The sequence below is a fragment of the Orcinus orca genome, chromosome 6 (genome assembly GCF_937001465.1).
Source record: "Orcinus orca chromosome 6, mOrcOrc1.1, whole genome shotgun sequence".
Classification (NCBI taxonomy): domain Eukaryota; kingdom Metazoa; phylum Chordata; class Mammalia; order Artiodactyla; family Delphinidae; genus Orcinus; species Orcinus orca.
Window position 1 is genome coordinate 114363818 of NC_064564.1, and position 240582 is coordinate 114604399.

At 45.0% G+C, this 240582-nt stretch overlaps 5 protein-coding genes, 1 long non-coding RNA gene and 1 pseudogene across 34 annotated transcripts; 3 read left to right on the forward strand and 4 right to left on the reverse strand.

The window, feature by feature from the left end:
* The first annotated feature begins 12288 nt into the window (after positions 1-12288).
* On the forward strand, positions 12289-18929 carry TOR1B (torsin family 1 member B). Of its 2 annotated transcripts, XM_004269371.4 has the most exons (5): positions 12292-12547; positions 13179-13444; positions 14621-14796; positions 16377-16504; positions 16812-18929. In XM_004269371.4, exons 1-5 carry the CDS (start codon positions 12352-12354, stop codon positions 17051-17053), a joined length of 1008 nt encoding a protein of 335 aa, XP_004269419.1. In that variant the 5' UTR covers positions 12292-12351; the 3' UTR covers positions 17054-18929. The 2 variants fall into 2 exon arrangements, with proteins under 2 accessions (XP_049567583.1, XP_004269419.1); XM_049711626.1 differs by lacking the exons at positions 16377-16504; positions 16812-18929 and adding an exon at positions 15103-15517 and having other exon boundaries at positions 12289-12547.
* A 1735-nt stretch (positions 18930-20664) lies between these two features.
* Positions 20665-31821, reverse strand: TOR1A (torsin family 1 member A). The gene is made up of 6 exons (XM_004269105.4): positions 31397-31821; positions 30503-30865; positions 29595-29860; positions 27203-27378; positions 26975-27102; positions 20665-22276 (listed from the first exon to the last, which is right to left on the reverse strand). Exons 1-6 carry the CDS (start codon positions 31461-31463, stop codon positions 22026-22028), a joined length of 1251 nt encoding a protein of 416 aa, XP_004269153.2. The 5' UTR covers positions 31464-31821; the 3' UTR covers positions 20665-22025.
* Positions 31822-32274: 453 nt separating this feature from the next.
* On the reverse strand, positions 32275-39040 carry C6H9orf78 (chromosome 6 C9orf78 homolog). Of its 2 annotated transcripts, none has more exons than XM_004269103.4 (9): positions 38882-39040; positions 38460-38519; positions 37121-37172; positions 36908-36978; positions 35931-36008; positions 35154-35351; positions 34283-34419; positions 34080-34178; positions 32275-32624 (listed from the first exon to the last, which is right to left on the reverse strand). In XM_004269103.4, the coding sequence occupies exons 1-9, from the start codon at positions 38962-38964 to the stop codon at positions 32533-32535; spliced, it is 870 nt and encodes a 289-aa protein (XP_004269151.1). In that variant the 5' UTR covers positions 38965-39040; the 3' UTR covers positions 32275-32532. The 2 variants fall into 2 exon arrangements, with proteins under 2 accessions (XP_004269151.1, XP_033282880.1); XM_033426989.2 differs by having other exon boundaries at positions 38887-39032.
* On the forward strand, positions 38963-51869 carry LOC101282070 (septin-7-like; annotated as a pseudogene).
* USP20 (ubiquitin specific peptidase 20) lies at positions 39164-88103 on the forward strand. 12 transcript variants are annotated; one of them, XM_049711617.1, is made up of 27 exons: positions 39166-39283; positions 53829-53940; positions 54070-54158; positions 56320-56416; positions 61725-61778; positions 63453-63515; positions 63821-63952; positions 65343-65439; positions 65803-65872; positions 67294-67407; positions 68773-68851; positions 71322-71769; positions 72146-72286; positions 72621-72736; positions 72997-73169; positions 73829-73923; positions 80173-80206; positions 80386-80431; positions 81477-81657; positions 81736-81862; positions 82197-82366; positions 82461-82542; positions 83571-83679; positions 84582-84684; positions 85912-85983; positions 86460-86636; positions 86762-88103. In XM_049711617.1, exons 4-26 carry the CDS (start codon positions 56336-56338, stop codon positions 86618-86620), a joined length of 2748 nt encoding a protein of 915 aa, XP_049567574.1. In that variant the 5' UTR covers positions 39166-39283; positions 53829-53940; positions 54070-54158; positions 56320-56335; the 3' UTR covers positions 86621-86636; positions 86762-88103. The 12 variants fall into 12 exon arrangements, 11 of the variants coding, with proteins under 11 accessions (XP_033282876.1, XP_049567574.1, XP_004269150.1 ...); XM_033426981.2 differs by lacking the exon at positions 39166-39283 and adding an exon at positions 49734-49872 and having other exon boundaries at positions 54070-54186; XM_033426980.2 differs by lacking the exon at positions 39166-39283 and adding an exon at positions 49734-49872.
* Positions 88104-90092: 1989 nt separating this feature from the next.
* On the reverse strand, positions 90093-93478 carry LOC125964879 (uncharacterized). The gene is made up of 2 exons (XR_007478199.1): positions 93128-93478; positions 90093-92043 (listed from the first exon to the last, which is right to left on the reverse strand). It is a non-coding gene; the product is annotated as an uncharacterized LOC125964879 (long non-coding RNA).
* Positions 93479-94858: 1380 nt separating this feature from the next.
* Positions 94859-235451, reverse strand: FNBP1 (formin binding protein 1). 16 transcript variants are annotated; one of them, XM_033426965.2, is made up of 18 exons: positions 235172-235451; positions 192360-192475; positions 172186-172242; positions 171333-171480; positions 156315-156377; positions 155781-155885; positions 128829-128957; positions 127392-127538; positions 125274-125471; positions 124142-124237; positions 121126-121209; positions 118565-118579; positions 114589-114698; positions 106472-106604; positions 104227-104348; positions 103773-103912; positions 101836-101994; positions 94859-97874 (listed from the first exon to the last, which is right to left on the reverse strand). In XM_033426965.2, the coding sequence occupies exons 1-18, from the start codon at positions 235193-235195 to the stop codon at positions 97867-97869; spliced, it is 1854 nt and encodes a 617-aa protein (XP_033282856.2). In that variant the 5' UTR covers positions 235196-235451; the 3' UTR covers positions 94859-97866. The 16 variants fall into 16 exon arrangements, with proteins under 16 accessions (XP_033282856.2, XP_033282853.2, XP_033282851.2 ...); XM_033426962.2 differs by having other exon boundaries at positions 124142-124294; XM_033426960.2 differs by having other exon boundaries at positions 103773-103909; positions 124142-124324.
* Positions 235452-240582: the final 5131 nt, after the last annotated feature.

The following is a 240582-nucleotide window of genomic DNA, read 5'->3' on the forward strand; positions in this document are numbered from 1 at the left end:
GAAAGTGCTGAGTCCTAACCACTGGACCGCCAGGGAATTCCCAAGGTCAACATTTAAATTGGTAAACTGAGTAAAGCAGATTGCCCTTCCCAATATGAGTGGGTCTCATGCAATCCATTGAAGGTCTGAATAGAATAAAAGGCTGAGTAGGAAAGAAATCTCTCTGCCTCACTGATTTCAAGGTGTGACATTGGACTTCTCCTGTCCTAGAACTCAGACTCAGACTGGAGCTATACCTTTAGTTCTTCTGACTTTAGATGTCTCAGCCTCCATAATCATGGGAGCCAATTCCTTATAATAAATCTCTCTCTCTCTCTCTCTCTCTCTCTCTCTATATATATATATATATATATCCATACATATATTATACATCCTATTGGTCCATTTCTCCGGAGGACCCTGACTACTACAAGGGGCTCACAGTTAAGAAAGGAACTTTGCAACACACCCTGTTTTTTTTTCTTAATAGCATTTATTACCATCTGGTGATCACAGCAGTGTTTTTTGTTTTTTGTGGTTTTTTTGGCTGCGTTGGGTCTTCCTTGTTGCGTGCGGGCTTTCTCTAGTTGCAATGAGCGGGGCTACTCTTTGTTGTGGCATGTGGGTTTCTCATTGTGGTGGCTTTTCTTGTTGCAGAGCACAGGTTCTAGGCTCGCGGGCTTCAGTAGTTGTGGCATGCGGGCTCAGTAGTTGTGGCATGTGGACTCAGTAGTTGTGGCGCATGGGCTTAGTTGCTCCGCGGCATGTGGGATCTTCCCAGACCAGGGATCGAACCTGTGTCCCCTGCATTGGCAGACGGATTCTTAACCACTGCGCCACCGGGGAAGTCCCCACAGCAGAGCAGTGGTTTTGTTTCTTTGCTTATTATCCATCCACCACAGCCCCATGAGAGGAGGTCCCTGGTCTGTCTTGTTCATCCTTACACAGAGCCTGGCATATGGGTGATGCTCAAAGAATCCTGGTTGAGTGAATGAACAAATTTAGTTATTGGAACCAGGGCTGAACAGGGTTGTTGGGCAGTGAGAATGGCGTAGCAGGCATGGAGACTTTGTGCTTTTTTGTTTGTTTCTGTTATTTTTGTTGTTTTTTGTTTGTTTTGTTTTGGCTGCACCGCGTGGCATGTGGGGTCTTAGTTCCCCGACCAGGGATCGAACTCGTGCCCCTGCATTGGAAGCATGGAGTCTTAGCCACTGGACCACCAGGGAAGTTCCTGGTGTTTTCTTTAGCTTGAAACCCACAGTCTCTATGGATGCAATGCGTTAACTGCCTTCTCCAAACTTGGGTGTATGATCCATCTGGGAGGCAGATTTCTTTCCCCTTTGTGTTTTGCCTATGAAGTGGGTTGGCAGCCCTGAGCCCACGCCCATTGGGAGGTCAAAGAGGGTGGCTAGGTCCCAGGGGGAAAAGAAGCCAGCTTTGGGTTAAACACGTTCCTCAGAGAAGCCAGTTCAGTCATTCCTGAGCCCAGCTCCTGGCCATCCATTTGTGATTGACGTGGGGGCTGGAGGTGACATTTGTTTAAGGAACAACAGTGAGAGACCTGAGTGGCGTGTGAAAGCGCATAGAACAGGAGACCTTTTCAGGAGGTTTTTCAACAGCAACAGTAACAACACCTTGGGGTGTTTTCCAACAATAATGCATTTACAAAGAATTCTCCATGGGGCAGCTGGTCAGTCTCAGGTGATGTTGGTAGAACTTGGAGGGATTGTAAAAGTGAAATGGAAGAATATTAACCCCCCCCCACACAGCTCTGATGACATTGGATGGTAATTGCTGAGACCCCTCCCCAGGCGCCACTCCCGGCCAGATGGGCGCCCTGTTGGGCGGCACCAGGTCTCTCTTACTCACTGTAAATCCCCAGGTGGACAGATACAGTGCCTGACACAGAGGAAGCCTTGGACTGCTAGAAGATGGATGAGTGCATTTCCAACACAAATAGAACAGACAAAGGTCATCCAGGAGTTCAACGAGAGAACTTTCCAGAAGTCTTGATTCCCATACCAACTGCCCCCCTCCTACCTCCTAGGTTCCCAACGTGTCCTGAATGTCCGTCTCAGTGCACTCACCTCCCACACCGTGACCGCATGTCTACTCATCCGTCTTCCCTGAGCCCTCCGCTAAGGTGCCCCTGCACTCATCTCGTCAAGTGACCCCCAGGGCAACCTTATAAGGCAGGGACTATCGTTAGGGCCAGTCTACAAATGAGGAACCAGGGCCTAGAGAGCGTGAGTAACCTGCCCAGGGTCATATGCATGGTCACAGCAGAGGCAGAATTGGAACCCACGCAGTTTGTTTCCTGCCTGTTGGAGGAGAGAGGCAGGTCAGTGGGGGAAGAGCTCAGGTGGGGCCTCCGAAGGGCCCGAGTGCCCATCCTGACTCCACCGCTTTCTACTCGTGTGACAATTTCCTTGGGCACATTATTTAACCTCTCTGGGTATTAACCTGTAAAATAAAGATTGGCCACTTCACAGGGTTGCCTTAGAATTAAATGAGATAATGACGCTAGTGCACCCAGAACCTGACCCTTAGCAAGCACTTAATAAATAAAACAATAGGGCTTCCCTGGTGGCGCCGTGGTTGAGAGTCCGCCTGCCGATGCAGGGGACGCGGGTTCGTGCCCCGGTCGGGGAAGATCCCACATGCCGCGGAGAAGCTAGGCCTGTGAGCCATGGCCGCTGAGCCTGCACGTCCAGAGCCTGTGCTCCGCAGCGGGAGAGGCCACAACAGTGAGAGGCCCGCGTACCGCAAAAAATAAATAAATAAATAAAACAATACATAATAATGTGATTTTAAAAACATATGATAGTCTATAAAAAGTGTCCGAATCTGCAGTGATAGAAAGCAAATCTGTGGTCGATGGACAGGGGAGGGGGCGTCAGGGGAGAGGTGAGGATTACAAGATGGCAAGAGGAATCTTCTGGGGGTGATGGCTATGTTCACTACCCTGATTGTGAGGATACTTTCGTGAGTGCATAAATATGTCAAAGTTTAACAAATTGTACACTTTTTTTATCAATTAATTAATTAATTAATTGATGGCTGGGTTGGGTCTTTGTTGCTGCACGCGGGCTTTCTCTAGTTGCGGTGAGCAGAGGCTACTCTTTGTTGCAGTGCGCGGGCTTCTCATTGTAGTGGCTTCTCTTTTTGCGGAGCACGGGCTCTAGGTGCACGGGCTTCAGTAGTTGTGGCACGTGGGCTCAGTAATTGTGGCTCATGGGCTCAGTAGTTGTGGTACACGGGCTTAGTTGCTCCACGGTATGTGGGATCTTCCCAGACCAGGACTCGAACCCGTGTGCCCTGCATTGGCAGGCAGATTCTTAACCACTGTGACACCAGGGAAGCCCTGTACACTTTAAATGTGTGCATTTTGTTGTATGTCAAACTTACCTCAATAAAGCTGTTTGAAGGCATATGTAATATTCTATAGCCATGAGGATTTCATAGAAATAAAGTGTGTATCCCTGTATAAACGATAACAAGAAGAACACCAAATACCATGTGCCCCAGCAGAGCCCCTCTGTATAAAATAGACACTGATAAGACTTCGATGAGAACAGGTCTTCGGGCTGACAGTTGGCTTTTTATTTTTATTTATTTATTTTTGACTGTGTTGGGTCTTCATTGCTGTGCACAGGCTTTCTCTAGTTGCAGCGAGCAGGGGCTACTCTTCGCTGCGGTGTGCGGGCTTCTCAGTGCAGTGGCTTCTCTTGTTGCGGAGCACAGGCTCTAGGCGCACGGGCTTCAGTAGTTGCAGCACGTGGGCTCAGTAGTTGTGGTGCATGGGCTTAGTTGCTTCACGGCATGTGGGATCTTCCCAGACCAGGGACTAAACCCCTGTCCCCTGCATTGGCAGGCGGATTCTTAACCGCTGTGCCACCAGGGAAGTCCGACAGTTGGTTTTTTATATAATCTAGGGGTTTGAACGTCTGTTGTCATTTTTTTCTGGAGGTCACAGAGGTAGTGAGAGCAGGATATGAACCCATGTCTCTGAGTCCTCAGACCAGCAGCTCACCAGTACCCTCTAGTGCTTCGCTCGGTGCGAGTAGGTCTCTCCAGCCTTGAGCAGTTTCCCATTCTATCAGCGTGGTCACACCTCTAGTTCCAGTCAACTCCGAAACTTCCCTGGAAACAGGTGTGGACCAGGGGGCGCTGTCTCTGGTCCTGAAAATCTCTGCCCACCTCGAACCAAAGGGCAGAGCCCCATCTGCAGCTCCCTTCCAAGACCTTCCTGGTTGGTCTTTCAAGTTATGACGGCCTTAAGGAGTCAAGTTGGTGGTTTTGAATGTTTTTTATTAACAATTTAAACACTGTAGGTGATGTTCCAAGAGAGAAATGATAGAAAGAGTAAAGGGGAAGGGGATAATGTAGGGACAAGAGGATGGGTGGGAGGTGAGGTGACCAGCCTCCCAGAGACTGTTGCAAGACGGCAGCTACCATGGGCTTTGGACAGTTTTTTTTTTTTTTTTTTTTTGCGGTACGCGGGCCTCTCACTGTTGTGGCCTCTCCCGTTGCGGAGCACAGGCTCCGGACGCGCAGGCTCAGCGGCCATGGCTCACGGGCCCAGCCGCTCCGCGGCATGTGGGATCTTCCCAGACCGGGGCACGAACCCGTGTCCCCTGCATCGGCAGGCGGACTCTCAACCACTGCGCCACCAGGGAAGCCCGGGCTTTGGACAATTTTTGAAAACAAAATGTGGATATAAATACCCAGAAGCACTCCCTTTTGTAAGATTTATAACAAAAATTAATATGAATGGAGTTAATAGTACTAATGGAGTGGTCACCCAGTAGCCAAATCAGCAGAATTCACGTAGCGTCAAACTTGTCCAAAGACAGCTTCAGCTCCTAACGTTGCCTAAAGAAAATATGAAACTCCCTCAGCTGCCGCAAGGACAGTATTACAGCAATTAATAAACAAGATAAAACACAGGCTCTCCACCACCCGCCTCCCAATCCGATTTCTTCATTTTCCACAGCAGCAAATTTTCTAGGTACATCTTGCAGGTCTCGGAGTACTGGAAGTTCCCATTCAAAGGCAATTTCTCTTAAGATATGCTAAATGAACTAGTTTTTATCTTAAGATACTCACTGATACTGGAAATAGATAAGTTGTTTTACACTCTTTAAAACTTTCTTAAAAGAGGGGAGGGCTTCCCTGGTGGCGCAGTGGTTGAGAGTCTGCCTGCCGATGCGGGGGACATGGGGGTTCGTGCCCTGGTCCGGGAGGATCCCACATGCTGCGGAGCGGTTGGGCCCGTGAGCCATGGCCGCTGAGCCTGCGCGTCTGGAGCCTGTGCTCCGCAGCGGGAGAGGCCACAACAGTGAGAGGCCCGCATACCGCAAAAAAAAAAAAAAAAAAAAAAGAGGGGAAATGGGGCACAATGCAGTGTCAGGATCATTATGTAGTTGGGGGGCACTTGCGGGGGCCCATTTATATCCATTCCTGGGGCTCAGATATGTTTGGGTTGTCCAGAGAGCTCTTTGTGAGGGGTTTTGAGGCCCTCTACTCTTGTGGTCATCTTCCCACCCTCCATAAATTCCAGTGGCCAACTTCAAGATAAGTGACCAAATGACAAATCAGGAAATAGTCACATTTTCAAGGAAATAAAATGTCATTTGAGTATGTACAACAGCGCAAACTGGGGGGGTTACCCAGGCACAACACCCTTGCCCATGGCTGGTTGATACAAGGTCAAGATACCAGACCCAGGTTGGGCCCATCAGCTTCTCTCTCCGAGGGCAGTGCCGGAGCAACAGGGCCCCAGAGCTCCTGCCACCGAGGCCTGCACACCCCACCTCTGGGATCATCTCTCCCAAGTCGGGGTCGCTCAACGTTTTTTACATTTCCACGGGCCACCCTGGGTTCTTCTAAGAAGTCCAAGCCAGTCAGTGTCAGTCTATTGCTTGGAAGCAAAGAACCTCATCTGATAAAACAGTTGGTAACAGAGAGGGGGAGACAGGCTGCAGAAGCTCAGGACTTGATTACTGAACCCACACGGAGGATGCTGCAGGAGGAACCTCCTTCCCCGATCTCCATCTTCCAGGAGAGGGGAGCCCCAGAGCCCGCAGTGACAAAACAGAGGAGCAAGTGTCACCCAGACTCCCCTCGGGACCACATGCCCACCGAGGGGAAGAGCTCCAGGACCCTGAGAAGCTGAGGCCAAGACCCCTTCCACCACCAGCACCAGGATAGGGCTGAGTCCTGACAAGACTGGCAAGTCGAAAGCAGTTGCAAACGTCAACATCTTGCCTCAGAGACTCCCAGGCCTTTCTGTGAGAACATACAGTCCATAGCAGCATCGCTGGCCCCCAGATCAAAGCCCACCCTCCTGGAGAATGTTCTAGACTTGAACATTAAATGCATATTTATGGAGTGCCTGCGGTGCATGTGGCACAGTTCTAGGAATTAGAGATACTGAACACAGTAGACAAGGCCCCAGTCCTCCTGAAGCTCTCAGGCCGGCAGAAGAGATGGACAATAGACAGGGAAACAAACAGGGTGACAACAGAGTAGGTGACCGGGTGGGAGGAAGAAGGGCTACTTTAGATAGGTTGGGTGGGCTACAAGCTGAGGTCTGAACATTCTTAGCAAGAGTTCAGGCAGAGATGGAAGCGACCTAAATGTTCATTGACAGATGAATGGATAAAGATGTGGTATACACACACACACACACACACACACACACACACACACACACACAATGGAATACTACTCAGCCATAAAAAAGAATGGAATAATGCCATTTGCAGCAACGTGGTTGGACCTAGAGATGATCATACTAACTGAAGTAAGTCAAACAGAGAAAGACAAATTCCATATGATATCACATATGTGTGGAACCTAAAAAAAAGGTTACAAAATGAACTTATTTACAAAACAGAAATAGATTCACAGACATAGAAAACAAACTTATGGTTACCAAAGGGGAAAGAAGGGGGAGGGAGGGGAACATTAGGAGTTTGGGATTAACATATACACACTACTATATATAAAATAAACAACGAGGACCTACTGTATAGCACAGGGAACTGTATTCAGTATCTTGTAATAACCTATAATGGAAAAGAATATGAAAAATTATATGTGTATCTGAATCACTTTGCTGTACACCTAAAAACTAATGCAACATTGTAAATCAACTATACTTCAATTAAAAAAAAAAAGGAGTCGAGGCAGGAGAATAGGATGGGAAAAGGTCCAAGAGGAAGGTAGGAGCACAGCACATAGGGCTTTGAGGTCAGAGTGAAAAGGGTAGATTTTTTCCTAAGGGCTTTAGAAGCCATTGACAGGTTCAAAGCAAGACCAACACGATCCAGTCTGCTGTGAAAAGGCCACCTGTCTCTGTTGTGGGGAGAACGGATCAGGGAGGACCAGGGTGGATGCAGAGGACTCCCTGGGGGCTGCTGTGGTCACCCATGTGATAGGTGATGGTGGCTTGGATGAGGGCGTGGCCAAGGAGAGGAAGACAGCTGAAGAGTTCTTGAGTGTGTTTTGGAGATGGGGCCGGCAGCCTGTTGATGGGTCAGACGTGGAGGCTGAGGGAAAAAGGAATACAGGACAAGCAGCTGGTGGAGGATGGTTCCACCTCCTGAGATAGGGACCTTGGGGGAGGAACACATTTGGAGAAAAGAGTCCAGACTTCGGCTTTGACCGTGTAGGTGCTGAGACGTCTGGTCAACAGCCAAGTGGAGATGTCCAGTGTGGAGCCAGATGCAGGGGCTGGAGAGAGAAAGTCATCCGGGGCCAGAGAAAGTCATCCAGGGCCCTCCCACTCAGGGAGAGAGGACAGAGAGCGAGGGGGTCTAGAACGGAGACTCGGGGTCGATCAGGATTGCGGAGGGCGTGACAGGGAAGACGTGGCAACCAAAGAGGCTAACACTGGAGAGGTAGGAGGCCATCTAGCCAGGGGACTGAGCTCCAGGTCAATACACGAGGCCTTCCCCAGCAGCTGAGAATCCAGAAGGGAGGCGTCAACTCCTTACAGTAAATTCAGAGTGTGGACACGAAGGCTGAAGAATAAATGCTTACTAGGCAGGCTCTGCTTTGGGGTAAGGGGGCTCACACTTTTTTTTTAAATTTTTGCTCACACATCCCTTTGCACGTTTTTAGATTAACATATATTAACATAGAAACTTCTCATTATAAGTTTAAGTGGTTGCAAAAGACGCAATTTCCTGTCTATTGTAAGCATGGACATTTTAGGGTAACATTGTTACTCTGTTCTTCTAGGTCTGCTCAATGGAATCTGAACGCCATAGCAGGCTTACCTGCCATCACCCATTTATAAAATGCATGAACAAGTCAGATGTTTACAATCAGTTTTCGGTACTTCAACTCACGCTTCCCCCATCAGAGGTCATCCTAATGAAGTGTACTTTCTGCCTAAAAGTCGTTTATCAATCATTCTACCTTATTTCTCTGCAACAAAGGTATGTATATACTACAAATTAAAACTTCATATAAAAGTTTTTTCCGGTGACCACAAAGTTCTAAGTGTTAAAATATTTCTTTTGGATTGCTGTGTATTAGTACATGGTCAATCAAACCAATATAAGTGGGTTACAATTTTTTTCATAAATAATTATTAAACCAAGAATTAAGATTTTATGGAAAATCTATCTATTAATGAGATGGATGGGGTTCTCTCTCTTTTCTTTTTCCATTTACTTTGTGTATCCACTGGGGAAAATTACTGAGTGATTTTTCTTCTTTCCAGGGGGCCAGAGGTAAGACAGGGGAGGTGAGAAAGGAACCTGCAGGAAGCTGGGCCACTGGGGTCTTGCTCAGGGAGGAAAGAGGAAAGAGGCTACGTTTCCACTGTACAGCACAGGGAACCATATTCAACATCTGGTGATAACCTATAATGAAAAAAATCTGAAAAACGGAATCACTTTGCTGTACACCTGAAACTAACAAAAACTTGTAAGTCAACAATACTTTAATTAAAAAAAATACCTGAAACTAACAAAAGCTTGTAAGTCAACAATACTTCAATTAAAAAAAAAAAAGAAAGAAAGAAAGGAAGAAAGAAAGAAAGGAAGGAAGGAAGAAAGAAAGAAGAAGAAAGGAAAGAAAGAAAGAAAGAAAGAAAGAAAGGAAGGAAGAAAGAAAGAAAGGAAGGAAGGAAGAAAGAAAGAAGAAGAAAGGAAAGAAAGAAAGAAAGAAAGAAAGAAAGAAAAGAAAGAAAAGAAAGAAAGAAAGAAAGAAAGGAAGAAAGAAAAAAGAAAGAGGCTGAGTTTCTGGGATTGGCACCCTTACAGCGATCTATCCCACGTGTCCTTGGGAGGTCTTCATCTACCTCCAGGTGTTCACATGCCCCAGGGTGAAGGTGGCCGGCTTAAGACAGGGTAAGGCCCACCACAAGGGCTGCCACCCTACCTCCAGAAAGTTGGGGCTCAAAGCACCTCTCCAGGGACGCCTGACAAGCTTTCTCCACCAGGGCTGGTGTGAGCAGGTGGCCTGGCTGCCAGGCCCTCGTTATCTGTTGAACCTAATCGGGTTTCCTGCTGGCTCTGGGACAGAGGCCGCCTTGGGCATGCAGTTGGTCAAGTCCAGCGCGTCCCCTGGGGAGCAGCTGTGAGGGATGGAGGAGCACCTCTGTGGCCTCCAGGGGATTTGCAACACGGGCTGGGGCGGGTGTGCGGAGAGCAGGAGGTTGAGACCATCAAAGTTACAGAAACTGGTTCATTCCTTCTGTTCCTAGTGGAGTGGTTCTGGACATGTGACCTCACTTCTCTGGGTCTCAGTTTCCCTATCTGTAAAGTGGGGATCACAACAGTCTCTTCCTCTTGAAGTTGGGCGTACCAATGGGCTGACGCATATAGAGCCCTTACCGCTGCAGACAATAAGAGGTCAGGAAGATCTCTTACTGTGACTGTCACCGCTTTTGATTCTCTCAGCAAATTGTGTGAGGCTCACAAGTCAGGAGAGACTGTTTATTTTTTTAAAGATTTTGTTGATGTGGACCATTTTTAAAGTCTTTAATGAATTTGTTACGATATTGCTTCTGTTTTGTGTTTCGGTGTTTTGGCCGCGAGGCATGTGGGATCTTAGCTCCCCGACCAGGGATCGAACCCGCACTCCCTGCATTGGAAGGCAAAGTCTTTAACCACTGGACCGCCAGGGAAGTACCAGGAGAGACTGTTTAGACCACTAGTGTTTGAAAGGAAACGTCTGTGTCTTTAAGGATTGTACATGGTGCTGGAAGGAATCGATGGCATTGGATCTGGAATTACAAAAGCTCAGTAGCTGGTATTTATGACTCTAAAGATAACACAGGGCTTCCCTGGTGGCGCAGTGGTTGAGAGTCCGCCTGCCGATGCAGGGGACGCGGGTTCGTGCCCCGGTCCGGGAAGATCCCACACGCCGCCGAGCGGCTGGGCCCGTGAGCCATGGTTGCTGAGCCTGCGCGTCCGGAGCCTGTTCTCCACAACGGGAGAGGCCACAACAGTGAGAGGCCCGCGTACCGCAAAAAAAAAAAAAAAAAAAAAGGTAACACAAAATACAATGTCCCGCAAGAAATGAGAAGGTTGGCACTGAACAATGGAAGCTCATCAGAGTCCTCACCACCCCCCACGCCCGCCCTCCTGTTCCTTCCCCGTCGGGCCCCTCGCCTCCCCAGCCACAGTGGCACATCCACCCCCCCACCCCATTCTCAGATTCCTTTTCCTCCCTCCTGTTGCCCCTGCTCCAGTTCAGGCCACTGTCTTCTCTCCTGGAATACTGCCAAGCCTTGGACCCAGTCTCCCTGCCACAGTGCTGGCCTCTCCAGCCCCAATACAGGGCCAGAGTGGTCTGAACAATCACTGCCCAAAGCCCCCCTGGGGCCTTGTGGCCCCAGGGTAAAGCATGGCGCAAAAGGCCTTGATGATTCAGCCCCTGGCTGACATTCCAGTCTCTCCTGTCTTCACAATCCAGCTGCCGGAGCACCTGGGGCTCCCAGGTGCGTACTACCCCCTGCCTGGAGCGTTCATGCAGACCGCCTTCACCTCTCCCCTCCTCACTTGCCCCAATCCCCTTGGGTAATTTTTACCCATGCTTCAGGTCAAAACTGAGACATGGAGGAGGAGAGCCTTCCCCGAGCCGCCCATTGGGTGAGGTGCCTCCTCTGTTCATCCCACATCACAGCACTGACCGTGCTGGTCATAAACTGTCCGTTTGCCCATTTGCCTCCCTCACTAGACGGACAGCTCTGTGAGGGCAGAGACTGTGCCTGTCCTATGCCCTGCTTTATTTATTTATTTATTTAAAAAAATGTTTTTGGCTGTGCTGTGGCATGCCGGATCTTAGTTCCCTGACCAGGGACAGAACCCATGCTCCTTTAGTGCAAGCGAGGAGCCCTCACCCTGGACCGCCAGGGAATTCCCCTGTGCCCTGCTTTATCCCCAGCACGCGGCACTGGATCTGACACAGCCAGTGTTTGTTAAATATTTGTGGATACACGGGCTGATGAGTAAACTCAACCAACTTTGGCAAAGCCTGGGCCAGCGTTACCTGGACAAACCCAGCAGCCATCGTGATCTTTGATCTGACCCTGTCATTCCCTGTGTGAAACCTTCTGTGGCTCCCTATTGCCCCCCAGACAGAGGCCTTCCCCTTCCAGTCTCTGCCTAGCTCTCCATCCTCATTCTCACCAGCCTCCACCATGTGAAATACTTTCAGTTCGCCAAACTGCACATCCTGCATATTCTGTTCTCTGCATAGAACATCCTACTAATCAATTTTTGCTTGTCTAACTCCTTTAATTCTCAGTTCAGACTGAGAGCGTTCCCTGCTCCATGGCCTCGGTGCTTGTCTGACCGCTCACTATTGGCCCTTGCCCACTGACTGCCTCCCCCAGAGCCTAGAAGCTCGAGGCGGGGGCGGGGAACCCCGTCTCCTTCCCTGCTGTCTCCCAGCATCCAGCAAGGGGCCTGCCTTGCAGCATGCTCAGTGAAAGAATGCGCTTCTGGGTTTGTGCGCACCAGGGCACGTCTGCCTTGGTGTAGCTCCAGGGTTCAGCCTGGGGCCAGGCGCCCAGGGCACCCTGCAACTGTTTCAGGAAGGCAGGCAGGGTGGGGAGACTTGAGAAACGCTCCCGATAGCTCCAGGGGAAGTGAAGGGAGGGATGACAAAGCAAAGTGTGAAGGATCTGAGAAGCTCTTAAGAAAAAGAAACCGTAAAAGGTAGCCGCCCCTTTCCGTGGCTCTCACAAAGATGGTGGCGCAGAGCCACGCCCCTCGCCAACAAGGCCTTCCCACGGTGGGGGGTGGGGGGCTGCGGGCGGAGGTGACGCACGGATCGGAAGTCCGTCCCCAAGCTCGGCCGCCCGGGCGGCCCTAGCAGCGTCCGTGGCTGGCCGCGAGCTGGGCGATGCATCCGGCTGGGCTGTTCTGGGTCGCCGCGGCGCTGCGGCTGCTGCTGGCGGCCCACGTGGCGGCGGCGTTCGAGCCTATCAGCTTGGGCATCGCCGTCGGGGCCGCGTCGGCCCTCACCGGCTACCTGTCGTACAGGGACCTGTACTGCCGCTTCGCCGAGTGCTGCCGAGAGCAGCCGCTCAACGCGTCGGGTATGGCGGGTCTGCCCCGGAGGGGCTCGAGGGGCGCGGGGTCAGCCCCGCGCGGGCGTCAGCGCCCGGCACCCCGCGCTTACCCTGAGGTGGGGTGGGAAGGAGGAGGGGTGGGGTCTCGGCCCGGACTGCAGCCTCGGAAGCCGTGTCTTCGGAGCCAGATTCTCCGGATCGTGGGGCTCTGCCCAAGTTCCTTTCTAAAAGCTTGGATTCCTTGGGATGACAGTAAGAAGAAACTGAAAGCAGCAGCCCTTCGGCGCCATGTCACCCCTGTTAAGTAGTTTTCAGATGTGCAGCGTCTGCCCAGAAAGCCCACATTTGGCCCTCGGTTTTCTTACAAGCCGGAAGGGGTGGCTGGGGAAATAGCAAGCAGCTGAGTGAAGAGAGGGCCAAATCCTTGGATGAACGAACACATTTAGTTTCCTTTTCTAGTCCATTTCCTTGGAAGTGGCGTCGTGTGACTGCAGCCCGTGTGGTTCTGCCTCAGCGCTAACCCTGGGGTTTGGCAGAGACCCTGCTGGACCGCTTGCTAACCTGTGCCTCTCACTTTGGCCAGCTGGGGAGAGCGCTGCTTTTCTGGTGCACGTTTAATGTGTATTTTTCTCTCTTGTTCCCGGGCTGGCTCCTGCAGCCCTCAAGCTGAATTTGGAGGAGAAGCTCTTTGGGCAGCATCTGGCCACAGAGGTGATTCTCAAGGCGCTGACTGGCTTCAAGAACAACAAAAATCCCAAGAAACCACTGACTCTTTCCTTACACGGCTGGGCCGGCACAGGCAAGAATTTTGTCAGCCAAATTGTGGCTGAAAATCTTCACCCAAAAGGTCTCAAGAGTAACTTTGTCCACCTGTTTGTGTCGACCCTGCACTTCCCTCACGAGCAGCACATAAAACTGTACCAGGCAAGGAATTCTGTTATCCCATCCCCTGGCCTCTCGGACCCGTCCGGGCGACCTGCTCCCTGACTCCGGCCTCTGCTTCTTTCCTTTGCACTCCGGTAGCCCCAGGCCCCTGCACACTTCCCCCACCCTGGCAACCCTTTGCCATTTGCAGAACTCTCCTGCAACTTTTTTTTCTCGCTGATTCCAAAATAATACAGCTGGGTAGGTGATGTTATTTCCATTAAAAGATGGAGGCAAGAGCGGCAAGGCGACTCGCTCCTTAGAATTTTCGTGCAAATCAGAAACTGGGACCCAAATCTCCTGACTCCCAGTCCGCAGGGTAGCTGTGTTGCGCAGTGAGTATGTTCAGTATCCCCATCACAGCCCTTGGTTAAGTGGAGCAGGTCACACGATTCGCTTGGAGACGACTTCATTTAAGGCTGCTTCTGTGATGCAGCGTCAGCTTGGCCCACATTCTTGGCGTTGCTATGTTAAGTCGTCCAGTAGGGCTCTCATCTAAATGGACGTCCTTGTGAAAGTTCGCGTTCCTACTGTTAGGTGAGGACTGAAATAAGGAATAGAAACTGAAAGAGGAAGTGAAAGTGGATATTTGCCCCATAAACTGTAAGACAGGGAAGACTACCAAAAAGAGAATGATTTTCTTATTTACCAAATTCTGTCATAAATCCCTAGAAATACAGGAACAAACGCTTTTCGTGAAATGTCATCTAGGTCAGCACCTTTGTTCACTGCACCAGTAAAAGGCACTGGTCTCGGGATGCTGTGCCGGTCTTAGCCTAGTTTCTTATGCCTCAGTATGTCTGGTAAAATTAACGTGAGATTCCCAGTCACAGGGAGATGAAAATTACGGGTTGCTTAACAGTGAAATGGTCAATATTCATGTATCTTAGACCCCGATACCTTTAAAAAGTCACATTTGGCACATCATTTGAGTTAGGAAAACACTTATTTGCATTTTAGCACCTATCTCTCTGCCAGTTTCCACTTCTTATAGATGAAGTTTTGGAAAAGCTCTCAGACAGTGAGTGGAGGTTAGGGTGCGATTTTTCTTTGTTAAACCCCAGAGAGCTCTGATTTTTCACCTTCCTGAGTATGAGGCACAGTGGAGCGCCTCTGCTCCCCTGGACATATCTTTTGAGTCCCTGCATCCTATTTCTTCTCTTATGGTTGGTCTAGGACCAGTTACAGAGGTGGATTCGGGGTAACGTGAGTGCATGTGCGAGCTCCGTGTTCATATTTGACGAGATGGATAAATTGCACCCGGGGGTCATTGACGCAATCAAGCCATTCCTAGATTACTACGAGCAGATTGACGGTGTGTCTTACCGGAAGGCCATCTTCATCTTCCTCAGGTCAGTGGGAGGTGTTTCTCCGAGGGCACACAGCCCTTCATTCTGCCAGGGCTAGAAGGAGGTCCCGGCAACCTCAGCAGGTCCCAGGGACAAAAGTGCCAGCCTGGCAAAAGTGACTTACGGACTTCTTTTACTTTGGGGTTGCTAGTGTCAGCACGGCACAGGGCAGGGGAAGGGGGAAACGAATGAAGGAAATAGTAGAAACAGGTAATTTCATTACTTGCACATGTTGCCTCTGAGGGTTATAAAAAGTGGTAGTGGGCTTCCCTGGTGGCGCAGTGGTTAAGAATCCGCCTGCCAATGCAGGAGACACGGGTTCGAGCCCTGGTCCGGGAAGATCCCACATGCCACGGAGCAACTAAGCCCGTGCGCCACAACTACTGAGCCTGTGCCCTAGAGCCTTCGAACCACAGCTACTGAAGCCACAACTACTGAGCCTGTGCTCTAGAGCCTTTGAACCACAGCTGCTGAAGCCCGCACGCCTAGAGCCCATGCTCCGCAACAAGAGAAGCCACCGCAATGAGAAGCCCACGCACAGCAACGAAGACCCAACGCAACCAAAAATAAATATATATTAAAAAAAAAAAGAAAAGTTGTAGCATGACACACCGAGTTCTGAAAAAGATTTTCAGTTCCTGAGGGCAGGTGCTGTTTTTTTTTGTCTAGTAGCACTTAGTAAATATTCCTTGGTTGAGAATAAACCTTAGAGAAATATCACAATCTGATTCCATATTAGAAAACTCATAGTGTTTCCTGATATGTGACATTTGTAAGAAGTCATTACAACCCTTTAATACATACAGACTGGCTTATATAGTTGACTTTTTTTTTTTTTTTTGCGGTACGCAGGACTTTCACTGCTGTGGCCTCTCCCGTTGCGGAGCACAGGCTCCGGACGCGCAGGCTCCGCGGCCGCGGCTCACGGGCCCAGCCGCTCCGCGGCATGTGGGATCTTCCCAGACCGGGGCACGAACCCGCGTCCCCTGCATTGGCAGGCGGACTCTCAACCACTGCGCCACCAGGGAAGCCCTATATTTGACTTTGAAACAAGCTGTATAGGGACCTCCCTGGCGGTCCAGTGGTTAAGACTTCGCCTTCCAGTGCACAGGGTGCGGGTTCGATCCCTGATCGGAGAGCTAAGATCCCACATGCCTCGTGGCCAAAAAACCAAAACATAAGACAACAGAAGCAGTATTGTAACAAATTCAATAAAGACTTTAAAAATGGTCCACATTAAAAAAAAAAGCTGCATAGAAACTGAAAAAAAAAAGAATAAACTTAGAGCAGGTACGTTTCCTGATTAGAGAGAGAAGTCTTTTTTTTAGCTAATTTTCATTGGAGTATAGTTGATTTACAATGTTGTGTTAGTTTCTGCTGTACAGCAAAGTGAACCAGTTTTACGTATACATATATCCCCTCTTTTTTACATTCTTTTCCCATATAGGTCATTACAGAGTATTGAGTAGAGCTCCTGTGCTATACAGTAGGTTCTTATTATCTATTTTATGTATAGTCGTGTCTATATGTCATAGAGAAGTCTTAACCTGTGATTTTAATCTTTGTTTCTTTGGCAAACTCAGCAATGCAGGCGGAGACCTCATAACTAAGACGGCCCTTGACTTTTGGCGGGCAGGGAGAAGGAGGGAAGGCATCCAGCTGAAGGACCTGGAGCCCGCGCTGTCTGTCGGAGTCTTCAATAACAAACACAGTGAGTGCCCCTGGCGAGGAGCCCTCACCCTGCCCGCAGTCACCGTGTGTCTCTTTAAGCCTTTCGCGAAACCACAGCATCCGCTCTCCTCCGTGCCTTGGTTGAAGTAGGGACTTTTTCGGAGGGCATTCTATTCTACAAGCTAGTTAGCAGGGGTAGCCAACCGATCCTTACATGAGGCTTGACCAAAAGAGAATCTTGGGGGCTACAGACGTGAAGAATGTGCTGGGCCCTGTTAGAGCAGCGAGCTTGGCCGGGTGACAGGGACAGTAACAGGCGAGAGACCCAGCTGTGCCTTGTTTCCCAGGTGGCCTGTGGCACAGCGGACTGATAGACAGAAACCTCATCGACTACTTCATCCCCTTCCTGCCCCTGGAGTATAGCCACGTGAAGATGTGCGTGCGGGCAGAAATGAAGGCCCGCGGCTCTGCCATCGACGAAGATGTCGTCACCAGAGTGGCAGAGGAAATGACGTTTTTCCCTAAAGACGAGAAAATCTACTCAGACAAGGGCTGCAAAACTGTGCAGTCACGGCTGGATTTTCACTGAACACTTATCCAGTTGGGGTGAGACGCGGCTGGGAACCCAGGGAACTCGGGGCCTGGCCTTTCCAAGCACTTTGAAGACCTCTTCAGGGTTTGCACATTTGCACCTGTGGACTTGGGGGATCTGGAAGGTTCTAAGGGCTGATTTTTGAAATGCTCATCTGTTAAGGGTACTTGTCATTTTGCAACAGCACAGCAACCCAGCTGTTCATTGTGGTTGAAGATGAACTTTTGAAGTCCCTCCCCTCCCCTGCCACTACCACTTAACTGACCTTGACAGAATGACAGAAGTGCCTTGAAAACAGCTGTGTGAGTGAGACCAAGGACTCTTTCTGACCCAACGGTACCCACACCTCAGAAGCTGAACTGAAGGAGTTCGAGGGCCCTGCTGCAGTCCGGGGAGCACTGGGTTTTCACCTGCCAGAAACATTCTTCTCCTCTAGTTCTTTTTCTTCACAGAGCGCGTTCACCGACTTGAAGTATTTTCAGGTAAAAATCGGTGGCACCTTCAGGCACAGTGTCGTGTGGGAGGACCTGGGCCCACAGGCCGAGCACGCAGCTGGGGGAACCGCCTGTGTGTGGCATGGGGGCTCCACGCCAGGGCCCTGCAGCCAGGCGGGACGGGCAGGACCTCTCCGTCTGTCCGTGGCTTTGCTGCTGACAGCCCTGGTCATGGAATTCCTTCTCCCAACTCTCACTTGGTACTTATCGCAGCCTTCCTTGTATCACCTCTACTCCTTAACTTCAGCCCCGGCTAGATGTACCCCCAGCCATAACATCCCTAGAGTCGGATCAGAACGCGACTGTTGGCTTTGAGTCCTTGGTTCCCACGGTGAGATGTTTGTCTGTTACAGTTTACACGTGGGTCAGTCTCTCACTTGACTGCACAGAACCATTTGAAATCCGTAGGACAGAGTCATTCTCCACGGATGACACGTGCCGACTGAACGGTCAGCTTGCAGGTTCTCGTTGCCAAAGTGGAAGTATTGGACACTAGAAGTGCTCGAGTTTTCAAGGATATGTATATTTTTTATAATGTTCTTACTTCTGAATCTTAGATAATAGAAATATGGGACATTGCTCATTTTAGAACATGGGAAGGAATAATTGCCTATTCCTTTATCAGATACTCGTAAGGTTGCTCCTGATCCTGGTGTCATCTGAGAAGGATACCCTGTATGGCAGCGTCAGGCTGGGCTGCCCTGGCCACTGGGAAATGACTTCCACTCCAGCCAGTGTGAATCGTTTTATCTTGTAGTTGCAATGCAACTGCAGACATGTAATGAGAACATGCAGCTTTTTTCTATATAAGACGTGGCAGAATGAATGTTCCTCCCATATGGCAATGCCTTATAGAGGATCACACTTAGTCTTTAAAAAATGCCAAGGTGCGGCTTCCCTGGTGGCACAGTGGTTGACAGTCCGCCTGCCAATGCAGGGGACACGGGTTCGTGCCCTGGTCCGGGAGGATCCCACATGCCGCGGAGCGGCTGGGCCCGTGAGCCATGGCCGCTGAGACTGCGCGTCCGGAGCCTGTGCTCCGCAGCGGGAGAGGCCACAACGGTGAGAGGCCCACGTACCGCAAAAAAAAAAAAAAAGCCAAGGTGCGGCTTAAAATTTTTAGTACGTGTTCTCAAGTTGGAGCTAAGTTATGTTTCTTTTGTCACCTTTTGGGTGTCTGGTCAGGAGGAGATAAGATTTTTTGTTATGATGCAATAAACTCAACACATGTTGGTTACCTTTAGACTGCTGTTACTGATTTGTAACTTGAAAAGGCCACAGTTGCTCATGGCCCAGTCTCCCCACCCCACGTAAGATGTAGACGAACTTAAATTGACCTACTGAATGTCAAATAATAAAGCCTAAATTTTATCACGTGAGATGCCACTTGCAGATTTTTTTCTGGTTTATTTGGTAGCTCTGAAAAGTTTGAGCTTAGAATAAAGGCTCTTCGATAACTCAGGTGTCTTTAGGTTCACCGTACCCTGGACACGCTGGTTGGCATTCTTTACCTCATAAAGAATCAGTATTTACCTTAGGGACTTCCCTGATGGTCCAGTGGTGGAGAATCTGCCTTCTAGTGCAGGGGACGTGGGTTTGATCCTTAGCTGGGGAACTAAGATCCCACATGCCGCAGGACAACTAAGCCCACGTGCCACAATCAGAGAGAAGCCCGCACGCTGGAACTAAAGACCCGACGCAGCCAAAAATAAATAAAATAAAATAAAATAAAAAGTATTAGACCTTAAAAAAAAATTTACCTTAAAGGCTGTTATCCCCAAACAAATACAAAGTTAAATTGGATTAGATGATGGGTTCTACTCCATCGAATTTTCATGGATGAAAATATCATCAGAAAGAGCTGGTTGTCTTCCTAACAAATATATTCTCCTAAAATTAACATAGGAAGGAAGCTGAGGCACTCAAACGTGACCCACGGCTGCCATTCTGAACCTGAGCAAGGATGAGCTCAGACCAGGAAACCTACTTGCCTGGTCTTGCCTGCCCTGAAGCGGTAAATAATGAAATCCTTGTTATGTTAACCAGATTTCAGCTTAATCCCTTAACCTGGGCTCTTAGTTTTGACAGTGATTTGTTAACACCAACTCTTCCCAGGACTGAGGATGGAGCCCTTTCTAGAAAGCTGAGACCCTCTTCTCCATCACGTCACCCACTCCTATAATTTCCCAGTTGGAGGTGTTCATCCCGTGAGGCTGCCCTTCTCCGTCTGGGTCTCAGGCTAATGTCTCTTCTGCTTCACCCCATGCTGCCTCATCTCAAAGACTGAACTTTCCAAGGGGCGTCAGGGGACCCCTGTGTTCCCTACTTAGGGACTCCCAGGTGCTGGGGCTGCCATTTTCAGATGAATGGTTAGCCCTAATCCCGGGCCGTGACAACAGGCCAGCTTCAGGTCAACATCAAGCACCTTCCTACGTTCAGTGCTGCCTTAGGGGGCCTGGGCGGGTGGGTAGCCATGAGGCAGAGGGGTCCAACCCGTCTTCTGTGCCTGCTAATAACTGCCCCTGCAAGCACTGTGCAGACGCTCATATCCCACAGCAGCCCTCGTAGGCACATAGGTGTGTTGCACAAAACAAGGCGTGTTTACGTTCCAACACTGCTCAGTACTCCTGCCCGGCTTCTCAGCGGGAGGTATGTCTGTAGACTTGAATGAACTCCACAGCTGAGTGTCGGGAGCTCCAGGGCCCCCCTTGACGGAGTGTGACCCCATGGGCAGCTGAGCAAGGAGCCGGAGCTGCCAAGGTCCTCGGAGTCCGTGTCACACTCCCCTCCATTCCAGCCTGGGTTGCACAGTTAGGTCTAAATTCACAGCTTAGGGACTTCCGTGGTGGTGCAGTGGTTAAGACTCCACCTGCCAACGCAGGGGACACGGGTTTGAGCCCTGGTCCGGGAAGATCCCACATGCTGCGGAGCAACTAAGCCCATGCGCCACAGCTACTAAGCCTGTGCTCTAGAGCCTGCGAGCCACAACTACTGAGCCTGCGTGCCACAACTACTGAAGCCCACACGCCTAGAGTCTGTGTTCCACAACAAGAAAAGCCACCGCAATGAGAAGCCCATGCACTGCAATGAAGACCCAATGCAGCCAAAAGTATAAAATAAAAAAAAAATTTTAATTAAAAACAAAAGCAAGTCACATGAATGTTTAAAAATAAATAAATGAATAAATAAATAAATTTTATTTAAAAAGAATCTGCCTACCAACGCAGGGGACGCAGGCTCGAGCCCTGGTCCGGGAAGATCCCACATGTTGCAAAGCAACTAAGCCCGTGTGCCACAACTACTGAGCCTGCGAGCCACAACTTCTGAGCCCGAGTGCCACAACTACTGAAGCCCACATACCTAGAGCCCGTGCTTCACAACAAAGAGAACCCACAATGAGAAGCCTGCACACCGCAACGACGAGTAGCCCCCGCTCGCTGCAACTAGAGAAAGCCTGCACACAGCAACGAAGACCCAATGTGGCCAAAAAAAAAATTTTAAAAATTAAAAAAAAATGTATTCACAAATCATACACAATTTTATTGTAAAATGGTAGCTGTTTGTATTAATAAATAAAAACACTGTTCTCAGCATCCTGGGGGGCAGCTGAGCTTTCCTAGAGGTTTGGGGAGTTCTGATAAAACAATGAAAATTAGTAATCAGTGAGGAAGGTTTTAAGAAAATATGGCAAAACCTGGTACAGAGCGTGTGGCTCATTTAGGAATGGAAAGCAGAGAAGGGCCTTTGCAAAGCTGACTGACCGGCCAGTGACAAGCTGCAGATGCTTCTCTTTCGAGGAAATTCTGTTTCTAACAAATTGTTCATGACGTTACTAAGATCATTCCCACAGTTCACAATGCTACTGTGATGAAAATTCTTGGGGAGGACATTTAGGTCTTGTCTGTGATGGGCCTGAGTGTGTCCCCTTACACACTTGTCCTTCTATAAACACTTACTGCCCTTGCGATGGTCATCCTGGGACAGATCGGCTCGCTGCTAGAGCCTCCGTCCCCGGTACAGTGACACCATCCTACAGAAGACAGGCTGAGGACTCAGGCTTTTTAGAAGTAAAGACATCACAGTGTATGTTGTAATGACAGGAACTTAAAAACACACACAAAGCCAACAACTTAAGAGTCTGAAAAGTTTCTTCATAATGTTAAAAACCATTTTAAATAAAATTATCACATTTTCAGTAAAACTGATTCATCCTTCCTTGAAACAGAAACACCTGAAATTAAAACATGATTTTTACAAAACCATGAGGCCTGGCACAGGTGGGCTGGGGGCTGGCTGCTCCCGCTTCTGCAGGCTCTGGGGCTGTTTCCACCTGTCATGCGTCACCGACGGCCCGCAGGCCCTGCCCGATGAAAATAACGCCCAGGAAAACGCCTGTCCTGTCACACCGGAATAATTCATTTTACTCCTCTTCCGGGACCAGAGCGGGGATGCGGGAAGCGACATCTCTGGTGCCGTCAGTCATCGTAGTAATAATCTAACTTGGTGAACACAGTTTTGCAGCCTTTGTCAGAGAAAACTCTCTCCTCTTTGGGGAAAAATGTCATCTCCTCGGCCACTCTGCTTACAATGTCCTCGTCAACTTCGTAGCCTCGGGTCTGCATTTCGACCCGGATGCACATTTTTAGGTGTTTATATTCCAGGGGGAGGAAGGGAACAAAATAATCAATGAGATTTCGGTCAATTAAGCTGCTGTGCCAGAAGCCACCTGGGGAAAAGAAAAAGGTGCTGTTCATCCATTGTCCACCCACCCGTCCACCTGTCCACACACATCTGCTGGGTGTCAGCCATGAGGTGGAGCCCCGCACCTGCTCTCATGGGGCTCACGGCCTAACGAGCAGACTAGCCAGTGAGCTCACCCAGGGCAACCACGAGGGGTGATGCTCCTGTGAGAGCCAAGGGCAGGGTGATGCTGCAGTGGGCAGCCTCTGCCCACTGAGGCAGAGGGAGGAAGTGGGAGGCCTCTCGAGGTGTCACCGCTAAGATCTCAGGCGGGTACCCTTCCTATGCATTTATTAAAATTTTTAGATACGAAAAAAAAAAAAGGATCTGAAGTGGGAAAGGGGCTCACCACCCACCCTGGAACAAGCAAGCAGGCAGGCTGAGTAGGAAAGGGAGCAGGTTCACAGAAAGTGAAAGGTGAGAAGAGTCCCCAGGGAAGGACCAGCACTCTGGAATCTTGGAAATTTGCGACTGGCTGGGGTGCCGGCAGCTGGGATTAGCAACAGGGTAGAGACCCACTGCGGCTGCTGGCATGTCCCAACCCTCCAGAGTGTTTGCGGGACCAAAAGCTAGAATCCTCAGTAATGTGTGAAGACAGCGCTCTGTTATGGCCACAGGGCTCGCACTTTCTCTGGATGAGGCCTGCCTCTGCCCAGTCTCAGGTCCTCTGAGATTCCCGGCCTCTTGACCCTCCCACTTCCCCTTCGGAGACGACGCAGCACCCATTGGACCACACTCAGCGTTTCTTCATGAGGACGGTTTCCCTTCTGCCTTGCCGCTTCACCTCTGCGCCTTAACCCTGGTCTGCCTCTGACATCAAGTCCATCCTGTATTTTTCCCCCACACCACCAAGCGGTTCTCTGAGCCCACCTGCTTTCAGCTCAATTCTGACACTCTCTACCTGGAGACTCCGTCAGATCCCACAGGTTAAGGACGCAGCCCCACAAGACCGTCCCCTCCTTCAGCCACCAACCAAAAGTTCGGGTTGTCACCTGTGCTTCTGAGGTTCCAATGACCCCCTCCTTGGGTTCAATTAATTTGCTAGAGCAGCTCACAGAAACTCAGAGAAACATTTTCTTACTAGATTACCGGTTGATTATAAAAGGATATAACTCAGAAACAGCCAGCTGGATGAGATGCACAGGGCAAAGTATGTGGGAAGGGGCGTGACCCGTCCATGACCTCTGAGCGCATCACTCGCCCCAGCTCTCCACGTGCTCACCAACCTGGAAGCTCTCCAAACCCTGTCCTTTAGGGGTTTTATGGAAAATTCTTTACATAGGCACGGTTGATTAAATCACTGGCCATTGGCAACTGATTCAACCTTCAGCCCCTCTTCCCTCCTGGGAGGGCTACAAGGGCTGGAGACTGCAAGTTCCAACCCTCCAATCAAGGGCTGGTTCCCCTGGAAGCCACCCCCCACCCTGGTATTTTCCAAAAGTCACCTCATTAACACAAACTCTGATGTGGTTGAAAGGGGTTTGTTAGGAATAGCAAAGACACCATTATGGCTCTCATCACTTTGAAACTCCAAGGGTGTTAGGAGCTCTGTGCCAGAAAACGCGGATGAAGACCAAATATACTTTTCTTACCATCAATCACATCTGGCGTTTATTCTTTTCTTGCCCAACGGTGCTTTGCACACAACTGGTGCTCAATAAACATCTGACTGCCTGGAGGCGGTGGGGTCTGCGGCCGTGGGAAAGCCGCACACGGAGCGCCAAGCAGCAGCGGAGCAGCAGCGAGCCGGGCAGCCCTGGCCAGCTCGTTGCCGGCAGGCCTGCCCTGTGCCGGGTGCGCCGGAGGCCCGAGGCAGGAGGGAGCAGAGCCAGGCAGACGTGGACTGGCCACCCAGTAAACAGACGATCCCGGGTAGTGCCGGGGCCTGTGAGCACTGAGCTGGGGCCATCAGGCAAGGAGAGCAGAAAGCTAATCGGCCAGGGAGTCAGGACGACAAGGACCCGCCACACAGAGGCCCTGAAGGGTGCTCAGGTGGACCGAGTGACTTTACAAACCACCAACAGGCCAGCGACCGACCACTCCGCAGTCTGCACCCTCAGCCTGACCCCCCGCCCCGGAACTGCACTGGAACGTCAGCCGCCTGCTCTGCATCTCTGCCTTCAGACGAGTCATCCCTCGCCGGACGCGCCCCTCTTCATCTCCCACGCTCTCTGCAAACCTCCTCCTCCTGCAGGTCGTCCCCTAAACGGCAGTGCCACCCTGCCAAGTGCTCAGGCCAGATTCTCGATTCGTCTCTCTCATTCCCACACACAGTCCCTTAGGAAATCTTATTGTTTCCACCTTCAAAATACATCCCAGTCAGACCCTGTCCCGCCTCCCCCACAGCTGCCACGCTGGGCTGAGCCGCCAGCATCTCCCCCCAGGTTGTTGCAGCCACTCCTCGCTGGCCTCCCCGTCCCTGCTGCCTTCAGTCTGTTCTCCACCCGGCAGCCAGGTGGTCCTGTTAAAACTAGGTCCAATCAGGGAACTGTCTGCTCAAAACCCTCCAGGGGCTCTGTCTTCCAGTTGGAGCCAAGCCCAAGGCCCTCCTGTGGTTCCCCAGGCCTTCCACAATCTGCACCCCACCCCAAGCTCCACCTCTCATCTGACCTCCTGTCCCCTGCATTCATCCTGGCCCAGGCACACTCCTGCCTCAGGGCTCTCGCGTGTGCTGTTCCCTCCCATGGAATGCTTTTCCCTCCCGTGTCCACATGGCTCCCTCACTCCTCAGGTCAGCCCAGATGTCACCCTCACAGTAAGCCTTCCCTGACCACTGTATTTAAAACTGCAGGGACTTCCGTGGTGGCGCAGTGGTTAAGAATCTGCCTGTCAGTGCAGGGGACACAGGTTCGACCCCTGGTCTGGGAAGATCCCACATGCCATGGAGCCACTAAGCCCATGCGCTACAACTACTGAGCCTGCGCTCTAGAGCCCGCGAGCCACAACTACTGAAGCCCACGCACCACAACTTACTGAAGCCCACGTGCCTAGAGCCCATGCTCTGCAACAAGAGAAGTCACCGCAGTGAGAAGCCTGTGCACCACAACGAAGAGTAGCCCCCGCTCACCGCAACTAGAGAAAGCCTGTGCATAGCAACGAAGACCCAACACAGCCAAAGATTAATTAATTAATTAATTTAAAAAATTTTAAAAATAAATAAAACTGCAGCTCACCCCCGTCCCACACCCCCCAACCCCTATTTATTGGTTTACTTTTTCCCTATTGTGGGAAAAGGAGAAGATAAATCTCTACCTCTACGTAGACGTGGGTCCCAGCATCTGACACGCTTCCTTACTTGTTATCATTAGGATAGAGAGTAAGGATTTCTGTTTTGGCTCACTGCTGTGTCCCCAGTTCTTGGACCAGTGCCTGACACCTAGTAGGTGCTCAACAAATACGTTGAGTGAACGAATGAAAGAGTTCAGCCATCTGCCTAAGGCCGGAGTCAGGACGTGGCTGAGCCAGGCCTGCCCAGATCCGAAGCTCATCCTCTGGAACCCTCTGGAACCTGCAGCGTGGGTTCTAGGCCAGAACCACTTGCTGTGGTATCCCGGGGCTGGGACTTCTACTGCATGTGTTCATACTTCTGGCATGCCAAGAATCTACTCAACATACTACAAAATATTTTGTCTTTCACCGTTAACATTCCACTTGCATGAATTGACATAAAATACCCCATTACTGTTCACGTAACTCGGAAGTGCTATGAATTTCTCGGCATGTCTGTTTCAGAGGAGACCTTCTGATTTACAGTTTCAGGAACGAACCTGAGCAAATGGTAGCAATCAACCCACAGGGCTCACGGATCTGACCCAGTGAGTGAGTCTCCAACATGCTGTCTTTCCACATCCAAGGGTTCAAGGCCAAAAGTGAGTGTGTCAGGTCACTGGCAAAGCAATGAGCTTGGTAGTGAAAGCTCACGCTCTGGAATAGAGACACCTAGTAGGCTGTGTGTCCTTGGGCAAGGGGCTCTCTCTCTCTGAGCCTCAGTTTCCTCATCTGTAAAATGAGGACAGTAATAGTTTCTACCCCAGGAGGGTGTTATGGAGATTAAAGGAAACATGCAGGTTCAGAGTTTCACACAGTGCCCAGTACAGAACAGAGGCCCAACCACCGCTTGGCTGTCACTCTCGGGCACAGACCCTCAGGGTTCTAGGTTAGTGTGCAGAAAAAAAGGGACCCAACGGGCCCATCTCCTCCATCAGAGGCTCCCCAGCAGCCTTCCTTGTTCCACCACCCGCTTTTACAAGGGAAAATGATTTGGCTGAAAAAACCAGGAAACGAATTTTCAAGATCTTGATGATCAACAATGTCCCTATTCCCTTAAAACAGCATCTCCCAAACTTGTGTATGTGTAGAAGTCACCTGGAGTTTGTTAACACAGATTCCCTCAGGAATTTGGACTCAGTAGGCCTGGGGAAGGGACGGAGAATTGGTATTTCTAACCAGCCCCCAGGTGATGGTGAGGTCGTCAATTTAAAACTTAGGGGCGTGGGATCATGAAGCAGGGGGATGTTGTGCTGGGAATGGATGGCCTCGCTTACTGTTGTTTTTTTTTTTTTTTTTGGCCGCACTGCACTGCGTGTGGGGTCTTGGTTCCCCAACCAGGGATCGAACCCACGGCCTCTGCATTGGAAGTACGGAGTCTTAACCACTGGACCCCCAGGGAAGTCCCCCCACTTACTGTTCTTGTTATTGAAGGCCGACACAGACAAGGCATGCTCCATATCTCTGAGCTTGATTTCTTCCCTCTGCTTTCCACTTCTCCAGAAATCTAAAGCCACGTCTGTGATCCTTTCTGCTCCAGCATTGCTGCAAAAGAATTCTAGTGAATAAGGACTGGTGTTTTTCCCCCCAAGCCCCCAGGCTGGGGCTCAGAGCTCTTCAAACCATGTCCCAGCCCCGACTTTACCTGAGAAATATGAAGATGGCTTTCTGATAGGAGACCCCATCCAAGTTGTCATAATAGTCTAGGTAAGGCTTGATGGCATCTATGAGGCCAGCATGCATCTTGTCCATCTCATCAAATATGAAGACGGACCTCGCACAGGCACTCACGTTGCCGCGAATCCACGACTGTAACTGATCCTGAGTGACAAGGGGGAAGAGCCAATACAGATGCTCAGAAGTGCGAGTGACACCACCAAAGTGAGCATTATTAACGCTACAAATGCCTCTACGAAGGCTGCATTTACGGACTGCTTCCTGGTGCTCCCCACTGTGCTAAGAACTTTATATAAGCTCTTTTGTTTCTCACCACAATGCCACATAGGGGGCATTATCATACCCATTGTACAGATGAGGAAACTGAAGCACAGAGAGCATAGTCAACTGAGACTACAAAATTTGCCCAAGATTACAAAATTAGTATGAGACAGAGCTAAGATCTGAATCCCACCCTGCCTGATTCCAAGGCCCCACACTCTGATGTAATTCTTGTCCTGCAACGTGTCACGTCGATGCTGTGTCACTGAGTTGCTGGGCCTTTGTCATCAAAATGGCAATGTTAATACGTATCCTGTGTACACCAGCCTTCTTGGAAGAAGGCAGAGACCAAGTAACCTCTTTTCTCATTCAGTCCTTAGATCAGCCTGGAGAAGGGGCTCTAACTTTCCAATGGGGGAAGTGAGGAGAACTCCAGAGCACACACACTTGGGGATGACTGTGGTGAGGCAACACTCTTGAGTTTCTGGAACAATGCCTGGAGGTTGCTGAAATAAATTTGCTTAAGTGGAACACTCCCTAAGAACATATTTAGGTACTTCTTATATTAAACAATCAAGATAAGAAGGAGAAAGGACTCTTTACATCAGAAATTTGAACTATGGTTCTATACAGTTCTTTCCCAGATGTAAGGAGAAAGAATTAGCTATCTGTTTCTGAGGAAAAATCTGTAAGTTACAATGACTTGACTTCTTATGATTTGGCGTTTTGCTTGGCTACTCGGACCATGGTTACAATGTTCCATGGGTACATATTTAACTTAAGCAGTAACTCTGCTCTGTAGGTATGGACTAACCTCTATTTACAGAACGAGAAACTTAGGGGAGCTGAAGTGACTTGCCCGAGTCCACAAAGCGAACCACCTTTTTTTTTTTTTCTTGCGGTACGCGGGCCTCTCACTGTTGTGGCCTCTCCCGTTGCGGAGCACAGGCTCTGGACGCGCAGGCTCAGCGGCCATGGCTCACGGGCCCAGCTGCTCCGCGGCATGTGGGATCCTCCCGGACCGGGGCACGAACCCACGTCCTCCGCATCAGCAGGCGGACTCCCAACCACTGCGCCACCAGGGAAGCCCCGCGAACCATCTTTTAAACAAGGATTCCTTCATGTCTGGCAGGCTCCAGCAACCAAGGTCTTCCCATTCTGCTTCTCCCACTTACAGACAACAACAGAGAACATGTATCGAGCACTCACTACAGGTAAGATGCTTTTCTAGGCACTGTTCATACAGTGTTTTATTGTGACCTTCCAAAACCCATCAAAGTGGTTGCTACTGTGTTCCCTATTTCACAGATGAGGAAACTGAGGTGTAGAGAGATTAAGTAACTTGCTCAAAGTCACACAGCTATTAAACAGTGAAGACAGAATGCTAACTAGGATGACTAACTCATCTCTATTTGCCTGGAACTTTCTCAGTTGTAGCACTGAAAGTCCCACATCCCAGAAACTCCTGGACAGTCGGTGACCCTGATGCTCTCCCAAGCCAAAGGGAAAAATGTGTTCGCACAAGTGAGGATTAAAAAAGGCAACAGTTAACATTGATTTGAACGCTTATGTGCCAGGCATCACGTTACATACTTGACACACAGAGCTCAAGAAATCCTCACAACTGCCATTTGACAGATGAAGAACCTGAGTCTCAGGGAGGTCTTGTGACCTTCCCACAATTACACAGCTGTAAGGAGCCTTAGGGCTCAAATCCAGGTGTGCCTGCCAACAAAGCCAGACTGTTAAATAGGGAGTTAAACCGTAAAAGCAAGCTTAGGCCTCCCTAGAAACATTTCCTCTTTTATAAAACATGTCAGATTTGACAATCTTTAAACTGGATTTGATTATGTCCATCTCTCAAATCCTATGACCCCACTTACTATCACACTGAGCCTGTTTTCAGAAACCACCATGAGCTTTGATGGTATAATTGCTTCCTGCATCTCCAACCCTCTGTAAGTGCCACACTTTTCAAAGGGAACTGATGCATTTTCCGGGCTCACTCATTTCAACACGGAATTTCCAAATCCCGTTCCCCAGCAAAGAAACCCCAAACCCAGCATCACCCAGGTAGGATCCCGAAATCTGGCCCTTGCCTTATACAGGGTGATGTCGGAGATGTGAGGGAAGTGCAGTGTGGCCACAAACAGGTGGACGTAGTCACTGTTCAGACCACCCTCGTAAATATTCTCTGCGATGATCTTGCTGACAAAATTTTTGCCGGTGCCCGTCCACCCGTGTAGGGAGAGGGTTAGAGGTTTCTTGGGCTTCGGGTTGCTTATGAAGCCAGACACAGCATTTAAGATGACTTTCTTTGCAAGATGCTGTCCAAAGAGCTTGCTGTCCAGATCCTTCTGCAGCGCTGGGAAAAACAAAGCCAGTCAGGCGGGGAGGAGGGGGACACACGTGGCAAAATGCAGCCCAGTTTACAGGCTCATGTGAAAGCCAGCAAAGCCCGCTAAGCTCTTCAAGCGTCTAGTGAGACGCGGATGTACGTAAGCACTTGGCCCAGGTGACCGGCGGGTCCAGCAGGCCCTCTGTCTGCTAGTCCTGCCCGTTCCCGAGCCCTCCTTCCTGAAGAGACCCTTGGCTCCAGTGCCTCCGCCACCAGCGTGAGCCCCTCATCCCCGCTCGGTCCCTCCCACCCCACGCCCGGCAGGAAAAGGGCGGCGGTTCGGCCCCCACTGCTCCGCGCCGGAAGAGTCCCCACCAGCCTTCCCGTCTCCGGCGAGGAAGGAGAAAAAACTCTCTGGAGTTAGTTTCCAATCGTCCACACTACCAGTTTCTGAGCGAAGGTGCCCAAACAGCAGCTGGCCTCCGCAGCTCTCCGACCAAAGTCCGGTCTGCCTGTGGCCGTGGCCCAGGAGCCAGGCCCCATCCCGCACTCCGGGCCCCCCGCCGGCCTCAGCGCTGCCCGGGCTTCCGGGCCTCCTGGACCCCAGCCTCTGACCCCCGCCCCAGCCCTAGCACCAGCCCCCAGCCCCCAGCCCCTTCCCCATCCTACCGTCCCGGCTGAGGCTCTGCTTCTGGCTGCAGCACTCGGCGAACAGGCAGTAGAGGCGCGGGTAGGAGATGTAGCCGGTGAGGACGCCGGCCAGGGCCAGTGTCAGGCTGATGGGCTCCACCGCCCGCACCGCCAACGGCGCCAGCAGCACCAGGCCCAGTGCGGCCCGGCCCAGCTTCATGCCCGGACCCGCGCCGTCCCGCGCGTTCTCACGCCTACCGCAGACCGGCGCTACCGCCAGACTGCACTTCCGGTCCCTCCCGCCGGGGTCGCTATCTTTGTAGCGGGCGGACCTCCTCCGACGCCGGCGGCCGCCATCTTTGTGAGGGGCACGGCCCTTGCCTGCTTTGGGCGCTGGGGCCGCTGGAGGGGCCCAATTTTGTTTTTAATAAAACATTTTTGGGAACAGTTTTACATTTATAGAAAAGTTGACAGGACAGTACAGAGAGGTTCCTTATTACCACACCTCCGCCCGCACAGTTTCCCCTATTATTAACATCTTACATTAGTATGTTACATTTGTTAAAATTAATGAACTTATATTGCTAGATTGTAACTAACTAAAGTTTCTTCATATTTCCTTAGGTTTTACCTAACGTCCTATTTGTGATCCGGGATCCCATCCAAGATGCCACATTATATTTAGTTGTCATGTCTCCTTAGCTCCCCTGGGCTGTGGCTGTTTCTCAAACTTTCCTTGGCTTTGATGACCTTGAGAGTTTGGGGGGAGTACTGGTCAAATCTTCTGTAGGATCCCCAACTACTGGAATTTGTCTGATGCTTTCCTTATGATTAGACTGGAGTTACGGGTTTTGGGGAGGAATATACTTTACAGAGATAAAGTGCTATCAAAGGAACATACAGTCAACATGATTTATGACTGTTGATGCTGACCTTCATCACCTGGATAAGGTAGTGCTGGTCGGGTCTCTCCCAGGTAACGATACTTCCACTCATTCATTCATAATTTTGAGGATCGCCTATGGACTCGATCCTGGGGATTCAAGAAGAAAACGAGGCACACGTGATTCCTGCCTTCAGTGACCTTGCAATTCATTCGAGTGAAGGGGAAAAAAAGCGAGAAGAAAATCTAGTTTACAGATGAGAAAACAGGCTCCGAGGCAAACGGATTTGTCCAACGATTTAAGGAAGCTGTGAGCAGGGCTCAGATCTGACTCCAAAGCCACACTTCTCTAATCACACAATACCTGCTTTAAATCAGCCCAGGAGTCAACCGACCTGTTCTTTCCTCGTCACAACCTGTGTAACTACCTCAGGGAAAATGTCACAGGTGGGCCATACCTGACAGCTCAGCGACTGGAGCCTGCCCACCTCTCTTAAACTAAATGAGAAAACCCCTCTCAGTGATTGAATTTTGCTTTTGAGCTGCCCAACCCCAGACTCTGAACACATTACCTAGCGTTGGTATAAGAAGACGCAATACAAACAATAAGGCTGGGTCCATTTCATATTTAATACTTAAGTGATAGAAATTGTTTTTTCTTTCATAATGAAAAGAAACAGATAACTTTGTAAAAGTCAGAAAATACCAGTGTTCCTTTGATCTCAAGCTAGATTTTTCTGCTGTCAGCTGGATCCACTGTAAACAGTGACGGATGCATTTCTGAACCCCACTCCAGATACTTGAAAACAGGAGACATGATTGCATATATAATAATAATAAAACCACAATCGAAAGGGTATTCTCTCACCCTGAAACACACAACTGTTTCCTCCTGACCCAGGGCAAATATTAGGAGAAAGTCAACATATTTACAAACGAGATTTAATAATGCTCTCAAGAATAGAGTTTGTCCCCAAAGAGGAAAACTACACATTGTTTCAAAAGGTTACAAATTCAGTGCCTGAAAAATCCAGCAGGTAAGCAGCAGGACGGATAGAGTCTGTTTTGGGAACTGTCTGCTAGCCAATGAGCAGGCTTCTGTCCAGGAAGCCTTTTATCAGGGGGAATAAAGGGAGTGAATGACACTGTTTATACCCCACTTTGCACCTCTCCCCTTTAGCCTCCCTCAGTACCGCCTGTTCATCTTCTTGAACTTCTCGTAGTGATAGTCATCTGTGGCCTTCTCGTTGGCAGGACGCTTGCGGTTGGGAGGGGACCCTGAGAAGGAAAAGAGGAAAAGCTGTTTGCCATGCTGGAAGCCAACAACAGGCGTAGCTCCACGTAGGCAAGGACGACCATGCCTGTCTCACTCCCTACAGGAGCCCCAGTGCCTACTCTAGTGAACAGGAACATAGTAGGGCCTCAGTAAGTATCTGTTTTTGGGTGAATAGCAATAAACATGGTGGAGTCAGGTGCCAACCAAAATATGCTGACTTCAGTGTCAGACCAGGTGAGCAGCAGTAGCTACGCTTCATTGAGAGCTTGACAATGTACCAGGCATGGCACTATATCTGTTTAGACAAGACTTCCTTTCACCCACCCAGCAATCCTAGCAGGGGCATGTTACCATCTCTGCTCAGAGAGGTTAGCTGATTTGCTCAAGGTCACTCAGGAAGTGAAGGTAGGCTGAGGTGAACCCTTTGGTGCCTCCAAAGTCCCTGCTTCCTAGGTATTAATAATAGGAAGCTCTTTGGGAATCAAAGACTACACAGCTAAGGTGTTACAGAAAATAATTTCTCAAGTAGGAAGGAAGAAACAGAGCAACAGGCTGGATTTTCAGAAGCCTCAGCAAATTTAGCATTTCCTTAGAATCATCCCATTGCTGATGAGAAAGATGACACCGCCTGGTGCTGGTGAGCACGTGGGAAAGGGGCACTGCTGGATGTTGCTGGCGGGAGAACAAATTAGGATCATTTGGTGAGTTCTCACAAGGCAGCTTAAGGACATGACATAGGCAAGAATGATCATCATTAAATAGGGAAAACTGGGAAACAACCTAAGTGTCCCGCCAGAGGGAAATGGTTAGACTATAGGACATCTATCTATACAGCAGAACGTGATACGGCCATTGAAGGGGAAAATGTATTTACTGTCATGGAGAGACAGGCAGAGCACACTAAAAAGCTGTGAGATCCTATTAAGTGTGTATACAGAGTATGTATATTTTTTAACAGTGGGCAAGGTTATACACAGTCAGCCCTTGGTATCCCTGGGTCCCGCATCCATGGATACGGAAGGCTGACGGTGGGACTTGAGCATCCACAGATTTTGGTGTCTGCAGCGGGTCCGGGAACCAGTCCCCCACGGATACCCAGGGATAACAATATACAAAAATGTTAACAGGGGCTGTCTTGGGTGGTGAAATTATGATTAACTTTTAATTTACTTTTGCTTGTTGCAATTTTCTAATTTTTTGAGTCTCTATTATGTTTGACAGCCCGGTGAATCCTTAGAGCAACCCCAAGTGGTAAGTTTCATTACTATCCCCATCTTAGAGGTAAAGAAACTGAGGCTTGGAAAGGGGAAGGCACATGACCATGGTACAGAAAATGGACTAGAACCCAGATGCCCTGACCCCAAAGCCCAAGCGCCGCCCCTGCCGAGTCCCTCCCCACCTCCACGGGCCCCGGGCAATGGTCACGCCAGGCAGCCCGCGGCCTCTGCTGTACTCACGCTCAGGCTCCGGCTTCTCTGTGTCGCCCACTCTCAACGGTCGGGCTTTGGGCTCTTCTTTGTTTCTCCGTATGGGAGCATTGAGCTCCTCGTGATAAACTGGACCAAAAGAGACCAGGGGACGGGTCAGACAGACTTTGGGAACCCAGGGACCTCAACCCAATGGCGTGGGCCGCAGCTGCTTCCCCAGACGCGACACTTACATCGGTTGTGCTGCACGTAATTCACAGCCATGTTGGTGGGCACAAAGGATGTCTCACTGTCTTTCTTCTTGTTCTGCTGCTCTGCCAGCAGGCGGGCCTTGGCATCCTCCGTGGAAATGATATTTTTTATTTTAGCACTATGGGGAGAAAGGAGCCACACCACAGTGAGATCATCACACCTCTGGCCTCAGGTGGAACTGACTAAAGGGGCTGGCAGCCCCCCCACTGCATAAGGACGTCATCTTTCTTGGGGCACAGCTCCCTACAATTTACCAACTCCCCTATGGCCAGACTGTCACGGAGCTCTCCCAGCATCAGAGATGCAGGAGTTACTCTCTTCTGATCAAGAGGAAACTGAGCTGGAGGTCAGGTGAACTGACTAAGGCTCAAAGCTAGTAAGGCCAAAAAGGAAGCGAGAACCCAGAAGTCTCCCAACTTTCTACCACACCCGAAGATGATTATGACCACTGTATTTCCTCCATAAAAATCCCCTTTTGGAGCAGATGCTTTGTAGTAAAAATGAAAGAAGGATCACGGGGTGGGTGAGCCTTTATCATTGCTCCTGCTAGAATAAAGCAGCAGAATACACGGACCTGAAGAGAAGAGCTGAAGAGCTGTGAACTAAGGCTAAATAAAAACATTCTTGTTTTCGGCAGTCAGAGTCCCTTGTCTCTTTAACTACTTCTGACCAACCCTTCAGAGAAACTCCTGGCAACAACCATGTCAGCCTGCCACAGAAGATAGTTTGTATCTGTGGGTTTCCAAGGAGACAGGTTAAGAAACAGTCCCTTAACTTTTAACTGGAAAGCAGAGAGCTCGTCTTTTCTGCCTAGGGGCGGGAGAGAGGCACGACCGTGGGTCTGAAACGCACTCGATGCCGAGGTCCACCTCCGGGATGCCGCTCAGCATCTGGTTGGACAGCATCTCCTCAGTCTTCTTTGCTGAGGAAACCCGGATGTTTTCCGGCAGTTCGTAAAGGCAGTCCTCTGCATTCTTTGGCTTAACTTTCTGTTCCTCGTGTTCCACGATCCCTTTCCGCTTCTTCAGCTCCGTCTCAATGTACTTCATCCTGAAATGAGATACCCAAAGGCCTCAAAAAGGGGCAGGAAAGCTCACAACTGGTGTCTTTTAAGTGAGTGGGGTCCCCAACTCTGGCTCACGGAGCTGTGACAGTTGATGATGAAGTTGCCATCGTTCCATGGAGAAGGAGAAAAATAACTTGAGTTTTTAAATCAAGCTAAAATTTTTCAACTTAAAGCACCAACATATATTATGAGATTCTGTCCTACCACACCATGTGTAAGGTTCTTTGAAGACAAAAAGATAATGGGAGATGGTAGTTTGTTTAACAGCCTTGTTGGCAAAATGAAAAATAAGCAAGTCCATTGTTTATCCCTGCAATTTTGGGGGGATGGAACATTACTAGTCAAGGAATCTAAAATTCCAAGAACCACACTTTTAAAGAATTTTTGAGTTTTTCAAAGTTCTCAAGCCTCAGGCGGTGGGGAAAGGGGAGGCAGGGGCACGAGAGGGGCCAATTTGCTGTCTTTGGATAAGTCTAGAAATGTCATCTGTGACAAAATATCTTGGACTCTGTCTGGCTGGAGCCCTCCCCCAATCTCTTACTGATGAACAGACTGACACCTACATGTCAGCGTCCTCGTCCCTTCGGTTGGTTTCTGCAGAAAATGACGTCCCCAGATGGAGGTCTTCCTCTTCACTGATCCTAAAAAAAGAGAACAGTGAAGCAGAGCCTTAGAGTCACAGCTAAATGAGGCTGAGTGTGATGTTACATGAATAAAACATGTATGCAACGAAATGTACAACATCCTGTTTATGGTCAAGAAATATATACATATATATGATATGTAAATAGAAGGAACTCTAGGAATATATGCAAGCACCCTGACGGCCTCTGTAGATATCTCGGGGGAATGAGTAGATTCGTTTATATTTCACTTTTGTATTGTTTGCATTATTTTTGTAATTGTTTCTATGTTTTCCTCAAAAAAGAAAAACAACCTCCACATGGGTTTGAAAGACAATATATAGCGGCTTCCGAGGTGGCGCAGTGGTTGGGAGTCCGCCTGCCAGTGCAGGGGACATGGGTTCGAGGCCTGGTCCAGGAGGGTCCCACGTACCGCAGAGCAACTAAGCCCGTGTGCCACAGCTCCTGAGCCTGTGCTCTAGAGCCCGTGAGCCACAACTACTGAGCCCGTGTGCCACAACTACTGAAGCCCACGCGCCTGGAGCCTGTGCTCCGCAACGGGAGAGGCCACTGCAATGAGAAGCTTGCGCACCGCAACGAGGAGTGGCCCCCGCTCGCCGCAACTACAGAAAGCCCACGCGCAGCAGCGAAGACCCAACGCAACCAAGGATTAAAAAAAAAAAAAAAAAAAGTTAATATACAATGCACCTTTACAAGAGGTGCCTGCCTGCATCACTCTAAGTTAACTTTTGAAGAGTTTTTGTTTTCTTTGTTTTTAAACAACATACCGTTTACAAAGCACAAAGGGTACTCCAAGATGTCTCATTAAAGCTGCCGCAGGACCCAGCTCCCTGGGGGAACACAGACCCAGGCAGGGGCTGCAGGTGAATTTGCCTCTCAGCCAGTTTTGCACTTACTTATCTTTGCCCCTTTCCTTTAGTTTCTTCATGTCTACCATCCCACCTGTCTTCATCTGAAAGGGATCATCCTGCAGAGAGCAAACACAGCCGAGAAGAAGCATTTATATAACTTGCAGTGGAATTTTTTCTTGTTTTCTTTTAAGAAAACACAATCATCCACTGCAGAGCAGCCACATCTTCCCACTGCCCAGGGAGGACCCCGCAACTCACCACTAGAGTGGTCTCTTCTTGTACCTTCTCTCCCACCAGCAGGGCTACAGCACTGAGAAAAGCCAAAAAGTGGGGGAGAGAGAGAAAGGGCACAATTCAGAGATAAGGAGAAACATTTAGGAAGTCTTTAGGTTGCAACATTAGGGCAAGGGTGAGATTTGCGGGGTGAACACTGAAGCTGGCTGGAAAAGCCTACAAGAATAACAGGGTCCAAGAAACACTCTAGATGCTGGAGGTGGGGGTAGTGGTGACGTCAGTGGTACATTTTCCTGCAAAGTCATTTAGCATTATCTTGGCTTAGAAATCTCATTTCTAAGATTATGCCTTTAGGGAAAATGAAGCTAAAGACAAATGCAGGAAAATACTATTGCAGCCTTATTTGATGGTAAAATTTTAAAAAATGATCTACAGGTCCCAAAATAAGGGGTAAGTTAAATTATGATATGTACATCTGATAGAATGTTATGCAGATATTAAAAAGGTTTTTGGAAAAATTACCCACAATGTGGTTGAATGCCCACAATATCGTAAGTTGAAAGTACAGTAGTCCCCCTTTATCTGTGGTTTCACTTTCCACAGTGTCAGTTATCTGCGGTCCAAAAATATTAAATGGAAAATTCCAGAAATAAAAAATTCCTAAGTTTTAAATTACCAGCTGTTCTGAATGGTGTGATGAATCTCTGCCATCCTGCCCCGTCCCACAGAGGAGGTGAATCATCCTTTTGCCCTGAGTGTCCACACTGTATACACTACCCACCCATCAGTATAGGAAAAAATAATCTACATAAGGTTCAGTACTACCCAGTCTTCAGGTATCCACTGGGGGTCTCAGAACATAGCCCCCGTGGATAAGAGGGGACTACCGAAGAACAACAGAATAAAAGTAAAGCTGCTCATCGTCTTTACAAAAAAGAGAGAAAACAGACAGGAAAAGAACATTAAATGTTAACACTGATCACCTCTGTATGGGAGAATTATGGGTACTGTTTATTTCCATGATTATACTTTTCTAAATTTTCCCAAACTCTTAACAATCAGTGTGCATTTCACAGTTAATCACAGTGTGCATTTGACAATAAAAACACTGATCAATGACCTGTTTCTGTACCTCTGGAGTAAACTTCAAGATCACAAGGCTCGGGGCATGTCCTGATTAAACATCTGCAAAAAACGCTTGGACCCCACCCCAGACAGTACAAGGTGTAAAGTGTGTCAAGAGAAGGGGCTATGCCTGAGGAGATATTTGTGACAGCGACCGGGTGGGGATGCGGGAGTCGGGGTAGGTGGTGTCTCGGTCATGCCCTCCTCCTCCGGGTCCTCTCCCCCACGCAGTACCCACCTCACCCCGTTGGGCCTCTTCCTCAAGTTCTGCACCTCTCGGGTCTCTTCCAGTTTTAATCTAAAAAAAAAAAAAAAAAAAAAAGGCAATGCACAGGCTGAGAGACCCTCCACGGAACTCAGAGTCAAAAGGCAGCTTCGAGAGACATCCCTGCCTCGCTGCCTGCCCGCAGTGGTCCAGAGAGTGACTCTGCGTCTGGACCCACCAACGGGAGTCAGAACCGCTGCGCATGCCAGGGGCACCTCTCCCAACCATGAGACCTTGGGGCGGCGGTCTCATCCCTAGGGGCCTCAATTTCTTCACAGAAGGGGATAACAACCGGCTCATAATTAGCAATGTTGTCAACAAGGTACCTGGCCGGTGGTGAGTCCCCCTAGGCTGCCTCTCTCTTCCTGCCCCGTGGAAGCCCGCCCCAAACACACCGAACTTCCTCTGAGTCCTGCTCATCTTCCTCCGACTCCGAGTCGGCCCGGCGCCGGCGGAAAGTCTTCCCGGTGACCGGCATGGTCGCGCCAGCCCCGCGGTCTAGCCGCCGAGCCCCTGCGCTGAGATCTAGGATACTTCCGGCGCTCAGCAGTGAGATCAGAGCGCCGGCCCCTACCCGGCCCGGCCCGGCTCGGTCCGGCCCCAAGCCCTCAGGCCCCCCCCTCGGCCCACACCGTACATCTGACCACGCCCCTACCCCTGGCGTCGGCCTCTCCCGATTGGGCAGCCGAGGGGGAGGAGGCGGGGCGCGGCCGGCCGGGCCTCATGACCCTGCGCTGCGCGGAGCCGCGGAAGGCGCGCTTGACTGACAGGCGGAGGTGGCGAGGTTGCTACGGCAGGTGAGTTCCGGGCGGCAGCCAGCTGCTTCAGGGGGCCGGGTCTCTCCGAGAAGGGGCGAGCCCAGTCCAGCTACGGGCCGGCGGGGCCTGGCCCTGCCTGGTACGCAGAACGCCGCGGCCAGGTGAGCTGAGCCGGGGACCCCCTCCCCCGGCCGCCACCGCCCTGTCCCCTCCTCCAGCCGGCGCCCAGGGGATCCTCTCGGGCCCCAGCAGCCCACTTCGAGCCCCCAGGGGCTCGTTGCTTCTCCGGAACAGGGGCTGCTATCTCTTTTATTTCTGCCTGGGCCTGACCCAGCGTTTAAAGCACGTGTGTGGCGTCTCGGAGCGCTGACTTGTATTTCCCCGGGGTCTGGGCCCTGACGGGCACTTTTTTCTTTAGGGACAAAAGATGACCACTTCTTAGCGATGATGAATTAAAGCCCCAACCCCGACCGCCCCGCTAATGATCACTTCCAGCCACTTCTCCCCGAGGAGAGTCGCGTCTGGTGTTTTGAACCCACCCGGGAGGGTTTGAGGGTTGAGGGTGCTTGCTGGCCGCTTCCCGGGACCTTCGGGGGCCTTGTTTTCGTCCTTTGTCACGAGGACTGTCTCTCCGGCCTCCGCCCCTTCTACCCGAGGATGCTGTGAGGATTAAGTTTGTTTGAAAAAACAGGCATCAACAAACGCTTAGGATATACCTAAACGCATAAATAATGGCTTACGGGACGTCTAGAAAGCCCTTATTAGTTTTTCTTTTCTCAATATACTGTCTGTCCTTTCCTTTACAAGAACTACCTCTTATTAAGCACTTCTTATGTGGCAGGCACTGGACTCAGCATTATTTCATTGAACTCATCCAACAATCCTAGGAAGTAGATTCAGTTACTGTTTTTCATTTTGCAAACGAAGACACCAAGGCTCAGAGAGGCAGTATGTGCCTCAGGTAGCACAGCTGGAAGGTGGAGCAGGAATCAGTCACAGGCCTACCTCTGCTGCACCTTGCGCACATGAGAGTTCAGTAAATGTTTACTGCAGGTTCCCTGTTCCGGAAGACCGTTCTGAAGCAGGGCAGCATTTCTGGAATGCCTTACTTTTCTCTGGAACAGTCTCCTTGGAGGTTGTTGTTCTCTTCCTTGGACTGAGACGAATAGTAGACTCAGGACTTGTTGGAACGGCCTTTTGGCTTTGATGAAAAGCCATAGTTTAAAAGCCTCCAAGTCTTGCCCTCTGCAGCCTGGTTCAGCCAAACCCAGATGCACATGGAATCACTGGGCACCTTGTCCGTGGTGGCTGAGGGAGAGGCTCCTTGGGAATTGCTGCAGGAACCCAGGGAGTCGACGTCTGCAGCTCTCACGCTCTCAGAGTTGGCTCCAATTTTGCCCTCGCAGCAGCGCTCCCACCGGGGGTACTGGACAGCACTAAGGAGAGGGCCACAAGGCCAAGGACATTTCTGGATCCCCCTCATCTGACATCCCAGGGAGGACCATCGGGTACAGATGCGCTGTCCCCACTGGCCAAGACCAGAGTGCCCACCGATAACCTCCTGGGCTGTGGCAGATCTAATTGAGACTTGTTTAGCAGAAGCAATGCTGAAAAGTGGCAGCTGTGAATCTGGCAGCGTGTGGCTGGGCTGAGGGGCTGCAGATCCTCTGAGTTTTGCTGGGCCTTTTTGGGGATGGGATGAAACTGGTTCTCAGAGGGAGCCTGTGGGAAATCTGGGTTCTCTTCAGTTCAGAGATAGACCATGTCTTCGTTTGGTTTGAGAGCTTGGTTCCTGAGGAAATGTCCAGGTTTGGCTTGAGTTTGGGTTAGTGTGCCGGCTCCTTTGTGGAGCCAGGTGAAACGTGGGCTTGAGTCAGTGAGCATTCATGTCTTTGGGATCCAGCAAAATGATTGCAGTTCACAGCCTGGCCATAGCACGTATTCAGGGAATGTTTGTTAGACGGGTTTACTTATTCAGCATCTATTTACTGAGCTTTCAGTATGTGGAGCAGGCACTGTTTTAGGTGCTTGAAGAATATTAGGGAGCAAAAGAGACTAAAGACCCCTGAACTAGTGGGCTTTATCTTCTGATAACATAAGTATGTAAGTATGTTAGAAGGTGATGCCATGGAAATAGAAAAAAATAGAGCAAGACAAGGGAATCAGGGGTGGGAAGGAGGGTTGACTTGCTAATTTCAGTTGGTGTTCTGGTTTGCGGTTTGGTGGGTAACATGACAAAGCAGCGGACTGAATTCTAGGCCCTGGGTTCAAGTCCCAGTTCTGCCAGCTTGCTGTGTGAGTCTGGCCAGGAAACTTCCCTTCTCTGAGCCGGTTTCCCCACCAGAGCCCCTGCTGTGCCGTTTACTGGCTGTGTGACCTTGGCATGAACCTCTCTGATCCTTTCCTGCTTGGTGGTTTTAGGGGTCCTAGTCTGAGTTTCTGCTTAGACCTACTCCAGGGTTTGCAGCTTCCCAGTGACCGTGGCCAGTCACTGCCTCCCGCCTGTTAAGCCCCAGGGACTGCCAGCGTGGGGCAGCCACAAACCCCATTAACAGACTCTTTTGGACCCCGGAACAAAGTGCAGTACCAGGTTTCGGGCCATGAAGAGATGTTATCCTAAACTTAAGGAATTTAAGTTGAGCAGAAAAATGCTGTGTGAAGAATGACTCAGAAGAGGTACTCGTGAGGGAGGCCAGGGGAAGCTACTCTGGGGGTGTGGGGGTGTGGGTTCAAGGATGTAAAGGTCATCTCCACTCCAGTCTGGCCAGGGCTATTTGGGAGCTGGTAGAGCCGACAGTTCAGAGCACTGACTTTGGGGCAGGCCGTCCTGGGTTTGAATCCTGGCTCAGCTGCTCAGTAGCTGTGTGGCCCCCTGCCAGTCACTTCGCCTCTCTGAGCCTCCGTCTTTCCTCCTTTAGTGATGGAGGTGGAGATGGATTTAGTTCTCAATGTTGCCCGACCTCCAGAGTGGTTGTGAGGATTTAGTGAGGTGTAGTAGTACCCGTTCCAGTACACCGGGCCACTCTGGGCGGCGGCAGGCAGGGCTTGGCAGGGAAGGAGGTTTGAGGGTCCTGCTTTGAGAGTCGGAAAGATGGTTGACTCAGTGAATTAAGACTGGTTAAAGGAAGGGATGTATCTGGAATTTGGGGAAAATGGGGTTGCTTGGAAGTAGAATGGAGAGAAGGCATGAGGGAAGAGACACGTGTTCTGTGGGGCAGAGGGCAGCATGGAGGGGTGTGGGCACAGGTGTGTGGGGTGTGGGGTGGCCAGTGTGGTGGGGATCAGGGCAGGTGGGGTCCTTGTGTTGGGGGCGGGCTTGGTAGCATCACCTTCCCATCCTGAGGAACTGGGCTCTTAGGTGGCAGGAGGATGTAGCCAGAACCCCTAGGAAAGTGATGAGTAATGGGCACCTGAGGCCTGGTCGCAGCAGCTCTGCCAGGCCCAGGTGTGCTGCCTCACTGCCTGCGCTCCTGCGCGGCGTTGAGGTGGGTCACTTTCCCCATCACTCCGTGCAGGCCCCGGGGAGGGGGAACGTGCCTGCCCTTATTCAGGATGAAGCATCTTGGAAGTCTCATCCGGGGCCTGCAACGGGTGGGCTCAGTGCCAGACCTACCGGCCTGCCTCCTTTCTTCCTGCTTTCTTGTCCCCGAGAGAGGAGGTGGGTCTGGTGGGTCAGGAGGGACAGGTGCCCCGGCATCGCTGTAGTGGAGGCGCAACCCCTCTGGCTGGCATCTCGGGCGCTGGCTGTGAGGCGGTGATTTCCAGCAGCACAGCGGAGCTGCGGCTCTCAAGAGGGCCCATTCCCGCATCCAGGCCTCTCAGCAGCACAGGTATCGTTCCCTTTCAGTCTTTATTAAACGCCTGCCGTGTGCACTCCGTTTATTTGCACAGAGGGAAGGGTGGGAAGGGCTGTGAAGGCGGACCCCACCTGGCTCACTTCCCACTGCACCGCTTCCTTGCTCTCTGGTCTCAGGCAAGTGGCTTCCCATCTCGGAGCCTCCGTTCTTCCTCCGTAAGATGAGAAACAGCGGTCCTTACCCAAGAGTGTGTAGTGAAGTGCCGGGCATCGTGCCTAGCGCAGAGTAGGCACTCGAGCTTCTGCTGTTGAGTTAGGGTTACCTTTTCCGAAAGACCCCTCCCTGCTCCCACCTTAAGTGAATTAAAGGGACTCTTTCAAAAGTGTCTATTTTGAAAAACATCAAACTTATAGAAAAGCGAAAAGAATAATAAAATGAAATCCCATTTGTACCCTTCACCTGTATTCACCGATTATTAATATGTTTGCCCTGTTTACTGTCTGTATATTTATACACTCATTATCACCAGAATCATTATTGCCGATCTATTTAAGAGTAAGTTGCAGATATCATGACCCTTTGCCCCTAACTATTTCAGGAGGAATTATCTAAGAACAAGGACACTGTAATACATAACCTGAAAATGGTTTTCATCTTCAGAAACTTTAACATTGATATAATACTATATCAGTTTCCCAGGGCTGCCATAAAGTCCACAGACTGGGTGGCTTAAACAACAGAAATTTATTTTCTCACAGTTCTGGAGGCTGGAGGTCCAAGATAAAGATGTCAGCAGATTTGGTTTCTTCTGAGGCCTCTCCTTGACTTGTAGACAGTGACCTCCTTGCTGTGTCCTCACATGGTCTTTTCTCTGGGTGCATCCCTGGTGCCTCCTTGTGTATCCAAATTTCCTCCTCTTATAAGGACACCAGTCAGGTTGGATTAAGGCCCACCCTAAAGACCTCATTGAACTTAATTACCTCTTTAAAGACCTTATCTCCCAATAAGATTATATTCTAAGGTACTGGAGGTTAGGACTTCAACATATGAATTGGTGGGGGGACACAACTGGGTCCATAACAAATACTGTTATCTAATATGTAGTCCATATTCAAATGTGTCAGTTGTTCCACTAATGTCCTTTTCCCCGTTGATCCAGGATCCAATTTTGTCAAGTCTTTTTAGTGCCTTTTCTCTGGAACAGTTTCTCAGCCTGTGTTGAGAAAGGGAATTGATTTGCCTAGAAGCAGAGGTGCCGACTGCCTTGGGACAGGAGCCCTATTTAAGGATTTGCACCATTCCCTTGGGTCTCTTTTCAGGGCTTTACTTTGATGTCAGAAGCACTAGGAGGTGAGCTTGGATCTTTAAAAGTGTCACCGAGAGCCAGAACTGCGTTAGTCACCTGCTGTGTGTCATACTTGGTGGACATTATACATTTCTCGACTGGGCTGCTTGGCCTGCACTGTCCTGGGCAATGGAGCCCTGAGTGAAAAGCTGATGCAGGACATGCGACTTATGTTCCTACCAATCTCAGTTTCCAGATCTATAAAACGTGGCCAGTAACACAATTTATAGTACTAAGCATTTTTTGAACTTTGTTGCTGTGCAGATAAATACAAACTCTGAGCCGCCCTGCAAGTCCAAGTGATCAGAAGTCATTAAATCCTTCCCATGGGGCTTCCCTGGTGGTGCAGTGGTTGAGAGTCCGCCTGCCGATGCAGGGGACACGGGTTCTTGTCCTGGTCTGGGAGGATCCCACATGCCGCGGGGCGGCTGGGCCCGCGAGCCATGGCCGCTGAGCCTGCGTGTCCGGAGCCTGTGCTCCGCAACGGGAGAGGCCACAACAGTGAGAGGCCCGCGTACCGCCAAAAAAAAAAAAAAAAAAATCCTTCCCATGCATTGCCCCACTTCATCCTCTCAGTTACCCTAGTTGCTGTCTTTGTCCCCATTTTCCTGGATGAGGAAACTGAGGGTTGGGTGATTTAGCTAAAGATACACAGCTTGCAAGTGACAAGAGCAAGGAGCCGAACTCAGGGCTAGCTGTCTCCATAATTGCCTTGTGTGATTACAGACCACTCCGGGGGACGATGGGTGTGGAGCAACTGACAGGTAGTAAGAGCGCAGTGGAAGGTGACTCCCGTTAGCAATTATAGCATCCTTTGTGGCTGCACACAGGTGCCCTGGTGTTGAAACAGGGAACTCTGTGCCCCATGAGGGCAGGGCCCGGGCCTGGCTTCTTTTGCATCACCCCAAGGAGGTCAGCGGTGGTTGGGGACCAAGATAAAACAAAATGAAAAATTTTAGACGGCTAGGGTCAGTAAAGTATGATCCTGGCAGACTCATGCACTTCAGATGTTTCGTGTCCTGCGTGGACTATTAAGCACCCAAAGTTTTCGGTACTACCACTTGACGTTTCCCTGTATGGAAACTGATTTTTTTAAAACTTGAAGTATAGTTGATTTACAATGTCGTGTTAGTTTCAGGTGTATAGCACAGTGATTCAGTTATACATACATACATATATAGGTGTGCATGGGTATATATATGTGTGTATGTAGGTATATATAGGTGTATATATATATATATATAGGTGTGTTTATATATATATATATATGTATTTTTTCAGATTCTTTTCCTTTATAGGTTACTACAAAATATTGAGTATAGTTCCCTGTGCTATACAGTAGGTCCTTGTTGGTTATCTATTTTATATAGTAGGGTGTGTATGTTAATCCTAGCCTCCTAATTTCCCCTTGGGTAACCACAAGTTTGTTTGCTATGTTTGTGGGTCTATTTGTATAAAATGATGTTTAACCATTAACTTTTTAACTAATGTTAGTAAACCTTAAACTTTCTATGTTGCTCATACACTGTTGGGAGGCAGATAAATTTATATAATCTTTCTGGAGGAAAATTTGTCAATAAACAAACATTTTGACCCAGTAATTTTTCCTGTGGTCAAAGATGTAGTCAAAGATTTATATTCTAAAATATTCCTCACTGCCATATATCTAATAACAAAACATACACACACACACACAAATATCCTAAGTGTCCAACAGTAGGAGAATGGTTAAGTAAGGTATTGTAGAGCTTAAATTGTATGTGGTGTAATGTTATTCAGCCATTAGAAATGAAGTTGTTAAAAAGAAGTCTAGTGATGTGGGAAACGTATATAATATAAACCAAAAAAATCTGTATGCAAACTATATCTGTCATAGTCTGGTTTAGTTTTAAAATTTATATATTCATACATATGAATAAGACTTACCAAAGCAGTAACCAAATTTTTTTCTGTATAGAAGGATTACAGGTGATTTTTATTTCATTTTGTTTGCCTGTGTTTTCCAGCTTCTATGGAGGTGAATATTAATTTCATTAAAACCAAAGACGCCATTTTCTCTTTGCAGGGTAGGTAGGAGAAGATGAAAATTTTTAATCCAGCGAAGAAGTTAATGAGGCAAAAACAAAGGTGTTAAGAGCAAATCTTCTTCCGAACGAGTCACAAGGTGAAGGGTTGTACTTTTCAAGCCATCCAGGTAGCGGCCGAGGCAGTTCCTCTGTTGGGACTTCCGGGACCACTCAGGTGCTGCTGCCCCTCTCTGAAATGGCCCTCAAGTGTCCTGTTCACACTCTGTGGGCCTGGAGAGCTCCAAGGGATGAGGTTCTCCTCCCCAGGGTGCTCTCAGGAGTCTGCAGAGAAGCACGGACAGACGGAAGAGGGGCAACCCCACATACCGAAGAGGCCGGACACGTGCTCCTCTTATTTTCGAAACTTTTTTTTTTTTGCAGTATGCGGGCCTCTCACTGTTGTGGCCTCTCCTGTTGCGGAGCACAGGCTCCGGACGCGCAGGCTCAGCAGCCATGGCTCACGGGCCCAGCCGCTCCGCGGCATGTGGGATCTTCCCGGACCAGGGCACGAACCCGTGTCCCCTGCATCAGCAGGCGGACTCTCAACCACTGCGCCACCAGGGAAGCCCTTATTTTCGAAACTTTAAAAATTATACTTAAAAGTAACCAATTAGGGTCTGTGTTACAAAAGCAACACAAATTTGTTGCAGAAAATGCAGACAAGCAAAAAAGGAGGAAAAGAAATCACTTGACTCCATCCTCCCAGAGATGAGGAGGGCACCCTTTCTGTAGCTGCAAAAACAAAACCATTTTACCAAAATGGAATTTTACTATAGCAGCGTTTTATAACTTTCTGACTTTTTTTCCTTTTCCATTATGGTTTATTACAGGATATTGAATATCGTTTCTGTGCTATACAGTAGGACCTTATTTATCCATTCTATGTATAATAGTTTGCATCTGTATAGCTTTTTGACTTCCGATTCATTCAGCAAATATTTACTGAGAAGTTACTGTGTTCCAGGTGCTGTTTTAGGTATTTGGGATACAACAGTGCATAAAACAGATCCCTGCCCTTAGGGGACTCACATTCTTGAGGAAAGATAGGAATTAGACAAACAAACAAACAAAAAATCCCGGCAGTCTAGTGGTTGGGACTCTGCGCTTCCACTGCAGGGGACCTGGGTTCGATCCCTGGTTGGGAACTAAGATCCTGCCTGCTGTACAGCGTGGCCAAAAAAAAAAAAAAAAAAGGATAAATGACCAAAATGATTATAGAGCATGCCAAGTATGGGCCAGGATGGACAGAGGGCCTTTCTCGAAAGAGAGTAGTGGGGTAGGGTGGGACTGCCTTCAGCAGGGTGGCCAGGGGACCTGGTCAGGGGACAGTGAAGCTGAGAACTGAGGGATGAGAGAGGGAGAGCTACATTGAGCAGCACGGCAGGGCACCAGTGGGGACCAGTGTCTTTCCTGGTCATTGAGTAGTTTACTTCATTATACCCCATCCCAGCCTTTTCAGATTTGTTTTAATGGTGTCATATTATAAGTATTCTTATGCAACTTATTTAAAAGTTATTGTATTTTATTGTAGTTTTAAAACGTCAGTAGAATACATATAACATAAAATGTACCATCTTAATCATCTTTAAGTGTACAGCTCGCTAGCGTTAAGTATATTCACAATGTTAGGCAACCATCACCACCGTCCATCTCCAGAGCTTTTCCATCTCCCCAAGCGGAAACTCTGCACCCACAAATCAACTCCCCATTCCCCCTACCCCTGACAGCCATCATGCTACTGTCTGTCTCTATGGATCTGACTCCTCTAGGGACCTCGTATAGGTAGAGTCGTACAGTATTTGTCCTTTAGTGTCCGGCTTATCTCATTTCGCATAATGTCATCTAAAACATTCCAAGACCATAGAAAGTTCTCTCTTGCCTCTTTGCAGTGTAGCCTTACCTTCTGCCCCAGGCAACTACTGATCCAGTTTCTATGCTGCAGATTAGTTTCGTCTGTTTCGAAATTTCATAAAAGTGGAATCATATAATGTGTACTTTTCTGTTTCTCTGACTTCTTTTCCTCAGCTTAATGTTTCTGGAATTAATTCATGTTGCTGTGGGTATCAGTAGGTCTTTCTAATGCCATGTATTATTCTATGATATGAAAATACCAAGAGTTTGCTTCAGTCCCCTGTTTGTTGGACATTTAGGGTCTTTCCAATTTCTGGCTATGATGTATAAAGCTATTATGAGTGTCTGTGTACAAGTCTTTGTGTAGATGCATGTTTTCATTTCTCCTGGGACGATATCTAAGAGAGGAACTGCAGGATCCTATGATAAGTATAAGCTTAACTTTGTAGGAAACTGCTAAACTATTTTCCAAAGGTTTTTATACCACTTAACACTCCTATCAGAATCTATGAGAATTCCTTTACAAATTCAGCAACAGCTGGTAACGTATGTTACTAGTTTTAGATATTCTTGGGTGTGTGAGATGTTATCTCATGGTTTTAACTTGCATGTCTCTGATGGCAGGTGATGTTGAGCGTGTTTTCATGGGCTCATTGGCCGTTCTTACTTGGTGAAGTATCTGTTCAATCATTTGTCCATTTAACAAAATTAGACCATTTACCCTTTTGGGAGTTGTAAGAGTTCTTTATATATTTTGGGTATTTGTCAGATACAGGTTTCGTGAACATTTTCTCCCAGCCTGTAGCTTGTCTTTTCATTTTCTTAACAGCATCTTTTGAAAAGAAAAAGTTTTAATTTTGAAAAAGTCCGGTTCATCAATGTTTCCTTTTATGATTAATGCCTTTTGTGCCCTGAGACCTTCGCCAGCTTCAAAGTCACCAAGATTTTCTCTGTTTTTTCCTCTAGAAGTTTCAAAGCTGTAATTTGTTTGTTTAAAGTCTGTGATCCGGAGGACTGGTGGGCTGTTCCGTGCCCAGGCTGGTCCTGGAGGGGCTGTTGGTCAACGGGAGGGTCAGGGTGAAGTCCGGGGCTGCGGTGGTGGCTCAGCAGACGGACCCTGAGGGCTCCGTGGGGTTTGCAGATCTCCCACATCAAGTATACAGCAATCAGTGAAGAGAGCGGTTGAATTCACACTTAGGGTTCCACATTAACCAACTCGTTATTCCTCACAGATTTGTATTCTGCAGAGCATCCAGGTCCTTCCATAGAATAAAAAAGACCGTATAGGTGGAACAACCCAAAGTTTTCTTCAAAGAAGGTGGTGCTCAGTTGCTGCTCACGATAGTTGATGCCCTGGGGTTTGGAGATGCAGTTGGGCATAGAAACTGCTGACAGCCTGTTACTGACTGCATTGATAGCACATGCGAGGACCACCTAAGTGCAGAATCTCGAGTGAACAGACGTTAGACGCTGGACAACAAGATGCGGTGTTGTTTACACTTCATTGCTTCTTCAAGACATGGACTTCAACCGTTGGATATCGAGTTTATGAAGTGTTTGCATGAAAAAGTGAGTATTATCCCACTTATTGCCAAAGCTCACACCAGAGAAGTGTCAACAGTTTAGAAAACAGATGATGAAAGAAACCCAAAACTATAAAATTAAAATACTTGAATTTCCAGAAACAGATGATGATGAAAAATAAAAACTTGTTAAAAACATGGAGGACCGTTTCCCTCTTGCTGTGGAAGGTAGCAGTACTGTCATCAAGGTTAATGGCAAAAGGGTCAGAGGAAGGCGGTATCCTTGGGGTATTGCTGAAGTTAAAAGTCGTGAACGTTGGGATTTGACAATTCTAAGAAATATGTTGCTAAGAACACACATGCAGGACTTGAAAGGTGTCATTGGTAACGTGCGCCATGAGAACTACAGAAGCAGGAAACCTGCAGCTGTGACTTACGCTGGAGTTGATAACAACAAGAACAAAAGGCAGCTTCCTAAGAGCCCCCAGCACAAATGGAAGAAGAAAGAAGGGAGCGTGTAGCTAAGATGACGTTGGAGATGGAGCAGGTGTTGGAGATGAAGGCCAAAGAAAAAGTTCAAAAGCTGAAGGACTCTGAAGCTGAGATCCAGCGGCGCCATGAGCAAATGAAAAAGAATTTGGAAGCACTGCACAAAGAATTGGAGGAAAAATGTCATCAATTTGAAGATGAGAAATCAAACTGGAAAAGCTCAACAGTGTACTTTCGAACAACCAAACTCTGAGAACCATGGAAAAAAATGAGAAGAAAGGGAAGGTCTTTTAAACCCTCTACTGACCACCAATTACATAAAGTCTGTGATTCATTTCTAAATAATTTTTGTATATGATATGTAGGGTAGGGGTTAAAGTTCATTTTTTTTACCATATGGATATCATTGTTCCAGTACCATTTGTTGAAAAGACCATCTTTTGCCCATTGAATTATATCAGTACCTTGGGATTTCCCTGGTGGTCCAGTGGGAGCTCCCAATGCAGGGGGAGCAGGTTCTATCCCTGGTCAGGGAACTACATCCCTCATGCCACAACTAAGAGTCTGCATGCCGCAGCTAAGAAGTCCGCACACCACAACTAAGAGTCTGCATGCCGCGGCTAGGAAGTCTGCACACCACAATTAAGACTTGGCACGGCCAAAATTAAAAAAAAAAATAATAATGAATTATATCAGTACCTTTGTTGGAAATCAGTTGACAACAAATGTGTGGGTCTAGACTCTCTACTCTGTTCCCTTGAGCTGTATGTCTGTGTTTGAGCCCATGCCACACTGACTTGATTACTGTAGCTTTATAGAAAGTCTTAAGTCAAGTGGTATAAGTCTTCCAACTTTGTTTTTTTCAAAAATTGTTTTGGCTATTCTAGGTCTTTTGCTTTTCCCTATAAATTTTATTTTATTTTTTTTAATGAAAAAAATTATTTATTTATTTAGACTGTGTTGGGTCTTCATTGCTGTGCACGGGCTTTCTCTTGTTGCGGCGAGCAGGGGCTACTCTTCATTGCAACGTGTGGGCTTCTCTTTGCGGTGGCTTCTCCTGTGGAGCACAGGCTCTAGGCGTATGGGCTTCAGTAGTTGCGTCACGCAGACCCTAGGGTGCGGGGGCTTCAGTAGTGGTGGCACACGGGCTCTAGGGCACACGGGCTTCAGTAGTTGTGGCACACGGGCTCAGTAGCTGTGGCTTGCGGGCTCTAGAGCGCAGGCTCAGTAGTTGTGGCGCACAGGCTTAGTTGCTTTGTGGCATGTGGGATCTTCCTGGACCAGGGATTGAACCTGTGTCCCCCGCATTGGCAGGAGGATTCTTAACCACTGCACCACCAGGGAAGTCCCCTTATAAATTTTAGAATCAGCTTGGCAATTTCTACACACAAGGCTGCTGGGATTTTGATTGAGATTACATTGAATCTGTAGATCAATTTGGGGAGAACAGACATCTTAACAATATTAAGTGTGCTAGTCCGTGAACATGGTATATCTCTCCACTTATTTAGATCTAATTTAATTCCATGGATAGGAGGATTCAACATTCATCATCATTTTCAATGGCAACGTAGTACAACAGTGTACGGTTGTGTTACTATTTAACCAATCGCCTGTTGTTGTTCACTTAGATTATGTCCAGTTTCCCCCCATTATAAACAGCGCTACAGTGGATGTCTTTGTCATTCTGTCTTTGCACACACCCTTGACGACTTACTTAGAGAAAATCTGGAGCCAGGTCAACCCTCTTGACTGTTCTTTGCTCTCTGCCTTACTTAAACTGGTGGGCATTTGTGTGCGGTGGAATGTGGAATGCCAGTGATCGGGCTTGCTTTTGGTGAGGCCCAGTGCACAGTGACTTAGAACAGGGTTGGCTAACTGTGACAGCAGGCTGGGATTGTTTTGTCAGGCCCTCGAGCTAAGAATTTTTTTTAAAAATTAATTTATTTTTGGCTGCATTGGGTCTTAGTTGCTGCAAGCAGGCTTTCTCCAGTTGCGGTGAGCGGGGTCCACTCTTTGTTGTTATGTGCGGGCTTCTCAATGCGGTGGCTTCTGTTGTTGCAGAGCACAGGCTCCAGGCGTGTGGGCTTAAGTAGTTGTGGCACGTGGGCTCAGTAGTTGTGGCTTGCGGGCTCTAGAGTGCAGTCTCAGTAGTTGTGGCGCACGGGCTTCGTTGCTCCGTGGCATGTGGGATCTTCCCGGACCAGGGCTCGAACCCGTGCCCCCTGCATCGGCAGGTGGACTCTCAACCACTGCGCCACCAGGGAAGCCCCTGGCAGGAGGATTCTTAACCACTGCGCCACCAGGGAAGTCCCGAGCTAAGAAGTTTTTTAAAATATATTTTTAATGGATTATAAAACAAAACAGAAACAAAGAAGAATATGTGATGAAGATCACTGTGGGCAGCAAAGCCTAAATACTTACTACCTGGGCCCTTATAGAAAAATTTTGCTGACCCCTGACTTAGAGCAAGGCTCTGCACTGGACAGATCTGATCAGGTCCCCGCCCACCACGTACCAGCCCAGGATCCACCGTGGCCAGGTTCCTAGCTCATTAGCTCCAGTTCTGTTTCTTCATCTGTGAAATGGGCAGTGAGAGTACACAGAGGGTTGTCAGCCGCAGGGCTTTTTTTCTATCTGAAGTTGCAGGAACGTAAGTGGTCTGATTGCACGTGTGAGTCAAGGGGGGCCTGTCGCTGTCATCCTTGTCTGGGGCAGTGTTCACGGCGCTGGGCGTCAAGCTCATAACCTGGCTCAGCCATCTGGCTGGAGAGATGGGGCACATACCAAAGATACTCAAAAAACCCACGTACTGCAGCTTAAAATAGTGCGGAGCTGCCACTAACCCAGCGCCCTTGGCCTCAGTGGAAACGAAAAACTAAAAATCTGGGTTCAAAGGAGGAGGACTGGAATTTGGAACCCTGAACCCCGCCATTGGCATGTGACCGTTTTAAATGATAGCTTCTAACTGCCTCTCCCTCTATGAACTGCCCACACCTGGGAAACTGTGGCCCACCAAGGAAGGGGGAGCATTGGTGACATGCAGACGAACCCGATTGTGTCTGTCGCCTAGGGTCGGGGGTTCTGAGCAGTACAAAGTTCTTGGGAGGCTCAAAGGATGATCTGAGGGTCTCAGTGGCACTCCTGGAAGGGGCGGATCCTTCTGTCCATGGGGAGCAATAGTTGGAGAGGCCCCGTGGCCCTCTCCTGCAGATCCCTCTCTCGGGGATCACGAAGGTAACGCCCAGCAGTGACTAGTGAAGGGTCCAGCACCCCCCAGGAGGCCCTGTTTGCCAGCTCCACCCAAGCCTTCTTCACTGTCCCTTCAGTGGTGCGTTTTTATTGTCCCTGTGGATGGACTGGGGAGTGTGTCTAGCCTGTGGATACCCCAAATGTCCAGAAATTCACTTTCCTCTCCCAGGAGGAATTCTGGGCTGTTTTTAGCCCCTGATTGGTGCTAAGAGTGATTTTAAGGTAACAGAGCTACATGAGGTGTGCTGGTTTGTCCTCTAGGTTCCCTGCCAGAGGCCTGCACTCACCCCGGCCCACTGCAGCCCAGCAGAGTCGGCCGTCACCGGAGAATGCGGACGCTGGCAGCTTCCTGGGGCTGTCGCTTTGCACAAAGGTAGGCCCACAGCCTGCTCCACTCAGGTGTAGCCCTTATGCATGGATCAAGGAGGAAGTTTGGAGTTTTCTTTTTAGGTGAAATAATGGAATTGTGGTTATGTTTGTTTTTACTTTTTCTTTTTTCAAGTCTTGTAGAAAAACATACACGGATGAAATGACGTGATATCTGGGATTTGGTGCAAAACAAGAGGAAGTGGGAGGTTGAGATGAAGCAAGGTTGGCCATGGATTAATTGTGAAGCCAGGTGATGGGTACATGGGGGTGTGTTACACACTTCCGTCTGCATCTGCATATGTTTACATTTTCCGTAAGTTCCAAAGAGAGAGCCTTAGGAGTCTGACCAGCTTGGGTTTCGGCCTTAGCCCTGGTGCTCCTGTTTGCAAGACCTGAGACCAGAAGTGTCCCGTTTCCTCATCTACAAAATGGGGCAAAACACAGCTGCCTCAAAGATTGCCGGGGGAAGTTTTCAATGAAAGAATACACAGAAAGCACTTAGTCTGGGTCCTGGCCCCTAATCAGTCCCAGTCACTCCTGTTCTGGCTGGGAGTCTGGGCCAGTTCACCCCGGCTGACCATTTGGAGTGAGGAGGGGGCTTACAGGAGAGTGCCTGGGGGTGTCCACCTCCCTCTGGTGGATGCACAGCCTCTGCCTCTGATTAAAGCACTTTTGGCTCCACCTACATCTTTGATTGGTTGGACCTTTCTTGGTAATAGTTTGGAGCTAGAATCAAAAGCCAGGTTCCTGGGTACAATTTCTGCTAAAATATTGGGTTGTGGAAGCACTTACTTAGTTATTTCCTTTTAAACATTTTCTTTTGAAATAACTATAGATTCACAGTAAGTTGCCAGAAATGCGCTGGGAGGTCCCATGTACCTTTCACCCAGTGTCCCCCAGTGGTCACACATCTCTGGTGTATCTGTAACACAGTGTCATGACCAGCAAAGTGACTGGTACAACCCAGGGAGCTTACTCAGATTTCACCAGTTTTACCTGCACCCATTTGTGTGTATGAGGGGTGTGTGTGTGTGTGTGTGTGTGTGTGTGTGTGTGTGTTCAGTTCTGAGCAGTTTTACACACATGTAGAGCCATGTAACTACCACCACAGTCAAAATACAGAACTACCTATCACCACCAAGGAGTTCCCTCAAAGGAAGCATTTGTTTTTCAAAACAGAAATAGCTTTTTTCCTTCTGATTTAAAAAAAAGAGAGAAATTATACACAGAAGAGTGTCAGGAAGGAAGTTTGCCACAGTATCATCAGCAACTTTACTTTATACTTTGTACTTTTTTTTTTAACATCATCTGAGTTTTGTTTTTATAATAAGCATGTATCATTGTAAAAAACCAACAAAGCTATTGTGAAATCTGTCACCCAGATACCCCACCACGTGGTTCTTTAGTGAACATCTCTCAGGCCTCTTCCTGGGTTGGTTTGCCCGCCCTTCTCTCTGATTTGCTCCTTCTCAGGAAACATTTTCTGGAGGAGCTGCTGCTCTGATGGCCTCCTCTAGTATTGTGGTGTTGAAGGATTCTTCTCTAAGTGGGGTTTCTCATAGGAAGTGAGATAAGTGGCCTGTGGGGCACCTGGCTTCTCAGAAGCTCTTGAGAAGAGTGGTCTTGCTTGCTTAGAGAAGACTGAGGTCAACATCTGCTTCTTGCCTTTCTACTTGGTTTTGAGATCCAGCCTCTCCACCCAGTCCTCTGCTGCCACCTTGGGTAGAGTAGTCTCCCAGTCATGGGTCTGGTCTCTTTTAATAAAAGTACCACGGTTTTAGATTCCTTGACATGCAGCTTCCCCAGTGTAGGCAGGACCCTTGCATCTTCCCTGTCGACACTTTTTTTTTTTTTTTTTTGGTGGTACGCGGGCCTGTCACCGTTGTGGCCTCTCCCGCTGCGGAGCACAGGCTCCAGACGCGCAGGCTCGGCGGCCATGGCTCACGGGCCCAGCCGCTCCGCGGCATGTGGGATCTTCCCGGACCGGGGCACGAACCCGCGTCCCCTGCATCGGCAGCCGGACTCTCAACCACTGCGCCACCAGGGAAGCCCCGGAAGACACTTTTAATCATCACACCCAGCACTTGAATCCTAATCATCATCCCAGCACCTGCTTTCCCTGTGCCAGCCCTGTGCCAGGCGTTTGACGTGTATTATCTTCATGAGTCCTCTGAGCAACCCATCAGGGTGGGTGTTATCTCCCTCCCCAGTTCTCAGGCAAGGAGGGTGAGGCTCAGAGAAGTTAAGTAGCTTCCCTGCGTCGCCAGCTGGTATGTGGCAGAGCTGGGACTACAGACCAAAGTGTGCACTTCACCACGAGCCTCCCCTGCCTCTGGCCAGTGGCGGCTGCCGTTAACCCAGGATTCCTTGTGTTTTCTTGTAGGTAAGCCCAGGCCAGCATGGGGGACTCCAGGGACCTTTGCCCTCATCTTGACTCTATAGGGGAGGTGACCAAAGAGGACTTGCTGCTCAAATCCAAGGTAAAGGGTCAGATCTTACGGGACTGAGGCCCACAGCCAGGGCCACCACATTCCTGGGGTACAGACATTTCTGAAGCAGTGGAAGAACTGGCCCCTGACAGTCTCTGTCTGGCCTTTTCTGTAAATGGAAAAGCTGGCGACTGTTTCGGAGGCCTTCTGGGATCTGTGTCCTAACAGCCATTAGTTACCATGTAGACCAGTCCATGTGGGAACACTGATGCTCTGTCCATTAGTGGTTGGAGCAGGTGCAAGGCAGGGAATGAGTCAGACTCTGAGAGTCCACGGGCATTTTTGCGCACGTGACCTGTGAAGGGCCCAGGGAGCCTCAAAGAGAGAAGGTGGGCCTCTTTGAATAGGGAAGATGTGTTGTCTGTTTGTTAAGTTAAAATTTTTAAATAGGTAACATGTGGTTCAAAAATGAAACAATGTAAGAAGAAAAGTGTCAAGAAGTACCCCCACCACCACCTGCCCTGTGCCCATCTTCTCCATTCCACCCTCATGTAACCAGGGACATTAGTTGCTTTTGTATCTTTTCAGAGTTTCTTTATGGGAATACTTCTTTTTCATTTTCCCCTTTATTACATAAAAGGTAGTGTACCGTAGCTATTTTTGTAACGTACCTTATTCACAGGGCAGTATATCTTGGAGCTCTTTGGCCTCGGCACATAGATCTCATGGTTTATCTTGAAGTTGCATCATATTCGTTGTGTGGACTCCATAGCTGATCCTCTGTGGGTGGACATCTGGGCCCTTTGCAGCCTTCTGCCAATACAGTGTCGTTGTGTTCAGGGGAAGAGCCATGTGTAGGGGTCATTCCCAGAAGTGGGGGTGGGTCAGATTCCTAGACATATTTCCTTGTCTTCTTTCCAGACACCTAATGCTGGTCGTTCAGCCTCCCTGCACCAGCAGGTTCTGGGTGGCTTTTGGCCTGAGCTGGTTTAGTCTGGGCCCGCATGAGGGCGCGATTCTTCAAAGTACCCATGGCTTCTTTCGAAGTAGTTTCACTGGCTGTTACTGAACCAAGTTTGTTTGCCCAGCATGCATCAAGCCAAACACTGAGACACCGAGGTTTGCAGCAGAGAAAGGATTTTTTCACAAGGCAGCCAAGCGAGGAGACGAGAGAACAAGTCTCAGGTCCACCTCCCCAAAGGCCGGGGGCTTGGGGTATTTATGGGTTAAAGAAGCAGGGTGGTCTTAGGCGTGGGGAAAGGTGAGGTAATCGGTGTTCTGCGCAGGTGTATCTGAGTTACATCCTTCTCCCTGGGATGTGTGTTCAAAAATGGAGGCGCCTAGCATGATCTGAGGGTGGAGTTTTTGGCCCTCTGATGACAAAAGGTCATTCATCGGACACCTCTGTAGGCCCAGTTTTAGGTCAGTGGTCCCAACCAGTCTAAGCCAGCTCAAACTGGACAAGAGCTGACACCAAGTTTCTGAAAAACAGCTTAAGCCCCTATTCCTATAGTGGCCCATACATCAGAGCTGTTAGAGCTGTTACCTATAGGGGTTGTTAAGGAGTCTTGTGATAGATAGGCTACACGAAGCTTGGAGGGTATGCAATTTGAGAAAAATAATTAAGACAAGCTTGCTCAGTGAAGGCAGGCTCAAAGCAGAGGGGCTTTTTAAGGAGCTGTTTCCTTAGCTGCTATTCCTGTAAGACAAGTTCAATTTCTGTTAATCACCAATTTCTGTTAACCCTAAGGGGCACGGTTTCAGTGTGGTCAGGAGGAGGGGCAGAGCAAGGCTCTGGTGCATTTGCACGGTCTAATGCTGGGTCTCTTCCTGAGTCTGCACAAAGGAATAAGTGAGACAAACTGAGAGGATTTCTCAGGGAATCTGAGAGCAGGGAGGAGATAAACGAGGTGGGAAGAAGGAGGCAGAACGTGGAAAGACTGGGCTGGGACGTGGCAGCCTTTTGGAAATCTACAAAATGAAACCAATATTGTTTTAAAATACGCAGAAGGGGCTTCCCTGGTGGCGCAGTGGTTAAGAATCCGCCTGCCAATGCAGGGAACACGGGTTCGAGCCCTGATCCGGGAAGATCCCACGTGCCGCGGAGCAACTAAGCCCATGTGCCACAACTACTGACCCTGTGCTCTAGAGCCCGCAAGCCACAACTGCTGAGCCCACGTGCCACAACTACTGAAGCCTGCATGCCCAACGCAGCCATAAATAAATAAATAATAAACAAACAAATAAATAAAATTTATAAAACAAAATAAAATACCCAGGAGGGGCAAGGATTGAACAGGTAGCTCAAAATGGAGGAAATGCAAATGGCTGAGAGACTCTTGAAAAAACATGCCTGACTTCCCTGATGGTTAAGGATTTTGCCAGAGAAAGCAACACGACACCATTTTCAGATGGGCAAAGCAGAAGCTGCTCTCACTCAGAGCTGACAAAGGGAGGGAAGTAGACCAGGCGTGGTAGTGGGGTTAGGCATTACTGTGACTTTAGGGGTGCAATGCCACCTCTGGGAGTTTATCTAGTAGAAGTGTAGTAACAGTTACAAATACAGCAGTATTTATTGAGCATTATTTGTAAAAGGAAAATACTGGTGGCAGTCTGCATATTCATCAAGAAGGGAATGGGGCTTCCCTGGTGGCGCAGTGGTTGGGAGTCTGCCTGCCGATGCAGGGGACACGGGTTCGTGCCCCGGTCCGGGAAGATCCCACATGCCACAGAGCGGCAGTGCCCGTGAGCCATGGCCGCTGAGCCTGCGCGTCCGGAGCCTGTTGCTCCGCAACGGGAGAGGCCACGACAGTGAGAGGCCCGCGTACCGCCAAAAAAAAAAAAAAAAAAAAAAGAAGGGAATGAGTGAACAGATTATGGTGTCTGTGCCCACAGTGTGTGCCACCATGCACTTACTGCAAAGAATGAGACGTGGTCTCTGTGTACAGACTAGAAGGATGACCACAAATAGGTGACAAAAGCCTGTTACCGAAAAATTTGTATAGAGTATGATCTTATTTTTACTAGAAATCACCCCCCCATCTATGCATATATGTTTATATAAGAAGAAGATATGGAGGGATATACTTCAAATTATTACAGCATATATGTATTACATATAATATACTACACATTATATACAGAATATATGTATTGCATATAATATACTACACATTATATACAGCATATGTGTATTGCATATAATATACTACACGTTATATACAGAATATATGTATTGCATATAATATACTACACGTTATATACAGAATATATGTATTGTATATAATATACTACACATTATATACAGAATATATGTGTTGCATATAATATACTACACAGTATATACAGAATATATATATTGCATATAATATACTACACATTATATACAGAATATATGTATTGTATATAATATACTACATATTATATACAGAATATATGTACTGCATATAATATACTACACGTTATATACAGAATATATGTATTGCATATAATCTACTACACATTATATACAGAATATATGTATTGGATATAATATTACTACCCATTATATACAGAATATATGTATTGTATATCATATACTACACATTATATACAGAATATATGTATTGCATATAATCTACTACACATTATATACAGAATATATGTATTGGATATAATATACTACCCATTATATACAGAATATATGTATTGTATATCATATACTACACATTATATACAGAATATATGTATTGCATATAATATACTACACATTATATACAGAATATATGTATTGTATATCATATACTACACATTATATACAGTGTATGTGTATCATTTAAATTGTTAAACATACAATACTTTTATCATTCAAATGACTGAAATGAGAAAAAAAAAAACTTGGGAAGATGGGAGTGAACTGTGAAATCAGAAAATCACAAAAGAGATGACAGATTTGGAAAGGTCAAGAGCTGTGACTTTGAGTCCACTAAGCAGACTGATCTCTAGCCAGCCGTAGCATCCTTAGCAAGAGATCCTAAATCACAGATTGCAAACCTCTGCCCTGTTGTATGGGATGAGCTGTGTCACCTCCACCCTAGTGAGAGTCCCACATTCAGGCTCTTTACAAACAGCCAAAATCTGGGCTGAGTGAGACGAAGAAGTTCCCATGGAGGCCTGGGGGTCGACGTGGTCACCCTCGGGAGGAAACTGGGAAGTTTGATGACCGTGGCTCCTCAGCTTCCGCTTCTGACTCTGCTCTGTAGGGTCATGACCTCTCTGAGCCTCAGTTTCTCATCTTATGAAGGGGATCTTGATGGGACCTGCTGCACAGACTGTGGTGGGGATTACATGAGCAAGGTGTAAAAAACTTAGCTGGTTGCTTGGACTGTTGTGATCCGTCACCAGAGGTCAGCTCTCACTCTGATTAAGTGCTCTGTAACTGCTACCAGCGCTTAGAGTTCATCTCACAGCTGGCAGAGACACGCTGAGTATTGTGGAGGCTCAGTTGGGAATTGCTGTTCTAGACAGGCACAGACAAAATTACTTAGGACAGTTTAAATTATAACAGAGACCCTGAGATACGGTGGCTTAAATGAGATAGAAGTTTACTTCTCTCTCACTGAACAGTCCAGACGTAGGTAGCACTGATAGAGTGGCTCTGCCATTCTCAACACATGGCTTTCATCTCCAGGTCCAAAGTGGTTGCTTCACTTCCTGCCATCACATCTGCATTCCAGCCAATGGAAAAAGGAGAAAGAGCAAGGGTTATGCAAAACTCAGAAGTGGCACATGTCGCTTTTTGCTGTCATACTGTTGACTAGAACAGAGCCCCATGATCACGGCGGGGGCTGGGACACATAGTTGCAGCTGGCTGGCCATGTGCTCAGCCTAAATTCATGGATTCTTTCATTAAAGCAGGGAGGAGAGAGATTGGTAGACAAGAAGCAGGCTTTGTCATCCAGACCACCAGAAACCTAGGTGTTTTCTGTGGTCAACAAATATATTATCTCCTGATTTGTACCAGGCTGTCTGTGAAGTCGCAGGGGTAGGTAAAACAGACCATCCTTCTTCCGTGGAGCCCATAGCCGAGGTGGGGGGAAAGGCTTAAATAAATAAATGCAACGCAGGAAGAGTAGAAGGTGTGTTGAGGGAGCATATTATGGCGTCAGTTTATTTAGGCTTTAAATGATTGTATTGAAAATGTTTTTACAGGCACATGATAAAACAAAATTCAAACATTAAAATTTAAAGGGCCCCTGTGGGCCAGCGAGGGCCTTTCTGAGGCAAAGCCTCTAAGCTGAGACCTTCAGGTGCGTCCGTCAGTGCACATCCAACAGGCCGCTCACACCCTTCTCTTCCTCTCTCTCCTCACCTCACACAGGGCACCTGTCAGTCATGCGGTGTTTCCGGACCCAACCTGTGGGCCTGTCTCCAGGTAAAGTATCCTTGCAGATGTCTGGGGTGGGGAACTGGGTCCAGACTCTGGGGTGGGAACATCCGTCCCCCATGGGCACGGCTGGGAACCTTGGGCAGGGACACAGGGCATGGATGTCTCGGGTGTGGTGCCCAAGCCCAAGCCAAGAGGGCCCCAGAGTCTGCGAGCCCCCGGCCTGGCTGCGCTGGCAGCCATTAAAGATGCCAAGAGGAGAAAGCAAGTTGGAGAAGACTCTGGACTGAATGATCCCATCAGCATTAAAGGCAAAGTTCTGTCCTTGTGCGCGCACGTGTGTGTGTGTGTGTGTGTGAGAGAGACAGAGAGAGAGAGAGAGAGAGAGAGAGAGAGATGCTGTAGCATCTTGGCTCTGAGCCCTGGCCCAGGCCTTTGTTTCCCCGTCTGTAAAGTAGAGGCCACAACACTGATAACTGCCCCTCCTTGCAGACCCACCTTACGGTAGAATTTGAAGAGATGATGCCTGTGATGGTCTTAACAGGGTGTGTGGCCGGTAGGCAGTGTCCAGGAAAATCTGGTCATGGTTATTACTGCTTACCAAAAAGAGTAACAGTAGATGTATCAACACCTGACAGTTTTCTCTGGGGGGTAGAATTATGGGTAATTCATTTTTCTTTGTAACTTTGTAGTGTTTTCCAAGTTTTCTACAAGTATGTATTGCATTTTATAGTCATACTGAAAATGGCTGTTACTTAAAATTTCTTTGAAAACAAATACAAGGAGAAACAAAAAAACCCACAGGGGTGAAAATACCATAGCTCAGGTCTGTCTTTTCAGAAGACTTAGGACCCCCCACGGGGCTTTGGTCTCCTCCTTTGGGGCCTGTTGCTCAGTGTAAAATACACTGCAAGACACCGTCTGGGCCCCCAGGGGACAGCAAGAAGTGCGAGGTGTGGTCTTACCTCCTGGGAGCTCACAGGCCCCCCAGAGAGATAGAGACGGACCTGATGCAGAAATTGGCACATCCTTTATGACGCAGCCCAAAGTTCGTTTCCTTGAAAGGTCCTCACCAGCCTGTGCAGTGTTGACCACAGCTGGAAATGACACCAAAGCACTCCTACGGAGAAGCAGGCTGATCGCTGGGGCGGAGGCCCGCAGAGGAGAGACACTTGAGCTGGGCCTTGGGTGCTGGGTGGATTTGGGAGAGGAGAGCGCAAGGCCAGAGGCAGGTCACCGGGGACACTGAGGGGCATGGGGTCCGCACCGGGCCCCATCCGCCTCTGCCCCATTCAGTGTTCCCCGTTAGAAAGTGGCCATGAGGCCCAGTCTCCCCACCCAAAGTGTGAGTCCCGATAACTGGCCCCTCAGGAGGTGGGGTTTCGGTGAAAAAGGGACAAGTGGAGGGGGAGAGGGTCTGGGCGCCAAGCAGCCGGGCCTCAGCTTTGCCCAGATCTGGCTGCGACCCTGCCTGCCTGCTTGCAGGAGAGCAGCAGCTCGGGGCACACTGCCCGTCTCGCTCAGAGGCGGGGGCGGCTGTGTGGTGGCCATCGCTGCCCGGCGCGGACCCTGGCTGTGCAAACCTGTGTTGCTGCAGGGCGGCAGGGCCTCGGCGCCTGCGGATTCTGCTGGGTGGAGACGGGCACTGGCTCGCTGTGCTGGCAGCACCCTCTTAGCCACCCCATCCTTCCGCGCTCCTTTCCTCTCCACCCCCCTCCCCAGGTCGCCTGCTCCTACGTCGGCTGCGGAGAATCCTTTGCTGACCACAGCACCATCCATGCGCAGGTGAGCGTGGTGGCCGGGAGCATGCGCGCTGCGGTCCGACAGCCCAGAGTTCAAAGCCCAGCTTCGGCCGCCCCCAGCGCCATCTACCGCTCTGGGCTTCAGTGGTGATATGTGTAAAATGGGAAGAATCACGGCGAAGAAGCCAGAGAGAATGCTGCTGCAGCCCCTGGCACTCCTGGCCTGTGGGGGGAGCGGATCCTGAGCTTCTAGGCCTCTGACCCGATGGGGCTTTTTGCAGCCCTGACGCAGGCCTGGGGCACCCATTAGGCCACTGTATCCTTCTGATTTTGCATCTTGCCCTCTAGGCCAAAAAGCACAACCTGACAGTGAACCTGACCACGTTCCGGGTGTGGTGCTACGCCTGTGAGAAGGAGGTGTTCCTGGAGCCTCGGCTGGCGGCCCAGCCGCCAGGCCCCTCACCCAAGTTCTCAGAGCAGGTGAGCGGGTGCGGGCGCCAGCCGAGGAGACGCCCAGGAGGGCAGGGCGGTGGGTCCCTGACGGCGTCCGTTCCTGCTCAGCGTTGCCAGCTGGCTTTGAGTAGCTCATGTCAGCGAACGCCCGCTGAGCCCCAGCCCTGTGTCAGGGCCCGGCAACACGGAGGTGCCTGGAACAAGGGCGGCCCTCCCGCAGGGAGTTTGTAGACCTCGGGTGAGTCCAGGGCCGTGGGGCGGGGCACACCCTCCCTGGCCTGTGGAGAGCCCCTGGTGATGGTCCTGCAGCCACCTCTCTGGGGGAAACGCCCGGAAACCTCCCGCCCCCCAACCAGGCAAGGCACACGCAGGGCGCCGAGCAGCCCTTAAAGGAGGCAGGCAGGTGAGCCCAGCCCGGAGCTGGCCTCAGGGAGCAGTCAGAGAGCCGGCCCTGGAGCCCCAGGAGGCCAGGCGCGTGTGCGTGTGTGCATGCGTGTGTGTGTGTGTGCGTACGTGTGTAGGCCAGGCGTGTGTGTGTGTGTGTGTGTAGGCCAGGCATGTCTGCATGCATGTGTGTGTGTGTGTGTGTGTGTAGGCCAGGCGTGTCTCTGTGTGTGCATGCATGTGTGTGTGTGTATGTAGGCCAGGCGTGTTTGTGTGTGTGTGTGTAGGCCAGGCATGTCTCTGTGTGTGCATGCATGTGTGTGTATGTGTGTGTGTAGGCTAGGCGTGTCTGCGTGCGTGTGTGTATAGGCCAGGCGTGTCTCTGTGTGTGCATGCATGTGTGTGTGTTTGTGTGGAGGCCAGGCGTGTCTGCGTGCGTGTGTGTGTGTGTGTGTGTGTGTGGAGGCCAGGCGTGCGTGTGTGTGTGTGTGTGTGTGTGTGTGTGTGTGTGTGTGTGCAGTGCTGTCTTCTCCACGTTGGACAGCGACCATCACATAATGGGTGCTTGATAAGTGTATATAGAATACGTTTGTGGACATGGTAGATATTTATGATTTTTTACAAAAAAGGCTCTGAAGAAGTATATACAAATCCTGTTTTGAGGGTGTATGTGTATTAACAGTTAAAACGCTACATAAATAAAATAGACTATCAACAGTGGTTGTCTCAGGAAAATTGGATTGCCTGTTGTTTTTTCTGTGTTTCTGTTTTTTCCCAAATTTATATAAATAAATTAAACTATTACTACTCATTATTGTAAGTAAAACACAAGTCACGGGGTTCCCAGGGCAAGGCCACCAATGCCTCTCTCTCCACGGCGTCCTCTGCTCAGATGGGCTGGCTCAGTGCAGGCTGGGGGCCTGGGCTTCTCCCCCTACCCTGAACCCCAGCGGGGGAGGCACACGGGCCCCTGACCCCAACCCCTCTCCCTCCTCACCCCCCTAGTTTTCCTCACTCTGGTTCTCGAACACAGGACTCTGCGCCGCCCTCCCACCCTCTGAAAGCTGTCCCCATTGCTGTGGCTGACGAAGGAGAGTCCGAGTCGGAGGACGATGACCTCAAACCGCGAGGTAACGGCCCCACGCGCTGCGCTGCCTGGGCAGGGCGGGGTGGCCTGTGGGGCACGAGGGCTTCCCTGGGGCGCCAGCCGCCGCCCTCAGCCCTGTACAGCCATGTACTCCTGGGCGGGCCGGCCCCTCTGCACCCAGGCCACTGCCCTTGCTCGGTGCTGACGGTGGGCTGGGCTGGGTGGACGGCGGAGGGGTCCGTAGGTTCTGTACACTGCGGTAACCAGAGCTGCTGGGAGTGGGACCACGTCAGCGGACTCAGCAGGTTTCCGGGGTGGGTCCTGGGGACTCAGAACCATCCTCTATGGGTTCTTGCCGTGTCGAGATGCTCACCTTCCCCTTCCTCTGTGTGCGCTGGTCTCCCAGGCCTCACGGGCATGAAGAACCTTGGCAACTCCTGCTACATGAACGCAGCCCTGCAGGCCCTGTCCAATTGGTAGGTTGCGCCTCATCTGGGAGTTGGGGCCCCCAAGCCGGGTTCTGTGTTGCCCACAGAAGCCTGTGTGTGGATACACATCAAAATGCCCCAAACCACACACGCCCTCTGACCCAGCAATCCCTCCTGTTGGAATTGATCCTAAGGAGGTACCCTGAGATGTTGAGAAAGCTGTGTGTGCAGTGAGGTTCAGCATTCTGCCGTTTACTGGAAACAACTTCAAGGTCGATAAAATCATAACTTTATTGTAGGGCAGCCTTACAGTGAGTTCAGGAAAAAATGGTGCAGGACAATATTTATTAAAAAGAGGAGGAGTTCAGAATATGATAAGTAGGAAAAAGGAGGTTATAAACCTTTGTTTGGTGCAATCCCATTTTGGAGAGAAAATATTATTTTCCATCTAGGATAGGGTGTCCACTCCCTGAGGCTGGAACATCTCCTATTCCTGGCACTCAGGGTCTCCCACCTAGCAGGGGTTCAATATGTGTGTGTGTGTGTGTGTGTGTGTGTGTGTGTGTGTGTGTGTGTGTGTGTATACGTGTGAGAGAGAAGGAGGGAGGGATGGGGGATACGCATACATAGAAAAGTCTAGAAGGACATGCCCCCAGATCTACAGAGTAGCTATCCTCACGTAGTAGGATTAAGGTCAGTTATTATTGTTTGCTTAGTATTTTTAAGTTTTTCTACAGTAAATGAGTATTTCTTATGTAATAAGATAACAAAAACAAAGAAAAGGGGAGTGGGGGAGATGCTTTTGGGCTCAGGAAGGTTTCCAAGAAGGGGCTCACGGGAGGACAGGCAGTGGTTCCTCTCGTTCACACAACAGTCTTTAAAGAAAGACCCTATTTCCAAACACAATCACATTCTAAGGTACGGGGGTTAGGACTTCAGTGTATGAATTTTTTTTTGTTTTTAAATTTATTTTTGGCTGCTTTGGGGTCTTCATGGCTGCATGCGGGCTTTCTCTAGTTGCGGCGAGCGGGGGCCGCTCTTGGTTGTGGTGCGCGGGCTCCTCATTGCGGTGGCCTCTCATTATGGAGCATGGGCTCTAGGCGCGTGGGCTTCAGGAGTTGTGGCACGTGGGCTCTAGAGCGCAGGCTCGGTAGTTGTGGTGCACGGGCTTAGTTGCTCCACGGCATGTGGGATCTTCCCTCACCAGGGCTCGAACCCATCTCCCCTGCATTGGCAGGCGGATTCTCAACCACTGCGCCATCAGGAAGCCCTCAGTGTATGAATTTGGGGGGATACAATTCAGCCCACAATAGGTGGTGTCCTTCAATGCCTTCTGCAGGCATTTCTGCCTCCAGGGGCCACAGTGCATCCCACATAAGATGCTTTTGCTTCTCCACCCGGCTCTTTGTAAACAATGCCACGCTCCCCTTCTTTTCTCTTCTGACCTGGCTCCCTGCCCCGTCCCCCAGCCCCCCACTGACGCAGTTCTTCTTGGAGTGTGGAGGCCTGGTGCGCACAGACAAGAAGCCAGCCCTGTGCAAAAGTTACCAGAAGCTGGTCTCTGAGATCTGGCACCGGAAACGGTGAGTTGACCAAGTCCCTAACCTGGGGCAGGGGTGTGGGGATGGGTTTTCTGTCGGCCCCTTGAGAGAGCACTTCCTGTGCCTTCAGCCTCTCACCATCACTTGCTGTGTTTTACCCTGTGCAATGCTTACATCAGCCCTTCGAGCTGTAGGTCATAGCCAACTCTGTTTCACGAATTGGGGAACTGAGGTTCAGAAGATTTAAGGATCTCGCTCAAGATAGCACGTCTTGTGAAAGGTGGAGCTAGAATTTGAGCCTGGTGCGGATTGAAGATGGCAGCATTTTGCAGCGTGTGTGCTGAGGTCCAGAGTTGTGTGGTGACCACTCCTAGGTCTCAGCCACATCTGTACATGTAGGAAAGGATTTCAGAAGTGGCTGGCACTGACGTTCAGGGGCTTTAGCTCAGTGAAAAAGGACTTTAAAGACCAGAAGCCTGGGTTAGATCTGTTTCTCCAGGAAAAGTTAAAATTGGGACTAATTTAAAGTGAGTGCTGGGAATTCCCTGGCAGTCCAGTGGTTAGGACTTTCACTGCTGTGATCCGGGTTCAATCCCTGGTCGGGGAACTAAGATCCTGCAAGCTGCGTGGTGCGGCCAAAAAAACCCAAAACAAAACAAAACAACAACAACAACAAAAAAAACTGTGAGTGCATAGAAACGTATTAAGTGTAAAAGCAGATTATTAAACAGTGTGATGCAATGTAATTCCAATTTTAAGAAGCCACATTTAAGTGTTTACCTGCATGTAATTTTGTATATGCATCTGTATTTTCATGGAAAAATCTGGAAATCTTAATGGTAGTTATCTCTGGGTGGGGCTGTTAGTGTTGATGATTCTTTGTTGTACTTTTCTGAGATTTTCTGTTTTTCAATCATGCACATGTATTTTTTTTTTAAAGCAGCTGTCATTTTTATTTATTTTTATTTATTTATTTAGCCACGCCACGCCGCGTGCGGGATCTTAGTTCCCCGACCAGGGTTTAGACCCACGCGCCCTGCAGTGGAAGCGCACAGTCTTAACCACTGGACCACCAGGGAAGTCCCCATGTATTACTTTTGAAATTAGAAAACCACGATAAATATTTTATAATGAGAACAGTTTTAGGGTAGCTTGTCGTGGGCTGGTGGGACACGATGCCCTCCCAGTCAGGAGCCTTTTGCCTCACTGAACCATGACTTGACGTTTTCCTTCTTGACCTTAGAGATGTGCAAACCTGCTGGGGCTGCCGGCCGGGTTAGCACCTCCCAAAGTTGTAGTAAACGCATCCCTGAGTCTGATCTGGCTGTACTGGCTGCCTGGCTGCCCTCATGGGCTTGAGCAGCTCAGAGCAGGCCACCTGTACTAACGGGTCTGGTCTTCCTACAGCCCCAGCTACGTGGTTCCCACCAGCCTGTCCCATGGGATCAAGTTGGTCAACCCGATGTTCCGAGGCTATGCCCAGCAGGTAGGCCGTCCGGCCCCCCGGGGGACACACCCAGGGCTGTAACTTACCAGACCTGGCTTTGAAGCCAAGACCAGTGTGGAAATCGGCAGCAGCAGCTCTGCTTTGCCAGGCAGGGCTCCTGGATCAGACCTGCTGCCTGAGCCCTTCACCTGTGTGGGGACGTGGGGGCCTCCCGGCAACCTGGTGTTCTCCCCACTCAACAGACGGGGAGACTGAGGCTCAGCGGCCAAGTCCTCACCCACTTACCACGTACCAGTTACACAGCTGGTACGTGGCAGAGGGGAAAGTTGACCTCGGGCAGCCTCATCTCCAGGCGTGTGGCACCTCAGCACTCACCCAAATCGGCACGTGGCCTCCTGTTCCCCAAGTCGCAGGCAGAATTTCACTTTTATTAAAGTAAACATTTTGATGACAAGTTTTTGTAAATCTAGAGAACCCCTCTGAACCCAGTGATATCTTTCTATGGCGTAAAATCATGGGCCCAAGATGAAGCAGAATGCAGCCACACACCGCCCCCTGCCCCAGGCTGACGGTCAAGTGGTCCAAGTCCTGCCCCAGAGTGGGGTTTCGCTGCTGGCCTGAACCTGTTTGCACTGCCGATGCTGCTGCCTGCGTGGGGGGCCCAGGAACAGAGCAGCGGTCACCGAGGGATGCCCTTGGCCCCCCTCCTTCGGCCCCCACTCTCCCCAGGGTGAGGGCTGCTGGGCCTTTCTCTGCTCACACCCTCAGTTGGTTGAACACTTGGCCTCTGCCTGAGAAGCCCAGCGTTGCCTCCACACCGCCCTTTCTGGGGGGTGATAATACCCACGGTGATCAGAATCCACCATGCACCATTTATTAAGTGGTCAGTACCTGCCACATAAGGTCAGCCCTGTTTCTACTCACAGAACTCTCATGAAGTGGGCCCCGTCATCACCTTCACGTTATAGGTAAGGAGCTGAGGCTCAGAGAGGTTCTACAAGTGGCTCAGGTCACACAGTGCACAGCAGCAGGGACGGGATTTAGGCTTACCTGAACCATCCCTCACCGCAGCGCTGCCCTCCCTGTACAAGGACCCCTGCTGGCCCTCAGGCTCTCGGTGAGGACACCGGGGAGGAGGGCTGCTTGGCTGCCCTCCCTGTACAAGGACCCCTGCTGGCCCTCAGGCTCTCGGTGAGGACACCGGGGAGCAGGGCTGCTCGGCTGCTGCCAAACATCCACTTGACTCCAAAGCATCCCTTTCTGTGGATCTTGGACGTAGCACAGGGGACGTGTCTGAGTCTGAAACATACAGGTAGCTGTAGGCCTCTCTTAATGGCCAGAGGATGCTGTCATGCTTCCACATGGCTTGAGATTTTAGCAATGAACACAGGGTACTTTTGTTAAAAGGAAGAAGCAGAAAGAAAAGTAGATGACGTATTGAGGGCCTGTTTCTTAAAAGGACCTTTCAGTGTCCCTGACACACAGGACGCACGTCTCCTACCCCCTCCCTGATGCTCGATGGAATCCAACCAGAGCCCTCTCCTCCCTCTGCTAGAACTGAGAAAACGAGGCCCTTCTCTCCATATCGGTGACCTGAGGCTTTGGGTGCTTGGCTGGGTCTGGCCACTGTGTGGTCCCCGCCTCGTTGGGCAGGAGTTGGGCTCGGGAGCTGCTTCTGACATCCAGGGCAGGCACTGTGAGGGACAGGACTGGACTTTGAACCCAGTGGCCCCACACAGCACCAAGTGTCCCCAGCTGTCAGAGGCCGGCCACCGACATCTTCTGACCTTTTAAAGCGCCTCCTGTGTGCACTGCTCATGGCTGGGCCGGTGGGCAGGCTGTGCCAGAGGCCTCGCTGCCCTGGCTTCCTCCGGGTTATGATGTAGTCACAGTGTAGTCAGAATAACAACGTCACTGCTGGGATTTGAGACCCGGCCAACCCGAAGAGGCACCTTAGTCCGAGTCGTGCCCAGGCCTGCAGGAAGCCTGTTCTCCTGCACCAGTCACAATGGCAGGGGAAGGCGTGGTCACGGGGGCTGGTGAAGGACTGGAAGGGCAGAGAGAACCAGAGGCAGGTCAAGGGTGCAGGCAGCCTGGCCTGCTGGGAGGCATTGCTCCCTCCCTGTGGAACTCAGCTGAGCGCTCACCTGCAGACGCACTCACAGTGTCACCTTTGTCCTACTCGGGCTCCCTGCCCACCATCACTGTCCCCTCCTTTAGGGAGCAAGGCGACTTTAATGGCTGAACGCGATATGTCCACTCTCTCCCATGCTGAGTTGGGAGCAGGGCTGCAGGTGACGGAGAGCAGGAGCTGGGTCAGGTGGACCTGGCTCACCACCTCTGCTCTGCCGCTTCACAGCGTGAGACCTGGGAGGGGTCGGCCAGCCTCTCGAGGCTCAACGTCCTCCTCCTCAGTAGGGGGCTTAGGACAGCCGTGTTGAGGAGGCCACTGTGAAGGGTGCCCGTATGGGCCCCCCAGCATCCGTGTCGACGCCGCCCCTGGTTCCAGGACACCCAAGAGTTCCTGCGCTGCCTGATGGACCAGCTGCACGAGGAGCTCAAGGAGCCCGTGGTGGCCGCGGCGGCAGCGCTGACCGAGGCTCGGGACTCAGACTCGAGCGACACGGATGAGAAGCGGGAGGGCGACCGGAGCCCATCAGAGGACGAGTTCCTGTCCTGCGACTCCAGCAGCGACCGCGGTGAGGGCGACGGGCAGGGGCGCGGCGGGGGCGGCCCCCAGGCTGAGACGGAGCTGCTGGTCGCGGACGAGGCGGGCCGCGCCATCTCCGAGAAGGAGCGCATGAAGGACCGCAAGTTCTCGTGGGGCCAGCAGCGCACCAACTCGGAGCAGGTGGACGAGGACGCCGACGTGGACACTGCCATGGCCACCCTGAACCAGCAGCCCACGGACACGCAGCCGCCGTCACCGCGGTCCACCAGCCCCTGCCGGACACCAGGTACCAGCCAAGCCCCTCGGGGCATCGCGGCCCCGTTTGTCCAGCTCCTGCTGGGGGGCAGAGCACCCACAGCCTGCTCAGCTCCGCCCCACCCTGGGGGGCTCTCCCATGAGACCCGACTTACCGGTGAGAAATCGGGTAAATGATGTGTCCAGACTCACTTGGACTCAGAGCCCGCCTGAGCCCTCCGCTGGGAACGGGAAGGGTGTGGACAGCACGTTCTGCGTGGGGCTGGGGGGCTGGGGTGGGCCCAGGACAGAGGAGGTGTGGTGGGTTCAGGCCTCAGTCCCCTTAGGAGGCGCTGGCAGGTCTTCCTGACCAGGCCCGGGGCTGGCTCGGCTGCCCTGCCCCAGCACGGTCCCCCCTTTGCCCCCAGAGCCGGACAACGAGGCCCACATGCGCAGCGCCTCTCGCCCCTGCAGCCCTGTCCACCTCCACGAGGGCCACGCCAAGCTGGCCAGCAGCCCTCCTCGTGCGAGCCCCGTGAGGATGGGGCCGTCCTACGTGCTTAAGAAAGGTTCGGGGGAGCGGGCGGGCAGGGAAGGTGGGCCGGGCATCCCCGCGTGGAGTCGGGGCTGGGGTGGAAGCCGCACCCCTGGCTGCCGGTTTTGGGTTTGGAGCGCTCTTTACCAGGGGCTGGGCTGCCGAACTCCTCACGCAGTGTCTCTGAACCCTCTAACACGGCTGGGACACGAGTGGGGCCCCATCCCACAGACGATGAGTGAGGCACCGGGAGGTGAAGAGACAGCCAGTCACATGACTCATACAGATTTGACTCCAAGTCCTAGCACCCACCCCTTGCCCCAGACAGGCCAGTGGGGGCTGGGCCTAGCCCTGTGCTGTGCCCCCAGCCCAGGTACCGAGCTCCGGCAGCCGGCGGCGGAAGGAGCAGCGCTACCGCAGTGTCATCTCAGACATCTTCGACGGCTCCATCCTCAGCCTCGTGCAGTGTCTCACCTGTGACCGGGTGGGCGCCCTGGGGGAGGGGAGGGACGCACCGGGGTCCTCACGCAGCTTGGGGGTTGGGCGCTGGTTCTGTGCCTGCTGCCCCCTGCCTTTCTCTGGGGGTGGGCCCCAGTTGTGGGCCTCCCGTGTCCCGGGCTCGGGAGCAGGCTCTCTGCCCCACACCTGCCCTCTGGTGGCTGGGGTTTGGGTGCAAACTCTGGTTGGTCTGGGCAAGGCGGAACCCTGGGAAGTGGAGACCCAGGCTGACCTTCGACCCCACAGGTGTCCACCACGGTGGAGACATTCCAGGACCTGTCGCTGCCCATTCCTGGCAAGGAAGACCTGGCCAAGCTCCACTCGGCCATCTACCAGAATGTGCCACCCAAGCCGGGTTCCTGTGGGGACAGCTCCACCGCCCAGGGCTGGCTGGCCTTTATCGTGGAGTATATCCGACGGTACGCCACCTTCCCGCCCACTGGAGACACAAGACCACCCAGGCCTGGCCTTTCTGGAACTCGCAGGCTGACAGGCGACAGACCTTTAACAGCACAGTACAAGCTTTTGCAGGGCTGAGGGTGGAGTTCGGAAGGGAGCTTGAGGCTGAAGGGGGCTCGGGGGTTTGCCAAGTGGGGTGGGAGTGCTCCTCAGCCGTCCTGGGGTGGCCTGGTTCGGGTGGGCCTCTGGATCGGAAGGCAGGTGACGATGGAGAGTGTGACGAAGTGGCAGCCGGAAAGGGGGGCGGCGGCTGGAGTGCAGGCCTGGCCCTGTGGGGAGCGCCGTGGTGGCCTTCTGGAGTCCCCACTGTGTGCCCCAAGGCTGGCTTCACCTGCCTGATGTCAGGAACCTGTACTCTGCCCAGAAGACAGGCCAGCGTGATTGGGGCCCCTTCACAGATAAGGAAGGCGAGACTCGGGGGGAAGTGATGTCGCCCTCCCAAGGACACGGAGCTGCTGGCTGGCGGTCCCAGGCTTCCGGCTCCAGACTTCCGCCCATTCCACCCACTGGGGCCAAGCTGCCCGTCTGGGCCCAAACGGACCCCAGCCCAAAGGCCCCCACGTCTTACTCTCACCGAGGCCCCGGCAGCACCCCCGCCAACCCCTTTCTGTCTCTGTAGGTTCGTGGTATCCTGTACCCCCAGCTGGTTTTGGGGTCCGGTGGTCACCCTGGAAGACTGCCTCGCCGCCTTCTTTGCCGCTGATGAGCTGAAGGGTGAGTGGACCCGACTGGCTGGGTCAGCACACAGTGCAGGGTTTCTGGGACTCACTGTCAGAGTCCCACCCCTGCCTGCCAGGCTGGGCCTGGGACTGCACACTGTCGCAGCCCCGCCGCCTGTAGCTCTTAGGGGTTCACCTGTTTTCCTTCCTTTACCTGCTCGGTGGACGAAAAGGAGAAGAGTCTTTAATTTTGCGTTTCCTTGATTATCGATGAGCTTGAACTTTTTTTTTTTAAGTGTATTGGCTGTACTTCTTATTTTAAAATTTCCCATTCCTGTCCTTTTCCTGTTTTTCTGTTCAGTGATTGGCATCGCACTAACCTTTGGGAAAACTCTTTTTGTTTAATTTTTAATTGTGGTAAGATATACATAACATAAAATGAACCATCGTAACCATTTTTAAGTGTTCATTTCAGTAGTATTAACTATATTCATATTGTTGTGCAACCAATCTCCAGAACGTTCTCATCTTGCAGAACTGAAACTATCCTTTAAATAGCAACTCCCTATTCCCCCTTCCACCCACCCCCGGGCACCCACCATCCTACTTTCTGTCTCTATGAACTTGACTATTCTAGGTTCCTCATCTAAGTCAAATCATACGGTGATTGTCCTTTTGTGACTAGTCTACGTCTATTAGCGTAATGTCCTCAAGGCTCATCCATGTTGTAGCAAGTGTAGGATTTCCTTACTTTTTTTTTTTTTAATAAATTTATTTATTTATTTTTGGCAGCGTTGGGGCTTGGTTGCTACGCACAACCTTTCTCTAGTTGTGGCGAGCGGGGGCTAGTCTTCGTTGCGGTGCGCGGGCTTCTCATTGCGGTGGCTTCTCTTGTGGCGGAGCACGGGCTTTAGGCACGTGGGCTTCAGTAGTTGTGGCGTGCGGGCTCAGTAGTTGTGGCACACAGGCTTAGTTGCTCCACGGCATGTGGGATCTTTCCGGACCAGTGATCGAACCCGTGTGCCCTGTGTTGGCAGGTGGATTCCCAACCACTGCACCACCAGGGGAAGTCCCTCCTTCCTTTTTTAAGGCTGAATAATATTCCATTGTGTAAATGGGCCACATTTTGTTTATTCATCATCTGTCAATGGACACTTGGGTTGCTCCCACCTTTTGGCTCTTGTGAATGATGCTGTGATGAACCATGGATGCACAGATATCTTCAAGATAGTGATTTCATTTCCTTTGGTTATATACCCAGAAGTGGCATTGCTGGATTATATGATTGATCTATTTTTAATTTTTTGAGGAACCGCCATACTGTTTTCCTTGATAGCTGTACCAATGTACATTCCCACTAATAGTGCACAAGGGTTCCCTTTTCTCTACATCCTTACCAACACTTGTACTCTCTTGTCTTTTAAAAAAATCTCTTTCTGGGAATTCCCTGGCGGTCCAGTGTTAGGACTCCGCGCTTTCACTGCCAAGGGCCCGGGTTCAGTGCCTGGTAGGGGAACTAAGATCCCACAAGCCACGTGGCACAGCCAAAAATAAATAAACAAACAAATAATTTTTTAAAAATCTCTTTCTTTTTGACAATAGCTATTCTGACAGGTGTGAGGTGGTGTCTCACTCTGGTTTTGATTTGCATTTCCCTGATGATTAGCGATGTTGAGCATCTTTTCATGTACCTGTTGGCCATCTGTACATCATCTTTGGAGAAATACCTATTTAGATTCTTGGCCCATTTTTAAATTGTACTATTTGTGTTTTGCTATTGGCTTGTATGAATTCTTTATATATTTTGGATGTTAACCCCTAATCTGATATATGGTTTCTACACTATTTCCTACCATGCTGTAGGTTGCCTCCTCATTTTGTTGATTGTTTCTTTTGCTGTGCAGAAGCTTTTTAGTTTGATGTAGTCCCACTTGTGTAATTTTGCTTTTGTTGCTTGTGCTTTTGGTGTCATATCCAAAGAATCATTGCCAAGACCAATGTCAAGGAGTTTTTCCCTATGTTTTCTTCTAAGTGTTATGGTGTCAGGTCTTACATTTAAGTCTTTAACTGATTTCAAGTCGATATTTGTGAGTGATGTGAGATAGGGGTAAAATTTCATTCTTTTGCATGTGAACATCCAGTTTTCCCAACACTGTTTATTGAAAAGATTATCTTTTCCCTATTGAGGATTCTTGGCTCCCTTGCCAAATATTAGTGGACCATATTGCATGGGTTTATCTCTGGTCTCTCAATTCTGTTCATTGTTCTATGTGTCTGTTTTTATGCCAGTACCATTCTGTTTTGTTTTGTTTTTAATTTGGTCACACCACATGCAGGATCTTATTTCCCCGACCAGGAATCAAACCTGTGTCCCCTGCAGTGGGAGGGCAGAGTCTTAACCACTGGACCGCCAGGGAAGTCCCAGTACCATACTCTTCTGATAACTGTAGTTTTGTAGGAGAGTTTGAAATCAGGAAATGTGATGCCTCCAGCTTTGTTCTTCCTTCTCAAGATTGTTTTGGTTATTTGGGATCTTCTGTAGTTACATGTGAATTTCAGGCTTTTTTTTTTCTATATCTATGAAAACATCATTGGATTGCTTTGAATCTATAGATGACTTTGGGTAAGATGGACATTTTAACAATATTTCTTCTGCTCCATGACCACAGGCTATCTCTTTATTTGTGTCATTGTGTGGGAACAACTCAGTCTTCCTCCTGTGTGTCTCTCCTCTACTCTCACACTACTACCACACAGCACTTTGGACACCAGGTGTCTGGTGGTTTTCCCACGCCAAGCAATTATGCAACACCAGCCAGGGATCCTACAGTTTCACTTGATTCCGACACTATCTACCTGGAGATAGCATCAGATCCCACAGGTTAAGGACTCAGTCCTACAAGACCTCCCCCTCCCCAACTTCAGACGCCAGTGCAGGTTGTCACCTGGGCTTCTTTTTTTTTTTTTTTTTTTTTAACATCTTTATTGGGGTATAATTGCTTTACAATGGTGTGTTAGTTTCTGCTTTATAACAAAGTGAATCAGTCATACATAAACATATGTTCCCATATGTCTTCCCTCTTGCGTCTCCCTCCCTCCCACCCTCCCTATCCCACCCCTCCATCACCTGGGCTTCTGACTGGCTGGCTATAGGTGGGAGGTTCCAGCGGCCCCCTCCTTGGCTTCAATTAGAGCAGCTAGAGCGGCTCGGCTCGCAGAACTCAGAGAAACATTTTGTTACCAGGTGACTGGTTTACGATAAAAGGATATAACTCAGGAAGAGCCAGATGGAAGGGGCGCATCGGGCAAGGCATGTGGAAAGGGGCCTGGAGCTTTCATTTGCTCTGGGCATGACCCTCTGCCCAAACTTCCCCATGTTCACCAGCCCAGAAGCTTTCCAAAGCCCATACTGTTGGTATTTAATGGAGGCTTCTTCATGTAGGTATGATCAATTATTAGCTCCATCTCTAGCCCCTCTCCCCTCTCTGAAGAATTCCAGGTGGTGCTGAAAATTCCAAACTTCCAGTTATGGCTTGGTCTTCCGGGTGGCCAGCCCCAATCCAGAAGCCCACCCAGAGTCACCTCGTCAGAACAAAAGACCCTGCCATCACTCAGGAAATTGTAAGGGATTTAGGAGCTCTGTATTAGAAACCCTGGTCAAAGACCAAATATTAGAACAAAAGATGCTCCCAGTGCTCTTATCACTTGGGAAATTGCAAGGACTTTAAGAGCTCTGTGCCAGGAACCTCGGGGAGAGCCCACTATGTATATTTTCTACTATCTCACATCCACCTTCAATTTCTTTCATCAACGTCTCGTAGTTTTCAGTGTACAAATCTTTCACTTCCTTGGTTAAGTTTACTCCTATATGTTTTATTGTTTCTGATGCTTTTGTAAATGGGATTGTTTATTTCTCATTCAGACATTTTATCATTAGTGTATAGAAACGCAGCTGATTTTCGTATGTTGATTTTGTGTCTTGCAACTTTACCAAATTAGTTTGTCAGTTCTAACAGTTTTTGTGGCGTCTTAAGGTTTTCTATGTAAAAGATCGTGTCATCTACAAACAGAGACAGTTTTACTTCCTCTTTTCCTATTTGGATGCCTTTTACTTCTTTTTCTTGCCTTTCTCTGACTTCCAGTACTGTGTTCAGTAGAAGTGGTGAGATTGGGCATCTTTGCCTCGTTCCTGATTTTAGAGGAAAAGCTTTTATCTTTTCACTGTTGAGTATGATATTAGCTATGGGTTTATCATATATGGCCTTGATGATGTTGAGTGCATTCCTTCTGCACCCAATTTGTTGAGACCTTTTATCATGAAAGGGTAATTGAAATTTGTCAGATGCTTTTTCTGTATCTATTGAGAGGATCATATGATTTTTATCCTTCATTCTATTAATGTAGTGTATCTTGTTCATTGATTTGCGTATGATAAACCATCCTTACAACCCAGAGATAAATTCCACTTGATCATGGTGTATGATTCTTTTAATATGCTGTTGAAGTCAGTTTGCTAGTATTTTTTTTTTTTTTTTGCGGTACGCGGGCCTCTCACTGCTGTGGCCTCTCCCGCTGCGGAGCACAGGCTCCGGACGCACAGGCTCAGCGGCCATGGCTCACGGGCCCAGCCGCTCCACGGCATGTGGGATCTTCCCGGACCGGGGCACGAACCCGGGTCCACTGCATCGGCAGGCGGACTCTCAACCACTGCGCCACCAGGGAAGCCCAGTTTGCTAGTATTTGTTGAGAATTTTCCCGTCTATATTCATCAGGGATATTGGCCTGTAGTTTCCTTTTCTTGTAGTGTCCTTATCTGGCTTTGCCATCAGTATAAAATGAGTTTGGGAGTCCTCCTTCCTCTTCAATTTTTTGGAAGAGTTTGAGAAGGATTGTTAATTCTTCTTTAAATGTTTGGGAGAATTCACTGGTGAAACCATCTGGTCCTGGGCTTCTCTTTGTTAGGAGGTTTTTTTATTACTGCGTCAATCTCCTTAGTCATTGGTGTTTTCAGTTTTTCCATTTCTTCATAATTCAGTCTGGGTAGGTTGTATGTTTCTAAGTACTCATCCGTTTCTTCTAGGTTATCCAATTTGTTGTGTTGGTGTATATCGGTCATGGGAGTGTCCTTTGAGCCTCTGTACTTCGGTAGTGCCTGTTGTATGTCTCTTCTTTCACTTATAATTTTGTTTGAGTCCTCTTTTTTTCTTGGTTAATCTAGCTAAAGATTTGTTAATTTTTTTTCTCTTTCCAAAAAAACAACTCTTAGTTTCATTGATTTTTTTTCCCTGTGGTCTTTCTAGTCTCTGTTTTATTTCTGCTCTAATCTTTATTATCTCCTTCCTTCTGTTAACTTTGGATTTAGTTTGTTCTTCTTCTGATTCCTTGAGGTGTAAAATCAGATTGTTTGAGAGCTTTCTTTTTTCTAGATGTAGGCATTTATTGCTATAAAATTCCCTCTTAGAACTGCTTTTGCTGTATCCCATAGGTGCTAGTGTGTTGTATTTTCAGTTTTGTCTCAGGATACTTTCTGATTTCCTTTTGATTCCTTCTTTGACCCATCAGTTGTTCAGGAATGTGTTGTTTAATTTCCACATATTTGTGAATTTTTTAGGTTTCCTCGTGTTATTGGTTTCTAGTTTCATACCACTGTGTTTGGAAAAGATATGAGATATGATTTCAGTCTTCTTAAATTTGTTAAGGCTTGCTTGGTGGGCCAACATACCATCCGTTCTGGAGAACGTGTGTGTGCACTTCTGAAGAACGTGTATTTTGGTGCTGTTGGATGGAATGTTCTGTTCATGTCTGTTAGGTTCATTGGGGCCACGGTGTTATTCAGGTCTGCTGTTCCCTTGTTAATTTTCTGTCTGGATGATCTATCCAGTATTGAGGGTGGACTATTGAAGTTTCCCACTATTACTGTATTGCTGTTCATTTCTCCCTTCAGTTGCGCTGTAATTATTCAGGTGCTCCAATGTCGGCTGCCTGTATATTCACAATGGTTACATCCTCTTGATGAATTGATCCCTTTATCACTGTAGGGGACCCTCTTTGTCTCTTGTAACTGATCGTGGCTGACAGTGTACTTTATCTGATGTAACAGCCACTCCTGCTCTCTTTTGGTCACCACTGCATGGAATATATTTTTCCATCCCTTCACTTTCAGCCTCCGTGTGTCCTTGAAGCTGAAGTGAGTCTCTTGTAGTCCGCATGTTGTGGTTTTACTTCTAAAGCATAAGTCACTATGTGCCGTCCTCCCCCATTTTCCATCCCTGCTAACCTTCGTCTCTGTATTTTACTGCCCTAGGTGACAACATGTATAGCTGTGAACGGTGTAAAAAGTAAGTGTGTGCGTTCTAGAGGCTTCTCCCCGACTTCCTGTTTCCATCTGTGTTCCACGTCCTTCCCCCGGGCTCCCCCAGATAGCTTGACCTCACAGAGTGAGCTGGGTGGGAGGGGTGCTCCCCAGCCTGCCGGCCCCCTCCCTGGGACGCTCACGTCCCCCACTCTCTGCTCCCAGGCTGCGCAACGGCGTGAAGTACTGTAAGGTCCTGCGGTTGCCAGAGGTGAGTGGGCAGCCTCCCGCCACCTCTGCCTGCTGGGCCTTCTCCACCCCGAGCGGTGCCGTGCGGGGCAGAGGCCGACCCCCTCCCGGACTCAGGAGGCCCGTGGAGACTGCTGCTCTGGCTGGGCGACCCCCCGGGAGGGTGTGGCCGCTGGGGAGGCTCGTTGCTCGGTGTGTAGCTTGGAGCCCGGCTCCTTCATCCCTCAGCACGTCTCGTGCGGGCGGGAGGCAGGTGTGGGGCGCCGAGGGCACCGTCTGGAGTAAGGCATAGGCGGGGCTGTTGGGAAGGCCTTTCCGAGGAAGTGGCATCTGAGTGGGGCCTGAGGACATAGGCGGGGGTCGGCCTGGAGGAAGGAGAGTGGGGAAAGGACAGGTGGGCAAAACCCCAAAGCAGAAGCGGGCTTGGCCGAGGCTCGTGGCTGCAGCGAGAGGAGCGTGGCCCGACGCGGGTGCCAGGCCGGGCTGAGCAGGTCTGGGGAGCCAACGAGAGGAGCGTGGGCCGATGCGGGCGCCAGGCCGGGCTGAGCAGGTCTGGGGAGCCAACGAGAGGAGCGTGGGCCGACGCGGGCGCCAGGCCGGGCTGAGCAGGTCTGGGGAGCCTTGGTGAAGAAGCCTCCTACAAGTCGGCGCCCACAGAACTGGTGGCCAGAGTTCTTCGGGTGGTCAACTCGACGGGCCAGTGACAGCTTCCTGTGCAGACCAGCCCAGTGCTCGGGGACAGCCCATCCTGACCACCAGTGCTGTTAGTGCAGCTCAGCTCTGCTGTCACATCTGCCTTTATCCCTGAAAGCTGGCCTGGCCCGGCTCCCACGCATGGTTCTTAAGTGTATTCGGAGCCAAGGGCGGGGCCATCAGTTCGCCTGGGTCTCTGGAAGGCTCTAGCCACTACGTTTCTTGTTTTCCTCTGGGTGACGGGGCCTGAGTGGGTCAAACAGCGGACTAGTGGGTGCGCCAGAGCCCTGCTCCGAGGCCCCCGTCGGGTTGCCAGTGGTCCCGGGGCCCTGGCCAGCCCCGGGGTGACTGGCGCCTCCCCTCCTTCCCCCCAGATCCTGTGCATTCACCTGAAGCGCTTTCGACACGAGGTGATGTACTCGTTCAAAATCAGCAGCCACGTCTCCTTCCCCCTGGAGGGACTTGACCTGCGCCCCTTCCTCGCCAAGGAGTGCACGTCCCAGATCACCACCTATGACCTCCTCTCGGTCATCTGCCACCACGGCACGGCAGGCAGTGAGTCCAGCCACCTGGCCCCACCCCGGCCCCACCGCGGCCCTAGGGCGTTTGTCACCCCTGCCTCTCCCGCCGCAGGTGGCCACTACATCGCCTACTGCCAGAACGTGATCAACGGGCAGTGGTATGAGTTCGACGACCAGTACGTCACCGAGGCTCACGAGACAGTGGTGCAGAACGCCGAGGCCTACGTGCTCTTCTACAGGTGGGGCCCGGGCAGCGCGTGGGGGGCTGAGGGACCGCGCCTGCGCCCCAGGACTTCAGCCGGTGCATGTCGGGGTGGTGGCGCCTGCGAGGGCTTTAGGCCAGGGAGGAGTGAGGATTTGGGTTTTTAAGAAAGAGCCCGCTGGCTGCTGGTGGGAAAGCTGGAAACCCAAGTAGTCGAGTTGGGTTTTCTCCGGTGGTCCCGGTGGGAGGTGATGGCGGCCGCAACTCCGGCAGGGGCAGTGGAGAGATGCTGCGGGGTCCGGGAGGCGGGGCTTTCCTGCATGGGGCGTGGCTGCGGCTCCTGATCTGCCCCCACCCCGCCGCCACCCCAGGAAGAGCAGCGAGGAGGCCGTGCGGGAGCGGCAGCAGGTGGTGTCCCTGGCCGCCATGCGGGAGCCCAGCCTATTGCGGTTCTACGTGTCCCGGGAATGGCTCAACAAGTTCAACACCTTCGCCGAGCCGGGGCCCATCACCAACCATACCTTCCTCTGCTCCCACGGAGGTGAGGTCGCCTTCTCCGCGATGGGCCGCGGGGCGGGTGGGCCTCGGGGCGGGTGGGCCGAGCCCCGCTCTCCATCCTGTGCCTTCCTCCGCAGGCATCCCGCCCAACAAATACCACTACATCGACGACCTGGTGGTGATCCTGCCCCAGAACGTCTGGGAGCACCTCTACAACAGGTACCGGTGGCCGCGACCGGCCTCTGCCGTGCAGGCTGGGCACTCAGCTGGGCGGGAGTGGGGGCAGGCGCGGGCATGCCTCCATGACCCCACGCCGCGCTCACTCAGGCAGCAGGACAGCACGCAAGCAGTTGTGGGGCGCCCCTGGCAGCCTTGTCTGCATCGAAAAAGATGCCCGCCTTTGGGGGCATCCAGCCGGACCCTCCCAGTCACAGGGCACGGAAAACTGGTCAAGCCAAAGCGTGGTATTGGCCCCTCTCGCAGACAGTCGTGGGGCTGCTGGCCGCCAGGCAGCCGGGCCAGTGTCTCCCCAGCCCCGTGCCTGGCTCAGGGGGCCGGGGGCGTGTGCTGCCTGGGGCCTTCCAGGTTCAAGTCCGTCAAGACCCCGAGTGTGTGACTCTGTCGTTGAGGGGAGAGCCCCTGGCCGGGCTCGGGTCACTCTGGATCCGGGAGGCCGGCTGTGCCACGGCCGAGGGGGTGGTCAGACGGGCGGGGAAGGAGAGGCCGGGGAGACGCGCTGGACTGGCTTTGCTTCACCCACTCACAGCTCAGGCACGGCCCGTGCCCTGCGGTTGGTGGGTGGGTCAGAACCCCACAGGGAGCGGCATCCCCAGGTCCTGTGGGGGGATCCCCCCCGCAGAAGGATGTGCAGCCACCCTTTGATGTCGTCCTTAGAGTCAGGCCAGGCGGGCTTTGGCCGCCATGGCTCCTGCCCAGTGGCCAGGAGAGGAAGCGAAAGCATTCAGCTGTCCTTCGGCCATTAGGCACGTATTTGTGAGGCGCCTGCCCCGCGGCGGGCGCTCTCCTGGGTGCTGTGGGCTCTCGGGTGCGCAGGTAGCCGTGCCAGTCGAGTGGGGAAGATGAGACAAGTAAACAGGCCGCGCAAAAGTTGCCCAGGGGCCCAGTGGCTGGGCCAGGGCGGCATCAGGAAGCCTCGCTCTCCAGCAGGTTCTCTGCTGCCTTCCCCATGGGGCCTCCCCTCAGGGTTCATGACTCCCTCTCTCTCTGCACCTCCCGCCCTGGTGCAGGTTTGGGGGCGGCCCTGCCGTGAACCATCTGTACGTGTGCTCCATCTGCCAGGTGGAGATCGAGGCGCTGGCCAAGCGCAGGCGGATTGAGATCGACACCTTCATCAAGGTGCCTGGGGACGGGGGTGGGGCGCGGGAGAGCCGGGCCCCTGAGCCGGGGGAGCTGAGTGCAGCAGGCTCTGTTTGGAAGACCTGTTCTGTGGGAGACCAGGGTGGCCAGAGACCTGGCCTGACATTGAAGATTTTCACCGGCGGAAGGGGGGTGGGTTTAGCGAGTTCAGGTCCCTCTGCCGGGAGGCTGCCAAGCAGCTGGTAAAGGAACAAGTGCTGCCGTTAGGGGCCGGACGGTTCCTTATTGTGCGGGTTGTAGGTGTTTAGCAGCATCCCTGACCTCTACCCACTCGATGCCCGTGACAACAAAAAGTACCTCCAGACACGGGCGGGTGCCCCCTGGGGGCAGAGTCCCCCCGCCCCCCTTTGGGAACCACTGGGCTCTACAAACTGACACGGAAAGGTGCATTAAGTGAAAAAAGCACGTCGCAAGGTGGGGCGCAGCATGATCCCACTTTAAGGAGGGGACTTCTGCAGGGGACACGGGGGGGTGAGGACTGAGCCGCTCGTGCTGCTCAAAGCAGGGCGACCCGGGGGCCCTCCATCGTTCAACAGTCCAGGGTTGGGCTGTTAGATACCCTGCTTTGCGGTCATTATATGTGAGACATCAGGCCGGTGAGGAGCGCGCAGGGGACACGTTCTATTAAGTGGTGGGGGAACAGCATCCACCGTCTGATGTCAAGCGGCTTTTTGAAAAGTTATTAACAAGAGATTCACCCAAATGCTAGCAGCAGTCATCTGAGTGGTGGGATCGTGGGAGATGTTTCTTTTCTTTGAACTTGTCTGGGCGTTCGAAACTTTCTCTGAATATCTAGTGTTTGGTAAGAGTCCGGGGTGGGGACTGACCAGTGGGGTGTTGGATATTCACGCCGACCTTCCCCTCGGCCCCGCCCCACCCAGCTGAACAAGGCGTTCCAGGCCGAGGAGTCACCCAGTGTCATCTACTGCATCAGCATGCAGTGGTTCCGGGAGTGGGAGGCCTTCGTCAAGGGCAAGGACAACGGTGAGTGAGTCAGATGGCACGTGCCCGCCACTCCCCACACCCGGAGGGGCCTGGGGCTGCTGACCTGCTGGGAGCGTCCCAGGAGGCGGAGGGCGCCTGCCCAGAGGGCACGTGCCTGAAGGGGTAACACCAAAAACCTGCCGGGCAGGCACGGATCCTGGGCGCCCCCCTGCCCCGCCCCTCCCCACCGAGTGCCGGGATCGCCGTCCTCACCCTGGCCAGGCCTTCTCACTGCAGCAGGACAGAAGCCATCTGGCTCTGCCCCTTCCCTCCCTTACCCTCTGTCTGCAGGTGCCCGGGGGTGGCTGCTCTTCCCTCCTGCCAGGCCCTTTCCCTTGGGGACTCTGTTGGCCTAAATAATAGATTTTAGTTGACAGATGGCTTCAGACTCTTAGGAAAGGACTTGGACGCCATGTCCTCTGATAGCTCGATTTACAGAGGTGGAAACAGGCCCCAGCAGAGGGCCGCTCCCACAGTCCCTCACAGTCCCCCACAGTCCCCGGCAGGGAACAGCTGAGCCCGAGCCGCGGCCTGCACGCGGCCACCCTCACGGCCCCCGAGTCCCACACTCGGCTCCCAGGCCAGGCTTCGGAGCTTGGCGGGGTCAGCAGAGCCAGGAGCTTCCGCGCCCTGGACATCTGCCCTTTGCAGCATAAGCACCAGGACGCGGGAAGGGGGAGGGGCATCCCTAGTGGCTGCGCTCGGTCCAGAACCCGGCTCCAGAGTCGCAGCCCCACCTCGGGCCCTGGCTCTGCCTGCTGCCAGCGCTGAGCTGGGCGGTCACGTCGCTGCTCACCTCACCCAGCTGTTGAGGGCTGAGCTGGTGGGGTGCATGGGAAGGGTGCTCAGCAAACACAGCCGCCATCAGATTAGGACAATGTCCACCCGGCACTGGACGTCTACCCTCCCCCCCGCCCCCCACTCCATGCTAAGGGCTGAAACTCCCTCTGCTGGGTCCAGGGATGCCACAGTCCCTTCTGGCTCTCAGACTCGTGGAGATGAGCATTTGGTGCCCTAAGCACCTCGGCCCGTAAGAGCTTCACGCTCTTGGGGCGTGACCCCTTGGGCCCGGGACAGCCTCTCCGGGATCGCAGGTGTCGGTGGCGCACTCTGAGGACGGCTCGTATCTGCTGAGGGGTGGAAGGCTGTGGTGGAGGAGGGGTCCGGGCTTTCTTCCCGTTGCTGCGGAGGACCAGAGGCACTGAGCCTGAGCCCTGTCTGTTCCAGAGCCCCCCGGGCCCATTGACAACAGCAGGATCGCACAGGTCAAAGGAAGCGGCCACATCCAGCTGAAGCAGGGTGAGAGTCTCACCAGCCCCAGCCCGGCTCCCCTCTGCCCCTCCTGGCTTGCGATACTCACCAGGCGCCCCCTTGCCACCTGTCTGAGTCGGGCTGTGACATCTGTCCGTGTCCAGGTCCAAGACTCGAGCGGATGGGCCAAGGTGCCTGGCCTCTGTGTGGTTCCCACGGCCCCTCTGCCCCTACCCACGCCCTCTCGCCACTCCGCCACCTCACCTGCCTGCCCTTTTGCGTGAACCCCACGCCCTGGGAAATGAGGGGCTGCAGCCATCGTAGTGCCCTCTCGGGTCCTCAGAGAATGGACATTCCCCTGGAAAATCCCAAGATTCCCATTTACAGCTGTGCACGGAAGCCCATGGTTGCCTTCCGTCCCCATTGGGGCCTGGCCCTCCCAGACCCCCCACTGCCAAGACGGTGGCTTCAGCGAGGGGGCGAGGGCGAGCCCAGCCTGACCGGTAGCCTCTCGGGCCCTGCAGGAGCTGACTACGGGCAGATCTCAGAGGAGACCTGGGTGTACCTGAATAACCTGTATGGCGGCGGCCCCGAGATCGCCCTCCGCCAGAGTGTGGCCCAGCTCCAGGACCCGGACAGCTTGCACGGGGAGCAGAAAATCGAAGCCGAGACCCGGGCCGTGTGACTCAGTGGGCCAGTCTGTAAGTCCTCTCCTCCCTCCGCGGAGACCCTCTCGTGTCCCTCACGTGTTGGAAGAGCGCCCTGAGGCTGCTTGGAAGGACCTTCTCGAGGCCCCCGCCGGCTGATGACCCGGGTGTCCCCACAGGCCCCGCCTTTGCCCTCCTCCCTGCGGAGGGGGCGTCTGTACCCGGAAGAGAGGCCGGCTGCTCTGGAAACCCAGATGTGTTCAGAGGCAGAAAAGTTGTTTTGGTTCACAGTGAGTAATGCTGCGACTAGGAAATATATCCACTTCAGGCTTGTTAAACGACCAAGGCTCTGCGACGTTAACTCGGGTCTTTGTCTCGGCAGTGCCCTCGTGCCACTGCTGTCGTTGTGTCCCCAAACCTGCCCTCTCGCTAGCTCGGGCCCAGCTTTTGTCCCTGGACCCTCAGTCAGGGGCCATGGCCTTGGCACAGAGGGTCGGGGAGCGGCTGCCGCTCCGCAGGCGTTTCCCACTGGCTGCTGGTCCAGCGCCTGAGTCATGGGTCGACGGTCAGAGCCGCGAGCAGGTGCCGAACCCTCGGCAGTGAGGGCGCTGCTGCTGGTCCCTGGGCCAGGTCCTCCCGAGGCCCTGCTCCGCCCCCGCACCTCCCAGTCGTCACGGAAGCCTCCTGAATGCTGGGCGGCTCTCGATGTTTTTCATGCAGACTGATGACGCCCGACACGTTTGCGATTGGGACCCGAGGGCGGGGTTGGCTCTCTGTCAGTGGGGCTCATTTCTGAAGGCAGCTGTGCTGCTGCGCTGGCCCTGTGGATTGGCTGTCATTTGCCCCTGCCGGGGACCCAGGTGATGAAACAGAAATACCTCGCGTTGCTATGTTCGCTGCTGCTGCAGCTTCCCCGGGGGCTGACATCTCTCCCCTACACCGAGCTGCACGGGGCCCCTGGGCCGGCTCGTACGCGCGGGTCCCGGAAGTGCGCCTTCTGGGTGCTGAGCGAGGCCACTGCTGGGGGGCTGGGACCGCCGAGCACAGCGAGGTGGCGCTGAAGCCCCTGGACGAAACGGCCGTGGCCAGTGCTCAGCCCGTCAGGGTCAAAGCGCATGGAGGGTGGGAAAGGGGTCCCGGGACCAAACCCCCCAGATTCCGTGGCCCTCAGCCTCCATAGAAGCAGATGTCAGTGGAACTTGCAGCAGGCGGTTCTGGCGGAGCCCCTGAAGCTCTCACGTGTCACTCACTTCTGTGATCTCGTTTCACCCGGATCTGTTTCCTTCTCCACCGAGGCAGCATAAGATCAAAGAACAAGCCACTGTTGGAATTTCTGGACATTTGCCACAGTCCTTTGGAAGTTGCTGCTGCCGCCAGCGGCGACCCCCCTGCAGAGCCCGGCGGTTGCACGTTGCACTGTTCGTGACGCAGACTCCGCTGTGCAGGTTGTAATCTCGCCCCACGTCTGCGCCGTCTAGTTTGTGCTCAGAATGTCATAATAAATATGTAACGTTCCCCACAGCCCGTGCTCTCGTCTCTGCACCCGCCGCAGTTAATTCTGTTACTGGAGGGAGAGGGAAGCTGGCTGCCGTGGGGGAGGGTCGTGGGGGAGGGCAGTGGAGCCACGGTGATGAATGTTTGACCTTTCGAAGAAAAAAGGATTCTTATTCTAAGCTTTTGCTTTTTCGTTTTGTAACATACAAAAAGAATCTGCCAGAAAAACTTAACATGCATTAGATTTTTAAAAATGCAGATAGAAACCATATTGCTAACGCTCAAATGAGCATGCTCCCTTTTGGCTTTCAGAGTGATAGAGATCCTTGCAAGTGTGCAGGCCCTGGAGTTGAAGGTGATTGGCTTCCTTTACAGACCCCTTATTCTAGAAGGGCTTTTTACTTGAATAAAACAATGCAACTTAGCAAACCAGTTCATGGACTTAGAGAAACATGTTTGCATGCATTCTTACAAACTGCTTCTTACATTTTCTGGAATGAAAAGTGAGAATTTATTTTTAAAAGATGTGCTTTTTTTATATATATAAATTTATTTATTTATTTATCTTTGGCTGCATTGTGTCTTCGTTGCTGCACACAGACTTTCTCTAGTTGGGGCGAGTGGGGGCTACTCTTCGTTGCAGTGCACAGGCTTCTCATTGCAGTGGCTTCTCTTGTTGCGGAGCACGGGCTCTAGGAGCGAGGGCTCAGTAGTTGTGGCTTGCTGGCTCTAGAGCGCAGGCTCAGTAGTTGTGGCACACAGGCTTGGTTGTTCCGCGGCATGTGGGATCTTCCCGGACCAGGGCTTGAACCTGTGTCCCCTGCACTGGCAGGCAGATTCTTTTTTTTTTGTTTTTTTAATAAATTTATTTATGTATTTTTGGCTGTGTTGGGTCTTCGTTTCTGTGCGAGGGCTTTCTCCACTTGCGGCGAGCGGGGGCCACTCTTCATCGCGGTGCGCGGGCCTTTCACTGTTGTGGCCTCTCTTGCTGCGGAGCACAGGCTCCAGATGCGCAGGCTCAGTAGTTGTGGCTCACGGGCTTAGTTGCTCCGCGGCATGTGGGATCTTCCCAGACCAGGGCTCGAACCCGTGTCCCCTGCGTTGGCAGGCAGATTCCCAACCACTGCGCCACCAGGGAAGCCCCAAAAGATGTGCTATTAAAAAAACCTGATAAAACAGCTTTTTGAGCCTATGTATTTAAAAAACAAAACAGGAGTGTGTTGTGTGCTGTAACTCCTTTGAATTCCTGTGTGCAGCTCTCTCCACATGGAGCTTATCTACTCCGTGCCTGCGTTTCCCAGTGATTCACTCTACTGTGAGATGGTTCACGTTTGGTTCAGAAACCAGTTTTTATTTCTCCCATTTCCTGTTTTATCAAGATTTTGTTGTTGTCGTTCAGCTTGAATTATAACGCCATCATTTGAATATACGTAATTCAGAAAAACTCCTTGACGTGTTCTAGCCTTAAAGGTCCTGCATACATTTTAAACACATCTTAACTATTAGCTAGGTTGCTGTACTGGAGACTGTTTAGTGCTTTGCTTTTAGGGAAACAGATGTTGAACCTCACATTTTTATAAGGTAACAGTATAATTAGAAGGTGTAAATGTCTTCATCTCTTAGGCTTGCTTTCTCCTAAGGTTGCCCAAGCAGTGGTTGGATTTTATTCACATGACTACAGAAATAATGCTGAAGTTGGATAGGACCTCTCTATGTTCGTGTCTTTCTTGGGGCTAGCAGCCCTGATACGGTATAAACCACTTGTGTTTAAGAGTAAAAACAGTATATGCAGTTTTCACTGAACTTAAAAATGAAAATCATGTCACCCTATTGTAATCTGTTGGTACCTTTTTAGACTGTAGCTTAATCATGACAGACCTTGATGTTTATTTCTTATTTAAACCCTTCTCTTTACACGTAAGCATTTTTAGAAGGGTCAGCTTTCTTGTTTAACTTACATGGAACTATGTAGAGTACAACCCAGTGATATCAGGCAAGAATTAATATTTCACTCTATTTCAAATGCTTATAAAGCTTTTATTGAGTTAGATTTTGCTGATGCAAAGTTTACAGCCTTCTGGTACTGAAAACTAGATACACAAAACAGTGTTACAGACGATGAAGATAAAGAGTATGTTTTCTTTTCAGGGCTTTGAAAAAAAATCACTTAAACTCTTACTACTGAATAGAGTAAGCCTAGAATCCTGTTTATATTCCAGGGAAAAGAAAGTCTGCATTTGTTCCATGGCTTAAAGCATCTGGTTTATACATATTACATTGCAGTAGTGATATTGAAAAATTGTCTCTTGCCTAACGTTTTTACTGTCCTATGAACAGGAATTAAGTTTTAAAATACTGCTTGAAGATGGCTGTGCTAACTAATGTCAATGCAGGAGCCATATTTTTACCTGTTTTTAGATGACAGTGTTACTAAAATTTCTAAAATGAAGGCATTTGTTTAGTCTCAGTTACTTAAGAAAAATATAAATTGTAAAAAGGACTCAGATAAATCATGAACTCAGAGGAACTTTCAGATCGTCATTGTTCAGAAGCCAAATAAATAAAATGGACCAAAAAAAAAAAAATTAACGTGACAAATGACCAGACACCCCGGGGGCTTTGCATGGCTCCCCGAGAGCCAGCGCATCCAGAGGCTTCAGGCGGAAGTGGAGGCCGAGCTGCTTCAAACACCCATCGGCCTGTGTCTTTCCTTTCCTGGAACCAGCCCCGGCCCCAGAGAAGGGGGGCCAGATGTGCTCGGGGGATGAGGCCAGCACAGCCCACAGGCCGCTCCCCTCCTGGCATCACACCACGGACCTGGTGCCTCCCGGCTGCTCAGAGCAGCCTCAGGGCAGGGGTTCCCCTCCCTGGACCCTACGAGGGCTGCACTGGGGGCACCCTTTCCCTTTCCTCCCCTGACGGCTGGTGTTGGCACCTCCGCCACAGCATCGTGGTTGCTGGTGGCTGGCATCGGGAGCTCCCTCACATTTAGCGATGCTATAGTGGTTTATAGTCTCTCTGGTTTTGGTTGGTTCTGTTTATGCTTTGGGGGTTTGGAGGGGAGAGGAGAACTTGAGATTTTACGTATGACTTTAAACATTCGCTTGTGAAATCCCATCAGACATGCATGTGCAGAAACAGGTTCAACACAGAGTGATAAAACAGGTGACAGATACCCGCCCCCAGGTAGGACTGCTACCAGTTCCACTGAAGCCCCTTCGGGGCCTCCTGATCACTGACCCCCCGCCCACCCCAGAGGAAGCTCCTTCCCTGCGTTTCTTTCAGCCCTCACTTTTCTTTATAGTTTCACCACATACATGTGTGTCTGAGCATCATTTTAGCTTTGCTCACATTCGAATGTTGGATTCCATGGTACACATTTTGTGATTGGCTTTTCCTGTTAAACATGGAAGATGGGATTGGGAAAGTTTTGTCTGGAGGGTTGCTTGATCCGGAGGTTTGGAGACATTCATTTGTTGTATGTACTGCAGGAAGGTGAGAGAGAGAGGTAGGCACCAGTTGGCCTTAAGATGTTTCCTCTATACTTTCCCTTGAAATACCAGGCTTTTCAGTGGCTCGGCCGAGATGCTGGCACGTGAAGACAGGACAGGAGCGTGTGGTTGTTCACCTCCATTCACAGACGAGCGGAGACAGGCAGTGCTGGGCGGCAGGGGAGGCTGTCTCTGTGTCCTCTCTCCCACGTGCCATCCCGTGGTCGGGCTTCTCCTCCAGGCTGGCCCGGGCCTCGCTCCAGCGACACCTTTTAGAGTCACAAGCCAGCCGGCAGACTGGGGAGTTTGTAGGCCAACTGCCACCTGTGTCTGCAGGCCTTTCCACCTGTCTGTGCTTCTGCTGACAAAGCTGCATCAGAAAGTACATTCCCTGGTGGTCCAGTGGATAAGACTCCACGCTTCCAAGGCAGGGGGCACGGGTTCAATCCCTGGTGGGGGAACTAGGATCCCCCATGCTGCGTGGTGCGGCGGGGAGAAAACAAAACAAAAAACATTTGCAAGGTGCAGCCACCCCAGAAGTATAGCTTCCTACCTTTGTTCTAGTTGGAATTATGTGCAAACGTAAATTATCCTGCGAGTCCTTCACGACCTGAGTTTGAGCCCCAGAGAGCCTCTGGGGAAGCAAATGGTGTTTTGGAATCATACCTCCCTCTGGCTCTCTTCCCTACGACACCTTTACCTACAGCAGAGAGAGGCCCCGTTGGTCGTAGCAAAGGCACAGGGTGCAGAAGAAATTGATGCCCTTGGGAAGAGCTGTGAAAAAGAGCTGTCCTCATTTTGGACAAAGTGTGTCCTGGAAGGCTGCCCTAGGGACGTGCTGGGATGCCGCCTCCAGGCGTTGCTTGGACCTGACACCAGCGAGCAGCCCAGCTGAGGGCTGTTTGGAGAGCCCGAACTGCGGGCAGGGCTCTTGGCCTGGCGTGTGGGAGGATGTGCACCCCGTGAGGGGCACGAGGCCCCCGGGGCAGAACGCCGCAGCACCCAGGGGAATCCTCCCCGCCCCTGCTGCTTCCGGGGACCAACAGAGGAAAATGAGGAAATCCCTGTTTCCTCCTGCGGCTTTTGGTCCCTTAGCTCTGAGGACAGAGCCACGTTGGGGGCCGTTCTCAGTTTATGCTGTACCTTCTGTGGCCCAGCGACGTCTCCAGCTAATGGGAGGTCATTTAAGTAAATGGCACTCACTGTACCGTCTGGACAGTGACAGCGTTTAAGTCAGGGCCTAATGCACGCAGCTCCGGAGAAACGGCCCCTGGCACTCAAAGAGGCTGCGAGGTGCCATTTGCAGCGTTTGCGCGTTAATCTCCGGTCTCAGAGGGCGCTGGCAACAAGGCTTATGCCTCCCCTTCTCAGAAAAGGCCGGCAGAGGCCAGGGAAGAGGAAGAGAGGCGCCCTCCAGGCCAGGTGGGCCCTCACTCAGCCCCGCACCATCCATCTCTTGCTGTCCCGTGGGTCGCACAATTCCAGAGATCTCTTTTGCTTTAGTTAAAAAAGTGACGGCATACTCGAATCCCCCCGCCTCTGCCCACTTCCATTTCCTACCTGGTCACCCTGCTGGGGACCCTCGTCCTTCCTTCCTCGCCCGCCGGCTTCTCTCCCACTAGGGGTCGCCAGCGCCTGTGCGCGGCGGCGGCGGCGGGCCGGGGGGGGGGGGGGGGGGGGCGTGGCCTGGGCGTGGCCGGCAGGTGGGGAGCGGGGAGAGGCGGGGAGAGGCGGGGCCGAGCAGGGCGGATGCTGAGATTCCCAGACCCACCGGAGGAGCCTGACCGACGGGTCTGAGTCAGGGGTTTCTGCACTTGCAGAGCTACCTTCGGGAGCACACCGGGAAACCAACTAACTGCCCGCAGCACATACTGCGCTGCCGCCGCTGGTTTCCGTGTGCGATGGGGTGAGGCGTCACCTCCCCAAACGCTTGAACCAAGTAGGTGCGTAAAGACGGCCCAAGCTGGGAGGCGGTTCAGTGTTTCAGACCCGCGAGCGCAGTGTAAGGTCACAGAGCTGCCAGCCGTGAACTCTGTCGCCGAATCAGAATAACACAGGCTCCATCACGGAGCCGGGAGGGAGCTCGGAATCAGAGCTGACAGCTAAGAACGGCTGTGGAGGTGGCGTCCACCAAGTGTTTTCCCCACTACCGGGGAAACTGAGGCCCAGGGAGGTGGGGACACGCGCCCCATTCAGACCCGGCTCCCAGCCCCTCACGATGGTGGGGTCCTGCAGGGGAGAAGGTTCTACGTGAGACAGAGGGAGACATTCTGTCTCTTACCGACCGTTAGAGACTAGTCCCCAAATATGATAAAAGCCCAGAAAGAACATGCTGGAGACATTCTTCCCAGATTGACCTTTTGCTGACCTGGACAAGGGGGCCTCAGTAGGACAGTCGTGGAGCCACCCAGTTCCCTTGACCATCCCGTCTCTTGCTGAGAACCCCGACTTGATGGTTTGGAGGCCTTGGCTCCGGACACCATCCTCCCCAGGACCGACGGCAGCAGACTTGGCTGAGAACTTGGCGAAGCTCTTGCTTGAAAGGCCAGTCACACGCGTCTGTGGGAGGAGGCCGCGGCCGCAGCGAGGCCTGGCCTCGTACGGGTGGCCTCGCCTCCCACCCCTCGGCAAGCGAGTGGCACTTGGCATTAGGCCGCCCTGCTCACTTAGTATTTCACTCCCTCAACAACTGTCTTCCTAAATCGGCTCTGAAGAGCCTTAGGAAACAGAGGTGTGGGCACGAGCCAGTCTTCCCCCCAAAGCCCGGGGTGAGATTTTCAACGCAGGGTATGGAAAGGGCCTCCCTCCGGCGGCACATGCAGCCGCTTGGCGCAGGCACGAGGCCCTCACCCTTAAACGCTGCACACTGTCCGCGGCGTCCCAGAAACCAGTGAGTATTCCAGCCAAGCTCCCAAGGAGAGGGTCGGCTTGAGCACTCGTGACGCCAGACCGCCAATGATACGCAAACCCGCTGCGACTTCCCGGCCCCTCGGTCCCCACAGTAGGGTCCCCGAAACCCCAGAGTAGCTGCCAGCTGAATTTGCATAAAATGGCCTGGACCTAAGGAGCCTCCCCAAATCCCTGCACTGACGGCTTCCCCCAGTGGGCGGGGCTGGAATTTGGAGCTCCCTGGGTCTCAGGCCCCTCCCCAAGCAGATGGCACCTCGACTGGTGTTGGGTTGACACCAGTAAATCAGTGACATGCAGATCGGAGCCCAGCCTCCAGCCCAGGGGACTCTTGACTGCTTCTGTGACCAGGGTCTCCTCTTTGCGCAACAAACAGCCCCGCGATACCGTGCCAGAAGTTACACTTTTATTTAACATTTAGAGGATTAACATATAGTTACAAGGTCAATATAAGCCTTCCAGTGGAAGCACTTTATTTGGTTTAATTCCATCTCCAGAGACAAATGGGCAATTCCATAACCTTTACAATGGCAACGGGCCATTTACAACACTGAAATGCCTCCAAAGTTTAGAATTAGTGCAACACACAGATAAACCAAGAAGTTTAAAGGTGCTCGACACCAGGTTAAAATAAAATTTTGTATCACTTTTTAAAGTTTTTTTGATATAAGCACAGGAGGCAGAGCCATTAGGAAGTATGAAATCGACATTTCTGCAAAAATACTTAGCATCAACATAACTTTTTCATGTTCAGTAAACTTTTCCCCAGTAATTACAGATGTTACCAAAAGGCATAAGAGGCCTCTGCGCTACTGCTGGAGAGACAGGCTGCTGGCGCCCAAAAGCTTCAGGAAGATCGTGATATAAACCCAAAGGGCAATCCCCTTACAGCTTTCCATGCCTTTTTATTCTTTCCTATCCTGCAAAGGAAAAATTGGGTAAACGACAGGTTCCTCTCTTCCATTTTAAGTTATTTTCAGGGTAGCTTCTTTAAAAATGAGTTATTCTTACGGCACAGCAATATCCTAGCATTGGTGGAGAAGTGACGGGCAGTGGATACGAGGGAAGGCTGAGAAAAGCACATGGGAAATTCCACGTTTCTACTCTATGTGAACTGCTCTATAGTAATATATAGACGATTTCACAGTAGGATTCCCAGAGTAAGTGATATATCTCAACTATCCTATAATAACTTACTTCCTTTACTAAGCCCAGCTGGTACAGCTCTGCCCTTTCCCCATAGCCACACAGACTGTCAGAGAAGCAAACACCAAGGTTAACATTGAAAAGCACTCATTTATCCATTCTTTTTTGGACACAGGTGGTACAGAGAAAAAAAAAAGGCACAGGGGCTACAAGAGGATACCAGCATATTCTATTTTGGGTTTAACAGACACTAAAAGAACAAATTACTGCACTTTATGCCTTTTCCCCTAGGTTGTAAGAAATTAATCTATCCTGACCCCTAATATGAAAGATGCAATGCACATGCATTCCCAAGGCTCTAAAATCAGATTTTAAAAAAATGTGTAGCATCCTTGTAGAGTGAAGAGTGGGCAGCTTGACTTGGTGAGATTCAGAAGTTGCTGGAGACACCCGGTCACCCTGCCACTGGGACTGTCCACAGGAACCACGCACCTGCTGGTTTGCAGGGACACGGGTGAGGCCCTGACCCTTCTCGCCCTTTGGCATCCTGGCTTCACCGTGATCTGCAGTCCTCTCATGAGACTGAGGAGTGTGTGACAGTGGGGCCGCCCCTTGGGTGTTAACGGAGCGGCCCCCAGATGCCCACAGCTGCAGAGGCTCCCTCTGGGGAAGAAAGGGCGAGGGGGTGACTCACGCTTGCTCAAACCTGAAGCCACTTCCTCTTCCCCTGCCTTTTGCCCTTGGTATTTGCTCCCTCTTGGTTTCTTGTCACCAAGGGTTGCCTGAGCCACTCTCAGAGGCTGGTGTGTGGTCAACCCTGGTTTGCCGAGAGGAACCGTTTTCCTACCACTGAACAAAGGCCCAACCCTCAGGACCTGTCCTTTCTGTCCTTGTCCCTTCGGCTCCTGTAAGATTTCCTTGTCTTGATTCATAAGGGTTGAGAAGCAATGAGGATGCTCAAGGTGACCTCCTGGTTACCAAAAGCAAAACGAGAGGAAAGATGCCTCGTGGCATCCTTGGGCTTCTGACGGCATCCTCGCTCACAGAAACTCACAGCCAATGATTTCTCTGGGCTTTTTCTGCACCGAATAAGTAGAGAAGCTATGCCGCTCTAAGGCATGAGTGACCACAGGGTACATGACCTCATGTCTTCCTCAAAGACCCATAAGAGGAAGGAAATTTAGCTCGAAAAACAAACTTGATTAATTCCACTTGGCCTGGAGAGCAGGTGGGGAAATGTGGAAGCTGTAGCCACGGGATCACTTGATGCACCACAAGAAGCACAGGGTCTTTGGTGATGAAAGCACTAGAATCCTAAGATGCGGATCTCGGACTTCACGGGAAGGGGAGAGTCTTCCCTTGGCAACGAGCTAATGCAGAGGTGAGACCCTCGTTCACGATCTGCAGTTCTCATTAACAGGCGGCCAACGGGGAGAAGGTGGGCTGGGGCCGTCCTTGACCCCATGAAAGGTGGGCACGGGCAGGACAGCAGGGCTGGCCCCAGAGCTGGAATTTGACTTTTGCTGTGGACTTTTCCAGGCCACTGAAGACAGGGCCCCAAACAAAAATGTGTGTACGTGTGTGTATGTGAGTGTGCGTGTACATGCCCCAGTGCCCGCCACGGACACTCTGAGGCTGTGAAACGTTTCAAGGGCCAATTGTTTCGTATGAGGTGAGGACGCACAGTCAGGAAAGGACCACCGAATACCCAGTGGACTTGGGAAAAGATGAGTATTTTCTAACGTAAAGGACACAGGGACACATGAGTGACATTCGGGCGCCCAGTCCACCTGGTGCAGGCCTGACCCTCCTTGTTCAGATGCGGTTCGTCTCCCCAGGAGACCAGTGGCAAAGTTTTCACAAAAGGCACAGTGTGAATTGTGGACGGGCCGGGATGCGCCAGATGGACTGAGGGCCGAGGCCCGGGAAGGAGGGACCACGCGTCAAGCCGCCTTCTGTGGCCCCGAGTTGGACGGGGACCAAGACAGGGACAGACCTCCCCGCAAGAGGCAGCCAGGCTGGGCCAGGGGAGGAACCAGGCTACGAGGAACATGCTGTAAAAAGAAAAGAAAGAAAAAGGCAAGCCGCTGCACGTGGGGATGGATGTCGCTTCAGGCTTAGGTTCCGAGGGCCACACACCAGCAGAGCCCCAAGGCGCTGGCGGGCACCCAGGCCTGTGGAGACAAGCAGACCGAAGGGTTTCTCCTGGGAAGGCTCTCCCGAGGCTCTGGCTCCCGGAACCATCTTTAGGAATCTACAACACAAAAGACAGAGAAAGGAAAAGGCTGTTAGAGTGGCGGGCAGCAGGTCAGGGGCGGGCGCTCTGCAGCTCAGTGCAAACTGCACCGCCCTGGGGAGGGGGGAGGGGAGGGAGCACATTTAGAGCAATGGGTTACCACAGGGCGAGTCTGAGATAAGGAACTTTCACGGTTTTATCTGCAATCAGAGCAGCTAGTCTTTCCTTCAGGGGTAAGAGAAGCCGCCCAGGAGATGATGCACCCATGCACCCGAACTCATCTTTCTCATAAATTGAGTTCTGAGACAGAGAAAGAACCAGCCTCCCAGAATGATGCCGGGAGCCCAAAGGCCTGGTTCTCTCTCCGACTGACACTCTCAGTTCCTTGGCAGTAAAAGGCAATATCTTTGGTGAAAAGGAAAACCTGTCACTCAGCGTTTACTCAGCAATAAACAGTGAAAGTTCTTCATCTTGAGGGGACAGAAGAGGAAACAGGAGACAGACTCCTCAAGCCCGGAGGTGAACACAGGGTGAGAAACAGAGAAGGTGTCATCATATAATAGGGGGAAAGGGCAGGAATTTTTTTTTTTTTTTTTTTTGAAAAGCATTTGGCTAGAAAATTCCCCATTATTGAAGACGAAAGAGTTAAATTACTCGGATTACACAGAATAATTTTCTCGGAGAGGGGAAAAGTCATTTAAAATACACAACACTGAGAAAAATATAACGTTTATTAGAGAGGCAGATACGAGGGTACAACTAAAAGGAGCCAGACAGATTCTTTTCTTGTAAGATAAGGAGAGAGAGGAACAGTCATGTTGGCCATATTCAAACAGAACTTACTCAGAACCCAAGTGTCTACAATAAACTCAAGTGTGGATCAGCTGGCAGGGGACCTAGCTACCACTGTAACCGTCCTTCCGGCTCCCCCAGCGGTTACAAAAACAAAAAGGTCATTAGGCATCAGAATCACCAATAAAACAAACACAAAGAAGAGTAAAACATTAAAACAACGAATTCAAGTAATCCTTTTAGTTTTTCTATTGCAGTATATACAAATCTATTGGGGCAGGGGGCGGTTATGGATATATTTCACAGAGAGCAATTTAAAAAAACAAAAACAAAACCATAAAAGAGGACAGTCACAATTCAGTTGACCAGTTGGAACTTACTCTAGTCTAACTACTTTGGCAATTATTAAATAGTCACATGGTAGACACCACACACACACAAAAGTGCTCTGGCATTACTGACAATAAAACAACTCCTTTTGAGTTACGGGCATCGGAAAGCAGCAGCCCCGCCCACCTGGGACGGGCTTAAGGAGAGGGCAGCGTTTATGGAGCAGGCGGAGCGGATTTATAAACAAGGCAGGGAAGGAAGGCTTCGACATACATTATTAACCTCTAAGTGTATCTCTAAACAAAAGGAGAAAACTTTATACACAAGCTGAGACTTTGCTACTTTTATTTTAACAGATAACTGTTGGAAGAACACAAAGTATACTTCGGGTGGAAATGGAAATTTGTGATTCTCTGGGAATCAAGACTTCTGCTAATCCTCTGCGCACTGACTAGATGGACCTGAAACTACAAGATATCTTTCACCGTTGAGTCGCTAGTACATAGATTCATCTGGTAAAGGTACTGGGGCATACAGCCTAAAATAATGATCATCATTTATGTGCCCAAATCGCCCCTCCCATCCCCGAAAGCCAGCTGAGCGCTTTCCTGAGTCAGATTTGCACAACTCTAAGGAGGAGGGGAAAACAAAAGAAACACCACCAACCAACTTCGTGGAATGCCGTACTTTTCAAGTCAGGCTTTTAGAAGACTAATGTTATCCTGCCTCATTTTTCAGTGCTTGGTTTGCTGTCTCCAATCATTCACAGTCTGGAAATGAGTTCATCGCAGGATAGAAAGGTTAGGTTTTAATATCTTAGGGATTCACTTGGTTACCTGCCCAAAGCTGTGACCACCTACTGCCCGTTCAATCCCCACGGTCAGCTGATTTTCTTGCTGCGGTAGTTAAAAGGAAGAACTGAAATGACTCTCCTGAGAGGTCTGGGGTCAGGGTCAGTGGCTTTATCAATATTACGGCAGCAAAGGTATAATAAAGCAAAAGAAATCTGAATTACAAAATTATATTTAAAAAAAAAAATCAGGCTGGCCAGGGCCGGTTTCCCGCTTTTGATATTGGACCACAGTTGTGTCAGATGCAACCACTGGGGGAAGCTGGATGTAGGGGATCTCTCTGCTTTATCTTTGCAACTTCCTGAGAATCTATAATTATTTCAAAATAAAAAATGTTTTAAAAATCAGACAGTCACGGCTTCCCTGGTGGCGCAGTGGTTGGGAGTCCGCCTGCCGATGCAGGGGACACGGGTTCGTGCCCTGGTCCGGGAAGATCCCACATGCTGCGGAGCGGCTGGGCCCGTGAGCCACGGCCGCTGAGCCTGCGCGTCCGGAGCCTGTGCTCCGCAACGGGAGAGGCCACAGCAGTGAGAGGCCCGCGTACCTCAAAAGAACAAAACAAAACAAAAATCAGACAGTCATTAAGTAAAGGTTACTAAATTCCATCTTGGCGGCCGTCGGGAAATGTAAGAGAGCTCTCTGCTAGACTCTGCAGCAGTCGCCCATAGCTCCTGCCAGCTCCTAGACCCCTGATATGCTGCTGTCAGTTTTAAAATCAGCTTTAAATTGATCTGACATTCTAAAAGGAGCCCACAGTGTCGAAGCAAGGAGCTAATATCCTGTTTAAGAGTAGGAAGGACATGAATAAATAATTTTCAAAGCCAAATAAAAAGAGAATCTCAACCCCATACCTTTATTCTGACTCACTTTTAGCTGGTTCTCTGTGATCTCAGGGAAGATTCTAGAAATGAGCACAGCCATTGGGCATGTCACCAATTTCACTACCTATCCTGCCAATTTAAAAATGCAAATCCCCAAGTGACCCAGATTCTTTGAAGATGGTGAACCATAGAACGAGCTAGAAATTCTAAAACAGTTTTCAGTGGATTCACACTTTGGGTCTTAAAGATGCCAGTGATTAAAAAACAAACCAAAAAACCCTTGAAAAGTGACGTGCTGGGGTCTGTGTATAGAGCAGTTGCTTACAAGGGTCTATTCACAGCCCCACCTGGGCAAGTATGAACGGAATACAGCTCCACCTCCCACAAAACCTCCAAAAGAACAGAATGAAGTGAGCTGTTTTTATGTAAGTTTATCTAAACAGCACTAGCACATCTGATCAGCTCTGTCAACTGGCAGGAGGAAGGAAGATCAGTAGTCATATGTAAAAATCAACTGGTTGATCGACCAAAGTTTTCCATATTTCAGTTGGTTGCGTAGGATCATATAGACATAACCTGAAAACACGGTGATCTAACAATTATCTTAAACATGTTTAAGGAAATATACACACTTTTGGTACCAATCTTATTCTTTACTTATTCTATACTTCATTGATGACTTCCTTTGAAGTGAATGACTGTAAAATTGAACAAACTAGCGTAGTTCAGTTTATGAAGTTACAAAATGTAACATTCTAAGGTAGTTCAATTTCTGGCAGACACTACATATAAATAAGAGAACTGAAGTCTTCTGCACCCCTAGGATGTGCATGGACTTTTAGATTCAGAAATACGGATTAGAAGCTAGAAGGCAACTTTTTGGTTATCTACAGATGCTGCCCAGATTTCAAAGGACACAGTTGTACATTGGCAGCTGGCAGCTTTCCAAGTAAAATGTCATTAGCAAGTGAAACGTGATTATCGTCAAAACCAGCCCAGGAAATTCAGGTGTAAGATGCCTGAAAGTCCACCTCGTCCCTAAAAGAAACTGCGACGCTCCCCATCCAGTCTTTTGAAGAACTGCCTGTTAACAGTCATAGTTGTGGGGAGAAACAACTCCAATGTTTTAAAGTTTTTTGTGTTTTTGGTTTTTTTTTAAGTTGTATTAAATATAAGTCTTAGCACCTTTGGCATTTTTGTCCAAATAGACTTCGACGTATGAAGTGGGGACATAACCCTCTTCGTCTTCACTTCTCCGGATGCGGGTCCACCCGTCACCTTTGTCTTCCTCTATAACGTACAGTGTTTCTCCTTCAGCTACTGAAATGGTTCCTTCGTTCTGACCTGAAAAAGCAATATCAGAGTATTTTAGGTTTCTTGTCAAATCCGGGTTGAGAGCACAGCTTTGCAACGACGAAGCAAGTGTAGGGAAAGATGGACGCACTGACCCTTCTGCTCTCCTCCCACACAGAAGCTTCCAGGTCCTCACCTTGCGTCTCTCTAGGACCCTCTTCTAACTCCTCCTGGGAGCCCTCTCGTTCCTCCCTCCCAGAACAGGAGGTATTTTCCGCAGAGGAAATCTTGGGTCTGCTTCTCTACTCTTCCCTGAAGGTACTCCTACGGCGTCAATTACATCTCCTTACACAGCACCCCGACTTTTCTTTCTCCTGTTCTGGTTCTCGTCTGAGGCAAGGTTCCACTTCGCCTTCTGCCTGAAGCCCGTTTCCACCTTGATGGTACCCGGGCACCTGGAACGCGATAGGGGTGAACCCGGACTCGCTGTTTTTCCTCCCACTTTCCCATTTCAGTGGACATCTCCATCATCCCAGGAATGCAACTTCAGGGATCATCTGTGATTTCCTCCCCTCTTTGTATACTGGCTGCAGCATCTCTGCGTCCATTCCTTAATCAAGGCCCCGAACACCATTTGCTAAGATAATTTCAAAAGACTAGCCACCATCGCCCAAGCAGTGTCCTGAAAGGCAGACTGTTTAGGGGGCTGTTAATAGCGGTACTGTGGGCGCGGGGGGGAGAGGGATGGTGTGGCCGGGAAGTAAAACCGGAACATTTAACCTGGTACTTCCTTCCCTTTCTTATTTTGTCATAATGAATATTTAGTTTATTAAAGGCTCTAAAAGTCCTAGAGTAAAGGGAATTCCCTGATGGTCCAGTGCTTAGGCCTCTGTACTTCCACTGCAGGGGGCCCAGGTTCAATCCCTGGTCAGAGAACTAAGATCCTGCAAGCTGTGAGGTGTGGCCAAGAGAAAAAAAGAAAGTCCTACAGTAAAGAGATGCATTTATGCCAGGGCTTCTGAAAATGACCTGAGCTCTGACTGCTTCTTTCACAACATCCTTATCAGCATCCTGCAAGGTGCCGTTTCAAGGCTCACAGCTCAGGAAACGCTAGGCTCGTCTTTCTAACCAATTTCCCTGTCTTCTAACCGATCCGACACATACAGTAAATGTCTCAAGGTACAGCTCTGCTCGTGTCAGCAACCTGCTCAAATACTTCCAGTAGCTTCTCGACGTTTGCCAAATAAAATCCAGATGTTTCTGTTACCCATACCCCCCATTGGCACCGCCTACCCCCTCATCTCACCACCTAAGACATCTGAGCGCCAGCCATACGAACCCCATACCTTCCTCGCTCCGCGCTTGGCAGTGCCCGTGCCTCTGACACACTTCAGCACGGAGAGTTCTCCAAACCCCCTTAAGGAAGCGATCTCATCCTTGCGCGAATGCCCCGTCACTCCGTACCCCTCCTCTGGTGAATATTGCAGGCGGCCCTCTCTCTACGTGTGTCTGCTTTGTTTCCTCCAAAGGTGGAAGCCAGAACATACCATCTGCCTGCCACCCTTTCAGGGGTCTTTACAGGACAGAAGTTCTATAAGTATTGAATGAATGGATGAAATAATCATTATTCCATACTATCTGCTTCAGTTAAGCTCACTGAAAGTTGTTCGAATGTACAGCCATCGACCAGATCATAATCACAAACACAGATACCACGAGCAGAGCAAAAGAGCAATGAAAAGAGCAAAAGAAAGCCTGATCACAGAAAGAGAAGAGTGACTCAGACAGTTCACGAGAAGTGGGGGGAATTAGGTGAGACGCGGTGTTACCTTCGAACGTGTAGAGAGCTTTACACGTCCCTATGGCGGGGAGGGATTCCTCATCATCAAACTCATCGTCGAAATCCGTGGCCAGCACCTTGACCTCACTCTCCTGACTCTGGTCCTCCGTGTAACTGCCATCCGGGCTGCTCAAGAAAGCAAAACACACAGCAACTATAGCCACTGACCCCAGCGAGGGCTTGAATTCAGCCCCCGCGAGAGCAAAGTGCTTGCAACCCGCCCCCGTCCCCATCCCCCGATTGTTGTAACTAGGACCATCTTCAGTCACCCCGCAGGCTCGGGCACCATCCACGGGGACTTAGACACCTGCACCGTGGGAAACATCACAGGCCAATCATCACAGACGCTTGGGATCTGACAAGTACCTTGTGCTCGTCTCTGATTCCAGAATTGAGAAATAAATACAAAGTCAAAAAGAGCAGGCTCCGTACAGATACTGTACCTCTCCCGATCCTGTGCACAGTTGTTGACGGCTGGGGGGTTCTGCACATCGTACATGCCGCTGTGCCGACGGGCCTGTTCGCTGCGTGCTGGGAGTCTGCCTTCAACCTCGGCCAGCCAGGCCTGCAAACAGAAGGCAGGAAAGAATGGTCTGAGCTCAGCTGAGGGCCTGACCGTGCAGGCTTCAGGCCCCAGATCGGGGCTGCTCGTTGGTCACTGAAGCAGACTGGAGAAGGACCCCATGGGGGCAGAGTCTCCAGTCTGTGTGCCTTGACTGTATAAATGTACTCAAAGGCAAAGTTGGAGAAGTACAGGCAAACATATGTAGCCACTGCTCATAATGTGGCAGAAAGACACTGGCCTCCGTTATACTCCTGGGCTTTTTAAGCAGCTGTGTGATTTTGGTTAAGTCATTTCTAGTTCCTTCTGGTTCCAGAAATTCTGTGACCATGAGGTCACACTGGGAAACATGAGGGTTCCTGCCACACTTAAGCCATGACTCAGTTTGAAAGCCACACTTCCCATTTTTGTTAAGGAGTGTAACGTTTTTCTTTTTTTAAATAGTGAAGAAAACTCATACGTAGGAAATCAAAGTAGATCAAAGTATCTTCAGCAACATTGGAAATAGTGTAAAAGAGGCAAAAGAATCAAAATGATCAGAAAAGGACATTTCTAGATTCTAAAACCTCAAATGCTAATACCTTATTGACAGATTCTAGAAAGAATGAAAAAAGCCATATTTGACCTTTTATTGCTAGAAATAATCTATTCTGGTTGGAACACTCAGTTACTAATTTATTTTTCCAGGCTTTGTAGTCTTTACATTTCAAGGGGAAAAAGAAGCCTTCTGCCCACAGCTTTTTTTTTTTTTTTTTTTTGCGGTACGTGGGCCTCTCACTGCTGTGGCCTCTCCCGTTGCGGGGCACAGGCTCCGGACGCGCAGGCTCAGCGGCCATGGCTCACGGGCCCAGCCGCTCTGCGGCATGTGGGATCTTCCCGGACCGGGGCACGAACCCGCGTCCCCTGCATCGGCAGGCGGACTCTCAACCACTGCGCCACCAGGGAAGCCCTGCCCACAGCTTTTGAGTGCCCCACTCCCTCCTTAAAAGATTTATTATTTGTGTTTCTTCCTCATTTCTTATGTGTGTTTCCTATTGGTTTTCACATATATCATCTTTTGATAATGGATCCTTTGAAAGAACAGCTCCCCGCCCCCCAGAAGTAAACCCTTGTATTTATGATCAATTGATTTGCGACAAAGGGGCCAAGACAATTCAAGGAGGAAAAGGCCTTTTCAACAAATGGTGCCGGGACAACATAAAAAAGAATGAAGGTGGACCTCTACCTTTAACCATATACAAAAATTAACTCAAAACGAACCGTAGACCTAAATGTAAAAGCTAAAACTATAAAACTTAGAAGAAAACATAAGCATGAATGTTTGTGATCTTGGATTAGGTACTGGTAACTTAGCTATGAAACCATAAGCACAAGTGATAGAAGAAAAAAAAATTGATTCCATCAAAATTAAGACTTTTGGGGACTTCCCTGGCGGTCCAGTGGTTAGGACTCGGTGCTTTAATTGCCGTGGCCCGGGTTCAATCCCTGGTCGGGGAACCGAGATCCTGCAAGCCGTGTGGCATGGCCACAAAAACACAAACATAAATAAAACTTTTGTGTTTCAAAGGACACCTTGAAGAGAGTAAAACAACAGTCCACAGAATGGGAGAAAATATTTGTAAATCCTAGATCTGAAAAGGAATTTGCATCCAGAGTATATTTTGAAAACTTTTACACCGATACCAAAGCCAGGCAAGGACATTACAAGAAAATTACAAATATCAATGGCTTTTTAAAAATTGTCTTTTGGATTCACTGAGATGATGGACGACCGTATATTCCCAATTATACCCACTGTCAACAGGAGATGAAGTAGAACAACTTAAGTGAAACACTTAGATGAAAAAAAAAAAAAACAACGAACACTGTATACAAATATAACCTTAAATAGCGTCCCTTTTAAGGGACACCATTAAAATAGGATATGCTGAAAAGCTGAACACCCAGTGGATGACAGTGTCTTTTTCCTTTTATCATAACTCGTGAGACACCTGATTTTTCCAGCTGCATCTCTCGTAGGGAAAGAAACAATGGCGATTTACAACCATATGCGTCTCGTGACCCCCTACACCCACTTCTATTTCTTTTTTTTCCAACAAAGCTTTTCCACAACAGCTTCTTCCTACCTCAAATTTCTGGGCCTCCAGTCTCAGTTTTTCTATATTTTGGCTGACTTCTGCTAATTTGTGATCCAAACTGGCGGGGTCTCCCATTTGCGGATTCTTTAGGTAGACATCTTTCATTTTTGTGATGGCATCTCTGAAAAGAAGGGGCAGAACGTGGTAAAGGTTAATGCTGTCGTCAGCCAGTCATATTCTCCCACCGCCATGAAAACTACGGGAATGAGGGCGTGGCGAGACTGCACCGCGGTGTGGATTGGAGGGGGATACTGGGTCAGCCTCCCTTCTAAAACGTCTCTATAAGGATTCTGCTACCAAGGTCTGTACGATCCAGAGACCCGTATGTAAATTCCAGTTGCCTTTTCGGAACGAAATCTCCCTCTTGTCTTTAGCGAGTGAGAAACGTAAATTAATCCTGCACATCACTTTGCGCTACGTAACAAGAGACAAAACCCCAATATTTCCATGTACGTGTTTTGCATGCAAACCATGGGTCTCGTGGACTGCAATGTTTACCTCATGAAGAAGCGCAGGTCATTGCTTTGGGAATTCTAAGGATTAAGTTAAACAGTTCGATTTCAACTATTTAAGAAACGGAACCCACAGTCGGGATCCGTGACAGGTGGGCAACAGAGCCTTAACGCTACACACTGCAAGATCCCACACCCCTCCTGCAATCCTGTCTGGAAGGCCGCCCATAGCAGCCCTCTGAAGGTGGTTTCTAGGACCAGAGAGCTCTGCTAACTGGAACCCTGGCTTCAGGGCACTTCAGGAGCATTCGAGTTAAATTTAGAGCAAATGGCTTCCTGCCGAGGGTGAGGGGCTAACTTTAATGAGCTTCAGCAAAAGAAACTCTGCACCAATCACCCAGCATAAGACGAACAACACAAACTGTATTTTGAGTCACGGGAAACAGTTTAATCAAAAATACAGAAATAAGTGGAAGAGAATTTCCACAAGTGCTCACCACCCCTCCACCTGCCCCCTTGCCTCTGAGCCCGTAATGCCCCTTGGTGGGCACAATGAACCCTCTGCTCTTCCCTAAGACCAGGTCTCCACGGGAGCCCTCCACCCACTTGCCCTCCCAGCCCACCTACCTCGCTCTACTTTCTTTTATTTCCACTGCATGTATCTCTTCCCAACATTATATGACTTGTTATGATGCCTGTTTATTGTCTGTCTCTCCCACCTCGAACAGCAGCTCTCCGAGGAGCTCTCTGGGCTCAAGCCCTTTATGACCATGATAAACCCCCAGTGACCGGACCACGCCTGGTGCACTAGAGATCTCACTACGTATTTGTTACATGAATAAGTGTCCCTACAACAAACTGCAAGGTCATCCACATGTACACAAGTCTTCTCTCGACTTCATGGCCTATACTCCAGGACCCTATTTCTCAGCAAAACTTCTCAAAAGAGTTGTTTAAAACCACTATCTCCCATTCCTCTCATCCAGGTCTCTCCTCATCAATCTCTGCAGGTTTTTCAATTTTGTTAATCATTTCGAGGAACCAGCTTTTGGCTCTGTTCATCCTCTCTGTTGAATGTGTGATTCTATTTCATTAATTGATAGTTTCCTTTATTGTTCCGTTTCTTCTATTTTCTTTGGTTCAATTTGCTACTCTTTTTCTAACGTCTTAAGAGGGATGCTTAGCTCATTGATTTGCAGCCTTCTTTGTTTCTAATATGTATTGGAAGCTTTAAATTTCCTCGTATAAGCATGGCTTTAGTGACATCCCCAAAACGGAGATGGAGAATGTACGTTAAGGGTAAGATTCAGTTCTGTTTCATATATTTTCTAGTATCTATGATGACTTCTTCCTTAATCTATGTGTTACTTAGAGCCACATTTCTTTCTTTTTTTTTTTTTAAGCAGTAAAAACAGGCTTTATTTTTTAAAAAAATCAAAAAACAATTGCAATCGGGGAAAAGACACCTCAGTTTAGAGCTGGGCTCGATTCCTAATACAGTGAAGACAGCTGGGGATTTTTAGCCAATAAGCAGAATGAGGGACTCAGTGGATGGAAAATCAAAGGTGAATGGAATGATTCCTGCTAAACCAACTTAACAGGATTCTTCCTGACTTCATGCCAGAGTGATAAGAAGGGTGGGGAGCCTTTCTAACTTGACTAAGCAGGCTTCTTGCTGTAACTGAGCCCTGCGGAGAGTCACATTTTATTTTATTTTATTTTTTAAGGGGGTATAGTTGTTTTACAATGTTGTTAGTTGAGAGCCACATTTCTTTCTTTTTTTTTGGTATGCGGGCCTCTCACTGTTGTGGCCTCTCCGGTTGCAGAGCACAGGCTCCGGACACGCAGACTCAGCGGCCATGGCTCACGGGCCCAGCAGCTCCACGGCATGTGGGATCTTCCCGGACCGGGGCACGAACCCGTGTCCCCTGCATCGGCAGGCAGACTCTCAACCACTGCGCCACCAGGGAAGCCCCACATTTCTTAATTTCTAAATTTTTGTTATTGATATCCAGCTTAATTGCAGCCTTCAGAGAACGTACTTTGAATGATGTCTATCCTTTGATGTTTGTTGAGATTCATTTTATAAAACCAGGATATGCCCAATTTTTGGAAATGTTCTATGTGTGCTTGAAAAGAATGTGTAGCATGCAGTTATTGGATATCTGTGTATTAGGTCAATTTTGTTAATTATTTTGTTCAAATCCTCTATCCTGACTCTCTGCTAATCTATTCTATCAATTACCGAGAAAAGTGCGTGAACAATCTCCCACTAAAATGATGTGCTTGTATTTCTTGTACTTATGCCAGAAGGTCAACAGCATAACCTTTTCTATATTTTGAGGTGATGCTAGTATGGTTCTACAGATTTAAAATTGTATCTCTTCTTGGTGAATTGAGCCATTTGTTATTTGAATCATTTATTTTATGAAGTTGATCCTTTTGAGCTGAACAGTTTGGGGTGTTTTTTGGCCTGAAAGTCAGTGTTCTCACACCAGTTTTCCTTCTGGTCGGTACCTGCATGGTCTGTCTTTTTCCATTCTTTTTTTTTAATTAATTAATTTTTGGCTGCATTGGGTCTTGGTCGTTGTGTGCAGGCTTCTCATTGTGGTGGCTTCTCTTGTTGCAGAGCACGGACTATATGCATGCGGGCTTCAGTTGTTGTGGCATGCGGGCTCAGTAGTTGCGGCTCACAGGCTTAGTTGCTCTGCGGCATGTGGGACCTTCCCAGACCAGGGCTCGAAACCCTGACCCCTGCATTGGCAAGCGGATTCTTAACCACTGCGCCACCAGGGAAGCCCCATCTTCTTCCAGTCTTTGCTTTCAACCTTTCTGCACTTTATGAGTTGGACCTGTCTTTTGTAACTAGCATACATGTGGGTTTCAGTTTTTTGTCCAGTCTGAAAATCTCTTGGTTGGAACATGTAGTCTGTTCACATCTAACATACTGATTCATTTTATTTTACAAACACAATATGCCAGGCACTGTCCTCAGCACTTGACGTACCCTGACACACTTAATCCTCATAGACAGGCATATTAACTCCCTTTTCAAGGTGAGGAAACCGAGGTGCTAAGAGGTTAAGAATCTTGTCCAAAGTTTGCAAAAGAAACAGGTGGAACCAGATTGGAATCTGGGGTGTCTAGTGTGCTTGGTATTTTAAATCTTCCACTCTATTTTGTGCTTTTGATTTGTCCTGCCTATTCTATATATTAATATTTTTTCTCTCCTTTCTTGCCTTTTTGGATTATTAAAAAAAACAAAACTGAAAACAAACAAAAATCCAGCCTTTTCCAGATCATGCCACCTCTGCTCAAAACCTTTTATTTTCTGTTCCTCCTGCACAAAATGTAAGTTGCATGAGAACAGATGTTTTTGATGTTTTGTTCATCGCTTTATCCTCATTGCTATACCTAGAATATTTCCTTGTACACAGTAAATGCTCGATAAACAGAGGTGAAGTGAATGGTTGAACGTGATTTGCCTTATTACCAGCAAGCACTGCTCTGGGGTTTCAAACGTTAACCAAGTTCCACAGCCACAACCCAAGTGACAGAGAAACTTTTCTGAATGATATCAAACAATTAGAGAGAGTCTGTCAACAACCTATAAAATGTCATTTCAGATATTTGAGTCATAACTTGTTACTCCTGTGCAAAATATAAGTGCTCACTTAGTAAACAGCAGGAGGTTTATAATACATTTATAAACCCTTTTATATTTGGTCCCAGATGTTATAAAACATACAAAGACTTCTATTTATAAAAAGTACAAAAAATTTTTATTTCATAAAGTCTATTTTTAATATAAAACTAGAACAAAGTTCATCATCTGTGTTCCTCTTTTTAACATACTGCAACAATATTTATAAAACGATCTATTTTTCAGGAGTTGCTCTCCCAGAGATTAAAAAAAAATCAAAACCCACTTTTCTTTTGCATGTACTTAAACTGAGTGCCTTACCAAGTTTGTTTATTTTTTGCACAACCAAGTTTTAACCCCAGCTTCAATATAACTAAATTTATGTAGGACTACAATTTGGCCTACTTATATAGAGCACAAAATCTCAAGTTATCTTTTAAGTTCAAATCGCCATTAACGATGATTCACTTAATTCCGTCAGTGAGAACATAGAAGGTGAGAGAATAAAAAGTGTTCTTTTCCTTTTTCTTTTTTTAAACTGGAGTACAGTTGATTTACAATGTTGTGTTAGTTTCAGGTGTACAGCAAAGTGATTCAGTTATACATACACATATCTTTTTCTTTCCAGATTCTTTTCCCTTATAGGTTATTATAAAATATCGAGTATAGTTCCCTAAAGTGGCTTTTCAATCAGGATTATTAGCAAGCATCCTGTAAATGATGTGAAGGTATTATTCGTTATAAATGTCGGAAGGAAGTGCAAATGGGAAGAGATATTGAATCTTTTCCTACTTTTTTCTTTTCTTTTTTTGCATATGTACCAACCTACCATCCCTAGGATCAAACTTATAGAACAGCTCAGAAACCAGGGGACTCTCCCAGTGGGAGCCGGGGCAGATGGGCAGGTGCTTGTCAAGAACAAGCAAATATTTACACCTCTGATGGCTGGTGATGTGTATAAGACATACTGTGACTTGTTTTCTAGATAGCATCAACACACTCTATAAAAAGACAAGAAGACATGAGAATCTATAGGAAGGCTGATTTTTACTTACCCTCAAATAGAAAGACAAGTACATTTTGTATCCAAAGCTCCGACGTGGGGCAAGGGATAGGGTGGGGGTCATGCCACTTTGCTCTTCCTCATTTGTACAAAAACTTCACCTCTACACTCATGATAGAGAGAAAACAGGAATTCCCTGGTGGCCTAGTGGTTAGGATTCCGGGCTTTCACTGCCACAGCCCGGGTTCAATCCCTGGTCAGGGAACTAAGATTCTACAAGCCACGTGGTACGGCCAAACTAAACAAAAACAAACAAACAAAAACCACCAGAAAATCTTTTTGAAGCCAGTTGGAGCCTGAGATGTCTTGTCATTGTCTGAAGATTCTTCAATCACTACATGTGCCTCTCTATCCAGAAAGCTAGAGAGGCACCATTTGTCCCCATTGGAATGGCAGGTTTTTGCAGCAATCGTTGCATATGGATTATATAGATTGAAGAGCAGGGGAGATACTAAAATGTCTGTTTATTTGATCCACATGCGCGTGGCAGCCCAAGGCTTTGTTATGGGAGCAATGGCTCTTGGTGTGGGCTATTCCACGTACCGAGAATTCTGGGCAAAACCTAAACCTTGGAACAGGAGAAGCTGTCTTGGTCTTGTTGGTGGTGCTTGCTTTAGTTAGACATCTCGTATTGAGATTGTATGTTTATGTTGAAAATAAACTGGGTCAGACGATAACATGGTAATTTGAACACTGGCGTCCTTTCTTGCAGGCTTGGTTTGCCTGGTGACCAAGTTACCGTGACTAGTTCACTAGCTAGGTCATTCAGGGGTGTCAAATTAGCACAGAGGAAACATGTCACTTTTAAATGCACTTGGTAGTGGTACAATGTCCACCTTATTTTTTTTTAAGATTTATTTATCATTAATTTATTTATTTTATTTATTTTTGACTGTGTCAGGTCTTAGTTGCGGCATGGGGGATCTTCGTTGTGACGCGCGGGCTTCTCTCTAGTTGTGGCGCGTGGGTTTTCTCTTCTCTAGTTGTGGAGTGCGGGTTTTCTCTTCGCTAGTTGTGGCGCACAGTCTCCAGGGCGCGTGGGCTCTGTAGTTTGTGGCATGCAGGCTCTCTCGCTGAGGCGCGCAAGCTCAGTAGTTGTGGCGCGTAGGCTTAGTTGCCCCGCGGCATGTGAGATCTTAGTTCCCCGACCAGGGATCGAACCCGCGGTCCCCTGCATTGTAAGGTGGATTCTTTACCACTGGACCACCAGGGAAGTCCCCAATGTCCACCTTCTTAAACTCTTCTGATGAAATTAGTTCTAAAGAGGACAACACGCCAGTCAATCCTGAAACGCTCCCAGTTAGTTGCTGCAGAATATCATATGCTTTTGATGTAACGTAGGACTCTTATTTACCCCAGTTAATTTAACTCTTTCTGACGGCCTTGTGGACTGAGTACTGTTTTGAGGGCTGGTTGGCTTTTGAGGAACGCTTTCAGGAACGGAATACATTATAAACCTCCTAGCAATTATGTGTATGTTTTTAAACCAAACCTAAAAAGCTGATAACAGAGCTGCTTAGAAATAGTATTTATTTCAGAATCATAGTTGTAAATATGGAAATAACTTAAGGGACTTCCCTGGTGGTACAGTGGTTAAGAATCTGCCTGCCAATGCAGGGGACATGGGTTCGATCCCCGGTCTGGGAAGATCCCACATGCCGCAGAGCAACTAAGCCCGTGAGCCACAACTACTGAAGCCCGTGTGCCTAGAGCCCGTGCTCCACAACAAAGAGAAGCCACCGCAATGAGAAGCCCGCGCACAGTGACGAAGAGTAGCCCCTGCTCGCCACAACTAGAGAAAAACCACACGCAGCAATGAAGACCCAACGCAGCCATAAAGAAATTAATTAATTAATTTTAAAAAAAGAAAATAGTTGTAGATCCCCGTTTAGCACTTTTGTAATTGCAGGGCTATATTTTGCTGCTGTTATATTAGGATATTTTTTTTTATTGGAGTAAAATTGCTTTACAGTGTTGTGTTAGTTTCTACTGTACAATGAAGTGAATCAGCTATATGTGTACATATATCCCCTCCCTCGTGGACCTCCCCCCTGCCCCCGCATCTACGTCATCACAGAGCACCAAGCTGAGCTCCCTGTGCTATACAGCAGGTTCCCACTAGCTATCTAGTTTACACATGGTAGTGTATTTATGTCAAACCTAATCTCCCAATTCGTCCCATCCTCCCGTTCCCCCCCACCGTGTCCACATGTCTGTTCTCTACATCTACGTCTCTATCCCTGCCCTACAAATGGGTTCATCTGTACCATTTTTCTAGATTCCACACATACGCGTTAATATACGATATTTGTTTTTCTCTTTCTGGCTTACTTCACTCTGTATGACAGTCTCTAGGTCCATCCACATCTCTACAAATGACATGTTGTTCCTTTTGTTCCAATGTTGTTCCAATTTTGTTCCTTTTTATGGCTAATATACATTTTGAAACAGAAATGTGTTTTTTAAGTGCTAATGCAAAGGTAAATGAAAACACTTTTTTCAATGTGTATAGTATGTTTATTTTCTCTGTAAGAATCATAAATATTAAACTAAATAGATCACCTATAATGGAAGTGATTTATGAGCAAACTGGTTTGGTCAGACATTATACAAACTTCGGTATGCTACAGAATGCTTTGCTGTACTTGTGAAATTTTCTCGTCTCAGCTGAATTTACATTCCATGGTGCTAGCATGGTGAAGGTAGCATTACCAACGTAAGTGAACACATACAAAAATGAAGAAGATCGTCATGTGTATTTTGTTGTCCAAACTCAGAATAATACCTATTTGTTAAAAGAACCCTCCCTGTCTTTACCAAAGCAATCCAGTAGACTACAACCAAACACACGGCTAAAATAATCACTTGGATTAAAATCTGATGTAGGGCCTCCCATCTCTCCAAACCGAACTCAAATGTCTTAATAAGTCATATCGATCCACTCTACCTTTGATCCATCTCCTTTTGAATTTCTTTATTTAATTCATCGACTTTCTGTTGTAGCTTTTTCCTTCTCTGTTCAGGTGGGAGGTTGCTGAAATCTTCTGGAGTCGCACCCTGCAGATGCAAAAAGAAATAGAAACCTCACGGCACTCCTTGACAAAAAGACACCGAGGGAAGCCTGCGGGAAAGAGTCCCCAGACAACAGGGCAATGCAGACGTCTGCATGTGTTTTCATGAACTAAATTAAGCTCTTTCCCACGACACCCAGCTGAGATGCAAAAATCAGTGCATGCAAACTGCAAAAGGCCCGCAAACCATTTTCATGCCGGCCCAGACACCTCTGACAAGGCAGGGAGCACCGAGACAGGAAGATATACTTTTGACTCCAGAGAGGATCAATGAAAAACAAATTTGGAGACTGATTCTGCACTTTAGTGTCAGTGTCGGTGGCAACACTGAAGCCTTAGGTTTGTTTCTTCACATAAAACAGTGATAAGTGCCCCCGCCAACTGCTGCATTTCGATGGCATTGCTTCCCCCCACCCCACCCAGCCTGAGTATTCCTTCCCGTCTCCTCACACAGGCTGAGGCCGAAAAGTGAAGTGACAGATGGGACGTCTAGTTCCTCAGAGAATGTGGGTAAAAGGGACATTAAAAAAAAACAACCCCCCCCCACCTCCCTCCCATGTACTCTTCTTGCCTCTGCTGCCTCTAAAAATCTGGTCGGTTCTTTTTCATCATCGTTAGGATCATCTCAGAGAATTCATAGAGAACACCGCCCCAGCCCCAAATTCAAACCCAACAACCCAGTGTATGAAATCAGCCTCAGCTGTTTCTAATTCATCAGAAGAAGTGTACTTTGATATCTTGATTCCCTTTCAAAAAAATTGCTCTCTCTCCTCTGTGCATGTGATTTAAGTAGAAAATATCAACCGTGAGTTTCTAGACTCCTACCTACGCTTACATGTCAGAAGCTGTAGCTAAGCTGTGGCCATCAAGTGCTTTTCCTTAAATGAGGCTATTTTCATAAAGAAAGAGAAATTTATCAATAGCCAGGGATAAGCCAGGGAATTTAGAAAAGAGATTTTGCTTTAGAACCAATTAAACAAAGGCAAGATGGGCTTGCCTGGGAGTGGGTGGAAAAGAAGGGACCCGGATAATGTAATTGCAAAATTAGCTTGAGTTTGCCAAGCAGCTTACACGGGGGCTTGTGACTGAAGTTCCTAGGCTGCTTATGAGAAAATGCCAGGCTGCTGGGCTGGAAGTTTGTGATTCAGCAAATAGTTCACCACTAAGGCCACCAAAGACCTTTCAGCTAATAGTCTCAAAGACTTGTGTGCTTGTGTGTGTGTGTGTGTGTGTGTGTGTGTGAGTAAAAAGCAAAACAGAAGTGATTATTCCCTAATGCCAAACCAAGGAAGTTTAACTTGCTTCTAAAACTAAGATGAAGCCAAGTAATCTTCAATATAAAAATAAAGCAGACTTGTTTTTCCTTTTCCATAAACTATTGTGCTATAACACTTGAAACCTTAATTAAGTGCTTTTCAATTTTCTCAACTCAATCACTGAGCCTGAAAGCTCAGTACTTTGTTCTCATGCTGAATTGACTTAAAAGAGATCAGCATGTTTTCTAGAACAGAGATTTTGGTTTTGTTTTCATTTTTGTTTTAATGCTAGAATGCGACAAAACACAGCGTGAGATACACTGCTGCAGAGGTCAGCAAACCTGGTAAGCAGTCAGTGTTCACTCATACATATTTATTGAGCCTCGCTATGTGCTATGAGACCCAAAAGAACTTTCTCAGTGATGGAAATGTTCTCACATCTGCACCATCCAATATAGTAGCCACATATGGCTGTTGAGCCCTTGAAGTGTGCCCAGTACAACTGTGGAACTGAATTTTAAAATTTTAGTTACTTTTCATTTAAATTAAGTTAAATTTAATTAAGCTACCTGTGGTGAGTACCACATTGTACCACATTGTACCACATTGTACCACATAGGTCTAGACTGTGAACAGGTGTAAGGTTTGCACTGGATAAACAGGTGCAAAGAAATCTGTAGTAAACGACACTCTAACTTATGACTTATAAATAGATGGCCCAAACAACAACAACAACAAACGCAACCCTGACTATCTACAAAAACGAAAGCAATTAAATAATAAATGATCCCTTTCACTTGATCAGGAGTTAGTCTAACTGACCAGTTAGGTCCCTTTCAATAGATAGTCTATATTTCTGTGTTGTTATTTAAAAACCAATCCCAGTAACTATGCCTCAAACAAACTCCATGTTACCATTGGAGATTCAGGTCAACAGCGTCTAGATCCAAAGAAACTCGAGGTTTCTGGAAAGTACCTTCAAAGGTTCATTTTGTCCTATTCACCTTTTGAAGCTTGAATTCTTTCGAACAATACTCTCACCTATGATTCATTTTGCCACAGAGGAATTTTTATTTCTACCTTCGAGGCAGAATAGATTTTCTGAACTCTCTGGAGGGGCCCCTAGGATACTGGCTGTACCAGGGTTTGGAAAAGGGGCCAAAATACGTATATTTTCAATGGCTGTGGCTCTAAGAGGATCTCGTTTTACCTGCTACTGGAATCAAACACTTGCTCCTGGGCAATGGCACGAGTTGCTTCTTGAGTTTTATTATTTTTACATCCAAGCCATCTGTGTGTAACTTCTCTATTAGCTTCAAAGTAAGGGCATCGAGCAGCAGTTCAATACAAGGTTGGTAAAATGATTTATCTCAAACAGAAAGACTGCCCGATAATGTTATCTTTAGCTGCTAGCACGTGAGCAAAAGAACAAATAAAGGGCAAAAAAGAAACCCTGGCATCCGAGAGACTCCCAGTTTATGGATCCAATTTCTCCCAAATTCATACTGCTGCTAATGACTGATGTTCATTTAAGATCTTTCCTTCTTGTAGAACTCTTCTCGGGATTTTATTTTGCCGTCTAAGAAATGTTTAATTTAATAAAATATTCCTTTTCCTTAGGGCTGGAACAGTCGCCAAATACTGAGTCAGGTCGAAAAATTATGTATATATATGTTCATGTATGTACTGAAACATGTATAAAAGTATGTATAAGGATAACCATAAAATATTGTCATACTTTCTCAACAGCAGCGCATAAAATGCTGGTCTTATCCCTGGTTGAAGTGTCACAGTTCATCACTGTCCGTAATTTTAGGATATTCTCAGCTGTGGTGTTGGAGACTGTTACATAACTTACACATATTTGAAGTACAGTAATGGGTTATGTGGTTAAGAGTTTCTTTTAATAGATTTAATGATTAGTTTGACTATTTACTAGGGCTATGGAATTAAAAGTAGAAACAACACCGAACACTAAAGAAATCATTTTAGAAAGGCTTAGGAGGCTCTTTTCATTGTCCATAAAATCGTCTTTGATTTCTTAAATCAGCTATGCACAAGGCACCAATGTATTTATGTAGCAACTTAAAGATTTCGTGACCTCCAATTCTCGAAGGTGCCTGAGACCTGAGTTGGAGCCCGGCATCATTCCTGCATGTCTCCCTCAGGTCCCCAGCATTTTTCATCTGCTTCTGTGGCTCCCGGGGAGGAGCAATTTTCAACGATTATATTTGCATTTATTCCGAATGATCCAATACATAAACTCCCTCATATCTAATATTCATGTTTATGTTCACATTTAAATAAAGTTTATCAACATCTGTCATCCTCTTAAGACTCCAGTGGTAAAGAAAACCAAATCATGAGTTAAGCGTTAATTTTCTTAGCAACTTGAAAAGATTACAGTCACCTCTGTTAGACTCTGGACCTTTGTATTCCAGAGGTCTAATAAAGAAACACCAACAAAAGCACACACAAGAGAAACACAAATCAACAGTTGACTCTGAAGATTTGTTGCACAATGGCACGGCACCCACAAAACATACACCAAAAAACCTGATTAGATTCAGGACATGCATGGAGGAATTGTGCTTACCAGCTTGAGAGAAAGCTTCGTGTAAAAATTGAAGGGGTGACAGGGAAAAAAAAGAGAGCGAGAGAGAGAGAGAGAGAGAGAAACAACAACACATGAGAAGAAGAGGAACTTGTCCATTACACTGAATTAACATACATCAATTCACCTGGCGCTTTGTGAAAATGATTTGCAGCGGTTCTGTGCCAAAGTTCCCAAGAGGGGCTGATCGACCAAAACCTTTCTTTAGCTGCCGCGTTGCCAGAGCAAAGTATAAAGATAGAAAAGGAGGGTTTCCGTCTACTGTTCTGGATTGGTCACATCAGCCTGAGTATAAACCAATATAAGTTTGCGGTCGGTGAAATAGCATGATTATAAAAGATGGAAATAATCACATAGCCTTTTGTTCACCAAATTTCCCATGGAAAGTTTCACACAGACTAAAAGCGTTGGGAAAGCAATTAGTTCCACAACATCCCAGTAATATTTTTATCTTAAGGAGATCTAATAAATACGAACAGTGGCATTTCCTAAAGGTATTAAGGCAAAGTCTCAAACTGGTAAATGGGAACACAGGACTGGAAGATGCTCTAAGAACCAACCTCCAGGGAGCCTTTCAGCGCCTGGCTGGAGGTGGAAGCATGATGCTCTCTCCTACCTGTGGACTGCATGCACCTCTTGCTCTGCAGAAGGTGTCTTCTGGGGCTTTCTATCGAACTCAGAGCCCTACCCACAGGGGTTCTATAGCATCTGGGGAGTCAACAGAAGCTGCTGCTCTTACAAGTTACCTTTAGGAAATAGATAGCCAACTGTCTCAACTACTGAGGTGTACTTACTCCTTGCTATGGATTTCCTGTTAATTATCAGGACACAGCAGCTGCAATTCTGCTAGGCCCGGAGACTGGCAAAACTATACTAATTACTGGATCCAAAGCCAGATTAAAAGGCATCTCAAAATTAGGAAAAGAAACATTGGTTCTTCAGAAACAGGTGAAACATGCTTTTTGGCTATAAAGCAGTATTTTGAGAGCTCGGTGCACACTTACTTAGCTGTTATCAACCCTAAAGTTTAGGCAATTGGTAGTAGGATCCAAAAATATGTCAGAGACAAAGTACCAAAGACAGTGTCCTTTGATTTGAAATTGGGAGGGGAGAGGGTGTTAAAAATTCCTTAACTAGAATTAAAAAATCTTATTCTTCAGATTAACTCAAAGTTGATACTTCTTTGTGAACAAGCATTAATTAAGCTTTTAAAGAAATTGTCCCTACGGGGAAAAAGACTTTTAAGGAAAGAAGTAGCAAGACAAAACTCTGGGGGAAACAGGTACAGTCATATTCATGACCGCTCTCACGTAGGCAACCTACATGAATGCCTTGAGCCCCTCCTGTAAACTTTAGCACAGATCTGTTCATCACAATTTGAGTTCTTTACAGACAACACTTATGGTGCACAGCAGAAAACTTTGCAAATATCTTCCCTGCGAAGCATACGACCATATACAAATGTTTCTCAGACATTACTGTGGAAATGTCGCTGATTTGAACACGGCACTCTATCTGCTTTCTATGTGCTACTTCCTTTGCTTAAAGTAATATATTCTTTCTTAAGCATTCCAAAAACAGAATTCTAACATCAAAACTAAGGGCATAGGAATATAACCACTTCATAATAAAAGCAAGTCATTAGGATTGAGAACAAATCCCAATAGAGAGAGGCAATATCGAATTCTCAGACAAATTCACTTTTCTGAAGTGGACAGTGATGGATAATCTACAAGAAGCACCATCCCAGTATATGGGATCCTTTTTAACAATTATAAACTGGTGTTTGGTCTTAAACTGTAAGCCAGCCAGTTAGATCATTTCAAATTAGAAACTGAATCGTCTGCCAACAGAATACTTTCAAAGGTTGCATTAAGTGCATTGCAAGACACCTGAAGAACTAAAAAGCTGTCAGTTTCAGGCAACAATTACGGAGCCTGGGGAGCCACGAGTGTCAATAACACATGAGGGCACACAGAGCTGGCGGATCCATGTGTTATTGGGCCGTCACAGGTACTAACCTCAAGTACAAAGAAAGGGGACAGTGAACACGAATATATAAGGATCTGGTTTAAGGTCCACGGAAAGTCATTTCACTGCTCTATGACCTTGCTCAGGCTTCGCTGATTTTTTTGGTTGTCCCTTACGGATCCACGGATCCATCTGTTTCAGACGTGGGTGTGGGTAAGCGTGCTACACGCTGCCGTCTGCGAGAGTGTCATTCTCCCGTGACCAGCTGCCTTTTAGGGGTAATATTCTGCCGTAAAATCATACCCAGTGACAACAGCTCAGACGGCAATCCCAATCAATGAAAAGGGGAAAAACACAAGATCAGCTCACTGACATTTTCAGGAAGTTTGATAGTTTGGTTCCTTTTTCCATGTAACTTTTCCGGAAGAAGAAGCCTGTGTGGTTGGATCGATACAGTGAGGCTTTTCCCAGTGTCCGGGTCAGAGAGCATCTGGGTCCCCAGTCTTGGTGCTGTCACAGGGGTTAGTGCCTGTGCCGTGACCGTATGACCTAGCCGTCACAGGTTAACTTACAACATAATCCCTAGCTTCAAAAGCATACGTGGGTTTCCCTATCGTCCTCTTCATGAGTTCTTTGTGAAAACAGAGAGACTGAGTCTGCCAATAATCAGCAAGAGAACAAGGTAAAATAAATAAAATGAAAGTAATCAGAAGATAGTTACATCTGACAAACAATTGGTAGGGATTTTCAAAATCTTTTGATCAACGATGATGGTATTTTTCCATACAATTAACTCTAAAACGTGGGGAAAATATGTCCATATTGTAGATTCAGAAGCCCCTTGCTCACACCAGAAAAAGAAATGTTAAGACAATAAAGTTACTTTGTAGACTGCAAATTGAGAACACACAATCTAGCTTCATTTTTCTTTGACTTCAGTAAAGATGAAATAATGGTTGATCATGGTGGCATGCCAGTCTTTAAAGATGTTCAATGAGACATTTGCTTACAAATGTGAATGACTTACAACAAAAAAGATTTATCCTACTTAGCTCTTCAGAAACGAAATTATTTATGCGAAGAAACGTTTGCATAGGATTTATACATTCTGATAATAGAAACAAAGGATTAAAATCTGGATCTGAAACAGATGTTATTCTCCGAGAATCCTTTTCCTATCTTCGGTGCAACAGTCTTAAAGTTAACAAGGAGAATAAATGAAATAGCAAGGACTGCAGCATTTTAGTCACGGATCCTGTTAAACATGTACCTTCAGTTTTGAAATTGCTTTAAAATCACATTTATTTCCCCAAACTTCAGATTTTTAAAAATTTCCTCATTTACTTCTATGATGTATTTCCTTTCCTTTTTTTTTTTTCTGCACTGCTACTTCCTGAAGAAAAGTACATCAAATCTGATCCTAAAAACAGATCAACAAAAAACGAGGGAAGCAAAAATATGTTTCTATTTATTTACTGATGCTTCTAGTGTGTGTGTGTGTGTGTGTGTGTGTGTGTGTGTGTGTATTCTTGAAAACACACTCACCATTTAGGAAATTTTTTTTAAAAAATAGAAGTTTGCTGAGCACAGATTTGAGGTGTAAGAAATAAAATTTATTTTTGCTAATTATTTTTTTTTTTAAAAATGGGATAGGGTTCCCTGAATTAATCAGAATAACCTGTTTCTCATTTCACTGTTTTTGTTTTCAAGTGTTAATTTTTTCCTAGCCATCTTTTCTTACACTTATTGATTACTGACATTCTTGGTCTCTTCCTAAACATTTAGAGAACGCCATGAAACATGATTCAGAAACCATGTGCAACCAACAGACTGTGATGTTGAGAGAAGAGTGGAACAGATACATACACAAATGGTAAACAGTCATGAATATTCAACATCCTTCATTATGAGATTCCAAGAGACAAGGCAGAGATATTTTTATAAATATAATAAATGAGTGCCGTGTGAAGGTTTTGGAAGCAGCAGAGATGGGGTAACTGATCTACAGTTAATGTCAAATTTTATAGTCTATAGTCTAGTATAGCGACACACAGTCATATGTTGAAAATTCTTCGATGAGCAAGGAGCAGAGATGGATGGAGAATTCTAAAAGCCAGCATAATGGAGACCTAATTATAGAACTCAACACCATTCATCATCCACTTTTGAAGCTATATTCTGCCTTCCAGCAAGGCCTCTCTTGAAATCTTTAGGAAATTAAATTCGAATTCTTAACCTGGATATGCTGGGTAACCTTAAAACAGGATAATTCCACCAACTGCATTCTTTGCATAAAACTTTGAGATTCCATTATTAAAGGAACTCTGCATATAAAGAAATGAGGTTTTTGTCCCTTATTTTAAAAGGTAACAATGTAGCTATCTACTATATTTACAACTTTTTTACACAGAGGAAGGGAAAAGTAAAAATTATATTTGTACAAGAACACATCCCACTACAACTATATTTCAACTCCCACAGGACAGGACAAAAGAAAACCTTACTGGATATGTTAATGCACTTAATGTCTGTTTACTCATTATTCATTATAAAGAATATCTGGGGATGGCTTAGACTAGACTGACCATTTAGGTTTATTCAGGAGGCTAGGAATGACCTTGTTCCAATCTTTTTCTGAAAAACCGAACTGGTATCTACTTTGGATTGCTGATCAATTCCATAAGACCTTGTGACTTAAGCACATGCGATCTTAGTTAGGATGGCAAACCTGAGTCTGAATAACAACCACTTATGAGTCAATCATGGTATAATAGATTCTCCCTGAGTATGGACTCATAGAATCTCAGGTCATAAGCAGGCTCCCTGGCTTTAAATCCTGGCTCTGTATCTTCCCAACTTCATCTTTGTATGCACCAGTTTTCTTATCAGTAAAATAAAGAACTCTTAGTACCTAGGTTCATAGGGTGGTTGAAAAAAGTAAATGAGCGCATAGAACAGAGTCTGGCAAACGACAAGCACTCAGTGAATGTGAGCCGTTAGTACTTCCCCCTTTAAGATAAATACTGCATTAGGCCTTTTTGCAGTCAGTCTGTTATCAGATATTTAATCAACACCTTGTACATCACCAAAATAGCTAAAGAAACCGCTGTAACCCATATACCATTTCACCTCAAACCCTGAGGCATAGCTCAGAGAAAAGTACCCTCACTACACATTGTTTCAGTAATTATTAAGCAAATATTTTCTGACTATACAGTGGTTTCCAACGCCTCACATGTTGCTAGCTGTAGAAACGAAATCTAAGTTTCCTTTTTTGGTAAAATCAAGGTAAAATGTTAATGACTTAGATGTTTCAAAAGGGAAACGGAGAAAGGTCCATCCAAAATGTGCTACAGACAAAAAGAACTCTGGGGTGGCTGGCTCCCCACCCCTCCCCCACCCATCCTGCTTCCTTCCTTCTTTCCTCTCTGTGGCGCTTCTTCTTTCCGGCTATAATGAATCATAGGTTCTTATTGTTTTACGTTATGGGAAAACACAATGGAGTCATTCACAAACAAAATAAGTTATGCAGAACAAAACATGCAACCAAAGCGCACAAGAGAGACAGGATTCCAGAGCAGAACTTACCCCACGCTTTAGACTCCTGAAGCAGTGGATTTTGGGTTTGGAGGTCATGAACTCGTTGAAGCGATGGGAGAGGGGTTCCTTTTGCTGCTTGGGAGACTGGGGGCCGTTGGGAACAGCAGAGGGTGAGGCAGAGGCAGGGGGAGGTGGGGGAGGCTGATGGGGGGATGTTAAAAGGGACATAAGCTACATGTAAGAGACGGAGCAGTGACAGAGTAAAAAATCAGAAACAAGAAGATAAGACACAAAACAAAAATAAGCATCAAATAATATTTGAAAACCCAAAGCAAGTCAAACACAAACAATTAAATATTTAGGCCATGGTCCAAAAGAAAATATGTAAGGATATGTTAAATGGAAATATGATGAAAGTGGGAGTTTTAGTAAGTAAAGCAACAGAAGAATAGCAAGAAATGTCTGACAAGAAGCTCATGCAGACTTTCACATGCAAACTACCGTTCTAATTAGTTACTCTAAACCAGTGTAAGCCAGAAGGGTAAATATTTCTAAACCACCTAAACTAACACAGCTTGATGGGAGAAAATGAAAGTCCTTCAATGCTAAGGTTGTGAAAACAGCAAAGACAGTCTTGAAATATTAAATTATTCTAAGGTTACAGCAGTCACATCGCCTTGATCATACTTTATGCCTATGTTAATGCTGTCATGCACTTACGTATCACACTATAAAAAGAAAACGAAAAATGTTCATGGATACATATGTTAACATGAGTTGGAAACCAAGTTATTAACCCATGGAAACAATTTCAGTTAGATATGCTGATACATGGTTATAGAAATGTTGTACAATCTCCCTTCTCCCAGCCCAGGTAACCAGCAATCTAGGAGACTTAGGAGTGAAAGGCATGATGCAAAAGCCAGAGGTCAGTAATCTGTTAGTGTGGGTGACACGGTGCAGGTGATAACGCGTCTGAAATAAGACACATGGCCATGGCCAAGGTACCATCACCAAAGAGAGATACTGTCTTAAAATAAAATAGCACATTAGCTTTTTTTTTTCCTTTTTTTGCATTCTGAAACAAGCTTAAAATCTTCGTTCCTTTAAGACTAAAAGATAAAGTGAACGTCTCCACACTTTGTAACACTCATTTCACACTGGGTCCAGCCATCAGTACCTTATTTTTTTTGATGAACGGCCATAACTTTCCTTTGGATTTGCCACCAAATTTGAGCTCTGATTTGCCTTCTCCTCTGGAATTCGAAAGGCTGTTATCTGACACAGTGCGCTTCATCGGCTGGGTGTAATCCTCAAATTCAATGTCTCCAGGCGGCTCAAAACCGGACTTATAAGCTTCTATGGCCAGCTGTGAATCCTGAAATTACACCCATCACACACAAATACGTTCAAATGCATGCAAATACCTTCTACACAATGAACTATGATGACCTCATACAGGTGATATTCTAAATAAGTTATATTGATTAATAATAGATTTTCTAGTAATATTTTTTTCTAGTAATATTTTTATCATTAGAAAGAATAATTTGTAAAGCTACATGTCTAGCTGAGATTTGAAGATGCTTTTAATAATTAACCATTTTTCTACATTTACAGAAACAAATATTAATTAAGAATGACTTTGCTAAAAGCAGAAAAATTGGGCTATTTATTATGCGATTCCCTTGAAAAATACAGTAGTACAAAAACCGGTTCTCATCAGAAGGTCTTAAAGCAATTTGGCATACACAAAGTCAAAGCAAAGAGTAGATAATCTCTCTGATTTCTTTGGTTAATTGTGGTTCAAAGATATGAATTTACTGAATAATTTTTCTTTATGTATATATTTGTTCACAGTCTCTCCTCTACTAGAATGTAGGCTCCCTTCTGTTTTTCCTCCACTGTGTCCCTAGTACCTAGATGGTGTCCGGTGATAATGGTGCAATAAATGTTTGCTGAATAAATCAGTGAACTGATTGCCTACTCTGTGGTGTGCACCCTGCTAGGAACTTTGAGTTCAGAATCTTCTTGGGGTCAGGTGGTGAAGACCAATGTGTAAAGAAATGGCAACTATCGTGCCAAAGATAGATAGATAGATGTATAGTTAAACTGTTACAAAAGCACATGTGATTTGTAATAACTTTCTAACTCAATGATCATCTGATTTAAAAAATCTACTAGATGGGACTTCCCTTGTGGCGCAGTGGCTAAGAATCCGCCTGCCAAGGCAGGGGACATGGGTTCGAGCCTTGGTCCGGGAAGATCCCACATGCCGTGAAACAACTAAGCCCATGCACCACAACTACTGAGCCTGTGCTCTAGAGCCTGCGAGCCACAACTACCGAGCCCACGTGCCTAGAGCCCGTGTTCTGCAACAAGAAAAGCCGCCGCAATGAGAAGCCCACGCACTGCAATAAAGAGCAGCCCCCGCTTGCCGCAACTAGAGAAAGCCCACGTGCAGCAACAAAGACCCAATGCAGCCAAAAATAAATACAAAATAAATAAATCTTAAAAAAATAAAAAACTACTAGGGAAGACAATTTGGAAAAATCTCAACTTCCTACAGTGAGCCCACATTTTAATTTGCCGTAGCTATTTCAGTTGACACCGATTTTGTAGGTGTGCCATAGGCGTCAATTGTCTTGCAATAGCCAATCACCCTTCCTTCTTAGTAACAAGAACCCTGATTTTAAGTCAGGCACATGGCCACCCAGCAAAAAGGCTTCACTCCCCAGTCTTCTGTACAGCAGGAGGTTGCCCCTAAGTTTTGACCTCTGAGATCTCTTGAGATGTAGACAGAAGTACAGGGAGCAATTTTAGGAAGCCTCTTTAAAGAGATGGCATGGGCCCTTCTCTATATAACGTTTTCTGGAATTTGGATGTGATGGTTGGAGCTACAGAAGCTACAGAAGCTGTGAACCAGGAGAAGCCTGGGTCACTGAGAACTTGCGGACCATCTGCCCATACCATGGTTGGACCCTCTTGCCTCTAGACATCTTTACATGGAAGGAAAAATAAACCACCTTAAGACACTATTGCCGTTGTTATATGAACCTAAACCTATACTAGCAGATTCAGCCCTACAATCCTAAGTGTGCCAGTGACTATACTAATCCAAAACACAGAAGGCTGAATTAAAAAACTCTAAAATGGTGCTGCTACTGTGGAAAAGTATTTGTGACCACTGAAAGCAACTACTTTCAGGTGATTAAATATGGTCACTGTGGAAAGGGGCAGGGAAATAATGAGACCACAAACTCTTAGTTATAAATTAAGTCCAAACTACAGTACTTACATTTTTCGGATCAATTGACTCGGCTGCCTTTACTATTCCATCCAAGCACTTCCCGATGATTGGAATCACCTGCCGATCCAGCTCTGCATACGTCTTCACTGATTCTCCAATTCTCACTATCCTCCTCTCCTCCATCTCTTGTATTTTCTGAAACATTAGAATTTGCATAAAATTAATTTGGTCCACTGTTTTCTGGGTTTTTAAAAAATTAATTAGTTTAATTTTGGCTGCGTTGGGTCTTTGTTGCTGTGCGCGGGCTTTCTCTAGTTGTGGCGAGTGGGGGCTACTCTTCGTTGTGATGCGCGGGCTTCTCATTGCGGTGGCTTCTCTTGTTGCGGAGCACAGGCTCGAGGTGCAAAGGCTTCAGTAGTTGTGGCTCGTGGGCTCTAGAGTGCAGGCTCAGTAGTTGTAGCACTCGGGCTTAGTTACTCTGCGACATGTGGGATCTTCCCAGAGCAGGGCTCGAACCCGTGTCCCCTGCATTGGCAGGCAGATTCTTAACCACTACGCCACCAAGGAAGCCCCAATTTGGTCCACTGTTACTTAAGGAAGTTGTTTTTTGGCAGCACTGTTACCTCTAAAAAATTCTCTAGGCGGGAAATAGGAAGGTTAGAGTTACAGCAACCGTAAATTTCTTGTGCCTCTACCTTAGCCAGCTGGACACCTATTTTATGAATTGCTGGGCTGCCTAAATGTACACTTTACCCAATTCCATTCCAATTTCAGTAAGAACCCGAAACTCAAGTAGTTTTACTATTAGCACCATTTGGTATTAGATTTTAAACATCTCCTCCATCTTTGAGGCACTGCTTTGTCCTTTACCAAAAGTATGGTATTTGGTTAACTGCCTTGACCCAACACAGACTTACATTAACTAGTATACCCGCCTTCTACAAGCTGGAGGTTCTTATCTGCTATGTAGACACTATGACACAAACATTTATTATTTTTTCTACAGTTGGACTTTAAGTTGTAAAAAATTCCCAGAGTGGGAATGTATGTATCTTTTCTCATACGATTTTTGACAACCTAAAGTAGCCAAAAGAAAAACAATCCAAAGGAAAGAACTGTCATCTATTCAAATCCTACACCTGTCTCAATGCTGCTTAGATTCCTAAAGGTTAAGTTGGAATTTTTGTAACCAGAATGGTCCTTTTAGCAAAAAGAGTGTTCATCTGAGAATCACAGTTCTAAGACTGACCAAGAATGGCTGCAGGGGCAAGCCAAGGAAGTTTGCAAAGGCTATCGATTAATCTTGAGATTCATGTTATATTTCATCTAAATGTCAGTCAGTGCTTGATCTGAATGTTTTAAAAAATGATTTGAATTAGAGGAAACTTAGAATTATATCAATACTTAGAATATAAGCCCAGAAATCATGATTCCAAGGCAACATTTTTCTAAGCAAAGCAAATCTGAGAGATCTGAACTCCTTACCTGAAAGATATTGGGAATATGAGTATGGTAATATTCATGCTGCTCGTGGTTGAATTTCTGAAGAATTGATGAGTAATCTGCTTTGCTGTCCTCTGCCATTTGGTGACGCATTTGAGCTTGTTGTCGTGCCTTAGGGCAAAAAATGAGAATACCCCCATGTTTACACGTAATAAGTAAAAACCTAGGATTGCAAACTGGAGGAACTGGGGGATCAAATTTACCTCCCATTTGTTGTATTTAGCAGATGCTGTTTTAAAAAGAAATTGTTTAAACAATCCAATCCAAAAATGGGCAGAAGACCTGAAAAGACATTACTCCAAAGAAGACACATAGATGGCCAACAGGCACATGAAAAGATGCTCGACATCACTAATTATTACAGAAATGCAAGTCAAAACAACAGTGAAATATCACCTTGCACCTGTCAAAATGGCTATCAGGAAAAAGTCTACAAATAACAAATGTTGGTTAGGATGTAGAGAAAAGTGAACGCTTGTACACTATTGGTGGAAATTGGTGCAGCCCCTATGGAAAACAATATAGAGGTTCCTCAAAAAACTAAAAATAAAACTACCATATGATCCAGCAATTCCACTCTTGGGTATATATCCAGAAGAAAAATGAAAACATTAATTCGAAAAGATACATGCACCCCAATGTTCATAGCAGCACTATTTACAAGAGCCAAGACATGGAAGCAACCCAGGTGTCTATCAACAGATGACTGGATTAGGAAGATGTGATACACACACACACACACACACACACACATATACACACACAATGGAGTATTACTAAGATATAAAAAAGAATGAAATACTGACATTTGTGGCAACATGGATGACCCTAGAAAATATTATGCTTACTGAAATAAGCCAGACGGAGAAAGACAAATACTGTATGAGATCACTTACACGTGGAATCTAAAAAAAGTAGTACAAATGAATATCAGACTCACAGCTGGAAAACAAACTTGTGGTTACCAAAGGGGAAAGGGACAAATTAGGGGTATCGGATTAACGATACCAGCTACTATATTTATAATAGATAAGCAACAAGGATACACTGTATAGCACAGGGAATTATGGCCATTATCTTGTAATAACCTATAGTGGAGTATAGTCTGCAAAAATACTGAATCACTATGCTGTACACCTGAAACTAACATAATATTATAAATCAACTGCAATTCAATTTTAAAAAAAAAGAAAAAAGAGAAAGAGATTATTTAGAATTTGAATTTACTTTAGGCAAGGATGTGCACCCTAATTTTTCACAAACACCAACATTCTCTATTGTCTTAACTTGGTATTACTTTCTAGTTTGACACATGTGCCAACATTCTTTATTGTCTGCACTTGGCCCAATTCGCACATTTATGTTACCTAGATTTAGGTTCCCTTATGGGAACCGCTGATCATAGTTTTTATATCCTGAGGAGGGGACAGGCGATCTATAAATTTTTTAATCCAATTCTCAATGGAGTTCATGAATTAAAAAGGCATATCGGGGGCTTCCCTGGTGATGCAGTGGTTAAGAATCCGCCTGCCAATGCAGGGGACACGAGTGTGATCCCTGGTCCAGGAAGATCCCACATATTACGCAGCAACTAAGCCCATGAGCCACAACTACTGAAGCCCGCGTGCCTAGAGCCCGTGCTCTGCAACAAGAGAAGCCTGCCGCAATGAGAAGCCCACGCACCGCAATGAAGAGTAGCCCCCGCTCGCCACAACTAGAGAAAGCCTGTGCACAGCAGTGAAGGCCCAAAGCAGCTAAAAATAAATAAATAAATATTTTTTAAAAAGGTACACGAACCAGTGATCTAAAGGGACCTTTCTAAAACTCTCCACTATGTTTATTTTCAGAATATACTTTAAAGAAGCAGTAAGTACGGTGCTCTCTTTGTGCTTTTTATGTGTGTGTGTGTGTGTGTGTGTGCGCGCGCGTGCTATTTTGTGTTTTACTGCATTGCTTTTCTCCTAAATAATAATAGAACTCATACATTTGTTTCTCTCTTCTCATTCACTTTTTGGCTAATTACACACAGGCAAGAAAGGGGCTCTTAGCGACAAGTTGCAGAATCGATTTGAAAGTTCAAACAAGAATGTCTGTAAAGTCGAAAGTCCTCCACAAATAGCAGAGATTGTTATGCTGGTAACAGCTCCTCAGATTCCTCCAGCACCTTGGAGGCGCCTTGATAAATACAATCTCATGAATCTCTAAGACAATCTGAGGTCCGTGCAGGGCAACAACTACCCCCTGCCAGATGAAGAGATGGCTTGGCCTGTATACTGGGCAAACTTACCACACTGAACCAAGAACACAACAGGAAAAGGGCCTTGTTCCAACATACCCAAGGCAACTTTTGTTTGTTGTTTTGTCTTGTTTTACTGAACCTAACTGCTTAAAAAAAGAAAAAGAAAAAACAAAGAACCGTTCAAATGCCAACACGAAGAAGAAAGGCTGGAGTCGTTTGTCCCACTCTCTGTCTGATCACTGGTACCAGATCGGTTTCTTCGCACTTCCATGTCCTTCGTTGGTTTCCTGCCTCTGTGACTTGAAGGCTTAACCTGATTTCACTTCCTTGATATGCTTCGCTCATCTGTGTATCCGTGAAAGCCCGAGGTGGTCATTCAGAGCTGCTTCCTTTATTTTCTTCTCTGTTCATACGTAAACACTTCCCAAATGCAGGGAACAATATTAATATTTCCAAACTGATTTCCTTATTACCTGAGGCTTCTTAGTTTCTTAAGACCTTTAGGTACCTCAAAACCAATTTACCAACTTCTCACCTCCCCTCAGTTAGTTCAGCTGCCGCATTCTTCCTCTTTGTCAGCGGACTGTTAACTCCCTTCCTGACCATACGCTTTGGCTTCCGCTTTACTGTGTTCACTAGCAGATACATAAGCTAGTCCCCAGCATGTTGAGTCCCCAGCTACCCCGCAAAATCCATGCCTTTCCAACACACGGTAACCCTCCTCCACTTTAATAGTAGCCTCCCCACCTACGTGCACTCCATCTGTTCCCCTGATGCAACCAACTCAAAAATCCTTTTAACTCTTTCAATTACCTAGAATTTTATCATTTCTCATTCTATTATGACGATGGGGAAAAAAAAAATAACATACAAGGAAATTCCCAGGTAACCTCCCACTTCTAAAAAATTCTCTCTTTCATTTACAAAACCTCCTCAGAAAACAAGTCTCAGAAAAATCCCAGGGGAGGGAGGTTCCATCATCTCTCTTGTAAGGAGAGTAGCAAGATGGACAGTCTCCTTATTTATTTTGCAGAAATGATTCTAATTTGGTGAAAACTTAAAATAGCTTAGTTCTGAAACAGAGATCAGAATGTCATCATTAAATATGCACTTATGTGTGTATACACACACACACACACACACACACACAGCCCACATAAGCAGATTAATGTTTCCTGACAGTCAAGCCATCATAACGACCATGGAATATTTTACTCATGAGAACTGGAGGTGAGCCTGCCAGAGGTACCCCAGCACCATCTGACTGGAAGTGGTCGTCATCCTCTAACCTCTGAACTCCCCAGAATCTCTAATCATGTTTTTGCTTTGGCTATATAATTGCTTTTATTAATATAAATTCATAATAGTTTAATATTAATTAAGCTATTAATATTAATTCATAATAATTAAACTATTAATAATTAATTCATAATTAATATTAATTCATAATAGTTTCACAGTGCCCTGCACAATGCATTCCTGAAATGTAACTAGGTGACCAGTAAACTATGGAAGAAACTGAGATAAGGAAGAACATGGATAAAATCCAGCCTGGAAAGTGAGCTGAGTAGAAGAAAACAGACTCCAGAGGGAATGGGTCTACCTTTTGTAAAGGAAGCATGATCTCTCTGGGAGTTTTCTTGAAAGGAAAAGTTTGGACCTGAGGTTGCAAAAGCCTCTGTACCTCTGCAGATTCTCTCTGACTCACTAAAAGGATAAAGCAACATTTAAAAGCAGCAAAATATTGTCGCACATCAGATTCTGCAAGGCCACCGCAGGAAGACGGGACTATTTTACTCTCAATCCCAGCATCCAGCTGCTTTGAATTAATACCCACTGTTGAATCCAGGCCCAGGAATGTGCCATTGTTCTGACCAAGATTTACTGTGGAAATCTATTTTTGTTTCCTAAGCTGCTGTGTTTATTTTGCGATGGAACTTCAAGAGTCTCTCTCTAAAACTAGTGCTGAGTCAGTTACTCATTACTACAAATATGTTTTTAAAAATATCTTTAAAAGTATTTTCAAAAACTTATTTGGAGTAACCGCTAAGTAACTAGATATTTTCGAGAGTGTATCTCCTAATGACTAAGGCTACATGAAGATTAGAAGCATCACTTCTCCTCCCTTTTTAAGTCCATCTGAAAATAGCAACTATTATCTTAAAGAGGTATAGTATTTCTACTGTCAGCCAGACCATTAGCTATTTCTTTTCATTCATGTTCTCATTCTAAGAATAAAAGATACTGCATCTTATAGCAATATTACTGTAGGGCAGAGAGAAGGTCAGAGAGGTTTTTTTTTTTTAATGACTCAGAGTTACAGAATTTAGAGATAACATTCTAAAAAAGTCCAGAATGACCACAACTGCCTGAGGCTGTAATTCACAGACATCTTTAAATAAGAACTACACCAGTTTCACTGTCAATCAGAAAGACTGAACTTAAATTTTAGAATTTCTTTGACAAATCCTTGGGACCCTCCCCAAATAAATCCAAATAGGCCTAAGTATGTATTGCTTAAGCGCTACTTCACTGCTTAGTAATTCTTAACACCTCTAACTCAACATCCTATGGAAATAAAGCTGTGCTGCCTAAAAGGTCAGAGTTACAGTTTCTAAATAAAGAAAACAAGATTTTAGAAACTGAGCTGCAGCCCAATGCTTCTAAATCCTCACAGGTTTAAAGACAAAAATACTAAAATCCATTTAGTTAGTTAAATTTAGATGATGAGCATGGCCAAAATGTGTAGCTATTTCCTGTTCAATTCGCTATTACTTTTTCCTTAATATTTCAAATATTAAGAAGAAAACACCGCTGGCTGAGTCTCAATTGTCATAAACAGAGAAAATGAGCTATACTAAGGAATGTGTTTACTTTCACACGGGGAATAGGGTTATACTTACTAGGTTATACCCTCACATCTTTTATCAGGGCTGCTTATAGCTTTTGACCTTTTAACAAAATGACCAAATGCGGACTGGTTCTATTTATATATTTATTGCTAAATACATAATGAGATGTATTATTATTATTTTTTTTTTTTGCGGTACGCGGGCCTCTCACTGTTGTGGCCTCTCCCGTCGCGGAGCACAGGCTCCGGATGCACAGGCTCAGCAGCCATGGCTCACGGGCCCAGCCACTCCGTGGTACGTGGGATCCTCCCAGACCGGGGCACGAACCCGCGTCCCCTGCATCGGCAGGCGGACTCTCAACCACTGCGCCACCTGGGAAGCCCGAGATGTATTAATTTTTGAACATGACCTCAGACTTCTCAGGACTGTATACACTGCTGTTCCTTAAATGATAAACTATTTATTGCAGCAGCATTCCTAGCTTTTGGAAAGTCAAGTTTTTCCTTGATTAGAAGTATGTGAATATAACAACTTAGAAAGGCCCCACTTGATTACCAAAAATTTGGGGAGCACAATGAAAAATGTTTCATCACTGGTAGTTCCAACAGCAGTAAATGTTCTCTGGAGCAGCTGGACTTTCAATATTTTATTTCATCATTATCATAAGAAGAGATCAATTGTATTTTAGGCCAGAGGGGAAAGGAGGGCTAACTTGAGATTTTATTCTGAATTTACTATTCTGAACCACAGCTAGGCTGTCCATATTTATTATCCAGTAGCCCGTGACCTGCAACAGCTCCACTTAGGGGGCAGATGGCCTGACCACCAGCCCCGAAATCCAGCCAAAAGGGCACAGAGCCTGGGCTGGAGACACAGCAAGAATCCAGCAGGGCACCTGGCTCTCGATTCACCCCTCTGCAACTACCTGAGCTGCTGACTTAATATTGTGCATAAAATCAAACTTACGAATTTAATAACCTGGGTTATCTGGCCTCTCTCCATCTTAGTTCTTTTTTCACCCAATTACAAAAATATGCTTGCTGTAAATAATTCAAATTTACAGAATTGTAAGGTTTAGAAAGTAGAAGTCCCTGCACATTCCACCCTCTGGTAAACACTGGTCATAGTGAAAACCTAGTGTCCTTCCCTGGTGGAGTGGGATCTGAGATAACACTGAGAGGAGGTAGAGCAGCCTTGGGAAATTCACCGGAAAGTTCCAAGAACACAGCTGCAAGGACATCATTAAATGACACCACCACATTACAATGATCCCCAATCAACAGCTGGCAAAGATGGTGAGTCTCAGAGCCACCAGCAGCTCCAACGACTGGAGCACCTTTCCTTTTGGACGTGGCTAGGTTAAAGAGAAGAAATGCACACATTTTCACAGCATACAAGAGAGGCAGGGGCCACTGGATATTGTGACCTATTCTCTAGGTGTGTCGCCCCCCCCACCCCCCATGCAGCAGCACACAGCATGTGGGATCTTAGTTCCCCCACCAGGGATCACACCCACACCCCCTGCAGTAGAAGCATGAAATCTTAACCACTGGACCACCAGGGAAGTCCCTCTAAGTTGTTTTTTTTTTTTAAGTTATTTATTTATTTATTTATTTATGGCTGCGTTGGGTCTTCGTTGCTGCGCGCGGGCTTTCTCCAGTTGCAGTGAGCAGGGGCTACTCTTCATTGTCGTGCACAGGCTTCTCATTGTGGTGGCTTCTCTTGTTGCAGATCACGGGCTCTAGGTGCGCAGGCTCAGTAGCTGTGGTGGACGGGTTAAGGTGCTCTGCGGCATGTGGGATCTTCCCGGACCAGGGATCGAACCCGTGTCCCTGCATTGGCAGGCGGATTCTTAACCACTGCGCCACCAGGTCCTCCTCTACGTATTTTTGAGACCAGAAAAACAGCAATCTATTGAGAATCCCTGAACTTCTAACTGGTAAACTGAATTTCTCTATGATTTGTCAATGATTAGGAGTAAAACTGATTTCACCCTAGTCTTTGACCCAGCAATTCTACTTCTGGGAATTTATCCTAATGAAATAATTTTCAGTGTTCACAAAAGATATCCACACAGTATTGTTTATAATAGCTAATAATTTGAGACAATGTCCAGTAATGTGATTGGTTAATTATATGTCATACCCTTGATGGACTATTGTGTAGCCTGGAAGAAAAATAATGTGAAAGAGTATTTAATAAGGGAAAGTGAAAGCTATATATAATTTAATTTTTTTCAAGTTTCTAAAACAGTGTTTACAGTATAATCTCATTATTATAAAAATAAAACATTAATAATGATCACTTCTGAAAAGAGTGACGAAGTTAGTTTATTTTGCCAAAAAGCTTAGTGAAAGAGGCAAATTCTAACGCAGAATTCCAGAAACAACAGTGAAAGATTGAAGAGGTATGGCTTGCCTTTGAGGTACACACACACACACACACACACACACACACACAGCTCTGAAAGATACAGTAGGAGGGATAGTAATAAAGGAAGAGATGGAAAAGCTCTCTGTCTGGAGTAATGTTGTTGTATGATAAATGGCATCGTTTCAATTTCCCAGCAAACTGTTGCATCTAGCATACATTTTCAAGTTTAAGACTAAAATGCATCTAAAAATTCCTATTCAGACAGAGGAGCACCGTGAGTTTTTGTTGGAGACTTCCAGGCCGGGACTTGCCAAAACAATGAGTCTGTCTTTGATAAATTATAAGGGCAGCTAAAATACAGAACACAGAAAAACTTCAAAATAAGTTAACCAAAGAAATATGCTTGAAATATTCCAGCCATTTCCTGATTTCTTTTTTTTTTTTGAAACAGGCTTACAACTTCTAGCCCCAGCATTGTAGGTTACTTTAGTGCTGAAATAGAAGGAGAGAATATGGAAAGATAGCAAATGAGACCAGCATCTCAATCCCTCAGGGGCCATTCACTTGCTAAACAGTTTTAAGAAAAGGCCTTCTGTTTCCCTATACCCCAGTTGCCTTATTTAAAAAGTAGAATTAGAAGGTGAGTGACAATTTCTGCTGAAACAGAAGCCACTGCTGATATGGCTGCTCTTAAGGCTGGCATACCTCCAAGTTAAGCTGGTGAAAACGAACTTGGTATGAGCTCAGAGATCTTGGTAAAATATAAATCGTGGTCTCCAAGACTTGCCCCCTCCTCCTCCCTGGCTTCTAACACATTACTCTTGGCGAGGGTCTTGAGTTTTCAGTTATAGTAGGTTGAGACTGATGATCTCTTTCTCTTCCCTTTCTCCCCTTAGTAAGTAACGTCACCTCAAAATATGACATGCACAAGGTTAATACCACAAGGTTCCATATATGCACAGTCGAAGAGAACAGCCTGGATTCTGGAAAGTTGATGCCTATATGATCACCATTCTCTACGGCTGTGGCATTATTGTGAAGAGCAAAAATACTGAAAGCACTCTGGAATGCAGTTCTACAAAACATATATATTCCTTAGAAGAGTAAAAAAATTAATCACGTTATATACCCCAGAGAAAGAAATGAAATACCATGAAATCTGAGGTATATATATGTACACACACACACACACACACACACACACACACACACACACACACACACACAATGGAATATTACTCAGCCATTAAAAATAATGAAAGAATGCCGTTTGCAGCAACATGGAGGGACCTAGATATTATCACATTAAATGAAGTAAGTCAGAGAAAGACAAATACCATATGATATCACTTATATGTGGAATCTAAAAAAAAATGAGACATGTGAACTTATCTACAAAACAGAAATAGACTCACAAAACAAACTTATGGTTACAAAAGGGGAAAGGGGATGGGGATAAATTAGGAATTTGGGGTTAACAGATACACACTACTATATATAAAATAAACAACAAGTACCTACTAGATAGCACAGGGAACTATATTCAATATCTTGTAATAACCTATAATGGAAAAGAATCTGTAAAAGTATATATATATATATATTTTTATGGCTGAATCACTTTGCTGTACACATGAAACATGATTAAAAAACTACACTTCAGTTTAAAAAAAAAAAAGAGAAATCTGAGGTGTTTGGTGAGCAGCTGTTCATCCTTAGTACCCAAGTCACAATAGATGTTTAATCAGGAATGTTTAATACTAAAAATCTTACAGAAGTTATTTTCAGTAATATATTCTTAATAGGTCAAGATAAAAGATTACAGGCCCTTCCTGAATTTTGACCACAGTACTACTTTTCTCTGCATTCTTTAAGCTGGGCAACACCTAGCAAAACTTCTAGTGGTCAAAGAAGACAGCAAAGAAGTTTGATTAGGTATCAGGCTATGGGATGAAGTGGGGTAAGAGTGTCCTCTGAGAAACAAAACCTTAAGCCTGTGTATACCATAAAGGTGTTGCAAGAATCTCCACCACAAGAAATTAACACAAAAATCGGCCCCAGGTTGTCTGGCCAAAATAAATACAAAACCCTAATGGGAGTGGGGATACACCCACAATCCTGCTTTTAAGGGATTCCCAGAGGAAAAACCCATCCCTGTTGAAGGTATGCTCATACAAAAAATAATAATATAACAATCATAAATGCACAAGGAAATAAACTACTGTGAGAGCTGACACAGTAGAGAGAAAAACTATCACCATAAAAACTTGAGCTAGGGACTTCCCTGGTGGTGCAGTGGTTGAGAATCCGCCTGCCAATGCAGGCGACATGGGTTCGAGCCCCGGTCCGGGAAGATCCCACATGCCGCAGAGCAAGTAAGCCCGTGCGCCACAGCTACTGAAGCCCACGTGCCTAGAGCCCGCGAGCCACAGCTACTGAAGCCCGCGTGCCTAGGGCCCGTGCTCCGCAACAAGAGAAACCACTGCAATGAGAAGGACGCGCACCGCAATGAGGAGTAGCCCCCCTCGCCACAACTAAAGAAAGCCCGTGTGCAACAACGGAGACGCAACGCAGCCATAAACAAACTAACTAACTAATTAATTAATTATTTAAAAACCTGAGCTAAAAGAAAAATTTAAGGAACATATAAAACAAGAACATTTAAAAGGGTTACAGAAATAAAAGAAGCAACAGAAATCACAAGAAAATGAAAGACATTATAAAGATGAAGTGTATCTGAGAAAGCAAATGGAACTTCCAGAAATAAAAAATGCACTCATTGAAATTTAAAAACTTAATAAATCAGTTAAATAATAGAATAATTGAAGAGAACTCATGAAGTAGCTGAGAAGGTTACACAAAGTGTAATATATAGAGATAAAGAAACGAAATGAAGGAAAAAGAAGTTAAGAAGCGTGGGGAATAGAATGAGAAGTTTCAGACGTATCTGAGCCCCAGAACCAACAATTCAAGAGAATGAAAGAAAGGCATATTTGAAGAGTTAACACCTGAGAGTTTTCCTACATTTATGAAAGGAACAAATCCCCAGTGAACCCTAAGCAGAGTAAATAAGAAACAAAAAGTCTGTACTTGGAAATATCACAGTGATGCCACGGAACACCAAAGGCAATGATAAGGTCTTAAGAGCTAGGGAGGACAGTCAAATACCCACAAAAGGAACACAGTTAAGTAGTTAGCCAATTTCCCAAAGGAACAATCAATGATAAAAGACAATGGAATGAGGTTTTCAAAATGTTTAGAGAAAATCATTGTCAGCTTAGAATTCTATACCTAGCTAAACGATCACATTTGAGTGAGGACAAAATAAAAACATTTCAGACAAATAAAGAACTTACTACTCACAAACCCTTATGGAAGAAAATGAAAACAACCTATCATTCAGAAAGGAGGGAATTTAACCCAGAAAGGAGGAATATGCAAGAAGTAACAACACTTGGCCTGCCTTAGTACATGTCTCTGGCTGTGTGGATAGATGGTGAAGACATGGCTGCCCACTTTAGATGGTCCCTGGGCCCACCTCTCCTTATTGGGCCCCTAGTATATACTGAGGCTTCATGTCAATTGCTCTTTATCACCTTATCCCAACCCATTATCACCAGCCTAGCTCTGCAGGCAAGAGCAGTGGCTAACAATAAAGAGCTCATTTAACATAAACCAGGAGGGAAATCATACGGTACACTGGCAAGGACACTGAATTCACAAAGAATTCATAGAAATGTGCTTCAGTCTTAGCTCTCCCACATCCAGCACGGCCATTTTAACTTAATGGTAATTTTTAAAATTTTTTTAAATTTTATTTTTTATGGCTGTGTCAAGCCTTAGTTGTGGCACGTGGGATCTTCTTTCAGGTGTGCAAGCTCTTCGTTGTGGCATGCAGGCTTCTCTCTAGTTGTGAAATGCAGGCTTTTCTCTAGTTGTGGTGTGCGGGTTTTCTCTTCTCTAGTTGTGGCACACAGGCTCCAGAGAGCGTGGGCTCCGCAGTTTGGGGCACGCGGGCTCTCTAGTTGCGGTGCGCGAGCTCAGTAGTTGCGGTGCGCGGGCTTAGTTGCCCCGCGGCATGTGGGACCTTAGTTCCCGGCCCAGGGGTGGAACCCGCATCCCCTGCAGTGGAAAGTGGATTCTTTACCACTGGACCACCAGGGAAGTCCCAGGTTAATGGAAATTTAACACTGTATAGCCTTACCTTTTTTTATCTATAAAGGGATAAAAGAATTATGGCAAGGACTGAAACCCTCTTCGAAAAAAATAAAACACGTTCCCAGTGTAAGTTTTTTGAGAAGTAGGTTCAATACCATTTCATGCAGATCACATTCATTTCACTCTTAATATCCTTCACAATCCGTTCTCATGTCACCTCTCTGGGAGATCCTGCTCAACTCCCCGTTCTGTCAACATCAGCAGCAGGCTTCCCGCAATGCCTGGGACGAAGTTCTCTCCATCTCAGATGCTCCCTCGCTGCTCTATCCACTCAATTTCTACCCATCCATCATACTCAAGTCCTGATTCTTCCTTCAGCCCTATCCCAACAACCTGTAATCCACATGGAGCTTTTTCAGCTGCAGAATCTATGAGCAACTCTTAAGCGCCTAGTATTTGCTGGTCATAAGACCAGGTGATTTCACATATGATGTACCTCATTAATCATTTTTAAACTACTGCTGCTCTGAATATCTTCACCCCGCAGCTTAGCATGTTATACACATTATCTGATTCTGCAATTGACTCGAGTTTTCCTTGTCTCTCTATCTCTTTGTTATCTGCTAACCAAGGCCCTCGAGAAAGGTATTCATTATAATCTTACTGATGCTCTGAACTATTTGTTCAATAAATACTCTAATAGAATGTCTAGGATGTTTAAAATATACTTAATTGGGGACTTCCCTGGCGGTCCAGTGGTTAAGACTCTGGGCTTCCACTGCAGGGGGCACGCGATTCTAGCCCGCACACCTAGAGCCCGTGCTCCACAACAAGAGAAGCCACCGCAATGAGAAGCCTGTGCACTGCAACAAAGAGTAGCCCCTGCTCGCTGCAACTAGAGAAAGCCCACGCGCAGCAACGAAGACCCACTGCAGCCAAAAAATAAAACGAATTAATTAAAAAAATATATTAAGAACCAGCTCCTGGCCGAGATAGACCATTTACTGTCAGTAAAAATTAAAATATTTTATTAAATGAGTTGCTGTACAAAAGCCTTTAGAACAATGAGGGGCACAAAGGAAATGCCAAGTATTGAAGCCACACACACACAAACACAAACACACACACTCAAATAAGTAAATATCATTTATTTATTTTATTTTATATTCAAGTTCATATATTCATATAATATGAATATTTGTATTCATGTTTTATTCAGTTCACTTTTATTTTCAGTTTGTATTTGTATTCATGTTTTATTCAGTATTCATGTTTTATTCAGTTCACTTTTATTTTCAGATCTAGGGTATGGGAATGACCTATCATCTTATTTCATTCTGTTGCTATCTTGAACATTCACTTAGAGGCTTGTTGTAGGAGTATTAAAGCAAAGCTAAGATAGATTCTCGCGTTAGCATTTTCATGCAAGTAACATAATGCGTACTGGAAATAGTTCACTGAAGAGGCTTTTAAAAGTATTTGGTCTTTATATACATTCACTTTGGGGAGCACCCCACCCCCCAACATTTCTGATGCTCTGAGATTTTGATATTCCTGTTACTTTTTTTTTTTTTTTTTTTTGGCGGTACGCAGGCCTCTCACTGTTGTGGCCTCTCCCGTTGCGGAGCACAGGCTCTGGACGCGCAGGCTCAGCGGCCATGGCTCACGGGCCTAGCCGCTCCGTGGCATGTGGGATCTTCCCGGACCGGGGCACGAACCCGTGTCCCCTGCATCGGCAGGCGGACTCTCAACCACTGCGCCACCAGGGAAGCTCCCTTGCTACTTTTTAAATGTTTGTTTACCCAAACTCCATTTGCTGTGTAAAAACCACTTATTTCCAAAGCAAAGAAGCGAAAATTAAGGTCAACAACATAGAGGCTGTAGTAATTGCTAGCAAATGAACTAAAACTGGGAGCTGAATGCAACGTTAAGAATACATGTATGTGAAACGTGTATGTGAAACAAGAATACGTGTATGTGAAAAAAAAACAGAGTAAATAATTTTATGTTTCAACATTCCTATCACAAATTCATTTTTTAAATATCGAGGGTCACAGCCTTAAAAAAAAAAAACGCATCCTACTAATATTCAAAGTTGTGTCCTGTTTCCAAATATAAGTACATTTATTCCACATTTGATAATTGGGAAAAATTTCCATTAAATTCCATTTCCCATATGAAGCATCGAAAAAGAAGAAAACATATCCGTATTACTCAGGACAAACATTAAGCATCAAAACAACTGAAAACATTCACGACGTTCATTTAATACAGGCACACTGAGGAGCAAAATAAACAAAACATAAAGTCTACAGATATGACTGCTTACAGGACAGATGTAAACAAGAGGATAACAAAGATGACTTTTCTAGAATCTTTCATTTGAACACTGATCCACTTTTAAAGAACAGTCGCAGCAACGATATCCATTATTCTATACATTTTTCTCTTGTTGCAAACGAAAGCAATTTTAAACTAAAAGATCAAGCTGCCGTTGAGAAATTTACTTCCTGCATTCATACAAACCACTTCCTCTTTTGAAAAAAAATATTGTTTTCTAAATTGTTACAGTGAACAATTCCTTCAGATAACCAGTCAGACATTTGATATGAAACAAATTTGGGGAAAGCCCCAAAGATATTAACATGTTTAATAAAGATGTCAACCTCGTGGTTACAGCAAGGGCAGAGAAAAAAAACTTAATAGTACAATTCCTTATACGTACAATAACTAAAGTAGTCATCTTGCTAGAGAATGTTTCCCCAAATGGTAAAAAAATTTAACACTCTGCTACTCAGCTGGCTTCAGTTAGAACAGAACCAACTTTGTCCTGCCTGTGCTTCACAGAGCAGGCATCCCTGATTCCAACTGAGGACAACCTCCTAAACTAGTAAATTTCATTTGTTTTATCAAGATAATTATCAAACTGATAATCGTTCAAAGTAAATTCCTTCATTCTTGCTTAACGCTGACATAGATTCTTTACTAAAATTGTATTTTTCTCTTTAAAAGATTCTATTATGTAATATAGGACACATAAAAAGAGTGCATGCATATTTTATTGTCATTAGAAACGTGAAGTTTTATCACATACTTCTTAGAATTCTACCTTAATTCATAAATGACTCAGAATGTCCTAGTCTACTTCACGATAGGGGCATCTATGTAGAATTTAAAAGCTAATAATGCTCAAAGCCAAATATGTTTGGAAGCCGTAATATCACACAAAAATGGAATGCAAACTCCCTAAGAAATGGATACACTGTTCTAAGGGCTCATGGTCAGCATTTTACATTAATTTAACTTTTAAAACATTTCCTTAAATCGGGTTGTACAGTAAAACTCATGATTAGGCCAAATAGGGCAACTTCTCACATTGTACAGAGAATTCTTCTGGTTAGTCAACACTCAGAACTGCACTGAATTTGAATTAAGAATCCAAGTTAACTGTTTGATGGCAAACAACTGCCCAGAAAATGAAGACGTTAGCAGTCAAAGAATCACACAAGTTAAATGAAACTAGACCTGTAAGAAAAGGAGAAATGGATGCCAGAGTTTAAAAACCATAACTTGAGCTCACTAACAATTTCTGCAGCTACTTGTAACCACGAACTGCAGTTTCTGTTAAACAATATCCTATTTTGCATTTAGAAATTATGTAAGAGCCAACAGTCACAAGGCAAGGGCGAATTAGAGAAAGGGAATTATTCATTGCCTGACATGGATGAACTCAGTTTAATGCATGCATTTAGAAAACACTGTTCTCTCTGTTCGGAAATATTAGTTCACATTCCATTCATTTTGATAACCTTTTCCTTTTTCATCCCAGCACCGCACTAGCCAGCTGCAGCATTATCAGAAAAAGCAGAGATTAGGCCCTGCCTCTCACCCGTTTGTCTAGCATGTTTTTATTCCAAAGCACAGCGACAGATAAAACCCCACTTTAAAGTGTTTGTCACCAAAATGGCATTCAAGAAGTATGTAGGGAGCACATGGGAAAATTCACCATACAGTCACTAAGTATTAGGAAGAAAATGAAAGGCAAATTCCTTAAAGTCAAGGATTGTGTGATTCCACGACGGTATCTATGCCACCACCACACCTCACCAGCACACAGGCAACAAATAATGGGCGAGGGAATGAATGGATGGGAACACTTCACAACTCAGGAATTCTGTCAACAAGTTCGATGCTTTTGAAAAATGATAATAAGGCCATGAAATCATGATTCCATTAGAATTCCCTTAAATTAAAATATATATATATACGGTAACTCATTTGGGGGCCCATGTTTAAATAGAAAAAGACAAATTTGGAATTCAGTTGGATGAAAAGCTATACACCAAGCAGAAGCAAACTGCAAGAAAAAAATTACTAGAAACATTTTAATAAAATAAATTAATGGCTACTTAGCATTCTGATTCTTCACAAGTAATCTCCAAACTCTATAAAGCTTGAAATACCGACTCCATTAAAAAGTAGTCTCTGGCTCACCTCTTTACACACTATACTCCACCCCCGGCCCCCCAGATCGAGAATACATCAAGAGTTTAAATGGTCCTTTGGCACCATGTCCAATCTGATGGCACTGGTCTTCTGAGAGATGGGGCCACAGAGAGCTGGGTTCTCTGTATTTCTAAGCCTGAGCCTTAAAAATGTGTAACTTGGAAATGATAATATTCTGGTTGTCTAGGCTTTTCCCATCACACAACAATATTTTAATAGCAATGATGAAAATTTTTAAACAAAAGATGACCCACATATCGATTAAAGGCATAGAGAAGGCTTTATTGGGGGTAAGTAAAGATAACTGTATTAGTATACACATACATACACATGTATATATGTACACACTCACACACACACACACATATATACATACACACTCATATACGAAGTGTATAAAGAGCACCTGTATGCCAGAAAGAAGAAAATCTATTTTTAAAATGAGCTAAAGGGACTTTCCTGGCGGTCCAGCAGTTAAGACTCCACATTCCCAATGCAAGGGGCCCGGGTTCGATACCTGGGCAGGGAACTAGATCCCGCATGCCACAACTAAAGATCCCCCATGCCGCAACTAAAAATCACACATACCGCAACTAAGACCTGGCACAGCCAAATAAATAAATGTTAATGTTGACCTTGAATGCAGTTAAATCACTGCACTTTATTTTTTCTTTTCTTTTTTTAAATGTTTTATTATTTTATTTTTATTTATTTATTTTTGGCTGCATTGCTGTACACGGGCTTTCTTCTAGTTGCCACGAGCGGGAGCTGCTATTCGATGTGGTGCGTGGGCTTCTCATTGCAGGGTCTTCTCGGGTAAAATAAAAGGACTGAGAATACCAACCGTCCATGAGGGCGAGGAGCAGCTGCCGCTCTGTGTCGGTTGGTACAGCCACTTTGTCAAAGCTCTGACAGTGCACTGCGCCAAATTCGCACCTGTGACCCAGGGTTCCACCTCACCTCAGGTACACGCCCATGGCGGAGAGACCATGGCCACCAACTGACATGTATAAAAATGTTCACAGGAGCTTTTATTCTTTTTTAGGAGCTTTATTCTTAATTTAGTCTCAATATGGAAACAGTCCAAACATCTACCAACCTGAGAATGGCTAAATTGTGGTACGTCCACACAATGGGCACCACACGGCAACACAAACCACCCCCGCACAACAAAAATATGAATCTCACAGACATCATATTGAGTTAGATGGCCACGTTATGGTATGTAAATTACACCTCAATAAAAACCTATTTTAAAAGGTCTATAAGGACACATACCAATGGCGAGAGTGACCACCTCTGAGGAGGGTCTGGGAGGTGGAGGGCTGGACAGCAGAGAATACTTCCACCTTATCCTCAGTGCTTTAATTTTTTTACAAGAGACTCCTATATTTGAGTAAGACATAATATGGTTTGATTCTTCCATGTTCCCTTGCAGTCCTTCGACTGCTCAATATTACAAGACAGATAGTAAGGACTATCTTTTCCATCTCCTTAAAAAGGAGGAAAAAAGTCTGGTTTTACCTTCAACTTGAGCGTATGGGTCACGAGCCATGAGATGACCTATTCCAACCTCTATTGGTTCTTTGACATAGCCAGCTTCACTAATTTCAAATCACTACAACTCATTCCAAGTCTTCAAATCCAAAGCTTTCTGACAGTGGCATAAAAACCATTCCATTGAACTTATTTTCTTTCCCCATCGTTCTTCTAAGGCACATGGCATCCTCACAACATCCAAATATGTTCACTGGCCCAGAGGTAAAACTGTCAGGTTTTTTTCTTATGCCTACTTTCAACGTATAAATTTACATTTAGTTAAACTGGGTGCCTCAAGGCTAACAAATACCCTCTTGTAAGCAAATGACTAAACATCTGGCCACACACTGATGCTGAACACAAAGCAAAAACGTGGACTCGAGCAGATTTAGGCAATTTGAACACAGAGCCAATCCCTCTGCGGAACATTTAACTTCCCAAAAGGAGAAGAAGAAAATCAGGCTCCTACCCAGATCCTACGCAGCTTAGAAGATGCATGCACATATAGTTCCCATGAGCTGTGTCATCAAACACAAGCGTAGTTTAGGAAAGTCCATCCTACTCATGGTGGGAGCAGCTACAATGTCTTTGTAAACACAGGCATGGCATTCCAAGTGTCGTGGGGCTGACTGCTGGAAAAAGGAGGGGGAGTGATCTTGAATACAATTGGATAATTTAATCATGGGCAGAAACTGGAGGAAAAGACATTTATATTAGATCTGAAGGCTATTAGAAGTCAAAATGGGAAATTACATTAAGTACCCATAAGAACTGAAACACTGCATCCTTTCAGCTTGTTACTGACAAGAGGCTTCACGGCTGATAATGCAAAAACTGATACAACAGTCAAATCACAGTTTGTTTTGGGGAAATTACAGTGCTTCAAGTGATACTCATAAGCAAAATAACTTAAGAATAACTTAAGAATTCCAATGTTTAGACATTGCTCTATGAGCTTAACATTTGTGATGCTAAAATCCAGTAATTTATCACATCCTTAGGGAGGAGGTAAATAGTACTTCCATAAAAATAACAAAATGACTCTCCACGTATAAGAAATAATAATACATCCTTGGAAATATTAAAATAGTTGAGGAGAGCAGTTCAATTTGGTAGTACCTTCCAAAAGTCCTAAAGCTGCAACTGGACCCAGCAATCGCACGTTTGTTAAGTTAACTACCTTGGATCTGACCTGAGGGAGGAAAATTAAAAAGTCATCCTGGAAGTTTTTCAATCACAAAGGACTAGAACTCACACAGCGTGTGTGGATCCCCAACCCCAAGTTGGAAATTCAGACTGATGCAGTCCTGGCCTGGTAGTGACCCCAGGTAATGCCAGCTCCCTGGAGAACCCACTTTAAATGTAGGCCAGAGATGAAATTCCAAGAAACGCACATTTATAATCACACACACTCTGTTTTGAATCTCACATGTTTTTCTGCTGTGACATACTTTCTTCTGTGACTGAAATATAAGGCAATGATGTTGGTATAACATAGAAGCCTTGCCAGTCTATATGCAATTTTTCACAGTAAATTAATGTTTGGAAGCAATCACAGGTAAGCCTTAGCAACGTCATGCAGATTTTAAGAAAAAGCCTAAGTACGTCTGAAACTAATATAATATTGTACATCAATTATACTTCAATTTAAAAAAAAAAAGAAAGAAAAAGGCTAAAAATCTACAGAATTGCAACTAGTGGCTGCTTCAGTGGCTTCAAGAACTGCTACAATACTCATTCTGTTGAACTACCTGGTAAAGCTACATATGCAAAATCTGGAAAGATATTTCCACCTGTGGCAGAACAACAGATAAGTGCAGGAAGCATTTATCCAGGATCAGATTTTTCATTTTGCTGAAAGTGAATGCTTCCAAGGACCTACGTGTCTTAAGGCCCGAATACTCAGAAGGACCTACATCTTAAAGGACAAGGGCTGTGATACTCAATTCAAACGCTAGTTGTTTTACTAGGATTGTTGTTTTGTTGGTTCTCTGGTTACAAAGTTCTGTAAGTACTGAGTGATCTATTTCTAAGCCTATTTTCCCCTAAGTCCTGTTCATTATCTTTAGCAGCTTTTTTTTTTTTGCAGAACATAAAGTTTTTCAGCAACGCATTTATGGCATTATAGAAGAAAGGACAAAAATATAGGAGGAAACAAGTCAGCCGACACAACAAACTGAAGAAACAGGCCCACATAAATTGTAGATACTGAAATTAATCAAATAGAGAATATAAAGTCAGTGTGTTTAGTATGTTTAAAGAAGTAAAATATGGTACAAGGGTGTGACAAAGCAACAAGAAAATAACAAATGACTCTACAGATTTTAAAGAGAGCTATAAAGAACTTCTAGAAATGAAAATGTAACAACTGAAATTAGAAACTCAATGGACATGTTAAACCACAGATCAGACACAGCTTAAGAGAGAATTACTGAAACGAAAGTTATATCTAAAGGAATTACATGGAACACAGCAGAGAAAGAGAGAGACAAAGAGATGAAAAATACAAATATAGCTTCATAGGCATGGAGGATAGAGTAGATATTTTAACTAATGCCTTATAATCAGAGTTCCAATGGAAACAATAGAATGAGGAATAGGCAAGCATCAGAAAATTCCAATCTGGAGGCAATAAGCCCAATGAATCAAAAGGAAGATAAAGAAAGTCACCCCTATTTTAAAGACAAAAAGACAAGAAAATAGATCTTTATAGTTATTAAAACGAAGAGACATTATCTTCAAAGGATTAACAATTATACTGGCTTCTCACACACTGTGACTTCTCAACTACAAACGGGAGTCAAAAGATGGCAGCATAAGACCCTCCAGGTGCAATACACTCACCCTAGGGCCGTACACATGGAGAAATCATGTTTCAAGAATGAAAGTGAAAAAAAGACAGTTCCAATCAAACAAAAACTGAGATTTTACTGTAATAAATCTCTGCTAAGGGAACTTCTAAAGGTGTCCTTTGGGAAGAAGGAATAAGACCCCAGGTACAAAAAGAAATGGTGAACAAAGAAAATAGAAAGTATACTTATAGAACTACATAAAAAAAAATTAATGCAGTTGAACCAAAAATATTCACAAATACATTGCAATGTTAAGAGGGAGCTGGTTTTAGTTAAAGTTGTTTGGGTGGACATTAGTAAAGACCCTAATTTACTTTATAGTTAGGCTGAACATATATGTTAAAATGTCTAGGACTTCCCTGGTGGCGCAGTGGTTAAGAATCCGCCTGCCAATGCAGGAGACACGGGTTCGAGCCCTGCTCCAGGAAGATCCCACATGCCGCGGAGCAACTAAGCCCGTGCGCCACAACTACTGAGCCTGCGTTCTAGAGCCCATGAGACACAACTACTGAGCCCACTTGCCACAGCTACTGAAGCCCGCGTGCCTAGAGCCCGTGCTCTGCAACAAGAGAAGCTACCACAATGAGAAGCCCGCACACCGCAACGAAGAGTAGCCCCCACTTGCCACAACTAGAGAAAGCCCCACGCACAGCAACAAAGACCCAATGCAGCCAAAAAAAAAAAAAAAAAAACAACAGTCTAGGTTTACCAAATAAAGCACAGAAATAGAATACATAATGTCCAAAGCAGTAGAGGAGAAAACGGAATGAGGAAAACAAAACACAATTTTCAAAAATCCAAGAAGGCAAGAAACAGAGTATCAGGGAAAGGGGGAAGGAAACAGAAAAAGTGAAACAAATACAAATAAAATGAGATGGTATATATCCATCCAAACTCTCCAGGTGAAAGGTAAAGGCCATCAGACTGTATTAAAAAGAAATCCAGCTATATGCCATTTACAAAAGACACATCTAAATATGGGAACAAAGAAACATGTAGACTAAAACCATGGGAAAGACTTGCCAGGCAAATGCTGACCCAAAGAAAAGGCTGGTTTATGTTGGGTAAAATAGACTTCAAGGCATAAAGCATGACTGTGGAAATCAGTGAAAAATTAAATCACATTGAAGACATTACAATTCTAAACTTTATTCTTTAATAAAACAGCTTTACAATGGAAGAGCAAAATGGACAGAAAATGACAAATCTTCCATCGTTATCATCGCAATAGTTAATGTAATGATCACTGGCCACTGCCATAAATGGCTTTGAGTATCTTGTACATATTATCTCAACCAACACTCGCATCAATCGTTTCCTTCTGTGTTCCCATTTTACAGACAAGGAAAGTGAGGCACAAAGAAGTGACATATCTCTATCAAAATACATTACAACAGGGCTTCCCTGGTGGCGCAGTGGTTGAGAGTCCACCTGCCGATGCAGGGGACACGGGTTCGTGCCCCGGTCTGGGAAGATCCCACATGCCGCGGAGCGGCTGGGCCCGTGAGCCATGGCCGCTGAGCCTGCGCGTCCGGAGCCTGTGCTCCGCAACGGGAGAGGCCACAAGAGTGAGAGGCCCGCGTAATGCAAAAAAAAAAAAAAAAAAAAAAAAAGAAAATACATTACAACAAGCAGACAAAAAATCCTTAATGATGGGAAGATGTGGGTAATCAGCAAGTCTGCTCTAACGAAAAAATGTAGAACTCTGCAACCAAGAAATGGAAAATACACATTCTTTTCAATTACTTAGAGAACACTTATAAAAACTGACCCTGTGCTAGGCTATAAGACAAGTCTCAACAAACGTAAAAGTCTCAAACTCAGACTTTCTATAACCACAATGCAATTAAATTAGAAATCATTAACAAAAAGATAAGTTTAAAAACGTCATACAATTGGAAATTTAAAAATATGCTTCCAAATAAATTACTGGAGAGACTAAATAGTAAAAGAAATGAAAAATATCAGGAAATGAACAATAATAATACTACTGCATACCAAAATCCGTGGGTTGCAAATAAAACAGTAGTTAAATGGGAACTTTGTTCATTAAATGCTTATATTAGAAAAGAAGAAAAGTTGAAATGAGAAAAGCATCTGAAGAAAGAAATTTTTAAAAGGGCAATAAAATAAATCCGAAGATATTGACAGGAGAGGAAGAGGAGGAAGAAGAAGAAAAAGAAAATAAATAAAATAGAAAGTAAAAAGAAGTTCCATAAAGATAACTTTTGGTTTTTGTAAAATACTAATAAAAAATGATTTTAAAAAACAGACCCTCGAGACTTCCCCAGCGGTCCAATGGTTAAGACTCTGAGCTTCCACTGAAGGGAGCACGGTTTGATACCTGGTCGGGGAACTAAGATCCCACATGTTGCACGGCGTGGCCAAAAACAAACAAACAAATAAATAAAAGATGAAGACCATTAATGTCCTTTAAAAAAAACAAACAGACCATCGGACTTCCCTGGTGGCACAGTGTTTGGGAGTCTGCCTGCTGGTGCAGGGGACACGGGTTCGAGCCCTGGTCGGGGAAGATCCCACATGCCGTGGAGCGACTAGGCCCGTGCACCACAGCTACTGAGCCTGTGCTCTGGAGACCGTGAGCCACAGCTGCTGAGCCCATGTGCCGCAACTACTGAAGCCCGTGCGCCTAGAGCCCGTGCTCTGCAACTAAGAGAAGCCACCGCACCACAGAGGAGTATTCCTCACTCACCGCAGCTAGAAAAGGACCGCGCGCAGCAGCAAATACCCAACACAGCCAAAAATAAATAAGTAGATAAAAATTAAAATATATATACATTATTAAAACAAAACAAAACAAAACAGACCCTTCCCAGTACTTCGCTGGTGGTTCAGTGGTTAAGAATCGCCTTCCAATTCAGGGGACGTGGGTTCGATCCCTGGTCGGGGAACTAAGATCCCACATGCCGTGGGGCAACTAATCCTGCACGCCACAACTACTGAGCCTGTGCACTCTGGAGCCCACGTGCCACAACTAGAGAGAAGCCCACGCCGCATTGAAAGATCCCGCATGCCACAACGATGATGCCAGATGCCACATTTAAGACCAAATGCAGCCAAGTAAATCAATCAATAAATAAGAATTGATTTAAAAAAAAAAGGCCCTCCCCCAAAAGTATAAATAAATAATAATAGGAATAAATAAGGGAGACACACAATATATGCAGCAAAAAATTAAGGTGAGAGAATATTATGGGCAACTTTTGGCCACTAAATTTGAAAACCTGGGATGAGATGGATATATTTCTAGAAAAATATAACATACCAGGATCAACCAAAGAAAAAGACAATAAAGGAATTGGATCAGTAGTTAGAAACTCTCCCACAATAAAGGATTACAAAATATTTAAGGAACAGTTAATTTCATCTCACATATATTATCCAGAGAATAAAGAGCAACACTCCACAACTAAAAAGATGTAAAGCAGGGCTTCCCTGGTGGCGCAGTGGTTGAGAGTCCGCCTGCCAATGCAGGGGACGCGGGTTCGTGCCCCGGTCCGGGAAGATCCCACATGCCGTGGAGCGGCTGGGGCCGGCGGCCGTGAGCTGTGGCCGCTGAGCCTGCACGTCCGGAGCCTGTGCTCCGCAACGGGAGAGGCCACAACAGTGAGAGGCCCGCATACCGCAAAAAAAAAAAAAAAAAGAAGTAAAGCAAACTAGAACAGCCAAGAAAGAAAAATTACAGATCAATTTCAATGACTATAGATGCAAAATCTTAAAATGTTAACGATATAAATTCAGCTCTGTATAAAAAAAAAATACATCATAACCTAGTTATATCCGTCCGAGGAACGCTAATTTGGTTCAATACAAGAAAATTTAATAATGTAATCTACCCGTTAATGGATTAAAGGAAGCAGAAAAAGTATTTGATGATGTTCAATATTAAGTCAAGCTTTAAAAAAAAACTTGTTGGGGCTTCCCTGGTGGCGCAGTGGTTGAGAGTCCGCCTGCCGATGCAGGGGATGCGGGTTCATGCCCTGGTCTGGGAAGATCCCACATGCCGCGGAGCGGCTCCGCCGGTGAGCCATGGCCGCTGAGCCTGAACGTCTGGAGCCTGTTGCTCCGCAACGGGAGAGGCCACAACAGTGAGAGGCCCGCGTACCGCAAAAAAAACAAAACAAAACAAAACAAAAAACTTGTTGGCAAAATAGAAAAAGAAGGGAAATCCCTTAGCCCGATAAAGGGTATATTATAATCATGCTTAATGGGGAAACATTTGAAGCACCCTCTTTATAATCTAGAACGAGATAAGGAAGTCCACAATAACTGCTACTGCCAGCATAATAGAGGTCGTAACCAGCAGAGCAAGATAAGAGAAATAAATAAAAGACATAAAGATTGAAACAGAAGATATAAGACTGTCATTATTTGCTGGTGTTATGACTGTCCCTACGGAAAACCCCAAAAGAGAAATAAAAAGAGAGTTTAGCAAGCATCTGGCTCTAAAATTAATATATAAAAGTTATGTGTTCTATAGTCCACATGAATTAAGTAAAAAACATAATATCCAATGAAAAACAGTCAAGTCACAAGAAAAGAAATGAAAGTATGATTTTCTTTCTATAAAGGTGAAAAGTGCACAAAACTATGAAATAAACTCTTTGGAGATACAGACACCTACGGTAAAGCTATGATGAAGCGAGGAGGTGATTAACACCAAATTAAGGATAAAGTTTACCTCTAGAGTGAAGAGAAGGATGAAGTTAGGAAGGGAGACTTGAAAGGCAGCAATAAGATTTTTATTTCTTAAGATAGGTTGTGGATTAGCAGCTGTTCCCTTTGTTACTATTCTTTACACTGTACATGTGTAGTATACATAATCTTTTTTAAAGAAAAGGCTCTGAGGGAATTCCCTGGCAGTCTAGTGGTTAGGACTCTGTGCTTCCACTTCAGGGGACACAGGTTCGATCCCTGGTCAGGGAACTAAGATCTCGCAAGCCACGCGGCGCGGCCAAAAAAAAAAAAAAAAAGTAAAGTACCTTTGTTTAGAGACCAGGAAGGAATGGTGGAGGCTCTGTAAGGTATTTTATTAACCATAGTTGGATGTTTTAATTTTTTTCTCCCACTTCATTTGGTTGTATTTTCAGGTATTTCTACAATGAGCAAGGATAGATAGCTTTTTTTCTAAGACAAGGTCATAATAGTAATGGCTTTTAAAAAGTCTTTCAATAAATAAAAATCATTCCAATTTTACATTTAGAGTAATAAAATATTTGCTACAGAATGCATACCTTTGTGCCAGGCATGTTTCTGGGACACATATACTGATTTTACCTCCTTTAACCCCAAATATTTTTTTGATAAACTTTGGGTCTATCTACTTTAATGGAATAACATATTAAATACTTCAGGGAATTAATATTTTATGAGAACTTATAACAAATTTATGGTAATTTATGGGTAACTTTACCAGCAAATTAATATACCTTTTGGTAAAGTAAATGTCTCCACTCAAAATCAAATATAGACATTAAGAATGTGTTTTCTAATATATTAGATAATTTTAGAGGAAGGCATGCTAATATATACCTAGGCTTTAAGCAAGGAATCTGGCAGAATTGGGCAATGAATAACTAATTCACACTATTTTCTGAGCAAATTCAACTCCAAATAATCTGGCAAAAGTGAAAGAAATCTGCAAAAAAGCAGGGTTTTTCCCCACTTAAAGCATGAGTCTGTGAATGCCAAAGTAGCCCTGGGCAGTCACGAATGAATACTGTTATTTAATAGCCCAGTTTTGTTTACACTAACATTGATGACTTTTATAAAAAGAAACTTTAACTTCCAGGGAAAAAACACAGAGGGAACCACAGGAAGACACAGTACAAGCTTTATAATAATAATTCCTAATTGCCAATACAAGTCCATTTCGGGAAAAGCTTTTGGGAGGACTTTCCAATGCAAGCCTTCAAGTACAACCTGTTATCAACCTGAATGAATCCATTAAAACACAGGCCACTCGTGTGAATCTCTTTACCTTTTTAACAGAAGCACTGTAAGCGGCCGAGCTCTTCCAGATGGCACTGGACAGTCTGCTCCAGCTTTTAAGAGGTTGACTTTTTCTTTGAAAAGCCATTAAGAGAGAACCACGGTCTGCGGAAACCACCCCCTAAGGTATGTTCATGGTCTAAGTCTCCGTGTTATCATCCTGATGACTAAATAAATCAACAAACTGCTCAAATCATAACACCGAAGACTCCCCAAATTTTAGATTCTCCCCCTGCCACCCCACCGCCAACATCCCTCCGTTGACACAAAACGAAAATAATCCCAAGTAAAGTGGCCTTTTGTGGTTGCAGCAGAAAGGAGAACTTGGGGACCAGCAGTCTGGGAGGATACGTGATGAACGTTAAAAAGGGAAATGAAAGAAAGACCCTCACTTTCACCTTACCTTTTCAACATCTGCTTTTGTAACATTTATGTCAGCATCCATTTTCTCAAAGTACTGCTGGGCTCGGTCAGCCTCTTTGCAATCCCGCTCAAAACGTCTTTTACTCTAAAAGCAGAGGAAGATGGTGGTGGGGAAAGTAATTTTTAATGAAACCATGAGATTCTTATGAGAAGATGTAATTTTATCGACATCCGCCTGCCCCCCCTCCACCGAAAGCTTTCTTCTCCAAACTGATTTGTTCCGTGTCATCATTTCAGGAAGTTATTTTAAAATCCACATTTATTTCCATCCAAACTGTCTAATCTTTGTTCTTTCCATATGATTTTTAGAAAAAGACTCTGCTTGGACTCTTTTGGGCTTAACATTTTACTTTCAGCAATGATTTCTAGAAACCAGTTAAATTCAAATTATAAAAATCTCTAAAGACAATAAATAGTGTCTCTGTTTTGTACTTGCTGCTTGATTCAAGCTTAAGTTAAATTCAAACGAGAAAATCTATGAAGACATTTCTTGAGAGGTTGGGTTTTCACTTACTGATTCTAGTTGCTTCCAGCAAGTCTCTATGTGCTGCTGTGCCTTCCGTCCGTCATGAAAGTGCTGGAGGGGGGAACACACCCATAATTAGTACCCCCTCTTTCTCATATTAACACTTGAGAAAAGAAAAATTCATCCACTTCAATGATATTTATTTATTTATTTATTTTTATTTTTATTATTTTTTTTGCGGTACGCGGGCCTCTCACTGCTGTGGCCTCTCCCGCTGCAGAGCACAGGTCCCAGACGTGCAGGCCCAGCGACCATGGCTCACGGGCCCAGCCGCTCCGCGGCACGTGGGATCTTCCCGGACCGGGGCACGAACCCGTGTCCACTGCATCGGCAGGCGGACTCTCAACCACTGCGCCACCAGGGAAGCCCAACTTCAATGATATTTAAATATTGACTATCTAGCATGTGCATGCCAGAGAAATTTAAGAGTTAAAAAATAAACGGGAAATGAAAACAGTAATAGTCAAGAGTTGACTTTCAAACTTTAGCTATAATAATACTGAATGCTAAGACTTACATACACCACTTGTAAAAATGACAGGAATGCTTTAAGACAGCAATCACTTTGATCTTTATTTTTAATTGCTTTGAGATGTAATTCATATACCAAAACTTTCACCCATTGACATTGTTCAATTCAATGGATTTTAGTATAGTCACAAAATAGGCAACCCTCACCAATTTTAGAACATTTTTATCACCCCCCCAAAAAACGCCGTACCTCTTAGCTGTCACCCGCCATCCTCCCCAGCCCTAGGCAACCACCACACCACTTCCTGTCTATATAGATTTGCTTATTCTGGAAGTTTCATATGAATGCAATCGTACTATATGATGTCTTTTGTGACTGACATCATGCCTTCATTATTTCATAATGTTCACTTAGCCTAATGTTTTCAAGGTTTATCCACGTGATCACATGTATCAGTACTTGATTCTTTTTTATTGTGGCGTGATATTTCTTTGGGTGACTATATCACATTTTGTTGGTCCACTCACCAGCTAATGGGCATTTGGTTTTTCCCAGTTTGGGGCTATTATGAATAATGCAGCTGCAAACATCTGTATAGGTTTTGTGTGGATAGATGTTTCCATTACTTAGATTTTCTTAAAACTTAAAATTCATCTCCCCGCCATCTGCAAAGGCCCTGAGGCAGGTATGCGCTTGGTGTTGACCATCAAGGACACCAGAGGGCCAGACCAAAGTGAGCCTCAAGAATATGAGGAGATGGGGTCAGAGAAGAAAGGGGCAGCCTGTGCAGGTCTCGTAGGGTTTTTGTATGAATGAGCGGGGAATCTGTAAATGCCGTAAAGGAAGGTTCCAGGTGGGAGTCTCTCTCCAACCCTGGAAATGATGGAGATTTGGACCATGGGGTAGCAGTGCAGGTGGTGACAGAGGCTCAGATTCTGGCTGTCCTTTGATCAGGAAAACGACTAGGATTTGCTGGCGAATCAGATCAGAGGTGGGCTGTGAGGTACGGAGGGGTCCGAGTGATTCCAAGGTTGTTCAGACTTGCACGGACTACGTGAACAGAAGCCCTTGCCCTCTGGTTCTGTTAGATTTGCCACGGAGAGGGTTCGGGCATATCAGAGGGCGTGAATTTCTATCTGCAGCTTTCCCTCGCTAGGATGCCAGGGGCTGGCCAGGTCCTTTGACCAAAGGCCACAGCTCCGGTCAGGCAGCACCTCTGCAGCTGATCTCTGAAGTTCCTTCAAGGCTGCCTTGCCCTTTGAGACCCAGGGCCACAGCAGCTCCCCACCAATGATTAGCCTGGGGGTACCGCTCCATCCCTCACTGCTTTTCCTGAGCCCTTTCCACAAGTGGTAAATGCTCCTTTTAATAAATGGCCTTCCCTCAATGACTAGGCTTGAATGTGCTGTCTGTTTTCTGGCCGCCGAGGTAAGCACGGCTGGGAAGGGTGTGCTGTAGAGAAGGCACGGTGACAGGGGGACAGGCACAGACAGGTCCCCTCGGTACAGCCTCAGAGCCTTCTCTCTCAGTCGTCAGCGCCTATGGCTTAGCCAAGTCACAAAAGGTAGCTGACTCCTGGGAGGCCAGGGAGGAGGAGACAAAATCAGATTTTTTTTTTTTTAAGAACAGTGCTCCTTTATAAGGGAATGTTTTCTTGTCTCTCTTCTGAGGTCACGTTTCACCATGTTAAGCGCCTCTTGACAGCAAGGTTTAGCCATCGAGCAATTTTTTGGTCTAGAGGAGCGCCACGGGGCTTCATTTTTCAAGTCTCATAATAGACACAGGGATAGGACCGAAAAGTAATGGAGTCGAAGGTAGGAATAAACAAGCAAGAAAGGATTGGGCTTCGGGAGGAGTAAGGTAAGCTGAGAGCAGAGTTAGGGAGCTTTGGAGGAAGTACAGGTTTTCTGAAAGCCACATGTATCATTTTAAAGAAGGATGGAAGGAAGGAGGGAGGGAGGGCCTGGGAGGTAGGGGGGCAGAAGGCTCCGGAGGGAGACCAAGGCTCAGCTGTGCCCCTCGGCCCTGAGAGTCCCTCGTCATTGTCCCAAACAGTCCAGAGGACCAGCCCCATTTCCTAAGCAGGTCCCCTGTGTTCTGCAGTTTGCAGAAAAGATACCTCCATTCCCCCAAATCTTACTTCGAGATTCAAAGACAGACACAAAAAGAAAAAGGAAAGCTCGGCACCCAATTCAGAGCTGGGCTCTAAGCTTCCGCTCCAGCTCGACAGCAACTCTGAAATGAATGTTTTCACAAAACGAAAGCTCCCTCACAGCCAGGGCCGTGCTGATGGAGAGGAAACGCACACAAAGAACATGGAGAAGTGACGGACGCGGCACAGGAAAGGTGGACTGGGCTCTACTAGCAAAGGAATCTTCTCTGAAGACAACAGTGTTCCAAAAAAGGTCATGTTTTTGGAAGCATGAAGGATGATTTTTATTGAAAATCTACTGCATAGTAAACTCTCTTGTCACTTCTTCATTCCAAGGTTCAAAAATAAATATGAATTTATTTTTCAAGCTCGGTGTGGACCTTGCTTGACGTTACTGGTGAGCTTTTTGCCAGGATGGACTCCTGTCACAACACACCCCGTGACACCACGATTCGGTGGAACCGAAACAATTATCTGAGAACTACACCTGTGATTGCATTTCATGTAGCTTAAGAAAAAAAATCTATATGTCACTGATTTTCCTTCCAGTCTTTCTTGCCTAGTATGTGTTCCTCCAAAATGGATTTGCCTACAACACACAAAAACAACCTTGTGCTGCCTGATCCCTTAGGAAACTAATGGATGGAACAAAAGCCCTTCTGACAGTTCTGAGCATCCCATGACCTAAATAGCAGCGGCCCTTTGTAACCAGCTCCATCTTCCCTCCTTTAATCGGAGAAGCTATCTTAACAGTTACCAAGTTAAACAAACCAACCAGCTTGCCAGATGTGTTTGTTGTTTATTAACAAACAATGGTCAAACATTTCTTCGCTGGGCAGATAGCAAGTGTGGATCTAAAAAGTGTGTCTCCAAGCTCTAAATAAAGAGGAATTGTTCTCTAGAAAAAGATAATAAGCACTTCTTTTGGAGGCTCGGAGTGAAGTCATCACAGCTCTTTTCTCCTATCAGAGGAGAGACAGGAAATGCCATCTCTAGAGACCCAGAAAAATGCTCTTTGCTTTCTCCTGTAATAAGATACTTTAGTTTCTCTTCAAACATAATAATAGACCTTTTAAAAATGCCTGATGGTATCTGGGGTGACAGCTAAACTTACTTTCATTTCAACTTTTTGGTTGAACCTTAAAAATATACAGGTAAAATCTATACAAATAAAATCAGCCTTGAAAAAATGTTTTAGAAATTTCCTGGGGACCAGGGGTAGCTGAGATAAAAAATCACAGGGAACCTAAAATAGGCAAGCATTAACTTAAAGTAAAATGACAATGACAAAGCTTCCAAGGAGATTTTTCTGCACTGCAAGAAATCATATTTAGGCTGAATAGACAAACGGTGAGAATGTTTATTACTCACATGTTACAATTAGGTACAACAGCTGCTCATTTTACTATATACATATGATATATCATTAATTTTTAAAACTACATTTAAAAAAGCAAAATATGGCATTGATGTTGAGAACAGCCACTTCAAAAAAGAAAGTGGAAAAAAAAAAAAGAATAAACACTCAACTAAGGACAGTCAGCCATCTGGAATTTTAAATAAAACTCAGATTCCACAGATGAAAACAAAGGAACACAAAAACTTGAAAAGGCCAAGAGAAAAGGAGCTACCAGAAAATATGTCTGTGACAAATATTAGAATTTCCTCAAAACCTACAATGTGGTGAGTTTGAGTACTAGCAGCTTCTAAGCCTGACTCAGGATTAATTAACGTAGCGATAAATCTGTGTGTGTAGATCTTTATGTGGACCGTGTAGGAAAGCTGTGAAGCATCTTCAGACCTCCTCAAGCGAGCATTCTGTCACCTCACTGAAGTCCCAAACCATAAACCCAGAAACGTTCCTGACAGGAGTTGCGTTCTGCTTTTCTTCAGTAAGGCCTGTTTCCCCCAAATTCATTTATAATAAAAATATCTTCTCAATGAACTTGTTTAAAGTTCCTAAAACTGCCTGCCTCCCCGTGCCATGTTTTCAGTTATTTAACTTCCCCCGTAACACTGACCATCCAGGCACTGGGCAACCCCCCCCACCGCCCCCGCCGAGTCCAGGTCCAGGTCCAGCAGCCCCGGCCAGGTTTCCTTCATCCCCTCTCCTGCTGTGCCCTTACCCCACCGACCCTCTTATTCTCATGCTGGTTTTTACTCCCCGGAACTCTCCCCACATCCACACTTTTTTTTTTCTTGGCTTTGCCGTGCAGCTTGTGGGATCTTAGTTCCCCGACCAGGGACAGAACCCCAGGCCAGGCCTCAGCAGTGCAAGCACTGAGTCCTAACCACTGGACCGGCAGGGAATTCCCCACATCCACACTTTTTACCTAGACTCCAGTAGTCTTTTTTAAACTGTTCTTCAAAAGGATCCCTTCTTTCACATCCCTTAAAATTCTAATTCCTCTGAAGAATCCCGATTAACTCAGGATGAAAGGATCTTCAAATGATCAGTATTAAGCAGCAAATGACTCAGATTCCTCACTTGATCTCTTCCAAGGGTATGAAACTGTTCTTCCAAACCAAAACAAGGAAAATCGCCCTTAATAAGGATTTTAGGTAGAGTGCGAGGTTGATGGGTGAAACTTTCGGGACAGTAATCCTTCCTTGGGCTGAAAGATCTTAAAATCTAACTCAAATCGTTCACTCAACAGGTGTTAATTCCACACCCACATGTGCAGGGTGTTGCTTTACTTGTGAATAAAACAAAGCCCCTTTCCTAGTGAAATAGTGGACACAGCAGTAAGAGAAAGAGGGTAAGGAACTAAAGAGGAATGGGTGTGGGTGCAGGCAGCATTTAGATAGGGCGGTCTGGGAGGATGCTTGAGCAGAGACTTGAATAAAGTGTAGGAGTGAAATTGCAAAGTTCTCGGAAACACCCTTCCAAGCAGCAGGAACAGCTAATGCAGACGCTTTGAAGTGGGAAAGGGCTTGGTGTATCCAAGGAACAGCTAGAAGCCAGTGCAATTAGACTGAAAGGAAGGATAAGGCAGAAGAAGGCAAGGGCTAGACCGTGGACAGCCTCCCAAGCCACAGGAGCACAATGGAAAGCTACTGAAAATTTTAAGAAGGGAAGGGACATGGTCTGATTTGCACGATCACAAGGTTGCGCTGGCTGCTTTATGGAGAATGGACTGAATGGGGGCAGGAGGTGCAGGGGGACCAGGCAGGAGGATGGGGACCACCTGCCTAAGGATGAGCTGGTGGTGGAGATGGAGATGGGGGGCTGGATCATGGACCATGGGGCAAGCCTGGAAGCAGAGATGAGTTAAAAATAAAAGGCTTAGGACAGTCCTCCAGATGAGAGATGATGAGAGACTAGATGTGGTGAGAAGTGTTTGGATTCAGAACAGTTACTGAAGGGGGAGCCGACAGGACTTGACATTAGACAGAAGATGGGGCATAAGGGAAAAGTAAGTCCTGGGTGCCCCACGTTTTTGGCCAGACCAACTGGGTTAAAAAGGACTGCCATCACAGATGGCAGGAATTGCAGTTTGGAATGGGGCATGATAAAGGATAAACTTGGGGAATCCAAAGTTTGTTTTGGACAGGTTGACAGGGCCACCGCATTGCACAACTCTGGGGCATCTTTCACACTATTGCCGGGCTCCAGGGCCTCTGCTGACAGCAGTGTAGACATGGGCGATGGGTGATGCTATACCGGACATTTAAGGGGAGATGACTGGATATAGGAGAGTCAGGTGAGATACACCACAGTAGTCAAGAAATTCTCATACTTTTTAGAAGAAAAAGAAGGTCTCATTCTAACTTACAAGGGGGAAATACAAAACCCAAAGTCACATTTCAAATCCAGGAAATCAAGGACAGAATTTAAGGATCCTGATAATTAAGTATGTTACCCCATAAATGAGAAAATAAAATTTCTTTGGTTCACCAGGCCAATGGTTTTGAAGTGACAGAACCACAGTGGGGACAGGGTGTTAATTAATTGATTGCCGCTATCACATGTTCTTTGAAAACAAAGAGAACAGAACAAAACAAAATACACCTTCTAGACATACATTAAACCAGGGGATATTAGTGGGTGCTGTATAAGCGTGACACGCAGAAGACCAACAACTTTTATAGGGTTTCCCGCTTTTTGATTTATTTAAATAAATGCAGTAACACCAGTAAGGAAGAACAGCTCTTTAGACCCGCTGCTTCTTTTCCAGATCATGAAATCTAAGATCTGCCTTGCTTTTCTGTGTTTTCTTCCTACAGGTTCTGGCTTTATAACAGAGTATCCACAGTTGAATCTCAATAGGACTGAATAAATCAAAAACAGATTTGCAATTAGCTTGGTCATATAGATAAGCTCCTTTTACTTTTTGCTTTCCTTCATGCCAAGTTTTGTCTCTTTGCTATCATCTCTTATAAAAACATGTTCTAGGGAGTGCCCTGGTGGTCCAGTAGTTAGGATTCAACACTTTCACTGCCGTGGCCCAGGTCAGGAAACTGAGATCCCACAAGCTGCATGGCACAGTGCAGCCAAAAAACAAACAAACCAACAAAGACCAACCAAAAAACCAAAACATGTTCTAAACATATTAGAGTCAGTCTGGGCTGCAAAACTGCCTTGTAGGAAATTAAGCCCCTTCGTAAGTTTCATAAATAGGATATAGCCAATACCTAAACTTTTAAATGTGTGGCTTTTATTTTATTTATTTATTTTAAAATTTTATTTATTTATTTATTTCTGGCTGAGTTGGGTCTTTGTTGCTGCACATGGGCCTTCTCCAGTTGCAGCAAGCAGGGGCTACTCTTCGTTGCGGTGTGCGGGCTTCTCATTGCAGTGGCTTCTCTTGTTGTGGAGCACGGGCTCTAGGCACACGGGCTTCAGTAGTTGTGGCACGTGGGCTTCAGTAGTTGTGGCTCGCGGGCTCAGTAGCTGTGGCACACGGGCTTAGTTGCTCCGCGGCACGTGGGATCTTCCCGGACCAGGGCTCGAACTCGTGTCCCCTGCATTGGCAGGCAGATTCTTAACCACTGTGTAAATGTGTGGCTTTTAGTACCCACTTTTAAACATTTCCAAAACCTTGGGGGAAATTTTCATATTGTCAATTCTCAGTAATGTGGGGTCTTGCAAGCATTATCTGAGATTTATAAAAATTTTTAGTGAGTCACTGAAGGTATAATTGTTTCCTCCAGAACTCTTCAGATAACCATTGCCAAAAAGTGATTCTGCTCCTGGCCAACATTTCGTAATCAAGCGTTCCTTCCACCTGCCAGGAGAAATGTAGTTGGAGGTTCCAGTAAATGTTGGCTGGAACCTCGCATTCCCCTCCTAGAGCTATAAATTCCCATAAATCCCTCATATGTGGTTAGTGGTGACCACTGCAGATAACCTTACACAGACTCAAAGGTTGGAGCTGAACCTCTCTCTCTAAAATTCTTTAATAACTTGATTCAGAGTGCAAAAATTGCTCGTAAGAGCATATTTATAATAGTTCTTTCAGAGGAATCTATCTGATAGCAACTCTGAATTACCCACATCTCAGATAAGCCAATTCACACCCACGTTGATCCTTTCAGCAATTTGGGAATCTCATCTTTTCTTCTTTTAAAGACCATCAATCTCACAAATGGCCAAAGTTTAACCAAGAACCATGAATCTGGTCTGCTTTGACCTCATAGTCTCATTTCTGGGAATTTAGCTTGGAGAAATAATCCCCACCCCACACACAAAGAAAACAGCTACAGAAGTAAAGAATTCACGGCAGTATGATTTATATAACCAGCTAAATAACTAAATAAATAATCAGAAACCACTAATAGCCTATGATCAAACAATAATTAGTTAAGTGAATTATGTGTTAGAATAATACACAGCCACTAAAATTCTAATTATGAAAACTATATATTTTCATGTAGAAACATATAAAGTGTTTATGATATTGAATGGGGAATAAAGAAAAACAAATTATACCTATACTAGGACTAATACTCTTAAATATTATATGTGTATTATATCCATATATAGAGGATATCAGTACTTCTCTCTATAAATAACTATCTATATATCTATAAATGACATCCAGAAGGAAACTTGGAAAAATGATGCTTTTGACTGATAAGGATTGTGAGTTTTTGCTCTTTAATTCAGAGTTTTAGTAACATTCTTTAAAAACTTTGGTAACTAATCAATGAATCACAGCAACTCCCCTTAAAAAGGGAAAGTAAATAAAAGAAACAGACGTTCTTATTGTATGTGGTCAGCTTAAAGAGATGAGGAATCTTGTACTTCCTGTAAGAACGGTCACTGTGTACTTTGACTTATATTCACCCCAAGGACTGGCCACTGAGTCCATTACCTCTAAAGAGAAGGTGAACATCTTGCCAAAAATACAGTTGCCTTAAGCGGAGCCCATGAGGTGAAGAAATTAAGAGCCCCCCTCCTCTCAGGCTTCCAGGAGTGTTGGTGTTTCCTAATGAGAACTGCTGCTGGCTTGAACACCAGGCTTTGGAAAGAATCTCAACGGCTGTGCTCTTGCAAATGGCAAGTCAGAGCTCTCTTTTAAAGAACTTCCTTTTACAAAATCAACATATTCTCATCAAAACGAGCAAACGGATTTTTGTGTGTCAGGACCAACACTGGTTATTTATAATATTATGTGAGTGAGCTGCATTGTAATAGGAGAACATAGCATATGTGGAAACTGCTATATAAAAATCATATTTTCTCAAGTCTACAAATAACAAATGCTTGAGAGGGTGTGGAGAAAAGGGAACCCTCCTACTCTGCTGGTGGGAATGTAAGCTGGTGCAGCCATTATGGAAAACAGTATGGAAGTTCCTCAGAAAACTAAAAATAGAACTACCATATGATCCAGCAATTCCACTCCTGGGCATACACCGGGACAAAACTGTAATTCAAAAAGATACACGCACCCCTATGTTCACAGCAACACTATTCACAATAGCCAAAACATGGAAACAACCTAAATGTCCATCAACAGATGAATGGATAAAGAAGATGTGATACATATGTACAATGGAATACTACTCAGCCATAAAAAAGAACGAAATAATGCCATCCGCAGCAGCATGGATGGACCTAGAGATTATCATACTAAGTGAAGTAAGTCAGACAGAGAAAAACAAATATCATATGAAATCGCTTATATGAGGAATCTAAAATACGGCACAAATGAACCTATCTACAAAACAGAAACAGACTCACAGACATAGAGAATGAAGCCAGGGATGGGGGGGCAGGGGTGGTGTGGTGGGGAGGGAGAGGGATGGACTGGGAGTTTGGGGTTTAGTAGATGCAAACTATTACATTTAGAATGGATAAACAACAAGGTCCTACTGTATAGCACAGGGAACTATATCCAATCTCCTGGGATAAACCATAATGGAAAAGAATTTTTTTTTTATGTTGACAAAGTCTTTTCACGCTTTTTTTTTCTGGCCTCACCACGCAGCATGTGGGATCTTAGTTCCCCGACCAGGGGTCAAACCTGTGCCCCCTGATGTGGAAGCGCAGAGTCTTAACCACTGGACCACCAGGGAAGTCCCAAAAGAAATGTATATATACGTGTGTGTAACTGAGTCACTTTGTTGTACAGCAGAGACTGGCATAACATTGTAAATCAACTATACTTCAAAAAAAAATAAAATAAATTAAAAAAAATCATCCTTTCTCCCAAAAACATGAACAACAAGTACTATCCTATTTTACTTTTAAGACTTCAAGAGTTTTTAAAATTAATTTTTATTGGAGTATAGTTGATTTACAATGTTGTGTTAGCTTCTGCTGTACTGCAAAGTGAATCAGTTATACCTTTAAGACTTTAAGCTTTTGTTTACGATCAAACAGCTGGCCCAGGAGCATGATATGGCCTCAGAGGCAAGGAGAAAATCCATCTCTCCCACTATGTTACTGTCTTCTACTTCCTTTCAAATCCATTCAAAAAAGGAAGGAAACCTCATCTTTTGCTTGGTGAGCTATTTCTCACCAGGCACTCTTGTTAGAGATTCATCTATCGAAATACCGCAAAATCTATATGAAAAATAATTTTCTACTAGTATTCTGAACTGAACTTGGAAATCCTCTCTATATGCAGTAACAAGATCCAGCAGTAATCCTGTAAATTCTAAATCGTCCCTTTGGGCAGGGAGGATTTCGCCACTGTATCAAATGGCCCAAAATGTATTAGGCTGATGGTTAAGAATGGTACTTAAGCAAGACACTATTTCTAGTCAGCCATGAGAAACAGTAACTCGACCTAAAATTTTAAAAGCGGCTTGTTTTCAATGCCGTCAGCCAATTCAACATTTTTTAGACTGGTCCTGTTATGGACAATATTGTTAGGACATATGGTCACAAGGAGACCTGTATCTGCTCCTGTTTTCTGTAATAAACCCTGATCAAACCCTTTCTGGAGTAGAAAGGAGATTCTGTATTGAGAAACAGAATGACCTGATGGAGGGTACCAGATATGCAGTGCCTATACATCAGTACGCAGAGTGGTGCTAGGTGGTTTGTACCTGTCTTCTGCGATCCTCCCCTGAACTCGGGAAGGTGGTTTATAATAATCAGCCTCAGTTACAGATGCAGAACTGGCTGCTCAGAGAGTTATATAACCTGCCTACGGTTTCCTAGCTGGTGGGGCTGCCGGAGTCCTGAGTGGGTTTGTTGACTGCAGAGCCTGGGTCCTTTCCTCTCCTCCCTGACGGCCGGGAGCTGCGGCTCTCTGGACATACTGCTGATTGAGGCTCTCCTCTCCTCTGAAGAAGATCTGAAGTTCACTGTCAGCCCTTCATGGTCCCGCATCGAAGCAGCAACTGGATTTGACCCCAGAAGAGCTGGATTTGGGCTCTCGCTCTGTTGTGGCCCTTCTGCTGATAATTACCATCACCAGAAAGTGGAAACCATCACATTCTACTGTGGTTTTGACAGTCATCCTTATGAAAATTAGATCACTTACTAAGAAAAGTCAGGGTAGCCAAAGGTGAAAGGTTGCAAGGAGAAACACTGCATAGTATGAGATGATCTCAAGGAGCCCTTTCTACAGCTGACTGCTGATGGAGACCTTCACACCAGTCAGCCCAGCATCCTGGGGTGTAAGATCCAGAAAATAACTCAGTGGGAACCAGAGCATGTGTGTGAATGTGCGCTGCCCTGAGACGTGGGCTGCCTGGTAGCAAAATGTAAGATAATGAGCACAATGTATAAGATAACGGCCCTCCCCCTCCCCCAGGGATGCTGTGAGGATAGAAGTCAGTTATTATAACCTGTAAAAACCAACACTTGAGGGGCTTCTCTGTGGCGCAGTGGTTGAGAGTCCGCCTGCCGATGCAGGGGACACAGGTTCGTGCCCCGGTCCGGGAAGATCCCACATGCCGCGGAGCGGTTGGGCCCGTGAGCCATGGCCGCTGAGCCTGCGCGTCCGGAGCCTGTGCTCCGCAGCGGGAGAGGCCACAACAGTGAGAGGCCCGCGTACCGCAAACAAAAACCAAAAAACAAAAACGAACACTTGAGGCCAAACAGTTAAATATCCAATATTATGAGAGTAATTTTAGAAATCAGAGAACATCAACACAATGCCACATCATGCAGTCATTCAAAATAACGGTAGCTATTACCCACATAATAAGCAAAGCAGAAATGTTCGTGATGCGTGATATTAAAACACCACAAATGTACTTACTGATATTCTTTCTAGAATTTTAAAAGGTTTCACAATTTCTTAAATTTTCATCTCAATAGAATTACAAAAGGCTTTAAGACAGCATACTGTTTACAGCTCCTCTCAACAGAATATCTGACTCAGAGAAGTGTACGTGTAATTCCCCTTAAAATAAAAGGAACACTATGCATCGCAAGATATTATTTAACCTGTGTCTGCACCACCTATAATTTACTCATTATATTTCTATAATTTTTTATTAAAAAAGAAAAAGAATTCAAAGTACAGACATGACAGACTGTAAAAAAGACATGATTACCAGTGAGTAAATAAAACAGAAGGACACAATCATAACATAGCAAAGAAATACAAGGATCTGCAACTAGTAAAACAAAGTCTAACTGAGAACTAAGCTATGTCGAAGAAGGCTGCTTCTACTTCTCAATTCTTTCTTTCACTCCAAGAGTATTGATCGAGAGCCTGCTTTGTGCCACACTGGGCACCGTTCCAGGGACTGAGAATACAACAGTGGACAAGAAAATTCTTGCCCTAGTGGAGCTTACAGAGTGGGGTGAAAGAAAAACAAACAAGTAAATACATAAAATGTTAGATGCTGGTTAAGTACGAAAGAAAAATAAAGCAGGGGGACATGGTAGAAATGGGGTGGAGAAGGTGGGGGGACTTTGTAATTTTAAATAAGGTAAACAAGACAGACCTCCATGAGATGATATTCCTGAGAAAGAAGTCAGGAAGTGAGTTCTGCAGATACCTGGGGGAAAAGCTTACCAAGGCGAGAAAGGCCAGTGCAAAGGCCCTGGGGCAGGATCGCACAGGGTAAGAAGGCCACGTGGTTGGAGGGGGAGAATTCAAAAAAAGTAGGAGGAGGCCAAGTTATGTGGGCTTCACATTTCATGATTCACTCCAGAAATACAATTAATGATTGCTACTAAGGTAAATACACAGAGTTTTTGTTTAGGGTGTTGGCTAAAATGCTAAACTGTATGAGTGAAGGAAGGTCAGCAAGAGACACAAGCCACTGACCAAAGTAACAAATAAGAAGAAGGTATAAACTTTGCAAGGTCAAGGGAAAGTCAGGAACCAGGGAAGTAGTCCAGCATCGTGTTCAGATTTACTGTGTTTACTTTATGATTATATTAGGTATTTTGCTTAATTCCAAACCTTAATATTCTGTTTCACTTCTTCCTTTCCATCATATAAAAGAAAAGCTCTCCTTTTCTTATAAAAGACCAGTCTCCATGGTCTATAGATACTGTCACCGAATTGGAGCTCTGGTGTAGGGTTTCTCAGCCCCTATGGACATTTTGGACCAGGTAATTCTTTGTCGTGGAGGCTGTTCTTTGTGTTATAGGATGTTTAGCAGCACTTTTGGGTTCTACTCACTAGATGCCAGTAGCAACCCCCCCCCCCACCCCCGCTATAATGCCCCTAACAACCAAAAATGTCTCCAGACATTGACAAATGTTTGCTGGGGCGGGGAGCAAAATTGTGCCTGCTTGGTAATCACTGCTTTAATGTGAATAGATAAAAACATCAGCTCAGTGTATTAACTCTTTTTGTAATTCAATGGGTTGATCCTAAGGCATATATCTCTTCCTAACTTCTAAACATACCCAAAGCTATTTGCTACATATTTATAGTTCAGAAAGAACTAAACTCCTCAGATGTTCCAAACACCTTCTTGTCTCAGGGCCTTTGCACAGCTGCTCCCTCTATTGAATGTTTGTCCCATGCAACTCCTACTTGTCCCTCAAGTCCTGTTAAAGCCTTAACTGTCAAGCCCCCCAGGAAGCTTTCCCATGATCCAGAGCATAAGCATGTTAGGTGTTCCCATTTTTTACATGTTCTCACATATGTACTCGTACTTTGTTGAAACTATCACAACTGCAATTAAATAATTATTTTGGTCATTATTATTTAATATCTCCACCATTTCAGCAAGAACCCTATCAATCTTGTTGTCTCATGTATCTCCAGAGCACTAAAAGAATTACTGTGGACTCAAATTTATATAGAAAAGCATATCACTGGCCAACTTTGGTACTTTATTACTAACAAATTATTATGCACCTCACAGGCGATCAAAGTACAATGATACAGACCACCATGGCTTAATGATAAATCTCTTAGGGCAAAATCTTGACTATGAATATATTTTACTTGAGGGTACATTTTTCCCTTTTGTTAACAACAAAAGCTATGAAAAGACTGTAATGATGACAAGAGGAACAAAAAGGCCCTCTTCATTAGATGACAATGAATGAGCCACGGAACGGAGTGGCTGTAACTGAGGTCATCCTTCTGGCTCTTTTGAACTCCTTATAACATTTATTTTAACACAGTTTATTCCACACAGCATACATCATATTGTATTGCTTACTCTTGTATATCTGATAGCCGCAAATATATTTAAATTCCTCAAAGGGGTTAGTATTCTGGGATCCACAAATGAGTTTCAGAATGTCCGAGGGATGCTTGAAATCGGATGTAAAGACTAGTCATTTACTCATTAAATTACTATATAATTTACTCATTAAATTACTCCAGTGTTCGTAGAAACACTTTCTACGAACAGGGTCAGGAATGTTTATACGTGTCTCAAAGGTGGCAATTTAAGACCCACCATCTCATATGATTCCATTTATTGATAATTTTAAAACTTGTAGGGATATTCCCATCATCTTTGGTCCATCTCGTAGGAAGAAAAAACAAATTTTAGTTACCGATTTCCTCTCCTGCTTCAATTCCTGGACGTAGCGTGCTAACTCCACGGTGATCTGGGAGGTCATATTCTCGGAGATGACTTCATGCTGTCCAGCATAATCGTTCATCTCATTCAGGGTGGAAAGGAAGGCTTTACATGCTGTATACCTACAGAACAGAACGCACACCACTCCTTTTCAAACAAGGCACATCCTCTCTCATGTTGCTTCTCACCAGCGAAATAGTAATTAAAATCAGGTTAATTTGCATACAGCTCCCGTAGGGTCTTGACAATTCATTACACATAAGAGGGTTCTCATCAAAATGGTGCAGAATAAATTACAACTGAATCATTTTTCATTGTGTAAAGCCAAACTGCCCTACATAAGGCAATATTTGGCTTTGTTAATAGCCCACATATAACCCAAAATACATATACGTACTATAGGTACTAATATCATGGATATTTAGATCTAAATTATAGATAATACTTTTGGACTTTTCATGTTAAGATGTCCTAATTGCTGTCCGAAACAGACATATTTCTTGGATGAATGAGACGCCTGTATTACAAAACCAAATCAAGATGCAGAGTGTATAATCCACACTTCCTGTATTTGCTTAGATTATATTCTAAGCCTTTCCTAATTACCTTAACTGAAACAATCTGGAATAGGTCTAGTGACTCAGTATAAGTTATTTGAGTAGGTTTTTATTGTCTTTCCCCCAATTTAAAAACTGGCACAGATATGAATGAGGAAGGCAACTTGTTTTTGTAGATATATTATATCTACAAAATATATGTAGATTTCCTTTATAATCATCACCAATGCCATACAGATATTACCACATAACAATCAATGATAAACACACCTGTATTCTTCTTCCTCCTTCGAGTTCTTTTTAGGTTGGTATTTCTTCGAAAGATTCCTAAAACAAAAAGGCAGAAATGTCACTTTACACAGAAAGATAACTGAGAAATCAGGAATGAAAGAAGTCAGTGCTTTTGTTTACAAGTTAAAAAAAGAAAAGTCACAAAATGTCCACAGCTGAAATCCATTTGTTTCCTTCCATCTTTCAGCGTGAAAGACTTGCATAGCTTTGACTCTTTTACCTAAAGGTAGAGCAAATAAGAACAGAAATGGTCGCCAACCGGTCGTTTACCTGGATGTTAAGACCTGACATTATTTAACCGGAGAGGGCAGACCATGTGTTTCTATGCAACCATTATTGCTCTAAATCCAAGGCAAGCATATGGACTGAGTCCAGATGTTTAAATGAAAAATCAAAGTGTCAAGGGCAGGTTTTCAAGGCTGTGTGCCGCTCTCCCAAAACCTAATGAAAACTACTTGTGAATAAGTCTTCTTGAAGGAGGTAGAGACAATATTTGGGGGGATGTTTATGCTAAGACATTTAGCAAGGAGAACTTTTAACCTGCCTAGCAGGCTTGCACTGAACACACTCAGATTAGTCAAAATTGCTCTAATCTATCTTCCTAATCCCATCTCCAGGTCAAGAATCCAGATACTCCCCTCTACATTCTGCATGCTTCAAATTACACAAAAACTAAGAGGTAATCTTGAAAAAAGAAAACTCACTAACATTTGTTCCACTGATTGATTTCTTTTGGGTCCTGATTTTGGCTTCTGTAGTTAGAAGAACAGCCATAAAGGGACTTCCTTGGTGGTCCAGTGGTTAAGAATCCATCTTGCAATGCAGGGGACACCAGTTCGAACCCTGGTCGGGGAACTAAGATCCCACATGCGGGAGGGCAACTAAGCCCATGCGCCACAACTAGACAGAAGCCTGTGCGATGCAACAAAAGATCCCACGTGCTGCAACTAAGACCTGATGCAGCCAATAAATAAATAAATATTGAAAAAAAAGGGAAGAAGAACAGCCATAGATAAAGAGGATGTGGTACATATATACAATGGAATACTACTCAGCCATTAAAAAGAATGAAATAATGCCATTTGCAGCAACATGGATGGACCTGGAGTAAGGATGGACCTTACTAAGTGAAGTAAGTCAGAAAGAGAAAGACAAATACCATATGATATCACTTATATGTAGAATCTAAAATATGGCACAAATAAACCTATCTACGAAACAGAAACAGACTCACAGACATAGAGAACAGACTTGTGGTTGCCAAGGGGGAGAGGGCTGGAGGAGGGATGGACTGAGAGTTTGGGGTTAGTAGATGCAAACTATTACATATAGAATGGATGGACAACAAGGTCCTACTATATAGCACAGGGAACTATATTCAATGTCCTGGGATAAACCATAATCGAAAAGAATATGAAAAAGAATGTGTGTGTGTGTGTGTGTGTGTGTCTGTATATATATATATATATATAGAGAGAGAGAGAGAGAGAGAGAGAGAGAGAGAGAGAGAGAGAGAGAGCTGAGTCACTTTGCTGTACAGCAGAAATTAACATCAACTATACTTCAATTTAAAAAAAAAGAGGGCTTCCCTGGTGGCGCAGTGGTTGAGAGTCCGCCTGCCGATGCAGGGGACGCGGGTTCGTGCCCCGGTCCAGGAAGATCCCACATGCCGCGGAGCAGCTGGGCCCGTGAGCCATGGCTGCTGAGCCTGTGCGTCCGGAGCCTGTGCTCCGCAGCGGGAAAGGTCACAACAGTGAGAGGCCCGCGTACCGAAAAAAAAAAAAAAAAAAGAAGCAGAACAACAGCCCTAGGAGTGGACTAGTGGTCCACAGTGGGACTCCATATGACAGCATCTCAGTATTCACTTCCCTGTTTATTCCATGTTGCTATTCCTCTTTCATAGTAGCTACTTTCATTATTTCACATTCTATTTCTTTCATTTCCCCTGAATCTACAGATATACCTAGAAAAGGGTGCAATAATAAGTTTACAATTTTGATCATGGTACGTTTTACAGACAAAGCGAAATGTGAGTTCACCTCTAACAGGTGTTACTAGGTGACATGAGAGGCAGAGGACTTTAGTAAAAAGGACGTTGCTCTGGGAACCCAGAGGCCATGTGACTAGATGGTGTAACCTCAGACAAAGCAATGGGCAAGCCTGTGCTTCCAGTTCCTCATCTGTAAGCCTGAGTCAGGTGTGTGAAATGACCTCTATTGTCCCTTAAAGTTCGGAAATTCCCAGGGAATATATATCATCCAATAGAATAGTGATTGTTGCAATTACTTTAAAAAGAAGTCATGGGGTTTCCCTGGTGGCACAGTGGTTGAGAGTCTGCCTGCCGATGCAGGGGACGCGGGTTCGTGTCCCGGTCTGGGAAGATCCCACATGCCGTGGAGCGGCTGGGCCCGTGAGCCATGGCCGCTGAGCCTGCGCGTCCAGAGCCTGTGCTCCACAACGGGAGAGGCCACAACAGAGAGAGGCCCGTGTACCACAAAAGCAAAAAAGAAAGAAGTCATGGGTATATAACAATTTAAAAATTATAATTAGACAAACTGATGAAAGAAAAATCTACTGACTTGGAGGTTGCTATCACGTGAGCTATGCTTAAACAAACTACATTGTGTTTTCTCTACTGATACTCTGGATACACAGTAAAGATTATCTAATAGATCTAGATTTGAAAGAATGTGAAAAAGCAGTATTTCCTTGAAGCAGGTGCCTTAGAGAAAAATTAATGCAAAAGAGAGAAATTTTTGTTTTTAATTTAATTTTTTTAACATCTTTATTGGAGTATAATTGCTTTACAATGGTGTGTTAGTTTCTGCTTTATAACAAAGTGAATCAGCTATACATAGCTGATTCACTTTGTTAAAAGAGATAAATCTTATATATTGAAAGCATGGTAGAATTCTTTGAGTTGCCTACCACATTTAGTCCTTAAAAAGGTAGATTTAATAAAAACAATAGCTCCGACTTACATGTACCAGGAATAAATGGGGAGCCATGGAAAGCAGATGACTAATCAATAGGTTATTTTCCAAATGTATTTAAAGCAGCATATATGGGACCTGCAGTATTGAAAAGCCTAGAGGTTGCATGTGAGATATTTTTAGTGCATGGTTTTAAATACTGACCATTTCTTCTGCTAACTATAAATTACAAATGGAAAATGTCACTTCTAAATTCACATCTTATATAAAAACTCATTCAAAACTGTTATTTTAGAGGTTGATTTAAATCTACATTTTCTTTTTAGCTTTCAGTCATTAGCAGATGTAAAAATAACTTAAACTTTATATCTAGTTGAAGGGACCATAGCTTGAAGAGATCCAGGTGAAACCAGTACTTTTTATAGTTCCGTTTTACCAGTCAAATCCTAACCAGGATTAAAGACCTGTTGTGGGTGATCTCCAGTAAAGACGGTCCAGTACTGAAGAATGATTATCACTTTGACGATGTTAGCATATATAGCATTCAAAATGCTTCTTAAAAGCATCAGTGGGGCTTCCCTGGTGGCGCAGTGGTTGAGAGTCCGCCTGCCGATGCAGGGGACGCGGGTTCATGCCCCGGTCTGGGAGGATCCCACATGCCACGGAGCGGCTGGGCCCGTGGGCCGTGGCCGCTGGGCCTGCGCATCCGGAGCCTGTGCTCCGCAACGGGAGAGGCCACGGCAGTGAGAGGCCCGCGTACCGCAAAAAAAAAAAAAAAAAAAAAAAAAAAAAGCATCAATGAATAATTCACTCTATAGACACCAGCAGAAAACTAAAGGCTTAAGAGGTCTAGAAGGGATAAGGATATTTCTCTCAGGGAGCACTACAAAAAAAAGAGCAACTTGCATTTCCATTCTCTGGAGGTGGGCTTTCTCGCCCTATTTGTATGAGGTTATTTTAAAAATAAGCAGGCAAATAAACACCAAAAGCACCTTTAAATTTATGGCGTCTTTCTGAGAACTTTAAATTGTTTTACACACTTGCTCTTCAGATAGGCTAATTAAAAGGTAAAAGGAAAATATACATCTTTTAATAAAGATACTGGATTTAAATTTGGTTGGTCCTAAGAACTGCGGTGAGACTTCTAAAACGGAAAAACTTGGGCCTTATTCCAGACCCTCTGAAATGGAAGGTCCAAGGCTGGACACAGGAATGTTTTGTGTTGTTGGTTTTTTTTTTAATCTGTCTTTTATATTTTAAAAGCTCACCACAGATTGCCAGATAAAGATGGCACAATAAAATCTGATCAGAGAACTGCGCTTTTCCAACAAGAGGCAAAATAAAAGCCAGGAAATTTTCAACAGCAGAAAATAAACCAATGAAGAAAGGCACGTCACCTCAGTCTACACACTCTGAGGAGTGGTGACCAGCGTGAGGGACAGAAAATTCTGGAACAGTGTAGAACAGATGCTTGACCCCACCCTCACAGTCACAGGGAGGGAAACAAGTCCACAGAACCCTGAAAACCGATTCAGACAGAAGTAAACTGAGGGGTGAGTAAGCACTCAGGGGACAGTGACAGAAAAGATCTGAGAGGAAGACATGCAGGCTGGCCACCCGGATGCCAGGACTTGGCAGGAGCTGGGGCTGGCCACCTGGGTCTCTACTTTCCAGGGCTGCAGGCTGAATGCCTGGGGAAGATTACCACAAAACCTAGGGATTCCCAAGGAATAGGGGTGAACGCCTTTGACCTAATGGAGTGAATGCTAAAACAGAACCTCTAACAAAGTTTCAGAACAGACAACAAAACTCAGAGCCTCAAAGACAAGATGTACAGAAACAAGTGCTTTTGAGACCATGCCCCATGGGGTTAATAAAAACTGGTGAAGAACAGAAATTCTTGAGCTTGCCTTCCAGTTTATTAAAAACCCCTTCACGTGTAACCTGCCTTCACCGATCGAGCCGATGCTGTAACTGTTGCTACAAAAGGCTTAGCTGTCCTCCAAGCATCACACAGCCGACACAGTAAGATGTTTGCCTGGGTTGTTTTCCAGGAACTTAGAGCTAGCTGTGTCTAGCTCAAGCTCAAGCCAGCTAAGACTGGTCGGGACTCCCTAAAACAGGGCCTGCACAGGTGTCTGGTAAATGACATTTTGACACCAGAGGGCCAAAAACCCCACCGTCAGATCATGCTAGGCGCCTCCATTTTTGAACATGCATCCCAGGAAGGAGCAAGTAACTCAGATACGCCTGCACAGAACACTAATTACCTCACCTTTGCCCTACCTGCAATCACCTTTCCCCACGCCTAAGACTACCCTGCTTCTTTATCCCATAAATATCCCAAGCCTCTCACCTTCAGGGAGGTGGATCTGAGACTTGTTCTCCTATCTCCTCGCTTGGCTGCCTTGTGAATAAACCCTTTCCCTCCTGCAAACCTCGGCGTCTCAGTGTTTGGCTTGTTGCATGTCGGCAAACGAACCTGGTTTGGTAACACTTTCCTCCACGCTTACCCTATAAGGGAGCTCAGAGGGAAAGACCAATGGCACCGGAAGCACAGCAGTGATTATTCACATTCTATCAGATCAAAGAGGGGCACTGGTGTTGTTTGTGTTAATAACAAAAACATGCTTAGGCATCAACCTAAGACGTTTACATGTTTTATCTCATTAAGTCCCCTCAAGAGCCTTATAAGGTGAGAATTATCATCATTATTATTATTCACATATTACAGTTGAAAAAGACAAAGCACAGAGAGTAATTTGTCCCAAATCATATTACTATTAAGCGGAAGAACATCCCAGGCATTGGGACTCTTAGAGTCTGTTACTTGTAACCACTTCACTAAACTGCCTGTATTAAATATAAGCAAGGTGAAGGGATGTAGTATGTAATACAGAAGAAAAGGAAGGGACTTCCCCGGTGGCGCAGTGCTTAAGAATCCGCCTGTTAATGCAGGGGACACAGGTTCGATCCCTGGTCCGAGAAGATCCCACATGCTGCGGAGAAACAAAACCCGCGCGCCACAACTACTGAGCCCGCGCTCTGCAACAAGAGAAGCCACTGCAATGAGAAGCCACTGCAATGAGAAGCCCACGCACCGCAACGAAGAGTAGCCCCCACCCACTGCAACTAGAGAAAGCCTGCGCACAGCAACGAAGACCCAACGTGGCCAAAAATTAAAAAAAATAAAAACAAAAAAGAAGAAGAAAAGGAAGGAAGAAAATGACAGAGAAAAACCCAATCTGGAAGAAAACATACAAGGAAATGAAGCAAATCCTAACTCCTCCAGAATATTTGACACGATAAACAAATTTAATAAAACCACAAAGCCAATAAAGCAAGAATCCCCAGCCTACAGGACAAAACAGAATGGGATGAAACTGGGAGGCTGCAAAGCTAAGGAAATGAACTAGGAACGAAAACACACAACTCCAGAGCTAATAAATAAATTAGGCTGGATATCAAATTTAAGAGAGGAAAGTTTTAAGACAATCATAACGTGGAAAGTAACTCTCATAATCAGAAAAAGAAAAAAGATCTGAAGAACAAGATGCTGTAACATAAGGAAAATGGATCTCTGAAGCATATGACCCAATAAGTAGAATAGAAAAAAATTCAGATATAATTGAAGAAAGTTCCCCTGAAATAAATTATTGACTTTTTATATGAAAGGGAAATTGACAAAGAGTGATCAACCACAAGGCATTGCTTGGTAAGGTTATCAAACTGCTAAAGTGGAACAAAAAATTCTTCACATACAGAGTCAAAAAAGCAAGTCACCTACAAAGAATAAAAATTTGGCTGGCCCCAGACTTTTCAACCAGAAGACAATGCAGCAGCAAAGTTTGGAGAGAAAAGTATGACCAGAGAATAATCAAGTCAAATTGTTGTTAAGTGCAGTCGACCCTCCACATCTGTGGGGTCTACATCCACAGAGTCAACCAACTGTGATCAAAAATATTGGGGGGAAAATTCCAGAAAGTTCCGAAAAGCAACACATGAATTACTTCATGATGGCAACTGTTTACACAGCATTTACATTGTATTAGGTATTATAAGTAATCAAGAGATGCTTTAAAGTATACAGAAGGATGTGTGTAGATTATACACAAATACTATGCCATGTTATATAAGGGACCTGAGCATCTTCAGATTTTGGTATCCGAGGCGGGCGGGGGCAGGGGGTGGTATTCCTGGAACCAATCCCCCACGGATTCTGAGGGGTGACTGGATAGTGGCATTCTCAAACAAGAAAGAACTGAAGGATTATGCCACAGGCTCCTATAGGGGGAAGATAACCCTATTTTTCTTGAGGCCAACAAACAAGTAGAGAGGCTGTGGTAGAAGGAATGGTGATGAGCATAAATCTATAATTAAGACAAATTAACTGTGAGACTCATGTTACAGACTAAATTATATAACTCAATTAGGAGAGGAAGTAAAACAGGTAGATACTATTTTCTTTATGTTTCCTAGCAGTGAGTCAATTGAGCCTGTTTAAAATTACAACATGAGTTAAAGCAAAAACAAAAACAAACAAAAAACAGGAATGACACCCTACACATTTTTCATAATCTTTTTGCTAAATCTTATAAGAATTTGTTTAATATTTCAAGTTTGCTAAATCCTTCAGTTTCACATTAATAAAATCTTTTTAATTGTTCAAGTAAATTTAAATTTAATACCTTGCATATACAATATGCAACATATTTTATAAAATGACTTTTACACAGTTACCTTTCATTTACAATGAGATCCAATTTAAAAAAAAAAAAATTGACCAGGACAAGAATGGTTCATCAAGAAGAAAGTACAAACGGCTCAAATGTATAAAAACATACTCAACCTCATTCATGCTAAGAGACAAATTACCTTTCAGACGTAGCAATTTTTACTTATCAAATCGGCAAAGATAAAAAAGATGGGTAACAAGAAGCATTGAGGGTCAAGGCGAGTAGCACCGCCACGAACTCTGAAGTGGTGATAAGGGTCACAGCCTCCGAGAAGGGCAACTTGGCAAATTCTACCAGAACCAAAGTGCTACTTTTAGGAACTTATTCTCTAGATATGCTTGCCCAAGTGTATCATGCAAGGTTATCCAGTGCAACTTTGTTCAGAGTTGCAAACAACTGGAAACAACATATCCACCAATTCAATGCAACACTGTATAGTTGTAAATAGTAAAAATGAACTCTCGGAATAATTTCCAGGATGCAGAAAGGCAAGGGCACACTGAACTGCTGGGGAAGCAAGGAAGAAAACACACTTCCTTGCCTGTGTATCCATAATATCTCTCTGGAAGGATACGTAAGAGACAGATAACATTTATTGTCCCTGGGAACAGGGGTAAGAGAAGGGACACTCCACTGTAAACCATTTTGTACCTTTAGAAGTTTTAATCATATGAATTCATTACCTGGTCATAACAAATAATTTAGTTTGTTTTGGCTGCGTTGGGTCTTTGTTGCTGAGGGCAGGCTTTCTGTAGTTGCAGTGAGCGGGGGCTACTGTTCCTTGCAGTGTGCGGGCTTCTCATTGCGGTGGCTTCTCTTGTTGCAGAGCACAGGCTCTAGGGTGCATGGCCTTCAGCAGTTGTGGTGAGTGGGCTCAGTAGTTGTGGTGCACGGGCTTAGCTGCTCTGAGGCATGTGGGATCTTCCCGGACCAGGGATCGAACTCATGTCCCCTGCATTGGCAGGCATATTTTTAGCCACTGTGCCACTAGGGAAGTCCTTTTTGTTTATTTTTAAAGAAACAGTTGCTAAGGGGCAATCAATAGTTGGTTCTCTTATATAGGTCATGTAAGATGTTTTAAGATTATATTAAGGGGACTTCCCTGGTGGCACAGTGGTTAAGAAGCCACCTGCCAATGTAGGGGACATGGGTTCAAGCCCTGGTCCGGGAAGATCCCACATGCCATGGAGCAATTAAGCCTGTGCGCCACAACTACTGAGCTTGCGCTCTAGAGCCCGTGAGCCACAACTACTGAAGCCCGCGAACCTAGAGCCCATGCTCCACAACAAGAGAAGCCACCACAATGAGAAGCCCATGCACCGCAATGAAGAGTAGCCCCCACTCACCACAACTAGAGAAAGCCCGCACGCAGCAACGAAGACCCAATGCAGCCATAAATAGAAAATAAAAATTTTAAAAAAGATTATATTAAGAACTTGGGACTTTCCTGGTGGTCCAGTGGTAAAGAATCTGCCTTCCAATGCAGGGAACGTGGGTTCAATCCCTGGTCAGGGAACTAAGATCCCACAGGCCACGGGGCAACTAAGCTCCGGTGCCACAACTACTGAGCTCATGCACCTCAACTAGAGCCCGTGAGCCCAAACTACAGAGCCCACGTGCTCTAGAACCTGCGCACCACAACTACAGATTACACGCGCCCTGGAGCCTGAGCGCCACAACTAGAGAAGAGAAAACCCACACGTCACAACTAGAGAGAAGCCCACACACCACAATGAAAGATCCCGCGTGCCTCAACGAAGATCCTGCGTGCTGCAACTAAGACCCAATGCAGCCAAAAATAAATAAAATAAATAAATGTTTTTATAAAAAAAAAAGATTATATTAAGAATTTGACCCTATGCTGCCTTGAACGGATAATAACTATAGCAGGGGTCAGCAAACTTATATATAAGCATGTATATATGTATATGCTTATACATAAAAGCAAATTTATAAAGGGCCAGACAGTAAATATATTAGACCTGCAGCCCCAGGGTCACGGGGCTGCAAAAGCAGCCACGGACAATACACAGATGAATGGACGCACCTGTATTCCAGTAAAGCTTTGTGTACAAAACCAGGCAGTGATGGGTTTGGCCATGACTATGGCCAGTAGTTTGTTAACCACTGACCTACAGAAATCAAAGCCCTAATTATCATCTTCCATGTCTAAAATAAGTTAGAGTCTTTTTTCCTCTAATGCAGAAAAGAAATTATTTAACGACAGACAACTCCCCAAAGAGACCATGATGGTTTTTCAACATCATATTGATGTTTTAAGCAAGTCTTTGTTGAATATGCTCCAGTCACACTGGTCTTTCCATTCCTTGAACATGTCCCCACCTCAGGACCTTTGCACTCGCTGATTCCTTGGCCTGGAAGAACTGCTCTCAGATCTTTGCATGCCTGCTTTCTCCTTGTCTGTCAGTTCTCAAGCAATGGATTTCCCTGGCCAGTCAGGCTAAGTAAGCCTTGCCCCCCCCATCATCTTCTAATGCATCACTGGTTTTACTTATTTGCTATCGTTATTAAACTTTATTTATTACTTAAACGCTATCTTTAAATGATTTACTGCCTTGCTTATTTGCATGCAGTCTTTTTTCCATAGTGAGAAGGTGAGTCCCTCAGGCTCAGGCACTTCCTTAGTCTCATTCACTAGAGTCTCCCCCGCCCCCAACTCTGTTGACACATTATTAGTTGTTCTGTTTGTTTTTAAACCTTCATCAGCTCCCATAGGCCTGTGCAGGCACATAATTCTCCTTGAAGCAGTGCTGACCAAATATTGTAGACCTGTTCCCTGTTGATTCACTCTTTCTACAGCTATTTACTAAGCACCTATTTTATGCACTGTTCCATACTACAGGGATTCATTAGTGAACACAACGCAAAGAGCCCTCTGCCCTTGGGAGGCTTATATTCTAGCAGGGAGGGAGCAGAAGACAATGAACAACACAATATGTAAGAAAATTACATAATGTTAGAAAGTTATCAGCGCTTTGGAAAAACCAAAAAGTCCAGCAGGGAGGCAGGGAGGCCCTTACTGAGGAGGTGACATCTGAGCAAAGACTTGAAGGAGGTGAGGGAGTTGGCCACGTGGACCCTGGAGGATGGACCTCTAGGTGACAACATCTATATGAAAGGCCAATGCAGCATCCCTGGGGTGACAGCATGTCTGGCATGTACAAGATACAGCACGGAGGCCAATTCTGTTAGAGCAGAGATACGAAGGGAGAGAGAGAAAGAGGTAGTGTCTGAGAGGTAGAGAGACCCGTTCACGAAGGGCTTTATAGGACATCCACTGTAAGGATATTCGATTTACTTCGAGGGAAATGGGGAGACGTTGGTGTTTTGAATGAGGAGTGCTGTGATCTGGCTGTCTTGTGGAAAAGACGGACAGTAGGAAATAAGGGAGGAATAAGAAACCAGTTAGAAGATTCATAGTAAGCCAGGTAAGAGGTGATGGGGGCTTGGACCACAGTGCCAGCAGTGGAGGTGCTGAGAAGGGCAGGGATCCTGGATCAATCTGGAAAGCAGAGGTACCAGGACTTCCCGATGGGGGCGGGGGAGTGTGGGAGAAAGACAAAAGCCAAAGATGACTCTGGAGTTTTTGACCCAAGCAAGGAAGGATGCAGCTGCCCTCGAGCCGAGCCGGGGAGCCGCGGGGAGCCGGGCTGCGGAGATGCAGATTTTGTTGGGATTTTTGTGTTTGTTTTTTGGCTGCGTGGGGTCTTCGTTGCTGCATGCAGGCTTTCTCTAGCTGCGGCGAGTGGGGGCTACTCTTCGTTGCCGTGCACGGGCTTCTTATTGCGGTGGCTTCTCTTGTTGTGGAGCACGGGCTCTAGGCACGCAGGCTTCAGTAATTGTAGCATGCAGGCTCAGTAGTCGTGGCGCACAGGCTCAACTGCTCCACGGCATGTGGGATCTTCCTGGACCAGGGCTTGAACCCATGTCCCCTGCATTGGCAGGTGGACTCACAACCACTGCGCCACCAGGAAAGCCCCGGAAATGCAGACTTTGAGTGGATATTCTGTTTCAGACATCCAAATGGAGATTCTGAGTAACCTGTTTCTGGAGTTCAGGACAGAGATCAAGCTTGGAGACATCTGTTGCCGTAGAGATCGTACTTAAAGCCATCACCAGGAGAGTATAAATAGAGAAGGGAAGATGACGGAGGACTGGGCGCCAGGGCACATCGGGGTGAAGTGGCAGAAGGAAAGGAGGAACCGCGAAGGGGGTTGAGCAGGGCTTCTGAAGAGCTTCTGGTGAGATAGGAATGAAGCCAAGAGACTGGGGTTTCAGAGGCCAAGCAAGAAAAGTGTTTCAAGGAGGGAGCACCCACCCCTTCAAAGACGCTGAGGGGTCAAGGGTGGTGAGGACTGAGGACAGGCGACTGGGTGGGACAGGATGAAGGTCACTGGTGCCCCGAGGAGCTGTTCTGGTGCACAGGTGCAGGTGAGCTAAATAGGGAGAGGAGGGGAACTGGAGAGACATTGTTGGGAAGGTTTGCTGCAAAGGAAGGCAAAGAAATGGTGGCAGCTGGTGGGGGAAGTGAGCTCAAGAGAAGTTTTGTTTTCTTGTTTGTTTTTTAATGATGGGAGACAGTGGTACATTTTTGTGACCATGGGAATAATCCAGTAGAAAGTAAAGCCTTGATAACATAGGAGACAGAGGAAAACTAGTGGGGACAGAGCTCCAGAGTCGGAGAGATGGGGGAAGATCTAGTGTGCAAGAGGAGGGCTTGGATTCAGCCAGGAGCATCAGAGGGAGGGGGCATCCAGGTGTGGGAACAGATGCCGACAGATGGGTTACAGGGCCTGAGAGCCTGAGGGTGTTTTCCTCTATCTGCTTCAATTTTCTCAGTGAAGTAGGAAGCAAGTGGTGAGGATGGGAAGGGAGGTGTTGGGGTTTGTGGAAAGAGAAGCTATGAAAGACGCAGGCAGGTGGGAAAGCAAACCAACAAAGGGCAGGTAGTATGATTACTCATCAGCCTCAAGGGCCCGGCCCAGATCTCAGTCCAAAGGATTAGAAAACACCTCCAAAGGATTAGCAATTGTCTTGAATTGTCTTGAATTACTCATAATCTTTTTTTATCAACTTCTCCCAATAAGCACAAATTTAGATACTTTGCAGGGATGTGATGAAACAAATGTTAACATTTAAATCTCAGGAAAAGGACTTCCTAAGAGATTACCATCATAGCAGTAATACCGCTACTCTATTTCAAGTCATGAAACATGATCCAGAACAGGGTAAAACGGTCGATGGAGAGCTATTAAATGTTATCCCAAACCTATTATTGGGATTTGGAGTCTTTTCCAATAGCCTCCAATTTTGTTACCTAAATCAGCACTTCCCTCACAGAGGGGGATGAGAAAGGGCAGGGAGCCAGGTGCTTCCCAGAGGGAAAAAGAAAGCACCTTCCCTTCATGACATAGAACTGATGGAGAAATTTGCTGAGAACTGACTTAATGACATCCCATGACAAACCTCCAAAGCAAAACAAGACAGTGGATAAGGCACCAGGAAAGAAGAGAATAGGCTAAGAGAAAAAGAATACAACAAATGTAGGGAAATCCATTAGATGAGACCTTACTTCGCCTAAAGCTGTTAGGTAACCCATTTCCACATGAGAGACAACATTTTATGACAGCGCAACGTCTCAATAATCAACACAAAGCAGCTCATTCTCCATTCACACTTCCAGTTTTAAAAGCCTTAAAGCGCTAATGAGGCTGATACACATACAGGGCGCCAGAAATTCATCTGGAATAAAATTTATTTATAAAAATAAATTTACTTATTAAATTCTTATTAAGTAAATTTAAGAATAATTTATTTATTATTAAATTATTCTTAAATAAATTTATTTATTATTAAATACATTAAATAAATTATTTATAAAAATTATTTCATTGAGCAATCTGTTTTACATTTTATTTACTCAATGGAAACAAAACTTATCATCCATAAAAGTATACCACAGGTACTACCACTTAGGTGCTTATTTACAAACAACAACAACAGCCCTCTGAGAAGCCACGTTCTTTCAAAGATACGTGACATACACCTTATCCAGATGCTCTTTGGATTAAAATGAAATATTTCTAAACCAAAAGTCATCTAGACCTTTCACAATCTGTGCAAGAAATCATTGAAGGGACTTCCCTGGTGGTACAGTGGTTAAGAATCCACCTGCCAATGCAGGGGACACAGGTTCGAGCCCCGGTCCGGGAAGATCCCACATGCCGCAGAGCAACTGCGCTCTAGAGCCTGTGTGCCTATAGCCTGTGTTCCTCAACAAGAGAAGACACTACAGTGAGAAGCCCACGCACTGCAACGAAGACCCAATGCAACCAAAAATGAATAAATACACAAATAAATAAATAAATTAAAAAAAAAAGAAATCATTAAAGATTTTGCCACTTCAAGTTCAAGCTTACCAGCCACTTTTAAACATTTTACATAAAAACACAACTTTCTTGGATAATTTCATCATTGTTAAATTGTTATAAGAAGGGCCTCCACAGGACCTCTCACGTGCTGCTGGAGGGATCGTGAATCAGACAAACTGTCTGGAAAATTGTTTGACTCCATCTACTAAAGCTAAACATACACAAAGCCTATGACCCAGGAATTCCACTCCTGGGTATATACTTTATATCCCCAAATTGGAAACAAGCAATAGCCTAGTGACAGTAGACTGGACAAATGGTGATACATCCATATACCAAAATACTAAACACCAATCAAAAGAAAAGCACCACCCCATGCAACAACACAAATGAATCTCATAGACATAATGAGGAACAAAGGAAGCCAAATACAAACAGTGCATAATAAATGATTACATTTGCATAAGGTTCAAAAATAAGCATGACTAATCCAAGCTGTCAGAGATCAGGAAAGTGGTCAACCATGCGGAGGAGGGGGATGAACCAGAAAGGGCTGGGGCGATGGGGGGCCTCTGAGGCTGGGAATTTCCTGTTTCTTGACCTGGGTGCTGGTCACATAGTGGTATTCACTCTGAAAATTTCCGGGGCTTTACATTTATGATCTGTGCACTTTTCTGTATATATATTATATTTCAAAACAGTTTTCTGGGGAAAAAAAAAATGGTGCTCCAAAATTCAGCAGAATCCTTTTAAGAAACAGAGCCTAGAGGGCAGACAGCAGAAGCAAGAAGAACTACATCCTGCAGCCTGTGGAACAAAAACCACATTCACAGAAAGACAGACAAGATGAAAAGGCAGAGGGCTATGTACCAGATGAAGGAACAAGATAAAACCTCAGAAAAACAACTAAATGAAGTGGAGATAGGCAACCCTCCAGAAAAAGAATTCAGAATAATGACAGTGAAGATGATCCAGGACCTCGGAAAAAGAATGGAGGTAAAGATGGAGAAGATGCAAGAAATGTATAACAACAACAACAAAAAAGAAATGTATAACAAAGACCTAGAAGAATCAAAGAACAAACAGAGATGAACAATACAATAACTGAAATGAAAACTACACTAGAAGGAATCAATAGCAGAATAACTGAGGCAGAAGAACGGAGAAGTGACCTGGAAGACAGAATGGTGGAATTCACTGCTGCAGAACAGAATAAAGAAAAGAGAATGAAAAGAAATGAAGACAGCCTAAGAGACCTCTGGGACAACATTAAACGCAACAACATTCGCATTACAGGGGTCCCAGAAGGAGAGAGAGAGAAAGGACCAGAGAAAATATTTGAAGAGATTATAGTCGAAAACATCCCTAACATGGGAAAGGAAATAGCCACCCAAGTCCAGGAAACACAGCGAGTCCCATACAGGATAAACCCAAGGAGAAACACGCCGAGACACATAGTAATCAAATTGGAAAAAATTAAAGACAAAGAAAAATTATTGAAAGCAGCAAGGGAAAAACGACAAATAACATACAAGGGAACTCCCATAAGGTTAACAGCTGATTTCTCAGCAGAAACTCTACAAGCCAGAAAGGAGTGGCATTATATACTTCAAGTGATGAAAGGGAAGAACCTAAAACCAAGATTACTCTACCCAGCAAGGATCTCATTCAGATTCGATGGAGAAATCAAAAGCTTTACAGACAAGCAAAAGCTAAGAGAATTCAGCACCACCAAACCAGCTCTACAACAAATGCTAAAGGAACTTCTCTAAGTGGGAAACACAAGAGAAGAAAAGGACCTATAAAAACAAACCCAAAACAATTAAGAAAATGGTCATAGGAACATACATATCGATAATTACCTTAAATGTGAATGGATTAAATGCTCCAGCCAAAAGACACTGACTTGCTGAATGGATACAAAAATAAGACCCATATATATGCTGTCTACAACAGACCCACTTCAGACCTAGGGACACATACAGACTGAAAGTGAGGGGATGGAAAAAGGTATTCCATGCAAATGGAAATCAAAAGAAAGCTGGAGTAGCAATACTCATATCAGATAAAATAGACTTTAAAATAAAGAATGTTACAAGAGACAAGGAAGGACACTACATAATGATCAAAGGATCAATCCAAGAAGAAGATATAACAATTATAAATATATATGCACCCAACATAGGAGCACCTCAATACATAAGGCAACTGCTAACAGCTATAGAGGAAATTGACAGAAACACAATAGTAGTGGGGGACTTTAACACCTCACTTACGCCAATGGACAGATCATCCAAAATGAAAATAAATAGGGAAACAGAAGCTTTAAATGACACAACAGACCAGATAGATTTAATTGGTATTTATAGGACATTCCATCCAAAAACAGCAGATTACACTTTCTTCTCAAGTGCACATGGAACATTCTCCAGGATAGATCACATCTTGGGTCACAAATCAAGCCTCGGTAAATTTAAGAAAATTGAAATCATATCAAGCATCTTTTCTGACCACAATGCTATGAGATTAGAAATGAATTGCAGGGAAAAAAACATAAAAAACACAAACACATGGAGGCTAAACAATACGTTACTAAATAACCAAGAGATCATTGAAGAAATCAAAGAGGATATCAAAAAATACCTAGAGACAAATGACAATGAAAACATCATGATCCAAAACCTGTGGGATGCAGCAAAAACAGTTCTAAGAGGGAAGTTTATAGCTATACAAGCCTACCTCAAGAAACAAGAAAAATCTCAAATAAACAATCTAACCTTACACCTAAAGGAACTAGAGAAAGAAGAACAAACAAAACCCAAAGTTAGCAGAAGGAAAGAAATCATAAAGATCAGAGCAGAAATAAATGAAATAGAAACAAAGAAAACAACAGCAAAGATCAATAAAACTAAAAACTGGTTCTTTGAGAAGATAAACAAAATTGATAAACCATTAGCCAGACTCATCAAGAAAAAGAGGGAGAGGACTCAAATCAATACAATTAGAAATGAAAAAGGAGAAGTTACAACAGACACCGCAGAAATACGAAGGATTATAAGAGACTACTACAAGCAACTCTATGCCAACAAAACGGACAACCTGGACGAAATGGACAAATTCTTAGAAATGGACAACCTTCCGAGACTGAACCAGGAAGAAATAGAAAATATAAACAGACCTATCACAAGCACTGAAATTGAGACTGTCATTAAAAATCTTCCAACAAACAAAAGTCCAGGACCAGATGGCTTCACAAGTGAATTCTATCAAACATTTAGAGAAGAGCTAACACCTATCCTTCTCAAGCTCTTCCAAAAAATTGCAGAGGAAGAACACTCTCAAACTCATTCTATGAGGTCACCATCACCCTGATACCAAAACCAGACAAAGATACTACAAAACAAGAAAATTACAGTCCAATATCACTTATGAATATAGATGCAAAAATCCTCAACAAAATACTAGCAAACAGAATCCAACAACACATTAAAAGGATCATACACCATGATCAAGTGGGACTTATCCCAGGGATGCAAGGATTCTTCAATATAGGCAAATCAATCAATGTGATAAACCATATTAAAAAATTGAAGGAGAAAAACCATATAATCATCTCAATAGATGAAGAAAAAGCTTCTGACAAAATTCAACACCCATTTATGATAAAAACTCTCAAGAAAGTGGGCATAGAGGGAACCTACCTCAACATAATAAAGGCCATATACGACGAACCCACAGCAAACATCATTCTCAATGGTGAAAAACTGAAAGCATTTCCTCTAAGATCAGGAACGAGACAAGGATGTCCACTCTTACCACTCTTACTCAACATAGCTTTGGAAGTCCTAGCCACGGCAATCAGAGAAGAAAAAGAAATAAAAGGAATACAAATTGGAAAATAAGAAGTAAAACTGTCACTGTTTGCAGATGACATGATACTATACATAGAGAATCCTAAAGATGCCACCAGAAAACTACTAGAGCTAATCAATGAATTTGGTAAAGTTGCAGGATACAAAATTAATGCACAGAAATCTCTTGCATTCCTATCCACTAATGATGAAAAATCTGCAAGAGAAATTAAGGAAACACTCCCGTTTACCACTGCAACAAAAAGAATAAAATACCTAGGAATAAACCTACCTAGGGAGACAAAAGACCTGTATGCAGAAAACTATAAGACACTGATGAAAGAAATTAAAGATGATACTAACAGATGGAGAGATATACCATGTTCTTGGCTTGGAAGAATCAATATTGTGAAAATGACTATACTACCCAAAGCAATCTACAGATTCAATTCAATCCCTATCAAATTACCAATGGCATTTTTTATGGAACTAGAACAAAAAATCTTAAAATTTGTATGGAGACACAAAAGATTCCGAATAGCCAAAGCAGTCTTGAGGGAAAAAAACAGAGCTGGAGGAATCAGACTCCCTGACTTCAGACTATACTACAAAGCTACAGTAATCAAGACAATATGGTACTGGCACAAAAACAGAAACATAGATCAATGGAACAAGATAGAAAGCCCAGAGATAAACCCATGCACCTGTGGTCAACTAATCTATGACAAAGGAGGCAAGGATATACAATGGAGACAAGACAGTCTCTTCAATAAGTGGTGCTGGGAAAACTGGACAGCTACATGTAAAAGAATGAAATTAGAACACTCCCTAACACCATACACAAAGATAAACTCAAAATGGATTTGAGACCTAAATGTAAGACCAGACACTATCAAACTCTTACAGGAAAACATAGGAGGAACACTCTTTGACATAAATCACAGCAAGATCTTTTTTGATCCACCTCTTAGAATAATGGAAATAAAAACAAAAATAAACAAATGAGACCTAATGAAACTTAAAAGCTTTTGCACAGCAAAGGAAACCATAAACAAGATGGAAAGACAACCCTCAGAATGGGAGAAAATATTTGCAAATGAATCAACGGACAAAGGATTAATCTCCAAAATATATAAACAGCTCATGCACCTCAATATTAAAAAAACAAACAACCCAATCCAAAAGTGGGCAGAAGACCTAAACAGACATTTCTCCAAAGAAGACATAGAGATGGCCAAGAAGCACATGAAAAGCTGCTCAACATCACTAATTACTAGAGAAATGCAAATCAAAACTACAATGAGGTATCACGTCACACCAGTTAGAATGGGCATCATCAGAAAATCTACAAACAACAAATGCTGGAGAGGGTGTGCAGAAAAGGGAACCCTCTTGCACTGTTGGTGGGAATGTAAATTGATACAGCCACTATGGAGAATAGTATGGAGGTTCCTTAAAAAACTAAAAATAGAATTACCATATGATCCAGCAATCCCACTACCGGGCATATGCCCTGAGAAAACCATAATTCAAAAAGACACATGCACCCCAATATTCATTGCAGCCCTATTTACAATAGCCAGGTCATGGAAGCAACCTAAATGCCCATCGACAGACGAATGGATAAAGAAGTTGTGGTACATATATACAATGGACTATTACTCAGCCATAAAAAGGAATGAAATTGGGTCATTTGTTGAGACGTGGATGGATCTAGAGACTGACATACAGAGTGAAGTAAGTCAGAAAGAGAAAAACAAATATCGTATATTAACGCATGTATGTGGAACCTAGAAAAGTGGTACAGATGAACTGGTCTGCAGGGTAGAAGTTGAGACACAGATGTAGAGAACAAATGTATGGACACCAAGGGGGGAAAGCCACGGGGGGGTGGGGATGGTGGTGTGCTGAATTGGGTGACTGGGATTGACATGTATACACTGATGTGTATAAAATTGATGACCAATAAGAACCTACTGTATAAAAAAATAAATAAAATTAAATTTAAAAATTAAAAAAAAAAAGAAACAGAGCCTAAAAGCAATAACTTGGTTTATGTTTACTGTCCTCTAAAAAATAATTTTCAATATTAAAAAAAACAACTGCTTCTACTGAAATGTAAGCTTACATGAAAAGGGAAAATATTTAAAGGATTATACATTTATAGTATAAAATGAGGATATAAATTATCTTTACATCCATTCTGCAGTTAACAAACAACCTTTCTCAATATCAACTTACCTGAGTTGCTTTGCATAGCTGAGTTCAATCTCTGTCCTTTCCTTTACAAATTTGATGTATTTCTCAAGAATATCAATTCCCCACTGTGTGTGTTTTTCTAAGTTGTCAAATTGATCCTGTTAATAAAAACAAAGGGAGAGTTTGTAATCTTTCTCTGTGATTAATGTAACTTCAGTGAACAATTCTCTCAACAATAAATCAGTACGTAGAAAGCAGTTCTAACATTTTCCATGATTGTACTTGGGTGCTTTTTCACTGAGCAAATTTTAAATCAACATTACCAAATTTGGTTTGAAAACTGCCTGAGATATTGAACTCTGACCCCTCTGTTCACGTCCCCTATTCCTGTTAGAAACATGGTGTTTGGATGTATTTAATGTCCTAGAGCAAAGCGAAGTGTCTTCTGCAGATACCAAAAACTGAGAGATGAAACACACTCCCGTGTCAACTCAGTCACACTATTAGCACCGTAACTGTTATCTCTGAGTTAGCATTCAGGATAAGCTCACTGAAATTTGAGGCAAGGAAATGGCAGGGAGAAGAGTTACAAAATACTTGCTTTCTTCAAACAAATGACTCATGCGGACTTCATTCCAACATTCAACCATGCATCAAGCCTACACTATTTGCCAGGAATGGTGATTGGGGCTGGGGAACAAGAAAGAAGAGAATTATAGCCACGATGTACAGGCTGCCTCAAGATTCCTAGTCTGGAAGGGAGCGGGTAGGTATTCCAGCCACCCCTAATGCAAAGGCAGGGAGAGGCCCAGGAATCAGGGGGACCAGTCCTGCTGGAGCTCAAGGTGGGGGTAGGGCACAAGGGATGAGTGGTGGTGGGTGACGGGACTAGAGGGTCCGGGCCTGATCACCCAGGGCCTTGAATGCCGAGTTAAGGTGTCTAGACTCTCTGGTGGGCACAAGTGAGCCACTGAAGGGTTCGCAAAGGGAGTGGCACACCTAAGACACGTTTAGCATCACCAGGAACTGGATGTCAGGGGGACTGTTCAATATCCTAAGCAGAGAAACTGGGAGCAGAGGGGAGGATTTTATAGACCATGAACAAAGAATCAGCTAGTCTTAGTGACTGGATGGGGAGGCTGGAAGGGATATGCAGGAGAGGGGAGGATTCTAAGGCGACTCCTTGGTTCTGTTTCCTGTGAGTACACAGGCGGAGGGGCAGCAGTTTGGGGTGAAGTGACATGTGGAGTCAGGGACTGACATGTCCAGAAGAGAGTTGGAAACACAGATGTATTCAGGGCTCAAGGACGGAGGCCAGGGAGCTGGTAGATCTGAAATAATAGCCAAGGATCAGAACCCCAGAGTCGGCTGCAGCTCTGCACTGAATTCATAAAGAGGGCCAAACCCAGGGAGGAGAGCCCAGAAAGACCTACGAAGGTGGGGTGTTAGCACAACATTGGGGAAGAGAGAATTTGCAAAGGTGAAAGTCTGCTCATGAGAGGTAACAGTAATAGAGGATGAGGTTCTAGCCCCAGCTCTGGGACTTCGCAGAGAAAGGCCATGGAACATCTCAAGGTTTTAGTCATCCACCTACAAGATGAAGATAGAATCCCTGCCTAATTTGAGAAATCGGTCGTGAGGATCATGTAAGATGGAAAAATGCCAAGCCAAGTACAAAAACACAAAGCCACCATGTAACCCTATCCCAGGCATGTGCAATCTTATAATATACATTTTGCATCGTCCTTCAGCTTATTTTTTAGATCCAGCATCTTCAATTTTAAATCTATCATTGTGCTTTGATTCTATTTTCCATTCAAAGCAGTGCAAACTGTAACATGAGAAAATGTTCCATATACTTGACTTAGAGCAGGAGGGTAGCAGAGTCAAGACACTTTTTTTCTCAAACTTGAGAAACCCTGGGAATTCCCTGGAGGTCCACTGCTTAGGATTCTGCGCTTCCACTGCAGGGGGCATGGGTTCCATCCCTGGTCGGGGAACTAAGATCCTGCAAGCTACACAAGAGAAACCCTCTTCTGAAGAAAAATAATTTCCTCAACCTTACTCCCGCCCAGGCCCACAGAACAGTTTGAGAAACCTCAACTTAAGAAATTCAGGGGCTTCCCTGGTGGCGCAGTGGTTGAGAGTCTGCCTGCCGATGCAGGCGACACGGGTTCGTGCCCCCGTCCGGGAAGATCCCACATGCCGCAGAGCGGCTGGGCCCCTGAGCCATGGCCGCTGAGCCTGCGCGTCCGGAGCCTGTTGCTCCGCAACGGGAGAGGCCACAGCAGTGAGAGGCCCGCGTACCGCAAAAAAAAAAAAAAAAAGAAAAAGAAAAGAAATTCAGGCTTTCTTTTACAAGAATATTTTCTAATTGAAAGTAATCACTGTACAATGTTTACCTTTATACCTAATAATTTCTAATATTATCATAAAAATCAGAGACCATTTAAGATTTTCATTGATTCTTGGTCCTCAATAACATATTCCACAAACTCTGAGATTTCATTTCAAGAAACACTGCTCAAGAATGTTATTTATTTATGTTACCTATAAGGTCAAGGGTTGTCAGGCAAATTTATAGTGTAAACAAGACTGTAGATCTCTTTAAACTACTTGAGAGTGCAAATATACAAACAGTTCAAGTAATGATTACAATCATTCCTAGTTAATTAGAGCAATTCTTCTTTAAAGCTCTCTGCTAATCAGTAACCCTTTGTTAATATAGTTTCATATTGACCTTATTTATTTAAAATTCCTTTTCACACACTTCCCTCCATTTGAGAGCCCTCTCTCTGTATAATTTCCTATCTCCAGAGCCTTATTATTTTTAGCAGTTATAGATGTTTATAGATGTTATAAACATCTATAGATGTTTATAGATGTTTCCTTGAAGACTTACTAAGATAGTCTGCTCTTAGATTTCACCCTTGTCCTGCTAACAACCTAAGTTCATATTTTTCCTTATTATATTACTTTGCAATTCTTTTTAGCCCTAATATGTATAATATAAAGCAACAGCTTTTGAGATCAAAACACTTTTTTAAAAAAATCTACATTTGAATTGAGTCCACCTTAAAAATTACAGGCCTCAAACCAACAATATGTTTCCAATAAAGTTATCTGTATTCAAGAACATTCTGCAAGCTATAATAAAGCACTTACTAAAATAACAGGGTCCAAGTGAGATAGAAGATATTAATAATAAAAAACCTGACTCAGTAACACATAAACTAGTACTTGCTTGTGAATATAGCATAGTTCTTTTTTATGCTACATTAAAACATCTCCAATGACGCCAGACTCTACTGCTGCTGTCACATGGATGGCCACAACATGGACTTTCTTGACAGCAGCTACGAGAAAATTCAAAACAGATGAAAAACTAATCATCAACCCACTTACATTCTTGACTAAAATGTGGAAAACTTAATGGAAAAAAACCTCCAAATCTTAAAAAGACTCTTTTGTAAGCAAATATTTTAAGTGGTGTTTTTAAAAATAGCCTTTGCTACTTTGGGGATGGTACCATTATCAAAAATGAGTCCTATCCATTATCTGTGAATTATACCTCAATTAAAGACAGGGAGGGAGGGAGGAATGGAGAGGGAGAGAAAGAGAGAGAGAAATGCATCCCTTCCTGTTTAATGTCACATGATGACACTTTTGAAGACTCCTTTGCCCTCTTAAAAATCATTGAGGAGGGCTTCCCTGGTGGCGCAGTGGTTAAGAATTCACCTGCCAATGCAGGGGACACGGGTTCGAGCCCTGGTCCGGGAAGATCCCACATGCTGCGGAGCAACTAAGCCCGTGTGCCACAACTACTGAGCCTGTGCTCTAGAGCCCACGCGCTACAACTCCTGAGCCCACAAGCCACAACTACTGAAGCCCGCGTGCCTAGAGCCCATGCTCCACAACAAGAAAAGCCACCACAATGAGAAGCCCATGCAACACAACAAAGAGTAGCCCTCACTCGCCGCAACTAGAGACCGCGCATAGCAACGAAGACTCAACGCAGCCATAAATAAATAAATAAATTAATTAATTAAAAAAAAAATCGTTGAGGACCCCAAAGAGCTTTTGTTTACCTGGTTTATAGCTATCAATATTTACTCTATCAGAAATTAAAAACTAAAAGATTTTTTAAATACCTATCAATTCATTTAAAAAGACAATAATAAATCCATTATATATTAATGTAACTAGCATATACATATTTTTTTAATTTTTTGTTTATTTTTAGGAACTTTACTTTCCAAAACAAAACAAAAAGAAAATGAGAAGAATGGCACTGTTTTACATTTCTGTAAATCTCTTTAATGTCTGGTTTAATAGAAGACAGCTGGATTCTCATATTCTTTTACATTTAGTCTGTTATGAGTCTTTACTTTGGTGGAAGTACATCAAAAAAATACAACTTCACACAGATATGTAGTTAGAAAACGGAGGAGTATTTCAATGCCTTTTCTAGGTAATTGCAGATGTTCTTATTTGACACCACACCCAAACTTAACAAATAGTAGTTTCTTAAAGGCTAGCTGCAATGTGAAATCTGAAACCATGGCAATGAATTTTTCATACTGGTTACAATAAAATGCACTAGTCTGTCTTGCACTTTGAATGGATCTTTCACCTATGCGTGAATGCATTATGCATTGGTCATTTGGAAAATATTATTTCACTGATATATGCAGATCTTCCAAGTGTTGACACATTTCCGTATAAAATATTTTAAAATTCCATGTTTATTTCACTACCTATCTTATCTGATGAGTCTTTAAATATTTGGAAACTGTCAAGCTCACAGTGCCATGTACACATTTTCCAAAATTCTAATTTCCACTTAAAAGCTGGAATTTTATCGTTGGCAACAAACGTTGTCAGTTGTTTCCTTGAGGTGACAGGCTCACTTCATTCATTTTTGAGAAAATGTTTGACAAATGCTCAAGTGTTTGTCTGTCGATCGTTCTTTGAAGTAAAAATGGTGTCCTATGATAAAAGCGGCTAGACCAGCTCAAAACAATCACTTAAGTATTTTGGTTTAAGCATACTTCCTGTCTGTCTTGTCACACACAGTATTAAAAAGATGTATGGTGTATATTCAAAGGTTGAGATTTAATAAAATTAATCATCTTTACTGTTTCATCAAGGACATTTAAAAATAAAACTGATTTTTTTTTTTAACAACTAATGGTGAAGAATTCAGTAACTTCTACTGCAGTTTGGAGCCACCACCCTGATTCCTGCTAAGGCACCAGCCATCTTAACCACCACTGCTTTTGTACCATCAGTAAAAATGCCAACACAGTGAAAAAGACAATGTCTTACTATCATTATGAAAATAGGTTTGACCTCATGGACTCCATCAGAGGGTTTCTGGAACCTCCAGAGGTCCAGGGACCACACTTTAGGAACCACTGTCATATGACACATACTCTAAAATTTCTACTTGAAAGCTTCATATTGCCAAAGATGAAGAAAGTCAGATAATGTATGAGCTAATGGAAAATGTTTAATTTATAAGAGCATACTATATATACACTCAACAAGTAACTCCAAAATTGCCAAAAGGACTGCAAATGGATGTGTCCAAGTAGCTGGTTACAACCTGACAGGTACCTTTCCAGAATCTCCCCCCTCCCCCACAGTCTCCTCTTGAATTCTCATTGCTCCCTGAATTCCAACCAACCAAAGGCTCCTGCCAGGAGCTTTCAGCTGTAAGGGGCTGAGTAAGCTGAAGAGACAAATGAGTTGCAACTGTATTAATCAGCATACAATTGCTGTATTATTTTTCAGGTGTGGTTTTCTGTCCTAGACTGTGACTAAGCTCCTTTATACACTGAAGATTGAACCGAAATAAGCATGAACTCTGGCATTTGTTTGGCTCATTATATCTTCATCAGTTCCTAAAAAATCATGAAGCTGGGACTTCCCTGGTGGCACAGTGGTTAAGAATCCGCCTGCCAGTGCAGGGGACACTGGTTAGATCCCTGGTCCAGGAAGATCCCACATGCCACGGAGCAACTAAGCCCGTGCACCACAACTACTGAGCCCGCGTGCCACAACTACTGAAGCCCATGCGCCTAGAGTCCGTGCTCAGCAACAAGAGAAGCCACCGCAAAGAGAAGCCCTTGCACTACAATGAAGAGTAGCCCCTGCTCACTGCAACTAGAGAAAGCCCACACGCAGCAACAAAGACCCAATGAAGCCAAAATAAAATAATAAATAAATTTATTTTTTAAAAAAATCATGAAGCTGAATACAAACAAATTTTGCATTCCTATATATCTACAATATAAACCCATCAGTCAGGGTTGAGACTGGTCTCTGTAGGTCAGCATACAATGATTATTCTTGCTTATTTAGGAAGACTTCTGAAATCTGATTTTTTTTTTCAAATGATGCAAAAGAACTAACACAGGAACTACATGCACAAAAGCTATTTACTTTAAGATGAGGAGACCAAATCAGCCACAAGGAAGTTTTCTCCAAAGTGTAGGTCAATTTTTAACACAATACTTCCTGTAATCAAAAAGTATTCTAGGGACTTCCCTGGTGGCACAGTGGTTCATACTCTGTGCTCCCAATGCAGGGGGCCTGGGTTCGATCCCTGGTCAGGGAACTAGATCCCACATGCATGCCACAACTGAGAGCCCGCCTGCCACAACTAAGGAGCCCGCCTGCTGCAACTAAGACCCAGCACAACCAAATAAATAAAGTATGCTAAACAGATACATTCAAAATCCCTGGAAAAAGCCAATCTAGTAAGAAACTAAGTTGCTAAAGTTACCTCTGTGTAAATGGCTCAGACTCAGAGGAAGGGTATACTGAGGGTAGCTCTCCTCCACTTAAATCCGTCCCTCTGCAGCAAGTTACTCAGGGAAGGGAATTATCCCCACCATATCACTGGGGCACTTCCATCTGTGCTATCAAACCACCATGTTAGGATACTCTAATTCTGTAAAAATCCACCTTCCTAAGGACTTGGGCACTTTATAAAGTGGCAGACCTTAAATGGCTCCATTTCAACAGAATCGCTTGGAATGTAATTACCGGTGTTGGCTTCCTCTTCTCTTTGAGGGAAGAGTGTCAGAAGGAATTTGAAGAAGAATAGATACAGGTATATGTATAACTGAATCACTTTGCTGTACACCTGAAACTAACACAACATTGTTAATCAACTATACTTCAATATAAAATAAAAATTAAAAAATAAGAGTGTCAGAAGGCATAGATTTATCCTCAGTAAATGTAACAAAACCTCCATTCAAAGTGTTTTTAGGGAAGTCCCTGGTGGTGCAGTCAGTGGGTAAGACTCCACACTCCCAATGCAGGGGCCTCAGGTTCAATCCCTGGTCAGGGAACGAGATCCCATATGCATGCCGCAACTAAGAGTTTGCATGCCACAACTAAGGAGCCCACGTGCTGCAACTAAGACCCGGTGCAACCAAATAAATTAAAAAAAAAATGTTTTAAGGGCTTCCCTCGTGGCGCAGTGGTTGAGAGTCCGCCTGCCGATGCAGGGGACACGGGTTCGTGCCCCAGGCCGGGAGGATCCCACATGCCGCGGAGCGGCTGGGCCCGTGAGCCATGGCCGCTGAGCCTGCGCGTCCGGAGCCTGTGCTCCGCAACGGGAGAGGCCGCAACAGTGAGGCCCGCGTACCGCAAAAAAAAAAAAAAAAAAAAAAAAAAGTTTTAAAAAATCCATTTGAGTCTGAATAGTCAAGTGGCTGCATCTACAGGAACAAAAAAAGTTTTATAAAACTTTATAAACAAGGGACCTCCCTGGTGGTCCAGTGGTTAAGAATCCACCTTCCGATGAAGGGGACACGGTCCGATCCCTGGTCAGGGAATGAAGATCCCACATGCCGCAGGGCAACTAAGCCCTCGCACCGCAACTACTGAGCCCGCGCACCACAACTAGCAAGACACCCGTGCGCCACAGTGAAGATCCCATGTGCTGCAACTAAGACCCGACGCAGCCAAATTAATTAATTTTTAAAAACTTAATAAACAAAAATGTGTCATCCCAAATAGCACCTGCAAGTCTATTTCTTGAATGTTTAACAAAGACTTCAATTCATTTTCACGCACAAAAGAAGACTTGTCCTCATACATTACATTAAAAGCAGAAATACCCCCAAATATAGGTTCAACATGAAAGTTGCAAACCTTAAAAGGGATGAAAAACCATTACCCAAAGTGACTTCAATGTTTGACCAAAGTAGATAAAATGTGAAAGGCAGCATTAGAGCGTTTCTTTCAAGCAGCCAGAAATCCTTGTGTTTTGGCAATACAAGTAGAGGCAGATTCTGTCAAACCATATACACAATACATCTACTGATTCTGAAACGGGTCCTGTGAATTAGTGTGGTGTGCGCCTTGGGTTGAAAATGCCTACTCAAGCAAGAGCCTGTGACATAATTGACAAAATAGGGGCTCTGATATCATAGGGTCATGGCTGGACAGTCAAGTTAGTACAATGGATTTTAATTAGGAAGGGAATGCACGCAAAATGAAAGGTTTTCCTGAACTCAGAATCTCTTTAAAAAGCAAGTCTACAACATGTCATAAAAATGGGTATACAAATTCAGGTATATTTGCTGTAACGAGTCACCATCGAACACTCTTTCTGTTGCGAAAATGAAAATACTAAAGAATTAGTCCATGTTCATGGTTCTTTCCAGCCATTGCATTGGAAACATGAGAGGTAAGGACATATACAAACACAAGATGAAAATACATGTATGAGTCAAAAAAAAAAACAACTTTCGCTGAAGTCTGAGGCAACAGCATATGGATGAAGTTAGCGACATGAAGAATGTGGAAAGGCGTACAGAACATGAAAAGCTGCATTTTGGAATTTTTCTAACGATAATTATATTGTGTAAAAAGGGCAATAAAGAGGCTAATGTGGGATGTACAACAAATGAGAGGCCCCAGAAAGCAGAAGACTTGGGGCTAATGAATGTGGGGCGCCCTCAGCCAAACGTGATGCGATTTTACATTGCATCCTGAAATGAAAAGAGAAGGTAACAACTATAACATGGAGAAAAAGCACCAGAATTTTGACTCTCCCAGAGTCCAAGCAGATGAGATTTGGAGGGGAAATTGCTATGGAACGTATTCCTTTAAGAAGCCACAATGGGGACTTCCCTGGTGGCGCAGTGGTTAAGAATCTGCCTGTCAATACAGGGGACACGGGTTTGAGCCCTGGTCCAGGAAGATCCCACATGCTGCGGAGCAACTAAGCCCGTGTGTCACAACTACTGAGCCTGCGCTCTAGAGTCCGTGAGCCACAACTACGCAGCCCGAGTGCCACAACTACTGAAGCCCACGTGCCTAGAGCCCGTGCTCCACAACAAGAGAAGCCACCGCAATGAGAAGTCTACACACTGCAACAAAGAGTAGCCCCCGCTTGCTGCAACTAGAGAAAGCCTGCGCACAGCAACGAAGACCCAACGCAGTCAAAAATCGATAAAGTAAAATTAAAAAAAAAAAAAAAAAAAAAAAAAGAAACCACAATGAGCTTCTGGTCTATTTCAATGTTCTTAGAACACCTTAGTCACTTTCCACCCCCATCTCTGCTCCTTTGGATACAGTAAAAGCAACAAACAAACATCTGTAACTGCCCCAAACAGACTGAGTGAAAGAGACTGCAAAGAATAAGATTTTCAAGGAAAAAATATTTCAAAGAGCGCTTACTTTCTTTCATTAAAACAAACAAACCCACTAACTTTGTAAATGATACTTTTAACAGTATTTTTCCAGATAGGCATTATCAAATATCTTAAGCAGAGGAGGCGAAGAATTAAGGATGATGGGGTCAGGGGGGAGGGATAAATTAGGGAGTTTTGGATTAACAGATACACACTACTGTATATAAAGTAGATAAACAACAAGGACCTACTGTATAGCACAGGGAACTCTACTCAGTACTCCATAATGATGTATATGGGAAAAGAATCTAAAAAAGAGTGGATATATGTACATGTACAACTGATTCACTTTGCTGTACAACTGATTCACTTTGCTGTACACCTGAAACACAACATTGTAAATCAACTATACTTCAAAGAAAGAAAGAAAGAAAAAAGGATGATGAAGCTATAAAAACTAGCTTCAGAAAGCTGGGTCTAGCTTGTAAGTAGTGGGCTGAATCAATGCTAACTGAAGATAGAAACTAGTCAGAGAACAAGGTCTTGCTCTTTATAAGAAAAAACGCTCTGTCTCATTGTGACGGCACACAAGAGGGGCTTTGCTTAGTCAACTCACGACTGTAAGATGAACATCTGTAACACAAACACCCAGAATCGTTACTGTCTGGCTTCAACCTGGCACGGAATCTCCTCATTCATTTCCTGGTTTCTGTGCATCAGCTTGGAACATTGAAGGTTGGCTACATATGAACTGGTTCCTTTCCCGAGCCTGCTCCATCAGCAGGTGCAAGAGTTCAGTTCCCTTCCCCTCCCCCAGCTGTCCAGCATTCCTCTGAGCCCTGGAGAACTCACTGTACCTCTCAAACAGCCCACACTGGCCTCCATGGGTGATTCTCTCCTCCAGGAAGCATGTTCAAGACCAACCCAAGGGCAGAAGAAAAGAAGAAGAGGAAGAGGAGGAAACCACACTCTAAATACCAGGAAGAACTTTGAAGGCAGTCCAAAGACTAATGAAGAGCAAATTAATTAATGAAGAGCAAGTAAATTTTTAATGAAAAGGAAAAGCCAGATTTTAGAAGTCTGACTTATTTCTAAACTCTATAAAAATATTTCCAGGTGTGTGTGGGGTGTTGGGCAAAATATTATAGAAATATCACAGGGAAAAATTTTTTTAAGCCCTGGCACCTGAAACTTAGTTAACGTCGATGAAAAAGATTATCTAAACACTTAGCAATTTACTCACTTCCAATTTTAAGTGAAGAAGGTTAAGCAAATACAGGCTGTCCCTTTCAAAGACAGGGGATACGAAGTCTCAATCCCGCTGCCACAACCCAGCATCTGACCCAAAGTACCCACATGACAGGCTAGCTTGGACCCATCAGAAAGTCTCTGGAAATAGGTGCTGGAGGTAAGAGGTGAAAATTGTTCCTGTGAGAAGTTAGAGAAAAAAACGTGAGTCTGCAGAGACGGAGAATAAAGCAGAGATGCCAGACAACATTACTCTGGGCATTCAAAATGGGTGTATGGCGAGCTTTCCACTGGCTGACTCAAGTCCTTTGGGAGACTGGCCTGTTCTTCCAGCCCCTGGTTCTGTAAGATATCCCTTGGAACAGACCCTCTTGGCTGGCAACGAAGCAGTTGCCTGCTCCCCGTTCTGTGGGTCGAGCAGCTCTCCTGATACAAGATCACTTTTCCCATCTCCCTTGCAGCTAGGACATGAACATGTGACATCACCCTGGCTAGTGAGGTGTATGGGATATCTACAGGTGGCTTCTGAGAAAGACTATCCTCCCTATTAAACTCCTCCCCTTCTTAACTTGACTTGGTCATAGCTGCCTGTGGTGCTTGGGACTGCACCCTCTCTCCCCGATTTGCCCAGCTGCCTTTTACTGATCCTTCTTGTTTCAGTTTAAACATCACTTCCTCTGAAAGGCTTTCTCTAATCCCACATCCAGATTGAGTCCCATACTTCCAGGCTCCCACTGCCTTTTTATTTTAACCCCCACTACAACTCTAGTGTTTCCACTATAATTCCAGTGCCTATGGTCAGCGCTCAGTAAGAAATGGTTGAATGTTTGCAATTTTGGAAAAGAAACAAGGGGTGTGGGTTAGATTGAAAGTAACAAAAGACACAAAGCAAAGAGGCTTAGATGATAAGGACACATACTATCTCACATTACAAAGAGTCCAGAGGCAGGGATGTTCCAGGATTGGTGTTGATGGTCAGTAATTTCATTAAAGAGCCAGATGTTTTTCATCTCTCATTTCTGCCATTCCCAGCACATCAGTGATGCTTCCTCCTCCTAGTTACAGGAAGTCCCCTTTCTAAATTCTAAAAAAGCTGAAATTCCAAACACATCTGGCTCCAAAGGTTTTGGATAATATCAATAGATGTTGAACGTAATTTGGGGAAATAAGTTGCTCAATAAGACAAGATAGGAAAAATAAAAGGTACAAGGATTGGAAAGGAAGAAATACGTCATTCACGGATTATATGATTAACTACGTAGCATAGACAAAAGAATCCAGTGATAATTTTTTAGAATTAAGAGTTTAACATGATTGCTGGATATAAAATCAACATACAGGACACAATTGCTTTTCTATAAACCAGCAACAAACAGAACATGAAATTTTAGAAACAATTTCATTTACAATAGCATGAAAAGTTGCAAGTAGATAGAAATGAACTTAATAGAAAATGTGTGAGACCGTCATGGAGAAAATGATAAAACTTTCTTAAGAGACATTAAAGAAAACCAGAATAAGTGGAGAGATACAAGCCATGTTCATGGATTGGAAGGTTCTATACTGTAAATGTATCAAATCTCCCCCAAATTATCTACAGATCCAATGCAGTTTCAATTAAAATCTCAACAAGTTTTTGGAGAATATAATTCAAAGATTAAAAGGAGTTGAGGGACTTCCCTGGGGGCGCAGTGGTTAAGAATCCTCCTGCCAATGCAGGGGACACGCGTTCGAGCCCTGGTCCGGGAAGATCCCACATGCCACGGAGCTACTAAGCCCCTGTGCCACAACTACTGAGCCTGCGCTCTAGAGCCCACAAGCCACAACTACGGAGCCCAAGTGCCACAACTACTGAAGCCTGCACGCCTAGAGCCTGTGTTCCACAACAAAGAGAAGCTACTGCAGTGAGAAGTCCGCGCACCGCAACAAAGAGTAGACCCCGCTTGCCCGCAACTAGAGAAAGCCCACGTGCAGCAACGAAGACCCAATGCAGCCAAAGGTAAAAAAAATAAATTTTAAAAAAAGGAGTTGAAAAGCTAAATCAATAGCCAAAAACACTCTTGAAGAACAAGGCAGGGGTGGGTACTAGCCACACCGGATATTGACTTATTATGAAGTTAATTAAGAGGCTGTGTGGTATTGGCCAGGGACAGAAAAATAGGTGAATGCAAAGAACAGAAAGGCCAGGAACAGACCCATGCCAAAAAAGACTTTGTATAGAAAACAGGTAGCCGTATAGAAAAGACAGAGAACCTGATGGCAGGACCTGGGGTCTGGAGCTAGAATGAATTGGTTTGAACTCTGGCTCTTTGACATACCAGCTATGTCACACGGAGCAAGTTACTTAACTTCTCTGTGTTTCTGCTTCTTGTCTAAAAAAATGGGCATAATAGCAGGATCTATTTGTAGGGTTACTGTAAGGTTTCAATAAGTTATCTCATGCTTAGAACACTGCTTGGTACACGGTAAGCCCTCAGTAAGTGTGAATACTGGCATCATCATCACCAACATCACCACCACCACCATCATCACCATCATCATCAAAGGCCAATGGGGAAAAAACAAGCTGTTCAATAAAAGGTGCTGGAAGCGGTGGGGGGTGGGGGTGGTGGTGGGATGAACTGGGAGATTGGAACTGACATATATACACTGATATATATAAAATGGATAACTAATAAGAACCTGCTGTATAAAAAAATAAAATTCAAAACTTCAAATAAAATAAAAGGTGCTGGGATAATTGTACATCTATTGAAAAAAATGAAATCAAAACTCTCTCTCTTACAATACATACACAAACTAATTCCAGGTAGATTAAGGACCTAAATGGAAAGGGCAAGACTATAACATTCTCAGGAGACAATATAGGAGAATGCTTTTCTGACCTTGTAGGAAAGGATTTTTTAAAAAGATACAAAAAAGCATTCACTGTAAAGAAAAATAGATTGATAAACCTGACTGTATAGAAACTAAAAACTTCTAGGGGACTTCCCTGGTGGCGCAGTGGTTGAGAATCCGCCTGCCAATGCAGGGGACACGGGTTCGAGCCCTGGTCCGGGAAGATCCCACGTGCCACGGAGCAACTGAGCCCGTGCGCCACAACTACTGAGCCTGCGCTCTAGAGCCCGCGAGCCACGACTGCTGAAGCCCGCGTGCCTGGAGCCCGTGTTCCGCAACAAAGAGAGGCCACTGCAATGAAAAGCCCGCTCACCGCAGTGAAGACCCAACACTGCCAAAAATAAATAAATAAATAACGACACAAATAAATAAATAAATTTAAAAAAACAAAACTAAACTAAAAACTTCTGTTCATGAAAAGATACCACGAGGAAAGTGAAACGATACAGGACAAACTGGGAGAAGATATTTGTAACACATGATCAACAAAGGGTTAGTAAGTATCTAGAATATAGAAGGAACTCCTTCAAATCAATTTTCTTTTTTTAACTGAGGTATAACTGACATATAACATTATATTAGTTTCAGGTGTACAAAATAATTATTTGATATTTATATTGTGAAATGATTGCCACAGTAAGTCTATTTAACATCAGTCACCATACACAGTTACAAAAAAATGTTTTTCTTGTGATGAGAACTAAATCATTTCTCAAAAAGAGGAAATAACCCAATAGGAAAGGGGGCAAAAATCATAATAATTTTAAGAATGAAATGATATTTAGCTTTATAAGTAATCAAGAAAATGCATATTAAAATTATACCGACCCGCCTGGCAAAATTTTAACTCAGAAAACACCAAGCGTTAACAAGGATGTGTTGCTAGGTGAATGCTCATATACTGCTGGGGACCTTGGCACACAGATTGGTTTACCTAGTAAAGGTGAGCATTTGCCCCTGTATGACCCAGCAATTCTTCTGCTGGAGACGTATCTTAAGGTCTAGGACCAAAACAATAAACTCTTGCTCATGTGCACCAAGGGACATGCAAAGGAATGTTTATAGCAGCATAATTCACAGCAGCAAAATACAAACAACCCAACTGTCCATCTGATTCCATTTATATAAAGTCTATATAAAAAGAGACAAAACTAAACCATGTATTGTTTATCGATATATTCATAAGTGACGAAAAACTACAAAGAAAAACAAAATAATATGTTTCATACAAAATTTTGAATAGTACTCAATTAGGGCAGGAGAGTATGAAGGTGGAGATGTGATCAGGCTCATAGGGGGCTTCTGGAGTGGAGTAAAGTTCTATTTCTTTCCCTGGGTGAAATGCACATGGATGTTCATCTCACTGCTATTTCTGTACACATCATTCTATCTATACAGTTTCATACATTCATTTGTAATATACCACAATTAATATTTAACTGCTAGTTTACAGTTGGATTGATAGGGAAATCTTCAGTATAAGAGGGACCTAAGATCACTTGAACCTCTGTCAACTGGAGATCAAAAATAAAGATACATTTATGAAAGAAAAAAAATGAAGTCAATAGAAACATTACATAAAGTATTGAACTTGTACTTTTTCCCTTGATTGATGTGCTTATTTTTTTCCCATAAAAAATATAAAACGTTCTTCAGAAGATGGGCATCATTTAATACCCAAGTATGGACTGACTATTGATTGCAAAAAAAGACTTCACACTTAGAAAGAAAAAACTTTTAAAAAATCCAAGACTATTGAATATTACCATTTGTAAAACAAAGAACAAATGAACAGAAACAAAACCAAAAAACCCATTTTGCTTATTTGGTAAGGAAAGTGCTTTATTATGAATTTCTTTAATTATTCGTGGAATTAACCTTTTTTAGACATGTTCATTAGCATTTGGAATTTCCTCTTATAATGGTTCTCTTCTTAATCCTTATTCACTTCTCTGTTAGAAATTTTGAAATTATCTTATTGTTCTGCATAAGCTCATCATATCTTAGAGTGTCATATTTGGTATAAATGTTGGATTTAAAATTTGATATGTATTTTTGACACAGAGAAATATAAATGTACGTTTATCTAGGGGGTTAGAACTGTGACTATTTTCCACTTCTCTGTGCGTTCCAAATTTTCTCCAATGAGCATTTTTCCTGATTATCAATATAGTACAATGCTAATTTAGTTAACAAGTTATTATTTTAAAGACACCCAAGGAAATAACATCAGGAAGTATCTATTCTGGAAGTAACTTTTACCTTCACTTTATTGTATTACCATTTCCTTCCAGGTAGTAATTCATGATAAAATAACATAAATGTTGCCATTTTACTCAAATCTGATGCTTTTACTAAAAGGAAAAACATCTCTACTGACATATCATGTAACATTAAATAGAAATCCAGGGTTCACTTTCAAATGTCTTTTCCTCTAAATTTCTAAATCTACTGCCAAGTGCTGCCACCTTCATACTAATCAGTTTACCGAAGGTGCACCAGGCACTCTTACCTGTAATCCCAACACTAGTTACATCTTTCACTGAGCACGACCTCATCTGAGCCTGACTCACTACATCTTGCACCATCAGTCAAGACTAACATGGCATATACCACCTGGGGGCCCTTGTTAAATATTTGTGGAATGAATGAATGAGTCAATGGAAACTCCTTCAGCCATCACTGTAATTCTTCTGCTATTTAATTCCTTCAAGCCCATTATCAGAGTCAGTTTAGTTCACATATGTCGTCTATTTTCCTGGATTTCAGGATAATGTGAGCCAGCCTCTCTGCCAAGAGCTAGGGATGCAACTGTGAACACAAAAGTACCCTGCTCTCATGAAGCTATTAAAAATGTTACTTTTGAAGAGCCTGCAGTAACCTGAGATTTTACATATATAGGGTTGCTTTCTTTTTTTTTGCCTTGTTTCTTAAACCTCCAATCATACCATTAGGAGCACTTAAGTCCCTGAGCTCGGGTGCAAAAAAAAAGCTTAAAAAAAAAATTCTAGTACATGGCTGCTTTCCCTAAGCTGTTGCCAAAGAATGTGAGACAGCTAAATGTTTAGATACCTATAATCCTGGCACAAGTGTTTTCTTTTCATTAATTATACACGGATAGTCAGTTTTCTTAATAACTAAAAGCTATTCAAGTTTTAAAAATAAACATGAATAGATAGTTCAAAGAAAACCCGCATGTTTGGCTCTGTTTTTGAGTGGTTGTAAATTATTTCTAGCTGCATCTTATTTCATTCTTTTGAGCTATTTCTGTGTTACAGATTTCTTTTGGGCAAATGCTAATATAACGAATACACTATAGTAATGCTTTAAAAACAAACTAAAATGAGTAAACTAAAAACATACAGCGCTGTTGGTCAGGCTAAGTGTTTCCGTTTTTGTTTTGTTTTGTTTTTTTGAGGTACGCGGGCCTCTCTCTGTTGTGGCCTCTCCCGTTGCGGAGCACAGGCTCTGGACGTGCAGGTTCAGCGGCCATGGCTCACGGGCCCAGCCGCTCCGCGGCACGTGGGATCTTCCCGGACCAGGGCACGAACCCGCGTCCCCTGCATCGGCAGGCGGACTCTCAACCACTGCGCCACCAGGGAAGCCCAGGCAAAGTTTTTTATTGCAGGACAGGGGGAAGGTTTGTGGACTATGCGGCATGAGACTCCAGTCTCGGCGCCTCACTGCATTAGCAGTGTGAAGTTGCATAACTGCTGTGTTACAGTTTCCTCATCTGTAAGTGAAAATAATAATACCACACTTAAAGCCATTGAACTGTATACTTAAAAGTGTCTAAAATGGCAAATTTTATATTATGTATATTTTACAATAAAAAAAGTTTATGAAAAAGACTATTAAGAGAAGTCAGAAAGATCACATTAGACTAGACAACATAGGGCCACACTGGCCATTCGAAGGAATTTTAGAGTAGGTTGGGGAGTCACTGAAATACTTTGAGAATAGTGAATTTGTTCTGATATTGCTTATTGACTTTCAGTATTCATTTTTCACCCCTTCGAAGTTTCTACTTTACCATAAAGACTAGAAGGCTAAAAACTACATTTCTCAGACTCTCTTGTACGTAGGGATCTGTGTTTAGGTTTCACAAGCGAGATAATGCTCATGAGATCTGAAAAGCGAAAATGAGGCAGTGTGGAAAAAAAGTACCAACCTGGTAAAGTGGTTGGGACATAAAATGAGTGAATATGGAGTAAAGTGCTGAGAATTGGCACCAAGTAATTAAGTAGCTAAATAATAGCTTACTGACAAATTAAGCATCATAGCGATATCATAACACAGGTCAAATGGTTAAATTCTGTGCCCTAAAAGACAGGTAAGGGACTTCCCTGGCCATCCAGTGGTTAAGAATCCATGCTTCCACTGCAGGGGGCACGGGTTCGATCCCCGGTCAGGGAACTAAGATACTGCATGCCAAGTAGTGTGGCCAAAAAATAAAAAATTAAAATAAAAAATTAAAAGACTAGGTAAAACTATCTTTAACACTAGATTCCATTCCCACTTTCTGCACATGGGTTACTCACAGTGTGAGCTAGTAAGGAATCCAACATTGCTAGTGGTTATGACCGTAATCCTGAATCTAAGAGCAGAAATCCCAGTGTTCCAGGGATTTGGGTTAGGACCATAGGAAGCCTCTAATTCAGTGGGAAGTGCCCATATTTCAGGAATTCTTCAAAGAATTATGCAAACACAAAGGTGCAGAAGATGTTAACAACTCAAGTTAATCTGCATGGTCATCCATCGACCGATGAATGGATAAAGAAGACGTGATACATATATACGATGGAATACCATTCAGCCATAAAAAAGAATGAAATAACGCCATTTGCAGCAACGCGGATGGACCTAGAGATTATCACACTAATTGAAGTCAGTCAGAAAGAGAAAGACAAATACCATATAATATCACTTATGTGTGGAATCTAAAATATGACACAACTGAACTTATCTACGAAATAGAAACACACTCACAGACACAGAGAACAGACTTGTGGTTGCCAAGGGGTAGGGAGGTGGGGGAGGGGTGGATTGGGAGTTTGGGACTAGCAGATGCAAACTACTATATGTAAGATGGATAAACAACAAGATCCTACTGCATAGCACAGGGAACTATATTCAGTATACTGTGATAAACCATAATGGAAAAGAGTATGAAAAAGAATATATATATGTATATATATGTACATATACATGTATGTATATATGTACGTATATACATATATATGTACATACATATATAAAAGTGAATCACTTTTCTGTACAGCAGAAATTAACACAACATTGTAAATCAACTATACTTCAATAAAATAATTTTTTTAAAAAAATGGAATCTTCAGAAACATCTTATTCTATGAAATCATACATCAATAAAACATTAGGGGACTTCCCTGGTGGTGCAGTGGTTAAGAATCTGCCTGCCAATGCAGGGGACACAGGTTTGATCCGTGGTCTGGGAAGATCCCACATGCCGTGGAGCAACTAAGCCCATGAGCCACAACAACTAAACCCGTGTGCCACAACTACTGAGCCCGCATGCCACAACTACTGAAGCCCGTACTCCTAGAGCCTGTGCTCCACAACAAGAGAAGTCTCCACAATGAGAAGCCAGCGCACCACAACGAAGAGTAGCCCTCTCTCGCTGCAACTAGAGAGAAAGCCCGCGCGCAGCAACAAAGACCCAACATAGCCGAAAATAAATAAATAAATAAATTTATTTTTTTTTAATTAAAACATTAGCCTCTGGGGGTGGAAAATGTCTTTTTAAAAGAAAGGAACAACATTGTAAAGCAACCATACTCCAATAAAAATTAATTTAAAGAAAAGGAAAGGAAAGAACCAATGCAGATGCTTTTAAGTTTAAAATAAAAATCGACAATTTTTTTCCTTCACAAGAGCTAATAGGTTAATAGGTTATTTAATGATCTTGGTTTACTGCACTGATTTTTTTTTTTACTTTTTAATTAATAGACTTTTTTTTCCCCAGCACTTTCAGGTTTACAGGAAAATTGAGCAGAATGTACAGAGTTCCCATATACTGCTCTCCCCATCACAGTTTCTGCTATTATTAATATCTTGCATCAGTGTGGTACACTTGCTATGAATCATTAGCCAATATTGATACATTATTATTAACTAAAGTCCATAGTTTACATTAGCGTTCACTCTTGGTATTGTACATTTTACGGGTTTTGCCAAATGAATAATGGCACGTATCCACCATTACAGTATCATACAGAATCGTTTCACTGTCCAAAGAACCCCCTATGCTCCACCTATTCATCCCTCCCTCCATCCTAAACCCTGGCAACCTGTGATTTTTTTACTATCTGCATAGTTTTGCCTTTTCCAGAATGTAATACAGTTGGAATCAGACAGTGGGTAGCTTTTTCAGACCGGCTCTTTCACTTAGCAATGTGCATTTAAAGTTTCTCCATGTCTTACAAGGACCTACTGTATAGCACAGGGAACTATACTCAATATTATATAATAACCTATAAGAGAAAAGAATCTGAAAAAGGATATATATATATGGGATATGTATAACTGAATCCCTGTGCTGTATACCTGAAACTTACACAATTTTGTAAATCAACTATACTTCAATTAAAAGATTTTTTTTAAAAAGTTCCTCCATGTCTTTCTGTGACTTGATAGTTCATTTCTCTTTATTGCTGAATAATATTCCATTGTCTGGATGTACCAGTTTGCTTCACCATTCACCTACTGAAAGACATCACAGTTGTTTCTGAGTTTTGGCAATTATGAAGAAAGCTATAAACATCAGTGTGCGGTCTGACTGATATTTTCCCTTCCAAAAACATTCTTTTTTGTTCTGGAGTTGTTCTCTTTATTTCTTTATTTTAAAAAGCGACATGGATAACAAAAGAATGACAGTATTATTTAAAAAGCCCACTGCACAGAAAAGTCAGGATTTCCTCAAATTAAGAGAACTTTCTCTTGGATGGTTCTCTCAGCACTATTAGGCATTTATAAGAAATTCTAAAAAAAAATAATAAACAAAAATAAACTAAAATAAAAAAGAAATTCTAATGAACAAAAACGGACATGGCGCCTTTAAGAATTATGAATAATTTAAGGTGGGGCAAATTGTAAGAATGCTGTGCAATTTCTTTTTTCAGGCAGTATTTGTAAAGATAGCATAAACTAGCAAGACAATATTTACTTCTCCAGGGAAGCCTCTTGAAATTACCTGGACTTAGCTGGCTCCCCAATCATAGTCTCATAATATTATGTACCTTTCTCTTGCGACATTGATCAGAGTATAAATCCACATCTACCTGGGAAGTTATTTAATTAGTAAGCTCTATGAGGGCAGACACCCTCTGGGTGCTCACCCCTGTATTCCCGCAGGACATAACAGAATGAATATCTTGGCAAAAGTACTTTTTTTTTTTTTTTGGCGGTACGCGGGCCTCTCACTGCTGTGGCCTCTCCCGTTGTGGAGCACAGGCTCCAGACGCGCAGGCTCAGCGGCCATGGCTCACGGGCCCAGCCGCTCCGCGGCATGTGGGATCTCCCCGGGCCGGGGCACGAACCCGTGTCCCCTGCATCGGCAGGCGGACTCTCAACCACTGCGCCACCAGGGAAGCCCCAAAAGTACTATTTTAATAATATCAAAAGAACCAGTGTTAGTGAGAAATTTCTTAAACTTAGAAACATATTTCTGGTTTTGAGAAGATTTAAATGGCATCACATTCATGGCTAATTAAAAATTGTTGTAGAAAGAAAAAACAAAAGAATTACTAAGGTTCACTGCAATTTTCACTATCTCAAAATTTTGTTTTTAGACCTGCCATATAGCATATAGAGAATACCTGGATTATTTCAAATGCAGTCAAAAGAGTCCACTTTTATATACAGTTACCACTTAGTAAAATAAGAATATATGAATAAAGAAATGTGGTCTACATAAACAATGGAATACTATTCATCAAGAGAAAGAAGGAAACACCACCATTTGTGACACATGGATAGACCTGGAGGGCATGATGCTAAGTAAAAGAAGTCAGACAGAGAAAGACAAATTCTGTGTGGTGTCACTTACGTGTGGACCCTAAAAAAGCCAAACCCAGAGAAACAGTAGAATGGTGGTTAACAAGCACCAGGGGAGAATATGGAAATGGGAAGATGTTGGTGAAAGGGTACAACCTTCCAGTTAGAAGATGAACAAGTTCTAATGTACAGCATGGTGACTATAGTTAATAATGCTATATTATATACTTAAAAGTCGCTAAGAGAGTAGATCTTAAATGTTCTCACCACAAAAAAAGAGATGGTAATTATGTGACAGGATGGAGGTGTTAGGTAACACTAAGGTGCTAATCACTCTGTAATATATGTGTATCAAATCCACAAGTTGTACATCTTAAACATATGCAATGTTATATGTCAATTATATTTCAATAAAGCTCAGGTAAAGAAGAATATAATGTAGCTGAATTGTACCAGAAGAATTTCTACTAACTCTGAAAATTCTGCCCCCTGAAAATCTGAAGTACAGACTTTATTTCAAGCAAGTAAGAATCATCTTTTGCTAGCTAGAAATAGTAAAATAATACATTAAAAAAGACAATCAAATCATCATATTTTTCCCCAGACAAAAGCCAACATACACCAGCCAAGCTGATTTTTTGGATTGAACTAACAATCAGATTGCACTGGTTTCATAAAAAGTCTTTATGAGTTTAACAGTGATTTTGGATGAAAGATACACCCATGGAGTGATTTAAGAAAATATTTTGGAATACCAATTTTGTAATTTGCTCTGATGTTTACTAAAATCAATGAGTAAAGTTCCAAAAGAGATCATTATGACTGCGCCATCTGGAGCCCAAACTGCCACACAAATTCAAATCTGACAGTAATTAACTGGAAAGAAATAAACAATACCATCCCTGCTTGTTTTGTTGCTTGTTTTGGTTTTCTGAATGATGGCTGGCCAGGAAGGAACCTCAAATTTTTCAAGTGGTCAAATGCACAATGCTGATTTTATCTCTATAAACACTGAACTATTTTAACAGGACCCCACTAGATTAAAAACAAAACAAAAAAGTCTACAGAACTTGAAAGTAACTACTACAAGTCCCTTATAAAGCTGTTCTGATGATTTGCCATTTAGGCAACAGAACTATGTTTTAATCATATTTCTCCATGTGGATACTAAAGGGGAAATCCCCGTTGGCTGTCAAAACCCTAGCATGACACACATGCCACGAACAGCAGTGATTCTGCCTAGGAGACAATGTCATATGTGCTTATTTTCACATCAGCAATATACATGAACACAGATTTTCTCATTTAATCGGGGGTACTTTAGAAATGCCCTCTAACTTTTCTTGTGTTAGGCATTTTTCCCCCTTTTTCGTTTACTAGGTGTTGTCTATTTGAGACTATTAGTGCAATAATAACTTTAAAACGACTGTTTCTGTAACACAAACTACCTCACGTCAACATAAAACCAAAGGGTACTAAGAATTTAGTAACAACACCAAAAATTACCAATAGGAAGAGAGCATTACTATGCTATGCCAACTCAGCAGAGATAGAGTCCAATTCAAACCTTAAGTTTCTTGTACTCTGCTCTGAATGCCTTAACAGATTCAAGGGAGGTTAGCACTCCAGAACTTTGAAAAGCTGCCATTTTCTCAAGTGGCAGGCAGCCTTCAGCCCTTCATTCCCACTGCAGGAACAACAGAGAATATAAAACCCACTGGCCCCTGTAGATCGTGAGTGTCAGCATACAGCCAGAGTTAGTTCTAACATCCTCTATTACTGAGATGAATTAAAATCACTGTTAAATAGATACCCATAGATTCCCACCTCTGTTTAAAAATAAAAAATAAAAAAAGACTTCTCCAAAATAATCTCAAATTTCCGGCTACTTTTCCAAGGTGCTTCTGACCTAGCATAAAACTGGTTATTCAGAACAGATGGGTTTTTAGGTGTTGAAAAATTATGATAGCAATTTCTAGATATCTCATACCTATTCAACTTAAGGACAGCTGTCAGGTCTTTTCATACCCACCCCCTCGACACCTCGCTCGGTGCCTTGCACAATGCATGTTTGTGGAAGTGAGTTATAACACAGGTAAACTGAATGACGTTTACAGTCAATCTAGCTATAGTGGCTTTAGAAGAAGAGAGAACCAAATAGTTATTTTCGGTCCCATGCTGCAGTTACAGTAAGGTGTAAAAAAGTCAACCTTGACAGCTCACTCTCAGTTCTATTCTCTTCTACTTCAGAACACTATCATTAGCCAATTTAACTGAAAGCCACTAAATACTGGTTTGGGTAGATAGCTTAACAACTGATTTGGTGAAAAATTAATTTTGCAGAGAGAACAGTTACCAATTAATTTTTTGAGTTCAGTCTGATGTTGTGGGTGTATTTTTAAATAGCACCTAATATACCCTTAGAACCTTTTTTGCAACAAGAGTTCTTAGTCACTAAGGAGACTTCAAACACGACACAGCAATCCTTTAATTATTTGGAAAAATTTCTAGAACCCTTCTGAGAAGCCTAAACTCAATTGTTTTATACGGTGTTTACAATGGATTTTAAAGACCAAGGAGCTTCCCAGAGGAGCTGTTTGCCATCTTAGAGATAACAAATATGCCCAGTACCAGTCTGTTTTTTTATCTTTTTTTCTTTTAAATTGAGGTGAAATTCACATAACATAAAATTAACAGCACTCGATTGTTGAGTGGATATCAAAACGTTTGATTACACACAGTTAGGGAAAACTCTTAATACGTGGCTGGTGAGAGCACAATTGTTAGACCCTCTTTGGAGGGTGGTTTGGTGATACTTATCTAAGTTCTTGGTATTTATCCTCCAAATATACTTACACGGATGTAAAATAACACATATAAGACTATTAATCTGTACTATGTTTAATAGGAAAATGTATTGAAGACAATTTAGTGACCATAGCAAATTTCAATATATCCATAGGATAGAATTTTATTTATTAAATAAGAATTAAGTTACATTAAGAAGAATGAGGCATGTATAGCACGGGAAATTATACTCAATATTTTGTAATAACCTATAAGGGAAAAGAATCTGAAAAAATATATATTATATACATATATGTATAACTACATCACTTTGCTGTACCCCTGAAACTAACACAACATTGTAAATCAACTATACTTGAATTTTTTAAAAAAAAGGAAAAAAGGGGAAAAAAAGAAGAAGAATGAGGCAGCTAAGGAAAACAAAACAAAACAAAACACCAAGATATTATAAGCGATAAAAGTAAGGTTAAAAAAAAGTGCGAATAGTATACTAACATTTGTATGGGGGGAGGGGCATCTGTTTATAAATGCTTGATAGCTCTCTGGAAGAATTCACAAAAAACTGGTAGCAGTGGTTGCCCCCAGGGAGGAAAAGAGGTATATGGTCTATTCAAATACATAAATAAATTCAAGACGTAAATAAGAAAGAAATCGTGCTTTTGAAATCATGACTTCTCCCCAGTTTGGTTGCTTTAACAGAGTCTTCTCTCATGGCTGAGCTCTCAGAGTTCATTTAAGTGTGGAAATGCGTGAAGTATATTACGGGGACAAAACGACACACAAGTAGGGTTGGCAGGAGGAGGTGAAGGGGCACGAAGCTACCCCGCGCAAGGGTATTCCTTGTGGAGGGCAAAGCTGGGACAAAGCAGTACAGAGCCCTGGGGGAGAAGCAGGCTGGTGCGCAGGATGGACTGAAAAGGCAGATGTGGCTGGAAGAGAGTGTCTAGGGGCACCGGGTAGGCAGACAAGGTAAAGGACTGTCTAAATTAAGCTTTTACTCTGAGATGGTAAAGGCCTCCTTAGGTTTGGGCTCAGGTCCGCCCCTCACCCACTGCATAGGAGGTAACCCAGGTTCCTACATGTTCTCCCCACAGTACCCCTTGGAGTTGCCTACAGGATCCAAAGGATGGGTCATCTTTTTAAATCTGGGCATTTAGCATTTACTCAGTTTCTCTGAGCTCAACCTTCTATTGACATCAGCAAATCTTACATTCCCCCTAGCTAGTCTCTCTTTTCTCCCTTTCTTTCTTTATTTTCATCCCATATGAGATTGCCTGGTCCCTAGGACGGGCCCACAATTCAAAGATGACCAAGCAAATAGTGTAGAAAATCCTTTAGTCTCCCTTTGAGATACTCTAGTCTCTGCCACATTGAAAAACCAAGTTAAGTATAATCTTCAGCTTGGCCTACATTTGCAATCATTTAACAGCCAGCCCCACACTCCAAGCATGTGACCTGAGTGTGGTCTATACCTCAAACAAACACGATTTATTTGTAAACAAACAGATCTTTTTACAGACTACCAGACATGGGTAACACCTAACTGAGCACTGCTGATAGAAATTCTGCAACTGACTCTGCAATTGATTAAAGTTTTTAATCTTCTTCTTCTTCTTTGGTCATAATCAAAGAATGTATAGATCTGCTTGAAATTATCAGAAACATTCTTTATCCCAGCCAACTGTTTCCAATGTCTTTCATCTAGCTGAGGGTTTCCTTCTCATCTAATTAGCTTTTCCTTCCACTTTCTCAATTACCAGCACTTCATAATCCAAAAATAATCCAGAAAGTAAAGAAAGAAGTCATCAACCTGCATTTCATTTCCATCAGGTGCCTGAATATTTTTATCTAGAAATGAAGCACGTGCCTAAAGTTTTTCTGGAATGGTCTTATTTATCTACCTTATTTACCTACTGATCTACCAAAGTGACAAAATAAATTAAACATCAAGCCTTTCAGGTTTCTCAGCCAAAAAGCTTTTGTTCAGCAAAACAGTCCCTGATATTTCTGCTTATAGTGTCATACCCAAGACATTCAATCCATGTACTGAGTGCCTGACAACTTAAGGAATGTGCCTAATGATTCTATTTCTGTGTCACTTTTTGAATTGTTGAAACTTCTACAAACCTCCTATTAACATTATTGGCATTTCTTTGGGCTACAGTGTGGGAACTATACATAAAATTTCTAAATAGAGTTTCTAGCCCTGGAAGTAGTTACTCTACCATAATTGACCTTGATGTAATCTCCGTGTATTATGAATCAGTACTCCCGGGACAACCACTTCCAGTGTCAGTTGATCCTGGAACTCGGATTACCCTAGAACACTTGAGTTGAAGAGACTTGAGGTCATGCAGTCTAATTTACACCCAATTCACTGGTCATGTCTACAAAACCCCCAACAAAGAAGTATTCATTCAGTTTCTTCTCAACATGGAACCCAAGACGTGAACCCAAATATCACCACAACCAGCAACATACGAAGGTGAGTAACAATAGCCAATGCTCATAAAGCTTATTGTGTTGGACATTTAGTGCTCTAAGTATTCATTAACTCATTTAATGTTCTCAATAATCCCATAAAGCAGGCACTATTATTATCCCCATTTTACAGATGAAGGAACTGAGGTTAGATGACTTGTCCCAAATTACTCAGCTAGGTTCATCAGACTATGAACCAAGCAGTCGGCATCCAAACCCATGTTCTTGAACAATATGGCACTGACTAAACTGTAGAAATCTTCTAAGAATAAAACAAAAGAATTTAAAAATAAGCAGCCATTAGAGACTAGCAGCCCAAGTGTTCCACTCAGAGAGTGAAGACAGAGTTAGTAGCAGAGAGACAATGAGACCCATATGCTTAGCTTTAGTCTGACAGATTCTCTGCCTCCAGAATATTGATTCTATTTCACAACTAAAGCTACAGAAATTATTGTGTTTTATTTGATATTTCTTAAAAGACACTTCTTTAGTGGATCAGCATGGCTTACATTTCAAAGGAGAGAAGATGAATTTTAGGGGGAAAAAACTAGAAAAACCATTTCTTACAAAAAGGATGGGCAATGAAATGTCCTCTTCTGTGGGTCAATGGCTATGACAATAATGTAGAAATTCTTGAGATTTTGTAAAGAATGACACAGCATCATCATAGTCAAAGTGTACAATCTTGTGACAAGAACCTTAGGACAAACTTAGTTTGAGGAGTTTACTTTCTCCTATAAGTCTTCATGTCAGAGCTTCTCACTTTCCTATTCCATCATCTTCAGAGAAAGTAAACATAGATACTTCTTGAATGTTCCCCAACTTTTCAATTTCTTATTTGAAGGGATTTCTTCAGAGAGAAAGTGATTTGATTTTATTTTTAAGAAAAGGACACATGGTAGCCCTATTCTTAAATAACTAAACAAGGATAGTAGTAGTATTATCTAGTCTGACATCCAAAGATATTGTTCTAGTTGTTTTTGTATAAGAAATCAGCCCCAAAACTCAGCTGGACAGAACCATTTAATTATAGGTCAGCGATTTGACAGGGACAATTTGTCTCTGCTCCTCCGTGGCTGGGGCCCCAGCTGGAAAGGCTTGAAGGCTGTGGGGACTTGATTACGAGGGGGTACGATCATCTGGACACCCTTCACTCAGGCTGGCCGCTGATTACATCTGTTCGGCGAAACCTCAATTGGGTTGTCAGCTGGAACCCCTACAGTTGACTTCTCCACATGGATTCTCTATGTGGGCTGCTTGGGCTTCCTAACAATATGGTGCTTGAGTTCTAAGCGGAAGCATCCCAAAAAAGCAAGGCAAAAGTGCATGGCATATTTATGATCCTGCTTCAGGAAGGATCACATGGCATCATATGGCACCATTTCACCATATTCTACCCGTCAAGGAAGTCACAAAGATTTGCCTAGGATCAAGGGGAAGGGATGTAAGCCCTCCCCTTCCCCTCAGTGGGAGGAGTCTCAACGTCACACTAGAAGAGCACGTGGAATTGGAGATACTGCTGTGGCCATCCTTGCAAAACAGAATCTGTCACACATATGAAGTAGAGCTCCCCCCAAAATCAGGTCAATTTGGTGATCTAGTATTGCCGATTTTAAACTATCTCCGAGAAATGTAAAGAGGAAAAGTAAGCAATATATCAGGTACGACAGAGATCTAAGTCAACGCAGTGTAAACTGAATAATTCTAAACATTTGCTAATCATCTCCAAAGCAAATAGGCAGCTTTCAAAGAAGTAAAATTGAAAATCTTAGACCATCTGCAAAAACCTATTAAAATGATGCATGTGTGACATTAATTTCTAATTATTACCCAAAACTCACTACCCATCAGTGGCCATTTATTTTTATTTTTTCATTTACAAGTTGGTACATTAGTGTTATTTCTACACCTATCGAAGCTTCAGGATCTGTTGATTATGCTCATATCACAATTTACAAAACCAATCAACTCTTAATAGTCTATGCCCCTCCTAACCTAAACCAAGTTTCCCATCATGATTCTCAGTAAGGCAAACAGTTCAGCAAACAGGGAGCACAGCCACTGTCCAAAAGGGCAACATATTATGACAGTTTTTCCAAGTGACAGAGTTCTAAAGTTAAATAAGAGTGCTTGCAGGAATATAACTATGGCAAGAGCTTAGAACTTTACCATTATAATTCTAGCTTTTCCTACTTACATTGGGTAATCAGATCCAAACAGACCCAAACAGCTTGGATCTGTTCCCGGAGCTCCAGATGCATACATTTAACCAGCTACTAGATACAAGATACTTAGATAGCTAATAGGCATCTTGCAAAATGTCCAGCACTAAAATTCTGTTCTTTTCCCCATCAACCCTAATCCTACTGTTTTCAGTCTCTCAAAGCCTTATTTTTCTCCATAGCATTTATCATTATTGGATACATTAGCTATACCCTTATACTTGCCTTTAGATCACATATATTAAGGCAAAATTTTTTTTTTCTGTGGTTTACTGCCATTTTCCCTTCGCCTAGAGCAAAGGGAAATATGCCTGGCATACAGCAGGTGGTCAATAATATTGTTGAATGAATTATGACTTATCTGGGTCCCTGAGTAAATCACAAGAAGAGAACCAAGGAATGAAGGGATAAAGGAATAAAGGGTACCTTAGAACGATTATGCTTGTAAGTGGTTGACAGGGTAAGAAAGTAGCTCCAAAATATTGCTAGATTTTAAATTTTTTGTAAAGAATAAAAATGAGCAAAAGCTGAGAATGTATGCATAGGAATCTCAGTGTTAAATCATGCTACCTAAGCCACATCAGAATTACCGAGGAGAGCTTTTAAATTTATTGATGCTCATTCTTGCCAGTTTGGGAAATGTTGGATGGAATCTCAGGGATGCAAGATGGAATAGAGATTAGAATTTAGAAGGTCTAAACATAACCAAAGGGACCTCCCTGGTGGCGCAGTGGTTAAGAATCCGCCTGCAGGGGACACGGGTTTGATCCCTGGTCTGAGAAGATCCCACATGCCAGCAGAGCAACGAAGTCCATGCACCACAACTACAGAGCCCGTGTGCCGCAACTACTGAAGCCTGTGCACCTAGAGCCCATGCTCCACAACAAGAGAAGCCACCACAGTGAGAAGCTCCGCACCGCAAGGAAAGTCGCCCCCACTCGCCTCAACTAGAGAAAGCCTGTTCGCAGCAACGAAGACCCAGTGCAGCCAAACTATCTGTCTGTCTGTCTGTCTATCTATCTAGCTAGCTGTATAACCGAATACCCTGTAGTCTGTCTAAAGAAAGGATAGATTAAAAGGAAAGGGAGGGCTTCCCTGGTGGCACAGTGGTTGAGAGTCTGCCTGCCAATGCAGGGGACATGGGTTCGTGCCCCGGTCCGGGAGGATCCCACTATGCCGCGAGCGGCTGGGCCCGTGAGCCACGTGGCCGCTGAGCCTGTGCGTCCGGAGCCTGTGCTCCGCAGCGGGAGAGGCCACAACAGTGAGAGGCCCGCGTACAGCAAAAAAAAAAAAAAAAAAAAAAAAAAGGAAAGGGAATCACTACATAGCATCTGTAAAAACAGACTCTATTCTATCCTTAATGTAGATCTATCCCTCTAGAAGAGATAGATGCCTCAGGCTTCCATAGCTTAGTGTCACAAGCCATTAAATTCCTCCAACTCGATTTTCATTTTATGCTCTCCAAGTAACTGTGTATAGAATTTAGGCTTCCACATAGATTAGCCTTCAGGGAAAAAATGTGCACTTCAGCAAATATGAATAGCTAGTCTCCTTATGGATATACTTCTCATTATAAATTTGAAACTTGCATTCTGGTTTGTGCATCAGTCTTGGGAGTTCGGTTAATGTGAGTCACCTCCAAGGCATACTGAAAATACCAACTCTGTTAGCTTAAAAGAGCTGAGGAACAGACACTGGTAGCCCTATCAAGGTTGTACTGAGCAGAAACAAAGAGAGGGCAAGAAAGAAAGAAGTGACTGTAGGTTTTGGTTTTGCATCCAACTGGAGAAAAAAACCCAAAAAAACCCGAGGCTGATATACTTACTACTTAACCCACTAGCCAGAGCAGTGAATTGACCTCATCCTGCCGATGCCCTGGCTCACCACTCACGATGTACACTGCCAGGTCTTCTCTCGGCATCCAAGACTCCTTAGCAATTCATTTTCATCAATTCTACCCTTATAAAAATGTGGAGGGGTACTCTCTGCTCTAACTCACAGGATTAATCCAATCAGCCAATTAGCCTAGTCTAGCCCGAAGCTATCTCCCTCCTTTCCAGTCCTGTCCACACGGCAGTAAGGAGACTGACAATCTAGCCCCATAGCAACTGCTTTCAGCAGTTCAAGCGTGGGTGCCTTGTATGCCCTCAAGGTAAAGCCATAGTCACCTGGTTTCAGCTACAGTCTACCTTTCCAGGCTCCTCTTCATGTGCTCGGCTCATTCTGGAGCTCTGTGTCCTGTTACACTTATAAGCCTTTGGACATGGCATCTACTCCCTCCTCCAGAAAGACTGTCTAGATCACCCTCCCAACCTGACCGCCTCCCTTCACCTGTGTAACTTATCAGTCCTTCAGGACACCATAGAGATGTCATTTCTTCCCCAACTGAGTTATACTCCTGTGTACAAGTTTCCACGTAGTTACCCTACCTTAGTCCTTGTCACACTGTACTGCAACTTCCTATCTATGTTTCTGCCCCCCCGCCCAACTAGACTATAAGCTACTTGTAGGCAAGAACCATGTCTGGGCACTTAGTAGATGCTCAAAGAATAAATAGATACTTTGGACAAAAATATGGACATCTCAGTCATTCTCATCTCTCTTGTCTGATATAATTTTTATAATTTTGGTCTCTTCTTTTATGTACTAAAGTCACATTACTTGCCACCAACATCACCTATCCCTCTGCCAAAAACGGTAATGGCAACTAAGAATTACATGTATCCTGGGAATTCCCTGCAGTCCAGTGGTTAGGACTCTATGCTTTCACTGCCGTGGCTGGGGTTCAGTTCCTGGTCAGGGAACTAATAAGATCCCACAAGCTGAGCAGAGCAGCCAAAAAACAAAACAAAACAAAAAATTACATCTATCCTAAGATGATAGGGAGACTTTTCATGTACACTCTAGCATTGTTTGAAAATTGAACAATGCAAACAGATTGCTTTGCTAGTTTTAAAAATAAGTAAATTTTATTTTATTTTTAAAAATTTATTTATTTATTAATTTATTTTGGGCTGCACTGCGTCTTTGCTGCTGTGCCTGGGCTTTTCTCTAGTTGTGGCAAGCTAGGGCTACTCTTCGTTGTGGTGTGTGGGCTTCTCATTGTGGTGGCTTCTCTTTGTTGCGGAGCACGGGCTCTAGGCGCGTGGGCTCAGTAGTTGTGGCACACGGGCTTAGTTGCTCCACGGCATGTGGGATCTTCCCGGACCAGGGCTCGAACCCGTGTCTCCTGCATTGGCAGGCGGATTCTTAACCACTGCACCACCAAAGATAAGTAAATTTTAAATTTAAAAATACAGTCATGCTGGGCTTCCCTGGTGGCGCAGTGGTTCGAGCCCTGGTCTGGGAGGATCCCACATGCCGCGGAGCAAATAGCCCCGTGAGCCACAACTACTGAGCCCGTGTGCCACAACTACTGAAGCCCACGTGCCTAGAGGCCGTGCTCCACAACAAGAGAAGCCACCGCAATGAGAAGCCTGCACACCTCAATGAAGAGTGAGGACTCACCGCAACTAGAGGAAGCCCGTGCGCAGCAATGAAGACCCAACGCAGCCAAAAATAAAATAAATAAAAATTTTTTAAAAATTCAGTCATGCTGAAAAATACAGTTTACATACATATACACACTCATGAAATACAAATGTCTTTGCCCAAACAACCATTGCCAGGCATTTCCATATATATCTGTCCTAACACAAATATTTTAAAACTTCTTAGTTCTCTTTGCTAAGAAGAAAACAATCTCAAACTAAGCTGATATGTAGAATAATTCATTAGCTGTCTCAAGCAGCAAATATCCAGCATTTGGGGGGAAATAATGTGACTTCGGTAGATTTTTTTTTTTTTTAATGGTATTAATAGTCAAAGAGAACTATCTCCCTCTGAGGGATAACATTTAAATTATCCCTTAAGTAGACCCAAGTATATTGCTAAAAAATTAGTATGGTTAGAGTTTTGCAGTGCATTTTATATTTTTTAAAAAAGGAAAAAGAAAAGAGATAAACATGCATAGTCTCCTATAATCCAGATTTCCTTTCCAAAGCACTGATTTCCAGGCACTTTCCTACTATTAAGTTATTTTATTTTATGGTTAACATGAAAACAGAATTTTAAATCAAAGGACAGACTGCACTGTGCAAACTAGAATTGCTCATTTTTCACAAGTCCCAGTTCCAGCAGGAGAGCTCTGCAATTTGTTCTCAAGGAACAGGATTTTTTTTTTTCCTTTAACCCTCCCCTAGACTCTCCTAAGTACTTCCCCATCACCTCTCATCCAACAGTCTCAAAGCACTTCACAAACAAGCACTGATCTTTATGCTTTCTGTGGAGCCGAAGGCAAGCATCACCACACCACTTTATAGATCGGGAAAAAGGAGGAGCAGAGATGAAGACTTGCGGGACACTAATAAATGCTGGATGAGGCAAGCCATACGGCCCCGGCTTAGCCCTTCCAGGCTGTCTCATCCACCTGCGTGGGCCCACGCCATTTCTCCCAAGGACCGGTCGGGTATTTTAATGCATTTCAGGAACCCACTCTCAGTTTGGGTTGTGCAAATAGAAGTACAAGGGGAATAGCTTCCTGTAAAGGTGCCAAGTTTTCTTTTGCTATTGATATGAAAGGAAATATTTAGTTTCCTGTTTCTCAAGAACCAAAACTTTGAAGCCCTGCATGGGACAGCCAGAGCACCCCCAAAGTGGTCAATATCTAATTCTCTTTGTTTCGTCTCAGTTTCATGAAAAATACTTTTCACCAAGACATAATTTTGTTAGACCCCCAAATCAGAAAATTGATATTACTCTTACTATTTAATACCTTTACAAATTAATTTATTTAAATTAAAAAGAAAAAAAAACTCCGGACTTAAAGGAATGGGGGGAAATCACTAGACATATATGAAACACCTGCTAGAACAGACGCTTCATTCATAATAGTTTGTTGCGTTTACAGCACGGTACTGTGAGTCATTGGTTCTTAATGATTCTCAGTGTGAGTAACATGAAATGTTTTAGAAAGCAAAACCTCCATCAGTGATAGGGGAAATATGAGTAATGGGGAAAAGAGGGATTATGAGCTACTAACACAGAAGACGAATTTTTTTAAAACAACATTTGTTTAGTGTTGGGAAAAAAATATTTAAATCCTAGCACTAGCATTCATTGTTTGGGTGGGTCTGGTCTATAAAATGGAAATAAACTCACAGGGTCCTTGTTAGGTTATGAAAGGATGCATTTAAATACCCCAATCAAGGTGTGTCAAGCACTTAACAAGTTGGTTCTCTTCCGTTTTCATACTTTAAAAGATGGAGGGAGAATTTGGGTTCTATGCGTGATTCCTCAGAAAGGGAGGGAGCAGAACAGTATTTATTACAGTGTGTGGCGGGGGAGACTGAGAGCTCTAAAAAACCATGTGGCGGCAAAAAGATGAAACAAGAATGCCAAAGATATTGATAATATTGAAGTTGGGTGATGAGTACGTAGGGGTTCATCATATTCTAAGTATGTGTGAATATTCCTATAATAAAAACTGCAAACAATAAAAATACATTTTGATGGTATTAACTTAAAAAAAAAGGACGAGAAGGAGAGCTCTAGAGTCCCAGACATGGGATTGAATCTCTGTTTTCTACTCTGTGAACTTGATAAGTTATTTTACCGTTCTGTGCTTCAATTTCCTCTCTTGTAAAAGGGGATAATGAGGATGTGGCCATTGCAGAGATGTGCCGCTCAGATCCTTCTTCCAGAAAGGACTCCCTGCCCAGTTGGTTAGCGGACAGCCTCCTTTACGGTACGGTCTGCTATTTATCTTATTTATTTATTTTTGGCTGCATTGGGTTTTCATTGCTGCGCGCGGGCTTTCTCTAGTTGCGGCGAGCAGGGGCTACTCTTCATTGTGGTGCGTGGGCTTCTCACTGCAGTGGCTTCTCTTGTTGCGGAGCACGGGTTCTAGGGTGCGCGGGTTTCATAGTTGTGTCACGCAGACTCAGTAGTTGTGGTGCACGGGCTCAGTTGCTCCACGGCATGTGGGATCTTCCCAGACCAGGGATCGAACCCATGTCCCCTGCACTGGAGGGCAGATTCTTAATCACTGTGCCACCAGGGAAGTCCTAAGAAATAATTCTTATTAAAAACTTCATGCCAATGATTAGAATGGTGTGTTCAAAGTTTGAAAAAGAAACCACAATATAGCTAATGTGATATTATAGTTTAAATGTGAACAGGTTTTAATAACTTTTGCAGGAAGAAATTGGAAGTTTCATCTGTTTTGCTGTTGGCAGTGGTGGTATGAATACAGTGCTAGTATTAAACAATTGAAGTTGTTAAGATTTACATAGCCCATCGACAGACGAATGAATAAAGAAGATGTGGTACATATATACAATGGAATATTACTCAGCCATAAAAAGGAATGAAATTGGGTCATTGGTAGAGACATGGATGGACCTAGAGACTGTCATACAGAATGAAGTAAGTCAGAAAGAGAAAAACAAATATTGTATATTAACGCATATATGTGGAATCTAGAAAAATGGTACAGACGAACCGGTTTGCAAGGCAGAAATAGAGACACAGATGTAGAGAACAAATGTATAGACACCAAGAGGGGGAAGGCGGGGGGCTGGTGGTGGGATGAATTGGGAGATTGGGATTGACATGTATACACTAATATGTATAAAATAGATAACTAATAAGAACCTGCTGCATAAAAATAAATAAATTTAAAAAATTAAAATTAAAAAAAGAATTACATAATTTTATTTTCCTTTTTTTTGGGGCTGTGTTGGGTCTTCATTGCTGTGCGTGGGTTTCCCATTGCGGTGGCTTCTCTTGTTGTGGAGCACGGGCTCTAGGCACAAGGGTTTCAGTAGTTGTGGCACACAGGCTCTAGAGCACAGGCTCAGTAGTTTTGGCACACAGGCTTAGCTACTCCATGGCATGTGGGATCTTCCCGGACCAGGGCTCAAACCCGTGTCTCCTGCATTGATAAGCAGATTCTTAACCACTGCGCCACCACGGAAGTCCTGAGTTACATAAATTTAGCATAAACTTTACAGATGAGGCTTATGAGTTAAAAGAATCAATATTAAAAAAAAAAAGAATCAATATTAAAATCTTTTATATTCCCAACTAACTCTTTAATACAATATACATATTTGGCCCTTTATGACTTTTTAATTTTTTTTACCTAGACACATCACCAGGCTCAAGCTAGTATGACTATGTATTACTAAATCAGGAAACAAATATTGCATTACAGACACTAATTCCAGAAGACTTCACACCCACATTCCAAAATCTAATTAATTTCCCAGGGCATACGTGTATGCTTGGTAGCTTGCAATTTTTAAGTGTCAAAATAAAGCCTTATTTTTAAATGTGGGTGGTGTTGATGAAACAAGTATGAGTAATACTTGCAGGAAACACAATATTAGCTTTAGCAAGGAAGTGGGTGATATTTGAATAGTCCTTCAAAGAGGCACTTTCCATGTCGCACCAATGTAAAGCAAGAGTTCTAATGTGGTCACATGGTAAGCACAGACAAAACCCCTTACCGTGCTTGAAACACAGTTTTACCTACCAAAAATGCAATGTTCAGGATGATATCTAAGTATAAAGTGAAGGCAACAAGCTGATGGGTAAATTTCCAACCATAGAATCGCCTGACCACCCCTGTTTTGTTTAATATCTACTAACCAGAGAGACAAATATCATATCACTTACATGTGGAATCTAAAAAAATGATACAGATGAACTTATTTACAAAACAGAAATAGACTGGGGGATTCCCTGGTGGTCCAGTGGTTAGGACTTGGTGCTTTCAATACTGTGGGCCCGGGTTCAATCCCTGGTCGGGGAACAAAGATCACGCATGTCCCGAGATGCACGGCACAATAAATAAACAAAGACAAACAAAAACAGACTCACAGACATAGAAGACAAACTTCTGGTTACCAAAAGGGAAAGGGGGGGGAGGGGAGGGATAAATTAGGAGTTTGGGATTAGCAGATACAAACTACTATATATCAGCAAAAAAGATAAACAAGAAGGACCTACTGTATAGCACAGGGAACTATATTCAATATCTTGTAATAACTTATAATAAAAAAATGTGAAAAACAATATATATATGACTGAATCACTTTGCTATACACCTGAAACATTATTTTTTGTTTGTTTGTTTTTGGGTTTTTTTTTTTTTTGGCGGTACGCAGGTCTCTCACTGTTGTGGCCTCTCCTGCTGCGGAGCACAGGCTCCGGACGCGCAGGCTCAGCTGCCATGGCTCACGGGCCCAGCCGCTCCGCGGCATGTGGGATCCTCCCAGACTGGGGCACGAACCCGCGTCCCCTGCATCGGCAGGCGGACTCTCAACCACTGCGCCACCAGGGAAGCCCCTGAAACATTATAAATCAACTACACTTCGATTACAGAAAATAAAGATAAAAAATAAACTAATTTAAAAAAATCTACTAACCAGAAAAGACTGTGCAAACCCTGTTTTAATAGAGAGGCAGGGATGACAGAATTAAACTTGATTTGGTCTATTTTTTGAGGCAGTTCTGCTCTGCTCACCGAAGTTCCAAGAGTGATGTCTCCCCTGTTGGTCTTGCCATGTTTATCCCAAACAGAAATCTCTGAAGGATTAAAGAAGAAAGAGCAGGAGAAGAGCTATGAACTGTTGTTAGTACTCTACTCCATTTAGTTACTGGGCAGTAAGAAGAGGTACTAATTCTCCAAATCCTGCAACTATTAACAGTCCATTAGGGCTTCCCTGGTGGCGCACTGGTTAAGAATCCGCCTGCCAATGTAGGGGACACAGGCTCGAGCCCTGGTCCAGGAAGATCCCACATGCTGCGGAGCAACTAAGCCCGTGTGCCACAACTACTGAGCCTGTGCTCTAGAGCCCACGGGACACAACTACTGAAGCCTGAGAGCCACAACTAGTGAAGCCTGCACGCCTAGAGCCCACGCTCCACAACAAGAGAAGCCACCGCAATGAGAAGCCCGCACACCGCAACTGGGCAACGAAGACCCAACACAGCCAAAAATAAATAGATTAAAAAATTATTTTAAAAAAAGGTCTAGAGGGACTTCCCTGGTGGTCCAGTGGTTATGACTCCTCACTTCTGAACTAAGATCCCACAGGCCGTGCAGTGTGCCCCCCTGCCCCCCAAACAGAGATCTAGACTGTGTATTTGTGAGGAAGCAGTATAAATCTCTGGACCTTCTGCTCAATTTTGCTGTGAAACTATAACTGCTCTAAAAAATAGTCTATTTAAAAAAAAACGGTGCCTAGAATTATTTTTTAAAAAATGTTTACAACTGCCAAAGTGCAGAAAGGCATTAAAACTACGCTCCCATTACTTTAAAACAGCAAATGTTAAAACAAAATGAAAAAAAGGATTCATTCATTTATTCAATAAATATTTCTTTCTTTCTTTTTTTTTAATATATATTTTTATTTTTGGCTGCACTGGGTCTTCGTTGCTGCCCGCGGGCTTTCTCTAGCTGCAGTGAGCGGGGGCTACTCTTTGTTGTGGTGCGTGGGCTTCTCATTGCGGTGGCTTTTCTTATTGCGGAGCATGGGCTCTAGGTGCATAGGCTTCAGTAGTTGTGGCAGGCGGGCTTCAGTAGTTGTGGCACACGGGCTCAGTAGTTGTGGCTTGCAGGCTCAGTAGTTGTGGCACACGGGCTTAGTTGCTCCAGTCCCTCAATTGGTCCAGTCCCTTAGTTGCTCCAGTCCCTCAATAAATATTTCTTGAACTCCCGACTGTGAGGCAGGCATTGTTCCTGGTCCAGTTGGTAGACAACTCTTTCACTGCTGCCTCTTAAAGGTGCACACCACAATCAATGTCATTATATTCAACAAATTGTGGAATGCACATTATATGCCTGACACTGTCCTAAAAACATAGGTTTAAGAAAAAAAATTAAGTACAATCAACACAGGTGGCTTAACATAGTAATATGTTAACCAATATGTATTATTCGGGTCTCTCTGTTTGCTTTCTTGCTGTTACTATTTTGGGCTACTCCATTTCTTATTAGCACCAAAAGAAAGATGGCAGAGAGGACACTAGGAGATAAAGGTAGATTCTATCACTGAGTAAATTTTTAGCCACAAAGAGTAGAACAGTTATAAGGAAAGCTAAAATTTCCAATGGACTTTTCTTACTTCACATTAATGATCAAGCTTACAAAAAGTTGAGCTGACACTTCAGTAACTTCTCACTTCTTTCTAACATGTAGGTACAAAACCAAAAAAAAAAAAATTCAAATGTAAGAAATTCTTGCTTTGCCATTTCTCCAATGACCAGTCACAATTTCAACAAGTCAGTGAAAACTATTCAGCCCATTAACATGACTTTTTAAACAAAGTCTTGAGTAAATGCATTTTGGTTAATTTTGGTACAGAAACAATTTTACCCTAATCACTTTAAACCAGCCGTTTATACTTTGTTATAACTTCTGATATAAAATAGAAAGCCCCTATTTTAATACAATCTAATCCAATAAAGTTATTACAAATTATGGGTTTTGAGTCCATTTTTATGATTGCCTGATAACTTCCTGACATTTCATGATTTCTCAAAAATGTCCTAGGATATCAAAGTTTATGCCTATGGAGAGGTTAAAAAAAAAAAAAAAAGGAGAAAAGAGAACGGTTTTACTCTGTCTACAAAGCAGGATGTGGCTAAGAACAGGCCTTTAATGTAAAGTGCATGTTAGAAACCTGTCGTTTTGAAAAGCCTGCATGCACATTGGCTGGCATCCTAAAATGTGTGCGAAACTTGATGGCATTTGTGAAGGTCTATGAAAGCTGCAAACACCTATTACAAAGAACTCGTGGCTACGGAACCAGAGCTCCTTCTCTCTCCATATGGAAGCATCATTCTGCCAAGTTAGGCCTGAGCGCCCCATCATTATCTCATTACCTATGTGTATGATCCCCACAGCCACCATTCAAGGAAAACCCTCAATCACAGCCCTGCCAGGCTGCCCATTGCTGCCCAACACACCACACAACACTGAGTCTCTCACCACCAGAGAACTGGAGGTTTATTTTTCAGAATCCTTCATTATTCTAATTTTTTAAAAATCTCAAATATTAATAAAACAAGGCAACTGGAAACAGACATTTCGTTCCCCTTCTACTTCTTGGAATTTATACTCAGATTTTGCACTTCTCTTAGCACAAATTATGTGATCATTCTTTTCCCTCTATTAACCTCCAAGCCACTCAAGGGCAAAGGGCAATACTCTACTGGAATGCCTTTTTCTTTTTTTTAACTCTTCGCTGACATATAGTTGTATAGAGACAACGGATGAGTCATTCTTCCTCATAAACTTAAACACAAGTGAAAAAAATTCTCAATTAGTTTACACACCTTCTCCCTTAAAAGTCTTTTCCAATTATTTTCACTGTAGGAAATTTCAAGCATAGACAGTAGAAAGCATGGTATCACAAGTCCTCCTGTACCCATCACCCAGCTTCAACAATGACCAACTCCCAAGCACGTTCCCTTCATCGACATCCCCATCCACTACCACCCCAAATTCTTTTGAAGCAAATCCAAGATTTCCTTTCATTCATATATATTCCAGTTCCGACTGATTTTCAACAACTTCCTGTCTTTGCCTTCCTTCCCACCCTCTACCTCCAAAAAGAAGTGTACAGAATACAGGTGATTGTAGCTATTTAACTGGTTTTCTTCTCTTAGCTACCCCCCACTTCTGGATCACCTTCTATAACATTCACCAACATCACCGTGAAGTGCCCACCATTGTGTTCAGTTCCTTTAACTACAGCCTATTTCACTCAGAAATATATTGTATTCCCCCCACCCCAATAATTCCTTTCTCTAGTTTGAACAAGTGAAAAAAAAATCGTGCCAAATTTTCTATTCTCTTGATGAAAAATTACTTCTGATTTGTTCCCCTCATCCCAGAAAAGGTAAAAAGAGCCAAAGGAAGTGGAGAAGGAATAGAAGAAGACAGAAATTCAACACTTAAAATGGTAGATTCCGCCTAATTGGCCGTGTGTAAATACTTAAAACCATGTGTTACTTTATTTTTTAAATGAATATTTGTAAACATCAGTCGAAAATTGGAGTCCCTTTTGATAGAGGATGTTTATAAAATGAGTTATCTTCATGTAAGGGAGCTATTGCCTTCAGGATTTTGGTTTTAATACCAGTGGCTGTTTCTGAGCCTAAGAAATGGTTATGTAAAAACAATTAAAGCAAAAAAAAAAAAAAAATTAAGGGAGGATGCGCTGTTTCTATAGATGCTCTAACCTTGTTTTATTTTGACGTGAGATTTCCTCGCCTCAGCTCAGAGAGCAGCCACCACCCCACGCTTTCTCCTCCACGCCCTTTACAAATGGGATTCCGATGGGAGGCACTTTCGAGTTCATCATGGGAAACGTCTCATCTTGAGAATACTTCAGGGCGATAATTGAGATTTCATCTACTCCTCCCTCTGGACTCTGCTCTGCCCATCCCTTGCCTAGTGATTGCCTCAGGAATCCAGAGGAAGGCAGGGAAACAAGCTCCAGTCCACAAGCCTCTGCCTCTCCTCCCCGAGGACGGCCTGTGCACCGCCTTGGCATCCTCCTGTCGCCTTGGTCCGGGGAGAGGAGCTTCCAGACGGCACGCTACTTGTTTATCCATCCGCGCCCCAGGTTAAGAATCCCGGCGGGGCGCTCCCTACCCCAGTTTAGACTCTTTCCTCTGAGCAGTTAAAAAATATAAAATCTACCCCGCGAATGCCTCTTCCTGAAGGTGATAACACCAGATCTCCCTCTAACTCCGACTACTTTCCTCTCCAGGCCAAACGCCGCAGTCCCCACATCAAATCGAGGATCTGAGCTGCCCCTCAAAAAATCACAAGTGCACCCCTAGACCACCGCAGTGCAAACGTCCTCGCCACTAGGAGGAAGACACCAGTTCTCGCCCCTGCGCCCCAAAACCCAAGACCCGGGACCGGCCCCGCCTGGGCCGCCCCGCCCCCCGGAGGAGCGCCCGACCCTCCCGCACCTCCACGAAGAGAAAGCAGCCGAGGACCTCGGGTCTGGGCGCCGAACACCGAACGCAGCCCTGAAAATCCCCGGGCCTCCACGCCCCCATTGGGTCGGCCCGCGACGCATCGGTTACTCGCTCCGGGGGATTAAGGCTCTTCCCAACACACACCGCTGGCCTCGGGGCGCCGAGGAGAGGGAGTCCCGCCCGCGCCTCCGGCTCAGGCCGCGGGGGGACCCTGATCCGAACCCCCTGCTCGGGCCGCCGGGGACCCACCCCAGCGCCCCTCACCTCCGAAGGGCGAATCTGGCTCGCACCTCCCGCTCAAAGCAAGGCCGACGAGAGGCTCCCGTACCAGCGCCTACCCCCAGGCCGCCGGGACCCCGACCAGCGCGCGGTCGCCTCCACCCGGGCAGCCCGGCCCGCGCCCCGCGCCCAGGCGCGCCAGGCACCTTCCCCAGCATCCCGGCGGGCCCAGCCCCTCACTCACCCAGAGCTCGGTGCCCCAGCTCATGGTGCAGGGGGCGGGAAGGGGCGCGCCGCGCGGCAGGCGCGGCTCTCCAGTCCCCCTCCCAGGCGATCCCTTCGCCCCTCGAGATCCCCGCGATCGAGGAAAGCCCGTGCCCGCGCGGTCGCCGCCTCCTCCGGCTCGCCGCTCCTCGCCTTGAGTCTCCTCGGCGGCTCCTCCTCCCCTTCGCTCCTCAGCAAAATGGCCCGAGGAAGCAGCAGCCGCGGTCGCCGCAGCGCCCGCCAGCCCGCCCGCCCCACAGCCGGAGAGCAAGGGGCGGGGGAGGGGCGGGAGGGGGCGGGGGAGGGGCGGGAGGGGGCGGGACTGCACGCCGGGGGCGGGGTCGGCCTGACAGCTCGCGCACGCGCGCGCCCCGCCCCCGGCCCCGGCCCCACCTCTCCCTAGGGGCCCTCCGCCCCGCCCACGTGGCCCGGGGGTCCGGAAGGACCCGGAGGGAGGAGGGGGACCGCCGGGACTTGGAGGCCCGGACCTTCCCCCCCAACCCCCCCGATTTTTTTTATTACTTATTAGCAACCACACTCTCTGCTCTTAGGACAACCACTCGCCTTTGAACATAGCCGGCCCCTGTTATTACGGGTGCTCTGCAGAGGCCTGAGGTTGCTCCCCTGCGCCGACCGCCGCTTTGAATTTCAGGACCATACTTTTCCCTGGCAGCCATTCACACCGACAGGAGTTCGCTCGCATGGTGTTTCCCCACCGCTCGGGAACCGTGGAGGCCCGAGGAGCCTTGCAGCCTTGCGCGGTGGGAGTGGGGCCTGGTACGGTGCTGTGTGTGTACTGCACACAGAGGGACGTCGAGGCAAAGAGCGGCCAAACAGCTTAGAGTTTGATTCCTGGGGAAGGAATCCAGGGGCGCACAACCAGTGATTTCTAATCTCTGAAACCAGTGATTTCCAACTTGTTCGGCCAAGAAACTCTCAGACGTGAAATCACGTTGCCGCTTAGTGGGTAAAAGGAAAGTCGCTGGGTCCACAGTCCAATCCAGCCTCCCGCACTTACTAGCTGGGTGGCCTCCGACAATGCCTCCACCTCTAGAAGCTCAGAGCCCTCGCCTGACAAATGGAGTTATTTAATAACGTAGCCATCTTGCCATGTGCTGGCGAGGATCAAGGAAATGAGCACCTGTTACCTGGCCTGTTGTTGGTAAACTGAGCTCATTTTTCAGTAGATACGGACTCCTTTTTCTCTGTATTTGGAGGGTCTACACAAATAACATTCCAGGAATGGAGAATTGCTTGAGTTCCAACTCCTTCCTCTGAATCAGTAGGCCTTTTCTCCCCAACTTTTCTTTCTTCCTCAGCTAATGCTACTGACTTTTCTGAATAACTGTGGACTCCTAAAATGGGCTCCATTTTAGAAATATTTCACAGTGGTGCATCTCTCCAGTCCCACTACACCCAGCCTCAACCAGCTTATTCTCCACGAGAGGGTGGAGCAAGGGTGGTGTTTTACTCTTGCAGATAAACCAAGTTCTACTTCCTTTGTTGGACAGAATTACAATAAATTTAAACTGTCAAAACTGTTTTGGTCTTTTTTCAGTTACAAGTTCCCTCCATCCCCTTGTTTTTAGTGTGTGTATTTAAATATTTTGTTCTCAGTTACCAGGTCTGGGAACTCTTTACCCAAGCCTGCTAGATGTGTAACAATCAGAACTGCCATCCACTTATCTCCCAAGGTAGATTAATAGCCAGAGTGAGTTGGAGGGGTTAGAAATGCAAACAATACTGCACAGTTTAGTTGGCTATTTGGAAATGGTAAGTGAAATGCAGATCATCTAACAAGACCCTGCCTCAGTATTCACCTCAATTTCCCTTCCTACCAAGGTTTAATATTTTTTCAAGTACACTTGACTGCCTTCTAGAAGACTTCTCAAAACCAGAGTGACCACTTGTGAAAAGATGCTAATCAGGAGGAAAAGCAACCTGCTGCTCTAAAGAAGTGAAAGAAGAGGGACAAAGAGGAAGGGACGGCAGAAAAAAAGAGAGAGAGACCATATTAAAAGGAAACCTTTGGGGCTTCCCTGGTGGCGCAGTGGTTGAGAGTCCACCTGCCGATACAGGGGACACGGGTTCGTGCCCCGGTCCGGGAGGATCCCACATGCCGTGGAGCGGCTGGGCCCGTGAGCCATGGCCGCTGAGCCTGCGCGTCTGGAGCCTGTGCTCCTTAACGGGAGGGGCCCCAGCAGTGAGAGGCCCGCGTACCGCAAAAAAAAAAAAGAATACATGTAAAATGCTTAGCACGTGAGGGCACAAGTATTGGTTCCCTTTCCTTTCCTCTTGTTTTCTGGAGGATTTTTACTTCCTCTATCAAGTAAAGCAATCCTTTAAAGCACTTCTGATGCAGCAAGACAGACTGCCTGAACTACAATTGATTGGCGGTTGTCTATTGGTGAAGTACTCTTCCTAATGAAATTCTGAAGATTTTTTTTTTCCGTTAAAATAGCTTCCATCAGTTTCTAGCTTTAAATTCTCCATTTACTTATCATTCAAACTCTAGTGGAAAAAGCTAAAGTGGGATAAAAGTAGGAACTCTGTGGTGAGTAGAATCTTAAAACTGAAACCAATTTTTGTACCTGATAGTGGAATTCCCCTGAAGTTCTATAAAGATGTGCATAAAATCAGGAAAAACCAGCTGTATGTGGCTGAGCAAGTTACACACTGTGCCACCAAACTGAGGAGTAGTGAATTGGAAATTTTTCTGCAGCCTGCAGGATTCAAGATGGGTCAGGGCCTAGCTTTTCCAAGATCACTCTCTGCAAGGAGAGGCCGTGGGCTTCCCCCATGCCCCAAGAAATGACATTTCAAGCTGAAGAACAAAAGTGACATTTGACTTCTGAATGTGTTGCCAGACCCCAATTTGACTTTTGGTTCGCTATACTGTGTTTATAGAGGGTTTTGGTCTGAAATGTCATCTCTTTTGATAAGAAAGACAAATGGCAATCATAACTGGAGAATATTAACGCAATAATTACATTAAACATCTCTGGAAATTTCTAAACTGATGCTAAACATTATGAATCACACTAGGTTCAAACTACCAATTCTGCTACTAGTGGCAAACTTCAGTGGACCTTGCAAGGTTAGAGGAAATAGAAAAATAAAATCCACTTGACTAAGAGGATAAGGCTGAAAGTCAGATTTAGGAGACAGTATTTCCAGCCCCTCCAGGCCTTTTCAGTCAGTACCTCAAAGTTTAATGCCCCTTTGAAAATGTTGCCAGGGAGAGGCAGGCCTAACTTGTTCTGTTACTCAACAGGTCTGTTCCCAGTTACAGTACCATGATTATGCAAATAATCTGTTCTTGAAACTCTGAAATCATGTGTTTAAATATAAAAATACATAAATAAATATAAAATTGCCAAGATAGCAGTTTTCACAGAATTTGAGAAGTAACTGTCTAATCAATACTTCACTTAAGTCTTTGTAATTTGTGTTCCCTTTCTTACTTCTCTCAATTCCAAGCTAATGACTGGCACAATATAGTTCTCAAATACCTGAAGAAACTATTCCTCATAAACGTCTGGACAGATGCCATTGGTATGTGACCCTGTGAAGGTCACATAATAATTCCCAAGTGAAAAGAAGCAAGGAATAAGAACCCAGCTTTGAGCCCTCGTAAAACTGTTTTCCAGAGACTAAAAGACAAACGTCTTCTACTTTATAAACTAGTTATTATAATATTAAATAAAATTAATATTCTTCCTGATCAATCCATTTTTAGAAGCCTATTATATTCAAATTTAAAACCAGAGATTCTCAAAAATGGTACCTCACTTTAAAAAGTAAACTATAATAATACTCCAACACTGTAAATTGCCCTTAAAAATGAAACTGCACTTGAAAATCCCCATTTCTTTTAACGATTAGTTTCATACCGAAGTGAGAATCAGCTAACTGCCTTTGGTATTTCCTCTAGATACCTAAAAGAAAGTATCAACTATTTTACATTTCTTCTATGTTCTTTCATACTGCTGATTGTTAAAATACTTTCTGAAAATTTCTCTTGCATTTCACTTGATAACACACTGGTTACTCAGATTCTGGGATTTTATTTTTTGAAAATTTAAAATTATAAGAATTAAAAATAATAATAATAAAATTATAAGAATTAGAAAGCCATGTACAGTATAGTGCAAGAAGCGCAGACCCTGTTCTGAAGCAGATGAGGCTCCAGTCCTAGTTCTAAAGATGCTTGCCAAAAATTACCCAACTCATTGTGTGATCTTGAGCAAATCACTTGAGTTCCTTGGATTTGTTTTCACATCTGTTAAATAAGGTGAAAGGATCTGTTGATTATCTAAGGACCCTTCCAGCCTCATATGAAATGAAATTTTTGAAACAATTGCAGGACAGGGATTAAGTGCTGGGCTTTATGGGAGAGGCCTGAATGAGAGTCATTTATAAATGATCAGACCATCCTGAATAAATTAATTTATCTAACCAAGTCTTATCTTTAAAAAAGGAACAAAAATATAGATCTTATAAAGATTTTGGTCTTAAATTATAAAATGTACATATAAAGTACTTAGCAGAATATTTGGCAAACTTAATTGCTCAATAAATAGATTAACTATTATCTCCTTTGTGGATTTCTAAAACAATAAAGTTTCTTCTTCTCAGTTTCCTGTAAGATGGGGTAAGATCAGATGAGAATTCTGTTCAAAGAAGTAAGGTTGCATATTCACAATAGATGGCTAAGGATATGAGGTTGGAGAAAGAAGTAAACCACCAAATAGTAAACATTGCCTTTCTAGCTTCTCGGCTACACCTCAGTACCCTGTTTTTGTTCTTGCAGAGGGTGTGACAGAACCTGTACTGGTTTTTGACTCAAGGGAAGAATTCATAGATTCATGACTTTTACTACTATGATTGCACAGCTAAAAGATCTAGGACCCTCCCTCCTCTCTTCTGTACTTTCCCAACTGATTCTTTCTAACCTGAGTGCAGCACTTTAGCTCCATTTAAATATATCATGTTAATTTCAGTTTCTAGGTCCAGTTAAAAACAAAGAATCTGATTCTGTCATAAAACACATTAGTACACTGATAGTCACTCAGTATTGGGATTCCTGGTGGTTTTTATTTTCTCCTCTTTTGCTTAAATGATTGCACACAAGGAGCATGCATTATTTGTGTGGCAAGAAAAACAAAACAAAAACAATGAAAAAAAACTCAAAAAACTAAAAACTAAATAAACCTAGCTAGTCTATTGGCAATTTTAATAAGCACGTTCCTCTACAACTCCTTGATAAAAAATAGTGAGTTGAAGGATTCCTTCCCTTAAAGATCTCCTTACATAAATTTAAAAAATAATAATAAAAAAAGGTCTCCCTACAAATTCCAAAGATAAGAGGCAAAGGAAGTTTCCACACAG

Coding starts and splice junctions, on each gene's coding strand:
- C6H9orf78 (XM_004269103.4), bottom strand. CDS start 38,964: ATGCCGGTCACCGGGAAGACTTTCCGCCGGCGCCGGGCCGACTCGGAG. Junction 36,979..37,120: donor AAGAAGAGACCACTCTAGTG/GTGAGTTGCGGG, acceptor TGCTCTCTGCAG/GATGATCCCTTTCAGATGAA. Junction 32,625..34,079: donor AGAGAAGCCGGAGCCTGAGC/GTGAGTACAGCA, acceptor TTTCCTTCTCAG/GGTCCCCTCCCAACCGCAAG.
- TOR1B (XM_004269371.4), top strand. CDS start 12,352: ATGCATCCGGCTGGGCTGTTCTGGGTCGCCGCGGCGCTGCGGCTGCTG. Junction 12,548..13,178: donor GCAGCCGCTCAACGCGTCGG/GTATGGCGGGTC, acceptor TGGCTCCTGCAG/CCCTCAAGCTGAATTTGGAG. Junction 13,445..14,620: donor AGCACATAAAACTGTACCAG/GCAAGGAATTCT, acceptor TGGTTGGTCTAG/GACCAGTTACAGAGGTGGAT.
- USP20 (XM_033426985.2), top strand. CDS start 56,336: ATGGGGGACTCCAGGGACCTTTGCCCTCATCTTGACTCTATAGGGGAG. Junction 61,779..63,452: donor ACCTGTGGGCCTGTCTCCAG/GTAAAGTATCCT, acceptor CCCCCTCCCCAG/GTCGCCTGCTCCTACGTCGG. Junction 83,680..84,581: donor AGATCGACACCTTCATCAAG/GTGCCTGGGGAC, acceptor CGCCCCACCCAG/CTGAACAAGGCGTTCCAGGC.
- FNBP1 (XM_033426961.2), bottom strand. CDS start 235,195: ATGAGCTGGGGCACCGAGCTCTGG. Junction 156,378..171,332: donor TGAAGCAGGAGAGGAAATCG/GTAACTAAAATT, acceptor TCCCCCCTCCAG/CACTTTCATGACGGACGGAA. Junction 127,539..128,828: donor ATATTCCCAATATCTTTCAG/GTAAGGAGTTCA, acceptor CTAATGTTTCAG/AAAATACAAGAGATGGAGGA.
- TOR1A (XM_004269105.4), bottom strand. CDS start 31,463: ATGAATGAGTGGAAGTATCGTTACCTGGGAGAGACCCGACCAGCACTA. Junction 29,861..30,502: donor GCAGAGCCTCAGCCGGGACG/GTAGGATGGGGA, acceptor TGTTTTTCCCAG/CGCTGCAGAAGGATCTGGAC. Junction 27,379..29,594: donor CCGACATCACCCTGTATAAG/GCAAGGGCCAGA, acceptor CTTGTCACTCAG/GATCAGTTACAGTCGTGGAT.